The sequence below is a fragment of the Gossypium hirsutum genome, chromosome D09, assembly GCF_007990345.1.
Source record: "Gossypium hirsutum isolate 1008001.06 chromosome D09, Gossypium_hirsutum_v2.1, whole genome shotgun sequence".
NCBI lineage: Eukaryota > Viridiplantae > Streptophyta > Magnoliopsida > Malvales > Malvaceae > Gossypium > Gossypium hirsutum.
Window position 1 is genome coordinate 39,437,600 of NC_053445.1, and position 287,153 is coordinate 39,724,752.

The 287,153-nt window shown below is 33.4% G+C and overlaps 21 protein-coding genes, 3 long non-coding RNA genes, 4 other non-coding genes and 3 pseudogenes across 59 annotated transcripts; 17 read left to right on the forward strand and 14 right to left on the reverse strand.

Annotated features, from left to right (window-relative positions):
* Window positions 1-2,521: 2,521 nt before the first annotated feature.
* On the forward strand, window positions 2,522-7,435 carry LOC107891479 (CBL-interacting serine/threonine-protein kinase 3). 9 transcript variants are annotated; one of them, XM_041100604.1, is made up of 15 exons: window positions 2,522-2,650; window positions 3,515-3,717; window positions 3,813-3,875; window positions 4,135-4,206; window positions 4,655-4,762; window positions 4,841-4,921; window positions 5,084-5,137; window positions 5,231-5,356; window positions 5,437-5,526; window positions 5,696-5,818; window positions 5,906-6,025; window positions 6,175-6,288; window positions 6,372-6,428; window positions 6,509-6,583; window positions 7,062-7,435. In XM_041100604.1, exons 2-15 carry the CDS (start codon window positions 3,547-3,549, stop codon window positions 7,134-7,136), a joined length of 1,329 nt encoding a protein of 442 aa, XP_040956538.1. In that variant the 5' UTR covers window positions 2,522-2,650; window positions 3,515-3,546; the 3' UTR covers window positions 7,137-7,435. The 9 variants fall into 9 exon arrangements, with proteins under 9 accessions (XP_040956538.1, XP_040956535.1, XP_040956539.1 ...); XM_041100605.1 differs by lacking the exon at window positions 2,522-2,650 and adding an exon at window positions 2,771-2,919; XM_041100603.1 differs by lacking the exon at window positions 2,522-2,650 and adding an exon at window positions 2,823-3,170.
* Window positions 7,436-8,599: 1,164 nt separating this feature from the next.
* LOC107891477 (vacuolar protein sorting-associated protein 26A) lies at window positions 8,600-14,558 on the reverse strand. Of its 3 annotated transcripts, none has more exons than XM_016816296.2 (12): window positions 14,383-14,558; window positions 14,142-14,216; window positions 13,762-13,836; window positions 13,254-13,328; window positions 13,052-13,124; window positions 12,646-12,690; window positions 12,302-12,413; window positions 12,070-12,136; window positions 10,607-10,651; window positions 10,189-10,244; window positions 9,901-10,076; window positions 8,600-9,167 (listed from the first exon to the last, which is right to left on the reverse strand). In XM_016816296.2, the coding sequence occupies exons 2-12, from the start codon at window positions 14,142-14,144 to the stop codon at window positions 8,989-8,991; spliced, it is 906 nt and encodes a 301-aa protein (XP_016671785.2). In that variant the 5' UTR covers window positions 14,145-14,216; window positions 14,383-14,558; the 3' UTR covers window positions 8,600-8,988. The 3 variants fall into 3 exon arrangements, with proteins under 3 accessions (XP_016671785.2, XP_016671786.2, XP_016671784.2); XM_016816297.2 differs by having other exon boundaries at window positions 14,142-14,193; window positions 14,383-14,538; XM_016816295.2 differs by lacking the exon at window positions 14,383-14,558 and adding an exon at window positions 14,316-14,340.
* A 13,278-nt stretch (window positions 14,559-27,836) lies between these two features.
* On the forward strand, window positions 27,837-31,101 carry LOC107891476 (protein NRT1/ PTR FAMILY 5.7). Its single transcript, XM_016816294.2, has 3 exons — window positions 27,837-27,980; window positions 28,214-28,434; window positions 29,733-31,101. Exons 1-3 carry the CDS (start codon window positions 27,893-27,895, stop codon window positions 30,957-30,959), a joined length of 1,536 nt encoding a protein of 511 aa, XP_016671783.1. The 5' UTR covers window positions 27,837-27,892; the 3' UTR covers window positions 30,960-31,101.
* Window positions 31,102-47,595: 16,494 nt separating this feature from the next.
* Window positions 47,596-55,688, forward strand: LOC107891473 (transcription factor GAMYB). 3 transcript variants are annotated; one of them, XM_041100610.1, is made up of 6 exons: window positions 47,596-47,619; window positions 47,973-48,027; window positions 48,924-49,263; window positions 53,922-54,882; window positions 54,966-55,153; window positions 55,354-55,688. In XM_041100610.1, exons 3-5 carry the CDS (start codon window positions 48,937-48,939, stop codon window positions 55,130-55,132), a joined length of 1,455 nt encoding a protein of 484 aa, XP_040956544.1. In that variant the 5' UTR covers window positions 47,596-47,619; window positions 47,973-48,027; window positions 48,924-48,936; the 3' UTR covers window positions 55,133-55,153; window positions 55,354-55,688. The 3 variants fall into 3 exon arrangements, with proteins under 3 accessions (XP_040956544.1, XP_040956546.1, XP_040956545.1); XM_041100612.1 differs by having other exon boundaries at window positions 48,926-49,263; window positions 54,966-55,688; XM_041100611.1 differs by having other exon boundaries at window positions 47,603-48,027; window positions 48,926-49,263; window positions 54,966-55,688.
* Window positions 55,689-61,968: 6,280 nt separating this feature from the next.
* LOC107891474 (epoxide hydrolase A-like) lies at window positions 61,969-78,101 on the forward strand (annotated as a pseudogene).
* Window positions 61,971-68,453, forward strand: LOC107891475 (epoxide hydrolase A). The gene is made up of 4 exons (XM_041100613.1): window positions 61,971-62,668; window positions 62,780-62,959; window positions 67,782-67,843; window positions 67,943-68,453. The coding sequence occupies exons 1-4, from the start codon at window positions 62,201-62,203 to the stop codon at window positions 68,190-68,192; spliced, it is 960 nt and encodes a 319-aa protein (XP_040956547.1). The 5' UTR covers window positions 61,971-62,200; the 3' UTR covers window positions 68,193-68,453.
* Window positions 78,102-78,425: 324 nt separating the features above from the next.
* Window positions 78,426-79,132, forward strand: LOC121203379 (epoxide hydrolase A-like; annotated as a pseudogene).
* Window positions 79,133-80,964: 1,832 nt separating this feature from the next.
* On the forward strand, window positions 80,965-83,481 carry LOC107891472 (probable peptide/nitrate transporter At3g43790). 4 transcript variants are annotated; one of them, XM_016816292.2, is made up of 6 exons: window positions 80,965-81,283; window positions 81,829-81,936; window positions 82,124-82,168; window positions 82,387-82,475; window positions 83,046-83,089; window positions 83,205-83,481. In XM_016816292.2, the coding sequence occupies exons 2-6, from the start codon at window positions 81,871-81,873 to the stop codon at window positions 83,300-83,302; spliced, it is 342 nt and encodes a 113-aa protein (XP_016671781.2). In that variant the 5' UTR covers window positions 80,965-81,283; window positions 81,829-81,870; the 3' UTR covers window positions 83,303-83,481. The 4 variants fall into 4 exon arrangements, with proteins under 4 accessions (XP_016671781.2, XP_040956548.1, XP_040956549.1 ...); XM_016816291.2 differs by having other exon boundaries at window positions 80,968-81,288; XM_041100614.1 differs by lacking the exon at window positions 82,124-82,168 and having other exon boundaries at window positions 80,967-81,288.
* Window positions 83,482-93,564: 10,083 nt separating this feature from the next.
* On the forward strand, window positions 93,565-95,548 carry LOC107891471 (epoxide hydrolase A). Its single transcript, XM_016816290.2, has 3 exons — window positions 93,565-94,279; window positions 94,377-94,621; window positions 95,147-95,548. Exons 1-3 carry the CDS (start codon window positions 93,809-93,811, stop codon window positions 95,394-95,396), a joined length of 966 nt encoding a protein of 321 aa, XP_016671779.1. The 5' UTR covers window positions 93,565-93,808; the 3' UTR covers window positions 95,397-95,548.
* Window positions 95,549-96,097: 549 nt separating this feature from the next.
* On the reverse strand, window positions 96,098-105,953 carry LOC107891469 (stomatal closure-related actin-binding protein 1). Of its 3 annotated transcripts, XM_016816288.2 has the most exons (13): window positions 105,685-105,953; window positions 104,952-105,250; window positions 104,378-104,506; window positions 103,540-103,632; window positions 102,118-102,258; window positions 101,784-101,852; window positions 100,055-100,138; window positions 99,040-99,220; window positions 98,460-98,576; window positions 98,275-98,333; window positions 97,250-97,384; window positions 96,562-96,711; window positions 96,098-96,487 (listed from the first exon to the last, which is right to left on the reverse strand). In XM_016816288.2, exons 2-13 carry the CDS (start codon window positions 105,231-105,233, stop codon window positions 96,443-96,445), a joined length of 1,485 nt encoding a protein of 494 aa, XP_016671777.2. In that variant the 5' UTR covers window positions 105,234-105,250; window positions 105,685-105,953; the 3' UTR covers window positions 96,098-96,442. The 3 variants fall into 3 exon arrangements, 2 of the variants coding, with proteins under 2 accessions (XP_016671777.2, XP_016671778.2); XR_005918102.1 differs by lacking the exons at window positions 96,098-96,487; window positions 96,562-96,711 and adding an exon at window positions 97,664-97,879 and having other exon boundaries at window positions 98,252-98,333; XM_016816289.2 differs by lacking the exons at window positions 96,098-96,487; window positions 96,562-96,711; window positions 97,250-97,384 and adding an exon at window positions 97,999-98,070 and having other exon boundaries at window positions 98,252-98,333.
* A 2,728-nt stretch (window positions 105,954-108,681) lies between these two features.
* Window positions 108,682-110,723, reverse strand: LOC107891468 (60S ribosomal protein L7-2). Of its 9 annotated transcripts, none has more exons than XM_016816287.2 (7): window positions 110,566-110,723; window positions 110,116-110,346; window positions 109,926-110,023; window positions 109,789-109,846; window positions 109,345-109,424; window positions 109,159-109,252; window positions 108,682-109,070 (listed from the first exon to the last, which is right to left on the reverse strand). In XM_016816287.2, exons 2-7 carry the CDS (start codon window positions 110,290-110,292, stop codon window positions 108,855-108,857), a joined length of 723 nt encoding a protein of 240 aa, XP_016671776.2. In that variant the 5' UTR covers window positions 110,293-110,346; window positions 110,566-110,723; the 3' UTR covers window positions 108,682-108,854. The 9 variants fall into 9 exon arrangements, with proteins under 9 accessions (XP_016671776.2, XP_016671771.2, XP_040956551.1 ...); XM_016816282.2 differs by having other exon boundaries at window positions 108,682-109,074; window positions 109,154-109,252; XM_041100617.1 differs by having other exon boundaries at window positions 110,116-110,294; window positions 110,566-110,685.
* An 82-nt stretch (window positions 110,724-110,805) lies between these two features.
* Window positions 110,806-110,877, reverse strand: TRNAW-CCA (transfer RNA tryptophan (anticodon CCA)). The gene has a single exon. It is a non-coding gene; the product is annotated as a tRNA-Trp (tRNA).
* A 1,831-nt stretch (window positions 110,878-112,708) lies between these two features.
* On the reverse strand, window positions 112,709-113,881 carry LOC107891467 (60S ribosomal protein L7-3-like; annotated as a pseudogene).
* Window positions 113,882-114,619: 738 nt separating this feature from the next.
* Window positions 114,620-114,691, reverse strand: TRNAW-CCA (transfer RNA tryptophan (anticodon CCA)). The gene has a single exon. It is a non-coding gene; the product is annotated as a tRNA-Trp (tRNA).
* A 324-nt stretch (window positions 114,692-115,015) lies between these two features.
* TRNAW-CCA (transfer RNA tryptophan (anticodon CCA)) lies at window positions 115,016-115,087 on the reverse strand. The gene has a single exon. It is a non-coding gene; the product is annotated as a tRNA-Trp (tRNA).
* Window positions 115,088-115,182: 95 nt separating this feature from the next.
* On the reverse strand, window positions 115,183-115,254 carry TRNAW-CCA (transfer RNA tryptophan (anticodon CCA)). Its single transcript has one exon. It is a non-coding gene; the product is annotated as a tRNA-Trp (tRNA).
* Window positions 115,255-118,225: 2,971 nt separating this feature from the next.
* LOC107891466 (proteasome adapter and scaffold protein ECM29) lies at window positions 118,226-147,664 on the forward strand. Its single transcript, XM_016816278.2, is given in 36 exon segments — window positions 118,226-118,504; window positions 120,145-120,312; window positions 120,416-120,505; window positions 120,924-121,060; window positions 121,156-121,246; window positions 121,424-121,506; window positions 122,271-122,377; window positions 123,734-123,886; window positions 125,393-125,457; window positions 126,249-126,336; window positions 126,440-126,518; window positions 126,590-126,698; window positions 127,609-127,668; window positions 127,809-127,927; window positions 129,301-129,682; window positions 129,837-130,018; window positions 130,118-130,190; window positions 130,735-130,885; window positions 130,968-131,012; window positions 131,015-131,136; window positions 131,306-131,656; window positions 133,210-133,377; window positions 133,763-134,056; window positions 134,251-134,427; window positions 135,225-135,488; window positions 136,025-136,123; window positions 136,208-136,392; window positions 137,801-138,136; window positions 143,483-143,636; window positions 143,729-143,836; window positions 143,948-144,115; window positions 145,006-145,132; window positions 146,140-146,298; window positions 146,378-146,490; window positions 146,571-146,630; window positions 147,253-147,664. Coding segments are annotated over 36 exon segments (5,457 nt in total). The 5' UTR covers window positions 118,226-118,318; the 3' UTR covers window positions 147,457-147,664.
* A 1,717-nt stretch (window positions 147,665-149,381) lies between these two features.
* On the forward strand, window positions 149,382-151,703 carry LOC107891464 (uncharacterized). Its single transcript, XM_016816277.2, has 4 exons — window positions 149,382-149,689; window positions 150,572-150,642; window positions 150,743-150,829; window positions 151,075-151,703. The coding sequence occupies exons 1-4, from the start codon at window positions 149,593-149,595 to the stop codon at window positions 151,351-151,353; spliced, it is 534 nt and encodes a 177-aa protein (XP_016671766.1). The 5' UTR covers window positions 149,382-149,592; the 3' UTR covers window positions 151,354-151,703.
* Window positions 151,704-157,827: 6,124 nt separating this feature from the next.
* Window positions 157,828-161,311, forward strand: LOC107891463 (uncharacterized). Of its 2 annotated transcripts, none has more exons than XM_016816276.2 (6): window positions 157,828-158,061; window positions 158,726-158,779; window positions 158,901-158,970; window positions 159,160-159,200; window positions 160,852-160,911; window positions 161,021-161,311. In XM_016816276.2, exons 1-6 carry the CDS (start codon window positions 157,996-157,998, stop codon window positions 161,069-161,071), a joined length of 342 nt encoding a protein of 113 aa, XP_016671765.1. In that variant the 5' UTR covers window positions 157,828-157,995; the 3' UTR covers window positions 161,072-161,311. The 2 variants fall into 2 exon arrangements, with proteins under 2 accessions (XP_016671765.1, XP_016671763.1); XM_016816274.2 differs by having other exon boundaries at window positions 157,881-158,061; window positions 159,160-159,244.
* An 892-nt stretch (window positions 161,312-162,203) lies between these two features.
* LOC107891462 (10 kDa chaperonin, mitochondrial) lies at window positions 162,204-163,902 on the reverse strand. Its single transcript, XM_016816273.2, has 3 exons — window positions 163,572-163,902; window positions 163,346-163,485; window positions 162,204-162,483 (listed from the first exon to the last, which is right to left on the reverse strand). Exons 1-3 carry the CDS (start codon window positions 163,674-163,676, stop codon window positions 162,435-162,437), a joined length of 294 nt encoding a protein of 97 aa, XP_016671762.1. The 5' UTR covers window positions 163,677-163,902; the 3' UTR covers window positions 162,204-162,434.
* A 4,821-nt stretch (window positions 163,903-168,723) lies between these two features.
* On the forward strand, window positions 168,724-172,369 carry LOC107891461 (proteasome subunit alpha type-3). 2 transcript variants are annotated; one of them, XM_016816271.2, is made up of 9 exons: window positions 168,724-169,010; window positions 169,110-169,149; window positions 169,257-169,340; window positions 169,462-169,535; window positions 169,648-169,819; window positions 169,944-169,990; window positions 170,576-170,641; window positions 171,123-171,213; window positions 171,984-172,369. In XM_016816271.2, exons 1-9 carry the CDS (start codon window positions 168,907-168,909, stop codon window positions 172,053-172,055), a joined length of 750 nt encoding a protein of 249 aa, XP_016671760.1. In that variant the 5' UTR covers window positions 168,724-168,906; the 3' UTR covers window positions 172,056-172,369. The 2 variants fall into 2 exon arrangements, with proteins under 2 accessions (XP_016671760.1, XP_016671761.1); XM_016816272.2 differs by lacking the exon at window positions 170,576-170,641.
* Window positions 172,370-178,711: 6,342 nt separating this feature from the next.
* LOC107891460 (uncharacterized) lies at window positions 178,712-180,524 on the forward strand. Its single transcript, XR_005918104.1, has 2 exons — window positions 178,712-179,923; window positions 180,260-180,524. It is a non-coding gene; the product is annotated as an uncharacterized lncRNA (long non-coding RNA).
* Window positions 180,525-200,432: 19,908 nt separating this feature from the next.
* On the reverse strand, window positions 200,433-202,487 carry LOC107891459 (bifunctional peptidase and (3S)-lysyl hydroxylase JMJD7). Its single transcript, XM_016816269.2, has 4 exons — window positions 201,637-202,487; window positions 201,374-201,549; window positions 201,040-201,110; window positions 200,433-200,963 (listed from the first exon to the last, which is right to left on the reverse strand). Exons 1-4 carry the CDS (start codon window positions 202,288-202,290, stop codon window positions 200,707-200,709), a joined length of 1,158 nt encoding a protein of 385 aa, XP_016671758.1. The 5' UTR covers window positions 202,291-202,487; the 3' UTR covers window positions 200,433-200,706.
* Window positions 202,488-202,682: 195 nt separating this feature from the next.
* On the reverse strand, window positions 202,683-205,511 carry LOC107891458 (G2/mitotic-specific cyclin S13-7). The gene is made up of 8 exons (XM_016816268.2): window positions 205,147-205,511; window positions 204,539-204,639; window positions 204,242-204,445; window positions 204,019-204,144; window positions 203,694-203,942; window positions 203,439-203,600; window positions 203,180-203,361; window positions 202,683-203,084 (listed from the first exon to the last, which is right to left on the reverse strand). Exons 1-8 carry the CDS (start codon window positions 205,184-205,186, stop codon window positions 202,925-202,927), a joined length of 1,224 nt encoding a protein of 407 aa, XP_016671757.1. The 5' UTR covers window positions 205,187-205,511; the 3' UTR covers window positions 202,683-202,924.
* Window positions 205,512-220,256: 14,745 nt separating this feature from the next.
* LOC107891455 (translation initiation factor eIF-2B subunit gamma) lies at window positions 220,257-226,531 on the forward strand. 4 transcript variants are annotated; one of them, XR_001682226.2, is made up of 14 exons: window positions 220,327-220,683; window positions 220,796-220,891; window positions 221,021-221,098; window positions 222,556-222,636; window positions 222,719-222,938; window positions 223,018-223,076; window positions 223,530-223,579; window positions 223,671-223,758; window positions 223,848-224,108; window positions 224,212-224,286; window positions 224,436-224,540; window positions 224,709-224,825; window positions 224,937-225,132; window positions 225,865-226,531. XR_001682226.2 is itself a non-coding variant. In XM_016816264.2 (13 exons), exons 1-13 carry the CDS (start codon window positions 220,618-220,620, stop codon window positions 225,006-225,008), a joined length of 1,368 nt encoding a protein of 455 aa, XP_016671753.1. In that variant the 5' UTR covers window positions 220,257-220,617; the 3' UTR covers window positions 225,009-226,531. The 4 variants fall into 4 exon arrangements, 3 of the variants coding, with proteins under 3 accessions (XP_016671753.1, XP_016671754.1, XP_016671755.1); XM_016816264.2 differs by having other exon boundaries at window positions 220,257-220,683; window positions 224,937-226,531; XM_016816265.2 differs by having other exon boundaries at window positions 223,024-223,076; window positions 224,937-226,531.
* LOC107891457 (feruloyl CoA ortho-hydroxylase F6H1-3) lies at window positions 225,718-227,730 on the reverse strand. Its single transcript, XM_016816267.2, has 2 exons — window positions 226,829-227,730; window positions 225,718-226,466 (listed from the first exon to the last, which is right to left on the reverse strand). Exons 1-2 carry the CDS (start codon window positions 227,323-227,325, stop codon window positions 225,893-225,895), a joined length of 1,071 nt encoding a protein of 356 aa, XP_016671756.1. The 5' UTR covers window positions 227,326-227,730; the 3' UTR covers window positions 225,718-225,892.
* A 7,354-nt stretch (window positions 227,731-235,084) lies between these two features.
* Window positions 235,085-237,354, forward strand: LOC107891454 (cysteine proteinase inhibitor). Its single transcript, XM_016816263.2, has 3 exons — window positions 235,085-235,371; window positions 235,472-235,682; window positions 237,098-237,354. The coding sequence occupies exons 1-2, from the start codon at window positions 235,270-235,272 to the stop codon at window positions 235,679-235,681; spliced, it is 312 nt and encodes a 103-aa protein (XP_016671752.1). The 5' UTR covers window positions 235,085-235,269; the 3' UTR covers window position 235,682; window positions 237,098-237,354.
* Window positions 237,355-238,908: 1,554 nt separating this feature from the next.
* On the forward strand, window positions 238,909-243,787 carry LOC107891453 (tyrosine-specific transport protein). 2 transcript variants are annotated; one of them, XM_016816261.2, is made up of 14 exons: window positions 238,909-239,359; window positions 239,442-239,482; window positions 239,607-239,699; window positions 239,785-239,859; window positions 240,000-240,049; window positions 240,273-240,362; window positions 240,480-240,536; window positions 241,081-241,150; window positions 241,313-241,414; window positions 241,560-241,612; window positions 241,781-241,934; window positions 242,036-242,120; window positions 242,324-242,452; window positions 242,880-243,787. In XM_016816261.2, the coding sequence occupies exons 1-14, from the start codon at window positions 239,089-239,091 to the stop codon at window positions 243,029-243,031; spliced, it is 1,422 nt and encodes a 473-aa protein (XP_016671750.1). In that variant the 5' UTR covers window positions 238,909-239,088; the 3' UTR covers window positions 243,032-243,787. The 2 variants fall into 2 exon arrangements, with proteins under 2 accessions (XP_016671750.1, XP_016671749.1); XM_016816260.2 differs by having other exon boundaries at window positions 238,911-239,359; window positions 242,850-243,787.
* Window positions 243,788-244,734: 947 nt separating this feature from the next.
* Window positions 244,735-254,355, reverse strand: LOC107891452 (PH, RCC1 and FYVE domains-containing protein 1). Its single transcript, XM_016816259.2, has 10 exons — window positions 253,861-254,355; window positions 253,699-253,785; window positions 252,258-252,344; window positions 251,274-251,363; window positions 250,785-250,865; window positions 250,450-250,644; window positions 248,236-250,365; window positions 247,150-247,296; window positions 245,789-246,174; window positions 244,735-245,286 (listed from the first exon to the last, which is right to left on the reverse strand). Exons 2-10 carry the CDS (start codon window positions 253,765-253,767, stop codon window positions 245,154-245,156), a joined length of 3,318 nt encoding a protein of 1,105 aa, XP_016671748.2. The 5' UTR covers window positions 253,768-253,785; window positions 253,861-254,355; the 3' UTR covers window positions 244,735-245,153.
* A 19,606-nt stretch (window positions 254,356-273,961) lies between these two features.
* LOC107891451 (uncharacterized) lies at window positions 273,962-276,094 on the reverse strand. The gene is made up of 3 exons (XR_001682224.2): window positions 275,848-276,094; window positions 275,043-275,729; window positions 273,962-274,283 (listed from the first exon to the last, which is right to left on the reverse strand). It is a non-coding gene; the product is annotated as an uncharacterized lncRNA (long non-coding RNA).
* On the forward strand, window positions 275,331-281,476 carry LOC121220883 (uncharacterized). The gene is made up of 3 exons (XR_005918105.1): window positions 275,331-276,096; window positions 280,425-280,500; window positions 281,256-281,476. It is a non-coding gene; the product is annotated as an uncharacterized lncRNA (long non-coding RNA).
* The last annotated feature ends 5,677 nt before the right edge of the window (window positions 281,477-287,153 follow it).

A 287,153-nucleotide genomic window follows, 5' to 3' on the forward strand; every position in this document is an offset into this window, starting at 1 on the left:
TATTATTATTTTTAAAATTTTAACTTTACCCCTTCAACTAAGATATTTTTTGCTATTATATTGATTTTCTTAATTTTTTAAATTTATTATATACATTTTTTCTGTGGCAAAATCTAGTATAAAATTATATATTTCAATTTATAAGGATTATTTTTTAATATTTAAAATATAGTTTATATATTTAAATTAAATTTTACAAAAAATTCATATTAATTGTTTAAAATTTATATTTCATTCACTAAAATATTAATAATATTATTTGTTTATATTTTTATTGAAATGTCATAATATTAACGTAATTTAAAATGCATATTTTTTTTTTTTACTTTACAACATTATGTTTAAAAATGATATTTTATTTCTTAAAAATATTTTTTAACAGCAATGCTAAATACCTACATTTTAAACCAAAAATTTCAAAAATATTTTTCAAAAGGTTAAAAGTACCTAGGAGATCCCTGTATTATAAAGATTATATCAAATTAGTCCCTCTATTATTAAATGGATCAATTTAGTCTTTATACTATAAAAAGAATAAAAAAAAAGTCTAAATTGCAACAGAGTTAACATTCATTGTATTAAAAATATCTTGAAAATTATTTTTTTCAATTACAGTTCAATTCCAAATAAAATATTTCATTTACAAAACCATAAAAACTTTAAAATATTAACTCAACTAAAAAGTAAATGATATATTTTTTAAAACAATAAATGTTAACTCTATTTCAGTTTAGCCTTACTTGATTCTTTTTAATAATATATGGACTAAATTGATTCATTTATAATAGATAGACTAATTTGATAATATCACATGGATCTCTGAGCACTCTCACATTTTTCAAAGACATATTTTCTTGATACTTTTCAAAAGTAATGAACTGACCCTAAGACCTAAGTTTATTAAAGTCTGTAACAACTCTCTTCCTAAAGAAGTATTTCTAACAATAAATTAACAACTAGTCTACTTATTTATTATATACGAATCATAATGTTTAGACATAAAATAAAGAATAGGTGGTACAAATTTAAACTTGAAATTAGAAAAAAATGAATAAAAATTTTACAAAAAATAAAACTTATTCAAAATAAGTGAAAGTTTCCCTTCTTTTTATTAAAAGTAAAGCACGAAAGTAATTAAATTAATTTATTGCTAACACATATATTAAAAAAACAATATTTGTACCAAACCTACCATTATTTAACAACTGTGAATTGCCTCAACTATCACCAAAAGTCATTTACTTCAACAGTTATCATAATGTAAAAATATTATTTGAAATAATGAATGGAGCATTCACGTCCTTTTAATCACAATATCTAAAATTGAATGAAATAGAAACTTGTACGGATTAGAAAGTCACCCATACTTTTTTATTTTATTTTTTAGTAACCTTGTTTACCACATGTGGAACCAATCATATACTTCATGACGCTGATTTCTCAATAAATTTGTTTTTTAATGATAAATTTTATATATATATATATTAGGTATAAGAAATAAAAACCTTTCATTTTAAGCACCATTTAAAATCACAAACCGTAAATTAATGTGACATTTGAAAAAAATAGTATAATAATAAATTTAACTCTTAATTTTTACATATTATATTAATATACTCATACTTTTAAAAAATAATCCTCAAAATTTATAAATAATCTCAATTTCATCTTAATTTTAAATATATATATATAAACTCATAAATATTTAAAATATATATACTAATAAATTTAAATTTTATATTAATATTAATATTAATATTAAATAAATATAATTATATTATATTAAATAAAATAAAGATCCCCCACCCTCGTCCCTCTTCCATCCACCACCATACTTCAACATCCATCTTTCCATGCAAACTTCAAATGCCATCGTCCTCCCATTATACGTTTTAGCCAGATTCAACAGGGCATCGATCTTAGGTTGCTAAAAACAGACCCTGGTCATGTGTTGCAGTGTTGGATCAGGACCTTCAGATCCTGCTTCCTGGATAGTCTCATCTACCATTATTTTCCCCGTTCATTTTACAAATAAACAAGGAATGAAGTGATGTATTTGAGAGTGAGTTTTTGAGCAGGAAACTTTGGGTTGTGGGAATTGATGACTAGAATCCTACCCTTTTAGAGGAGGAAATGGGGGCCATTGTTAAAAAATATATAATCAAAGATCGGTGGTGGGGGTGGGGGGTTTATTTTCTTTAATATTAATATAATTATATTAATACAAAATTTAAAATTATTATTATATTTTTAAAAATATTTATGTATTTTTATTTTTTAAAAATTTTTTTAGAATCATGTCAAAGTCAATAAATAATATATATATATATTGCATGAATCACGTTATTTTTTGCTGTCATATTCTTCTAATTTATTTTAAAGAAAAAAAGCAAGCAAGTAGGCAGGGCAGTGACAGTAATAGTAATGCTATAAAAGTAATCAGAAGAGTGGTAATTTCTGCCAGTCTGTCTGAAGAAACAAATGTATTGAAAATGTAAACAGTGTGGATTCTTCTAAGGTTTGGGTAGGTTTTGAGGGTCCCCAAGAATTAATGGTTTTTAAATTTTGATTTCTCTTACAATTATTTATGTTTACAGTTAGTTGCCTTTCACCACCAACACCAAACAACGTTTTCATCAATGCTTCAAAGGTTACTTCTCTTTCTTTTATTTTACTAAGTTTAATGAAGAGATTCAGATCCATTTTACTACTTTAAGACAAAAGTTTGTCTGCTTATAGCAGCATATATGGTTGATGATGATGATTATCAAAGCTGATATTTGATATTTGACTCTTGAATGAACTCAAAAGCCATTTGTTCCCTTATTCTTTCGACTTACTTGCACACTTTTTTTTCTCCGTTCTCTAATTATTCTAGTGGTTGTGCATGTGAAGAAGAGAAGTTAGAAATTTTATAAGGTTACTTTATAATTTTATAATTTTTAGAGGGATGAAAATGAAATTTTATTATTTTTTAAGACGGGGACGCTGCTTGCCTCCCTTGTGTATACGAATATATATATACGTGTATATAGTGCCGTTATGGAATTAGGTTTGAATTTCGTACCTTTACGTACACAAAGTATTGGAATTTGACTGTTGGTTGATGTTTTCTTGACCCTTTTGGCCCCAGCTCTTATTGAAATCAAATCAAGCTCTTTAATTTCTGGGTAACTCTTGAATTTGTAGAATCAGAAAAACTGGATGAAAGCTTTTACTTGATTCATTTTCTGTTACGAGATTCATATAATTACAAAAATGTTATGGTTTTCAGCAATAGGAAAGGATCCTCGTGGGGGAATTATATTATAATTTATATGCACTGGTTCATTTGTTTATTCCAATGTACTTGCTGTTAGGTTTTCTATATAAAGTTGGTAGAAAATATAGTTTTTATTTTTCTTCTTAGGGAAATAAGGTATTATTTAGTTTTCAATTTACCCTTTTTTCTCCTGTTTCTGTATTCTGTTGTGTTGGTGTTTGATAGCATTTCAATGGCGATTTTGGATATTAGTGTGAGGAAGAGAATTTGAAAGCTTGGTAGGGATGAATCAACCCAAAATTAAAGGAAGAGTGGGTAAATACCAAGTGGGAAGGACCATTGGAGAGGGAACCTTTGCTAAAGTGAAGTTCGCAAGAAATTCTGAGACTGGGGAACCAGTGGCACTTAAGATCCTTGATAAAGACAAGGTTCTCAAGCACAAAATGGCTGAACAGGTTTCTTTTTCTAACTCCCTTCTTTTCTTTGTTGAAGGGGAATCATCCCACCAAATTCTATCTATATGTCAATTCTTTTCTGCTTGTTTTTGCAGATTAAGCGGGAAATAGCAACAATGAAGCTGATAAAGCACCCAAATGTCATCCGTTTACACGAGGTTAGAAATTAAGATTTTTTAATTTTATATTATTGAGGTCCAAAAATGAAAATTCTCCATTTAACTAAGAGCTAAAAATGGAATGATTTAATTTTTGGGAGGGCTAAAATGCAATTCTCCCGTTTTTTGTTTTGGTTGTAATATTTCAGCAAGGTCTTTTTTGTGCCACTTGTATTATTGTATTGTAGAACAGCATACAAGCAACAAGCTTCAACATGATTTCCCAATTTTTTGTTTATATATAAATATGCATGTATAGGTGATGGCAAGCAAGACAAAGATATTTATAGTTTTGGAGTTCGTCACCGGGGGAGAGCTCTTTGATAAAATTGTGAGTTGTTGAAGTTTTGTTTATTTGCATTATAGGTCACTTAATTTAGCTTTAATTTTCATGCAAGTCACAATTCTTTAATTTCATCCAATTACATCATTGGACTTCTATTATTAACAAATTAGGTTAACTCCATTCACTAATTCTAAAGAAAAAATGGACTCAAACATGGCTTCCGTAACTTAGCATGATATTTCAAATTCCATTATGTTCAAAAAATAATTAATATATGCATGTTCAGACAACTTTTGCATTAAAATTATTCAATGAAAGTAGCATAATTGACCTACTTTGTTAATAATAGAAGTTGGCTGATATAAGTCAATGAAATTAAATATTTTTTATTTACATGAAAATTGATGTGAAGGAAGTAGTAGAGATATTCCTTTTTCTTTTATTTAATGACAAACCAGGGATTATTTTCCACATAACCATTGCTTAAATGAAGGTAAATCATGGTCGGATGATAGAAAACGAGGCACGAAGATACTTTCAGCAACTCATCAATGCTGTTGATTACTGCCATAGCAGGGGTGTCTACCATAGGTACCTCAAGGTATTTTTTAAATTTGGAACCCTTCCATGTTGAATATGTTCATACATGTATATTCATATTCTCCTGATATTGTTGCAGCCTGAAAATCTGCTGTTGGATGCATATGGTAATCTCAAAGTTTCGGATTTCGGATTAAGTGCACTGTCCCGGCAAGTCAGGGTAATTATGATATCCATAATATGACAGAATTCTATGCTACCCATGCTCGGGTGTGAGTGTTTTGTGAGAATGTTTACTTGGACTATGTGATTCTGTAAATGCGTAATACTTATTCCATCTTTATTTGTGTTTGATCGAGAAATGTTGTGTTGAATATTACAGGATGATGGTCTCTTTCACACTGCCTGTGGAACACCGAATTATGTCGCTCCCGAGGTTTGGAACCTTGTTTTTATTCCTGCATTTGTTACCCCTTCCGAAACCTCTGGTTTTTTTAACCATTTCCTTCCTGTTTTTCTTCCTATATAGGTCCTTGATGATCAAGGCTATGATGGGGCAATGGCGGATCTCTGGTCGTGTGGCGTCATTCTCTTTGTATTGCTCGCCGGATACTTGCCTTTTGATGATTCTAATCTTATCAACCTATACAGAAAGGTATGCCATTTTGTATATGTTACAGTTATCCATTGTCATTTTTGCCTGTCTTTTCACTCTCATCTTTCTGAAATCTGCAGATTTCAGTAGCTGAATTCACTTGCCCTCCTTGGCTATCTTTGAGTGCAATGAAATTAATAACTCGAATCTTGGACCCGAACCCCATGACTGTAAGTTACAGCTAGTAAAAGTATAACAAAGTAACAGCACTGAATTAGATATACTATTTAATCTTTGAGTAGCATGTTGGGCCTGCATGATTACTTGGAAAATTTTCATCTTCTGTAATTATCGAGTTGCACGAGGTTGATGCATACATCGCTCTTTCGTGTGTTGCAGCGCATTACCATTCCGGAAATTTTGCAGGATGAATGGTTTAAGAAAGGTTATAAACCCCCGGTGTTCGAGGAGAAAGATGATACGAACTTAGATGATGTCGAAGCTGTTTTCAAGGACTCTGAAGTAAGTGGTACCAAACAAGTGCTATAATATACGGTTTTTATTAACTTCACTTGTTTTAATAAGTTGGCACTGTTGGTTCTGTAACAGGAGCACCATGTAATGGAAAAGAGAAAAGGAGAAGAAGAACAACCAACAACTATGAATGCTTTCGAGTTAATTTCCATGTCGAAAGGGTTAAACCTCGAGAATCTGTTTGATGCAGAACAGGTTTGTATTTATAAGTTTCAAAGAAAATAAACTGAATGATTATCAAAGAGTGTTCATCTTTCCTTTGCACGAGTTTATCAGCGTTAGAAGCTGTATGCACCAGTTGTCCAATGCCGGATCGTAACTATTAGTAGTTCAATTTTCTGTAGGGATTCAAGCGAGAAACCAGATTTACGTCTAAATGTCCGGCTAATGAGATTATCCATAAGATCGAAGCCGCTGCAAAGCCTCTCGGCTTCGATGTCCACAAGAAAAACTACAAGGTGATCGAATCTGAAACATGCTATGAAGGCAATTATCAAAATCTCTATACTGACTTCACTTATTTCTTATGATTTTATGTTAGATGAGACTCGAGAGTTCAAAAGCCGGGAGGAAAGGAAACCTTAACGTGGCGACGGAGGTAACTTACACCAACATTTTTGTTCAAATCCAGGCTTACATTTTTGCAGTTACGCAACTTGTTATTATTATGTCAATCAGATATTTCAAATGGCACCTTCTTTACATATGGTCGAGTTGCGGAAAGCAAAGGGGGACACATTGGAATTCCATAAGGTACCACTCGATTCCCTCGATATGCTTTCGTCGCATTTTATATGCAGTCGGATGAACTACCGATGAGAGTAACATAACGGCATATGCTCTAATCTGCTTCCTTTATGTTATCCGGACTTGAGGTTCAGTGTCTGTTTCGGATATTTATGTGTGTCCAACACATGAGAGACTTGAATTCTGTCAAGTTCTTTCATATATATGGAAAATCATATTCTCATACCCCATGTCCAAATACGTGTTGGAAAATCCACGGGTAGCAGAGGACAAGTTTTGGAAAACTGGATTTATGCATTGATTTAACTGTGGGTTCAGACAGTGTTTCCATTAATGTACAAGGAAACATGTCCGGTGGTGATCTTTAAGTTTCTTCAGTCAATTCAGTTACATTATTTCTGTTCTAAAGTTGCTTGTTCTTCATTACAGAGATTATATTTTGGTAGCCATTGAAACATTCAGTTGTTTTTTGGTTGCTCTGCAGTTCTACAAAAACCTTTCAACATGTCTTGAAGATGTTGTGTGGAAAACTGAGGAGGACATGAAAGAAGTGAAGTAAACAACTCGTTCAATCTTTCCCATGTTTCCCAACTGTAATATGATTTTGATATTTTGTTCCTACTGTTCTTTGATGTTCCTCAATGGCTCTCCCCTATCATCCTTCTTTTGAATTTAAAAGTAACCCCCCCGCCTTTTTTTTGGTTGCGGGGTGGGAATTGGGATTGTTTTTTTTTTTTTTTTGCTTTTTTAGGACAATTAAACATCCATAGATCTTCCTATTGTTTTCTTTGATTTTAGTGTTGGAACTTGGAAAACTTGGAGGATTCCCATGGATATGGAAAGCAGGGTTTTTGTTTATCCTCTACACTAAAATGTCAATTACAAATGGTTATTCAGCCATAACTGCTCAATATAAAGCATTCTAGTTAAATTTCCAAAGTATAATATCATATTAATCAAGTCTTTCTGTCTATGTAATTATTAATTAATTTAATGTTAAATGATAGCTCAAATTTAATTGCCATATTTTTTAAAACACATAAATCAAATTGTAAACACATGAAAATATTCTAGTTTGAATATAAAATTTTAAAAAAAATTTAATTTTCCTAAATTTTAATGAAACTAACTTTTTTTCGAGCTTTAAATTTAGAGGCCACTAAACTAATGAAAGAACTTGATTGATGCAACACTGATACTTTGAGAACTCACGAAAAAAATTAAGAGTTATTGCACCAAACACCCCCAAATTATGACTCTCATCCTAAATTGATCCCAAACTTCAAAACATTTTAATTACATCTTCAAATTATTGATGTTATATCACTCAAGTCACCACAAACGTTAATTAAAACTGTTAATTTAAAAAGACAAATTTAACTAAAAATAAAATATTGTCACATAATTTTTAAAAGTAAAAACTAAAAACAATGTAAAAGAAAATTTATTTGATACATTGCCAGTAAAATTTTTTAGACTCCACAAGTAAATTTGAGTTTGACAAGTATATTATAGAGTTTAGTAAAAAAATAATTACATAAATAATTACCCAAAGTAAAACTAAAAAAGAAGAAGAGAGTTTTGTATTTGATACATTTTTATAATATTTATTTTTTAAAATATTTTCATCTTAAATTATAGCATATAAAATTTAATGTGCCATTTAAAAATTAAATTAATGATAACTTTAACTTTGATAGTTTAGAAATATAATTAAAATAATTTGAAGGTTAAAAGATAAATTTAAAATGAGACTCATACTTATTTGATGCAATTAAATCAAAATTTATTTAAAATAAATGCATATATAAAGATAAATTTCTTAAACTATGCTTAAATCTACCAAACAAGGAAAGTATTATATTTGAAATAAAATAAAATAAAATCCCCTTTGTTCTATGTTACACCGATTTGGGTATCCGTACCCGATGGCAGAAAAAATATAGTTCGACTTAGAAGTAAAACCATGAAAAAAATTTAGAAAAAAAAATGATGGAATAAAGCCAATGGCAGAAAACCTGATGCCCAAAACAGGAGAACAACAATTTCTATTCACCATAAATAGAGATTAAAGAACTGACAAAATGAAAAATGAAAAAGGCTCCATGCAAGCCAACTTTCAGTACAACTGAACATGCCTACAGCCAACAATGGAACCTGGATTTTTTATTCTTTTCTGTTGTTTGGTTCATTGATCGGAAAATACACAACAGATAAACAAGACTGAGATACGAGTACCGTGCCATCACCTGAAACCAGTGCAGCTATTTGTACAAAACAGCCGAAGAACTTCACTGACAAGCTCGAAGAACACCAGAAAGAGTTCCATAAAATGTTCCCATAAACTACTCTGATCTTCTTGAGTTCTTTCCCACATTCATGTCTGAACATATCTAGATTTGAAAGAAGAATTATGATGCTTCAAGATTCCGGTACATAGTGATTTCTTGCTGTTTGAAGTACCGCCGATCCTCTTCGTCCACTAGCACAAGATTCAAATAGTATTTCACGCTGAATTTGTTATTGATGTTGCGATATGTTGGTGTCAGTTCATACGGACTTAAGAATAATCTGATTGGGATCGATTCTCCTGTAAAAGCACCAATAATAATAGCTCAAGTTAGATATGCCTCATGACCCTAGGTGACAGACGTGACTCCATAAAAAAGATCAGACCAAACCAAAATCCAGCATAATCTTATTACAGTTTAGATACGAGCTCATTGATTATAGATCTCGGAATAATTAAGACAGAATATTACTAGTAATATTTTGAGCAGAAACATGTAAATACAACAATCAACTTCTCAATTTCATATAGAACTTATAAGTGAAACCCTAGTCTAAAATGATAGTATTGCAACTTAAGTAGTGATCTTGACCAGCAACCATAGCATTTAGCATGCAAGACAGTACTGCTGTCCTATGTTACTTGGATTTGAATGCAAGTGTTGGATGACATGGGATATATTCAAATTTTACTAAGTTTTTTCATGTATTTGGAGGAGGATTCTTAGAGAGTCGTATTCTCATACCCATGTCTAAATATAAGTAGCACATTGATACTTCAAAAATGAAGTTGTAGCAACGTAGCCGCTGTCATGCTAGAATGAAGGTTTTAGAAAGTATATTGTTCCACCAATTCATCAATACAGAAACCTCAAGGCAAATACTAACACTAGCACGAATTCTATAAAAGCATGGCTGTACAAGTGTTCTGTGCTGAAGAATTTCCGAGATATCTACAGAGAATTCTAAATCTGTGATATTAAAAATATAAGTTAGAAAATATGGTGTGAGATACATAAAGTTTGCTACGGTACCTCTCACAGGAGCACCATCCATCAACTCGAATTTAGCAAGGGTTTCTGTCTCAACATATGTATTTGGCCCTGATCCAGTTGATTCTCGGCGCCTGATTTCAAGCTCCATGTTTTTTAGCTTAATTCTAACAAGAAGAAAATATATCTTGCCAATAATGACATCCTTCAAATGATACCTGAATAATTGAAATCCATATAAACACATTAGTATCCTTCCAAGCTGGTAAAATAATTGACATCAGATTTTATACAAATTCCTGCTTAGAAATGCACTTTTGAGTGACGTACTTGCTTTTACTGTATTCAAATTCAATGTGTAGACAATCCTCAATCCCAACTTCCATCTAGATGAACAATCAATGCAAATAAATAAAGTCAATAAGAAATTCCAAAATATCAGAATCGGTATGGAGTAGTACATCATATCCACCAGCAAATCACCAACGAACAATTGAAGAAACAGTTTTAAGGTCATTGCAATTACTATCATGGAAACTTTGGGAATATCAGGCATTAGTGTGGGAGAGTTTATAGCACCATGTAACTTGTAAAGGGACTAAATGATCATCTCTTTCAGAAGAACCATGATAAGAGTGACTCAAATTTAGGCATGGAACATCCTGATATGATAGAAGTATTTTAATTTAAACCTCATCAATTTACCTGAAAAAAATAAGCATAGGGAAATAAAGGGAAATTTCCTTACCTTAATACTGTTATTGATTGATGGAGGAGGAGTATAATTGCGGACCTGATGCAAAAATATAAAAGAAAAAAAAAGGAAAGAAAAATCAAAATTAATCTGCTATGCTATGTTCTTAATCCAGGTAATCTAACTAACTGAACAAACAAATAAATACAAGATAGGAAAAAATATAAAATCAATACAAAGTAAAAGGAACCCCTTACACCTTGACATGTTGGTGCATTAAGAGGATGAAATGGCCAAAGAAAACAACAATTGACATCTGAGTATCATTAGGTGCTATATATAAGGGGAGGGATCATCAAATACTAATATCTGTAGTGAACACCATATGGGTGAAACAATGTTAAATACCAAACAGCTAATCCTTTTCAAAAGGTCCTGAGGTCCAAGATTGAACACATGAAAATTAATAAATTAGTGAAGTAGCTTTATCATTAAAGTCCTAATTTTTCTAAATTCAAAATTCACATCCTAGATAGCGTTCAGATTAATCTATTTATATTCTATTAAACACATGCAAGGTAATTTGTTTTCTAAGTTCAAAATTCATATCCTTTTTAGCATTCTGATTATCTATTTACATTTGATCAATCACATGCAAGGCAAATGATGCTTAACAATTATAACATATTCTATGCAAGGATCTAATGTCGTGTTTCCTTTGACAATGATTATCAAAGAGAATTCTGTGCAAGTAACTTACAGTCATGGATAGGAATAAATTCTTTAGATAAATGATATTACTTCAGAGAAACCAGTCTTATTGGACTCAAAGGATATATAGTAAGAGGTCAAGACTCAAGATCTTAAGGACAACCATTTCACAATTTGATTCCTTATTCTCTCTCAAACCAAGGAAGATGCAAATTATACTTTTGTCAAATCTGTTCTTAGTTGATCAGTTAAGACGCATGAAGATGGCTTCCAACAAAAAAAGGTTACTTCCTAACAACCAATGTTTCACCTCATACCAATCCTTCAAGAGAGAGCAAATCTTGAAGAATGTTAAGATGGTTCCATACTGACCTAGAAGTCATGGGTGCAGAAAAAGCCTCTTTTCAAAAGAATAAGGTTGTATATCTATGAAACTCCCTAGACCTAGCAATGACTAAGTCAGAAATGTTGAGCCACCATTTAGATTGTCTAAAAAAGAAAAACTTCCTCATTCTCTCACTTTCAACTCATCCACACCTCATACATTCCTTTTACATAACAAAGTCTTCTTATCAGGAACAGTTAGGTATAAGACCCTTATGCCTCATCAGGGCAGTTGAATTAAAAAACTGAACAGTAATGTGACATCATTCTCACATAATCTGAGTCAAATCATAAATAAATATTCAGAAGTTAAAAGGTGATAGATAAATCATGATATCACAATAATGTAAAAGCAGTTCAAGTTGCTGTTTCAAGTAGAATAGCATAATATTTCCATACAGTGCTTATGGAGAACACATTACCACAAAATCTTGGTACTCCACAATGTTGCTGACATAGTTTCTACTGATTGTCACTTTCAGTATATACCTATACATGCAATAATGTTTAGTTAGATAAGTTTTGTGTTATATCCTATATTAAAGGATCCTTGGTCATGAGTAAACATCAACAAAGTTAAAGTAAACAAACATATTATGTCCTCACACTCTAGCATGACAGGGATACCACCAATAAATTAAATGGATAGCCTACCTAAGTCTAACATTCACTCCGTTATATGATTCATATGGCATCTCCACCGTAGAGAATTCAAATGGATATGTTTTTCTTTCATATAACTCACCAGGAACATCAAGTTCACGTACTGCAGAAAAAAGATTGAAAATTAGGGAAAACTTAGAAGCAATTTACCATAATAAATGAACCGATATTTATTGTCCCATACATTGCCACCACAAACCAGGAAGGAAAAGGGAGAGGGGGGAGAAGGGAAAAATCATGTTGAAAACGAATAGTATAACTTGTAAGGACCCATACAACTGTTAGTTAAACTAAGTGCTTCTTAAGCCTTTTCTTATATGGTCAAATACACTCACCAAGAGATGTGAAATCATAGAAGTTGCCTCTGTCAAAATACAATTCTGCAAAGAAGAGAAAAAAAATGTCATGATCCAGGTATAGGGGCAGCATTAACATGGAGATGTTGCTTTTGAACATTACACATTATTCAAAAAATTTGGAAATAAAAATCACTATAGAAAACTTAAAGTACAGAACAAACTCAATTATTAAAAAGAGAAAAACAACATAATAGTATGTAGGACTCAAGATCTACTCAGGCTAAATTATAAATACATATAATATTTGCTTCTTAAGATGTGTTGTATGTAAAAATTTATAGATTAAAAGCGGCAAATGATGGCAACTATATACATATGCTCAGGAAACAACTATATACAAATGCGGACCTAAAATGAAAGGCATGAAGCAAATGAAGCACACCTATCTGACCAAGGAGCTCAATTTTAACACCATTATGTTCAACCTTCTTCCCATGTATTGGCTCTATAACAACCTGAAGAATCAGTAATAAAAGTAGAATCATGGATACAGTTTTGACTGAAAATTAGAACAAAACTGGTTGGATATAACAAGCAGATAAGCTAAGTCATGAGTTCCAAAATGGCAACATGAAAAACACTACCTCTCCTACAATATTTTCTTGGCTCTGGAAGAGAGCAACCATAACTGTTTTCCCATTTTCCTTCTTTAGCGGAACCTACAAAGTAACATTGATCTATGAAGAGAATATTTGAATACAAAATACCAAAGAAAACATTCAGTAATAAATGTGCAATCTCATCTAGAACTCAAGTGCACAACCATTGAACAAAGTTGACCGCATTAGAAAAGAGAAAAACAGGAGGGAAGATAACTAAATGAGTTCAAAAGCAACAAAATTTACACACATATATGTAACCTTTTGCATGCCAAAAAACAGTGAAACAATTTTGTAATGAACAACTACTTAAATCTCAACTTTATTCTTTAACTGCCTGGAAACAGTATAAGGGAAAATCATGTGAAAACACCGACCAAATCATAACATTACTTGTAACATAACTGTGTATACAATTGTAAATTCATGCATTTTGCTTTGTATCTAAATGCATACTTTTCCTTTTACCTAAAATTTGAGAAGCAAGATATACCTGCTTGCGGCTTCTTCCATCAGTGAATGAAATGAAAATATTACACGGTGGCTTGAAAGCTCCAACTAGATAATTCTGCAAGAAAACAAGTACATAAATGTTAGAGTATATCAAGAAGCTGTAAATCAGTTAGTAGTAAGGTAGTTCAGATTGTTAGTAGTTTGCTAACATATTTAGTTAGTAGCAGTTAAGTCTCTATAGCTAAGTATAAATATGTGTATTTACAATAATCAAACTTATTCAATATACACTATAGTTCAAATGTAAAAATATTCATTTACCGGTCATAGTTTTCCACATTATTTCAGAAATAAAATTCTTTTGAGAAGGTAAAAGAAAAGAAGAAGAAGCAAATTCCTGAGAAATTAAAAGTTTATTACCATGATGTTTTAGTTGAGTCCTGGATCAAGACTTTTGCTTACCATGAAGAACCTGTACACAGTACCATGAAGAACCTGTACACAGTAACATAAATTATAGGAAATTTGAAATCAATTAATCAAAAAGAAGTAAGAAAAAAAATGGCCTAAAATCAAAATTTCACCATTTCTTACTTTCCCTGGAAAAGCCTTAGCACTGGAATCAGATCAAAGGAACAACGAGGAGAAGGGGAGAAAATACCTTAACTAGGTTTCAGAGATACGAGGACGGGGGTTGACTGATGAATTAAGAGCAGATCAGCAGTAACAAAAATTTTAAAATATGTATATATAATTAGCGTTTTCTTGGATTCTGCTGCCAGCCGGTCTTCTTTCGAGTCTTCGATGATTTTCACAGTTCAAAACTTTCCATTTTACTTATGACTTTAATAGATAAATTTCCTGGCCAAAAAAAATAGATCAATAAATAAAGGGTAAACTACAAGAACAGTCACTACACTATGCTTTCAGTTTTATTATCGTCACTCAACGAGTAATTTCTTTTAGTTAATCGCCAATTAGTATTAGTTGTTATATGAATCATGGAAAGCTAAGGTGGGTATTTTTTATTAGTTTAATAACAATATTTATATATTCTATAAATTTAAGTGTAAATTTAAAGAATTCAACAAAATTAGCCATTAATTTATACAAAATTTGTCATTTTAGTTCTAATTCTAAAAAATCTCAATAAATTTAGAACTCAACATTTACAAAAATTTGTGAATTTAGTTCTAATTCTAAAAGTTTCAAAAAAAAAGGTTCAACAATTAATCTAGTACAATTATTGGCTAAAGCTCAATCTACCCTCTTACAATGGATAATTGTAGCCCCAAAGTCGAACTCAAATTGGTACAAATCCCTCTCCCTAAATCCCTCACGTTACATACAATATCTCTCCATAAAAATCTCTATACACCCCAAATGGCTCAACGAGGAAGTCAATTAACAACTTTTTTATATGCTAGTACAAGAGTCTCTTCTTAACAAATCTTGTAAAGATAAAATCACTAATTTATTGCATAATAATCCTACAAATATCCTCCAATATTTATCCCAAATTATAGTGTTATTATCCAAGTAAATTCATCAACATAATCTACAAGATAAGGCTTAAACGATAGTTCACTCAATCATCTAAATTTGACCACCATTGTTTGGGATGAAATAGAAAACATTCTGAAACTCATTTGCTTATGAAAAAAACAATTATGGAGGTCCAAGTCAAAATGCTAACATATAGCTCCATTTAAGATGTCCTGAAGTCATGTCTAAACTATTGTTTAAAGGTCGGTTTAGTCAGTTGTCTAAACATAGGAGGGAGCAAACAGTTAAGGAGTTGTTTAAACAATGATCGAAGTATCAACATTGGATAACTATAGTCTCAACACAACCTACACAACCTATTAAAACGTTCCACATGTTGTAAAATCACATTCCTTTCATCATCACTTCACTAGTATCCATACTCATTCCGTGTGAAAATGCATTCACCATTGTCACATGTAAAAAGGAGATAAAAAAACATTTACCATTATACGAAAGTAAACAAACATACATAAATTGTCAAACATCATCACGCACTTATAAATGCCCAATGCAAACTAATATCCAAACATAAAAAATGAAATAAAAGAAACCTGGAGCAATTTGATAATGCATATCTTATGTCCCAAGAAGGCTAGCAAATTTAAAACTCTTCTCCATTTCCATCTTAAGCCACCAAACTCTAATATTAGGAGAAATGAATAAAAACACAATTTGTTTATCCTTATAGACCAATCACTTCAGCAAGAAAAAGTACAGTGGGCTAGCTTTTGGAACTTCCTCCAATAAGCTATTAAGCACTTCGATAGCTTGTAGAATGCCATATAGATCATTAATTGGAGTCAAGCTATATGTAGCTTGGCTCATATTGTTAGCAACAGTGCATAGTTTATTAATTTAGCTAGATAACTTTGCAGCCCCTCTTGGATTTGAGGTTTTCTTTTACTAGTCTTAACATGAGAAGATCCTACCTCCATGAAATTTTTTTTAATGTAGCTTTAGAACATGTTGTTCAAGCTCAAGTGGCCTGTTAGGAGTTTGGTTGTCTCTATCTATGTCAAGTCCTACTAGAGTTGACATGTGAACATCATTCATTGGATTTATTTCTTCGTTTTCTTCAAATGTTTTATTATTTTCATCCTTGAATTGTTAGGGAACATACCTAAAGAATGTGTCCATACTTTTTCATAGGCTGCAACTATCTCTATGAACATTTGGTCCAACATTCCTTCTAATTCAATATCAATGATTGCAATTCTAAATCTCTGATCTTCAAGGACAACTTACATATAAAATAATGGTTTAGTAAAAATTAAGGACCTTATAAGTAAGATAAATAATACTTAAACAAAAAAGTATTGTACCTTTAGCCTATTCTTCCACCAATCTTCCACCAATATTCAGAGGCATCAATGGTTCATTTTATGAGATTCCATCCTAAACTAGTATATTTCCCTTTAAGGTTTTTCCATGCCTTTCATCTTTTTTTTCAATAAGTCCATTCTATCTTTAATTGTTTTTGTGCACAAGCCTTGCATGTTTCATTTTCAAATTTGACAACAATTCTTAGCCTTCCTTCTTTTTTGAAATGAGTACTAGGTCTATTTTCATTACTTATCTCGTTAATACAATGATTACAAAATGTTATTGTCAACCTCCTATCCCATATTGCTCCTTTGGATATTCCACTTGCTTCAACAAGTATAACACTTTTCATCTATCACAATAAAATGACTTCAAATTTTAGTTCTTTTAAGCTTGTGATAAATATCAATAATAATAAATAAAGTTCGTAGAGACCCACTGTTGGTGAATGATGTATATACATATTCAAATTGCACTAGTAAAGAACTCCAAAGAAATAAAATAAGCCCCCTACAATCAATCCAAGTTAAAAAAACATTGTGAAATTATAAGGGAAAAAAGGCAAATAAAATAAATAAAATTGGATATATAAATAATGTTTTTTTCAAAAAATATACATTATTTTATTTACTTTATGTCATTTGGCATTTTACTTTATTTTCTTTCTAATCTTATTTTATTGAAGTGCACCTACTCAAAACACGTTGGGATGAAACTGAACCCGACGAAACACCGCAGAAGCACAATTGGTTTTTTTTTCTCCCGAAAAATCAATTTGGTAATTACGGCAAACCTAATAACAGAATATATCAACAACTGATGCAAATAAACCATAGTATCACAAGCAAAAATAATAAATGAAGACACGTAATTGTTATGTAGAAAACCCATTTAAAGCAAATGGAAAAAATCACGAGACTTTGAAAGTCCACCAAAAATTTCACTATAATCAAAGTCTTGCTACAAGATCACAACCAAGCCACAATAAAGAGTATACAACACAAATAAGGCTATCAACAAATAATCTCAAGCAAACTTTAAGAGAAAAGTTGAGAATATAACCAAAAATAGGCTAACTTTGAAAGTCGAAAGCCCAAAGCTCTGGTACCCAAAGTGAAAATCGAATCGTACACTTTAAAGATCTTCAAGTCTACTAGCTACCATAAAAAATCAGCTCTTTTGGACATTGAATGAACCTCCAATCGAGAAAATAAGAGAGCTAGTATGTGTAAAAAAAAATATTTTCTCTCCCATTTTTCTCATTTTTTCTTTAACTTGCAACACATACACTCTCTCTCTTTTTCCAACAACCCCCAAAACAATATATATGTAGGGCATATAGTGGGACTACCTACGACCCAATAAATCTTCCCCTCCTATTATGTGGGGGTGTTCACCATACCGACGATCGAGCAACAAGCTCCAAAGTTTCCTCTTAGTAAGGTCTTGGTCAACATATCCACACCATTATCATTAGTGTGAATTTTCTCAATCTCAAACAACTTAGACTTCTCATATCCAATGATACCTCACACCAATATGTTTAGATCGAGCATGAAAATTCAAATTCTTACCAAGATGAATAGCACTTTGGTTATCACAAAACACAATGATCAGAAGTAGTCTTCTTGTAGCCATGCCCCATCACAATAGACTCAAACTTCTTGTACCATTTCCTTAAAGCTTGCTTCAAACCATATGAACTCTTCCTCAATCTGCACACATAGTCCTCTTTCCCTTATGCAACAAAACCCTCTAGCTGTTCCATGTAAAACTCTTCCTCCAAATCACCATGAAAGAAAGTAGTTCTCATTTCCATATGTTCAACCTCTAAGTCATAATAAGTTGTCAAACTCAATATACTTTTGATAGGGGGACATCTTCAAAACTAGAGAAAATATTTCCTCAAAGTCAATCGCCTTTTCTGTCTGAAACCCTTGATGACCAATCTAGCTTTGTATCATGGAGTTGAATTCTTTTCTTGTTTCAACCTGTAAACTCAGCGATCTTTCAAAGCTTTCTAACCCTTTAGCAATTTCTACAACTCAAATGTATGGTTGTCAAGCAAGGATTGAAGTTCATCCTTCACAGCTTCAGCCCACTTATCTTTGCATTCACTCTCCATAGTCTTTTCATCATAATACTCTAGTTCTCCCTCGTCAATCAAAAGAACATACTTACCAGTAGAATACCTCATGAAAGATCGTCGAGGCAGAACTGTTGGTGGAGCTATAGGTGATTAGTGTTGGTCATTCTTAACCTCATCTATGAGAGCATCAAAATCAACTATACCCTGTTAGTCATCAATGTTATCTTATTACATATCATCTTGAATAGAATTCAACAAAGAAGCTAGAGGAACCAGATCTGTGTTGATTAAGTCACCAATACTTTGTGGACCCGTCTTTTTCGTCTTGTTAATGTCTTTAATGGTCTGACCTTTAACTAAAATCACATCTCTACTTCTCACAAGTTTCTTTTCAATCGAATCATACGGTTTGTACTCAAACTCATTATGACCGTAACCAATAAAGATACATTGCCGAGTCTTGGCATCCAACTTAGATATATCATATTTCAGAACATAAACAAATGCCTTGCAATTGAACATACACAGATGATCATATGACATGTCTTTACTAAACCAAAGCCTATTTGGTACATCACCCTGCAAAGGAACACCATGAGACAGATTAATCACATGTGCAATTGTATTCAAAGCTTTAGCTAAAGAGAATATAGGCAACTTTGCATCTGAAAGCAAATATCTGACTCTCTCAATCAATGTACAGTTCGTTATTTCAGCCAACCCATTCAACTGTGGAGTCTTCAGTAGTGTCTTCTGATGTCTGACTCCCTATAACCAAAAATAAACATCAAGCAATCCTCTATACTCATCACAATTATTAGTATGGATACACTTCAACTTCTTTCTAGTCTCTTTCTCAACTGAAACTTGAAATTGCTTGAACACATCTAATACATGGTCCTTTCTTTTCAAAGCATAGACCTAAAGCTTCCTCGAATAGTTATCAATAAAAGTCATGAAGTGCACCACCATGTGATTTAACCTTCAACTGACCACAAACATTAGAATGAACCAACTCTAGAAGATCTAAATTTCTTGAAGGAGGATGATGCTTAAATAAAACTCTTCTCTGCTAGACAATAAACACAATTGTTCAGTGTAGCATTATTCAAACATGAAATTTGATTCTTCTTTACCAAAGAATTAAGCCCATTCTCATTCATGTAACTAAGTCACCAATGCCACAACTCCATTAAGTCATTATCTTTTGTTACATTCACGGTTCACCATACCTCGGGAATCGAAGCCTGCATCAAATATAAGCTCGAACTCTTTTTCCCTCGAGCCAAAACCAAGAAGCCTTTGTTCAATTTCCATTGACCTTTATTAAAAGTGTTACAAAAACCATCATCATCAAGCTTTCCTACAGAAATCAAATTCAAACGAATATTCTAATATCTTTAAGTGTCAACTTGGTTCCATCATTAGTAACCAACAACTTGTACCAAGCTATCATTACCCATCTTCAATACCCCGCAATCACCATAGTATAAGATGTGAAGAACTCATTTCGTGACATAACATGAAACGAAGCACCAATATCTATCATCCAACTAGTATCATCACATTCTAGGTTGATCAAATTCTCATCACAAAGGACTAACAGATCATCTGTAGCAGTGGCAGTAATTCATTCGGATTTCTCATTATCCCTTCTCTCTTGTTTATCACCACTGCCTCTATTCTCTCTTTTTCACTTGTAGCAATACTTTTTGATATGGCATTTCTTGTCGCAATGATAACACTTAAGATTCTTGTATCTTGATCTCGACTTGCTTTGGCTTTTATCTCTACTCTTTTCACCTTTGTCTTTACTTCTCCCCCTATTTTTGGTAACTAGAACCTCGAATTGTGATGAAGAACATTGAGACCTTCTTCTCACCTCTTCATCCAACACACCACTCTTAGCAATTTTTAAGTCATAATACCCTTCGAAGCAATATTAATAAATAGAACTCGAAATATATCCCAAGAGTCTGCTAGAGTAGCAAGCAACTAAAGCCTCATAATCTCATCATCAAATTTGATTCCCATACCATGTAGTTGAATCAACAAACTTTGAAACTCATTCAATTGGTTAGTTATAGAAGCTCTTGTAACTCAACGTCATCATTCTTTTAAGCATGAACAACTTATTATTGTCATCAATCCTATACACTTTAAAGATCTTCAAGTCTACTAGCTACCGTCAAAAAATCAACTCCATCATATACCACATGAACCTCTGATCGAAAAAAATACTAAAGCTGGAATGTGTGAAAAAACCGCTCTCTCCAACTTTTCTTATTTTTTTTCTTTGACTTGCAGCACATACACACACTCTCTTTTTTCTTTCAGCAACCCACAAACTATATGTAGGGAACAGAGTCCCACATAATGGACAGCCACGGCCCAACAAAACAAAATTAATCCACATGCCAATGCGGTTTAGTTAGCACCAAAATATATTATGCTTTAATTTTTCATTAATTCCTTTTGATGTTTTCTTATCTTTACAAAAAAAAATCATTAATCTATTATTAAAGCAATATAATATATATACAGAGTTAAGTAAAAAACAAATGGGCCAACCGCATGGACTAGGGGCCACCAATACAAATATATCTTGGTTTTACCCGATTATAGCAATTAAAGCCGAGCCAAAATTCACCAAAAGAAAAAAAAGCTAAGCCACACTCATGCAGGTTCCTTAATAGGAGGAGTTCAGCTTAAGCCCAGTGCCATTATTGGTTTTACAGTAATAAGCCATCAACAAATGTTGTTGATGCCAAACTATTAACAAATACCCAAATTTATCAATAAACAAATTATAGAGTGCTAGTATTCATGCCTTACATGCTATAGCTAATTTAAGAAACAAAAGGGAAAAAAAATGAAGATCGAGCAGAGCATACCAAACTGCTCTGCAATTTTGACACTAACAGATCATTACATTTACGGTACCAAACCAAGAAATAGCAAAATAATATATTTTGAACATTAGATCTATTCATGGGCCGAATTGGGCCCTAACAAAATTTCAGGTTTATTTGATAGGTCCGGGACTGATCTAAAAAAAGGTTTAAAATTTTGACTAAACTCATTCCGGATAAAAATATTAAAACCCGAGCGCGACTCGGCACACCCGTATTAACTTTTTTATATTATTTTTTTATATTTTTTTTAAAAAAATATAATACATAAAAAATACTAAAAATATTAAAATAAATGTTTCTTAACAAATTGAAAATAATTTTAAAAAATCTTTATATGTGAATAGCACTAAGATAGATGCAATTTAACAAGCAAATGCTCTAAAATAGTAGCAAAATTAACAATAAAATATGAATTATACAATATTCAAACAATAGCAACAAAATAGTAACAATATAATAGCAAAATAACAGCAAAACAATAAAAAAGAGAGTAACAAAACAGGGAAAAATAGCAAGAAAACAACAGTTTTTTTATTTTTCAAATTCGGGCTAGGTCGAGTCCACGTAAAAAAATTTACCTGAGGCCTGACCTGTTTTTTAAACATACATTTTTTTTGCTCATGTCTATTTTTTGGGTCTATATTTTACCCAAATATTCTCATTTTTTGAGTGGACCTTTAGGCCGGGCATACCTTGAATGATAATAATAATAATAATTGAAGAAGAAACTTGAAGAATTACTCTTCAACTTTTTTTTATGTAATCACAAATGTCCTTATCTGAAAATAATTCTATTGGGTGCAAAGAGTCTAAAAATCTCAAAATGGCAGTAACTAAAAGCTTGAATATAAACTTCCATTACTTCACTATGTACTTAAAAGCCAAAGTCAAAAGCAACTGCAGCTCCTCACTATCTTTCCCGTTTGGTTGGATAAGCACTTCTTGAAAGTGCTTTTGGTTGCAAAAGCAATCTGTTGGGGATTACTTCTGCGGGGTAGAAGTGGTTTTAGCACCCCAACCGCAATATCGGATAATTTCTATTTTGACAGCCTGATAATTCGGATTATGTTTTTACTTTCTTTATGATATATTTTATATCTTATTTGAATATTTTCTGCTATACCTATGCTATACATAAAAGTAAATAATTTACTTTAGGATTAGGATTAGGATTAGGATTAGGATGATACTAAAAACCTTAATTTTTAGGCATCGATAAAATTTTACTACATCATCGAATTTTAAAGACATAAAATAATTATTATACACTCACTCATAGAGAATTTATTTGATGGATCATTCCCACCACATTATTAATGGTCTATTTCTAATTATTTAATAACATTTCAACAAATTTTTTCATGTGATTAACACATAATTTTAGTAATTTTTTTACCTTGAATCTCAAACCCAAAATCATGAATCTCAAATCCTGAACCCAAAACCTTAAACCCAAAATCCTAAACTTGATCACCGAACTCGTAACCCCAAACCCTTAAACTTTAAACCAAAACCTCAAACCCCAAACTCGTAACCCCGAACTCTAAACCTAAATCTTAAACCCCAAACCCGAACCCGAACCTTGAATCTTAAATTCTGAACCCAAACCTTGAACCACGAGGTTTGGGGTTCATGATTTAAGGTTCAGGGTCCATGGTAAAATAATTATCAAAATTATGTGTCAATGACATGAAAAAATTGCACAAAAAGTACTATTTTTTTAAAATTAGTTACAAAAAAATAAAAAAATATTAACTTATGGAAAAAAACAAAATAATTAAAATTATTTTAAGTAATTTAATTAAAGTTAAATTAAGTTGGAGAAGATATTATATATAGATACGTGTATAATAATATTTTGTTATCTTTAAAATTTAATTATGTAGCACTATTTTATTGGTGCCTAAAGACAGTACTATTATAGATAAAAGGTTCTTTCTTGACACGTGGTTCTTTATCTTTTGTTTACCTTTTGTCTTTTTTCTTTTTTACTTTATAAAATAATGATCAAATTTTAATTTTGACCTCTATATTATATATGTTGAAATTTGAATTTGAATTTTTATGCTTTAATTTTTGACATAATTTAATCTCTCAATTTTCATAATATCATTAGTTAGTCAAAACAAATACTTTTGTGAACTATTTAGATTAAAATGCTAATGTAATGTAATACCCCGAAAATTACTACAGTAAGAAAGTAAGATAATATACCTGATATAGTAAAATAAGGAAATAAAGTGACAAAAAGGGTAATTTTGAGTTATGTCAACATTGGAAAATATATTATGACATATTAATTCAAGAAAAGATTAAATTGCAAAAGTGAGAAAAATTTTGTTTCCCAAGAGTAAATACTCAAAATTTGAGGAGTTAAAGTGTAAATACAAAAAAGTTAAAGGACCAATAGTATAAATATTTTAATGATGGAATAATCTAGAAACTAAGGAAAATGGATGAATTAGGACCAAATTGAAAATGTGAAGAATTTTGAGGGACTAAATACAATTTTACCAAATTAAGCGATGACTCAAGGATGGAGTTTTAAAAGATTATAAAGGGAAAAATGGTCAATTAGAGAGAGAGAGAATTCTAGAAGGTAATGATAATGTTGGTGATATTTTTAATTCATTAATTAGATAAATGTTATTTAGTTAATATTTTATTAAGATTTTTAGTATTATTTTATTATTAAATGATTAATATAAAATGGAGGAAAGATGAAGAGAAATCATCATCTTTCCCATGCATTTCACGTTAGAAGGGAAGAGAAGAAAGAAAGTTTTTCTTTCTTTACAATTTGGTCCTTCCACCAAAAATTTACCATTTTCACCTAGAAATCAAAAGAATTTCCATAGCCATCAAGAGAGAAAGATAACAAGAAGACTATGGGGAGCTAGAATATCAAGTTAGATTCAAGTAATAGAAGCTGGAGGAGAGAGAAAATCAAGTTAAAGGTTGAAACCAATAGGACAAGGTAAGAACATAAAGATTTCAACATATTTTTAAGCGTGATATTATTAAAAAAGTATGGAAATGATGTTATAGTAGAGTTTTCTTATATGAGATCTTACGTTTTTGATATATTAGTGAAGAAAAATAAGAGAAAGTGATGGGAAATATTATAGAGAAAGGGAAGAAGGGTGTTATAAATTTAGTAATCAACATTTTGCACTAAAACAGTTTTGGACAGCAGCAGTAGGTTAAATTTGAAAATTTACCATAAATCGTAGAAATCGAATTAGAGTATGAATAAAATATAGAATTAAATCTTATTGAGTCTAGTTTCTCATGGAAGAAACGGTGAAAGTAATGGAATTCTAAATCATGAGATATAATAAATTTTGTGAGACAAGGTCAGAATGAATTCGGGTTCCCCTATTCTGAATTTGAAAAATCATTAAAAAATGTAAAAAAAATAATTATGGGTTTTAATTTATATTTTTAAAATCCTTAATGAGTCTATTTTCAAAAGAAACAAATGGAGATATCATCCGAATTCTGTACAAAGAGATAATTAATTTTTAGTGAAGAGGGGTTGGAACTATCAAACAGTGAAATAGGGGAAACTTTAAAGAATAAACTGTACTTATTGGTTAAACCAAAATTTCTGAAAATTTTATAGTAAGAATTCATGTGAGTCTAGTTTCAGAGAAAATTAATGGATCTCAATTCAGAGTTACGTAGCTCAAGATTTAAATAATTTTGTGACTATGACTCAAGTGGACAGCTTTGAATGAACAAATAAATAAATAGTGAAATTATAGATAATGTTACATATAAGCATGTTATATACATTAAGGATGCGGAATGGAGAGGAGGAGGAGGAAAGTATATGATTATTAAACTAGCATGAGTTTTCATTAAAAATGGCTAATTTGCATGTTTTAGGTTCAGGGACTAAATTGAATAAAAGTAATATTTTAAGGGTAAATTTGTAAAAATGTTAAAAAGTGACCAAATTGCATGAAATGAATTGTTTTATTATTTAAATTAATAAATTGAATGAAATATTAATTTAGATCAAGATTGGGTGGAAATTCGAGAAAAATAGGAAATTACCAAAATGTCCCTAAATTCTGGTATTTTTGCAATTTAGCCTTGTAAGTTCGTGTAACTTGAATTATATTCTTAAATGCTTGAAATGTATATTATTTATGTGAATATGATTTGAATATTCATTGTATGAAAACTGGTGAAACATTGATATATTTGATAAAAGAGGAAGAAATCCCGGTTGAATGAAAGGAAAATTCGATGGATCTCTGAAAAGGAATTGACGGTAAAAAGGATCTAGCCCAGACAAGTGATCCTATTCTGATATAGCCCTTCTGAAGAATATGTGGAAAATGGATTTAGCCTGGACGGGTGATCCGAATTAGGGTCTAAATTTAGCCTGGACTGGTAATTCAGATCTAAGCTTATTAGAGTAATTGTCATTGCAGGGGATTTAGCCTGAACTGGTAATCCCGACAATACTCTATGAGTTTATATTATAGGGGATTTAGCCTAGACTGGTAATCCCGCTATAAGGATGAGGTTCACGGGAGTGTGCTCACTGAAATGGAAATGTGCCCACATGAATATGAATTGACAGACCCGGATTTGTACACTAAAGTGTACCCCTGAAAATCCGTCGAAATTCCGAGAAATTCAACGGGATAAATATGGAAAAATAACAAGGAAATGGAAATCATGGTATCGATGAGCTCATCAATCTTGGTATATATATTATTGATACATGGAAATTATTGAACTAACTTGAATATTGAGTTTATGCATGTTAGGGGAATAATGCATTGAATGGCATGTATAAGTTAAATTGGCCAACGTTAGCTCATTAATGTTTTGATTTTGATTGATTTTAAATATGAATGCTTGATGAAATGAAATGTCTGTAAATTAATTTGTAAACTCCGGTAATGCTCTATAATCCTATTCTGGCAATAGATATGGGTTAGGGGTGTTACATGTAATTTTTTAAAAACATTATTCCAATAAAAAATATTTTATCATTATTAATTTGAACTAGTGCTTTTAAGAAAAAGTCCACATCAACATCTTAACTAAAATAATTAAAGATACTAATTATTTGAATTAGCTAACGTCGTTATAATAAAATAGAGACCGGAATTTACCTAAACCAGTATAGAATTAAATATCAAATTTAAGCATGATAAAGCAATCAAAACCATAAAAAGACAAAAGATAATCTATTCCTAATATAAATTGTATCAAATAAAAGTATAATAATTAAATCTCAAATTCAAACCTGAAAAAGGGATCAAAATTCATAATATGAATGAATGACAATTTATACTGAACACAATCATCCCTAATATATTGCATATTCAACTATTAGATTTATTATTTGATATTGATTCATAATGCATATAAATATGAGCCAAAAAAAATTCATTACCCAAAGGCATTCCTTTATTGTAGGTATCACAACCTTTTGGTTCTTTTTTAAAATTATATAATAATGGTCAAATTTTAGCTTAGTTCTTGTATTGTATTTAAATTTGAAATTTAATATATATTTTTTAATTTTTAACTATTTTGGTTAAAATATTTATGTGAATTTTTATAAATTGTTAACATCGTTAAAATTTTTTATCAAATCTAAGTCTATTACAATGTAATTTTTTATTATATGACTACCATATGTGTGTTTTTTTTTAATTTTAAAATGTCACCTTAAAGAACTTAATAAAATTTTAATGGTGTTAACAGCTGGATTTGAATTTTTAAATTTAGAAATGAATAAATAAAATTCCTAAAAGTAAAAATATATAGACTAAGGGCTCCTTTGGATGAACATATCTAGTGCGGTGCATTTAGCTTTCTTTTTGTCTCACGCTATAGTATTTAATCTCACCCGTCACTATTTTGACACTAATAGTAGATAAACACATTGCGGCCATCCAAAAGAATCCTAAATTTTAAATTTACAAAAAAATATATATAAACTTAAAACATATTTTAATATTTAAAATTTTACTTAATAATATAACTCGAAAATATAATTAATTTGCTCCAAAACGTGGTGAAAATCATACTAATATAAATTAAAAGAGGCATGTGAATATATATTTTCTTATTATTCTCCCATCATTACTCATGAATGATATAATTTCATCGTGTATCACGGGGACTACGTCAAACTGCGCAGTAAAAGAAGAGGATGCAAAAAGTAAAGGACAATTCCATCCTCTGGGTTGAAGCAAAGTTACAGAACCATACATAAATTAATCTCCATTCCCAACATCACATCATCGTCTTCACTGTGACAAATGGCAAACTTCAAGCACTGTATATCCAGCTCATGGAAATGGGCGTCCTCTTACATTCGGTTCTCCAAGGCCGCCATATTCATCAGCGGTAACTATATCCTTCTATATCCCATTTTTCATATATTAGCCCCTTGTTACTACTCTAATAACCAAAGTTTAAACCTTAAAAATGAATTTAAATTATTATTACAATATTAAAATCCATTGAGCAGAATAGCACAAATGCACCCATTGTTGCATCACTATAGAACATGGAATTAGAATTAGCACTTCATGATTGGCAATTTACTTTTTGAGTTAACCTGATATCAATAATGATAGGTTTGATATTCAGCAAATCATTTATAGAGAACGCTTTTAAAGCATTCTTGATATTCTACATCATCGACTCCCTGGAAAACTTATCTATTGGGGTAGCTATAGTCTATACAGTAGCTGGAGATGGCATACAACAATTTCTGGTCATTCTCATTCACCACCTTGCAATTGATCGTCATGGTGATTTCCGAGTCATTATCCTCACCATCCCATGTTTGATCTTCGTAAGTAATTACTATTTTTTATTAACTTAAACCTTCACGTTTATCTCTTAAGTGATGGGCTCAATGTGATCTCTGGTTTCCTCGGGTTTTTGGGTTTACCAAATATACTTAAGTATAATAAATTATTTAACCCTTCAATTTTATAAAAAAATTTATTTTAATTTTTCACTTTTTTAGTTTTTAATTTTGTAATACTTATCAAATCATTCAAAAATGAATAGAAAAGTGGTATAGACGTACATTGCCACATAAATGCCATATTAATAATTAATTATTTTTAAAATTTATAAAAATTATTTAAAAATGTATGAAAATATAAAAATATTTTTAGATTTTTAAATTTTTAAATTTTTTAAAAATTAATTAATTGCTAAATGCTAGATGGACCAAAGTTAACAGATGATAATTTTTTTCATTTATGTTGTGGTGATTTGACAAATAACACAAATTCAAAAGTTAAAAAAATTAAAAATTAAAATAATTTTTTTTTAAAATTAAAGAACCAAATAAATCACTACATCTATACCATATACTACGAGTACATTGTAACATCTACATTTAGGTGCTCTTTCATATTTAAATCAGTGAAAATAAAACGATTAAAACTTAAAAGAAATACTTTGAGAGTAACAATAGTATCAATATGGTTGTTCCCTAATATAAGCAACCTACTTTTTTATGCTTGACGATAATAGTTTGGTTCGAATTTGTTGTAAAAAAAATTTATAATTATTTTCTAGTTCTAGAATATGAATCAAAATTGAATTAAATATTAATAATAATTGACTTTATTGATGTAAAAAAAAAGTTAAGATGAATTTTTACAATAATACGTGAAAAGATGCAAATGAGATGTAAAAATTTTCAAAACATGACTTTAGAAAGGAGGGGGAAAATACGGCTCTCCACTTATCACCATATGAAGTGTCATCTTTTTTTTTTTTTATTAACGCCAAAACAATCAAACTGAATTGAATTTTATAGATCTGTCATTTTTTGAAATCTCTTTTTTAATTCAAAATCATGGTGTAACGTGTATCCCATGTTCTAGTCTTGGAATAAATGAAATAAATCAAAAAAATAAATTTTGTTTAAAAATGATATCTTATTGAAACTGCCCAGTTCATCCAATTTAATTTGATTGAGATATTAATTTTTAAATTTTAAAAAACACTTTTATAACTAATTTAACTATAAAATTTTCATCATAAAAATTAATTACCAAACTAAATAAGAATAGAATTCATTTTTTTATAACAATATATAAAAATAAAAAATAAATGGCATTATTTTTGTAGGGATTATTGATATTATGGCTTTCTAGTTTGCTTCGATCCCAACAAACGAGGAATCAAATGCTTTACATAGCTCTACCGGTAATATTGGTTGGCTTAGCCGGAAAGGAAGTTTCTCTAGAAGGATTTTTACGTCAGCATTTTGTAGAAGAAACTATTGTTGTTGATGAGACTAAGTCGGAAAGACAACAGGAGGAAGACTATAACGATATTGTAGACGGTCGTGCTAGTTTATGGTCCACTGGTGCCGGCTTTCTTGGACAGTTCATATGTTGGACGTTCACATCAAGCCTTCGTTGGCAGCAAAGGATCATGGTTTCATTCATCGAGGTGGCGGCGGCTTACGCACTTTTCATCTGCGGCAAACGATTTTTCCTACGCATACCTCCAACACGACGAACCGCTGTTTCTCGATTGAAGGAAGCGGGGGGGCTTGTGAAATTGATCCCTCTTTGGCTTTTATTCATCCCTTATTGTCTAGTGGAAGTTGCGGGTTTCTCCATTTTCATACTTCAAAGTGATAGATTGGATACCGAAATTAATCCCAGGATTTCTCTACATTCATTTAATCAAGTTCCCGTGAGCTCACTCTACGTGTTTGAACAATTCATAAGCTTTTTAGTATCCATGTCGACCAAGTATCTAATAAGGAAGCTTTGGAGCAGTGAAGAAGCCATGCAACGTGGTGCTAGATATTGGAGAATGGGTGTTGGGATGGCGGTTGGTTTTGGCTCCTTGTCAAGTGCTTGGTTAGTGGAGCGCCGGAGATCGGATCTAATCAAGAAAAACCCTAATAACGACGAAGTTATTCGCATGACAATACTATGGCTGGCTCCTCAGTTTGGCTTGCTAGGAATTGCCAATGGACTTGTTTCTAAGGGGCTAACAGATTTCTTTTATGACCGTGTGCCCGAATCCAAACGGTATTTTGTGGTCCTATTCAATCAAAGTTTGACGGTAATTGGGAGTTTCTTAAGTGGGCTTGCCGTTTTGCTTGGACCAGACTGGCTCGGCGACACCATTGACAAGCGTCAATTGGACAAGTACTTACTCATGTTGGCGATTTTGAATGTTGCTGTCCTGCCCCTTTACATCTTTCTTTCCTTAATGTTTGATTGGAACATACCAGATGAGGTTGACGGAAGAGATATTGAGATAGAGGAGGTCGATGGAAGCGATGTTGAGATATTAATAGAGGAGGTGGATGGAAGGGATGTTGAGATATTATAGTTATTTATCCTAAAAGTTATGGTTAGTCAATTTTTATAAGTTTTTATTTTAGGTATAAAATATAAAATATTTTTTAAATTGTGCTGTTAACAATCATTTTCATTTTAATTACCTAATTTTAATAAATTTTTATTTTGGTCAATCCTGTTAATTCAATATTGTTGTACACTCATTTTTTCTTATAAAAAGTTAAATTAATTTTTTTATAAAAATTTAGACAATTCCGTATAAAATCTCATTGAAAAAAATTAAAACTAAGTCTAAAATTGAAAAAAAACAAAGAATTAAAAAGATAAATTTTTTCTGTAAAAATCTAAGTTTTTCCTATAAAAACTTAGGTAATTCCCTATAAAATCCTAAGTTTTTTCCTTTTTATAGAAAAATTAAATTAAATTCTAAAAAATAAAATTGATTTTTTTTTAAAAAGATAAAAATGAATTACCAAAATAAAATTTTATTAGTGTACAAGTTGAATTAACGACGGATAAATTTTCATTTTAATTACCTAATTTTAATAAGTTTTCATTTTGGTCAATCTCATTAATTCAATGTTATTATACACTCATTTTAGTCACTCAACTTTAATAAGCTTTCATTCTTGTCACTCATTTACTTTTTAAAAATAATTTTATTTTTTTCCAAAAAAAAAATTATTTATTTTAGATGAAATTGAGTTATTCAACTATGGAGATGAAACCCAAGTTTTTTCCTATAGCTCAATTCTCTTTCTCCCTAAGGAAACCCAAGTTTTTTGCGAACAAACAAACCTAGGTTTTTCTCTTTTTATTGGAAAAAAAACTAAAAATTAATTATAAAAATGGAAAATAATAAAGGAAATTAAAAAGAGAAAATGAATTTTACTTGTAAAAATCCAGGTCATTTTCTGTAAACCCCAGATTGTTTCCTCTTATTGGAAAAAAATTAAAATTAATTCTAAAAAGGGAAAAATTAAAAAGATAAATGGGTTTCTCTTATAAAAACTTAGCAATTCCGTGTAAAATCTCTTTTTTTTTCTTAATTTCATTGGAAAAAACTAAAACTAATTCTAAAAATGAAAACAAAAAAGAATTTAAAAGATAAAATAGTTTTCCCTGTAAAAATCCAAGTTTTTCCTATAAAAACTTAGTTAATTCCCTATAAAGCCCTGAGTTTTTCCCTTTTACAGAAAAACTAAATTTAATTCTAAAACAATAAAATTGATTTTTAAAAAGATAAAAATGAATGACTAAAATAAAAATTTACTAAAGTTGAGTGACTAAAATGAGTGTACAACATTGAATTAACGGCGGATGATCAAAATGAGAACTTATTAAAGTTGAGTAACTAAAATGAAAATAGATGTTAGTGGCAATGCTCAATTTACAATTTTTATTTTCGATGCCCAAAATAAAAACTTATGAAAGTTAATGACCAATTATGTAGTTTACCCTTATTTATTAGATGATTATTAAATTTCCAATATATAATTATCAAACTAATTATAATCATTGAACTTGTTTCTTTATTAATAAAAGAACTTAGGTTCCATTTGTTTAATAGAAAATGACTTTCGGAAAATGATTTCTAAAAAATGATTTACTTTTCTGGAAAAGCTAATATTTTCTGGTGTTTGGATGAATCTGTATAAAATATTTTCTGTTGTTTGGTAGATTTCTTAAAAATATTTCATAAAAGTTGTTTCCAATTAAACAAACATACATTTTATTTTTTTTCATTGTTTAATTGAATTTATTTTTATCTATAATTTTATATTTTACATTGTTTTTGCACATATAAAAAATATTATGTTAAATTCAGGTTCATTTACAACGTCATTTTTTAATTACATGACTACCCAGTGAGTATTTTTTATTTAAAAATGTGACATCAACAAAATTGACAAAAAAAATTAAAGATGTTAAAAATTAGACTTGATTTTTAAAATTGAAAAGGAAAGGGACTAAATTCTTGAAAATAAAAGTACAAAGACTAAATTGCAAATTTGTTACGTGTACATAAGCTTAAGGCATATTTTAATATTTATACTACAAAATATTTATTATTAATATATTTATAATTGTAATAAATATTTATTATTAAAATATTAATACCGAATATTTTCAATAATACGAGAATAATATTATTTTTAAAATTTATTATCAAAATAAAATTGAAATATTAAATAATTTATTATATGACTAAATATAAATAATTAAATATGTATGTGTAATAATATTGAAAAATATAATATTTTAATAATTTTAAATATTTTAAAAATAAAATAAAATTTATTATCAATATAATAATATTAAGCTTGATTTAAGTTAATTTTTATATAAAAATAAAATTATCTACAGAGGAGCTCTTTTTCGGAAATTGACTTATGCTTTCAAAAGGAGAAGTCATTCTACAAGAAAAATTGCTTATTTTACATTAACTTGTAAGTTATTTTCCATTGACCAATTTGTGTTATGTGAAACAAACACAGGAAAATGCAAAAAAATATTTTCTGTAAAACCTTTAAATGTAAACAAACAGACCCTTAATTTAAAAAAAATATTTTTTAAAATCATTAAACTTTTTTATAATAAAAACAAATGACAATAGATTGTTTTATATCAAATATGGTTATAGTCCCTATACTATGTTTAATTTAGGATTTAATATCTACACTTTAATTTGATATAATTTGGTTCCAATACTTTTATAATATAATGTGAAGACAATTTTTTTTTTCTTAAAAATATCCATTCTAACTTATAATACCCAAATTTTTGTGTGTTAGAAATATATTTTTAAGAAAACTTCATTAGGATTTTAAACAAAACAATTAAGGATATTAATCATTTTGGACTAACTTATGTCATTGTAAAAATAGAGGAGTAAATTATGTCAAATTAAAATACAAAATGTGAGTATAATAGAGATCAAAACTATAACCATATTTTCATAACGACAAAACAACCCTTCATCACTTGTCAAGCATTCCTTGAGAAGTTAAAAAGAACGCATTGAGATTCTTACCTATGGAGGATTTACTTGCCTTAGTGCACATGAAGTTACAACTTGTGGTAACAGCAATACTAATTAAATTAATATTTAAGTCGACTCTATAACTATGAATTATAAGTTAGGATTAAGATAAATTTTAGATGAAAAAAATTAAATTTATGTTAAAAAAAAATTATTAAATTTTGAGAATAGTGAAAGTTTTTAAATTGAATTGTTAGCATTTTGAAAAAATCTAAAATGATTTTCATATAACCAAGGGGCTATGATTCTTGCATATGTTTACTTAACAATATTTATTTTTAAAGGCACGCGTATTTTTTACTTTTGTAACTATTAACGGTGCTTTAAATATAAAAATCGAATTTATTTAAAATTTTAATTCAAAATTGGATTAATGTAAATTTTGGTATTCAAACTTTGCTCAATTAGTCGATGCTGTGGACCACATCCGTACTTTTACTTGCTAAACATTATGCACTTCAATAACTAATAAGATTTTTACTCAAGGCACAAATGTCACATTGATAAGAAGGTCAATAAATATTTTAAAAAATATATAAATATTTTTGGTTTTAAAAAAATAAAATTTTGGAAATAAAAAAGGTATAAGAATTTTAAAAGTATCAGAAAAATAAAATATTTATATATCATTAAAAATTTTAAAAATCATAGAAAAATAAAATAAAAAAGAATTTACAAAAGAATAATGAAAAAAATAAATTAAAATTAAACTTAAAAAAGCTAAACTTTAGAAAATTACAAAAAAAAACCAAAAATAAATTTAAATTCAAAAAAAAATATACAAATTCTAAAGAGATTCTAAAAATATAAAATTCAAAAAACCTGAAATCATTCTTACATTGTCTCACAAAAAATTATATATCTCATAATATAAAATTATTTTGCTTACACTGTTTCTTCTATGCAAAACTAGACTCAATAGGCTTTTATTTCATACTTTAATTAACCTCTAATTTAATTTCTACAATTTTTGGTGAATTTTCAAAGTCAAACTTATATTGCTGTCCAAAATTGATTTAGTATAAAATGTTGATAACTAAGTTTGTAACTCCTTCATTTCCTTTCTCTACAATATTTCCCATCACTTCCTCTTATTTCCCTTCATTAACTTATTAAGAACATAAAAATTTATATAAGAAAACTCTACTTTAACATTATTTTTATGCTTTTTTCAATAAAATCAAACTTAAAAATATATTGAAATCTTGATATTCTTACATTGTCCTATTGATTTCAAATATTAACTTGATTTTCTCTCTCCTCCAACTTTTGTTTTCTTGAATCTAATGTGGTATTCTTGTTCTCCATAATCTCCTTATCACTTTCACTCAAGTTGGAAAGATGGGAGGATGATCCTTTTTTTTTTCTTCTTCTTCATCATCTTTCTCTCCTTCAATGCTAGCCATTTATAATAAAATATTAATATTTATCTAATTAAATAATTATAAAATATCATCAAATATTTCTGACATCATCATTGCCTTCTAGAATTCTTTCTATTGCTAATTTAGTATTTTGGCATTTATGATCTTTCAAAATTCCATCCTTAAATAAAATCTTAATTTGGTAAATTTGTAATTTAGTCCCTTATATTTTTTCCACTTATTCAATTTAGTCATCATTCATCCATTTTCCTTAATTTCTCAATCCTTCTACCATAAAGATATTTGCACTATTGGCCCTTCACTTCAACTTTTCTATATTTATATTTGTGCCACAGAACTTTCCACATATTTACAATTTAGTCCTTCATTAATTTAATACATCATGTCATGCTTCTTGGTTTAACTTTCTTTGATATCTTGCAACTTTCACTTTCTTTGATCTTATACCTTATTTTGCTAATATTTAATCTCATATTATTTACGACCAATGGGGTTTTGAGGATGTTACATACTTCTTAGACTTCTAACCCAATACTTTATAATTTGATCCAACAGGATATTTGTTTTTCTATTTTTCAAATTAAACTTTAATATATTTCAAATTAATATAATCTTTTTAAAACAATTCTAATTCTGTTAAAATAATGGCTACTCACAACACCAAAACAGGTCTTTAGCGGCATTTTTTTAGGCCTTTAGTGGCGCTTTTTAACGCCACTAAAGGTATTTACGGCGCTTCTAAAAGCGCCGTAAAAAAGGCCGCTAACGAAAACGTCGCAAACGTTTGCAGCGTTTACAAACAAAAACGCCGCTAAAGACCATGATCTTTAGCGGCACTTAGAAAAAAACGCCGCTAAAGAACATGGTCTTTAGCGGCATTTTTTCTAAGCGCCTCTAAAGAACATGGTCTTTAGCGGCGTTTTTATACAAAAACGCCACTATTTTTGGGATTTTTTATATTAAATTTTTTATTTTTTCAGCCCTCCTGTAGCAACAAATTAAAAGCAACCAGATCTAAACCAGCCAAAAGTAATAAATTTATATAATATTTTAAATTAAAAGAATAAAATAATATTAATATTAATAAATAAAAGTGAATTCATATTATTTTTGCAAAAATGTTAAATGTTAAAATGATAAAAATATTTATGCAATACACTATGACGGCAGAAGTTGCGACTGAAACATCTTCATCATTGTTTGAAGCTGCTGCTGGAGTTCGTCGTACTTTTTGCTCTGCTCTGCTTCTCTCGCTGCAGCCTCTGCTTCCCTCGCTGCCGCCTCTGCTTTAAGTTGTAGCTGGAGTTCTTCATATTTCCTTTGAACTTCAACTGTGGTCGCTTGCATCTGAGCCATCTGGTCCTTTAACCTCTGAACTTCAGCTTGAGCCTGACTCCCCGAAGCCATGTATTGCTGCGAGCTGGATCCAAAATATTGGGTTGGGCTAACAAAATATCCTTGAAATCGAACCCGACCATACCTTTCAGGACCCAAAACTTCAGTAATAATCCGTTTATCAATGTCTTCAAGATGAACAAAACTATCACTAGAAGCAATCGCTTCGTACTCCGCCTTTTTATCCTTTAGTTTTTCCTAATAAATAAATCACATAGTTAGGAACGCAATATATATTAAAAAACATATGCAACATAACAATAGTCGCATTACAAGCAATGAATTAAACCATTAGAAAATAAACACTATTTTATATGTAAAACAAGTCAAATCGTATTAAGTAAACGTATCATTATTTCACCAGCTTCAGGAGTCATGGGAGATCCATCATTCTTCCTATGTGTAATTTCAAAAAGTTGAAGGCATTAAACTTTTTGACCGGACGACAGTTCCTACAATATAGTAGTAAAAATATTATTTAATGGAAAGTTATACATATTTGACAATATTAAAAAATTAAAAATACCTCCGCCTCAGCTACACATGCAAAACTTCTCGACCCGGCTGTGTGAGTGAATTTTTGTTTCTGCCTGCTACTTTTTCCAACTTGTTCACGATCCTACGTTATGAAATTTTTAGTACGTAAATAGTAAATACTATAAACCAAAATAATTACAATAGTTTGGAAGTACGTCATACCTCGCCTTTCTTCGAATGCCAAAATCTAACCGCATCTTCCCATTGGTACCTCAACATACTCGGCGGGACATTTTGCAATTTCTCATCGAAGGTTGTTTTTGTCTTATAATAATTTTTCTTCAAAGTACTTTTATTGTCTCTCCATCTTTTTCCCAATGCCTTCTTTACATAAGCATCCGAGACCTCTAAAGCAAACCTCGCCTACAAAAAACACAAGTTAATAAAGTAAATATAAATGAAACTATTTCCCAAGCATTACAGATGACATTAACATTTTGTTACCTTAATATTATTGAGGGCTTGGTTTTTGTTGCTATCGGGTATTTGATGCCATGACTCGTAGTTGATAGGCAACATATTCGCATTTCGTGCTAAAATGCCCATGTATCCTGCTAAAAGTCGAGCTTCTGATCCAACAGGATGACCAAAACTGTTTCGTCCAACTTTGACACGCTCGACTGGATCTAACTCGTATAACTCTCTAAGTAGCGTACGTCCTCAACCTCTGATTTAATATTTCTTTATTCAACGGTTCACTATGACCAAATGATTTATTTCTATTTTGGAACTTCAAAAAACATAAATTCATTTCCAGGTCATTTTCATTCTTTTTTTTTTCATTTTCATTTTAGAGAAAACCACATTCATTTCTAAATAATTCCATTTATCCATTTTTCATTTTCATTTTGGAGAAAACTATAATCATTTCCGAATGTTTCACATTTCTCCATTTTCACCATTTCTATTTATTTTTGTTCATTTGATTCAGCATGAAATTCATTTCTTGTTTCAACGAGCTAGTAGAGGGACCAATTGAACATATGCGATTAGAGCTCAAATGATTTATAATAAAGTTCCAGGTTTTCATCTATTAATTATAAACTCATTTAGTCATTGTAAAGTATGACTCCTATTTCAATCAAATTTGAGAAATAATCTTTTAGTCAAACTTTGTTTATTTGTTTCTATCAAACTCTGATTAGTCTAGATTATTTTTTTATTATTTGACCTATGAATTTAGCCTATAAATAGGCTCTTTTACAACCTTAGAAAACACACCCATTAGAGATTAGAACTCATAACACATTCAGAGAATTTTGTGTTTACATTTTAAGGGTTCTTTATTTTCTGTTTTCGGGGTTTAGTTTTTATCTCCATCTTTTGTACTATTCGTTCTTTTGCCATTATAGTATAATTATCTTTGCCCGTGATTTTTATCCTCTTTGGAGGGGTTTTTACACGTCAAATTTGTGTGTTCAATTTCTCAATTTCTTCTATTTTTTTACTTATTCGTTACTTAATCGGGTCAATCCCCAACAAGTGGTATCAGAGTTAGTTCAATTTTCATAAATCAGCCCGTTCAAATATGGCAGCAACAAGGTTTAAAATTGAAAAGTTTAATGGTGAGACAAATTTCAATCTGTGGCAAGTTCGGATGATGGCAATTCTAGTTCAAACTGGCTTGAAAAAGGTTGTTACCGGGAAAAAGCCTGAGAATCTAAATCAAACAAAATGGGAAAAGCTTGATGAAAAGGCTTTGTCTTCAATCCAGTTGTGCCTTGCGAATACGGTATTGCGGGAGGTATTGATGGAGAAGACCTCATCTGTCTTGTGGAAAAGGTTAGAAACTCTTTATGCGACTGAGTCTCTGGCTAACTATTTAGTGTTGAAACAATGTTTATTTATGTTTCGCATTAACGAATGTGAGCTTCTTAGAGATTACACCAGGCAATTCATTACTCTTTTAAATGATTTAAATAACGTTGAGGTTCAAATTGAAGATGAAGATCAGACTATGCTATTATTGTGCTCTTTACCCCTTCATACAAGTCTTTCAAGGAGACCCTGATTTATGGTAGAGACAAACTCTCGTTTGAATATGTGAAGGGTTATTTGTTGAGTAGAGACAAACTCAACAATGAGTTTGGTTTGAATAGCAAGGCAGATAGGCAAGCTTCCGTTTTGGTAGCATCAAAGAAGCGAGACAAAATGTGTCGCTATTGTAAAAAGTTAGGTTACGTCAAAGCAGATTGTTATAAACTGCGAAATAAAAGAGCTGCTAAGAGTAACGGGGAAGATGTAGCTGGTGCTAATTCGACCAACGAAAGCAATGACGATTTCTTGTTAGTGTCAACGAGCAAAAGCTCTGAGCTTACATCCGAGTGGATCCTAGATTTGGCATGTTCTTTCCACATGTCTTCCAATAGAGAATGGTTATCCACATACAATTTAGTTGAATGTGGAGTTGTGTGCATGAGAAATGATTCATCCAGTAAGGTAATTGGTATTAGTACTGTTAAAATTAGAATGCACGATGGGACGATTAGGACACTCTCAGATGTTAGGTATATACCTGATTTACGAAAGAATCTCATCTCCTTGAATATTTTAGACTTAAAAGGATGCAGAATCAACATCGAGTCGAGCAGCATTAAGGTATCTCGTAGAGCTCTCATTTTGTTAAAAGGTAAAAGGACTAGTAGTCTTTATATTTTGGAAGGTTCTACAGTGAACAGTGAAATCGGACATCCCTCATCTGTTACGGAGTCGAAGTCAACTTGTAACAGCCCAATTCTAGGCCTAGTCAGAATAGTGGTTTCGGGACCACAAATTTGACAAGGGAAAATATGATTACTATTATATTTTCATGATCTACAATTTTACGGAAAATTTTCGTAAAAATTTCGTTCAAAAATTTCGACGTTTGGGCACTCAATTTAGTCAAAAGGACTAAATTGTAAAAAGTGAAAAAGTTGAGTTCTACATGTTAGAAGTGTCTAATTTTTTATGAAATTATAAATTGGGGGTCCTTATGTGGTAATTAGACCATTAGTAATTGATGGACAAAAATAGACATAAGAAATGGGAGAAATAGATTTTTTTTAAGTAAGGGCATTTTAGTCATTTAGTAATAAAAAGAAATAAAATGGGAAAAAGATGGAAAAATGGTGTCCATCTTCATTAAGTTGCTGCCAAAATTTGGAAGACACCATAGCTAGGGTTTCTTTGCTTTCTCAAGCTCATAGTAAGTGCATCCTAGCCCCGTTTTTAATGTTCTTTACATTTTTGAAATCTTCGTAGCTCGGTTTAGCTTATTTTACTGTTAATTCATGTTAGGTTTTATATTTGGAAAAATACCCATAGGTGAAAAGTGTTTATTTTGCTATTTTATGGAGGAATATGAAGCTAGAAATTATGTTAAACAACTTTTGCTAAGCGATTTTAAACGAAAACGGGTAAATTTGATATTGCCATAGAAGGGAAAAGTGTTCAGCATGTCATAAAACATAAGAATAAGTGATGAAGTTTAATTTCTGAGCTTGGGGACAAAAGTATAATTATGCAAAAGTTTGGGGGCAAAATTGTAATTTTTCAAAAAGTTGGGTGGTGGATTATTTTAATAAATGTGAAAATTAAACGAGTTAAATTTGCTATTATAGATCAAGAGAGACGGGAAGATTATCTCAAACGAGGAAAAGAAAAGATAGTGGAGTGAATTGTAAAATTACGATATTTTGCACCGAGGTAAGTAAACATGTGACTTAATGTATTATTTTGATATTATTTGATTTGTGTTGAGATTTATTTGAATATAAAATAAATGTTTGGCAAGATTCCAAAAATGTTGTTAAATTGGGAAAGGTGGTAAGGAGTTGCAAAACACGGTTTTTGGTTGAACACTCGGAATAGGCCGGAGCATATTGCATATAAAGGGGTTGCTGTGTGCTGATTCCCCTATTCATTGGTGGTTGCTAAGTGCTGATTCCACTGTATTTTAAATGTGAAAGGGGGTTGCTAAGTGCTGATTCCCCCGAGGGGTTGCTAAGTGCTGATTCCCCTACCTATTGGTGGTTGCTAAGTGCTGATTCCCCCTCGGGGTTGCTAAGTGCTGATTCCCCGACCCATTTGGTGGTTGCTAAGTGCTGATTCCACCGCATCTGAAATGTGAAAGGGGCTGCTAAGTGCTGATTCCCCCAAGGGGTTGCTGTGTGCTGATTCCCCGATTCATTGGTGGTTGCTAAGTGCTGAATCCACCAATAACGGTTAACATTCCGAGTGTTCATCGAGTAAATTAGGAAGGTGAATGTTCATATATGTGGTGGACAAGTTTATGGGAGGAATATCGGGTTGGTACTTAATCAACCCATGTATAAGATGGGAGGAAAATCAAAAATACAAAAAGAGACAATTTGAATGCAAAACTGTTTTGAATGACAGCAGTTGGGCAACTATGAAAAATCACCATAAATGTTGGAAAATGAATTAGAGGTTAAATAATATATGAAATTTAAGCTGAATGAGTCTATTTTCATATGAAAGAAATAGAGCAAGCAAAAGAGTTGTATTTTCGGAGATATTTGAATTTTACTGAGACAGGGCTGGATTGATTTCGAAATCCCCTGTTCCAACTTTGGAAAATCACCAAAAATTATAAAAAAATAATTATGGCTTAAAATCTATATTCCTGGATTCCTTTTTGAGTCTATTTTTAATATAAACAAACGAGAACATTGTTTGAAACTTTTACAGAGAGTTATGTGAATTTTTGTAAGGGGAGGTCAGGACTGTCGGGCAGTGAAACAGGGGAATATTTAAAGAATAAACTGTACTAATTGGCCCGGCCAAAAATTCTGAAATTTTATGATAGAAAGATATATGAGTCTAGTTTCAGGGAAAATTTACAGAATTCAATTTGGAGCCCTGTAGCTCTGGATAAAAATAAATTAGTGGTCATGATGCAGAAAACCAGCTTGCTGGAAATTACACAAACAATGAAATTTATTTGTGAATAAATTTATACTATGGTGTAGTCATGTGAGAAATTTATTTATTTGCCATATGTTTACTTACTAAGCTATGTGCTTACTCGTTTTTATTTTTCCCTTGATTATAGTGATTTCCATCAATTCGGAATTGGGACAGAGTCAGACAATCATCTACACTATCATCCACATTTGGGTATTTTGCTACTAGTATTCCAGAAATTATGGCATGTATAGACGACTTATGTAATGGGGCGTCAACATGTAAATATATATTATGGTTCGATTTAAAATGTAGTGTTTATTAATGGTTAAATTGTGTATGTTTATACAACTGAACTTGGTTGGAATATTAAATTGTGTTTGAAAACTTGCAGGAGGTTTAAGCAAAAATAAGCATAAATGCTGTCGAAATTTTTTAAAAAAATTTAGTAATACCTCATACTCTGTTCCGATCAGGAATGCGGGTAAGGGGTGTTACACAACTCGTTTGAAGCGGAGGCAACTTGGTCATATGAGGGAAAAATGTATGACTGTTTTGTTAAAGAGATGTTCTCTTTTGTATGCAGGATTTGAAAAGTTAGGGAACTGTGTTTGTGAAAATCAGACCTGGGTTAGTTTTGATTTGGCAGTATACAAATCAAAGGCTAGAAGTCTTCCAGTTTCTAAGCACAGATTCGACTCAATTAATCCCTACATAGTTCAAGATAGGCCCGTGGCGGGCTTTGGCAAAGATGGCGTTGTGGAAATATGAGTCAAGGTGGAGATTTGTTAAGTATGACTCCTATTTCAGTCAAATTAGAGAACCAATCTTCTAGTTAAACTCTGTTTATTTGTTTCTATCAAATTATGATTAGTCTAAATTATTTTATTATTATTTGACCTGAATTTAGCCTATAAATAGGCTCTTTTACAACCTTAGAAAACACAACCGTTAGAGATTAAAACTCATAACACATTTAGAGAATTTTGTGTTTACGTTTTGAGGGTTCTTTGTTTTCGGGTTTTTGGGGTTTAGTTTTTATCTCCATCTTTGTACTCTTTGTTATTTTGCATTATAGTATAATTATTTTTACCTGTGGTTTTTTATCCTTTTTGGAGGGGTTTTTCCACGTTAAATTTGTGTGTCCAATTTCTTAATTTCTTCCACTTTTTTTACTTGTTCGTTGCTTAATTGGGTCGATCCCTAACAGTCACAAAGTCATTCCACTATAATATCGTGATTGAGTTCTCCCTAACGATATACCATTACAAAAGCAATATGATCAGTGCTCGTTCAATGACCTTTTCATAAGTGTATTACCCTCATAAGATATCCTTAATCTCCTTGGATTTTTTAAGTATTTTAAGTTAGGGAATAAATTATATTAGGATCATCCTAAAAAGCATAGTTTTTAGGCACCAATAAAATAGTGTCAGTCATTAAATTTTAAATATAACAATGTATTATTATACACTAATCTATATCTAATATCTTCTCCAACTTAATTTAACTTTAATTGAATAATTAATTTTTTAAATTATAAACAAACATGTTTCTTCTTTTACAAATTTTAATCATTTTATTTTTTTTCATAAATTAATATTTTTTATTTTTGTGCAACCAATTAAGAAAAACATTAGTAACTTTTGTGCAATTTTTTCAATGACATTAGTAACTTTTGTGCAATTTTTTCCATGTCATTGACACATAATTTTGGTAATTATTTTACCTTGAACCTTGAACCTCGAACCTTGAACACGAACCCTAAACATTAAACTTTAAACCTCAAACCATAAGGTTCAAGGTTTGGATTTAGGATTTAAGGTTTAAGGTTCATGTTTGATTTAGGGTTATGGTTTATGAGTTTAGGGTTTGTGTTATAGGTTACAAGTTCCTAGTTCGGGTTTGGGGTGCTAAGTTTTTGGTTTAAGGATTAGGACTCTAGATTTAGTGTTTAAGGTTTTGGATTTGGGGTTCAAGGTAAAAAAAATTATCAAAATTACGTGTCAATGACATGGAAAAATTATTGAAATATCATTAAATATTTGGAAAGGGACCGTGAATAATGTGGTGGGAAGGGTCCATAAAATAATTTCTCTATGGGTGAGTGTATAATAATTTCTTGTCTTTAAAATTTGATGATCTAGCAAAATTTTATTGGTGCCTAAAAACCTTAGTTTTTAGGATCATCCTAATGTAAGTTATTCTCTTTTAAGTTATTTAGGAGTTTTGTGTTTCTTAGTCAATAAAAAAGTTTAGTTTAAAACTACTTTTTATTTAGATTAATTAGAGTTTCAATATACTTTAGGGTTTTATTTGGATGTAATTAGTTAGCCTATATAAAAACCATTTCATTGTTCATTAACGACAATTGTTTTCCATTAATAAATTTTTTAATTGTGGTGTTAGTTTCTTTTGTGCAAGATTGTCTTCTTGTAATTTTTAGAAGAGTTTTTCTTATCTATTTTCTTTAAGGAGTCGTGAGATTATTTCTTGGAGAGTTGATTAGGGTCACTAATTGGGTTTCTTCTCGATTTTTTTTTGGTGAATTACAATAATAAGGTAAAGCCCAAACAACAAACATAAGTATCGCGATTCAAACCCAGGCCACACCTAGGACGATGAACACCATTAACTATCAAGCCATCGCATGGGGTTCATACCATATATATAAATTTAAGAAAGAATGTATATATGATTTAATGCATTTAATAGATAAAGTTAAATTTATTCATTTCCATTTTATGGAATTATATGATGAGTATTAAATTTAAATTTATTAATTTGTAATAAATGCATTTAATGTAATTAAATATTTTGAAATTCACACCATAAATGATATGAGAAAAATATAAACAATACACGTGTATTCCAATTCGGAATGGTTCATAAAGATGTGGAAAAAAATTGCCTTAATTTTGTTTAATAAAAATATGAAATTTATTTTATAACGTTTCACAAATGTTTAAAAAAGTATAGGGTTACATTTTTTAAAATTCTATAGATGTTAAAGTTGTTTTGGTTTAATAAAGGATTAATAGTATTATAAGTCCTCAAAACTTTTTCAAAACAAATTAATTAATCCATTCTAAACTTTTTGCATCCAATTGAACCATTGAACTAATAAAACTTGTTAAATAGTCCCTTTGACTAACATTAACCGTTAGTATTTTAATGATAATGCTGACACGGTTGTTAACAAACGACATATCAGCAAAAAATAAAAATTTCAAGACTCAACCATATATATTTTAAAATTATTTTTAAAATAAATACACAATCAATTTGAACAAAAGGTTGTTCAAGTTCATTTGAATCTGGACACCCATTTACCTAATACATTTTAGAATTATAAAAAAACATAAAAAATCATTAAAATTATAAAAAAAATTAAAATTTAACAAAATTATTAGAAATTAATTAAAAATAATAAAAATACTTTATTACTTTTATATTTTAAATCAGGAAACAAACATCAACAACTTATATCATAAAATCAATATTAACAATTTTTTTGTTATATTTTTGCTTCTCATTTTTCAATTTGTGCAAGTTATATTAGTCAAATAATTTAATCAAAATGAGAAAAACAATTTTTATAAAATTTTATAAAATGTAACTTAATTGTTTATAAAATTTATGGTTTTTAATTAATTTCTAATAACTTTTATAAATTATATTTTCTAAATATCATGTGGTTTTAAATAAGTTAATTTTTATAAATTTTATAAAATTTTATGGTTTTTTAATTAATTTCTAATAATTTCTATATATTTTTATATTTCTAAAATGAATCTCGACAAACTGTTGTCCTAATTCAAATGAACATGGACAACAAGTTATCCAAAACCATTATGTACTTATTTAAAAATTAATTTAAATATTTTTTATTTTATATTTTTTTGATGTGTCACTTACATTAGTGTTTTCGTTAAATACTAATAGTCAACGTCAGTCAAAGGGTCTATTTGACCACTTTTATGTGTTTAATGGCTCAATTGAATGTAAAAAATTCAGAGGGGTTTAATTATTTTTTTTAAAAACTTCAAGGTTTATTTTACCAACAAACCTACATAAAAATATGATTTTTTGTTAATAAAACAATATAGATGTTAACAAAAAAATTTCTCCTGGATTACATTTCTTATAATTATTATGTATCTATATTAAAATTTTATTTTATTGATATATACTTGTAAAATTATTTATCTTTAAATATATATATATTTAAATTTTTTTATTAAATTCATTATGAACTCTTTTTATCTAACTCATTTTCATATTTTCTCGAAATTTACTAAACGTGATCACAAATTAATACCAGATATTGTATTGAAAATAATTACCAAAATTATGTGTCAATAATAGGGGTGAGCATTTAATCGAATCGAGTGAAAAATTTTGAGTTAATCAAGTTCATGAGTTCTATTTTATTATCCTAACTTGATTTGAAATTTTTTCGAATCGAGTAAAGTGAAATGAAATTCAAGTTGAGTCAAATTGAATCGAATGAAATTGTTCGAGTTAAATTAAAAAAATTAAACATGTCAAATAAAAATATTGTTACGGTATAACTAATTCCATGTTAGAGCACATAAAATTGAAATAATATATATTTGATAATTTTTTCAAAGCAAGATAATAATAAAAAAAATACTTGAGTATGATAAATTTGAATAATTAATTAGGTCTCAAACTTATTATTTTAGAAAATTTTTAAAATCTTAACTTTTTATACAATTTTTATAAATTTTTAAAATTTTTTAAAAATTTTATATATTTTTTAAAAATATAAAATTTAAAATTTTTATAAATATTTTGAATTTTAAAAATTAATTTGAAAATATTTTTTGTAATTTTTGTTAAGAGAGACAAATTTGCTTATTTTCAAAGTTGACAGGGACCAAAAAAATATTAACACCAATATGTTATTTGAATTATTCGAACTATGAAATTTAAATCGACTCGAACTCGAAACTCGACTCGAGTTGATTAAAATAATTTGAATAACTTGATTCGATTAACTCAAAATTTTTTAATTTTTCCAAATCGAATCAAGTTTTACTCACGCCTAGTCAATGACATGAAAAAAATTGTGTTAATTACAAAAAAAATTACTAAAAGATTATTAAATAATTAGAAATGAACTATCAATAATGTGTGGGAATGATTCATAAAATAATTTCTCCATGCATATAACTGTGGTTTATTTGAATTAAAAACTATAAATAAGAATAAATAAGAAAAATATTTTTTTTTGGTAATATGATAAAAAAAAATCTGGTTATTGGTTCGTGATTATTTTAATAAGTTTTCTCTTTTTTTTTTTCTATAAATTAAAAGGATAAATGTATTTTAAAAAATTTTAAAAGGTAATAAAAATTCAAAAAAGGAGGGACATGAGGTGTGGTGAGCTGACTCAGGTGAGTGAGCCTCTTCTCTCTCCTATTTTCCCTCTCTTTTTGCCATCTCTACTTCCCTTGCTACCTTAGGTTTCTCACTTTTTCATTTTCCTTTTTATTATTTTAATTTTTTTAAGAAAAGAGAAAAATTCAGAGCTTCTTCGCTCAATTTAAATCAGCTCTCTCTCAGCTATATTCTTACAATCTCTTTTAGAATATTTCAAAGAAAATGTGGCTTTCTGGAGTTGATTTATTCATGGTTTCCTTTTCCCAATTTTGATATTTATATTTTTGAGCAATTTATATATCTTTTCTTTTAATTTAAAAAAAAATTCTTTTGCTTTTGGTTCTGGAAATCCGTAATAATTAATTAGGTATTTAGGGTTTTGGATGAGCTCTGCAAACTCCCTTGATCTTCAGCTCATTCTGGTAAGAACAACTTTTATTTTGCATTTCGATAGTTATATTTTGATCAAGTTGATGGTTCAGTTTGTAGATTAATCTACTAAAAAATTTGAATGAAATGTAAATAAAATTTTGAGCTTATTTGTAGAAATGATTTTCCATAACCAATTCGTAGAAAATAAAAATAAAATAGAAAGGGCAGTGAAAAATGTGATTTTCGGAACATTTTGCCAGTTGTTATGATCAAATTTTTAAGAATTACTCAGAACCTTTCTATAGAATGCTCGGCGTATCGAAAATAAATAAATATATAAAATCATCCTATTTTATTACAATATATTGTTTATCAAATTTGATTGATAAAAATAGTATAGTTGAAATCATGCTACTCTAATGGAGTAGGTTTTTATCACCACTATGGTTCACATTAATAAGTGCAAAGACCAATTAGAAAGTAGGGTTGAGAAAAAGAATCGAGAAAACCAAAAATCAATTGAATTTTGGTGTTTGGTTTGGTTTTTATTAGATTCAGTTTGGATAATTATAAGCCTATTTGGTTTGGTATTCTGTTCATAAGTTAAAACCACAATCCTTCTAATTGAAATTTATTTTTCATTATATAAAACAAATATTTTATTTCTAAAATTCTGGAAAAAGTAATAGAAATTAAACAATATAATTTTAGAATTAAAAAATGAAGTAAATTGATCTCAACTAGTGGGACTTTCGTTGTGTCCTTCTATTAAATTAATATTATATATTATCCGTCATTTTTGTGTAAAACAAATCGAACCTTAATCATCTCTACTAGAAAAACAATAATATTATACTAAAATAGATGCATTTAAGTATCATCCTAGGTATTTTGTTTTTGGTGCTCAAGAAATCTTTGTTTTTTGGTTTTTGTAATATGAAAATAGAGGCAACGGAGTAATGCGGAAAGGTCAGTCTGATTTTTCATTAGTTGAAGAAGCTGGTAGGAGAGGCAACATGAGAGAAAGCTGTCATTTGAAGAAAGGGCCTTGGACTTCAGCAGAAGATGCGATTTTGGTGGACTATGTAAAGAAGCATGGTGAGGGAAATTGGAATGCTGTCCAGAAACACTCTGGACTTTCACGATGTGGGAAAAGCTGTCGCCTGCGTTGGGCAAACCACCTAAGGCCGGATTTGAAGAAGGGCATGTTTACTCCAGAGGAAGAGCGTCGTATAGTTGAGCTACATGCGAAGTTGGGAAACAAATGGGCACGAATGGCTGCTGAGGTTGGTATTGCTTTTGACTTATTCAATATAATAACATATCGCTTTTAACTTTCAAAGTTGGTTTGGTAGAATACAGCATTTGCACTAATCAACAAACATATGCAATCTCTAATGTTGATGTTTATTTCGAGAGATGATGATGATTCTTCCTTTCTCATGAAATGTTCTAATTGATGCTTGTGAATGGTCAATTTTTGTAATGTGCAAAGTCATTTTTCCTTCACGTTCCTTATTCTATCCTGATATGTGAAGACTCAAAACTTATGGCTTAGACAATGATTAGCATGCTTCCGTGGAGAGTTAAGTGCACGGGATTTATTGATGCATAGTGCACATGATAAACTTGCTTCTTCTATGTTTTGATAAATTCATTTTAGTTGAATGAACATCCTGTTTTTTGGCTTGGTCCAACCAAGGATTGTGGCTATGATGGTCATACATCTTCTTCCTTTGTTGCAAAAGAAATTTTATGAAGCCGGAAATAATTAGGTTGACTGGAATATCCGAACAACTGAAAAAATTAAAAGGAGTTACTAAGAATCCTATCCTAATCATATGAATAATTTTAAACACAAATAGACTCCAATGGCTAAGGTAAAATAGAAACTTTAAATAATTAAGTAAAATTAGATGCTCCTGCTTCATTCTCCCTTGGTTGAGAAAAAGTTGTTTTAGATGCAAAAACTTTGACCGCTTCCTCATGAACTTCAGGATCAAGTTTCCTCAACTCATCTTCTACAATCCAAATGCTTCTGCAAGTTGGTTTTCCCACCCACTTTATTAGGAATCACCTGTAGGCATCAAGAACTTCTTGGACAACCTTACTTTACCTTGTTGCCTCCAACTATTTAGTTGTTACGAACCCATTCAACTTGTTGATTTTGGATGTCGTCGTCTCCCTTTAAGGGTGTTAAGTGTACCTTTTAACCCCTTTATGAAAATAATATGTATTTTCTTCAATGAAATGCTGTATATCATGATCAAATAACCAAGGTCGAAAAAAGATAACATGCATCCATCAGCACAAGATAACACAAAGCCTTGTCACTTACATCACTACCTATAACAAATTTGATGAAACATTCAAATTTGATAGATATCTCAAGACATTTCTCAACCTGCTGAATTTTGTATGGACACGGGTGTCCTCCTTAGGTAACTTTAAAATGTTCATTGTTCTTTTAAGATATGATTTTTTGAACTCTCGGTATCAATAATTGCATCACATACTTCAAACTGCAAAGACTAGGAGTTCTAAAAATGCTTTGTCTCCTCCAATTTTGTGGGATGTTGTTATTAACCTTCTGGCCATCAATGATTCCCTTTGTATTGGGTAAATATCTATGTTATCATCATCTTTAATATGATTATAATAACTGGATCAGATAGTTCTTGGCCTTATTCATCATGTTCAATTAAGTTCATCGTCCTTTTTAGGACAAGCAAAATATGCATGCCCTTTGTCAACATAACTAAAACATTTGATTTGAGTGTCACTGTTTTGCCCTACCAAAGTTGGATTGTGTTCCACCCCGTAACTAGCTCTTCCATATATCACTTTTGTTGGTTTTTGTTGCACTTCCTTCATAGACCTTATTTGAGGGAGTTTCCTTACCATTATAACTGTTTTGGGAGACACCATTTGCCATGCTAGATAAAGGTTTCCTTGCACTATAGTGTAAAACTCGTTTCTTAGCTTGTAAGGCATATTGTCAGTCATCTTCTAAATTACATGAACTATATTTTGAAAGGGGTTATCAGCCTATCCCTCATCGAGTTCACCTTCAAAACCACATTTTGGCATGACCAAAGGATTGTAGGCTTCTTTTAGAATCTTCGTTTGGGTTTCTACATGTTCATATTGTTGCAAAGCTAGTATAGCTTGCGATAAATCTTCAATCATACGCCTCATCTTTGACAACTCTATTTCTTGGCTTTGATTTTCTCTTTCTTGACCTCTTATATGCCCATTCATGGCTTAAAAGTGATTTCTAATATAAGTCATAGGATCTAATTAAGCTCTGATACCAAAATTGATGTGGTAAATTATTTGGTTGAGTGAAAAACCTAAATAGCTAAAAAAATTAAAATGTGTCAATTCTTCTATCATAGCCTCATCTTTGACAACTCTATTTGTTGGCTTTGATTTTCTCTTCCTTGACCTCTTGTATGTCCAATCATGGCTTAAAAGTGATTTTCAATATAAGTCATAAGATCTAATTAGACTCTGATACCAAAATTGATGCTGTAAATTATTAAGTTGAGTGGAAAATCTAAATAGTTAAAAAATTAAAATGTGACAATTCTTCTATCATACGCCTCATCTCTGACAACTCTATTTTTTGGCTTTGATTTTCTCTTACTTTACCTCTTGTATGTCTAGTCCTGGCTTAAAAGTGATTTCCAATATAAGTCCTAAGATCTAATTATGCTCTGATACCAAAAATGATGTGGTAAATTATTAGGTTGAGTGGAAAATCTAAATAGCTAAAAAAATTAAAATGGGACAATTCTTCTATCATGCATCTCATCTCTGACAACTCTGTTTGTTGGTTTTGATTTTCTCTTCCTTTGACCTCTTGTATGTTCAGTCATGGCTTAAAAGCGATTTCCAATATAAGTTTTAGAATCTAATTAGGCTTTGATATCACAATTGATGTGGTAAATTATTTGGTTGAGTGGAAAATCTAAATAGCTAAAAAAATTAAAATGCAACAATTCTTCTATCATGGGCCTCATCTTTGACAACTCTATTTGTTGGCTTTGATTTTCTTTTCCTTGACCTCTTGTATGTCCAGTCATAGCTTAAAAGTGATTTCCAATAGATGTCCTAAGATCTGATTAGGGTTTGATACAAAAAATGATGTGGTAAATTATTAGGTTGAGTGGAAAGTCTAAATAGCTAAAAAAAACAAGAGATACATTAACATAATTAAAAGGATGGGGTTGGGGTTTTTCCAACAACCTATGGTTAATAATTTGATGAATCTTTAACATTGAAATTTGATAAGTATCTCAAATCCCTTCTTTAACCCTTTGAAATTTGTATGGACGTGGGTGTTTCTCATTAGGTAACTTTAACATGTTCATTGTTTTTTTTTAGAATTTTTTTTAAACTCCCATTATCAATAATTGCATCGCATACTTAAAAAACCCCAAGTACACCGGTTCTAAAAATGTTTTGTCTCCTCCGATCTTCATTCTCTCTTTTGTGGGATGTTCATTAACCTTGCAACCCTCAATGGTTCCCCTTCAGTATGATCACCATAGATGTATCAAACAGTTGGCCTTTTTCATTATGTTCAATTAGGTTCACCCTCCTTTTTAGGACAAGCAAAAGATGCATGTCCCTTATCAACACAACCAAAACATTTGATTTTATTTTATTGTCAATGTTTGCCTTACTAAAGTTGGATTGTGTTCCACCCCGCAACTCACTCTTATATCACCTTTGTTGGTTTTTGTTGCACTTCCTTCATAGACCCCGAAGAAGCAGTTTCCTTACCATTGTAACTATTTTGGGAGACGTCATTTGCCCAACTAGATAAAGGTCTCCTTGCACCATGGTGTAAAACCCTTTTCTCAGCGGGTAAGGCATATTGTCAAGAATATTCTAAATTACATTAACCATATTTTGAAAGGGGTTATCAACCTCTCCCTCATTGGATTCACCTTCAAGACCACCTTTTGACATGTCCTAAGGATTGTAGGCACCTTTCAGAATCTCCATTCGGGTTTCCACCTGTCCATGTCGTTGCAAAGCTTGTACAACTTGCGACAATTCTTCAATCATACGTCTCATCTCTGACAAGTCTATTTGCTAGCTTTGATTTTCTCTTGACCTCTTGTATGTCTAATCGTGGCTTAGAAGCGATTTTTAATATAAGTCCTAGGATCTAATTAGGCTTTGCTACCAAAATTGATGTGGTAAATTATTCGGTTGAGTGGAAAATCTAAATGGCTAAAAAATTAAAAGGAGATTATTGCTGTAACTGAAAGAATGGGGTTTTGGGTTTTTTCAATAACCTACTGCTAATAAAATTCTCTTATTGGAAAAAACTAATCCTATCTCTTATTGAAAAAGAATAACTAATCCTATTAACCATTTAGAATATTTATACTAAAACCTCTTACTAATAGTCCTATTAATCCTCTAGTAGTATTTTTATACTATGACTCTTATTAAGAATCCTATCTAATCACACACACATTAAATATTTAATAAAATACTTTTAAACATAAATAAACTCCAATAACTATAGTAGGACAGAAAATTTAAATAATTAAACGAAAAAGATGCTCATGTATAATTTTATTCCTTGTTATGGAAATTTAAAACTAGAATAACAATAGTTAATAATGTTAACGAGGACAATATATGGGCCGCAGACGAAAAGGTTGGTAGCTACGTATATCTGCATATATGTACCTAGCCAACATCCCATTTCATATTTTTTCCCTTATGTATATTGTACTGCTTATTCTAAGCTTGTAAGTTTTATTCAAGCATCTTTTTGGGGCATGATAAGCAAGCTCTTCTCATACGCATGTTCTTTCTTCCTAATAGTAAATTTTCTTTGAAACAAAATCCCTTCATGTGCTATTTTCTTATTATTTAATTCACTTTTATAATCATTCCATCCCTTTATTTTCTCCAGTTGCCTGGACGAACTGATAATGAGATAAAGAACTTCTGGAATACAAGAATTAAGAGACTGCAACGTGCTGGCTTGCCAATTTACCCTCCTGATGTGTGCTTGCAAGTAAATTTAAGTCAAGAAGAGAGTCATAGCGTGGCTTCAATGCCAAATCTGGACTCCTTTGGTTCCAATCTCGTGCAGTCAGATGCTTTTGGGATTCCACATGTGGAATTTGAGAATTTAGAGCTCAACCAACAATTTTTGTCTTATTCACCCGAACTTCTCAACATTCCTCCAAAAACTATTGGTTTGTCCCATGGTTATGGCCATGTGTTCCCAATGGCATGCCCTCCGAAGCATCTTCAGGAAAGTGTCAGCAACTATATGTCATTGCCCAACCAAATGACTGATTTTGCTTGCAAGGAAAATTTTGATGAGCCCTACAAGTCATCTTCTCCATATGATTCTGATTTCAGTACCAATGACCAATCATCATTTGGTATACCTCCTGGCAGTGATGCCCTTCTAAATAGTAATTTCTCTCCTTCTGAGCCCTTGTCTGGGCCTATGAACTTGGAGCTCCCTTCATACCAATATTCAGATAATCAACAAGATAGCTGGGTCAATTCTTCAGTCCCACTAGCTTTGGTTGAGTCTGTTGATACTCTGATCCAGTCCCCTCCAATGAAGCGGGCTAAGTCAGAATGTTTTGCACTACAAAACAGTGGTCTCCTTGAAGCTGTACTTTACGAGTCAAAGAAGCTTAATAGCTCAAAGGATGATTCTCGTCAGCAGTCTTCTAATTTGATGCTTGACGATGTTGCTGATTTTCACCTGAAGGATTGTGAATTAGAATTTGAAGCACACTGCGACCCGAATTCTCCTTCTGCTCTTTCTGCTGCATCCGTTCTTAGTGAGCACACTCCTGTTAGTGGAAGCTCATTGGATGATGAATCACAGTTTGTTGAGAGCATTCTGGGTGAGAAATGTTCTGCAATCGATGAATTCTGTGGCATAATTAATACTATTCTATATTAATACTATTCGTCGTGACTCATGCAGGAGGCAACGGCAAGAATGAAACTCCGAATCAGATGGCTATTTCTGGACTAGATGATTTTCTGGGACGTGGTCAGTTTGGTCATGACAATGGGTGCGTGAACGATAAACCCATTGTAACAGATGTTATAGCGGCTCTTCTCGGTGAAGATGCTTGCTGTGGCTACTAGCAAACTCGTCTTGTATTCGAGGTGCTTGCATTTTTTGTCAACCTTCTGAAAATCATTGAAATTGCTTGGAACTCGAATTGCCATTATGATATTTTCCCTTGCTGTCGGTGGAATTTTTAAAGATTTTTGTCAATTTGTGAACTATTGGAGGAGGTGTTGGATAAGTTTTTATGGAACTACAATTGTTTTGTCATTGAACTTTTGATTGACATTTGAAGCAGATGAAAGTGGTGGTGCCAAGTACGTTTGTGGCACTCTGAACAAATTGGCTGATGTTGGATGTAGCACTTGAAGTAACAGATTGTGCGAGTTTGATTTTCTATGGTGCTCAGTTCACGAGAGAGCATGATGCTCAAAGACCAAATTGATTGCAAACATTCATATCAGTAGTGTAAGTCTTACCATTTTAGTGACATTAATTGCACCTCAATTCGACAATGAGAGTTTTATCTTAGCTTTTGCGATTGGATGAAAAAGCATTTTTTAACTGCATTTTTTGTTGTAAAAGTATAGTGTTTTCCATTGTTTCTACAATAAAAAAAACATATTTATTTCAGATGTCTTTTTCCACCATAATGAAAAATGCATCTTAAATTTTAATTATTATTGATGTTGAAAAGTACTTTTCAACTTAAACTTTGATTTCAAAAAAAAAATGATAGATTAGTCGTTTTTCAAACCAAATCATTATTTTAAACTAAAATCAAAGTTTTAGCTTTTTGAAAAATTATTTTTTGAACTTATATTTTTCTTTCATCTCTCATTAAATCTTTTACTTTACAACATAATGTTTTAAATTATCATTTTATTTTTTCAAAAGTAATTTTTCATAACAATTGTAAATACTATCAAAATTTTTAAAAGTATATTTTAATTTTTTTACAATATTTTTTATGCATTACGAAATTAATTAAACATTTGGTTAAGACAAGTGCACTTATCAATTAATAGTATAACTACGGTGAACAAATATATCGTTTTCACGAGGACTAAAAATATTAGTATTTCTGTCTTTCTATTATTTAACCGAATAATTTGATTAATTAATTAAAATTAAAATTAACTAATTTAATTAATTAATGAACACAATAAAAAATAAAATACAAAAATAATCAATTAACAATCAATAAGCAAAACAATATCTAGGAAAGAATTCACCTAGATTTCATATGTCACTATTAATTTAAATTACGCAATTTATTTACTTAATATTTTGATCTGTAGAAATATCTAAATTATGCAAATATCTTTTTCGACCATAAGATCAACTGACTCTAGGTTGATTAATTGAATTTCTAATTAAAACTCCTATTATTGCATTAACTTGTACTATGAATTCCCCTATTAAATTTGACTCTAATCCGGTAGATTTACGTCGTCCTATTTTTAGAATTACATGAACTCTACTCAACTATATAATAAATTTTACAGGTTTTTACCCAAATAATGTAAAAATATTTACTGATATGGGATAGGCTGATTATTATTTAAAAAATTAGGCAAAAGGAACTGTGGATCACTGGTGCCGCTTGAGCAATTGTCGGCACCACCCTCAACTGCTAGTAATGATTAGTAAAGTGATTATTTTTAAAAAATATATTTTTTTATGGTGCCGCTTGAACAATTAGCGGCACCAGTATTATGTACCCAAAATATACACTAATATATTATACTGTCAGCTTAAAAAAATATTTTTAATAGTCGCCGATATATAAGGGCGGCATTAGAATAAATTAATAATTATTTAAAATTAGAAAAGAAAAAAAAGGTCCTAAATAAGAGCCTATATATTTTTTGAATTTGCAACTATGGGTAACATGGAGATTTTCCTTTTTTTTTGGAACATACTCTTAACCTCGACAAATAAAGCACTAATCACAAGTCAAACCTGGAGCCCCTCATTACACTGCCCGAGACAAATAAAAGAAAGAAAAAATTTCAAGCAATCGGAAATGAAAAGACATAGCAGAAACAAAACAATCATTGCTTCCCTTCAAACCTGATGAAAACCCAGCTATAAGACTCCCTTTGATCTATTCCTACGACTCTAGTACATGAACAACCCATTAGCATAAAAGAGAGAATTTTTTTTTGAATTTTAAAAAATTAATTATTAATTTATTTTAGTGTGGCTTGACACATTGACAATACCATTAAAAAATATTTTTTTTCAATATAATAGTATAAAATATTAGAGTATTTTTTGAGTACGTGATATTGGTGTTACCGATTGCTCAGGTGACATCATAAAAAAGTTATTTTTTTTAAAAAAAGTAATAATTTCACTTGTCATTGTTGACAATTAAGGGGTGGTGCTGCCGATTATTCAAGTAGCACCGTTGATCCATTGTTCCTTTTGCCTAGTTTTGTAAATAATTATTAGCATATCTCATATCAGTAAATATTTATTTTTTTATATTATTTGGGTAAAGAACTCCAAGATCTACTCTTAAATATAATCTATTCAACCACCGATTTAAGCACATCAAACATGGATCAATAATTTAGAAATATCAAATCAAGAATTAAGTACACATAATAAAGAACAAGAAACTGACTCGTGTATGGTTCACGAAGGGGACGCCTCAATTTGTGGACATAGGTACCTGCATTACTCAGGATATGTGTTAGTATACTTCGTGACGCCTCAATTTGTGGACATAGGTACCTGCATTACTCAGGATATGTGTTAGTATTGGGCATGTGAATAATATTCGAGGTACCTGAGTAGAGTATAGCTCAAACCACCAACATTGGCCCATGTTTGCAAATAAGTTTTATATAAGGCCAAGGTTAGTGGTTTGAGCTATGGTGCGCCCAAGTAGCTTCATTATTATTCACACGCCCAACACTTAACACCTAGTCTCTTAGGCACTAGATCCTAACACAAGGCAGAGAAGAACATTAGACCGAAGAAATGCTCAGTGCACAAAGCACTACAATAGAAGAATTGCAAGAACAAATAGCAATGTTAACTCAAAATTTCAACAAAGCATTCAAGAAACAATCTAGAAGGTGTTGGATTTGTGCTCTTAGTATATTCATTTTGTATACTTGTGTTTTTCAAATAAAAATTCATTGTTTACATTAATATTCTTTGTATAATGTCATCAATGGTTTTTGCACGCAAAGCAAAATAGAAGCAAATATTGGCTTATTGATTATCTAATATTTAACTGATACTAAGCGGTTTTATGTGGTCAGATTGTGATACGAAAAGATAGCTTATTTTAGTAGATAATCTAAAATGTCCTTAATCTAATCGAAAACGAGTAAAACCAATTGAAATAATAATATGTCGTCTACTAAATCCAACTGGGGAAATGTTTTGTCTTGAGCATTGGAGCAGATAACTCCTAGAAGTTAGAGACATAAATGTGACTGACTGGACTGACAGTACATTGAATATGACAGTAATAACCAATGTCAAAAAATGAGGTTTTTGAACTCAATTCCATAAACCGAGTCAGTGAATTATGAATAAGAGGATTTGCAAAGTTAGTGTGAAAATATATTAATGAACGGTCAAGTAATTAAATCGAGAAAATCATTAATTATAGTACAAAGATTAAATTGTAACAATGCAATCGCTATTAAATTTTAATTTAAAAAATACTTGAAGACTCAATTAGTAATTAACAAGGGACCCGATAGTTATTTAATCATTATTAATCATGATATAGTGCATGATTAAATCATTTCATCAATTTCCACTTATTAGTTTAAGGGGTAAACTACATCCATGATCACTTTTGTTTATCTCATGTTATATGTTATATTTTATTCACTTATGTTTGAAATGTTACATTTTAGTCACTTACGTTATTGTATTGTAACATTTTAGTCATTGAGTCGTTAATTTCCTTTAATGGTGTAACAGTAAGCTGACATGACACATTAAATCATCATCTCAAACAAAAATTTTAGGTTAAATTATACAATTGATCCCCATATTATGAAATTGTGCTATAGATTAAAAGTACAAGGTCACTAATGAAAGAATAGGAAATTAGATTTTGATTCGATTTTAAGTATCAGAAAATATAAGCATTTTGAATATAGGGACTAAAATGAATAAAATGTAAATTATATTTAATTATGAACAGAATGTTTAATTATGTTTATATTCAAGCCAAATACGGAAGATTGTGAAAATCGAGACTATCAAGCATTACCAAGTCTAGTTGGTTAGATGATAGGGAGTACAATAATACAGCTCTGGAGAAAAATTACATAAAACATGGATCGGTTGGATACGAAATACTAGTTAGCACTCTTCAATTAAAATGCATAAAACGTTTTTTTTTTTGACAGAGCATAAAACGTTTATTAAATTTAAATACAGGGATAAAAAAAATTTTAGTGCACATTTTCCTTACTTTATATTAGGTATAATATCAAATTTAGTTCTCATTATTTGTAAATTTTTTTTATCAATTTGATCCTAATTTTTTTTTATCTAAATTTGGCTCTAACTTTTTAAAAAAGCCAAATCGATTTTTAACGAAAATGTTGATTAAAATATTAATTTTGGACAATATTTACGTCGCAATTCATATATATTTCATGCCTAACAAATAATCTTAAAAAAATAGAAATATTAAAAAAAATTAAAAAATTCCAAAATTCCAAAAAAATAAAAATAAAAGGTTCATTAAAATTCAAAAAATTAAATAAAAAGTACATGTGAATTGTCATGCAATCTATCATGTTTAAAAATTTAACGTTTTAGTTAGTAATTCTATTAAAAAGCTAATGATTCGAATCTTTTTTAAAGATTAATAGTCAAATTCGATTGTTTTAAAAAAATGATTAAGGCCAAATTTAACTAAAAAAATAAATGTAAAATTGACAAAAAATCCGAACATTGAAAACTAAATTTGATATTATACATTTATATTATCCACTAAGGAAAAAAACTATCCACCAATTAGCTTTCTCTTTTATTATAAAAGATATGCCCACCTTCAATTTTAGCGGGGTGCATTTTGGTGTGGTTTTCGGTTTTTGATATTATTTTTAAGTTGAACAAAATTTTAATTGAGGTACTTATAATTTTATTTGCTTTGGTTTTTTTCACATAATTGTCTTCTTTATTCATTTTATTATATCGTATCACTTTTAATTTTTATTTTATTTTAAATTTATTATAAAAATATTAAAAATTAAATCAAATACTTTTTTATGAACTCAAAATATATTTATTTTCTTACATGGTCGATATACCCTTACTCTTGTTATAAATATATATTAATTGATAAAAACTAAAATGAATATAATAAAAATAAATAAATAAATTATCAATTTAGGTTTTAAATATTAACTAGTATTGGGCTTTAAGGGGTTGGCGCTTTACAAGTATTAAGTTTTAATGACTATTTGATTGCAGTGATAAACCAACTAAAAATCTGACTAAGGTAAGTGCACCTATCAATTAATAGTATAACTACGGCGAGCAAAAATATCATTTTCACGAGGACTAAAAGTACTAGTAATTACCGTTTTTCTATTATTTAACTGACAAATTAGAGTGATTGATTAAAAACTAAATTTAACTAATTATATTAACTAAAGAACACGACAGAGAACAAATCAGGAAAATAATCGAGTAAACAACTAAGAAGTGAAACAATACCTAGGAAAGAATTCACCTAGAGTTCATTTGTCATTATCAATCTAAATTACGTAATTTCTTCACTTAGTATCTTGATCCGTATAAATCCCTAAATTACGCTAATGTTTCTCTTCAAGACTAAGAGCATCTGACTCTAGATTGATTAATTGAAATTTCTTTATAATTAAAATCCCTATTGTCGCATTAACTCGATCTATAGATTTCCCAATTAAATTTGACTCTAATCCGTTAGATTTATCTCATCCTATTTCTAGAATTGTAAGCAACTCCACTCAATTACGCTAGATCTACTCTTAAACAGGCTCTATTCCTCCTTTAATTTAAGCACATCAAACATGGATCAATAGTCTAGAAATATTAAACTAAGAATTAACCACACATAATTGAGAATAAGATTTAAGTATTTATTGCATAAAAATATAAATCAAACGACAAAATCTATCCTAAGGTTCATCTCCCTAGGTATTTGGAAAATTAGTTCATGAAAGCAAATAAAAATATCCCAAATACAGTATAATCACAAGAAACAAAAAAACTCATAATAAACTTCAAAGAAATCAAAAGGAAATCTTCAATTTTGATGGAAATCTGTTTCAGAGTTGTCTTCAATTTCGTTTTCTTTTTGTTATACATAAATCTTAAAATGCTCGAAAAACTTAAAAAATTGCGCTTTCCCCCAAGTTAGGAGTACGATTCCCAATTTTCACACAGTTTGGTACACGCTCGTGTGGCTCACATGGCCGTGTGTCTAGCCCGTGTGAAATAGCCCAGCCCGCGTAGCTCTTGAAACTTGCTCCGATTTTTCGATTTTTACTCGTTTTTCACTCATTTTCCTCCCAAATACTCTCATAAGTATAGAAACATGAATTTAAAAGATGAGAAGCATAAATTTACCATTTTAAATCGAATAATAATAATAATAATGCATTAAAAATGAAACTAAAACATGTTATTTTTTACATTTATCACTATTTAGGTTTAATGTTTTAATTTAAGTTTGGGTATGTAAATAGTTATAAGCTTATGAACTTATGAGTTATAACATTAATTAATTTATTTAATTTAATTAAAATTTAAAACCAACTAAATAACCCAATTAAATTGAATAAATTGAAAAAAATCAATTTATTTTCACTTCAATTTTTTCGGCTGAATATTTTTTTCACGCCCTTATTTATAGTATCTACCTTTTCAAGGAGAAATTCTATCCTCCTTTTAGAAGAGAAGTTTAAAAAGCCAAACTAAATAGACGTGCCCCTAGATAATTGGTTGAAGAATCAAAGCGGATTCCCAAAGATAAGCCCACTGCCTACTATTCTGCTAGTTTGCTTGCATTTCTTCTTTGTCCACAGTTGAATCGAGGGTTCCAATTAGTTAGTCGCAGTGAGAAAGAACTACTTAAGTACCATCGTAATTAACAAAACAGGCCAAAGATGGAAGGGGTTGAGCACAGAATAGTTAAGGTGAATGGCATAAACATGCACGTTGCAGAGAAGGGGCAAGGCCCGGTCATTCTTTTCGTCCATGGCTTCCCCGAGCTATGGTACTCTTGGCGTCACCAGATTTCTGCTTTGTCTTCTAAGGGTTACCGAGCTGTGGCCCCTGACCTGAGGGGCTACGGTGGCACGGATGCTCCGGATTCAGTCACCTGTTACACCTGTTTCCATATAGTGGGGGATTTAGTTGAGCTTTTAAACACCATCGCCCCTGACCAACAGGTGTTCGTGGTTGGCCATGATTGGGGAGCTATCATTGCTTGGTATTTGTGCTTGTTCAGGCCAGACAAAGTGAAAGCTGTGTTCACCCTCAGTGTGCCCTTTACTCCACGTAATCCACAAATGAAGCCCACTGAAAGGTGGAGAGCTATCTATGGGAATGATTATTACATATGTAGATTCCAGGTAAATCACATTTTTTTAATGTCTTTTAAACCACAATTTGTAGTTCCCAGCAAGGCTTTCTATTCATTTCTTTCACAGTATCCTAAGAAATACAACTGAAACACATTACAGGAACCTGGAGAAATAGAAGCTGAGTTTGCAGAGATGGGTACAGAGACAGTAATGAAGGCATTGCTAACATACAGAGTTCCAGATCCATTAATGTTACCCAAAGGGAAACCATTCGGCCATTCAGCAAATACCCCAATTACATTGCCTTCTTGGTTATCAGAGGAAGAAGTTAATTACTATGTGATACGAGTCACAAAAGCCCAAATTCTTGAAGGCGAGGCCCAATAAGCAAATTCTCAGCCCAATCAAGAAATCCATCCATACTTAGTTGAAAATCAGGCCAAATTATCAAAGTGGCCCAAGTTGTAAAGTTTTATTTTTATTTTTATTTATTTATTTATTTATTTACTTAGTTTAAATTTTTATGTCAATATTCAGTCCAAGAGTCCCAGATAAAATGACCTTTGACCGAATTTCCATATTAAAATAATTAGGAGTTTTTTTTATTTTAGTTTTCTAATTAGATTAGGACTAGTTATAAGGCCTATTTAAAGGCATGGCTGTCCACCTTGTTAAACACTTATCATTATTATTAAAATTTCAGATTTGTTGAGAGCAGAATTTTCTTTGAGTTCTTCAAGGATTTTCTCTTGAGTTTTCTTTAGAAGTTGTTTTAACAATCTTTTTGATTGTGGGAGCCATCTTCAACCTTCTTCTTGCCATTGATATTCTTTGGAGGGGAGATTAGAGCCGTTTGAAGGGAGTTGTGAGATCTTTCGAGATTTCAAGGCTTCTTAGGACTTATCTTTTAATTTCTTACTGTCAATTCTTTCTTTATTTCTACTTGTGCTGAATTATTATCTAATCTATTTTCTGTTCTTATTGTGTTTTCAGCCTTTTTCTATCTTAAGGAATCAGCCCAAAAATCCCCAATTTCTAGGGTTTTTCCATACTCTTTTTGGGTGAAATTAGATTGTCGAAATTTGGGGAAAACTATCTTGGTGTTCAATTGGGCAGAATCACAATCTCCTTGAGGGTTTCAAGAACCCTAACACTTATTTCTATTCTCAATTTGATTCTTTGCTGATTTGGGGATTTTATTTCAGATCTGAAAATTAAAAAATCTAATCTTTTAATTTTCTGTTTCGTTTCAGATCTAATTGTTTAGGGTTTTCGTAGGAGTTTCTCGTGACTTGGCAACTCGATCTTGGTCCGCGCGCAACCCCGTATCATTTGGTATCAGATTTTGGGCGTTTTGGGTGTTCTTGGTTGATTTCTAAACTGATCTCTATTTTTTAAAGCACAAACAGCAGTTTTACCCAGAAAAATTGTTCAAAAAAAATTCATTTGAGTGGGTAAACGTTGTCCGATTGATCTGAAATTTTACATACATGTTTTTGGCACTGTGATTGAATATAAAAAAATTATTCCCGCAAAAAAATCAGTCAAAAAAGTCAAAATAATAAAAAAATACGAAATTCAATAAAAATTTAAAAAAAGATTCAGCGGGTTGAATTTGGTGCCCAAAATTTCCAGATCAAAAATTCAATATATAAGGACACTCCAGATTTAATTTCGTGATTTTTGGAGATCGGGAACACCTCGAACGAAGTTGTCAAGTTACTCCGCAGTTTTTCGGGTTTTCTGTTTTCAGCAATTTTTATTGATTCTTAGCTGTAGGTTTTCATTTGTTTACCTTTATTCTTCCTTTACGTTATCTAACACCTTCTTGTTTCTTGTGTTAGTAGGATTTAAACGTGTGCACAACTTCTTCCTCGGTGCAACACGAATCAATTGGTGTCTCGTCAGTTTTTGGCATCCTAGTGCAAATTAGGATTCTTTGGTAGTTTGGTTCACACTCTCTAATTGGTTGATATAAACTCTGATAAAGAACTCACAAGATTGAATTCGACCTCATTGAGAATTTGAATTTTCTTTTGAGTGATTAATGGTGAGGTTTGCTAACTTTTATTTTTGAGTGTTGAGTGTTTATTTTTTACAGGTTTTGAAGATGTCTAAAGGTGATAATAATGATGCACTTATGAAAGTCCAACAACAGTTAGACAGACATACTACTGCAATCACACAAATAAATGCTACACTTCAAGCATTGAATACTACTTTGAATGAGGTACGAGTGAATCAAAAACATCAATATCGAGATCCAATTAAGGAAGATAGGGATAACCAGCCCCATAGGTGCAACCCTCAACGTGTCCCTAGAATGGATGATGATTGTCATGATCATGGACAATCATCTTTGGCAAAACCAAAGAGCGAGCAGCAACGAGAACATCTCTTTCATACTCGCTGCCACGTACAAGGTAAGCTTTGTAGAGTTATTATTGATGGTGAAAGTTGCTCGAACATAGCCAGCACGACGATGGTGGAAAAGCTTTGCTTAACCACTACCAAGCATCCACAACCTTATCAACTACAAGGGCTTAGCAACGAAGGCCAATTTAGGGTCACTCAACAAGTGCGCATTGCCTTTTCTATCGGTAAGTATCAAGACGAAGTTGTGTGCGACGTAATGCCTATTCAAGCCTGCCATTTGTTGCTAGGAGAACCATGGCAACTGGATCGAAAAGTCACTCACGATGGTCGTACCAATAGGTATTCTTTCAAGCATCAAGGAAAGAAACTTACCTTAGTGCCGCTCACTCCGGAACAAGTCCATGAGGACCAAATCAAACTGAGAAATTCTGTTAAAACAAGTGAGGAAAAAGAAAAAGAGAATGAAAAAGAGCAAAAAGAGATTGAGAGTGAAAAGGAATGTGAAACAGAAAAGAAAATTGAAAAAGAAGTTGAAGAAAGAAGAGAAAATGAGTTAGAAAAAGAAACAAAAGAAAAAGACGAGGAAAGGCTAGTGAGGAATGTTTCCACTAACCAAGATATGAATTTTTCTTGTGTTGCTACTTTTCAGGTTCCCGAAAGATCGAAAGATAACTTTCAACTTCAATACCTCTCAAATGAAAGACGCTTTCATACGATCAACTTAAGCAAAGATGAAATCACACTACATGATCCCGAAGGTAAGCGAGGTAAGGAAATTTTAGAAACCGAGTCCAGTGCAGATTTGAAAATTATTGATAAAACTTTTGGTGACTTAGTTCTTAAAAGATCCCATCATTTTGATCCGATTAATTGTTACTCTTCGATTGTGGTTGATAAAGTCATTACGAAAAGAAGCGTGATTTGTTATTCTCTTGATTTACCTTGTGTAAAATCCTTGAATTTGTCCAAATCTGTTTTGGAGAATAAGGTAACGAAATTTGCCAAATTTGTTTTCAATTTATATTCTTGCCTTAAACAGTTTATGTGGTTGTACATGAAGTTTGAGTTCCATTTGACAAAGGTTAACTCAACAACGGAGATTCGACTACACTATGCCCCCGATGAACGAAGGTTTGTTTTAAATGAAAAAGGTAAAATCGACCCTTATTCTTTTGCTTATCGAGGTAAGATGCTTGAAACCTTTGAAACACTTTTGTACTCCTCGGATAGTGATAAAGATCGTGTTGATGAACACTTAGATCGAAACGTGCTTGACTGTCCTATTTTATTTATTGATGATCTATCTGTTTTGATGGTTGATAAAAAGATTCTTGTTTTTGATAATGCATGTGTGAGTGAATCTATAGACCGTCGATTAATGCATGGTATGATTATGCAACTCTGTGAACCATGTGAATCTTTTCAAATACCTACTTGTGACGATTATGTTTACCATTTGATTTATTACTCACAATTTATTCATGGTTTGTGGGAACAATGTGAGACGACTGAATGCCTTAAAACATGTCCATCTTTGTTTCAAATATTTGACGAGGCAGTGGTGAGTAAATTAGATTGTTTGCATGGTAATCTGAATCTGTCCATTCACATACGTTATACCTGTTCTGTTATGCTTATGATTGGACTACAAGCTTGTTTCCGTTGCTATTTACTATCTCATGGCTATTCTTTTCAGTGGACTCAATTGCCATTAGTCCCGTTCGATAGAGGAAAGTCGAGTTCATTTGATTTTTCAGATTCGAGGACGAATCTTTTTGAGGAAGGGGGGAATGATACGAGTCACAAAAGCCCAAATTCTTGAAGGCGAGGCCCAATAAGCAAATTCTCAGCCCAATCAAGAAATCCATCCATACTTAGTTGAAAATCAGGCCAAATTATCAAAGTGGCCCAAGTTGTAAAGTTTTATTTTTATTTTTATTTATTTATTTATTTATTTACTTAGTTTAAATTTTTATGTCAATATTCAGTCCAAGAGTCCCAGATAAAATGACCTTTGACCGAATTTCCATATTAAAATAATTAGGAGTTTTTTTATTTTAGTTTTCTAATTAGATTAGGACTAGTTATAAGGCCTATTTAAAGGCATGGCTGTCCACCTTGTTAAACACTTATCATTATTATTAAAATTTCAGATTTGTTGAGAGCAGAATTTTCTTTGAGTTCTTCAAGGATTTTCTCTTGAGTTTTCTTTAGAAGTTGTTTTAACAATCTTTTTGATTGTGGGAGCCATCTTCAACCTTCTTCTTGCCATTGATATTCTTTGGAGGGGAGATTAGAGCCGTTTGAAGGGAGTTGTGAGATCTTTCGAGATTTCAAGGCTTCTTAGGACTTATCTTTTAATTTCTTACTGTCAATTCTTTCTTTATTTCTACTTGTGCTGAATTATTATCTAATCTATTTTCTGTTCTTATTGTGTTTTCAGCCTTTTTCTATCTTAAGGAATCAGCCCAAAAATCCCCAATTTCTAGGGTTTTTCCATACTCTTTTTGGGTGAAATTAGATTGTCGAAATTTGGGGAAAACTATCTTGGTGTTCAATTGGGCAGAATCACAATCTCCTTGAGGGTTTCAAGAACCCTAACACTTATTTCTATTCTCAATTTGATTCTTTGCTGATTTGGGGATTTTATTTCAGATCTGAAAATTAAAAAATCTAATCTTTTAATTTTCTGTTTCGTTTCAGATCTAATTGTTTAGGGTTTTCGTAGGAGTTTCCCGTGACTTGGCAACTCGATCTTGGTCCGCGCGCAACCCCGTATCACTATGTCACTAAGTTTAACAAAAGCGGCTTCACTGGTGTGATCAACTATTACCGTAACTTTGATCGGTATTTAATTCTTTTTCCAACTTTAAACACCCCCGTAATAGGTGCTTTTTACCTTCTGTCTCATGATTTAACCTTACATGTGTGTGTGTGCGCGCGCAGAAATTGGGAACTGATGGCACCATGGGGTGGTTGTGAGGTAAAGGTAGCTGCCAAGTTCGTAGTGGGTGATGTGGACCTGGTTTACCATATGCCCGGCATGAAAGAATACATTCACAATGGTGGATTCAAGAAAGATGTGCCAATGTTAGAGGAAGTAGTGGTAATGGAAGGAGTTGGGCACTTCATCCACATGGAAAAACCCGACGAGATTAACAACCTCATTTATGACTTCTTCCATCAGTTTGATTAACATTTTGTTTTAAATCCTTGTCTGTCCCATCTATATTTGTGTAATAAAATTTGGGTAGCTTAAGGACCTTAATCATCTGTGCATGTATCCAGCTGATTTCGGGAACTGATATTTGATCTTTCCACGCCCCCAGCATCCTTGCCCGAATGTTTTTAGATATATAATTGAAATATTTGTGTTCAGCAAATATTTGTATACGAGATTTATAGCTTCTTTTCTTGAAACTTACAATAATAGTATTGAGTAGAAGGTTCTTGAGAAGGATGCACAAATTTATTATTATTATTATATATGATCAATTTGCTGCTATCGATCTATTACTATACTAAGATAGTTAATAAGATTTTTTTTTAAATGAAGATAATTTATAAGATAGTTAAATCATATAATTACAGAAGGCGAAGATAGATATAATTTTTTGGTAAGATTAAAGTATAATTTTTATTATTATATTAATTTATAATTTTATAAATGTTAAAGGAATTAAAAAAACATATTTACCCTTTTTTAAAGGGTAAGGCTATTCCACCCCTTATCTTCACCTCTAGTGTTACAATTATATAAAATATTTATAAATTTTATTTTAAAATAAATTTCGAAAAATATATTAAACTAATAAACTTCAGAGTATAACTTAAACTTATCTAGTAGCATCAAAATTAAAAAAGAAAAAGTTAAAAAGCCTTAAAAGCTCTTAAAAAATGCAATAAGGTCTAAAATCATGATTTCCCAAACTTCCCATGTTCACAACATAAAGTCAAAACTTATTAAAATATTAAAAGGAATTAGTTCACTTGCTAATTGTCTTTGTTGGGTTAAGTAAACACAATTTTTTTAAAGTATGTAATTGCAAAATTTATAGGTAATTTGTAAAAAAAAAACAATTCAAACAACATTCAATGTCAAAATTATAATAAAGACAAATTCATAATTTGTATATATATAAATAGATAAAAAATCATCTCCTTTAGGAGCTATGATCATCCTTATCGTCGATGATAAAATTTAAAACCACAATTAACTCCAGTGACAATGGGTTGAAACAAAAATAATAATTAACACTAGTGGCAATAGGACAAAAACCACTATTCTAAACCAGTGGCATGGCTGAAACCGATTTTCAAGTACAATATTATATGTCGACATGGCCAACATTTAACCCCATTGGTAGCATTGGAACATAGAATATCAGGAGTGCTATACCACCTCTACCTTGGGACATGTGGCAGCACAGAAGGCCACCTGAGAGACACCCCTCCGCTCACTACCAATCGGCTAGTCGCCAGAAGATTGATGGCCTGATTCCAACTAGCCTTTCATCTTCCCCGAAAGGATTCTTGTCAACCATCCCTATAAGGTTACTACCTGTAAGGAATTTATGTTTTTTGAAAGTTTGAAAATGGAAATAAATCATTTGATCTTAGTGAACTGTTGAATGTGGAAATATTAAATATACTTTCTCATAGATTCTTTTACGATAAAGTCGTTATGATTTTAACAGAATTAAAATTGGGTTTAGAAAATTATTTAATTGGAAATATATTGAAGTTTATTTTGGGAAATAAAAAAAATAAATATTTAGTTAGATTGAATTATTGTAACACCCTTAACCCGTTTCCGTCGTCGGATTAGGGTTACAGAGTATTACAGTACAATTCAGATGAATTAAATTCAAACAAAAAAGATTAGGTAAATTAAATAATAACATTCAATAATTCTATTAATCAAGGTAGAAACACATTTATGAGCCTTAAATCGAGCTTACGGGGTCCTAAAAATGGTTTGAGAACATTACGGGATAAATTTGAAACAAAACAAAAAGTTTTGGAAAAACTTAAAAATTTTGGAAATAGGGGTCACACGGCTGCGTGACATAACCCAGACCATGTGGACATCCTAAGTCTGGACACACGGCCGTGTCCCAGCCTGTGTGTCCGTCAGTGTGGTATTCGAAATAGAGTCACATGGTAGTGTCGTAAGTCATGTGCCAGACTGTGTTACATACTAACTTGAGGCACACGACCATGTCGTAGACCTTTGAAACTTTGCACCTAAAACAAGAATAGCACACGGCCGTATGGGGTGACCGTGTGTGGCACAAGGTCGTGTGATAGCCCATGTCCCAGGTCGTATGCCCTTATTTGAACCTTCAAAATCAAGTTTACCAAAATATTCATACTTGGACATCAAATAACTCATTTACCATCATTTAAAGCTATTCAAAACACACTTAAATAAGACCAAAACATGCCAAAATCATTCAACCTAAATGCCTAACCAATGTGCTCTCATTGACACCACAATTCAAATGTCCAAACAAGTTGCATTTCAAAGTTACATGATCATATATTAACACATACCAAATTTTTCATTCATCCACAATATCCAATTCCATTCCAAAATATGTTAGTCTTTCACTAATAGTATAAAACAAAATGACCAAATCACATACTTATGAACCTTTACAAGTTAAAATATCAAAACATATATAAGATACCAAAAGTTCATCCAAGACAAACATCATTCAAGTGTAACAAACACCACAAGTAACAAATAACCAAAATATTTACAAACCACCTATTACATGCCATATAACCAAAAGTAATCCTTCAAAAACTACCAAAAGATAATCGAATAGTGTGGTTTCTTCAAATTGACCCGATCACACGATTTCCACGAAATGATATCTACAAGAGAATAAGATAAATAACACGAGCAAGCTTTTATAGAGTTTAGTAAATTCGACGGTTAAAACGATAAAACTTACTGTAGTAAACACAATAATTATAATAACAAGAGTAAATAACAGTGGTTCCTATCAACCACAATCATTAATAGGTAGGGCTGTGCATTATTCGGTTAAAACCGAATTTTTTCGGTTAACCGACCGAGTTCGGTTAATCGGTCGGTTAACCGAAAAAATTTGGTCTGGGGTCGGTTAAGGTTTTTTGATTTGTTCGGTTAATGGTTAAATCGGTTCGAAACGGGTCGGTTAACCGAACAAATTCGGGTAAACCGAATTTACAGTTTAAGGGAGTTGGGCCGAATAGGACAGCCCAAATGTAAGTATTCAACAGCCATAGGCCCTAGCCCAAGAAGGGTAGAACTTGGCCTGCTGTGTGCTGTCCATTAGACCATTACCGTTTGGTCCATTTCTCAGCAGCAGAGTGAGCAAACACCCCTAACAACACCCCTATTCACAACACACCTCCAGCTCTCCTCCCTAATTTCACAAATTTCACTTTCACTTTCACACTCACACTGTCACAAACACAGTCCCAACAACACCCATAGCCCTAAATCTCAGTCTCAGTCTTAACTCTTAAAACCCAACAACCAACAAACACTTAATAGTAGAATCGGGAGTCGCCGAAGTCGCCGAGTACCAGGTTTGCTTTCTTCTAACTTCTCACCTCTTCACTTCATCTTAACCAATGCTATCCATGGTTGCTGACTTGCTGTCTTCTTTTGTACATATGAAATTTTAATATATATATTAGGTTTTACAAGCAGCTATGTAAAAAAAAAACCCTAAACAGTAAAAATGGTAAACGTACATGAAAATTGAAATCATGGGGAGTGAGGCAGTGAGCAATGAAATGAAATATATAGAATTGCTTTTTCAGTTTTTCTGTGGTGGATTGAATAATGAATAGAGTCATGACCATTTCTTCTTGGACCTTTTTTCATCATTCTAATATCAGGGCCATAGGAAATTTTTTACTAATATTATAATTTTCATCATTACCCATTTCCAACATTCAATTTAGCTTGTTCTTTTCATGGCGAATTGTGCTGTTTGTATTTCGATTGAACTAATAAAAGCTTTTCTATTGCTATTCGAGTTTTTAATGAAATTCTTTTAATAGTTGTTGACTAGATACAGTTAAATAGACATTATCTATTGTCTAATTCTGATCTTAATATTATTTCGTAATTAATAATTATTATTTTTTGTTATAAAAAATATCTAATTAAAAAACCACCAATTTGGAATTTAAATAATTCAAAGTCTTTGCGTCATTTCTATTTGATTTAGTGACAACATCTATGACTATGCTATTCATTTTTAGAAATTGAAAAACAGAAGGCCAAAAAGCATTAGAATTGTTTGATCTACAATATAGCATTTTTTTAATATTTTACCAATTAATATCTTAAATAATTTTAAACTTAATGGTATATATTTATATATGGAAGGATAATTATATATAAAGAATTTGATTAAATTAGTGTAAAAAATATTTTTTTGAGAATATTTCTATTTTTTTGTTTTATATAAAATATAAATGTATGGTAGAAATTAAACTCAAAATACCATAACATACCATTCACTCATCAATTTTCTCATTTCGATCAAAGACATGTTTAATTAAAATATAAATTGAATGTTGAAAATACCAAACTTGGTCTAATACCTAATTTCATTGGTAGCAGTAGGCAGTAACAATCAATGAACATCACCAACAAGCAAAATATGGAAATTTCAGCACCATGATCTTAACTTGGTACATGCGAACAACATATATGATATATCTAGAAACCATAACTTAAATTTAACAATTTTAGTGTTTTGATATCTTAACTAAACTTGAATATGTTTGATACTTTGAATATTCATCCAAACCCTAATTTTGTAATGGGTTAAACTAAACTTGTTATGCTGTTCCTGATCTTGCAGAATGTCAACCGAACCAACATCTATTGAGGGTAGTGTTACACCTCCTACTTCGATAGATTCTGAAAATTCGGGAGTTGGAGCTTCAATCCAAACAAAGGGGACTACCGGGAAAAGAAAGGCCCCTCCTCAAAGGTCAGAAGTTTGGTCTCACTTCACTAAATTTATTAATAGTGAGGGTGCAAGTAAGGCTAAATGTAATTATTGTGAAAAGGAATTTTGTTGTGATATGAAAAAAAATGGTACTGGGTCCTTGAAATATCATATTGGTTCATGTAAGAAAAATTATAGTAATGTTGTTGACACTAGTCAAGGACAACTAGTTTTACCTAGAAAGGGAGTTGAAGGGGGGGAAGGGAATCTTTCAACTTGGAGATTTGATCAAGAAGCATGTAGGAAAGGATTAGCACAAATGATTCTGATTGATGAATTACCTTTCAAGTTTGTTGAAAGTGAAGGTTTTAAGAAATTTATGTTTGTGGCATGTCCTAGATTTCATATTCCTTCACGAACTACTATGACTAGGGATGTTTATCAATTGTATCTAGATGAAAGGGTCAAGATAAAACAACTTTTGAGAAGTTCTTGTTCTAGAGTTTGCTTAACTACTGACACATGGACATCTTTGCAAAGAGTTAATTATTTGTGTATCACTGCTCACTTTATTGATAATGTTTGGAAGTTGAATAAAAAGATTTTAAACTTTTTTCTAATTTCTAGTCATAAGGGTGAGTCCATTGGGATGGTGATTGAGAAATGCTTGTTGAATTGGGGGATTGATAAGTTGTTTACTGTTACTGTTGATAATGCAAGTTCAAATGATGTTGCTATTGGTTATTTGAGAAAGAAATTTAACCCTCGAGGGGGTTTAGTTTAAAATGGTAAATATCTTCATATGAGATGCATGGCACACATTGTGAATTTGATTGTTGTTGAAGGCTTAAAGGAAATGAATAAATCTGTTGAACGTGTTAGGGGGGCTGTTAGATATGTGAGACAATCTCCAGCTAGATTACAAAGGTTTAAGGAGTGTGTTGTGGTGGAAAAAATAGAGTGCAAGAAGATGTTGTGTCTTGATGTTTGTACTAGGTGGAACTCGACCTACTTAATGTTAGGCACTGCTCAGAACTTTGAGAGAGCTTTTGAGAGATTTGAGGAGCAAGATACAAACTTTAGGGTTGAACTTGAAAGGGGAAAGGGTTGGCCTAGTGTGGATGATTGGGATAATGTTAGAAACTTGAGGGATTTCTTGGAACACTTTTATGAAGTCACTTTGCGTATATCCGGCACTTCATATGTCACGTCCAATAATTTTTTTGATGAGCTTTTCGAAATTGATATTCTTTTACGAGATGCTCAGTTAAATAGTAATATTGATTTCAATGTTATGGCCATCAAGATGAAAGAGAAGTATGATAAGTATTGGGGTGATATTGATAAGATGAATTTGCTTATGTTTGTTGCTTGTGTGTTAGATCCTAGACAAAAACTAAAGTATCTTGAATTTGCACTTAGTGAAATGTCTAGTTCTGAAAAAGCTTGTGAAATGATGCAAAAGTTGAAGGAATCTTTTTATGAATTGTTTGATGAGTATAAGCCTCCACTTCATAGTACTTGTAGTCAATCGAGTGTGTCAACACATGTTTCTATTGGTGAACCACAACAAAAAATGAAAAGGCGAATGCAAGCTTTGTATAAAAAGCGTGAGTTGGAAATTTGTGGTGAGGATAAAACATCTGAGTTGGATAAATATCTAGCTGAGGCTAATGAAGAATTTGTCGAAGATTTTGATATTTTATTGTGGTGGAAAGTGAACAGCCCTAGATTTCCCACTCTTTCAAAAATTGCCAGAGATGTGCTAGCTATACCGGTTTCTACGGTTGCTTCAGAGTCTGCATTTAGCACCGCGGGACGTGTGCTTGATCAATATAAGAGTTCTTTAACTCCTAAAATTGTACAAGCTCTTGTGTGTACTCAAGATTGGATTCGAAGATCATCATCACAAGAAGACATAAAAAAAATTGAAGAACAAATCCAAGAGCTTGACAAGATTGAAAATGGTATGTTTATTGTTTTATTTTAATAGTTTCAATTTTTTTTATCATATCACTCTTACTTATTTAATTGATTCAATGTTTAGACATTTCTTGGAATGCATTAGAGCCTACCCTAGATTCATGAGCTTTCGTGAGTTGAAGGGTATGCTTACTACTATCTTATTCTTGTTAATTTATAATCTATTCGTTTGTTTATATTATTTGATTTTTTTTAAATGTGTATATTTCTATTATATGCTAAATTTTTGCTCATGTTTTTTTTTTAGGTTTAATGCAAATGAAGATATTTTGTAGAGATGAAATGGATATAAATGGAGAATAGAAAAAAACTTACATGTCAATTATGTGTTAATTCAAGACTTATGTAATGTTTTTAATTATGTAGTGATTCAAAGACTTATGTAATAATTTTAATTATGTAGTTATTTAAAGATTTATGTAATGCTTTTAATTATGTAGTGATTTAAAGATTTATGTAATGCTTTTTTAATTATGTAGTGATTTAATTCGGGTAATTTGGGTAATTTTCGGGTAATTCGGGTAATTTAGGTAATTTTCGGGTAATTCGGGTAATTTGGGTAAATCGGGTAATTCGAGTAAATCGGGTAATTCGGGTATTTCGGGTAATTTTTAACCAAAAATGAACAAAACATATTTTTCAGTTAATTCGGTTAACCGACCTTATTAACCGAAAAAAATTTCGGTTCGGTTAATTATTTTTAAAAAAATTCGGTTCGGTTAACGGTTAAAAAAATTTGAGAGGTCGGTTAATTCGGTTTTCACAATTTCGGGCCGGTTAACCGACTGAACACCCCTATTAATAGGTGAGTATATATATGCAGTCATGTACAAGTTACATGTTAACATAATCATACGAGATAATTCAATATTAAGTCACAATGCTTTCAGGAAATTCATGAATAATCTTCAAACAGTTTAATAACAAATCGTTTAACACTAGAGATATTATTCGATGAATGATATACAGATATGAGTACTTAGTTATCCATCCGAAACACGCCAAAAGCTCAAACGAGCCAATCTAACCGAAAATATGGATCTATTCGATACTAAAAACTAGTTAGCACTCTAATTAAAATGCATAAAACGTTTATTAAATTTAAATACACATTCATTGAGGGATAAAAAAATTTAATACACATTTTCCTTAATTATATTAGGCATAATATCAAATTTAGTCTTCATTATTTTTATTTTTTATTAATTTGATCTTTATTTTTTTAATCTAAATTTGGCTCCAACATTTTAAAAAAGCCTATTCATTTTTAATGAAAATGATTATTAAAATATTAATTATTGACAATGTTTGTATGGCAGTTCACGTATATTTCGTACTGACATGAAACTATTTATCTCAACAAATAATCTAAAAACAATACAAATATTCAAAAAAAATTAAGAATTCCAAAATTCCAAAAAATAAAAATAAAAAGTTCATAAAAATATCTAAAAATTAGCATAGAGTACATGTGAATTGTCATGCAAGCTATCATATTTAAAAATTTAACTTTTAGTTAGCAATTCTATTGAAAAACTAATAATTTGAATCATTTTGAAAGATTAATGGTCAAATTCGATCTTTTTTAAAAGAGCAAGGCCAAATTTAACTAAAAAAATAAACGTAAAATTGACAAAATATCCAAATGTTGAGAGCTAAATTTGACATTATACCTTTATATTATCAGCTAAGGAAAGAACTATCCACCAATTAGCTTTCTCTTTTATTAGAAAAGATCTATCCACCTTCAATTTTACGGGGTGTGCATTTCGGTGCGGTTTTCGGGTTTTGATATTATTATTAAGTTAAACGAAATTTTAATTGAAGTAATTATAATTTTATTTCCTTTAATTTTTTCACATAATTATCTTTTTTATTCAATTTATTATGTCGTATCACTTTTAAATTTACTTTTATTTTAAATTCATTATAAAAATATTAAAAATTAAATCAAACACTTTTTAATAAACTCAAAAATTATTTATTTTCTTACATGGCCTTTCTCTTGTTATAAATATATATTAAACGATAAAAACTAAATGAATATCATAAAAATAAATAAATTATCAATTTAGATTTTAACTATTAATGGATATTGAGTTTAAGGGGTGGGGGATTCAAAAGTACCAAATTTTAATAACTATTCGGATTTAATATTTAAATTAATTTTAATATTGGGTATATAAAAAGTTAGGAGCTTATCGTCTATGACATTAATTGACATAAAAAACCTATCCTCCGCTTAACTTTCTTTTTAGAAGAGAAGATTAAAAAGCCTAACTAAATTTACGTGTCTCTAGATAATTGATTGAAGAATCAAAACAAATTCACAAAGATAAGCCCACCCTAAACCTACTATTCTGCTAGTTTACTTAAGTGCCATCGAAATTAACAAAACAGCCAGCAAAACAGGCCAAAGATGGAAGGGGTTGAGCACAGAATAGTTAAGGTGAATGGCATAAACATGCACGTTGCAGAGAAGGGGGCAAGGCCTGGTCATTCTTTTCGTCCATGCCTTCTCCGAGCTATGGTACCTTTGGCGTCACCAGATTGCTGCTTTGTCTTCCAAGGGTTACCGACCTGTGGCCCCTGACCTGAGGGGCTACGGTGACACGTATTCTCCGGATTCAGTCACCTGTTACACCTGTTTCCATATAGTGGGGGATTTAGTTGAGCTTTTAAACACCATCGCCCCTGACCAACAGGTGTTCGTGGTTGGCCATGATTGGGGAGCTATCATTGCTTGGTATTTGTGCTTGTTCAGGCCAGACAAAGTGAAAGCTGTGTTCAACCTCAGTATGCCCTTTACTCCACGTAATCCACAAATGAAGCCCACTGATGGGTGGAGAGCTATCTATGGGAATGATTATTACATATGCAGAATCCAGGTAAATCACATTTTTTCAGTGTCTTTTAAACCACAATTTGTAGTTCCCGGCAAGGCTTTCTATTCATTTTTTCCACAGTATCCTAAGAAATATGTTCAAAGATGGCAACAACAGCAGCTGCATGCAAGAAACCATGCAAAGTGCACGTTGCATGAAGAGAACCAGAAATCCAGCCGATGCATGCTTGTGTCCATGGTGTAATTCGACAGCAGCATGTTTTATTTTGTTGACTTTTGATAGTTAATGCTTTAATCATTTTATGCTTTGGTCAGCTAAGGTTAATTGTGTGCTTAGCTGATTTTGTAGCTCTTTTAGGTTATTATTAAGTTGATGTAAACCTTTAGTTACTTGCACAAGCAAGCTTTGTTTTCTTTCTATGTATTTTTGTTCTATTTATGTATGTAACTATGCACTTATTCGGGTAATGAAGAAATCATCTTGTTCATTCAACCTTCTCTTGTTTTTTGCTTCGGTTTTATCTTTCAAACATCTCAACATTCATTTTAGTTGATTTTAAACTTCATTGCTGAGTTAAAAATCCAACAAAATACAACTGAAACACATTACAGGAACCTGGAGAAATAGAAGCTGAGTTTGCAGAGATGGGTACAGAGACCTAATGAAGGCATTGCTAACATACAGAGTTCCAGATCCATTAATGTTACCCAAAGGGAAACCATTCGGCCATTCAGCAAATACCCCAATTACATTGCCTTCTTGGTTATCAGAGGAAGAAGTTAATTACTATGTCACTAAGTTTAACAAAAGCGGCTTCACTGGTGTGATCAACTATTACCGTAACTTTGATCGGTATTTAATTCTTTTTCCAACTTTAAACACCCCCGTAATAGGTGCTTTTTACCTTCTGTCTCATGATTTAACCTTACATGTGTGTGTGTGCGCGCGCAGAAATTGGGAATTGATGGCACCATGGGGTGGTTGTGAGGTAAAGGTTGCTGCCAAGTTCGTAGTGGGTGATGTGGACCGGTTTACTATATGCCCGGCTTGAAAGAACACATTCACAATGGTTGATATTCAAGAAAGATGTGCCAATGTTGGAAGAAGTAGTGGTAATGGAAGGAGTTGGGCACTTCATCCATATGGAAAAACCCGACGAGATTAACAACCTCATTTATGACTTCTTCCATCAGTTTGATTAATATTTTGTTTTAAATCCTTGTCTGTTCCATCTATATTTGTGTAATAAAATTTGGGTAGCTTAAGGACCTTAATCATCTGTGCATGAATCCAGCTGATTTCGGGAACTGATATTTGATCTTTCCAATCCCCCGACATCCTTCCCCGAATGTTTTTAGATATGTAATTGAATTATTTGTGTTTAGCAAATATTTGTATACGAGATTTATAGCTTCTTTTCTTGAGACTAACAATGATAGTATTAAGTACAAGTTTCTAGAGAAGGATGCACAAATTTATTTATTTATTTATTTTTTTGATATACTATCAATTTGTTGCTATTGATCTATCAAAATTAAGATAGTTAATAAGATTTTTTTAAAAAGATAATGTATAAGATAGTTAAATCACATAGTTAAAGAGGACGAAGACAGAAAATTATTTTTAAGGGAATTAGAGATAAATTATAAATTTTAGGTAGGATTAAAGTGTAATTTTATCATTATATTAATTTATAATTTCATAAATTTTAAATTGACTAAGAAATATATTTACCATTTTTTAAAGGGCAAGGCTATTACATGGAGGAGAAAAGATTGTATGAAACTGTAATTCCATATCATCCCTATTCCTTTTCAACAGGAGAATGACAATTCAAATTTTTCCTCCTGATTTTCGGCCTTTCCCTCCTAAAAAAAGTTAAATCCAACTAAAAATATGCTAAAACTCAAGAGTAAAAAGTTGACTTGTCATTCTCCTATTGGAAAGTGATAAGGATGATTTGGAATTATAGCTTCTTACAATCCCTTCTCTACATCAAAAATATATTAAACTAATAAAGTTCAGAAGATGACTTAAACTTATCTATTAAATCAACAAATTTAAAAGAAAATTTGAAAAGTCTTAAAAGCTAAAAAATGCAATAATGTCTAAAATAATCATTTCCCAAACTTCCCATTCCCATGTTCACAACATAAAGCCAAAACATGTTCACTTGCTAATGGTCTTGGTTAGCACATCAAGCCACCTAAGAGATATCCCTCCGCTCACTACCAACTGGCCAATTACCAGAAGATTGATGGTTCGGAAGGCCAGATTCCAACCAACCTTTCGTCTTCCTCGGAAGGATTCTTGTCAACCATCCCTATAAGGTTACTACCCGCTTTCTACAGAAGGTTTTCGCCTATCCCTTCCTAAGGAACACCTGCTCTTCTGTTCAGAATGTGACTTTTAGGTTTACAAACTCACAATTCAAAAGGAATGACAAAATGCGTCTCATTACAAACATATTTCCCATCCATCCCACAATGATGGTGTGATAGCAAGTTCACCGCATTAGCATCACCAAACACAAAACCTCCTTTATATACCTCCTCTAGCACGCACGTGAGATGAAGGAGGGATTGGCTCTTATTGCCCTCAGCATCCATATTTGTGTCCTCAAGATCCTCACTCACATACGTTCTCTGGCTCTCCGTCCTATCTGGGTGAACTAGCCTTCATCAGCACCAACGTACCCTCCTTCATGTTTCCTCCCTTATTGATACCTAACATCAACAAGGAACAAACTCAAAATCATGAAAATTGGATTACTGTAATGTCTTTCATATAAAAAAACATAATTCGACAACATATTTTTGCAAAACATATTTTATATATACACCGAAACATATTTCATAATCATATGATGAAATTTAAATATAGAAAAATAATAATATTTAGATAGTTCAACCATACATGTTTCAAATTTTAATACTACTAGCATTTTTAACTTGATTTTCATAAAATATGGTCAAAAATATCATATATCACATAAATAACATAAAAATATTTTAAAATTAAAATTTTTAAAAAATATGGAGTCACTTACTCACGCAAATCTCCTGATGTTCTAAACTAAAGTTAAAAATTAGAATTCAAACAATAAATTAAAAGTTTAAAATGTACAAATTTCTATATTAACCTGAGTCATGTAACTATAAATTTCCGCAAGTCATTTGCCTCCGACAGAATTTATGCATCCACATTCATCTTGGCATTCCTTTAGAGCTTGTTTGGTTGGGGGGAATCGGTATGCATTCCCCCTATTACCTGGGCCCACCACCAAACAAACGTTTCGTTGGGTGTAATCGTATTACACCCCTATTCCCTTCCGTGCCTATTACTGGATATTGGCTGTAATAGCCATTCTGAGTTTGAAGCGGCGATTAGGGATTCCCAACCAATTCCCAATTTTATTTTTCCTGTTCTGCCCTCATTCTCTCACGACGTTTCCCAATTTTTTCCCTTCCAGATTTCTACTTCTTCTCCTGGTACGGTACGCTTCTTTTCCTCTCACATTTCTTTTCTTTTCTCCATTTTCTTTTCTCCAGATTTCTACTTCTTCTTCCAAATTTTTTCCTTGTTTTTCTCTTCTTTTCTTTTCTGTAAAATTGATTTTGATTTTGTTTTGCTTTTGCTTTTGCTTGTGCTCAAATCTAGAATATTTGTTTTTCTTCTCCTAATTTTGATTCGTTTCTAGCGTTTTCCATTCGGCTTTTCTTTGTATTGCATGTTAGATGAAAATTTTTTCATTCATCATGTTCTATTATTTGTTTATTCTATTGCATGTTTGTCTGATTCTATTGGTTTCCTTTGTTGTGCTTTGCTGTGAGAGTGAGTGAGTGTTTGCTGGTCAATCTGCAGAATGTGATTTTAATATAGGGGGAAATACAGTGAACGTGCTCATCTTTGTCTTTCGAGTCTGAAACTAAAACAACACTCTCACGCTTTGAAGATTTTTATTTTTTTATGTGATGGATTTTTATTTTTATTTTAGTAAAATAGCTAGTTGATGCTACTTTTTTGTAATCTTCAGGTAATATCAATTCCATTGTTGTCATGTTTCCCCCATATAGCAATGCTTTCAGGGGTAGTCCTGCATTTGGTGATAAATTGTGCAGCCATATTAAGAAACACTCTATCTGTAAGTGAATCTAAATCCTAAATATGTACAAATACATGGAGAAGTTTCTGGTTATGAACTCCAGGTTCTGAATCCAATGAATACACTGAAATGAATCAGACACGTTTCTTTTAAACTGTTTTTCTTTCTTTGTTCTTTTCGGTTGAAACCGTCTGATTTATGGGGAAAATTCATTGGTATCGTGTAGGTTTCACTTGTTACTGGATTATTCATATTGCTGAACAATGCAGTGGTAATGTTTTCTGCCCATATTTTGGGAAATATTTCATTTTAAATCTATGTTGAACCCTTCATTTTTCTTTTCAGACATGGGGGTGGACATACAACCCTCCAAATACATAGAAACACTGAGAAAAACAATTGTATTAATTGACTTTGATTGTATATACATGAATTATCATTCCTCTCTCTGGCTTCAACATTGTTTGTTTATTCTTTTTCTTGTTTCAGCCTCAAAGTCAGAGAGGGGCTGCTAATGCCATTTCAATAACTGCAATGTCTATTTTCAAAGCACTTGGTCCAGCAAGAGGAGGAGCGTTGTAAGTATCTTTTTTCTTTCCATTTTCTGTATGTATTTTAGCTTTTTATATATGAATCACACTAGTCTATTTGAGCAGCAAAATCTGCACAGTTCAGCACTTTCAATTTTTACAAACTGACAATGCTTTTGTGCCACAATGTCGTCGACATATTCGAGATTTTGATGGAGAGGTCTTAGTTTACATTGTTGATAAAACGTTGAACTTAATTAATTCTTAAATTTCAAAGGTCTTGAAGGGCCAAATGTGAGGGCTTCTTATTATGGTTGATTATATTGTTAAAATGAAATCTATAGAACCTGAACTAGGTCAAGTTGATGCATGTGGTCACCCTTAAAAAGTAATGCAGTAGATTTAGTGTTCGATTCCTAGAATGTGTAACATCTTCCCTTAACCTCAAGCCGCAACCTTTTTTATACCCCTTGCTTAGAGAGACAAAACCAAAGATTAATTCAATCTTAAATTTAGCAAATGTTTGTTTTCTTCCTAGCCAATTTATATACCAGAACTACTATTTTCTTTTGACTCAATAAGGGTCTTATCAACCTTTTTTCGTTCATGAAAATGTAGATTTTCTTGGGCACAAGAGCGACAAGTTGCCTCTTTTCTTCCAGGTTTGTAGTTGAATCCTAATAATACAGCTTCAAAATAGGCTCGGATCGATTTACTATTTATACGTGTGGGTATTTAATACAAGACATTTCTTTGATTTTTGGATTTTGGAAACAGGTGATCAAATGGTTTTCTTTGCGCTAATCGTGGTTCAATTTATTGGGTTGCTATTGACTTTCAAGCCCTTTCTTGCTGAACCGTACCAGAGAGAATAGCATCAACGATTATTTTTTTAGTTCACTTCATCGGTGTTCTCATCATATGAATCATTGTTGATTAGTGAATTGACCCGAATAAAGTTGTAATATTTGGGATGGTACGTCATTACAATGTTCTAATTTTTTGATGTTGAAAAACAGTATAACATATGGATTATGACATAGAATTTCATGAATTTCATGTAACCTTTTGTTAATATATGAATATTATGTTTATGCAAAATATAATTCTCAAGTTATTTATTACTATTAATAATTTTTTTATTGTAGAATAATTAAATTATTTGTTTCACTAATGATATTTTAGCACATTAAATATGTATTGCAGTTTAAAAATAATAAATTAGATTATTTTAAATTATATTTTATAGTATTATATATTATGATTTTAGTAAATTCATATAAGAATAATTATATTGAATTTTATTAAATTATATATTTTTATTAAATTATATTTAATAATTATTATTTTAAATTATATTTTATAGTATTATATATTATGATTTTAGTAAATTCATATAAGAATATTTAATATTAAGAATTTTATTAAATTATACATTTTGATTAAATTATATTTAACAATAATTATTTTAAATTATATTTTATAGTATTATATATTATGATTTTAGTAAATTCATATAAGAATATTTAATATTAAGAATTTTATTAAATTAAATATTTTTATTAAATTATATTTAATAATAATTATGTTAAAATATGATTAAATTATTTATTATTTATATTAATAATCTTATTAAAATTTAATAACAATAACAATAATCATCTACCTAACAAAAATTCTGCTAAGGGTATTTTAGTCATTTTAGTTTTTTTCCTTATGCTATTACAATATCATTCCATTCAACCAAACACAAGAATACTATTACAATTCTATTCCATTTCATTCAACCAAACAATTGAATTACTATTACGCCTCTATTCCATTACACCTCTATTCCATTATAGCGAACCAAACATGCCCTTATATTTTAGAACAATGCAACAGACCTTATTCGTAAATATCGAAACATGAAACAATATGAACAAATAATATGAGTACAATATCAAATCATAAATGTAACACCCCTAACCCGTATTCATCGCCGAAATAGGGTTACGGAGCATTACTGAAGTTTACAAATCAAATAGACAAACATTTCATATCATATAGCATTCATGTCAAAAACCAATCGAAAACAAACATATTGTCCCTTATATGAGCCATCGAGGCCCAAAATACGCGTTAAAACCAAGTCGAGACTAGATCGGATACTCAAAATTTTTTTCAAAAAACATTGAAATTTTTCAAAGCTGCAGGGGCTGCACGGCGTGTGACTCACACGGTCAGGAGACACACCTGTGTCTCAGGCCGTGTGGACATTCGAAATAGGGACACGCAGTCGTGTCCTAGCTCGTGTCTGTGCCCGTGTAATTCTCTGACTTAGGTCACATGGCCAAGTCACACGCCCGTGTGCTGGGCTATAGGAGCATACTAACTTGCACTCTTAAGAAGATACGTGTGTCACACACAGCTGAGTCACACGCCCGTGTCTCTGCCCATGTGGATGAAAATAGGCCAATTTCCAAGCCATATTTCTCACCCAATTTGACATCAACCTAACTCAACATTTTTGCACATCAACAATCCATAACAAGGCATTCAAAATAAGCTAAAATCAAGTCTTAAATATAAAATATCACCACATACAACCAATATGCCCTTAGGCACCTCAAATGACAAATTAAAAACATGTCAACCAAGTATCTCAACTTACCTAAATGACCAAGTATATATATGCATATTCAAACCACATTTTACTTTATTTCATTCTACCATATCAATCACACATCAAACATGATAAGTCCACATATATACACATCAAAATATACCAAACACAAGCCATATAAATGGTTAATCTCAACAAAAATACTTATATGCCAACATTGGTCAAATTAACTTATACATGTCATTATAACAGAAATTAATTTACTGAAAGTACCAAAAGGATAGATGGATAGTGTGAAATAGCTCCGACTAGCTTCCAACCGAACGAGCTTCTGAATTACTATAAAACATGAAAAATAACACAAAGTAAACATTTAAGCTTAGTAAGTTCGTATAACACGGAATTTAACTTACCATATATCCATAAAATAGGTAAGTAAACATAGCATATCACAACCATTTTGGCCAAAAGCCTAAACACACGATCACCAACATATTAGCCATGTAAATCACATATAAGATCCAACACACATGGTGCCAAACTAGTGTGTTTTGGTTGGATCCGTGTATCCGTCCGAGTCCGAGTCATGTTAATAGGGGTAATTAAATGAGATGATATTATGATTGGAATTGAAAAGTATTGAAAGTGAAATGGAAATGAGATAAATTAACTGTGCACTTTATTGTGAAAAGTTATTTGAGATAGCAATTGATGAGAAATTGAAAATGTTAAGATTAATTTATTATGAATTGATCAAATTGAATGACTATTGTTATTATGAGATTAAACGTGCATATTACTTTATTTTACTTTTTAATATTCAGATTATAGAAATACCACTAAGTTCATACTTAGTGTACGGTTTATTTTCCGTGCGCAGGTTAGGTACTTAAGAGTTGACCGTAGGTTCAACATCCACAACGATCCCGAACTCAAAACTTGGTGATGTATACTTCTTTTTGTGTTGGCATGAACCTAGGGCGTCTAAATGTTAACTATTTTATGAAGTGATTGTAAATAAGATTATAAGTTAATGTTGGTTGATTATACATATGTAAATATATGTGTTTATATAGAGGCTATAACATGGCATGTTTAAGTTAATGTGTAAATGAAAAAGATATAGGCAAAAATGGATTGAAATAGACATATTTCCAATTTGGTTTTGAATGGTGTCCTATTGAAATGTTTTGATAATATATGTGAAGTACCTATGAGGGTACATTGGTTAGGAAACTAGGATGATTGTTTTGACATGTTTTAAAGGTATTAAATCGTGTTTTAAAGTGATTGAACGATTGGTTTTTGAGTTACTTGGTGTTTAAGGTTGCAGGGAAGAGTAAACTTGATATTTAAGGTTCATTTTGAGTCCACACGGCCAGACACACGGGCATGTGACTGGACCATGTGAGACACACGGCTAACACATGGGCGTGTGTCCCCTGTACCTAGGAAAATTTTTAAAATTTTGTGAAAAATTCCTGGAGTACCCGATTTAGTCTCGATTTGTTTCTAACACATATTTTGAGCCCCTAGGGCTCATAAAAGGGACAATATGATTAAATTATGATGTGTATGCTAGATGATTATATAATGTTCATATTTGATCTGAAAAGTCCGGTAATGCTCCGTAACCCCATTTCGGCGACATATAAAGGTTAGGGGGTGTTACATTTAGAATTATTCAACATGAACAGCATCTAAAAATTCAATATTTTCTAAAATTTCAATATAGGTTAAGTAGTATTTAATACTAGGATTCTAAAAACATAAAAATTACAAGAAAATGGACTAAATTAACTTACCAATTAAGCTTTGAACTCTTAAAAACCCTAATTTTTCTTCTTTTTCTTTCCTTTCTTTCCTTCTCTGTTTCGTTTCTTTGTTTTGTTTCTTTTTCTATTCTTTTTCTTTTATTTATTTAGTTATTACAATATAATATAATATAATATAATATATACTTAACTTTTAAGTAATATTATTATATTATTATAATATATATTTTAACTTCAAATTTTTAAATAAATATATACTTATGCTGCCTCAATTTATGTAATTGGCCTAATTGCTTATTTGGCCCTTTTAACTTTCTTTAATCTATAATTCAACTTCCAAACTATATGCAATTTAGTCATTTTACCTAATTACTCTTAATTCAAGCTAATTCACCTAACCAAGACCTAACTAACCACACAACTAACTTTGTAAATATTTTTAATAAATATTTACGAATCCATTTTACAAAAACGAAAACTTGAAAATACACTTTTCAATTACCCGTGACTATCGGGTCGTTACATGTGCCACACGGCCAAGCTACACGCCCATGTGTTAGGCTGTGTGAGGTTACCTAAATGCTTACTTTAGAAGTTACAGGGGACACACGACCATGTCTCTTGGTCGTGTGTCACACACGGCTGAGACACACCCCCGTGTGGACAAAAATAGGCTATGTTCCAAGCCATATTCTCACCCAAAATTTGCCGCAACCTACTCACATCAAATAGCATATGACCATATCATCAATAGGCATTCAAACAAACCAAAGTCAAGTATAAATCATGCAATATCATTACCCACAACCATAATGCTGATATGCATCATAATTTACCATTTAAAAAACATGCCAATATCACCTCCAAAAGCTACCTAAATGGTCAAGTACATATATGCATTATCTTGCCTAACCATTACATGCTTACCACTTATCAAATTCATCTATAATTTACTAAGCTATCAAAGCAAAATCAAGGCACTCCCATGGCAATCGTACATACTAGAAAATGAGGCTAGCTACACATATATATATACAAACCAACATATACCAAAACAAGCCAAATCAAATGGCTAATTACATAACAAAACATATAGGCTTTCATTAGCCAAATGACCTATACATGCCATATAACCAAAATACATAAAGTCCAAAAGTATAAAAATGAGAGTTTGATAGTGTGATGCAATCTCCGACAACTTCCAAACCGAACGAGCTCCCGAATCACTATAAAATACGGAAAATTAAACAGAGTAAGCAATTAAGCTTAGTAAGTTCGTATAACATAAAACTCAACTTACCATTTAATCACAATTTAAGTAATTAAATATAGCATAATGCAACTCAATTTGATCTACAAGCCTAACACATATTCATCCACAAGGTTAGACATGAAATCACAAATCTTATAGATTCAATTCTCACATGATTCACATACATACCTGTACTAGTTCATATCACTCATACACTCTCGTAATAACACTATGCCCGTTGATCCATTTGGAATAATATTGGATACTTAGGCATCTCGCACACTAAGTGCCAATACATGGTCGAAACCACCTCCATCTCATATCTCATATGGATGCTCACTCTCGAGCCATCATTGGGTCTGCTCACACAAGCTGACGGTCAAAACGTAGCTACACGGTGCTGCTCACATAAGCTGTCAAGTAACCGCAACACATGCCGAAAACTTAGCCACCGGTAGGACGTACGAGACCAGCACCCAAAACACGGTAACCCTTAATGACATGTCATTTGTATCATATCTATTCTTAAGGTTCAACCGGGATCCATACGATTGCTGATATCTCGTCGAGAATTTTCGTAGTATCATATCATCCAATTATATCAATTAAGCATGTAAACACATATATAATTTAAAGCTTATTAACATACAAACTTACCTTGAACTCGTACGGCAGAAATTTATCGTTCAGTCTAAAACTTTATATTTTCCTCGATCTAATTCCGTACGTTGCTTTTCTTGATCTATATAATCAAATTTAACTAATTTAATTCATATTTTACTCAATTCAATCCAAATTTCATGTTATGGTAAAACTATCATTTTGCCCTTAAACTTTTGACTTCTTTGCAATTTACTCCTAAACTCATAAAAATGCAAATTCATGCAATTTAGTCCACACCCATGCTGGCCGAATATCATCTAAGCTTAAAGAAGCCCATACATTTCATTAATTTACACATTTCACCACATAATTTTCACATTTTACAAATAAATCCTTATTTGACATTTTCAACAAAAATCACTTCATAAAACTTGTTTATCTAACAACAATTCATTTTCTACCATTAAAGTTCAAAACCATAACATATACATCAATGGAAAAATTCAAACAACTCAATAGTTTTGCAAATTAGTCTTATGCTACCTAGATTAAGCTACAACGATTCTAAAAACATAGAAATCGGAGTCAAAAATCATTTACATGCACAAGAAGACTTGACCGAATGCTATGAACCCAAAAATGGTGTTTTTATTCCCTTAAATTTTGGAAAAAATATGAATGAATAAGAAATTTGGACTTTATTTTACTTAATTTGCTTTTATTTAATAAATTACATATATAACCTTTATTATAAACTTTAAAATTCACCTAATTCATATCCAAGAATGTCCACTAACTTTATAAATGCTAAAATTACCACTTAAATCCACTCATGTTTCAATTTCATAGCAAATTGACACCTTATTCTAATAGAACACAAGTTTTACACTTTACTCGATTTAGTCCTTTTATCAAATTAATCATGCAAACGATAAAATTTCTCAACAAAATTTTTATACAACTCTATTAAGATGCTGTAGACATTAAAATAATAATAAAATAAATATTTTTACTTTAAATTTGTGGTCTCAAAATCACTATTCTGATTTCACTAAAAACGGGTTGTTACAGTACAAACTCGGTGAACCACTCATTCATCATCTGGAAGAAGGCTTTTTTAGCCACTCCTCCCTAGTCCTCAGATACGGGCCTCTACCACTCGAATCTACTCCTTGAATGTAGGCTTGAGCGTTACTCTCTATTTCATTGGAATCAACTCGGTTGGATGTCATTGCTATATGAAAACATGTTTTAAAACGATTAGGAGATATCACACTATCACAGGTTATATAATGGCATGTATAGCTAGACTCGTATATGCTACGTTAGTCTAAGAATTGACTAAACCGTAGCTCTTATACCAATAAATGTAACACCCCTAACCCGTATCCATCTCTGAAACAGGGTTACGAAACATTACCAGAATTTACAAATCAAATAAACAAACATTTTATATCATATAGCATTCATGTCAGAAACCAATTGAAAACAAACATATTTTCCCTTATACGAACCCTCGAGGCCCAAAATACGCGTTAGAAACAAGTCTTGGCTAGATCAGGTACTTAAAGAATTTTTCAGAAAACATAAAAAATTTTCAAAGCTGCAGGGGTCACACGGCCGTGTGGCCAGGCTGTGTGACTCACACGGTCAAGAGACACGCTTGTGTCTTAGGCTGTGTAGGCATTCGAAATAGGGACACAGGGTCGTGTCCCAGCCCGTGTCCGTGCATGTGTAACTCTCTGACTTAGGTCACACGGCCAAGTCACACGCCCTGTGCTAGGTCGTGTGAGCATACTGACTTGCACTCTTAAGAAGATACAGGGGACACACAGCCATGTCACCTAGCCGTGCGTCACACATGGCTGAGACACACGCCCGTGTCTCTATCCGTGTGGAGAAAAATAGGCCAATTTCCAAGCCACATTTCTCACCCAATTTGACATCAACCTAACTCAACTTTTTTGCATATCAACAAGCCGTAACAAGGCATTCAAAACAAGCCAAAATCAAATCTTAAATATAAAATATCACCACATACAACCAATATGCCCGTAGGCACATTGAATGACAAATTAAAAACATGTCAACCAAGTATCTCAATTTACCTAAATGACCAAATACATATATGCATATTCAAACCACATTTTACTTTATTTCATTCTACCATATCAATCACACATCAAACATGATAAGTCCACATATATACACATCAAAATATACCAAACACAAGCCATATAAATGGTTAATCTAAACAAAACACTTATATGCCAACATTGGCCAAATTAATCTATACATGCCATTATAACCGGAATTAATTTACTAAAAGTATCAAAAGGACCGATAGATAGTGTGAAATAGCTCCGACCAGCTTCCAACCCAAACGAGCTTCTGAATTACTATAAAACATTGAAAATAACACAAAGTAGGTATTTAAGCTTAGTAAGTTCGTATAACACGAAATTTAACTTACCATGTATCCATAAAATAAGTAAGTAAACATAACATATCACAATCAATTTGGCCAAAAGCCTAAACACATGATCACCAACATATTAGCCGTGAAAATCACATATAAAATCCAACACACATGGTTGAATTCACCAAATAATCATATTTCATGTATTTCATGTAAATACCAGTAATAGTTCATATCAAACTCATATAATCTCGTAATAGAACTATGCCTGTTGAACCATTTAAAATATCGTTGGATACACGGGTAGTACACTTGAGGTGTACTGAATTGTTATCCGTCAATTCATATTCATGTATACTCATACAAGCTATGAATCAGTATGCTCTTACAAGCTGTGAATCGGGAAGCTCATACAAGCTACAAATCGGGAAGCTCATACGAGCTATAAATAAGCTCATACGAGCTGTGGTGTGTCCGCAACACATGCAGGACCCTAACGAAATCGATAACCCTAATGACATATCATTTGTATCCTACGAATTTCTTAGGTTCAAATGGGACTCAGTAATCGTCAGATATGAAATCGGTATTTATACATAACAATTATACAAATCACATACATATGATTCAATTAAAACATATAAATACTCAATTTAATTACACGAACTTACCTCGACAAATGTATGTAAACACGGAGGCGACTAATCTGATATTTTCTCTTTACCTCGATCTAACTCTGTACGAGGTCTGAAAGGATCTATACAAATAAATTTAATTCATTTCAATATAATTCTCATTCAATTTAATCCAACGTGGAATTTTGGCAAAATTACTATTTTCCCTATACTTTTAATTCCTTTTTAATTTAGTCCCTAGGCTCGTAAAATGAAATTCATACAATTTAATCATTACTCAAGTCTAGCCGATTTTATACATATTAATAGAAGCTCATATATTTCACAAAATTTACAAATTTTACCATAAATTTATCTTCTTTTTCAATTTAATCTCTAATTGATAATTTCATCAAAATTCTCTTTACAAAAGTTGTTTATCTAACATTAACCATTCATTTTCTGTCATCAAACTTCAAAATTCAAGCATATTCATCAACGGTAAAACCCTAATACTTTAACAGTTTTGCAAATTAATACCTAGACTAGCTAGATTAAGCTACTACGATCTTAGAAACATAGAAATCATCAAAAAGGGGACAAAAATTCATACCTAATATTTGAGAAAAATAAGCTTGCCTAAATTTTCAAGCTTCCATGGCTAGGTTTCTTTTTTTGGTGGAAGATTATGAGAATGGATGATAATAGTTTATTTTATTTAATTTATCATAACTTTAATCACTAATTTCCAAAATTAACCTTAATAATTCATTCAATTTCCAATGATGACTATTCATGCTTATCCATTAACAACTTTAATGGCTAATTACTGTATAAAGACCTCAAATTTAAAATTCTATAGCTATTTAATACATTTAACTATTAGAAATCAACTTTTTCACTTTATGCAATTTAGTCCCTATTATCAAATTAAGTATGTAAACCATAAAGTAATAATAAAATAAATTTTTTGACTTCGGATTTGTGGTCTCAAAACCACTGTTCCGATTTCACTGAAAACAGGCTGTTACAGTAAATGTGAATAATTAATATATAAAATTTTATATAAATATACATGGTTATGATATGAGAAAAGTAGAGGTGTTGATGGACTGGGTCGGGTCCAATCAAAATTCTAGCCAACCAAAATTCTAGACCTAATTGCTAGGACCGGGTCTGATCCGGTCCAAAGAAGGGCCTAAATTTTACCCAAACCTAGCATGGATAAAAATGTTAAAACCCAGGCCCGACCCACCCATATTAATTTTTTATATAAATTTTTTATATAATTTTTAAAAATATATATAATACGCTTAAATAACACCAAGATAGGTGTAAGTTAACAAGCAAATGCATCTAAAATAGTAACAAATTTAAAAATAAAACAAAAGCTATACAATATCCAACCAACAACAACAAAATAGTGAAAAAAAATGGCAAAAAATAACAAGAAAAAAAACAGCAAGAATAGTAAAAAAAATAGTAGATTTTTTTTTTTGCATTTTCGGGCAGAATTGAGCTTAGGGCAAAAAAGCATTACCAAAATCCTCCCACTTTCCGGGCAGGCCTTCGGGTTAGGCCTGGCATTGGATGTCTAGAGCAAAGTCTAAAGAGAGAGAAGCAACAGAAGAAAAGTCGATGTCTATCTTCATCAGCCTGCTTACAAAGAAACATATGCCATTTGCAATAGGTAGATGGCAAGCTAAGCTTCTGGCCGTCCTTAAGATTCTCAGCCAATCATTTAAGATATGCTTGGAAATATTATGCTCTCACTATAGCGTAGTACGTCCAAAAAGGTTTGAAGAGAAGAAATAATTTTTGTTTACCTAATTTTAAGTAACAAACAAAGCTCATAATTGACGAAGACTAGTTGGATAGATGCAAACCAAAACTTGAAATATATAAGATATGAAATATAATGATACAAATAGAGAAAAAAATCAACAAAAACAAACAAAATCAGGGCCGGCAGGGAGGCGAAAACATTTATGTTTCATTCAAATGGCCGGTGTACCATTTTATTTTATTTCTTCATAAATCCAATTATGATGATTGTGTGAGCAGCGAAAAAGCTCCACAAAAGAAACTGAAATTAAGGTTGTGGATGTGAAAGATGGAAGGAGTTGAGCATAGAGTTATTAAGGTGAATGGCATAAACATGCACGTAGCAGAGAAAGGGGAAGGCCCACTCATTCTTTTCATCCATGGCTTCCCCGAGCTATGGTACTCTTGGCGTCACCAGATTGCTTCTTTGTCTTCCAAAGGTTACCGAGCTGTGGCACCCGACCTGAGAGGCTACGGTGACACGGATGCGCCAGATTTGGTCACCAGTTATACCTGCTTCCATATAGTGGGGGATTTGGTTCAGCTTTTAAATATTATTTCCCCTAACGAACACAAAGTGTTGGTAGTAGGGCATGACTGGGGAGCTGCCATAGCTTGGTATTTGTGTTTGTTTAGGCCAGACAAAGTGAAAGCTGTGTTCAACCTCAGTGTGTCCTTTATTCCACATAATCCACATATGAACCCTATTGATGGGTGGAGAGCTATCTATGGGAATGATTATTACATGTGTAGATTCCAGGTATATCGCTCGTTTAATGTATTTTCAAGTATAATTTGTAGGTTGTATTAAGATTGAGAAACAAATTAACCAGTTTCATACTATAATAAAATTATAGCAACCTGGAGAAATAGAAGCTGAGTTTGCGGAGATGGGTACAGAGACAGTAGTGAAGGCATTTCTGACATACAGAGTTCCTGGTCCAATAATGTTACCCAAAGGGAAACCATTTGGACATTCAGCGGATACCCCAATTGCTTTGCCTTCTTGGTTATCAGAGGAAGAGGTTCATTACTATGTCTCTAAATTTGACAACAAAAGCGGCTTCACTGGTGGAATCAACTATTACCGAAACCTTCACAGGTATCTAACTATATATATACACTGATGGATTTATAAAGCGTAAAAAAATTAAAATAGTTTTACACACTTTAGTAGATATTTTTATCATTAGTATTTTAGTGACTAACTGCTGAATTTATTAATATAATTATACTTATTATGCATGTAAGTTTTTGAACTGATCTAATATTTCTATCATATCAATTTAAAATACTCCATATTTTTTGGTGGACCGAAAGATAATGGGTTAAATTACTTTTTGAAGTCTGAATTTGACAATTATTCTCATATTGAAGTTTGAATTTTTGTTGGTTCAAGTTAAGCCTTAAAGTGGGATTTGAACCCTTTTTTTTTATCCTATTTAGATCCTGAACTTGGCAATGTTCCTATATTGAAGTTTAAACTTTTTTTTATCCAAATTAATCCATGATATATGTGAGAACAAGTGCTTAATTTAAGTTCTAATATGAGAATAGTTGTTATGTTCAGTAATTTAATTCAAAGAAAATTAAGCCGAAATATATGTGTGTTTGGATATAATGACAGAAATTGGGAACTGATGGCACCATGGACTGGTTGTGATGTAAAAGTAGCGGCTAAGTTCGTAGTGGGTGATTTGGACCTGGTATACCATATGCCTGGCATGAAAGAATACATTCACAATGGTGGATTCAAGAAAGACGTGCCAATGTTGGAGGAAGTAGTGGTAATGGAAGGAGTTGGGCACTTCATCCACATGGAAAAACCCGACGAGATTAACAACCTCATTTATGACTTCTTCCGTCAGTTTGATTAACATTTTGTTTTAAATAATCCTCCCCTGCTCCTGGGTAATAAAAATATGGTGTTTCAACTCCGGGTGGGTTCAGCTGTATTTCAGCCCTTCACCATCCATGTTGCCTTGCGTGTCTTCTGGTTTATTATGCTGCTCCAGCACTTTTTACTTCAGTTACCAGTATTATTTGAATATAAAACTAAAAATTTTTAAACAATTAAATAAACCTGTGACAAACACGGAGCCTTAGCCTGCGTTTTGGTCCTGGCGGCCTTATGCTTGACTCTACATAGTTATAAGGTAACTTGAAGTTGAGGCTTGAATTTTCGTTAGCCTAGTTCCTATACTTTCTTACCTTTGGAATTCAATACTTCTAATTTTATTTCCAAGAATTTAACCTCTACTTCTCAAAATTCAAAATTCAAAATTCAATTAATTATTAGCACCGTTAAAACTTTCCGTATAACATTTTGAAATAATAAAATACTCACTTAACAACTGTATGTAACAAGAAAGAAAAGACATAATAAACTTAAATTTAATATAAGAATTTTTTAACTGCATTAATAATTGGCTTACATCTTAACATACAAAATATAAGAAGTAAATAGACTAAGTTCCTTGAAATAAAAATAAAAGAACTAAATTCTAAATGCGGACTTGGACTTGAAGTACATCTTACCCAAATATTAATAGAACAAACTTTATGGTTTGGATTAGAATTACCAAAAACCCATGACCACTCCTTTTGCATAAACTGTTCCATAAATAGATATGGCTCCACAATGAAATCTTCCAAGAGTAGGTATGGATGTGTTACATTAGTACAATAATAATTTAAAAAAGAAAAAATCAATAACAAAAACAAACACCAAGCAATGCTTCAGTGTTGGGACAGGACAATGGCAAAGACACAAGAACAAAAGAATGGTGAAAACCGAATACAGAATAAAACAATGATGTCATGACCTACCATTACATACAAAGTTAATGATACATAAAGAAAAAACAAACTCACTCAACATGATTACAGTGAATTAGCAAAACAGAACCCTAAGCAAGTCTATTTAGGTTCCTAAAGAAGCTCTGTCGTCAGGGCCGGCAAGCATGATCTGGCATTTTCAAAAATATAAATATGAAAAAATAAATCATTTAATCAGAATTTGGAAAATCACTTAAAACTTACATTGCAGTCAAAAGCAAATCTCCTGGCAAGCATGATGGCTGCATTCCTGTCTCTCTCTGATTCAAATGCTAATACGACTGAAAACTCTTTCTTTGCTTGCCAAAACAAAGCCTGTGCAGCTGCATTTCCGCCCCCTCTAACTCCACATAGCTAAACCACATATAAGCAAAACGTGTTATGAAACAAAACATTGTTCGCACATGGGATATTTATGTATATGAATATCAGAAATATCATGTTTCCCATCAGTTTGTTAATTATTCGTACCAAATGTGGTTTTTAGCTAAGTTACTCAAGACTCTTCATTTTCTGTCCGACATTCTTGTCCGGAACATTCGAGCATACTTATGAGATATGTTCTTCCAAATATATGGAAAACTTAGAAGAATTGAGCATAACCATGTCAGACATATATGGAAAACTTATAAGAATTGAGCATAACCATGTCAGACACATATCCATATTTGACACTCACTCCCGAGTCTGGCAACATAGGTTTTTTTGTACTCCTTTCATTGCCTGACAACAATTTATTCTAAAAAAATAATACTCAAAAGCAAGGAACAATTTGAAGGTTATATGCAGAACTGTCCCCAAACTACAAAACTTCTCTTCGTTTTCCCCTTTACTGTTAGAGAAAACATCAAAACATCTTTTCACTGCTGATAAAATTATCAAGCCTTAGTACCTGCATTAAGCCGGAATAATATTCTTTAGCAATTGTCGCCTTTCCTTTACATAGCTTCATCCTCATCTTTCCCACATGTAGCACATGAATAGATTCTGATGGTTGATCTACACCATTCATTTGGGTAACAACTACCTATAAAATATAAAAATATAATGATATATTAGAAGCCGATATAAAGGAATAAGTGGTTAATATCTATATAAAAGATATAATAAACATATTCGTTATCCATTCATTCCAGGAACAGCTACCTATAAAATGAACAAATATTAGAAGCAAAAACAATGGAATAAATGGCTAAATTTTCAGCTAATACAAGTAAATATTTTCATGTATGCAACTGCACCCCAAACCAGTGAAAAACTGATGAGAAGAAAATAAGTCAATTAATTATGTGAAAAGCTTTAAAACCTTTTCAGCATGTCATTTTCCCAAAACAGATGCAGAGAGATGCTGATATAACAGGAGCTAGGAGAATTGTAGAGACTAAACGGTCATTGAGTAGTAGGGTCAACAACAAGCAAGTTTGGGTTTATTGGTAACCAAGCAACCAACACTTGCATCTGAGAATGATGTTGGACGGGAAGTTCTTCTTGCGGCAGGAGCTCTAAATTCAACACTACTTCTCTACAAGTTTAAGGCTTTAAGGCTTTAAAATTCTCACAAGGATAACAGACGTTTAGATCTTCAATGCTCTAATGAGCTGCAGCAACAGGAGAGATTATTCACAGAACATGTGGTATACGAAGAACAAATAAACAGACAAGAGGTCATTTTCCTAAGGAACCACTGCTAGAAAGATAAAAATTGCATTGTATCTTAAAACTCAAGTTTAAGGTGGAAACTCATTCTGCTCTGGAAAATAAATAAAAAGTTCACTAAAAATAGGACTAGCTAAATAATTTTATAAATCAATAGAAAGATGCAACAATCAAATCTTATTTGAAGTACCTAAAACAAATAAAGGCTAAGACAATTCATATAGCGAAGTAAGGATACTGTTTTGAAGCAGGACAACATACATTGAATTCAACATCATGTTTCCACACAAGTGCCTCCACATAGTTTCCCAAACCAGCAGCTGCTCTCACAAACAAAGAACACAAGTTACAAATCTCAAGAAATAATGAGATAAAAACTTCAAAAATGTATAAATAAATAAAAGTAGGTATAAGGATTTAAAATCACACACACACACGCAGTAAACCTGGATCAATAGCACCAGTAGTTGTTAACATGATTAGCTGACCATCATAAATAATCTCAACCTGCAGGATTCGACCAACATCAAAAGGCTCTGGAGCATAAACTGATTTACGGGCACCTGGGCAAAGCAAGGTAGACAAATATATCAGATCCAAAAAGGAAAAACACCGTTCTATTGACCATAAGAGTCAGGATTAGCATCTTGATCTCAATAATGCTTATTTTATTAATGTTTTCTGTGTAGCTTACTAAAACTATTTTGTTATGGTAACTAGGGGAAAGCATAAGTTAACCGACCAATTTGATTTAGGAGGTTTTGGCGGTTAAATCAGTTGTAGGGTCAATTTATTTGGCTATGTCGGTCAATCATTGATTATCAAATTTCATAACCGGATCGACTAACTTAAAATTTAATGTTTTTAATTATATTTATAAATTATAATATACAAGTTACGTTGGTTAAGTCACTTAAATATATTTATATTTCATTATTTAAAATATATATTCTATAATATTTTAAAAAAGTCAATCAACAGACTTAACTGACCGAACCAACCGATATAATCAATGGCCATCTTTACCTGATATAAGCTCCTTTTTGCCACCTTCAGATGAGATACGATACCACTGAATTGCACATTTGGAAAGTTCTGGAGCAATATCAGAACAAGGTTTAATCCGCAAATATGAACCTAAAACTTCAGCACCATCCAGTTCATACAAGTGAGATAAATTTTCCTTGACTCTCTTGCTTCTTGCTAGCTGCAAAAATTAGTTAAGGAAAGCAGAAGGTTAAAGAAGTTAATGATTAAAGAAAGAATGGAACACAGTTATATGTACCAGTCAGTTCCATATAAATGCCTAATAAAAATTAGAAAATAAATGTAACAGGAGTTAATAACATCCTTCAGAAAGAATACCAGTATAGCACTGCAAAGTGGGAAAAAGAAATGATAAGTACCACCCTTTTTCTACTTAATTGGTATTATGGTTTAACGATCTCGTTAACTTAGAAGCTGATTATTTGGGGGAAAGCCTACTATGGATGATGTCCATTTAGATGGCACAAAACTTTACGATCATGTGTATGGAAATTTGAAACAGATTCTTTCAAAAAGAAATTTATGTGGTCTTTCTTTGCTGTTAAGCTAATTGAGGGTCTTATTTAAGCAGTAGAGAGCATACTATTCACTGATTCAGTCTTATTTTACGTTTTTTAGGAATAGAGGTATAGACATCTAAGTTTGTCCATGCATTTGAAATATACATCAGAACCCAAACATATGAGGGCCTCATTATGCCGAAACCAGAGAATTACAGGTCAATGTATTATCCCAAAGATCATTGACCTCCCTAACTTTTCAGTTTCAGAAGTTCCTTCAACAAAGCAAATACCAACACAGTAAAGGAATAGAAAGTGAGAAGGAAATGAAAATTTTGTGGCTCAACATGGTACCATAGAAAATATATATACCTTTCTTTGGAAGAACCAAGAATAATCTAAAAACCTATGACCATTCATTCAACTATCACAAATAGAATGGCTGAAAGAAACTGATCAACAAGATCCACATGATAAAAGGTAAAAAGACTAACCTCTTTCTGAAGCAGTAGAGAATGCTTAGACTTCTCCGCAAGTTGAACCCTTAATGCACGAAGCTCATGTTCCATATCCATTACCTGAAAATTGTTATTGGTTTAACTCATCCAGTATTTCAACTAAAAATGATTTGAAACAAGTACATCTAGCAGAAATGGTGTCAATTTGATTTGTCATGCTGCAAGTCAGACATACTTCAGAGGAGCATTTTCCATACACCAATACAATAGACTTGATAGGATTTGCTTTTTGTGCAAACCTCCTTAATATTAAACATGCCTATCCATAGCTTGATTCATTTTGCAGCCAAAGCCAAGCTATCATTCAATTAGAGAGCTCTATGGGAGAAACAAAACAAAAAACTTAAAGAATGCAACATTTCAACACAAATTCTCATGAGCATATACCCAAAGGTTACTCCAAGAATCTGCTCTGCTCTGTCCTCATAAGTCAGACTTCAAAACATATGTCAAATTATAATTGAATTGTTTAACATAATGCATCCCGCTCCATGATTTCTTCACCTATGTCTAGAGGAATGCCAAAGGAAAAATAACCAAGTGGATGCCATAATGATTATTTTCATGTTTAGAAGAACAATTTTCATCACTAGCAGGTCCAATCCTTTTCTATTCAGGGATGAAGAAGAGAGAGCAATGGCAATAATAAGACTTGCCATTCGGTAATCGCATCTATAAGAACTATACTTGCTTCATTTTTTTTAAGAATTATGTTCATCATTGTTGAAACTTAAATATAATGGTTGGACCATTTCCTATATGCTTAAGCTTTTAGGACTATCATCACCTTATTTAACATGGTATTAGACCCAAGGCGTGATCTATTCTTCCTGCATAACCCCATGTGGGGTCAACCACCCTTTGTGAGGTTGTCCACGTATAGGCCCTCGTTGAGAAACACATAAAGGGGAGTGTTATTTGGTATTATATCACATCTAATAAATCTCGGGTTTCTTGTAACCTTATATCCAAGTTGAGCCCCTCACCTATTGGCAATTGGTTTTAGGTTGGATGCTTAACAATCACACAAAAAACTTTCCTTTTTCTTTTATTTCTTCAATTCAAGAGCAGGAGAGGACCATGGTCATATTAATACTTGCCTTTGGAAATCATATTTTTAAATGACAACAGAAGCAGCAACAAAACTACTCAAGTAATAGGGCACTTTACCTTATTCTAAGGGCCTAGATTTAATTTATACTTAAAAGATAAAAGATATTAGAATAAAACATGCACATGGTGACAAAAGACTTATTACATTTGTTGCTTTTTTTCACCCCTAATATAGTATACTTCTATCTTTATAGATGGATTTTTTACCTTAACAAAATCCGGAAGAAGACTTAACAGACTTAAGTCATTAATATGATTGGGGCAGTGAAGCAGGTAAACAAGAAACTCATTAACCCCCACAAGCTATCCTGACCTCAAGAGAGATGATAAAAGTACGATAATAATGTTCTCCATCTTTAAAATACATCAGAGCATATATTTTCTAACATCCTTGCACGTTATATAAGATTATGAGTTTGTAAGACTAAAAGATTGTGAATTACTACAGCAGACACATATAACTTGCATCATGCACAAAAGTAAACCAATTGTCATGGTTTAAAAAACTGAGGCAGCAGCATGCTATAAACCCAAAGTGACTTGAAATAGGTTAGAAGTTTTCAGAAAATAATAATAAGTATCTAAGATAAACCTTGCTTGGTTGGTGCAGCATTTTGATCCGTCTAGCCTCTTGAACCTCCTTCATTAGTTCTTCCAGGTCCTGAAATCCATGGAAAATATTTGTTCACAAACAAAAGACAAAAACATAGAAAAGAATTGCCACATTTAAAAACACATGGCAGAAACTGATATGATGAAGGAAATAGGCTCACAAGAGAATACTATAATATGAAATTTATATTAAGTGATAGCAAAACATATTTTCACAGTTGATGCAACGGGGAAAGAGAGGAGTGTAAGTATAAAGCTAGATTCCTTTAGCAAATAGACTTTAATTTCAATAAACTGAATATTAAAACAAAAACCTGTTTGCCTGAAGCTCGAGACATTTGTTCTTTCTCCTGAAGGGCCTCTTCCACTCTCTGAACTGCTGCTCTAGCATTCTCAATTTCAGCACGAGCAAAAGCTCTTTCCTCATCGGCAAGTTTTTTAGCATCTTCCGAAGCCTATTTCAAGACACAAGTATGCAAAGCAAAGTAGTAACAGAAGAATTAGTATGTTATATGCATCGAAGTATAAAAAGGGAATTAAGCAAATAACTCAAGGACCCAGGCAATGCATGCTTAGATAATCTCAGATGTTATCAGAGCAGCATTCTTCAAAAACAATATAGGTAGTTCAGGTTCAAGGTTCTTTTCTTTCTTTAATTCTCAAAACACTTCTCTTAGAAAGCAAAGAAGTTAGGTGCATTAATTCTAATGCAAAACTACATTTGAATAACTTAAACTGAAAAACAAAAATGAAACAATCTGAATACAGATAAAAACAAATAAATAGATATATTTTTGAGAAAATCGGGTGTACTGAGAACAGTTCTCTTGAAATTGTTACATTGAAAAAACTTATGGTTTTGAGAACAAAAGATAGTTTCCAGAGACAAGAACTAAAAACAGTCGTTCTCCAGAAAACCTTGATAGAAGTATAAACATTTCAGAATTAGAAAGGAAGGTCTTTTCATTCCTTTCCTGGATGAGGGTTAATAATTAGGAAAGGGTGGCAAAGAAAAATAAATCTTGCCAGTCTAATCAGAAAGCAACAAACTAAGTATTCTACCACCATTGTATCAGTAAATGTTTATGACAACAATCAGAACAAGGTGAAACCAAATAGACAAATTTAAAAGGAGAGAAAATATTAAAGTTAAGGTGAGGATCATAAAGAATAGCTACAATAATAAGTTAAGGTGCACATTTAAAAAAAAAAACAATAGCAAGCAAAGCATTTTCTAAACTATTATTGTTATTCAAAATTTCAATATGATAGCCTCACACTCCATTTCCAAGATATAAATTCGTGAACTTGAGAGAACCATAATTTAATTGACATCATTCCAGCCAAAAAGATCAGTACTTCAACAAAGAAAAAGGTATTCTTCCACTAAACTATAATAACTAACCAAGAGGTGCCATACTTATTCACTATTCAGCTAAATTTCTCAACAACGGTACTTTAACATGAAATACCGAAAGCTCAAGAGAAAGACTGTCATAAATCACTGTCTTTGTTAGACAATACATTTATATTTTCTAAATGTTGATCAAAATTCAGTATCTCTCGTACCAAAAACACACTTATGAAGTACAACATGAATATGTAACAAATAATGCATTTGATTGTTAAGCATTTTCAGACATATTGATGCTACAATTATACATTCTAAACTAATTTAATATGAAATAAAGAAAAAAGATGGAAAAGCATCCAGCATTTATCATAAGTTATATTACCTGCTTCAGGAAAGTTGCTAGTTTCTTCACTTCTGTCTTTTCTTGAATCAACTCTCCTTCTCTTTGAGTAAGTTGAACTGCCAGAGCTTCGACCTGGAGAAGCAACCATATTTCAAAGGTTATTATAGCCTTACTGGAAAGTTTTCAGGCGATATACATTAACTAAGACACCAAATAGATTGTTTTAGTATTAGATGAATCACACAAAGGGGATAGTGATAATCAGGGATGAAAAGAGAACATCTAAAGCGTTGAAGGATTTTTTTAATTTACTTTTTATTTATATCCATTTATCCCACCCAAGATGTTGCAAAAAAACAAGCTTTCTCAAAGGTGATATATTTAAACAAGGCGACCAGCTTTCTCCTAGAAAAGAAGTTGGCTTCATATCTAACTATACTATAGATGATGACCGCAAAACTTAAAACATTTTCCATGCTATTTCTAAACCGAAACCCTTCTTTAATAGAAGACATCAATGGGTACGGCATATCATGTTTAACTGCTAATTAAACTCCAGACCTAGTACTTTCCTAATAATTACAAAGTGGCAAAACGTTTGGAAAATGTTGAGATGAATGATATTAGCATCATTGAACCTAGAAATTTCAACTGAAGCAACAAATCAGCAATCACACCCTTAAAGTTACAGCATTTTTTTCCCTAATATTTCACCATGAACATTATTTCTTACGCACCAAGACTAATAGCGAATACTAAAAAGTAGTAATGCATTTTAAATATTAGCATTTAACTTTCAAAATTATAATAAATAGGACTGGCATATCACTGATAGATCATAATTCAATAATAAAACGGCAAAACATAAAACATTAACCATGGCAATAGCTTCCTCTACATCATCCTTGTTTCTTCCAGCCACGTGTCCTTTTAAAGATTCGAGCGCATCTCTAAGCTTCTTCAAAAGGACATGTTTCTCCAGTGATGCTGCCTCTCTGAGTCTAGCCTGAATCCAATAAATGCTATAGTTTGTTCACATGACAATCCGTAGGGATTAAAAATTAATAATAGTCCCAATGCTTCTCAATTGTTAACAGAAACAGCAGACAGAAAGAGAAGAATGACTCGCATGAACAGACTTCGCAGAGAGCAACCTAGTTCTTCAAGCCAGTGATAATCCAAGAAGCATAAACAAATAATAACCTATAAACCAAAATTTATCAACCAACTGATCGCTTAATGCCACTCAAGCAGAACATTGAGCTAACCTTTAAGCATTAGATTTAAACACAAACCAACTTACAAGTAGTCTCGAACAACCTATCTTCAATTCTTTGGATTCTTCATAAGGCACAAATAAGTCAATTTAAAGGTAGAAAATTTATACAAATGTCTTTAGCAATCTATCTAAGAAAACTGCAATAACTAAATTAACTTTGAAAGGATTTGACCTCTTCAGACAACTTAGCAGCAGCAGCTAACCCCTTCTCAAATTTATTAGCAAGGTCACGAACAGAGAGGCGATTCTGCTGCTCCAACAACAATGCAGTCTCACGTGCAACAATCTCCTTCATTGACAAAACTTTAGGATCTCCTTTGACATTCACAATATGATTATTTGCCCCAATTTTGTAATTGGGAAAACGACTCGAAGCAAATATTACATCAGCTGATACAGCTGGAAGTGCTTCCTTCTCCACAGTATCGCTAAAATTCCGACTTACCCTCGTCATTGTTCTGAATCTACACTCTGTTAGATCACCAAAGAAAGAACAAGTGTAATAAGATAGTTAAGAATGGAAAATTCATTATGAAAAATAAAGACTTGTTAACAGCTTAAACTAAAATGCGGGTCATTGCTAACCATCTATCTAATTAAGTGCCAACCATCTAACTAAACAAACCGATATCACTCGGATGATCTATAGTTTGGTAACTAAGCATAAATAATATACATTGATATTTCCATTAAGCTTCCTAACATAATATATATAAAAAGTATAGAACAAAAAAAAAACAGGAATTATCTAAACTCTAACCAGAACAAAGCACTACATTAAACAAGCTCGAAGCAGGGGAAGAAGAACCAAAATAAAAAGAAAATGTCTAGTTACTGAAACCCTAAATTTAAGAAAAAAAAAGTTCGACGACAAAGGAAAAAAGAAAAAGAAAATTGGAACTTACAGATCATGGAAAAAGTGAAAAGAAAAACAGAGGAAATAGATTGCTGGATCAGCTTGCATGAAATGGAAGAAAAAATTTAGTATTGCCTACAGAAATTAATATAAATAGTAAAGCAGGAAAAGAAAAATAAAGAGAATATGCAGGGAGATTGGGAGAGTGAAGCTCTTTTATTTTTTATTTTTATAATATTATGCTGGTTGATGTTCTGTTTTTTTTTTCAAAAGGTAAAAGGCAAAAACAAGAAGAACATAGGAGCGAAAGGACAAACCCGCCCTTCCTCTTTTACTGTAATTTATTTATTTATCTTCAGAATTTTCGGGTACTCTTTTTTATAATTAAGAGAGGAGACTGTAATAATAATATTATTATTGAGTTATAATATTCTTTTCATTGAATTAAGAAATTTCGTTTTTTAATTACTAGTGATATATACGAAAATATAATTATAAATAAATTATTAACCAAAACAATTGAGATAAATTGTACATTAGAATTAAATCAAAATTAATCTAAATGTAAACTCACACATAAATAATAAAATAATTATATTTTGATGATTATGTACAAAATTCCCATTCGTTTTTTTTTTAATTTGCGAAAATATTTATTAATGGGTATGGACACTAGGGAGGATAAGTGTATTCAAAGCGTTTGCTCAAAATTTAAAACTCCTTTTAAATGGACCCCCGCCCGTGGAGTATAATAATAGAGGGAATGACAATGACCCATCGATTATTGTATTTCTTTTTATTTAATATTGGTCTCTTTTTTTTTAAATAAAAGAAGATGCACAAGTAAAAAATGGAAATATTTTAAAATATATAAAAGATTAATAAGTGGAAAATTTGTGAGAGATGACAGCTTTGCATGCCCAATAAACCACTTTTGATTGCATTCCAAGGTTTCATGCCAGACTTCATCTACCATAATACCAACCCCCACCGGAAATATCATCCGGCCAAAATTTTGAGAGTACAAAGTGAGCTCTTATATATATATATATATGTCAAAGTTCTCCTCCAACATTGAAGTTGCTTGTGGAATCAATATAGACTCAAATAACTGTAATAGGCCAACTTCGATTTGATAAAAAATTTCATTCAACTCATAAGGTTTAAAAAGTGCTTAATGCTAGAAAATACGTGTGTATATATTTGACATATACTTAAAAGAGTGTATAAGGGGATGGCAGCAGTGAATCTTAATATCGACAGAGGAACAACCGAGATCTTCGATTCCGTTAAAGATTGCGAAAGTTACAAAAAAAAAGTAAAGAATAAGGAGGATGGTGTGGATGATACTGTTTACTTAGTTATGGATGAAGCACCGGCAAGCTATCTTTTAAGGATAATTTGCTTTTAAATAGTGCTATAGTTGAGAGTGATAATGCTTGGCCTGGAGCAGTGGGTTTTGAATTGGGGGAGGAGGATGTGGTGGTTGAGAATAAGGGCTCAATTCCGGAGATTCATTTTTCTGATAGGGTTCATAATCTTATTGATGGTAGGATGGGAAATGTTGAGATTGTGCGACTACTTGGAAGATCAATTGGGTTTAAAGCTTTAATGAGGTGAATTCAATCACTCTGGCAGCTAGCGGGTAGATTACAGCTTATTGGTTTGGATAATGAATATTTCCTAGTAAAGTTTTTCAATAAAAAGATTGCAAGAAAGTGCTCATGGAAGGACCATGGACGTTGTATGATAGTTATTTGACAGTCTGACCTTGGAGTAGGCACTTGTCCACTAAGGAACTATATCCTTCTCACGTTGTTGCCAGCGCTCCCTAACCGATATTATACTAAGAGTATCTTTCGGGCAATTGCGAATTATTGGCAAGGTGATCAAAATCGACTATAATACGACTGAGGGGAAGAGGGGTCATTTTGCTCACCTTGCTGTAATAGTTTACCTGAGTAAGCCACTGTTGCCTTCACTTGGTATCAGACGATTTTTCTCAACGGATTAAGTATGAAGGGTTACTGCTCATTTGCTACGTATGTGGTCATTATGGTCATATAAATGAGTCTTATGTACATAAGGATGCTAATAAGGGCAATAGGTCTACGGATAAACTGACTGAAAATATTTCAACGGGGGATAACAATAATCACGATGATGAAGAGTTGCACGGCCCATTAATGGTCGCTGCAGGGCGTTAATAGCAGCTGCTGGGGAAGGCTGCAAGCACACCTGTAACATCGGATGAAACAATTATAGATAAGGCAAGAGCCAATTCATCGCGATTTAATATTTTGGATGATGAGACTGATTGTGAGGGATTGGCTCCTGTGTCGATTTGGTATCAGCCCTCGTTTCAGCCATCATTTTCACAGTAGCATTCATGCTATTTAGGTAAATAATTTTACTCCCATGCTATTTAGGTAAATAGATCCTGCCCTAATCATTACCTCCGTCGTGTGCAACTCAAAACACTGTTGGAACAATTATCGTATATAATTTTGACTACTGTCAATCCTATCATGTAATATCGCTTTCGCAAAGGAACATGCTCTGAAAAGGTGGTTTATTGTCTCTTCATCATGACAGAACAAACAGACATGCATCATTAACCCAAATTTGTTTCCTTTAGTTCATTCCTGACTGGCACTAGATTATTGCATTCTTTCCGCAACAACATTATCAATTTTACATGGAAGTTTCAATTTCCATAATACTTTCCACTTGAACAAGAGACCAAATGCATTTTAATCCTTATGGTATCCAAAGATTTTGTCAATCAACTTCAAAATTACAAGTACTACAAATAGTATTTTACTTCAATTCCACACTATTTTGAATTCGTAACTCTCAACAAAAACCCGGGAATATGGGATTTCGGGTTTATATAAGTTGGTCTCCATCTTCTATTTCATCATTAAAAAGTCAATAAATTTCAGACAAAAAGACTGGTCATTTACCCTCACAATGCCCAAACTTTTATGAATCTGCAAACATTTTAAGCATTTAAGGTGACAAGAATCAAATAAACACTATCTAATGCATTAGAAATAAAATCTTTAAATACCACAAAACTTTTAGGAACTACAGTCGCATAGTAGATAATTGCAAATTTCATACTTTTTATGAGAACTTCTCTCAACCTCCAAAATAGATCAAGGATCCTTGCACATAAACTAAAATCTCAGACCGCTAAATCAACAAATATCATGTCTAGTTCATTCTCCTAATTAGCTCGTTGATGTAATTTTCGCGGTTGCCAGCATCTCCTCCTTCAACATAGTGGTTTCTCTTCTTCTTCAGACCTCCCAATGGTGCCTTTAGCTTAAATGGCCAAAGAAAGTTGTTGGCCTCCTTAAAATGAGGCCCCACAGTCATGATCTCATGGATGAGATCTTCCACACAGATGACGCCAAACTTGCCCAAAGCCTGCAACAAGTACAAAAACAATTGTTCTTACAAAATGTCTGACATCAACATGAACCATCATAAATGAAAAGTTACAAAGCTGCTCAACAATGCCGTTGTCAGTCAAAGCAATTCTCTGCTTGTTCAACTTCCCAAAACCTCTTTTGTAAATCAACTCCCTCACACTCTTGAGATTCGGGTATCTAGATGCATACATTACTAAGAAATAAGCATTGGCAAGTACACAAAACTAGTAAAAGAGAATGCAAGGAAGCAGGAGAGTTTAAAAAAATACCCATAAGTCACATAAGGTTCAACAAGGTGAAGCATGTTCATTGTTGCCTTGTTCACTTTAAGAAAAACACCATTGAAAATCTACATTCCATTGAAGCAAGCATAATAATTTAGATTCAGATTTCATTTATTTATTACACAAAAATATTAAATAGTTTCCACTAAATTAACGACAGTCTCCCTGCAGTGTTAGAAAGGCTCACTTTTACCATGATACCCAAAGTTTCAACAAACCCACACTTGCCTTCAATTTGGGCAAAACTTCTCAAACAAAAGCACATTAATACCAACATATAAAACGATTAAGGTTATTTCAACAAGATATCATAACACAGATTAGCTATCAAAGGGAAGTTAACTTCATGCACAGCACACATTCAGGGAAAATAGGAGAATTGATTCTCATTACACAGAATTTTAGTTTTGGAAAGATAAGGCAAGTTACCTGTCTCAGACGCAAGAGCTGCAAGATCTTTCTAGTCCTGGGGTGCATGGCATTAATACTGAAAACATACATTCACAAAATGTTACCGTTTAGAATTTACATTCATAAATCAATGAAATGTCAAAATATTCACATACCCTCGAATTCGAATGATGAACAAAAGCTTAGCTTCCGGATCAACATAAAACCCTCCTTTTAACCTGGCCTCGCGCTTCAACTGAATCAACTCCTTTTCCTGAGGATTACAGACAACACAACACAATTAAGATGCTTTCAGGATTACAGACCACATAAATCCAAAAAGAAAAAAGAAAACAGCAAATTTACCTGAGCTCCATACTCCTTTGCATACTGCTTGGCTCTAGAGTAAATCAGCTTGCGGTTCTCAACTTTCTTCTTCTTTGCAACTTCAAGCTCCTGCTTTTTAGCAAGTTCCCATTCTTCATTCCTCTTATTCTTCTTCAATAGTGACTCGGGAACCACAGCCTTAGCTTCCTCACCCATCTCTAATCAAAATTATATCCAACCAAAACCAAGCAGGAAACAAATTCCAGGTATCTAACAGTCGTAGAATAAAACCCAATCCATTCTTTTGTGTTAATGTAGAGTTAATAAAACTTTTTACAGACTAAACCTTGCACAATCCAAGTAAGAAGGAAGACCCATGTTTTTTAAAATAAGCAATTTGGTAAAACAAAATCAATGCCTGTACGAATGTATAGTTAATAAAATTAATGCAAAACAGAAAATAAAATCAACGAAATACAAATTTCTAACCTTACTTGGATGCGGCTGCTGGAGAGTTATCAACGGCTTGTACAAAAATAAAGAGTAAAAGGGGAACAAGAAGAGACTTTGAAAATATTAAATAGGGTTTTGTTAGGTTTTTGATGATTCAACGGACGGCTGGGATCCTGTTTCCCCCTTTAAGGAACAACTCAGATCGGGCTTAGCCCAGATGGGCCCATATCCGAAGAGGCAGAAAAGGAAAACGTGATCCGAAGGTTTTCGGGGATTTGAACCCGACGTGAATCGAACACGCAACCTTCTGATCTGGAGTCAGACGCGCTACCATTGCACCACGGATCCAGGTGGTGGTACATGTATCATTAAGACATATTAGTTGTAAAATTTATAAATCACTCTCTCCTACCTTTCCTTTGTAAGTGTAATTTAAAGGAAAAAAGTACACCTTCTATAATAATATTGGATCGGTTGAATAATAAATAAATTTAGTTACTCTTGTAAGTTAGGCTTCGTTTGTTTTACTAAAAATGGCTTCCGGAAAATGGTTTCCGAAAAATGACTTACTTTTCTGAAAAAGCTAATATTTTTTTGTGTTTGGATGAATCTGTGTAAAATATTTTCTTTTGTTTGTCAGGTTCTTTAAAAATATTTCATAAAAGTCGTTTGTTTTACAAACATATATTTGAGATTTTTTTATTTTTCATTATTTAATTGAGTTTATTTTATATCTATAGTTTTATATTTTACATTGTTTTTACATATATTAAATATATTTTGTTAAATTTAGGTTCATTGCAACGATTATTTTTTAATTACATGACTACCAACTGAGTATTTTTTTTATTTAAAAATGTGACTTTAACAAAATTGACCAAAAAAAATAACAATGTTAGCAGTTGGACTTGATTTTCAAATCTGAAAAATAGAGGGACTAAATTCTTGAAAATAAAAGTACAGAAACTAAATTGCAAATTTGTGAAGAGTATATAGACTTATGACATATTTTAACATTTATACTACAAAACATTTATTATTAATATATTTATAATTGTAATAAATATTTAGTATTAAAATATTAATATTGATATTTTCAATAATATGTGAATAATATTATTTAAAATTATTATTTTTAAAATTTACTATTAAAATAAAATTTAAATATTAAATAATTTATTATATGACTAAATATAAATAATTAAATATGTATGTTTAATAATATTAAAAAATATAATATTTTATATTAATATTTTAAATATTTATAAAAATAAAATTAATATTTATTATCAATATAATAATATTAAACTTGATTTAAATTATTTTTTTATATAAAAGTAAAATTATCTATTGAGGAGCTCTTTTATATAAAATAAAAATACTTATTTTCCGTTGACCTGTAATTCATTTTCCGTTGACTAAGCTGTTTTCTGTGAAACAAACACAGGAAAATGCAGAAAACATTTTCTGTAAAATCTTTTACATGTAAACAAACGAACTCTTAGGGCTTAACTTCATAGACCAAGTAGATAGCAAAAAATATTGTCTGCACAGAGCTTCGGTAATTCTCCAATCTCAGCAAATAGAACAAACTAGGAGAGGGTTGTTTAAAGTTCAACGTCGATGCAAAGTAGGAGCCAACAAAATAGTAAATATTGTGGGGTTTGCACTGCAGCAGTGTTGCGTGATTCAAGTGATAATTTTAAATTTTGTGGTTGCTAAATGCTGTACGAGACTTGCGTCTCATAATATGGAAGCCTTTTGGCTATGCTATCATTTGTGGTCTGAAATTATTAGTAGAGCTGTAGCTGGCTAACATCGAAGTTGAATCTGATTCGTTACTCCTCATCCGCTTCCTAACAGGCAGTGAACAGCTCATGTCCATGTCCAGCCTGGGAAATATATGGTGAATGAGATTTCAAACAAGTTTTATTTCACTTTATTTTCTCATGTTCTTAGGTCTGGCAACATGCGGATTAGGAATTCCAGTTTCAAAAAGAAACGTTATTATTCAAATGCCGAGACTTGAACTCTGCTATTGTATCGGACTTAGCTCCACAAACACGTGCTCTGGTAACTCTCCCTGGTGGTCTATGACAGAAGTAGCAAGTGCAGTTTAAAAGACGTAAAATGCAACTCGTGCCTATTGCTAATAAAATTTCTTGGCAAACTAGGGGTGTTAATTGTGCCGAGCCAAGCATAAATACTGAAAAACTTGAGCTCAATCAAATATCTACTTTTAAACAGTTTATCAATTTTTGTATTCGAGCTAAGCTCATTATTCATATTGAAGCTCAAGCTCAACTCAAGCACATTGTAGAGTAATGATAATGCCATGCAGATTTGATGCTTTTACTAACACTGTTTGTAATTTCTAAATGAAATTAAAGATCCCTCCAAATAAAACCCAAAATACCTCCTAATAAGACCAAGTTTATTAATTCATTCTCCTAACCACTTCATTGATGTAATTCTCACGGTTGCCGGCATCTCCTCCTTCGACATAATGGCTTCTCTTCTTCAAACCACCCAATGGTGCCTTGAATTGAGGTCCTACAGTCATGATCTCATGGATAAGGTCTTCCACACAGATGATGCCGAATTTACCCAAAGCCTGTCACCAGTAAAAGCGACAGGCATGCTTCTTAAATGCTTGTCACCAACATGAAACTCTGTAAATGCAAAATGATACAGACCTGTTCAATGATTGCATCGTCGGTCAAAGCAACTCTCTGCTTGTTCAACTTCCCATAACTTCTTTTGTAAATCAGCTCCCGAACAATCTTGGGTTTAGGGTATCTAGATGCATACATTAAGAAGAAATAAGCCATGGCAACTATATAGAACTGGTGAAAGAAAAAACGAGGAAGCCAGAAAGGTAAAAGATACCAATAAGTCACATAAGGTTCAACAAGGTGAAGCATGTTCATTTTTGCCTTATTCACTTTAAGGAAAACGCCATTGAATATCTGCATTGAATAAGATGCAAACGCATCAACTTAGCTTTAGATTTTGTTTATTTATAAGAACTATAAAAATGTTTTGGATACAACAGCTACCATTCACCCCAGTTTTACCAGGTCGAAGCAGCATCATACAAAAACATGCACATTTAACAATAAGATCGTAGTCACTGAGAAGCTAAAACATTAACTTTTAATTTTGAGCATACTACTGAAATCAAACAATCTGATGTTTCAACAACTTCACAGTATAAATAAACAATTTAAACAATAATTTTAATTGGACAGAAAGTCTTAAGGACTAGCACAGTCAAACGCAAGGTGAAATGGGAAATGGATTCTCGTAAGTCATAACCTATAATTCACTTAGGTGAGTTTGGATGGGCGGTGCGTTTACCTGCAGCTAGTGTAAAACAGCGGTGGCGGTGAGATTAGACACTATAACAATACTGTAGCGTGAGACAAAAATTAAACTAAATGCATCGCACCGCACCCAATCGCCCATTCAAACGCAAGAGCTGCAAGATCTTTCTTGTCCTTCGGTGGTTGGCATTGATACTGAAAAACAATCATTCACACCATATTACCATTTAGAATTTATATTCACATGCCACTGTAATGTCACAATAATCAAGCATACCCACGGATTCGAATGATAAACAAAAGCTTAGATTCAGGATTCACATAGAACCCTCCTTTCAACTTTGCCTCCCGCTTCAACTGAATCAGCTCTTTTTCCTAACATCACCGGTCACAGACAACATAAGTGATAAGCTTTCAAGATTTGTCAAAAACTAAGTGACATACATCCAGAAGACCAGCAAATATACCTGAGCCTCATACTCTTTTGCATACTGCATAGCTCTTGAGTAAATGAGCTTGCGGTTCTCGACTTTCTTCCTCTTTGCAGCTTCGAGTTCCTGCTTTTTAGCAAGCTCCCTTCTTCATTCCTCTTATTCTTCTTCAACAGTGAATCAGGAATCACAGTCTTAACTTCCTCACCCACCTCTAATCAACGGACGGCAGGCAAGGATTCCCTTATTCTTGCAGGAACGACTTGGGTCGAGTTTAACCCAGATCGGCCGTATCCGAAGAGGAAAAAATTAGATCCGACTGTTACAGGATTTTGAACCCGACGTGAATCGAACACGCAACCTTCTGATCTGGAGTCAGACGCGCTACCATTGCGCCACGGATCCATTAGCTTTCACCTTCAAATATACCTGACCCTCACACTCTTTTGCATACTGCATAACTCTTGAGTAAATGAGCTTGCGGTTCTCGACATTCTTCCTCTTTGCAGCTTCGAATTCCTGCTTTTTAGCAAGCTCCCATTTTTCATTCCTCTCATTCTTCTTCAACTTTGAATCAGGAATCACAGTCTTAACTTCCTCACCCACCTCTAATCAACGGACGGCAGGCAGGGATTCCCTTATTCTTTCAGGAACGACTCGGGTCGAGTTTAGCCGAGATCGGCCATATACGAAGAGGCAAAAAAAAAAGAACCGACTGTATCAGGATTTTGAACCCGACGTGAATCGAACACGCAACCTTCTGATCTGGAGTCAGACGCGCTACCATTGCGCCACGGATCCGTTAGATTTCACCTGTAAATATACCTGAGCCTCATACTCTTTTGCACACAATATCTGAAGAGGAAAAAAAAATGGATCCGATCGTTTCAGGACTTTGAACCCGACGTGAATCGAACACGCAACCTTCTGATCTGGAGTCAGACGCGCTACCATTGCGCCACGGATCCGATCGGTGTCATCCCCAATCGTTAATTTTAATAACTCTTTTCTTGTAAATAAAATTGTTTTGATGATAGAAAACTAGGTAAATTTAACATAAATTATAGATAGACTATTATTGATAACATAATAACAATTAGATTTAATTATTGTTTGATGCAATGGTAAGACACATTGCACTCCCAATGGAAAGACTTAGGTTCTAACTTTGGAGACGACATTGTTGGGAGAGGCAGCCACGAACCCTAAACATGGACCATAAAACGGACATGAAGTAACCCAAAAAAAAAGGCCAATACAATATAAATTAAAATAATTCTGAACAAAACTTACACTTGGCATAATTTAAGTCATAATTAAATTTAGATTGAGTCAGATATAATTTACATTTTACATATAATATATGTAATATTTTGTACGTTTTCTTGTCAATATCTCAATATAATGTGATTCCTGAGAATATTATTAAGAATGTAACATTATAACATTTGATATGCATAATAAAATATTAGTTAAAATTTATAAGAAAATTACATTGATAAATTTGGTTTATTGTACATTTTATCGGAAATATAATGGTAAAATTCAAAACTACTCCTATAAAACAAATTACACACAAAAATAATTTATTTGAAGGATATGTAACAAAATTTAGTTTAATATTAACATGTAAATTAATCTATTTATTTTAAATAAATTAATCTCCATGTTAATGTATGATTGAATTTAAAATATTTAGTATGTATTTGAGATAGAATGTAATTTAAAATTTAATTTCATATTTTTAAAATTAAATTTAACGTTAAATAATTTTTAAGATTTTATAGTAAAAACTTATACTAATATTTAATCTCTAATTGAGTTAGTGTTATAAATTAATCAGACACCAACTTTATTGAAGAAATTATTAAATTACCTTATATATTTAAAAGAAGTTACATTCTTATAAAAGTACTTTTATTCTTTTTACATTTTAAATAAAACTAATAAATAATTGTATATAATGGTATTTGAAGTGAATACATGTCATCAATATGCATAAAACATTAATTTTGTCATTCCAATCAATACTCACTTAGATTTTTTTTTTTTTTACATTTTGATATTATTATACAATAGTTTCTACCAACGTTGTTAGTATGATATTATTATTATTATTTAAGTGCGTGACTAAATTTATGTTACAAGTTAATTTAACACTAATTCAATCAATTAAATTATTAAAATATTTTTAAACCTTACATACGTGTTGCTATTATTATTATTAATTTCAAACTTTACGGAGTCATTGTTTATTATATGTTCCTAATGTACATTTGTATTCTAAATATGTGATTTTTACATATATGATAAAATTTTTAATATTATATAAAAATACGTAAAAAACCAACCACCAAAAAACTACTTTCCTACCATTAGTTACATGAATCATATTCTCATGACTGAAGGAAATAATCCCCAATAAAAGATTATATTCACAAGAAAATTAATTATTATCAAAGAAATGGACCACTCTTCCAAAAACAAAATGCACTCAAAACGTGGAAATTCTTTGGTTGAAACATATAAGTTAAATACAAATAGTTCATTTTAATGATCAGTGATTAAATTATTGTAAATATGAGGGTATATATTTTTTTGGTGAATTATAGTATTAGGGTTTAGTTTGAATAATTAATGTGATTAGTGCGACTCAAACTCTAGTCACACATGAGGCGATAAACACTCTTACCCATTAAACCACCACATTTAAATATTATTCAAGAATTACTGTGAATCAAAATTTCATTTTAACAAGAAAATTATTGGGATGTTGACTTCCCCAGTCTCAATAAAACAATGTAAAATTAAATCGATTTATTGGTTAAGGCGGATGCCCTAAATATTTGAGACCTTGAGTAAGTTTGAGTCTCTCACAAATAATAAACTAAATTAGCTTGTGAATTTTTTTATTGATATTCAAAATAACAATTACTCAAATTAGAGGCGGAATTAAATTCTACTATTAATTTTTGTACTTCGGGGCTATTAGAGTGGGATCTACTTTTGGGAGAATATGAGTCGAAGCAATAACAATAATATTTATAGAACATATTTCACAATCCTTGGAGAGATAGTTCACTAATAGACTGAATGATAAGTAATTTACCTCATTTACATTCGGATCATGAATATTTGAAATCCATATCATGCAATGAGACATTGCTTTTGTTAGTTCGAATTGAAGGGTGATTTAAAATCGGTATATTTTCGATATCATATCCATAGTTAATGCATTCATCATAATTAGAAGTCCCAACTCCGTATCAAGGTCACGATCAATATCGTTACTAGCATCAATATCGATCTCATCAATAAGAAAACCTCTAAGCTTGCTATCCAAGAACTTGTTCAGAAATACTGTAATAATTTAATCAATTTGAGTTCATTTATCTTTCAAATTGTTAAATTTTAGTTTATCTACTTTTCAAATTTTCAAATTTTAAATTTAATATAAATAATAGCAATTAAATCTGTTTGGTTAATTTCAATTACTAGTATTGATATATGTATAATTCTAGATTTAGTGTATATTCTCTAATTGGATCACTATAAGTCTTTATACTTTTCAAATTTTTAAATTTCAATCTCGATAGAATGGATAGTTGTTAACCAATTAACAAGATTTTTAAGAAGTAATATGTGAAAATAATAAGTTGACACGAAATTATCTATATGTCAATATATTTTTTGTACTAAATATTGAAAACAAGAAAACATAATAAATTTAATGATTATTGTTTGATGATAACTAAAATTTTTAAATTTGAAAAATAAAAGGAATAAAAAATAAATTAAAGTACAGAAATTAAATACACTTGTAATATAATATGTTAATATATTTGTCGCACTAAAATACTTTTGTGAAGTATATCAAAATTTAACCGTCATTTAACAAAGAAAATATCATTTAAACCATTAGAAGAAAAAGGTCCATGCTATTTAAAAGGAGGAGGCAAAAGCGGGCTCGGTGATATTTCTCTTCCGAGTCCTTTTGGGTTTTGTAACTATCTTGTTGTGAAAGAAAAAGAAATGGCGGAATCATCATCGGTGCCAGCGGCAGCAGCAAAATCGGATGCGGAGACCGAAGAATTGCTGGATCGAATGTTGACTAGGTTAGCTCTTTGCGATGACTCCAAACTCCAAGCCTTGCTTTCCAAGCTTCTCCCTCTCACCATTTCCTCTCTTTCCTCGTCATCTCAACTTGTCCGCAACAAGGTTCGATTATCCTCCCTTTCTTAATCTTTTCTGTTTCTTATCTTTAAATTTTCGTTTTTGTTTTTCGCTGTCGACGGTTCTTATTAAGTTTTTGTTTTGTGTAATTTGATGCTTGAAGTATATGAAAATTTAAGTTATTTGTTGTGAAATTGATCAGTATTAAGCATGGGAGAGATTAATAAATATCGGTGGCGGGTCCAGCTGATAATTAGATACATGTCTTCGCCGGATAATGTTTTTTTCTTCTTTTTTGCAATAACATTCTTTTGATTCATTTAGGCCTGCCATTTTTTTTTTGCGTATGCGTATTTTTGCCAGGTCTAGATTCAATTCCTAGATAATGTTGTTCAAGATACTTGTTTCACCAGATGCAATGCGGATGAGTGGGTACTTAATCTGAATCCAGTTTGAAGTACTCTAAGTCTTCTAATTTGTTGCATTAATTTATTTATAAGGCGCTGTGGGAAGCAATTGCTTGATCGATTAATGTTTCTGTTAGCACACTCGCTTGGCTTCTTCTCTGCCATCAAAAAGTGGTTCTGAGAAATTTATTATGTAGATATGATCACTGCTGGTTATTTTGTGAGTCTAATGTCGTAATAAAATGATTAACCGGCCAAATATCTTGGTTGACACATTGCCCAAGACTTCTTCAAGGCTTGTGGAATCAAAGTAGATAATGGTGTAGGGCACTGCTAAATTTAGGAGATTTAGGATTCAAAGAGGTCGGAATGATCCCTTAAGAAATAGTATTGGAATTGAATTGTCTGAGTTCCTCTTTTTCATGAAGAACAAATCAATAACTTTAGTTCATTTGATTTCATAGACATTTGCTAACAATTCTTGCAGATATATATTTGAAAGGCTTGCTTGTTTATTTTTGTTTTTATCTCTCTTTGTACTTTTGATACTAAGCTAGATACATGTGGTCCTCTTCTATTCTATAAATTCCACCCTACAAATCCTATGGTTTGAATTAGAGACAGTCAAAAACTCCAAATGCTAGGATGTTACTTTGGAGACTGAAAGTGTTATGCAATTTTGTACTGTTCCATTTGTCTCATTTTGCTTCTAGACAGACCCATTGGCTCTATTTTTCTCCTTTTCTTTATTATTATTATTATTATTTACTTTCTTCAACAGTAAAGCTTCATGCTTCCCATCATGTACCAATCAATCTACATGTGCCAAATTAAGGCTTGTGTACTAGAACCAACCTTATCATGCTTCCTAAACATATTTGAAGGGTGCTTTATCAAGTGTTATGATCTCTTCTTCCCCTCCCTTTTTCCCCCCCTGATTTAGTATCAATTGATTGTATATATTTCACTGGAAAGAGTTATGTGCTTCGGTTATTCCCATCTCTAAAGTACTTGTATCTAAAATGTGTTGAACATACATTCAGACATAAGTATGCGGTTATGATCTTCCAAATATATGAAAAGAGCTGAAAAAAATGAATATACCCATGTTTGACATATACCTATAACTGACAGCCATCTACTGTTTGATGTGCATTCTTTATTACTGTTTGCCTTTTGTACCTTGCCTAATATTTCAAGTTTCATATTCCGCTGCCTAACTTGTCAAATTCATTGTGTAAAAGGTGCATCACTCTGACTTTTGCTCTGTCATTTTAGGTTCTTGAGATATTGAGTCATGTCAACAAGAGAGTGAAACACCAGCCTGAGATTGGTCTACCATTGACTGAATTATGGTCAATGTATACAGAAGCTGATGCTACTCCAATGGTTAAGAATTTTTGCATTGTTTATATTGAAATGGCATTTGAACGTGCTCCTTTGAAGGTGTGTCCATGTTGTTTCCAGTCCAAAATCTCATTTTTGGGAATTAATAGTATATTTTCGGTTTGTTGTAGCAATTCATTATCAATCTTTGCTTTTGAAACAGGAAAAAGAAAATTTGTCTCCTATGCTTGTGGTAAATATTTCAAAACTTCCTCAGCAACACCAAGAGATTCTCATGAGAATTGCTACTAAGGTATATGTGCAAATCGTTTGGTGATTCGTCTTCTTCTTGCATCTTTTGTTAACATTTGAGTGGCTGAGCAGACAAATTAGAAGTTGGAACCGATCTTTTACTCTAATATACAAGTAAAGCCTAATGTTCAATCATGGCTAATCAAGAAGATGGCTAATGTTAGCAATTTCAAATGAAGGAAATGTAAAATGGAATTAGTTAACTTCATTGATGCAGTCTAGGTCCAAAAAGTTAATCATATCCACATAATTCTCTCTTTCTGGCCAATCATCCGTTACCTCAAAATCTCAGTAGTAGTGGAATGTATGCTCGCAAAAGCTCACACAACATTATACCCATATAGATTAACACTGTATTTTGTAAGAAAATAAAATATTTTGAGACAATGCTGATACATTTTGCATTTTGATGGTTTCAGGTAATTGGTGAATGTCATGCAAGCCGTGTTGAGAATGAGATCGCTGCGAAGTATAAATTAATGAATGATTCTCATGACAGGGATTTATTTCTTGAATTTTGCCTTCACACAGTTTTGTACCAACCACCAGCTCAAGGGTTTGGAACTCTGTTTAACAATGGGATACTACAATCATCTGTTTGTCATTTTCATTTCTAAGGTTTCTAAACTTTTTTTATATTTTTTTCTGTAGAGGAGGGAGCTCACCGGGGCTCTCCATTGCTCAAGCTAACCGTATTTCAGGGAAGGTTCCATTGAAAGGTGATATGCTTTTAACAAGAAAGGTGAGTTGAAAATTTCTTGTTTCTTGACACTGATATCTGGCCTCTATTATAAGTTAGTTGTGAATACACATGTATTCGTTGGTTCACTGATTACATTTTTCCTATAGGTCACGTGACCTAAAGTGACCTGAGAATATGATATAATTCGTATAAGTTTGTTTGGTTCTCTAAAAACAGTTGGGGATCTTGAATCTTGTTGAAGCTATGGAGCTGTCTCCTGAACTTGTTTATCCTCTATATTTGGCTGCTAGTGCAGATAGGTATACAATTCAAGTTGCCTGTTTAAATTAAACGTATAATGTCATGAATAGCCTTTTGTATCACTTTTTTTCATTGTGGTATCTGTATTTTAAAACAATGTTGAAGGTACTATCATTCTGTGTGAATCTAGTATCTGAGGTTAATAATGTTAATGACATGTTTGATATGGCTGTTTTCCAGTCAAAAGATGACATCTGGCATTCAGATGACGTGTAATTTGGGTCCGTATCATAATCTATATTTTACTTTTAAAACTTATTTTCCTTGTAAGAACTGATTCCCCCCCCCCCCCCGATATTTTTCTTAAAAACAAAAATACAAACTCGAAAATTAGAAATATCAGAAAAATTAAAATCTAGACCCTTCTTAAATAAAATTTTTGAAGAACATAAAAAGTTGAACTTTAATATGGATTTGTTTTAAAAAATTTAAAATGGAATGGAAAAAGTTTAAAAAGGAAAGAGAAGAGAATTGGGAGAGAAAGGGGGAAAGATGGAAGGGAGGGAAAGGGCCAAAGGAAGCAGAGAAAAAAAAAGGGGGGGGAGTGTTGTTAGGCAGTGCTTGTCGGCCAGTCTGAGGCAGTTCGACCCTGACTGACTACACTGCTATAATACTAGTGCCATATTGGACATTTTAAAAGTAAAGCATAAAGGTACCACTTTGAACGAAAGTGCATGGTATATGCACTATTCCTGACATTATCCAAATTTAAATTTACTTCTTTCCCTTACTACAATGATTTATTTTTGGTTGGTTTGTTAAGTCAAGAGCCTGTTGTCAAGAGAGGAGAGGAGCTCATAAAAAGAAAGGCTTCTGGTGCTAATTTAGATGATCTGAGGTTGATTAGCAGATTGTTTCTACTTTTTACTGGTATGAAGTGATTCTTTTTCTCTCTGATCAAATAAAATCTTTGCTAAATTTGTTGGCTTAAATATTTTGTGTCATCATACTGGCTGTCTTTGTTTCATATGTATTCCATTTTCTGGGTTTTGAGCTCTATTGTGAGAAAATAAAAGAATGGCTGCCTTTTTTCTGATGGCTCAGTTATGTCGTGATAAAGCTTTTGCTTTAACTCGGTTTATAGAGGTTGAAATCTGTTTGATTGTTTTCCATATTAAAGCAGTAACCTTATTGCTGATGACTCAGTTATGTCATGATTGTTTGGCTGTTTTGACGCAGTTTTTAATGTGCTAGGAAAATCAATGGTTGAGATCTCAGAACTCATAATGACAGAAATATCCAAAAATTATTGGAACCCGGTTTAAACATTAGCACCTTGTTAAGAGTTTGAACTTTTCTGTGTCAGATTATTTCAACTTCAGCCAAAACTCTTTCATCATAGTAAATCTCGTCTATATTCCCAAAATTAGGAATTATCTGATGAGAAACCTCTTTAATTCTTAACAAATGTCTTCCTAACTTTACAAGGCAACTTTTACAGCAGTATGCACTGCTTCCATAGATTTTGCAGAACCCAGCTTCTACGCAGTAGCCTTTTTGCTGTATTCCTCACTTAATATTGCATTGAAACGTGATACTCGTTCAATCTCGTAGTGCCATAGTTTGTTGTAATCATGAATGACAACTCCATTACTGGAAGAACATTTGGAAGTTTCTTTTAAGTGATTGTTTCGAATAGTTGGTCCACTTTTTAAATATTCAAATGTGTTCTTTCAAAAAAAGCTGTGGTCGACTTTTTCATGATATATGTGTAAGAATGCTACTTCACTTGTATTATGTGCTTCAATAAATAAAGGTTCAAATTATCTGCTGAGAGATGTTGATGTGCTGAAATACATTGTTTGAAATATTGATTTTTTTTTTATAAAGATTTGATGGGAGATGGCAATCTGTTAGAACGTGTCAATCTGAATATAATCTGTTATTAGCATGTCTTCTATGAATCTGAAGTTTGTCAGCCCGAACTTTGAGTCTGCCAGCATAAAGATTGAAGAGCAAATTATTATTTGATTTGCTAAGATTTGAAGTAATTTTTTAGTATTTATTGAGTTTTTGGTTACAATCATCATCTTCTGAAAGAACTTATTTAATAAATTTTTGAGCATTTATGCTTTCATTGCTGAATCTAAGGGAAATTTTGGGTAGTAATTATTGCTTCTTAGGTTACAGTCATTATCTTTCTTTCTTTTATTTATTTATTTATTTATTATTTTTTTTATGCTTGTGGGATATTTTGGTAACACAACTTATTTACTATTTTTCAAGGCACTACAGGTGCAGAAAATACTGCCATGGATTCAAGAGTCAATCCTGGAAATGCTACCTTGAAAGTGAAACTGATGGCCGTATTTTGTCGGTCCATCACAGCAGCAAATAGTTTCCCATCAACCTTGCAGTGCATTTTTGACTGCATATATGGTACATGGCATATTGTTTTTATCCTGTGACGCGAATAGCAAAAAGTTAAAATGAATTATAACATGCTTTGACTGAAAAATAATATTCCAGCTTTTTGAATGGAACAAGTAGGAAGTTACTTTGCATACTAGATGAAAGTTTGGGTTAATAAGAGCAAGCTCTATTCTGAGAAGATTAAACCCAAAGCCTTATCTATCCTAACCATGAGGCTGTCCATCATAGAACAGGAAAAGAACTAAAATAGCAAGCTAAAAAAGGGCTGCTAAAGGATATAGTTCTTAGGCTGTAAACTTAGTAGTAATAATAGTGAAATCTTGCTTCCTCAGGCGACCTCTTCATAGTCTAAACCTGTTAGCAATTCTCTTCAGTCTATCAAATAATAAGTTATAAAATTGCAAACTAGTACTGATAGTTTGCTGCCATAAATGTCCATTTTAACTTTTCAGGAAATTTAATCTTGTCAGTGGATCAATGATTGTGCCATTTGTATTGTTACTTGGATCAGACTTCCTCTTAACATGATATAGGCTGGTGCTGGACAAGTTTTTATCATCACCTTATTAATGCAATAAAATACATAAGAGTATTCTTTCACCTTGATGGTCCTAATACTGAAATGAATTCCATATAACCAAGAAAACCTGATAAGTTCTATATATTGGAGAATTGGGACCTTAAGCACATTGTTTATTGCATGTCTAAATGTTTTTCCTGATTCACTTGTGCCTAAATGAACCAGATTAGCATTTGTTTCCTTCAGTTTTGAGGTTTGCAAGCAATAAAGTACCACCAATATTTGATTAGAATTGAAATCTAGCTCAAGATAGTCTGCAATCATATCAAAGTAGGTTTATACTTTTAGCCACTAAATTACTTTATGGCAGGAAGTTATGGGAAGTTTCTGGATTTTGCATGCCACTTGAATTTGAATTTTAAACAACAAAGCCTACATTTGAATAGCAGCATCTTAGAGATTTCTGCTAATACTGTGGGGATACTATGATAAAGGCTATAGAGACAAATAAGAAATGGACAGAAATCCTTAAAGTATAAGGTCTTGTTTGAGAACCATTGTAACACTTCAAAGGTCCAGACTAACATAAAATTTAACTGAACATCCTAAAAAAGTTTTAAAAAAAATTTGTCACATGTCTGTTTATGTAGTTCACAATAGTAGTCATCCTAGTTCACTTGAACTTCAAATGAGGTCCATTGACATGATAAAATTAACCTAATTGCATGAGTTATGTTTTTTTTTTCTCTAAATGGTAGATGCTGAAAATTATTGTAACCAAATTTGGAGATCGTATGTGGAGCACACTTTCATAGACAAAAGTAATGGGTTTTCTGTGGTAAAATTATATTTGCTAGTTGTCTTTTGCTTCTCATTGCAAATGAGTACTCTCGATACTTATTATTCACCTACTGCATGTTGAGCTGGTGGATTTATATTCCATATGCTGATTTTTTTTTTCTTTTGCATTTTGAAAAATTTTAATCTTATAGGAAGTACTACTACTTCAAGGCTGAAGCAATTGGGAATGGAATTTACTGTCTGGGTCTTCAAACATGTGAGCACCTTTTTATTTGATTTCTTTTTAATTTTCAATTATTAAGAACTTTTTAATTTGTGCACTTTGTGAGGTAATGAACGGGTATGATCATGGAAAAGAAATTCAAAATCTGTGAAAGGGAGTTTCATGTTGGGCTTGTCTTTTAAGGCTTAGTTTTAGGCTTCAAGTTGATATGGTTAACATTAACAGGAAAAATTCATAATGCAAGTAAGAGTCTAAGAGAAAACTTGCTGAAATCCTGAATAGCAATCAAAATAACTGGATTCTGGTTTTCTTTTCACTACAGGTCACTTTTTAAAGTAGCAACTTAGCTCCTGAGAAACTTTGTTTGATTCATTTAGTATTATATTGGCAAAGGTTCTAGGCATAGATACTGGGTGGGTGAGGGGGTGTGGGAGGAATCTTGTAGTTCCTGTATGCAAAATGCATATGTATTACCAAGAGGAATTCAGAACATGTTAAAAGAACAAGTTTCTAGATACAATAGGTTTTGTCTGGTTTATCTCTAGCTAGTCCACCCTGAGTTGGGTTGAACAATTTTCTTTTATCTGGTGACAGGGCTGTCCCTACTTGTTTTGTGGCAAAGGCCTGCTGTGATTGCTAGGAAAATCTGCTAGAGAGAAAATAAAAAGTTGCTTAGTAGCTTCTTAAATATTGTCAGTCTATTTCTATATATATTTGTCTCAATTATCATTCTCACTCTATGTTTGGTTTTTTCTTTTCCCTAAGAAAAACTTTATTTTCATTTATATTGTTTCCTTTTGTCATTTTCTTTTCCGTTTATGTAGTCAAAACTTGATCAACTGAAACTTATGGGCCCTCTCATTCTGAATGGGATTGTGAAGTTGCTTGATGGTTACTCAAATTCAGAATCAGGTTATCTGTTTGAATAGTTTCCTGAACTTCGTTTTGACATAACTATTTCGATTATGAGCTATAGAATACTCTAAATTTACTTTAATATATTTCATTCACCCAGATTCAGTTGCAAGAAGCACCAGAACCTTCTCTTTTCAAGCAATAGGCCTGCTTGCTCAGCGTCTGCCACAACTGTTCAGGTCTTCTCTGTCTAGTCTCATAACTGGTGGTTCCATTCTCATGCGCTGAGTGCTTTTTGCTCTCATTTCAGGGACAAAATTGAAATGGCTACTCGTCTATTTCATGCATTGAAAGTAGAGTCCCAATCTCTTCATTTTATCATCCAAGAAGCAACAAATTCGCTTGCTGCTGCCTACATGGTATACAAACTTCAGTCATATTCTCTAGTTATTTGTTGAAAGCCATTTGGTTTAATTGCATAGTTATAGAGAGCTATAAAGCTAATCACACTGGAGGATGGAATATCCGTTGGTTAATTGCAAAAATACCCCTGGGAATATGTGTAATGTTTCCCTACAATTTCCAAAAGCATACATGCCTTTGTATTTTTGCTATATTGTATAACACTTCTTATTTTCTCTGACTCCATAGTGAATTATTTCCTTTTATGTTTGGACGTGTCAGGAGAAAGTCCATATATGAGGGAGAAGTTCTACTCTTTCTATAAATAGAGTGGATATATTATTATTTTGCTATAGTTATTGTTGTTTTGCCATGTTCAGTTCCATGCTCAACTATAATTAAGCAGCAAACTATTCTAATTTTAAATTGGCTTCTTTTATTCAAAAATGATAAATAAAATGATAAATAAATCTGCTTTTTCCCCCACGGAGAGGTTTAATTTTTTTGCTTAAGAACTACACTGTGTATGGAATCCTATTTGACTTTCATTTCTGTTGTCTTCTTCTTAGAGAAAGATATATTGTATCAAAGTTTAAATAGTCCCCTGAATACTTTTTAGAAGTGGTCTCTTATGTGTGTATAACCACTATAATCTCTTCATTGATCTGTCTTTGATGACCAAGAGACTCGTTTTTATGCAGTATGTATTTGTGGACCTCCTTTTATAAGATGTTATGATCTATGATGCTAAATTGATAGTTTGCTTGACACTATGCAATTTCCCATAAATAATTTCTTGTACAAAATAATGCTTTTGGACTGTTGAGTCAATATGCAAGGCTTTCAAGCTTTAATATTTGTAGATGTCCAATCCTTCCAACCCTTGATATTGAGCTGGGGACTTTGTACTGTTTTTATGAGCATCAGGGAGCTTCAGCTGCTGTCCTAACAGAATTGGAGTCACTGTTGCTGAATAATTGTCAAGTGGTACTAGTCTTCTACAACTCTAATTCCTGTTTGTTGACTTATCTCTATTCAACTTGAAAATTCGAATTTTTTGGTCCATGATGCTGGTTTGGCTTTAATTTGGCCAACTGAGGGCATCTAAACTTTATTTTGACTAACAGGAAGAAAGTGAAGTCCGATTTTGTGCTTTAAGGTGGGCAACATCTGTGTTTGATTCACAACATTGTCCCAGTCGATTTATCTGTATGCTTGGAGCAGCTGACTCTAGGTTGGATATAAGGTAGCTGACATTGTCTTTATGCTTATAGTGGAATAAAGAACTCCTTTTGGCTTTTGCATCTGTATTCTGTGTGCAATGGAATACGTGGACTCTTTGTACTTGTTCATTGTTGCTTATTTTTATAGAATTTAGCTTCCTTGGGTATTTCCACCATCTATTTATCATTCAGTGGCCAATCTATGCTATTTCACCATCACATACTTCAATTACTTTGTAATTCTAATAGTGCCTTCTAGCAGTGGTCCTGCCCATTCTATTGTCCATGATGAATGTGCAATTACCATTGTTGTTGCTTATGGTGTTTTAACTGTTTTGTGTGGTTTGATTGGAATGAGATACTGTGCAAGCAGACTATGAGATTATAATGGGGAAAGCTAGGGACTAGCAGGAAGAGGTTACCATATCTAGGTACCTGAGATGATGTCTTAGGGGACAGAACTAAAATTTTATAATGTGCATTAAGTGGGGAGGTAATGATTTAAATATCAAGAAATCTAAAATTAGTGATACAGATGACGAATGAATGGGAAGAAACGAATAAGAGTAAGAAAGGAAAGAAAACAAGATTTTAGGTTTCCCGGTGGAATTATAATAAGTAATCAGTTAAGTTCTTGGGATTTTGGTACTAATGATGCGAAAGGATATCTATTTGCAGTGTTAAGATGCGTCATTCTACTAAATAAGAGAGAATATGATTGAAAATATGAGAAAAATGTTTTCTTGTTTGTGAAAGCAGAAAAAAATAACTTGATAGGTGCATGATGTTGTTGTATGATAGCATCTGTACTAACTCGGGTGTTGAACCGATTGGTTATGAAGAAATGGGAGATTTATGGACTAATGCAGGTATTGTTGCTACAGGCTGCACTCTTCAATAAATTGAAAACTTTTGGTTTTTATAATAATCAGAATCTTACATGCACTTCATCTTATACGTTTGTTAAAGAAAAAAAGGGAAAAATCTGCATTGACTTGTATGCAACTTGATGGTTTAGTGAATTTTGGCAATACTTAAAATGTTTTGGAAACTGGAATGGCCACTTATATCATGTGATTTTGTAGCCAATGAATATTTAAATAATATTGCAATTAAAAGTGTTCTCAATGCATTATTTTGATAAAATTGCTCCTAAGCCTTAATGGAAAGGACATATAGGTACTTCAATTGCTCCTAATCTATACAAAAGGGAGATGTGACTTTTAGACATTATTGAGGTGCTGTAGTATTATGCTCAAATCTTAATCTTTCTCATTGTTTTGAGCTTGTCTTCTTTACTCTCGATTTACATTTTCATTCTTAAAGTGATTGAACTGACGTTGGTACTTATAAACCCCCCTCCCATTCTTCCCCCCCCCCCTTTTTCTTTAAACAGGGAAATTGCACTTGAAGGGTTATTTCTTGGTAAGGATGCAGGGCAAATAATCAGTCAAAATTTGGATCATAGATATCCCAAGCTTGGAGAGATGCTTGACTATATTCTTAAGCAGCAGTCAAAGTTGTTAGATTCATATGAAATGAGGGAACAAAAGCTTCTTTTTCCGTCAAAAATGTATGTGGCAATGATTAAATTTTTGTTGAAGTGCTTTGAGTCTGAGTTGGTGCAAAACAGCTCCTTAGGAAGATCATCTGAATTTCTGTCTTCAGTGGAAAGAATGTGCTTGCTACTAGAGCATGCTATGGCATTTGAAGGCTCTGTCGAGTTACATTCTACTACTTCCAAGGCATTGGTAACAATCGGATCTTATCTTCCAGAGGTTAGTGCTGCATGTTTTCTGTACTTTGGTGTACTGCTGTTACTGCTGCATCTTTCCAGTCTTGGTTGCTGGTCTTGTTTTGTTTCTATCTTGCTGCTAGATTTTATATTCTTTGCTGACATTCTCTTTTATCATTAATATTATTGTTTTTAAGATGGTATCATCACACTTTGCTTCAAGAATATCATGGTTAAAGCACTTATTAAGTCATGTGGACATGGATACCCGTGAATCTGTGGCACGTTTGCTTGGAATTGCTTCCTCTTCTCTTCCGGTTACTTCATCATCTGACCTTATACGTGAATTGGTCTCCTTGTTCAGTGGAACAAACAAAAGGTTTGTGGGTATACTGTGTATGATAAGTCAGATATCTGGAATAATTACTTGTGTTTTGATGTTTTCTTTTATTTTACAACTGAATTAAATATTCTTCAGGTTTGAAGTGCAACATGGAGCACTATGTGCTACAGGATTTGTTACTGCTGATTGTGTTTCCAGATCACCTTCTGTAAGTTTTATAATATAAAAATTGACTTTGACTTTTGGATTTTTTTAAAAATTAGGCAGCATACTCATAATGTTCATGCAAGTTCTTCACCAATTCATTGGTGCTATGAGCTACACTATAGTGTGAAATGCTGACCCGGAAAATTATATGCATGGTCTCTGAGGTGGCTGTTGCATGCATTCCTTGTAATTCTGGTTTTAGCGTGGTTATTTTGAGGTTTGGAGCCAAATCGCTATTTGAAGTTTTTAGGCTTGAATCTCTCGTAATTTCATTTATCCTGTTTCCTTAATCAAAGTTTGTCTAAAGGTTAATAACCTGGCAAATAATGCAGTTTGTTAAATCAGTATAACTATGTAGAGGCAAAAGGAGCATAATCTTATCTCTACGGGGAACCAAATATTTGTTTTCTTTTTCCAAATATTTCTTTTTAATGCTGCTGCTTTCAAAATTTTTGCTTTTCTTCCAAAATTGTGTGTTCAATTTATTACATTTAGTTCGGTCACTTTTTGAGATTCATGCATATTTGACATTCATCATTAAACAGATCCAAGAGGAACTATTGCAAAATACACTTAAATGCCTTGTTGACGTTGTTAATTCTGAGAGTGCAACATTGGCCTCAATTTCTATGCAAGCACTGGGTCACATTGGGCTCTCTGGATCATTACCTTCACTTGTCTGTGATTCTAGTTCAGGTGAAGTTAACCTATACTGATTTTATACTGCTATGTTTGTTCAAAATGCTCTATGACCTTGCTAATAAAATTGAAACTGCAGTTAGCATTCTGGAGCTTTTGAATGAAAAGTTGAGCAAGCTACTCTCTGGGACGACAATAAGGCAGTGCAGAAAATTGTTATCTCCATCGGGCATATGTGTGTGAAAGAAACTTCTGCTTCTAACATGAAAATTGCGCTTGATTTGATTTTTAGTCTTTGCCGATCAAAGGTTGGTATAGAATGCTAGTAGATTTGTTACAATATACAAGTAGTTTCTTTTAGCAGATTGCTTGTATCGTTAAAACAAATCTTTGGGAGAGTTATATCTGGTTTTAGTTGTGCATGTAATTAGGAAACGCACTCAGTTTAGTGATTTTTTATAATTATTATTTGTACAGGTTGAGGATATTTTATTTGCTGCTGGAGAAGCTCTATCATTTATCTGGGGTGGTGTTCCTGTAACTGCTGATGTGATTCTCAAGACCAACTATACTTCACTTTCCATGACTTCAAATTTTCTTATGGGTGATATGAAGTTTTCTTTGTCCAAATATAGTTCTGATGAGAAAAATGTGGTCAGTGAAGATTGCCATATGGTGGTTAGAGATACTATCAGTAAAAAATTATTTGATGCTCTTTTGTATAGTAGTAGAAAAGAAGAGCGTTGTGCTGGAACTGTCTGGCTTCTATCACTGACAATGTATTGTGGTGATCATCCTACCATCCAACAAATGCTTCCAGAAATTCAGGTTAGCCACAACTTCAGAAATCACCATCTTCTTTATTTAATATTATTTACTAGAAAGGGAAAATAGAAGAAACACTTTTTGGTTTCTAATAGCAACCTGATTGACACTTCAGGAACGATGTGTTTTGATTTTAGAGATTGCATTGTTATTATTTTGTTATAACTTAATACAATTTTCCTCTTTCTGGTTACCCTAGATTCATGATGTGTGAGGAACTATTTAATTCTAGCCATGAGGAAACTCTTCATGGTAGCCACAAAGTCACATTGACAACTCTGAAAACTACAAATCATGCTTTCTTTTCTGTGCATGAACCCTCTTAATTTTTTTCCTATCTTTCCCAGAGAGCTGGATTCAGTGGGAGCTATGTACCTGGAATACTACTTTGATTAATAGTTTTATAATTTTTCCTTTTCTTTTTCTATTATAAGCAAAGTTTTGTTTCAAGTACAAAGAATGCAGAGCAACTCAAGCAGGTTAGAAAAATTCTAGAGATTTGCACTAGCTGAAACCGTCTACCTCTTGAATATAGCAATATGAAGGAAATGAGACATGAGACTTTTGAAAACAACAGTGTTGTGCTTTATATGTCAACCTCTATCTATTCATAGGTTTGAGTACTTCTCTCCATGAACACCACATCAAACATAATAATACTTCAATCTTCATATGTTTTCTTTCCACCACTTATTTCAAACATAGGACAAAATGGCTACTGTATCTGGCATTACTTGACCAATCCAAAAGAAAGATTCAGCTACCTACCTGCCGAGCAAAAACAAAAAGGACGGTCTTCTACGTCAGCTTTATTCTTACACATACAATCCCAAGTGATGAATAAATTGATCTATATTTGTTAAGGATGAATATGTGAAGGAAAACCTGCTAGCTAAAGTCTAGCATAGAAATTGAGTCAAAGGCATAGTCTTGCTGTGGTTTTCAAGCTAACCAAATCCACTGCCTATCTTTTTTTGCTGTCTACTTCTTAAAATGATCATTGTTATCTCCTGGTAAAAGACATATGATCAGAGGTGAATATATCATCATTAGAAAGTAGGATTGTTCCTTCCTTGGGTTGACTTTTTCATGTGCCAATTTATTAGTGTTAAAATTTCGTTCATTGAGAGACCATAGTCAGGAAAGAATCTGTCTATCATATCGGATATTTCTTGCAGGCTTGTATTTTGTGGAGGTTCCTCTTTATTAATTGAATTGCCCCCCTTCCTGACTAGTTATTCTAGTCTAGTGTCTTCATGTTAAGCATCTGCCTAGTTTCAATTAATAATGGGTTGGATGCTTAACACGGTATCAGGGTTCAGGTTTTGTCGTGTTTCTTTTCTTGCCTAATCCTGTATAAGGTTGTCCATGTGTAAGCCCTTGTTGAGCCACATGTGATGTGAGGGGGAGTACTAACTGGTGTCAGTCATAGGTTTCCTGTGTTCTTATATTCAAGTTAGGTCCCTCCACCTATTGCTAGCTGGTTTTAGGTTGGATGCTTAACATTTCATAATTAGTTTTGGGTGTTGCTTTGAAAAGTTTTCAATTGAATGCAGGAGGCGTTTTCATTCCTACTAGGTGAGCAGAATGAGCTTACGCAGGAGCTTGCATCCCAAGGCATGAGCATTGTTTATGACCTTGGTGACACATCAATGAAGAAAAACCTGGTTGACGCACTTGTCACCACTTTGACTGGTTCAGGAAAGAGGAAAAGAGCGATCAAGGTAAAGTTACGATGTCATATTTTGGCTTAGAAAGAAGGCTATACTGATGCATGATTTTAGTGTCAGCACTATCGTCATATAAATGCTACGGTTTTGTAGTTTAGGGGACGAGTTATCGAATTTGTAATCAAACTATTTAACATTGGCGCCAGAGATCATAAGCTACTAATTGCATCTTATTGTGCTAATCTGTCCACTCAGCCTAAAGCTTAGAAACCATAGATAAGATTAAAAATCAGTGTTTAGCAAACATCATTACCTAAATTAGATAGAAACCGATTAGAAAAGCTTTTGTTAAATCCTTAATTTTATTCTTTATTCTTCTTTCCCTGGATTTTTATATTTGATTTATGCTCCTTGTTTATGGGTGTAAATTCCTTTTCAGTTGGTAGAAGACTCGGAAGTATTTCAAGAAGGGACTATTGGTGAAAGTCTTAGTGGGGGAAAACTGAGCACTTACAAGGAGCTCTGCAATCTCGCAAATGAGATGGGACAACCAGATTTAATTTATAAATTTATGGATTTGGCTAATTATCAAGCCTCACTAAATTCCAAGAGAGGTGCTGCTTTTGGATTTTCTAAGATAGCCAAGCAAGCAGGTGATGCTCTTCAACCACACTTAAGATTATTGATTCCAAGGCTCGTTCGCTACCAATATGATCCTGATAGAAATGTGCAGGTAAGAGTCCTTGATACAGTTCTTCATTGCTTCAGCTTGCCTTTATTCTTAACTGAAGTTGTTTAGCTAACACCAATGCTCTATAAATGTTTTCCTTCAAATTTGGTGAATTCTTGGAATTACCTGCTTTTACTGACTGCCAAATTTTCTTACATTCTTTGTTCAGTACTACTGAGTAATTGTGACATTTGCAGGATGCTATGGCACATATATGGAAATCACTAGTGGCTGACCCCAAGAGGACCATTGATGAAAACCTGGACTATATCTTCGATGATCTTCTAGTACAATGTGGATCTAGGCTTTGGCGTTCTCGTGAGGCAGCTTGTCTTGCCCTTGCAGATATTATCCAAGGTCGAAAATTTGATCAGGTGATGAGCTTGCTGTTAGTTTATATTGCCTTCACAAGTGATTTGTATCTTAACCATTAGAATCCTTTGACCAAATTCTCACACTAGTTTAAAAATTGAAGTGTTCCAAAATTGTTTGACCTTGGCATATAAATTAAAGCATAAGATTTTATTAGCATCTCGTTCCTTTTCTGGTCTTGTACTTGTTTTGCGTAAGTTTGTTATCATATCTAAATCAAATACTTAATCATAAATATTATTGCAAACATTTCTGTGGACTGTGTAAATTTTTGGTATAAAGTCTTTTGTGTTATCATCAACTGAATTGATTACTTAGAGGGAGAGAGGGAAATGAAGGATGTTTAGAACTTAATAAATTATTTACAATCTACTGTCTAAACTCTGTAGGTGCTCATAAGTTGTTAAAGATTTTTTGTCTAAATGAATCCTAGTTAACGAATGACATGTCATAATCATCGATTTAGTAACCTGGAATTCCCCGTAATATTTTCTTAGCATGGGTTATATTTTTACTGCTTGGTTCTCAAAAAATCCAAGCTGTGTGGTATTTCCTAATTTTGCATATATTGTTTATTAGCATGGTACAATTGCTTTCAATACCTCTGAAGCTTCATATTCCTACCACATTAACCCCAATGATACCATTCAAAGTGAAAGATATATTTCTTATGCATTTTCAGCATGATGCAACTTTGATGCAATAATGAGATTTCCCAGTCTATTTTTATGGTATTCTGTTATGTTTTGATGGCTAACAATTTCTGTTCTGTAAAATCCATCGACATATTTGTGAGTAGGTTGGGAAGCATTTGAAGAAAATCTGGCTTGTTGCGTTTCGTGCCATGGATGACATCAAGGAGACAGTGCGGACTGCTGGTGACAAACTATGTCGTGCTATAACTTCACTAACAATAAGGCTCTGTGATGTATCTCTTACTGAAGCACCAGATGCAAGCCAATCGATGGATATTGTTCTTCCCTTTCTGCTTGCAGAAGGCATATTGAGTAAAGTTGACAGTATACGGAAGGCATCAATTGGAGTTGTTATGAAGCTTGCCAAGGTTTGCAATATTTTGAGATTATTTTGCCTTGATGAGTACAGCACAGATCAAGTCATAATTTTGTCATTTTGTCTCCCAGTTTTTAGTTTTGCTGTGAACTGGCTTTACTAATTCTGTGAGTGCTTAATCTGCCTTAGTTTAAAAAAAACCAAATTATTTTGACACACCAAAATTTGTCCCTCAGGAAAGTAGATGAGGATTGATGGTTGTTTTTACTGTTGCCCCATCAATAAAGAACGACTTGCAAAAGTTAATCATGCTCCTCAAAGGCTCAAACAGTGTTTTCAGCACTATGACATACAATTTTCATAACTTAATAAAACAGAACATATCTTTAGTATAAGTGATGTCCTCCTTTATAACTTTCATCATTGGTCATCCTCCTCTTCCATTGACATTTGTATCCACTCTTAAATTAATGTGGGGGATTGCCACCTCTTTGCACCATGTTCATTACTTGACCTTATTTAAGTTTAATGTCTTTGTTTTATTCTTTTACTTAATTTATCATTTAGTGAATTGGGTTTTATTTACAGGGTGCAGGCATTGCACTTCGCCCACATTTATCTGATTTAGTTTGTTGCATGCTGGAAAGCTTATCAAGCCTAGAAGACCAAGGACTCAATTATGTTGAGGTTTGAAGGAAGTTCATTATTTCAAACTATTCCTTGCACTATGTTCTTTTAATATTTATTTGTATTCCCCTTTCATTCTTCTAGTTGCATGCTGCAAATGTTGGAATTCAAACAGAGAAGCTAGAAAATCTGCGACTTTCAATTGCAAAAGGATCTCCAATGTGGGAGACACTTGACTTGTGCATAAATGTTGTAGATGGCAAATCATTGGAGCTGTTGGTTCCACGTCTTGCTAACTTGGTTCGATCTGGAGTTGGCCTCAATACTAGGTTGGTACAAATTGCAATTCTAAATTTAATGTTAATCACATGAACTGAAATCTCAATACACTTTCAGAGAACTTTTTCTTGCCCTTTTCTGCATATTTTAGTCAAAAAAGTCCTCTCTGGTTGATAGTTAATGTGCATATTTTAGTGTTACAAAACCACTTGTCTCTCTTTTAAAGAACTATTTAAAGGTTAAATGTGTATTAAAACAATGAGGTTTGGTGTTCTGGTAGAAACCTCGTTAATTTATAAAGTTTCGTCAACATGTCCTGCTATTGGGACCACAATAAGAAGTCTAAGAAGAGTGACCTGGTTGCTGTTCTTTGTAACCTATTGGCTACTCTAAAGAACCAAATCAGTGCAATTGCAATTATTGGCAAGGCTTCTACTTCGTACCAGCAATGTCCAAACTTTTATTACGGAATTCCTGTATTTTTATTTGAAAATGTGGGGCTGTTTGCACTTTTATAGAAAATTTAAGGTTGCATTCTAAGTTTAATGTTTCATCCCTTATTGTTTTAACAATATAGTTTTAGTATCATCGCATGAGTATCATATGAGGTATAACATGGACCGAACTGCCTTTGTTTCATAAAATTATCATATTTTTTTGCTCATTTACAAGTATGTCTTTCGTTGTGAGAACATTCTTTCATTCACCTGAGCGTGCAACTTGTAGCTTCCAAATATTAATATGTATTTTGCTTTTTTTTCTATTGACGTTTTTATTTATCATGCTTTTTTCCTGTATCAGGTAGCTTATTATTATTATTATTATCCTTAAAATTTGAGATGACGCTGAATTGGATTTCCATTTTGAAACATTGGTTCCCAAACTAGCCAGTCTCATGATTCACTGGCATAACTACCAGAGTTACCATTTCTATTTTACCCTTGCCAAGTAATCAATATAATCATTTGCTTAGAGATTTAAATAAAAGGTGATGTGATGAATAGTGCAATCCGCGTGCTACATCTGTTAAGACTTTTAAGATAGTTATTCTCGTGGTCTCATTTTCCTTGTCAGTCCCTATGTATTATATCTGTCAGGAAGTGTCAGTCCATCTAAAACAGTTATTTTTACTTTGATTAGCTTTATCCATTAGATGATTTCATTTAAACAAAGTCGTCAAAAAACAAAAAAAGGTATCTCTTTTATTTACAACTTGCCTGAAAGAAAGAATGCTCCTTACAGTTCTATGTAATATAATGCTTATGAGCTGAAATAATTTTAGTTGGTGATATAAATACATAATAATGAGAAATGCGTCTCTAAACTAAAAGATTTATGTTTTCTGGATAGCACAAGTGATTGCTGAAAGCTCTTTCTTGCTAAAAACAAGTGCAAATGATATTAATGATGGTGTCTACAATTCTGATTCTTTATTCTCTTAATCTCTATCTTTCATAGGGTTGGTGTTGCCACCTTTATCAACTTATTAGTTCAGAAAGTTGTTGTGGGTATCAGACCCTATAGCAACATGCTATTGAGGTCATTGTTTCCTGTTGTAAAGGAGGAGAAAAGTACCGCAGCAAAACGTGCATTTGCAGGTGCTTTGGCAATTGTTTTGAAGCATTCAACTCCTTCTCAGGCCCAGAAATTGATAGAAGACACTGCTGCTTTGCACACTGGTGACAGAAATGCTCAAATATCATGTGTATATTTGTTGAAAAGCTATTCATCCATTGCTTCAGATGTTTTAAGTGGATATAATACAGTGATCATCCCGGTGATTTTTACTTCAAGGTGCGGGTACATTTTCATCTAAGCTGTTTTTCATCAGTTGTGTCCCTTATTCATCCAATAGAATGGTTATTTAGTTCAGGACCTTATACACAATAAATGGCTTTTGTAAATGGCAATTGGGTGCTACATATTACTCACTGCCAATCACAAATCAAACCTAAAACAACAGCCCCACCCCCTAAAAAAACAGCTGAAATTTAGCACTTTAGGCAATAGCTGAAAGTAAAATTGTGGTTGTAGTGAAGAAACTTAGAGAAAAAAATACTCAATTTACTTTTCTACTAATTAGTTTACAGTTATAAAGAGAGGAATAACACAATCAAGGAAACAATCCCTAACTTCCTAAGAATCAGTGACTGAGATTAGTTTCTATTTACAAGGGAACTCCTAGTAATAAGGTAAGTTTTCTGTCCTTAATCATAAGGATTCCAACACTCCCCCTCAAGCTGGAGTGTAGATGTTTATCAAACCCAACTTGCCAATAAGTTCTTCAAAAATGTTTCTGTTCAAACTTTTAGTTAACACGTCTGCAACTTGTTGTCTAGTAGGTATGTAGGTGATGCACACTTCTCCTGAGTGTATTTTTTCTTTTATAAAGTGGCGATCTATTTCCACATGTTTGGTCCGATCGTGATGCACAGGATTATGTGCTATGCTGACAGCTGCCTAGTTGTCACAGTACATCTTCATAGGTCTGGTGTAAGACACTTTTAGTTCCCCCATAAGTCTTTGTATCCAAACTCCTTCGCATATACCATGAGATAGTGATCGATACTCTACATCTGCACTGCTACGTGCTACCACAGACTGTTTTTTGCTTCTTCACGTCACGAGGTTACCCCAAACATAACTACAATAGCCACTTGTAGAGCGTCTATCATTAACAGAACTTGCCCAGTCTGAATCAGTGTAGACTTCCACATTTTGGTTGGCAGTTTTCTTGAAATACAGGCCTTTACCAGGAGTTCCTTTTAGATACCTTAATATTCTATATGCAGCTTCCAGGTGCTTCTCCCTCGGGGCATGCATGTACTGACTGATAACACTCACACTAAAGGCTATGTCTAGACGGGTGTAAGATAGGTAGATGAGTCTTCCTACTAGTTGTTGATATCTCCCCCTGTCGATTTCTTCTCCATCCTCTTCAGTTCCCAATTTAAGGTTAAATCAAACCAACATCTGACAGTAGATCAAGAACATATTTCCTTTGGGAGATGGAAATATCTATTTGGGACCTTGCTACCTCCATACCAAGAAAGTATTTAAGATTCCCCAAGTCTTTAAGTTCAAACTCTGTACCAAGGAATTTTTTCAACCTCACAATTTCGCTTGAGTCATCTCCTGTTAATATTATATCGTCCACATAAACGATGAGGATGCATCATTTTCCCTTTTCCGAGTGCTTGTAGAACATGGTATGGTCTGCCTGTCCTTGAATGTAATTTCTGCTAGTCATAGCTTTTGCAGATCGGCTGAACCACGCCCGTGGATATTGTTTCAACCCATACAAGGACTTCTTCAACTTGCACACTTGGCCCTTGCTTTCTTCAAACCCGGGTGGGAAATCCATGTACACCTCATTGAATTCCCTGTTGAGAAAAGCATTTTTTACATCCAATTGAGTCAAATGCCAATCAAGGTTGGCAGCAAGAGATAGGAGGACTCGAATGGTGTTTAGCTTGGCAACCGGTGCAAACGTCTCATTGTAGTCAAGACCATAAGTTTGGGTGAATTCCTTAGCCACAAGTCGAGCCTTGTATCGGTCAATACGGCCATTAGGTTTAAATTTCATAGTGAAGATCCATTTGCATCCTACTGTTTTTTGTCCCTTAGGTAGATCCGAGACTTCCCATGTTTCATTGTTTTTGAGGGCTTTCATTTCTTCCACACAGCTTGTCTCCACTCAGTTGATTCAAGAGCCTTTTCTATATTTTTTTGGAGTTTTTACAGAATCAACATTAGTCACAAAAACTTTGTAAGACTTAGATAAATTTCCATAGGACACGAACCGAGAAATAGGGTGTTGAGTGTAGCTCCTTGTGCCCTTTCGAACTGCAATTGGAAGATGGATGGTGACGGAGGTGAGACTTCTGTTTTAGAACAGTCCTCGGTTGGGGATGCAATTGGCACTGCTGTATCAGTTTCAGGAGAACAATTTCGTTGGGAGTAAACCTGTATTTCGGGAACTTGTTTTTGCTGTTTTCCTTGATCAGGGGGCTGTTGCACTTCGGTGGAGGTATTGTTATTGGGAAGAATCGTACTAACTTCTTGCTGCACAGGGGAAACAGTATCTAAATTTGGGATAGCACCTTGGTTGTTTGGCTTGTTTGTGATAGTAGTGGTAGGATCATGAGGTATAATGAGGAGAGTATTAAGGGTCTCATCTTCATTGAAAGTCTCCCCCTGAAGATGAGATGCTACAAAGTATGGTTCATTTTCAAAGATGGTAACATCCTGAGAGACAAACATTCGGCGCAAGGTTGGTGAGTAACACTTATAGCCTTTTTGTGTGGGGGAATATCCAATGAAGATGCAGATGTGGGCTCGAGGATCAAGTTTGGATTGATTTGGTTGATGGTTATGGACAAAAGCTTTGTAGCCGAATATTTTGGCTGGAAGATTAGGAACACGAAATAGAGGAAAGACCTTTAGAAGGGTATTTAGAGGTGTTTGGAAATTGAGGACCTTTGATGGCATTCGGTTTATGAGATAACAGGCAATGAGGACAGCTTCTCCCTACAAGTATTTTGGAACATTCATGGTGAACATTATGGCTCGAGCCACATCAAGGAGATGTAGATTTTTTCTCTCGGAGATCCCGTTTTGTTGAGGAGTGTCAGGACAAGAGCTTTGGTGTATGATGCCTCGGTCAGAAAGGTATGGGCTTAGGACAGAGTTAAAGTATTCTCTCCCATTGTCAGTGTGGAGAGTATGTATGGTAGATTTGAATTGGGTTCAAACTATTGAATGAAATTTTGGAATACTTTGGGTGTTTCAGATTTTTCTTTGAGGAGATAGACCCAACAGACCCTAGTATGATTATTAATGAATGTTATAAACCACCTAGCTCCCATAATATTTTTTACTCGACTGGCTCCCCATAGGTCACTGTGGATTAATGAAAATGATTGGGACTGAATATTATATGGTTTTAATGGGTATGGCACACGGGTATGTTTGGATAATTGGCAAATTTCACACTTCAAGGAATTAATACTTTTATTTCGAAATAACAGCGAAATATGTTTCTTCAAATACAAAAAATTTGGATGCCCTAACCTACGGTGCCATAACATAATAGTGTCCTCTTTTGAAGTGGATAGAGCCAATCCCCATTGTGTACTGTCTTTATTCCAAACATATAGTCTATCATCAACTTTAGCAGTGCCAATCATCCTCCCCGATTTCTGTTCCTGTATCACATAACCAATTGCAGAAAATTCAGCAAGAACTTTTTCATCCTTAGTAAGTTTACTGATTGAAAGCAAATTACAAGACAAGTTTGGGACATGTAGGACCTTATTGAGAGAAAAATTCTCTGTTATTTGTACTTCTCCTACTCCAGCCACAGGTGAGTAAGAACCGTCAGCTATGCGGATTCGGGACTTGTTATGACAAGGAGTGGCTAGAGATCCATGAGTAGTGGAAGTACCAAGTATCTTATGGAGAGTCTCAAGTTGGGTTTTGGTTAGGCGAACATCGAGAGCATCATCCGCAGCAGTGGAGGATAACAGGGCAGTCTTATTATCCTTTTGTTTTTTTTTAGGATAGCCATGGAGTTTGAAGCACTTTTCCTTTGTATGACCAACACGGTTGTAGTGGTTACACCATGGTCTGGTTGATCCAGAATCATTTCTAGCATGTAGTTTTTGTGGCTGTGGACCTCTGGAGATGAGGGCAGAGGTCTCTGTAGGACGGTTGCCAAGCGGTGTCATAGGTTTAGGTTCCTTTGAATCTCCTATTATGACAAGACGGCGCTTTTCTTCTCTTCTAACTTCTGCAAATGCTTCACCGATGGTTGGGAGAGGTGATCTGCCCAGAATTCGGCCACGGACCTCATCTAACTAACGGTTCAGTCCTGCTAGAAACTCATAAAGACGTTCATTGTTGAGGTGGGTCATAAACTTGTTGTGTTCTAAGCCTTCACACCAATTTGCCCCATAGTACATATCCAGTTCCTGCCACAAAATTTTTAGATTGTTGTAGTAGTGAGTTACTTCGAGTATCCCTTGTCGGATATCCTTTAACTTAAGCTTGATCTCAAATACTTGGGAGGCGTTTCCAAGATCCGAGTAGTTTTCTTTGACTGCATCCCACATGTCTTTTGCAGTTTTGAAAAAGAGATAGGTGCGGCTTATATGGCCTTCCATCGAATTAATTAGCCAAGCCATTACAATTGAGTTGTTGAGTTCCCAAGTGCCATAAGTAGGGCCAGCTGTGGTTGGTCGTGGAATTTCTCCATTGATGTACCCTAATTTGCCACGACCACGAATCACCATAAGGACAGATTGAGACCATTGCAAGAAGTTCTTCCCATCTAGCCGATGATTGGTGATTATAAGGGAGGAATTAAGTTCACCTTGAGTGATTCCCTGATTGACATTCTGAGTTATTTGTGAAGTCTCAGTTTCAGACAGAGTTTCATTGACAATCACCCATGGGAGGACTAAACCGAAGGGATTTTTAGGAAGGCAGATTAGAGACGAATGAGTATGATCGAATGAATCCTAGAGCTCTGATGCCATGAAGAAACTTAGAGAAAAAATACTCAATTTACTTTTCTACTAATTAGTTTACAGTTATAAAAAGAGTAATAACCCAATCAAGGAAACACTCCCTAACTTCCTAAGAATCAGTGACTGAGATTAGTTCCTATTTACAAGGGAACTCCTAGTAATAAGGTAAGTTTTCTGTCCTTAATCATAGGGATTCCAACATGTGGGTAAGAACAAGATAACCTTAAAGAGTAACTAAATAACAGCCTCTTGGTTTAGAAACATAAAAACTTGATAATTATATCCCTCACTATCCACAAATTTATTGCAATATGGAATTTCAGATTTTCCAATTACTAGATATTGAAACTTTGCATCTAATAATCTTTATTATGCAACCCTGCCTATAGATTTGCAGTAATATGCAATTGTTTCGTATAATTCTTTGAATTGGTTTTCTTTTCCTTGTTTCCCTCATTCAAATTTAAGGTATATTTAGTAGCCAGTATAGGTACACAAGAGTTAATGTATATGGACAATGTTTATGCGCTGTCATTCTCAAGCATTATGAGAACAGCTCTTCTAAATGGAAACTGCTGATTCTTAAATTCCTTTGTTAATTCTTCTGCAGATTTGAGGATGACAAACATGTTTCTGGCCTTTTTGAGGAGCTCTGGGAAGAAAGCACAAGTGGCGACCGAATAACACTACAGTTGTATATGGGGGAAATCGTCTCCCTTATTTGTGACAGCATTGCATCATCTTCATGGGCAAGTAAACGGAAAGTAAGTTCTCCTTTTCTTTCTAGTCCTATTTTGTCTAACTTTGCTTCTTTTAGTGCCGATCAAAGATGCTTTTTTGTATTTTGCACCTGCAGTCAGCTAAGGCAATCTGCAAGCTTAGTGAGGTTCTGGGTGATTCCTTGTCCTCTTATCATGTTCTTCTAACATCTCTTATGAAGGAAATTCCTGGTCGTTTATGGGAGGTTGGAATACTATAACTCTATTATTATGTGAAATGTGTTAGGATCTCTTGTAGAACGTGCTGTTGTAATTTTAGTTTACATCTCAACAATTTTCAATTTTCAATATAACAGGGGAAGGAAACATTATTAGATGCAATCAGTGCTCTTTCTGTGTCCAACCATAAAGCAATTTCCATGGAAGATCCTGCTCTTCCTGGTACCATTTTGAGTCTGGTGTCTTCAGCGTGTACAAAGAAAGTCAAGAAATACCGTGAAGCTGCTTTTTCTTGTCTTGAACAGGTAAACATCTGTTAATGAATATTTATGATTTCATTATTTCATTTTCAACCTATTCAAAACTTTGTTTGAATGCTTTTTCTTTTATTATTTATTTTTAAAATGTTTTGTTTAATGCTAGCTGTAGTACAACCTCTCATTCTATCCTTGCACCTTTTTTTTAAAATGCACCTAAATTTTTTAGGGGATCACTGTCAAAACTTGAGGGCTTAACTTATGACCTTTTTTTTCTCCACTTTTATATTACCTGCTCATCTGAAGGATGGATTATGTTCTTTGTTGGAATGGTTTAGCCCATTACTGTGTTAGTTTTGTGTTATATGAATGAATTATTAGGTAAAACCAATATTTCCATGTTTTGCCCAAGACTTTGTTCTTCACTTTCTTTGAATAGTAGTTGAAAAACAAAAGTAAAAAGAAAATAGTGTCTCTTCCTGGCATTTTTTTGGTGACAAGTCACTTTTGTAATAAATAAATAACCCTTAAGCAAGTTGTGTAGGGAAAAAGGATAAATGTAAATGATCCAGACTGGTTTGGGAGCAATGTGGAGTTGTAATGTGCTGCTAATGTAAGTTTTATATGAACATCTAGTAATTCTGAAATTATAATGTTTTGCCGGTGGAAAGATCCGTAGGAATATTATTTCACAGAGGAAAAACTCTGTTGTTGAGAGTGGTTTTTTCCATGATTATTAATTCTCAGGAGATCTTCTAATTGATCTTTTTCATTGGTGAGAAATACCTATACATAACTCCAAGCATTTCTTCTGATCTATGGTGATTGTTTCCTTTCTAATATTTACTTGATCTCTGACGTTGCTTGCATCTCATTCAGTTTGTTTCTGGTTATTCCAATGATGATATCTAAAATTAGTTCTTTGAACATATGCTTAGGTTATAAAATCCTTTGGCAATCCGGAGTTCTTTTGTCTTGTTTTTCCTATGCTATTTGATATGTGTAACTTGACTTCTCCCAATAAAACCGGACGAGCTCCTTTGGCAAGTGACACCACTAAAGCAGGTTTCTTCAAATTCTTAGTTTTACTTTGTTTGCTAGATTATATATGTATGCAAGTTCTAAAGATTTGTGGAACCACGTGAGTTGAGCTTGCAGCTCTTTTACTTCTTATTCATTATAATTTTATGCAATTTTTGCTGCAAGAAATGTTACTCTACTCTTACTGATGAAAACCAGTTGATTTACCCTTCAATTGTTGGTTAGACATTTGATATCGTCAAATACCTGTTTGTTCTTTCTTTTTCAATTTTCTTGCTTGAGCAGGATTCATTTTTTCTTTCTATCCTGAATGTTCCTCAAGAGGGTGTCCTATTAAAAATTTTGGCCCAAGAAAAACAAAGAATAGAAGTAGTTGTGCATTGCATGTAGAAAATACCATCAAATCATGTACAGATTTTGCTAAGCAGTTTTTTTTCTTTTAACTTATAGAGAGTTCTGGGTTTTCTCATCTTGATATCAATTTTTGGAGCAAATGGTGGAACCTTTACCTTTCAGATATTTCTGCTTGAGATTGAGTCTAAAGGGACTTCATTGTGTGGGTTCCCTTTGAAGTTCACATCAGGCATAGCACTTTTGCTCAAGTGTTAATTAGCATTACTTAAAAGTAGAATGCTTCTGGTGATGAACTGACCCCTAAGAAGTGATGAAAAAACTGAGCTGTATTGGCCGGTTGGACTGGTCCAATAAGGAACTGGCAGGCTTTTGGTCAAGTATGGTTTATGAAACCTGTAATATGTTAACTGATAATGATTTCTGTTGAATGAATCTGGTTATATATATATATATTAATTTGTTATTCAAAATTTTGTTTATAATGGATGAGATTTGAATTTTAGACTTTTAATGTAACACCAATCCATTAAGTAAAATGCATTTTTTTTAAAATTTTTTCAGGTTTATAACTATATTGTTAAGTTGAAAGTTGCTTACATTCATGTTTCTCCCGCTTAAATGAGTTGGACCAATTTTTAGAAGCAAAACTAAGTAAAGGCTTTCTTACTTATTTGCAGAATCTGATGATGCTGAAGATGTTTCTATTCCAGTTGACAAACTGATGAACTGCATTACATCTTGCATCCGGGTGGCATCAGTAACTGACCTTGTTGAAAACGAAAAGAAGTTGATGGATGTATTCTCTATTTCCCTTTCACCTGGTTTCCAGTGGACCGGTATCTTCTTCTCTCAAAATTTGTTGTGTGTTAGTTTCACAGAATCTTTACTTCTACTGATTTGAGCTATTATGAGCAGTCAAAATGTCGGCCTTTTCCTCCGTAAAAGAACTTTGCTCAAGGCTCCAATCCAATTTGAATGACTTTCAAGGCACCTCTTTACATGCTCACACGACTGCTTTTATTCATGAGGTACTGATAACCAATAGTCAATTTCATTTTTTTTATCTAATTTAAGTAGTTGTCCTCTAACTTTTGACTCTTTTTTTCAGTTGTTCTCTTCTGTGTCACCTAAACTAGTGGAGTGTATAAGCACAATAAAAATTTCTCAGGTATATAGTCTTTGTTTTTCTCGTTTTGCATCCTTATGATTACTATTCTTCTAAAAAGTTCATCCAAGGAGCAGCCTCGTAGGTTTCTCATCTTTTGTCAACTTTATGCAACTTACGTAGGTCCTGGCTAATATCATTGACGACATTTTTATGATGTTGAATAAGTTCTCCGTCAAAAGGATTCTGTTTTGTTGATATAATACTCGATTATTTAATTGTTGAAAATTTTAAATTTGCTTCTTTTACGAAAACGGAGTAAAAGGAAAGTTCCTCTCGAATCCATATTTTCTAATATGGATTCATATTATTTTTCACTTTAATTTGATTGTTTTCTTTTGAGAATGCTCTTGGAATCATTTCCTTCACAAAATTACCTGGATTGATTTGCATACTCTCTTAGGAGCTCCTCCTTTTATATGAATTATTATACTTCATGTTATGCAAATTTATCTTTTTTTCTTTATATATCCATGTTTGACCCAAGCATGGGGTATGATCTTTCAAATATATATATTTAAAAAATATAGTATACGGGTATATGACACTCACCTCGAGACTGAGTAGCAGAGATTATATAATACAATATTGTTTCTCATTGATACCATGTATTGTGGAATACTAGGTTCACATTGCTGCCTCGGAGTGCCTCCTAGAAATCGCCCAGTTGGGCAGATATATTTCAGCAACAAATTGGAGAGATATTGGACTGGAGGGTGAAGTTGTGCAGCTAATTGAGAAGGAAAAGAACGAGCAGGCAAGATCTACTTTGAAAAAATGCATCGACAACCTCCAAAATTTCGAGCGAGCAAATGCTGAATCAAACTGAATATGGGAATGGAAGTGGAACTGTCCAAGAATGTCATCAATAGGATGTTACGGGGTCATGCCCAGAAGTGACTGTAATTCTATAATGTAGACCAACAAAAGAAACTAAAGAAACAAAAATTCCAACGGAAAATTTACTCTCTTCATACTGGAAACTAGAAAAATACAAAAAATTAAAAATAAATTAATATAATATCATTTTAACATAATTTTTTATGTTAATTTTTATAATTTGTTAAATGATTAATATATTTCATTATTAAATAGTAAGAGAAATTCTCTGTTCAAGGTCTGATTGGGGTGAGTTGGATCTATTGAGTCAAGTGGGTATCGGGGTCTATAACATTTATATTTTTTTCATTTTGAAACATTAGAATGTCAAAGTATTCTTCACGAGTCATGAGCTCTAGCATAGAGGGTAATTTATTATATTAGGATTCTTTTAATATTTCAAATATAGACGTATAGCCCTTTTATTTCTAGGTGAATGTGTAATTTGATTTCCTAATTACATCGCAACCGTTGGTTATGTTATTGCTGTGGGGAGTTTGAATTTTTTGGGAGAAGTTTTGTCTATTTAAGTTGATATTGTTCTTTAGTCAGTTGTGATTTTGACTCTTAATTTTGTTGAGAACTCAAGTTTGAGGTGAGGTTCATGTAGTAAGAATGTCTCATTAAATCGGGCCATGTGTAATATATAAGCCACTTTATAAGGGGATGTGCACGTTTTACAGTTGGTAATATTTGAATTTCTAACCTATAAGATATAAGCCATTATGAGGGAGGGATAGTATCACTTCTTGTTGAGGGGAGGTAGAGTTCTTCACATGGTTGATATTGTTATTGGGTCTTGTTTGTGGTTTCTTTTAGTCTCCTTCGGATGAAGATTTTAAAATATCTTCCTACGATATGTAGGTAAGTAATGTAAACAGACAGTTGTTAAGAACATAAATATATAAAAGTTAATATCTAAAATTAATATTGTTAAAAATAGGTTGCTTTATTGATTAATAACAAAAGTGAGTTACACTAAATGTCCATTAACATTGCAAAACATTGATTGCAAGACTTCAAAATTTTCGAAATGAAACTATTAATATTATTTTAAATTGGTTTTTTTTTAGATGTGGTAAGTCACATGCGTCACCACTTGCAACACATGTTAATTCTTTTTCTTTTATAGTTTATTGGTTTTCTTATTACTCTTTCCTTTTTCTTTTTCTTTTTCCTTTTCTTTTTGTAAACAAATACAGAAAGTAATAATAGTTTATGCAATTTAAGTATTTTCAAAATTTATAATTAAAATTTTAAAATATATTCATTTAGATTAATTTTATAAATTTATTTTCATTTTTTATAAATAAAATATTTTTTAAAAATAATTCTTATCAAATATAAAATTTTAAAATAATTATAATTATATAAAAAGTTAAAGGGAAAACTAGAAATTAATTTTTTTATAAAATAATACAATTAAATAATGTTATAATCAAGTATAAATTCAAATTTATTCTATTTATAATAAAAATTATTATTTATTTCTATTTCTATTTATTTATGGAAAAATAAAGGAATAGTGTAAAAATAAGAAAAAGGAAAGTATAAAAAATATGAGTATGGGACTGTGATTAAAGTTTTTGTCAAACGGCCGTGTAACCTTTCATTCTTACTTTAATTTAGAAAAGAATCAATCATATTTAATTTATTAAAATTGTTAAATATCAAGCTTTTAAAAAATTGAGAAAATTAGAGGGAATGATAAGAAACCAAATCTTTACAACGTCCATTAATTTAATTTAATTTAATTTATTTTACTTTAAATTGTGTGGTATAAGATTCGAGGTTTGGAATTACATGGTGTAGTTAACCCTAAAGTCTACACAGTATAAATAGGTTTCAAATTAGTTGGGCCAATTAGCATAAAAGCCTATTAGACCCAGCCCCAGTTATTCGCCCTACTGAACATGAATTACAGATACATACGGTAAGCGAGCGACCGAGAGAGCGGAAGCAAAAGTCGACTCTGGAACCCCAACTCACTGTTCCCCCTTTCAAATCCAGGATTTCCATTCCCACATCAAAACTTTCAAATTTAAGTTATTCCTTTTATATCTGTATAAATCTGGCAGTGGCCAAGATGACGAAGAAGAAGCAAGAGCCGGGGAATCAGATGGACGCCACCAATGACCACCGCTTCAACATTAAGAACATTATGAAAGATATCCAGTTTCTTGGTATTTGCTCCCCTCTTTCTTTCCTTTTTTAAATTTTGTTTTTATTTTTTGTAATTTATGTTTTTGTCATCCAAGCAACCTCAATTGGCTTAGAAAGTAGTTAAATGGTCATATAAACATTGCCGGTTAAGATTTAGGGTGTTGCCTTTGTTTACGGTTGGGTGATATTAGTATTAAATTTGGTTGTTTTGGTGAGTGTTGTTGTAATTTCTCTAATTTGTTTGAACTGGGTAGATTTTGTTTTTGATTCATCTGCCTTGAATTACAAGCTTTTGTCGAAATCTTTCAAATGTGTTGGTTCCAGCAAGAACAATGAAAATTCCATTCTTGCTGCTTATAGTTTGCTGCAACGAAGGTGAAATATAGATTTTTAGGACTTAAAGCTTACTTGGGCTTGATAATAATGCTGTAAATAATTTTTACGCTTCTATGTATCTGGCTTTTGTTCGAGAGTTTTAGGGTGTGGACTGATGCCTCAAAATTTGATGAAAAGCTTTGAGTTCTTGGAGATTTTTTGAAATAGTTCGAATGTCTAGATTTTGGAATGCTTACTGGGAATTATATTGATCTCAAAACATATATGTCTGGACTTACTTTGAGAATAGATCAAACATGCTTAGCTCTATGCTATGTCATCTGGAATTGGAGTAAGTGTGAGATACAGTTTTCATATGTTTAAAAGATTATACTTTCATACAACATATCCAAATATATGTCAAGACACTGATGTTTTAGAGAAAATGGGGAGTCCGGGTAACATAGGCTCCAATATGTGATATGATTGAAGCTTTGTTTCAAAATTTTCACCCCTTCCAATTATGGATTGTAATTCTCTATGTAGTTATATAGTGGTTTTGATGACTTCTGTTTTTTACATTTTAGGATCCTCCCACATGACATGGAAGGAGAGGAAAGAGATGGAGAATAGGAAGGTGGTTTCTTTGGGTGGAAAGGTAAGGACTTTCGTCTTCAGAAATAAAAAACTGTGAAAACTGCAGAGTGATTGCTATTTTAAATTATTTTTAACATTAGCTTTTGCTTTCCTGAAAGCAGCCCCCTAAGAGGCAGAGATTACCTCTGAGTGTTGCTAAGGCGGTCATGAAGAATCAAAAGAAAAGAGAAGAGAAAATGCTTCAAGAGGTGGTTTACTTTCATTGCCTTTTGGCCATAATCTATGTAATCCGGGCTCGGAATGTAATCAATTTTTTAAAATTTTTCTCTTATATTTGGAAGGTCATTCTCATACCTATGTATGCATGTTTAGTATACAGGTCTGAGCATGATTACCTAAGAAAACATAAGAGTCCTGGTAGTATAGATCATGATGCTTTAAACTGATACAAAACCTTTTGTGGATCATTACTCTTTTCGTTTTTGAACTTCAGAATATGATTCTTGGTCGATTTAGAGGAAAGCTTGGTGGTGGTAGTGGCACTAAAGGATCCACAGACAAGCGGAGGCCTGAGGACAGGGTTTTGAAGTCAAGTGAAGGTCATTTTAAAAATGGTGTACTCGATGTGAAGCACTTGTTTCACAAGTCTCCCGCTAAAGACAATGACTTTGATGGTCACCCTGTTAATAAAGGGAAAAAGAAAAAGGGAAGTGGTAAAAAGAACGGAGGGAAGAAGAAAGGTGGTGGTTGTGGTGGCAAGAAGCGCCATTGAATGAAACGTGTAAACTAGTAAAGGTACAAGCTGTTCGTCAATGCCAGTTTTGGATCTTAAAAGCTGATAAAAATAGCCCTTATATCATATAGTTGGTGTATGATCTTCATCTGTTATTGTGTACTAGCTCATTTCAGTGTCAAAGCCGACAAGTATGCAGAGAGAAGATTGAGAACTGTAGGAAGATGCAGTATTTTATTGATTTTGATGGGGGAGATCGATAGTTTTTGTGATTTTGTTTGCATAATTTGTTCATTCTCTCCCATATTTATTTTCATCATATTGTTTGTAGAAGCATTTACAGGCAAAGAATTCTCTACTTTTGCAAATGGATTTTTCAGCCTTCAAAACTTCGCAATGGTAGGCTCTCGTGGTTTCAAGTATTTTAATGAAATGATTATAAAGAATTATTATCATTCAAATGAACAATACATGTTTTTTTTAAAGCTAAATAATATCATATTTTGAAATTTGATGAAGGTAAAAAAAATTAATTTTGAAATAATTTTTGAATTATTGATGCCTACAGATTAAAATGAAAAGAAGGTCATGTTGCTGAAAAAATATGAAAATTATTAAAGTACTGAACTTTCAATGGTCGAATTCATGTCTTCTAGTAGTTGCAGTAGTAACAATATCAGTTGATATCCTATTTTAGTTACTAGTGTTATTTATTAAAATTCAAAATTTTGATTATGGCTAAACATATTAAATGTAGAAGATACATCGCATAATAATAATTGAAAGGAGCTATGAATGCTAAGAGATTTTTAGTAAATCATTTAAAGATAGTAACAAATCATAAACAAATTATCAGTTTTCAGTTTCCTCCTTTTTCTATCTGCTTCAATGTATTTTGAACATATATTAGACTTTTTGTGTTTTTTTTTGGTAGAAAGGAAAATACGCGAAGCCTAGATACAAGAAAAAAAAAACTAATTATTACTTGATTCCACAAGAATATTCGAACGGATATCTTCTTCTAGTAAAGCCTTGATCTCGGACGACGGTTCTTTAAACATCACTAAATAATCAATATCATTACTAATTATCTTGATTAGGCGATCCGTCACTTTATTATTTGTGTATTAATACGATAATTAGAAATAATTAATATTTTATTAGCAATATTACATCAATCTTTTAATTGTATTTGTTACTATCAATATGTTAAAAATATACTTATAACAACCTCTTTCCTAAATTAATATGTTTATTTAATAAAATAAATAATATGCATAATCATTAAGCGTTTCATAGATTATTTGTAAGTATATTTATTAAAGATATAAATTTTCATCCAACATATTTTTTATAGAGTTGATAAAAATAATTTATATATTAAAGGAGTAAATAATTAAAATATAATGAGTTTAAATCACTACTTTAACCCTCTTAACTCTCTTGGATAAAAAAGGAGGTCAAAATATATTATATATAGATATAGATTAAATAAAAAATAACTAATCATAATAAAATTTAAATTTTATAAATAAATTAGTTAACTTTGTCTACAAAATAAAATACTTAAATTGCACTTATTAAGTTCTATACCTAAATTATTTTTATTGCCTTTTTATTCTACCTAAAATGCCTTTTATTATTATTTTTTATACTATGAAGCATATGGATACAAGTTATGCCTTGAAATAAAAGACAATTCCGAATTTGATTTGTCTATGAACAAGGAAGCTATAAGTAATGCAACTATGAATCTCATGGAGAGTTCGATCCTGACTCAGGATGAACGCTAGCCACATGATCGTACAGGAAGTGGTGTTTCCAGTAGCAGACGAATGAGTAGCCATAAGAACTTGCCCTTGAGAGGGGAACAATAGTTGGAAACGACCGCTAATACCCCGTAGGCTAAGGAGCAAAAGGAGGAATCCACTCAATGAGGGGCTTGTGTCTAATTAACTAGTTGGTGAGGCAATAGCTTACCAAGGCAATGATCAATAGCTAGTCCAATAGGATGATCAGCCACACTGGGACTAAGACACGAACCAGACTCCTATAAGAGGTAGCAGTGGGGAATTTTTCGCAATGGGCGAAAGCCTGATGGAGTAATGCCGCATGGAAGTAGAAGGCCCACGGGTCGTGAACTTCTTTTCCCGAAGAAGAAGCAATGACAATATCTGGGGAATAAGCATTGGTTAACTCTGTGCCAGTAGTCGCAGTAATATAGAGGATGCAAATGTTATCTGGAATGATTGGGTGTAAAGCTTCTATAGGTGGCTGTTTAAGTCCGCTGTCAAATCTCTGGGCTCAACCTTTGATAGGCGATGGTGTAACACTCCTAACTCGTATCAGTCATTGGAACAGAGTTACAAAGCATTACCGAAATAAACAGATCAAATACAGATATTTCATAATATTTAACATTCATGTCAGATATTATTTATAAACTCTCTTATATGAACCCTCGATGCCTAAAACATACATTAGAAACAAGATGGGACTAAACTGGGTACACAGAAAATTTTTCGCAAAATCTCAAAATTTTTGTAAGGTGCAGGGGACACGCACTCGTGTGGTCAGGCCATGTGGGTATTCGAAATGGGGCACACGACCGTGTCCCAACCCATGTAACTCTTTGACTTGAGTCACACGGCCAAGTCACACGCCCTTATGCTAGCTGTGTGTAAGTGCAGGGGTCAAAATGTCAAGCCACACGCCCGTGTGTCAGGCCGTGTGATAAATCTTGAGCATTCAGTTTTGAATTTTAAAGATGCAAAGGACACACGACCAATTCACATGCCCGTGGGCTAGGCCATGTGTCACACACAGCTCAAACACACGCTCGTGTCTCTGCCAGTGTGGACGAAATAACTCTATTTCCAAGTTATATTTATCACCCAAATTTGCCTTCCACCTACATCAACATTTTAACTCATTCACAAATCAATTCAAGACAATTAATTCAAGCCAGAGTTATGTTTTAAACATATCATATTACCATATATTATCTCAAATCAATCATCAATATACCTATATGTTTTTCATCTATCAATCATACCAAACACTCACATTGAACACGATATTGCCTCTTATATATACATCAAAATATGTCCAACATAAGTCATTCCAATGGCTTATTACAACAAAATGTTATTAAGCCAATTTACCTTATACATGCCATTATAACCAAAAATTAGTTTTCTATATGTACCGAAATGGGCCGATGGATAGTGTGATGTGTCTCCGACCAGCTTCCAACCTTAACGAGCTTCCGAGCTACTATAAAACAAAGAAAATAAAACAGAGTAAGCATTTAATGCTTAGTAAGTTCGTATAACAAGAAATAAACTTACCATTCATTTACATTTAAGGTAAGCATACAAAATGCATCTAAGCAATTTGGCTAATAGCCTAAACACACAACTTCATCAACATGTTAGTCATATATTTCATGTGAATACCAAGAATCAGGGATGAGCTCATCAATATCAAATTTCCATGTATTTCGTGTATATACATGTAACATTTCACCTTGAATTCATTAATTTTCTCATATCAAGATTTTGCCTATTGAATCATTTAAAATATCGATAGATACCCGGGTAGTACACATGAAGTGTACAAATCTGAAATACGTTAATTCATATTCGGGGGTGCTCATTAAAGCAAATAATCAGGAAGCTCTCTCTCGAGCCATATAACAGGAAGCTCATGTGAGCCATGTAACGAGAAGCTTATCCAGGCTGTATAACAGGAAGCTAATAAGAGCCATAATCAAGAAGCTCATGCGAGCCAATAACAGGTAGCTCCAAAGAGCAATTAACGAAAAGCTCCAGATAGCTATATATCGGAAAGTTCAAGCAAGCCATATCAGGAAGCTCACGAAGAGCCATATAATGAGACGTTCATAAGAGCTGCAGTGTGCCCACAACACATGCAGGATCACGACCGATCGGGATGCTCCAAAGAGCTATTATCGAGAAGCTCATAAGAACCATATAAAAGGAAGCTCGAGAGGGCTATCAACGGGACGCTCTTTTAAGCTATGGTGTGTCCGCAACATATGCATAACCACAACCAATACGGGAACCCTATATCCATCAAATTTCATTTATTCAAACAAGACTTAATACTTATCGATTATCGTCGGATATGTAATTAATTTCATGCATGACAATTACACAATTCACATACACAACATTCAATTCAAACATATACATATACAATTTAGTTACACGAACTTACCTTGACAATGTTTGTGAACTTGTATGCTACTAATCCGTTACTTTTTCTTTACCTTGATCTAGCTCCACATTTGATCTATTCGGATCTATACGAGTAAATTTAGCTCAATTTAATACAATTCATATTCAATTCAATTCATATCCTAGGAAAAATTACCATTTTGCCCCTATACTTTTAATTAATGACTATTTCGTCCCTCGGCTCGGAAAATAAACTTCATGCAATTTAATCATTATTCCAAACCTAACCAATTTTTACATGTAACATTTACAACCCAAGTAATTCATAAAATTCTGAATTTTCCCATAAATTTCACATCTTTACAATTTAGTCCTTAAATCACAATTTCATAAAAAATCATTTTACAAAAGTTGTTTATTTATCAAAAACCTTTCATTTTCTACCATAAATTTCATAATTCATACATATTCATCCATTGAAAAACCCTAGTTCTTTGATAACTTTACAAATTAATCCTTGAGATAGCTAGATTAAGCTATTATGATCTAGAAAACATAAAAATTATTAAAAATGGGACAAGAATGCTTACCCAATTAAGCCAAATAAGCTTGCTTGAGTTCTCTTATCTTAGCTAGGGGTTCCATAAAAAAATTTGGGAAAGATGATGAAAAAAATGATATTTTATTATTTAATTAACTTATCATCTTTTATTATTTCAACTTTCTAATTTAGTCCTTTTTTATCAAATTTTCCATGGGTGAATCATCATACTTATCCACTAACTCCTCTTAATAGTCTATTTTTCATATAAGGACCTCCAATTTTGAATTCCATAGCTATTTGATCATTTTAGCTACTAGAATTCAACTTTTGTATTTTATGCAATTTGGTCCTTTTATCAATTAATCATGTAATCAGTAAAATTTTCTTAACAAAATTTTTATACGATATTCCTATCATAATGCAGACCATAAAACAATATTAAAGTAAATTTTCTTTTGGACTTGAATTTGTGGTCCCGAAACCACTGTTCTGATTTCATTGAAAACGAGCTATTACATATGGAAACTACCAAGCTAGAGTACAATAGGGACAAAGGGAATTTACGGTGAAGCGATGAAATGTGTAGGGATCGATAATAACACCAATGACGAAAGCATTTTGCTGGGCCGACATTAACACTGAAAGACAAAAGTTAGGGAGTGAATGAGATTAGATACCCCAATAGTCTTAGCTGTAAATGATGGATACTAAGCGCTATGCGTATTGACTCGTGAAATGCTGTAGCTAACGCGTTAAGTATCCTAACTGGGGAGTACGTTCGCAAGAATGAAACTCAAAGGAATTGACAGGGGCCTGCACAAGCGGTGGAGCATGTAGTTTAATTCGATTCAAATCGAAGAACCTTACCAGGGCTTGACATGCCACGAATCCTCTTGAAAGAGAGGGGTGCCTTAAGGAATACAGACACAGGTGGTGCATTGTTGTCGCCAGCTAGTGCCGTAAAGTGTTGGGTTAAGTCCCACAATCCTCGTGTTTAGTTTCCACCGTAAGTTTGGAACCCTGAGAAAACTGTCAGTGATAAATCGGAGGAAGGTGAGGATGACGTCAAGCTAGCATGCCCCTTATGCCTTAGGTGACACACGTGCTACAATGACGGGACAAAGGGTCGCAATCCTGCAAGGATGAGCTAACTCCAAAAACCCGTTCGCAATTTGGATTGCAGGCTACAACTCACCTGCATGAAGCTGGAACCGCTAGTAATCGTCTGTCAGCCATACGACAGTGAATTAGTTCCTGGGGCTTGTACACACCACCTGTCACACTATGGGAACTAGTCATGCCCAAAGTCGTTACCTTAACCATAAGGAGAAGGATGCCGAAGGTAAGGCTAATGACTGGAGTGAAATCGTAACAAAGTACCCTTATTATATTATATAAAAAATAATTAATAATAAGAATTTAAAATTTATAAATAAATTAATTAACTTTGTTTACAAAATAACTAAAATTTTCTTATTAATTTTTAATGCTTAAATTATCTCTATTGGTTTTTTTATTCTGCCTAAAATAACCCTATTAATTTTTTATACTCTTAAAGCACCTTTATTTATATTAAATAAAAATAATTAATAGTAAGTAATTAAAATTTATAAAAAAAATTAACTTTATTTACAAAATACTTAAATTATCTTTATTAATTTCTAATGCTTAAATTATTTCTATTTATTTTTTTATTCTACCTAAAATACCCCTATTAACTCTTGAACACTACTGATTTTATATAATATATAAATTTCAATTACTCTTATATTTGTTTTTTTAAGTTTTTTTAAATAATATAAAATGTCTTTTTTCCTAGTCATTGTTGATCCCGGGGCAGTTTGGTCATAATAAGATGATTAGAATCATGCTTGTAAACCTTCAGTCAAAAGGAGATACAAATTTTTGAGGATTATTCTCAAACAGCTGGGAGACATGGATGAACAAGAATTTCGGCGCCTTCTTGATCTCTTCCCTGTTGTTCGATCTGGTGATTACCATGTAAATTTCAAAACCCCTCTTTATTTTTTCTACACCATTTTCTAATTCTAATAATTCTTTTGTTGTTCATTTATCTCTGGCTCTCTCATCGATATTTTCCCTCAATTTCACCTTTTTTTTTCTTCTTTTTCCGCCCTGAATTGATAGGTTTAAGGTTTGTGAATTGCGTTAGTTCCACAATGTAAAACGTTCTGAGAGATCCTCGTTTTGTTTCAGTGCTATAATAATCTTATGTCTTACCATATTTAAATCGGTTTTTTTGTGATTGTGACGACCTTTTCTTGGATTTGATTGATGATCTGTGTGTTTCATGCATCTGTATTTGGAAAGAGAGTGTTGTAAGGGTTTTTACGGGACTTAAGCATAAACCAATTCTATTAGTGCTAATGTTTTTGCTCGATGTTGTCAAAATGATGCCTTTTTAAGCTGTTTAAGGATTTAATTGTCTCACTATTGAATAGAAACATCTGAGATTCTTACTTGGCTTTAGTTGCATTCACAAATTGCTTGACGGGTGGCAGTTTTCTAGTTTAATTATGTAATTTCCGATTTTTATAACTGAAAGCTGTTGATGCATGCAATAATGTTTACGGTTATGACAGCAGTCATTCTGATACTAAATTTTTAGATTCATTTTGCTTGAAATTATCTTTAAATGTTTCAGGCCGAGTCTGCTTCATCTAGACAAGCAGCTTCTTGTTCAGCATCAAATGAGGCGGTATTTACTAAAACTGATTCATCCCCTTACTCCTCTTTCTATAATTGATCAATGTTTGTAGTATTCCGTTGAAATGTCTCCGTTATATGCTAGCTTGTCATGTTTTTCATTTGCTAAACAGATTAAGGACTGGCAAGATGCATGGCATGATGAAAGAAAAGAAACAGAGAATCAAGGAACTGATCTGCACGGTAAGTTATTACACACAGTCCATAGAATAAAATATCTCCATAAAACTGTATGGATAAGAATTTTGATCTGTTGTCAATTGATCCATTTATATGTTAAACTTTGGGGAAATAATGGACGGCTTACATTTTCTTTTTTTGAAATATAGTCTTGCAACTTTTTTGTTTACATGCATGTATTCTTTTTGACAGATAAGTTCTGGCAGAAGCTAAAGTTGACAGCTGAGAAGAAGGTATGCCTAAAATTAAAGAAATATTGTGGATTTGATGAGGCAAGGTATCGTTGGAATCAAAACGTTTCTTTTCTTCCACTGAAAACAAACCTCATACTTTTTCTGATTAATGAAATTAAAGAAAGAAGTAAAAGTAGTACCAACGTGGTTTTTGTGTTCAGATACAAAATTTTAAGCAGAATGTGTTACTTACCGACATGTAACTAAAATTTGTAGATGTTTCCTGCCATCTGATTTTCTCAGTACTTAATGATCCTCCCTCCCATGGTCCTTAATTCCCATGCATAGCTCCCTGAAATCTTCCTAAAGTCTTTAATTTCCATGATTTTTCCTTTTCTTTTCTTTTCTTTTTTTTTTTGTTGCTTGAAACGTCAACAAAGTTTGTTAAATTGTAATAAGCCATCGTAGTGAGATTGCTTCTACAACACCAATAATTTGATTCTTGAGGGGCCTTTACATTCTTTCAACCATTATTCTGACACCATCTCTTTTCTCTTTCAGCCTTTTTTCTATTATGCCATAGTTGAAGATCTTTTCTATTAGTTATACAATTGACAATTCTCAAACCTCTTGTGATGATAATTACTGAATACTTTGAATTAAAAGTTTTGGTTGGTTATGAGCTCTAATAATAACTGAGGGTGCAAAGCACCTAATATTGTCTTCAATGGTGCTGCATCAAGAGATCCGGCTATCCACCAGTGTCATGGGAAACATTATAACCTTTTTTTAATAGTTCTGGGGCTATCATTTGTGATGATATAGACTATAGAGTGAATACATGGTAATTGCTAAAATTTTGATTATTTATGTGCTTTAACGATAAACATGGTGAAAAGCATATGTGGTCCTAGATGACTCACACCAAGAGTTCCATCTTGTCAGCTATTCTCATGGGGCAACTGTGGCTTGTGCCTTTGAATTTTTTCTTTTTAAATTACTAGAAGTATTCTGCTTCAAAGAAGATAAATTTTAAAGTATTTTATTTAGTTTTTATTAATTAATTTAATTGAATTTGATGCTTTATATTGTTTATTAGAGTGAGCATTTCTTATGACATAGAACCTTTATTGTCCTACTCTACATAATGCATAGCAGTAATGAAGCCTTTTAAGCTTTATGTGCTCTCTTTTGGGAATGATTAACAGAAAACTGCAGTTTTACTTACCATTGATGCATAATAACCATACAATGCTAATTAAGAAAGAGAGGGCTCCTCTCTTGTACAGGCTCTTAAAGGTTAGGTCACTACCTGCCTTTGCTGAAGAGGTTTACTTTTTACTACCCAGAGGTCATATAGATTGGAACCCAGAGTGATAAGAATAGAAATTAGCAGGAAAAAAAGTTTGAATCGAATCTTGTCTCTGCAGTAGCCAGCAGTTATGCATGTTGCAGTTACATGCCAAATCATCCATAAAAGAGCTTTTGCTACTGAAATGGTTCTTGCCTGTAACCCCAAATGTTATCATCTTTTTCTTGGTTTTGAGGTTCTTATGGGATATTTTTGTTGAGTTGATTGTAAATTACTGTTGTCATAGTACGTTTTTGGTTTACTGTTGATACAGTTCCAATGCTTAATAATAGTTAATGACAATCTGGTGCTGGAAGCATTTTAAACATGTTAATAATGGCTACTTGTTGACTGACATAGGTTGGTGCAGCAGAGGCAGACAAACTTTGCAAGGCTTTTCAACACGTTCACAGGAAACTTGTATGTCTATTTTAGTTAATCCCACATAACCATTGAATATTTTTTATGATTAATTTCCAATTTCTGATATTTGATTGGACAAAACTTCAAAATCTTTAATCATTTGCAGGTGTACGAGGGGCTGAGTTTTGAAGCTGCTCAGAAGTTCCTACACTCATGAAACTGCTGAAGAGATAGTCCCTTCATGGCTAATACCTGTTTTATATTGTTAGGTTCTTTTCTTCGTCTGTTTTTTTTCCCCTTCTTGGTTATGAAGAAGTTGCAGAACCTGTTTTGGGAAAATTTATGATCAAAAAATCATTCTTGTTGTGCATTGTTAAATGAGTTTCTTCGTATTTGACAGTCATTCTCAATGTAACCTACATTCAAAAGATTAAGACATCCTAGACTTTCAATTTTATACTCAGCTTGTCTCATAAGCGTCTCTACTCATGGGAAAATGAGGAAGAGCTTATTTTTGGCTTTTGCCCATTTCTGTTTTAGTTCTCTATCGTTCACTCATCAGACATTTCTGATGTTACTCTTTACCATATTGAAACTATTCATCCTTTGTTTTTTGAATAGCATAGTTGTTTTTTTCTTCTGTAATTATAAAGACCGAAAAAATAATAAAGCTGTATACTTAGATCAATAGGTTCCTGTAATAATGCATGGAAATTTCTCAGCTCATTGAAGATTTTTAAGTCCTTGTTGTCTCCTGTAGTTGCGGAAATTGGAGCAACTAGCTGGCAATGGGGCAAGGTGGGGAGGATTTTATAAAGGGATATAGGATGCAAGCAAATAAAATGTAGTTGATGTAGCAAACATATATATTAGTATTTATGAGTTCCCTGTTACTGTTGCGGTTGAAAGTATATGTCTCGACTTCACCTTTAACTATGGAATGAAACATTTTTTAAGGTAATTTCGTAATTATCTCAGGTCAAGGTGATGCAGTTTTAGAATAAACCGTAACTCTGACCTCAGATTTGATTTCTAAAAGAAACCTGACCTTAAAGTCAGATATTCTTGCCATCCCTAACATCAGCTCAAGACCGGATTTAACATTTTACATATTATTCACATTGGGAATTTCCTTTTAAGAAGATCCTTTATATATAGAGAGAGGAGACGAATTTAGGGATTGATTAGGATTAATAGATGGCAACCATTGGCATTTAACCTACTCAATTATTAAATACCAAATTTGGTAATCCTTCTTGCTGTATTAATTTCCATGCATGTTATCATATGGTTTTGTGCATCGTTGAACTCAATTTTGTCCGTATGAAAATGCTTAGGAATAAGCAGGATAAAACCAAAATGGAAGAGATTATTGATTGAAGATTTTAGCAACATTTTTTCCCCATAGCTAGTAAAATTCTTGAAAACATTCCTCATCCAAAATGCCTTCAAACGAATAAAAAGTCTTAAAACATGTAAAATTACTGATAGAGTCACAAGTCCAAGGTAAATATTTGTTTCCTTCAAGAACAGAGACATATTTGAATGAGAATCATTCTCCAGTCCCACAGCCGCAAAATTCAGTCATGAAGGGTTCCCAAGATGTCATCATCTCTGTATAGGTGATACCTGAACAATGGGTTAAGAAGAAAACATGTTAAAACTGAAAAGAAGTAACTGCCAATGAATGGGTAGATTAATCTTAGAAAATGAAGAACAGATAACATAGTTAACAAGATGTTATCATGTTTGCAGAACCCTAAATCCACCAACTCCATGCAGCACTTGAGTTCAAAACAAGGTCAAACGATGATACAAGCATAGATAATTGCTTCTATTATATGCCATCAGCAAGCAAAGAATGTGGTTTGCTCTCATTGACCTCCAGCATCTAGATTTCGGAATTGAATCCACCAACAACTTGTGATGTTTCAAAGGATTCAAGAATCAAAAGTTCGACTGCAGACTATAAACCACAAAAAAACTGATAACTAATTGTCAAAAAAACCAAGGTAGTAAAGTATGGAAAAAAACCAAGGTCATACATTATAATCTGATGCCACGGTCCATGATTGCCGATTAACACCTTGTTTTCATTAACCCCAGGTTCACCATTGGCGGAGATGTATCTTGACTATCCTAGAGGCTTTATAACCTTGAACACACTTCTAAAGACTTCACCAGAAACTAGTACTTAATCAAAGATTTTTTCTTCTACTGTATCCCCCCCCAATTCCAATATTGCAAATATATATACACACGCCCACAATAATGATGAGGTGAACCTTTTAGAGGAATTACTGCATTGCACCCAAAGCACCTCAACTTGCTGAACAGCAAATGAGTGTTAAACATTTTTAAGCGTTAAATAACTCCTCAAAAAAAGAAAAGCACCAACCAATCACAAGCTTAGTGTAGTAAAAAAAACACAACCATACAAAACATTAAGATATAATAGCATGAAAAAGGAGATGTAAAACAAAGGACTAACTCTTTTTCACCAAGCTTGACTTCAGTGCCACCATATTCAGGCAAAAGAACTGTATCTCCTTCCTTCAGATTAACTGGGATATGCTTCCCATCTCTGTCTCGAGCTCCTGGTCCAACTGCTACCACTTTTCCAGAGTTCAACTATAACAAATGGGGGAAACACAAAATTAGAAGAAAAAAAAATAACATCAACACAAAGTGAGTAAATTGATGGATAAAATAAAAACCTTGGGGGTCTTCTCAGGAAGCAAGATCCCAGAGTTGGTTTTAGAAGGAGGGATTATTTTCTCAACCAAAATGCGATTAAATGAAGGAATCAATCGCTTTGCCATGTTTGTTGTTAGAGAAGGGCAGAAACAGAGGTTCTTTGTGCGACGGGATTGGCTGTTACAGGAGATGATTGGAAGAATGGGGAGATCTTAGGGTTTAAGATGGATTCAGGGTTTCTGTTGAATTACGAAAATACCCCCTCACCTTAACGTTTGGAAGACTCTAGACTCTAGACTTTAAACGACAACAACAAAATTAGAAGACTCTAGACTTCTAGGGTTTAAGATGCATTCGTGCCCGTTATTTTTTTGTCTATTTATTTAGAGAAGCTAATAACCTTCATTTTGGAATTAAGTATTCTATATTTTTAAAGTTCATTTGTATATAAAATATACGACCAATTGACCATGGAATGACACCTCATAAACAAATATTAAAATAAATACAAATGGCCTTACATAAATTTATACACAAATTATTTATTAAATATAAAATCTTATTTTCCAAAGGGTATCCAACAATTTTTTTAAAAAATATTTAGCATCGATGTCAGTACTAGTTTTTTTTAATTATAATTACAGGATAAAACTCGAATAACAAACACGATTAACACAACTCAAATCTAGGCCACACGTAGGACAATAAATAATTTTAACCATCAAGTCATCACATAGGATTAAATACTAATTTTAATTTTGATATACTAAAAACGTGTTTGTGAATTTTATTCTTCCTCAACAATGTGCACCATAATAATTCTGTAAAAAAATTATCAATATTTTTCTTTATATTCGAGACATTGCTTCAAAATTTCCAATTTTTTATATTTTCTATTTGATGAAATTTTTTTATAATCCATAAATTAAATATTCATTTTTACCTTTTATCCAAGTTTAAAAGTGAATCTCAAAATATAATTAGACTAAAACATCAAATACTATTCAATCAATATAATTATTTTAATTTTTAACCTGAAAATTATAAATTATTATAATTTGACGGTTCATTTATTAATTATATCAATTTTAATTAAAAAAATTAAAAAGTACAGCCCTGCATAGTGGGGCAATATTACTAGTAAAATATAAAGTGTTTCACAGTTTAATATATCATGGTTTAGGCTTTTCACTTTTTTCATCAACAATTTTTTCACAATCTTTTTACATTTATTTTTTTATGTTGGGTTTTGTCCGATTTAAGGTACATATGATGAGTTTGGGCTCATAATTATATTGTTGTTTGTAATAAATATAACAAACCTGTTTGATCTGTTAATCAATTTCGATTTTTGATTTAATAGTTGTTTTGAGAAGTTTGCTCAAAATTATGTCTTTGTTTTGAATCCATTGTTAAAATAAAAAAAAATATTAGATATAAAATTTAATAAATTATGATATGTCATATCAAATTATCAAGAATAAAATTAGATGCAGAAGTATACCTGAATCCATTAATATCGTAAAATCTTTGAGTCATATGGTGTTGATCTTTCAAATTAACACACGAGTAATTCAAAGAATGTGACTCTTTTCTAAAGATAAGATGTCAGAAAAGTTACGTATGTATAATTTAGGGGTCATAATTCTAATATATAACTTTTGCACATTAGTCTTAATTTTTAATCAGTCCATCATCAATTACAAATTAGTTACGAGAGTATCTACACATATTTAAATCATATTTTATTTATTAACTGAAACTCAATAAACTTTAACCGAATTAGATCACTTTTAATTTGGACTAATATTTTATGATAGTAAATAATAATTATGCTTATTATATATGTGATGTCCATATTTTTCCTATAATCTCCCACTTGGACCACATATATACCGATTATCTTATAATTACATGTCGTTATATAACCTTATGAGTTCAAAACTTTACTATCATATCCAAAAGGTATTCCAAACAATCTCGTCCATTAATTATGTTAACATAGAATCAAGGCGACTTTCGTTACATATATCGTAATTAAAACCATCCCTGATCAAGTATATTAACACAACCATTTGACATAGACCAAGTATGAATGTGTAGCATGAAAATTACTATTGGATATGTTGCCCTAAGTGTGGTATTTTCATCAATATACACTTGTAATTTTTCAAACAGATTGGTTAATAAAACAAATTCATTTATTACTATCAATATACTTTGTATTATTATCCTCAACTAGTTTTTGCACGCAAAGCAAAATGGAAGCAAATGTTGCTCATTGGTTGTTTAATGTTTAACTAATACTAAGCGGTATTACGTGGTCGGACCGTAGTACAGAAAGATAGCTTGTATTAGTACACGAACCTAAGCATATCCTTAGTCTAATCAGAAATGAGCAAACCGATTGAAAGACTAATATTTTGACTATCAAGTCCAATTGGGGGGATGTCTTATCTTGGACATCAGAGCGGATGACTACCAAATGATAGAGATATGAATATGACTGACTAGACTGACAATATATCAGACATGACCCAAGCAGAATAGATCCTTAATCGGTTTTATGGATTTAATCACTTGTGACGTTCATAGTGTGACATACCTGAATCCTGAGGGGATGGTGGACTGTATATGCGCGACTTGTACACTTTGATGTAAGTAAAAGTCTGAGTTCAAATAGATAAGAAACCGAAAGCTAACGCATTGGTTGTATGACTTATGTTGTATGTAGAGTCATTCACAATAGTGGAATTCATAACCCAAAACATAGGTAAATGATATCCTCTCACTGGCATTATATGGTTGATGAAAAGTAAACGTGGTCATAGGTCGTCCGTCTTTTGTGATGGATGACTTTATCACTATTTAATAGTGATTGACTTTTCTTGAAGGAATATGTAATGATTAGCATGAGATAAAATATAATCATATTGGGAGAGCAGATATTATCTCAAAGAGATCAATGATATCCTATGAGGGTAACACACTTATAACAATGTCATTAGACGAACACTGAGTAGTTGTTTTCGTAATGGTATGTCGTTGGGGAGAGCTCAGTTACGATACTATAGTGGAATGACTTCGTGACTAAATGAGTTTATAATTAATAGGCGAAAAGCCAAAACATAAGTATAAATCATTTGAACCTCAACTATATATGTCCAATCGGTTCCACCGCTAGCTCATTTAAACCACAAATGAATTGAGTGTTTGAATAGAATAAAAAAAGGGAAACATTCAGGAATGGTTATGGTTTTCTCCGAAATGGAGAAATGGAATCATTTGGAAATGAATGTAGGTTTCCAGTTTCCATAAATGGAAATAGAAATGAAAATGAAAATGGAAACTTACAATCCTATATAGGATTACTTAAAAAATGATAAAATAGTAAGTTTATGTTTTTTGACTGTTTTGAAGCCCGAAAATGAAAATAAATCATTCGGTCATAGTGAACATGTTTAGTTGTGACATATTGAACGAATTTTCTCGAAATTTTATTAGGGATAAAATCGTCAAAATTTTATTGGGGGTAAAATCGTCAAAATTTTATTGGGGGTAAAATCATCAAAATTCTACCGGGAGTAAAATTATTAAAATTTTACTAGGGTAAAATTGGGGTGAGAACTTATTTAATATGTAGATATTAAATTGTATTTTGAGAAATAGAAAAACTGAATTAAGTTGGGTCATATTATAGAGTACTAGGTCAAAAAGACCCAGGATGTAACACCCTTAACCTGACTCGATTCACCAGATTCAGATCATGATTGTTATCACACAAAACACTTAGTCAAATTCACAAAAATGTATCAGATAACTTCTTATTTAAAACATACTCTTTGACCCAAACTTTATTTATTAATTGAAGCCCAATAAATTTTAACCAAATTAGATCACTTTTAATTTGGACTAATATATTTATGATAGTAAATAATAACATGTAATTATGCTTATTATATATGTGATACCCATATTTTTCCAACACCGATACATCTCATACTCGAGGTTTGTGGTTGCCCCTACAACAATATGTTCTCTAAAGTTTGAATCTGCATTCTCTTATTGGAGTGCAATATTGACTTACTACTACGTTCAACACTGTAGGCAACAACATTGCTTTTATCTAAATAAAAGCTTTTAGTTTTTCTATTTTTTAATGAATGAACTGCACTCAATGTCACTAAACTATTAGTAAATTTATGTTTCGGTCACTCAACTTTAAAAAGTTACAAAATGGTCACTGAGTTATTTGAAAGCTTTCATTTAAGTCACTATACTATTATAATTGCTATTGTATGACATTCTTTGTTTGCATTGTCTACACTAATTGAAAGTTCTCATTTCCTTTCTCTTCTATAGTTCAATTTTTTATTTCATGAAACAACTTTGAATTTCACAAATCTATGAACCAAAGTCCAAAAAACTTTATTCTTTGATCTCCTGTTAGATCGACTTGGATCAAAAGTATGTTTTTTAACTCATTGATGAGTACTGACCACCAAGTCTGTTTTTTAACTCATTGATGAGTACTGACCAACTATACCAATCATCGAATCATCGCTTGGAGCTCACTAGCCAAACTAGAAAAAATACATAATGCCAAAAATAGCCCTTAACGTGTCTATTTAGTCAATTTGGCCATTTATCCTTTTTTTAGAACACTTTAACCCCTAACATTTAATTTTCTGTTAAATTAGTCTATTTTTAACAGACATGCTGACGTGGCCGTTAGTTGACTAACAATCAACATTAATCGCCGCCGTGATGGTCCAAATGTGACTAAAATAGTGCCACGTCAACATTTAATTACATTTGGATCACCACGTTAGCGGTTAAAGTTGATCGTTAGTCAACTAACAACCACATCAGCATGCCCATTAAAAATAGACCAAATTGACAAAAAATTAAATGTTAGGGGTTAAAGTGCTCCAAAGAAAAAATAAATGGCCAAAGTGACCAAAGAATCAAATGTTAGGGGTTATTTTTGGTATTATGCCAAAAAAAACTTAATAACCTAATAACTTAAATAAAAACTTTCAAATAAGTCATTAACCATTATGTAACTTTTTATACTTAAGTGACCAAATTGTAAATTTAGTTTAGTGACATTAGGTATAGTTTCTCTTTTCTTAATTTGGCCAGGGGATGGGGAGGTGAAGGTTAGCCCGACCCAATACTTAGGGCTTTTGTGTGGCGATGGGGAGAGGTTCAGTGGATGGATTAGGCCCATTCCCATCGGTATGATGTCTTGAGAAGAAAGAAAAGCTCCAATATTTATATAAAAAAACAAAAGCAGCAAAAAGAGCAAAGTATTCAAGTGTGGGGGAAAAAAGCAGAGAAGAAGAAACAAAGATGAGCAGCATCGGAACTGGTTACGATCTCTCAGTCACCACTTTCTCTCCCGACGGACGCGTTTTCCAGATCGAGTACGCCGCCAAAGCCGTCGATAACAGCGGGTCTGCCCTTCTTATTCTTGTATCTTATAGATCTCTTTTAGGGTGTCAAAATTCTAATTTTGTTTTCAAAAACATATTTTTCTCCTTTTTTTTTTGCAGAACTGTGATTGGAATTAAATGCAAAGATGGGATCGTTATGGTTAATTTTCTCTTTTCCTTTTTTCCTCAATTGCTTATTTTGATGATCAAAGAAACTAGCAGCACCAAATATTTGGGTGTAGACTGAAATGGCTGTTACTATCTTAGGGAGTGGAGAAGCTGATAGCATCAAAGATGATGTTACCTGGTTCTAATCGTAGAATCCACTCGGTTCATCGTCATTCCGGCATGGTATTCACTATTCTTTCAGCTTTAGCTTTAAATCAGTGGCATCTTTACCCACATTTTTCAATGTTATCGTTTGGGGCTCTTACCACCTTTTTTCTCGTTGATGTTCAATTCTGTAATTCAGGCAGTGGCTGGATTAGCAGCTGACGGGAGACAAATTGTGGCCCGTGCTAAATCTGAAGCTACTAATTACCAAAGGTTTTTGTCCCTCTTCATTACTTTATTAAGTCTCAGTTCCATAAGTTCAGCTTTAAATTTACCTGTTATGTGTCCATCTAATTATAAGTTTCATTTGTTGGTGTTTGTGAAGTGTCTATGGTGAACCCATTCCTGTCAAAGAACTTGCTGAACGCGTTGCAAGTTATGTGCATTTATGCACCCTTTACTGGTGGCTCAGGCCCTTCGGCTGTGGGATAATTCTCGGAGGTTATGACAGAGATGGTCCCCAATTATATATGGTTGAACCATCTGGCATCTCCTATGTAGGCCCCAATTAGAGTTTCTTTTGTTTCTTTCCGTGTCATTACTATGTTATCTGTGTACTATTTTTTCACTAGTCAATAATGTTGTTCTTGTTTACTGTTTTGCTTGTTAAAATTTATGTAGAGATATTTTGGTGCTGCAATTGGGAAGGGAAAGCAAGCTGCCAAAACGTAAGTTATAGTTATAAGTTTATTTCTTTTATGCTGTAAAATTTGGAGGAAAATTGATAAAAATCATCTGTTCATGCTAGCTAATTAAATGAACTAATTGGAGCATTGAATGTTGTGAAACATTTGTTTTTGCCAACTATTTTAAGCTAGTGGAGTTCTTTCATGATTTTTTTGCCCAAACCTTTCTTTGCCAGATGTTTTACGTCCAGCTGAAAAGCCTTTGGTGGGCTTTATTCATTTTCTCTCTGAAGTCTAATCTGCAAAATATTTCTGGCATCCTTTAATCACACATGGTTTCCCTAATTGATCCATGCTAGTGGCCTTAATTCCAAACTTGCATTAGAAAATAGAGAGAGAAAAAGGAAAGATGAAATGTTGAAGTGGATGTATGAAAAAAGAAACATATCCTTTGTATATTGTTTCATTACTTGCCAAGTTGTCATTGGTCCATGAGTACTCAAAATCTAGTCAACACAACTTTGAGTCTAAACTATTTTGTTGGCTACATAAATCATTTCTCTCAGTAATATTAATACTAATACTAAACAACTAATAAGGTTACAAATGCATGGTCTACGTGGACAGGGAAATTGAAAAGTTGAAGCTGTCAGAAATGACCTGCAGGGAAGGGGTTATTGAAGTAGCCAAAATGTTAGTTTGTCTATCTTAATTCCTTGCAGTTTCTGTTTTAATGAACTTATTAGGAATCTGTTGTGTTATTGGTGGTTCATTGAAGTTATGTATATTTTTTCAGTTTCCTTTCTTACCTTTCAAGACGATTGCTTATATCTTCTTTTCTGAATGTTAATGATTCTTCTTTCTTTTCCTGCATTAAGTGGCAATCTAGAGAACATGTTGATGTTCCTTTTCCATTATTATTTATTTATTTATTTTCTGTAATGTTGGTCTAGTACTATGACAAGCCTGGTGCTTGTGCACGATATCGAACATATTTATAAAAATGTAGGTCGAATTCTCTGCTTGGAAATAACCATCTACCATGACTAAGATGGTGTCAAGCAAAGTGCTGGAATTGTATTTGTTTACATTTACAATGCATATGCACAATAACATTTTCCTTTCTCTGAGAATGCATGTATAAGATTTCATAGTTTGAGTTATCATTGAGCAGCATCTACAAAGTACATGATGAAGCGAAGGACAAGGCCTTTGAACTGGAGATGAGTTGGGTCTGTGATGAGTCAAAGCAACAACATCAAAAGGTAATTCCTGATACCCATTTTGGACATACATTACTTTCTGCCTTTTTGCTAGCTTCATTGACTAACAGCAATTACATGCAGTCGGCTATACGAATTGAATTATGTTTGTGTTTTATTCAGTTTCTTATCTTTCAATGAGCGTCTTGTATTTCATGGAAGTTGGGGACATGTAATCCTTATGTAAAAGCCACCTTCGTTTCACTCATGGATGATTCTCATAAGAGATTCCCTGCATCTCATAAGATTCTTGTTCTTGAAATTCTGCACTTTCCCAACTCAGAAAATTTGGGTTACTTATTCCTTGGAGCAAATACTTTCATACATAGCCATCTTACATTGACATTTATAAATTTGTCTGATATGCCAAAAGCAACGATATTTTTTTTTTGTTTTTTACTTAATCTATTGCATGAGGCTTTCAGTTCTAATCATATTTTGCCACTTTCCACTTTTTGTTCTCTCTTCATAGCCTGACAAACTATAAAGTTACTATGTTGAAGGAAATAAACAGTGTTGGTGCCATGATCTTATCCACTTCTATACTTATGCATAGTTTGATTTGTCATGCTTGTTTCATGCGCTGGAATCTGAAATTTATCAACTATAAATGGTCATTAGAACCATATTTAAAACGACATGGATAAATGTACATGTTCTTTATTTTCTGCAGAATTTAGTTGTCGTTTGGAAGTTTTATTGCAAAGTCCTTGATCGGTTTTCTTTTTCTATGCTTTCCATCTGACTACTTTTGGCACTTCACAAAATTTCAGGTTCCTGATGACCTTTTAGAGGAAGCCAAGGTTGCAGCTAGGACTGCATTGGAAGAAATGGATGCTGACTAATGATTACCGGAGACAGAATCATCTTGTTATCTTATGTATTTCGATCTTCACCAAGTTCCCAATGTTATGGACCGTCAAAAAAGGAGTGAGTGCCTGATTAAACAGGGTCTTTCTAAGATCATATGAGCAGCAGGCTTTTGGATGAGATCATGGATTCAAAAAACCTTGGAACTGTACTGTAGATTTTTTAGGCATCACGTAGACTTTGCCAGTGGCAACTACTGTGAAGGTTGTCGAGAAACATCTTTCTAGGTTTGGTGTGTATACCGCTAAACAATATATTGATTTTACAGTGGCTATATTTTCGAAGTCAATTTGAATGGTGTGGTACTAGGACTTAGGAATGAGCATTCGATTGATTCAGTTTTGAAAATTGAACAAATTTGACGAACTTGAACCAACTGAAATATGAACTTTGAAATGGAATAATTGAACAATCTCGAATCAATTGAGACCAAAATCTGATCAATGGCCAGGTGAGAAATTGGACTAATCGAATTGAAATTGATTGTTTGGTCCTAGGTATATTGATAGTTAATTATTGGTAACTTTACAATTATTCTTTCACTACCATTAATGAGTAATCGCAAAATTATGTGGTGGCTGTGAATTCATGATTATGATGTTTATGATATGCATGACAAAGTTCTAACAGCAACGCGACTAAAGTGATTTGAATTCAAGTCACACTTGAAGTGGTGAATACCTAACACAAGGGATTAAAAAAAAAGAGAGGACAAGAGATTAAAGAAAAGAGAGGACACAAGGGATTAAAAAAAAAGAGAGGACAAGGGATTAAAGAAAAGAGAGGGGCTGTAATAATAATAAAGATGAGCAAATAGTAAGAACAAAGATGAGAGGATGGTAGGACCCAAGATGGGATAATTTTTTTCTTTCAAATTGGATGCCTCTAGTTTATACATGTTTATTTAAAGGATTTTAATTGTTATGGGTTACAAATACATAAATAAGAAAATTAAGACACCCCATAAATTCTATGAGAATTTTAAGAGTTGGAAGGTCTTCCACATAATTGTTTAGGGTTATAGAGTTCAGAGGACATTCACTTATGAAATAATTACAACACTCTCTCTTGAATGTCTATCAACGAAAATGTGTCTCGTTAGAGCCTTACTAAAAAAAACTTTAAGAAGATTAAAACTTGATAAAGGAAAAAGAGTACATAATTTCTCATTATAATTTGTCTCGTTTAACACTTTTAACAGAAAAGCCCCATATTGGAAACATTACATTACCTTTTGAGTCGATGCATTCCAATCTTGTATACTACTTTTTCAAATGTTACAGTTTGCAATGCATTTTGATGTATCTGTCATTCAATTGAGCTATACATGTTGCATTATCTTTGTATAAGATTGTTGGCATCTTTTCTTATAGAGTTAAATCACATATTTTATGGTTACGTTGGGTCAACAACCTTATCCAAACACACTTTCGGCTTGCTCCATATGTTGTAATTACTTCTTCATGATTTCAAAAGACAACGACTAATGTTTGTTTTGTTAAAGGTCATGATACGGCTGTACCCCCATACATAAACAAATGATTTGTTTCAGATAAACCTTTATGTGGATTCGATCCAACATTAACATAGCCAACTAATAGAGATCTTGAATCACTTAGAATAAAATAACTCATACTAGTGGTTCCTTTAAGATGTCTAAATGCTTTAATTCTATTACAATGTGTTGAATAAAAGCTAAATCTTGCTAACAAGCTCATGAAAAATGATATATCAGGTCCCTTGTTGTTTGCAAAATACATTAATGCTCTTATGGCACTAAGATATGGTACTTCAGGGTCAAGAAGCTTTTCACCATCCTTACAAGGAAGAAATAGGTCTTTATTTACATCTAGTAATTTTACAACCACCAGAGTACTCAATAGATGTGTTTTATTCATGTAAAATTTTTTTAAGATCTTTTTTGTATAAATTGATTGATGGACATGAATTCCATCATTAAAATGCTTGATTTGCAGGCTAAGACAACTTTGTTTTCTCATTTTAAATTCTTTTTTTAAATAATTAACTGTATTTTGAAGCTTTTCAAGAATTCAAATAATTTTTAAATAGTTAATGTAAACAACAACCATCACAAATTCTAATTTTCTTAACTTTTTAAATACTTTTATTCATAATTATAATAAGAGAAATTTCAATTTAAAATTCAAACAACTCATAAAAATGAAATAATGAAATATACCGCTATGACTTGAAATTCAATATGTTTGGTTCACTTGTATTAAAAATTTAATGTTGTTAGTGTATGGGGAAAAAAAATAAACTTATGAGAAATTAATTGGAGGCTTCAAGGCATGTAACTGTGCCACTATCTTTAAAGTTCTATTCGCCTCCACCTATACTTTAGTGTGCAAAAGAGTTATTGCAAAATGAACCTTGAGGATACAATGAAGCCTAATAACTATTTACATTTAGCATTGACGGAAACAATCCACTCAGCATTGAGCGAAGTATATGTAACATCCCGATTTTGGGCCTAGTCGGAATAGTGGTTTTAGGACCACAAATCCGATGAGGAAAATTTTATTTTTCTTATATTTTTATGGTCTACGTTTTCACGGAATGATTTTGTGAAAATTTTGTTCGAAAATTTTGACGTTTGGGCACTCAATTTAGTCAAAAGGACTAAATTGTAAAAAGTGCAAAAGTTGAGTTCCACATGTTAGAGGTATCCAATTGTTATGAAAATTTAAATTGGAGGTCCTTATATGGTAATTAGACCATTGGTTAAGTTGGTAGACAAAAATGGACATGAGATAAGTGAAATGAGAAATTTTTAAGTTGAGGGTAATTTGGTAATCTAGTAATAAAAAGAATTAAAAAGGGAAAAAGATGGAAAAATGTGCTCATCTTCTCCATGGTGAACGAAATCAGCAAGGGGGAAGCCATATTTAGGGTTTTCAAGCTTCCAAGCTCCATAGTAAGTGATTCCAAGCCCCGTTTTTAATGTTCTTTACGTTTTTGGAGTCCAAGTAACTTGATAGCTTATTCTAGCAATAATTTAACCTAGGATTTATATTTGGAAAAATAACCATAGGTGAAATGTGTTTATTTTGATGTTTTATGATAGAATATGAAACTATAAATTATGTTAAACAACTTTTGCTAGCCGATTTTAAGCGAAAACGAGTAAAATGACATAATTGGTAAAAATATCTAATGTTCATAAGTACATGTTAGAGTGAGAATTTGATGATGGCATAGAAGGGAAAAATGTTCAGCGTGTCATAAAACATAAGAATAAGGGATGAAGTTTAATTTCTGAGCCTTGGGGAAAAATGTAATTATGTAAAAGTTTAAGGGTAAAATCCTAATTTTTACAAAGTTAGAGTCGAGGGCTGTTTTGATAAATGTGAGTATTAAATAATTTAAATTTGCTATTTTAGATCAAGAAGAATGAAACTCGAGGTTAGACAAAGGAAAGAGTAAAGTTGAAGACTAAGTTAGTGAATTGGGCTATATTTGGTACCGAAGTAAGTTTACGGTAAATAAATGTAATATTTCAATAATTATTATTAATGCTGCTATTTTCCAGCAACTATGAATTTATTCCATTAATTTATTTGATGTTGATTCAAGTATAAAATGATAAAGAATTAATATTAAAAAGTCCCGTTGATACATAAGGAAAGTACTGGATACAAATGTCATGACATTTGGGTAAAGAGATCCCATGTAAGACCATGTCTGGGATATGGCATTGGCATCCTTGAGATCATGAGAGGTCCCCTGTAAGACCATGTCTGGGACATGGCATTGGCACCGAGATGAGAGGTCCCATGTAAGACCATGTCTGGGACATGGCGTTGGCACCGAGATGAGAGGTCCCCCGTAAGACCATGTCTGAGACATGGCATGGGCACCGACATGAGAACATCCCATGTAAGACCATGTCTGGGACATGGCTTTGGCATGTTATTATCAAAAGAGTCTCGAGTATCCTTATTATTCCAATGTAGCTCAACGGGCTAATAAACAAATCATGTTCAGGAAAGTTCAGTTAAAAGCATAAATGCGAGCTTAGGTAAGTTATAAGAGTTAAGAGCTTATTATATTATCAATTGATACTCAACATTTCAGCAAGGGAAGAGTAAGTTATGATCACGAGTTAACTAAGTAAACAAGCAAGAGAATGAGAATGAGAATGAGATTAATCAAAGAGTAAATTAGAGACCTTGACATTCGAATATAATCATTTGTGTTAAATGTTGTTATTTATTTGCTAGTAAACTTACTAAGCTTAATGCTTACTTCTTTTATTTTTCTTTCTCTTATAGTATTGCAAAGCTGCTTCAGGGATCCTAAAGAAGTCGGAGATCGTCTATACTATCAAGAACAACTACTCGATATTTTATGATGAAACACGTTTGAGTTATGGCATGTATAGGGATTTAGTTATTTTGCATGTTTGTAATTATGATTTTGCTAAAGAAAGATGTGTAAGTATTTGATGATGAATGCTTATTAAAATGGTTAAATATGAAGGTGTTTGTTGTTATAAAAGCCTAGGTGACAAGTTATGCATGGAAATTGTGAAAGGGTAAAATTTTGCAAAGAAACAAAATTCAGGCAGCACAGTGCCGTGACTTTGAAAAATCACCTAGGATGGTATAAAATTAATTAGAGAATTTATGATGTATAGAATGAAATCTTTTTGAGCCTATTTTCATGGAAAAATAACGGTTGAGCAAAAGGAGTTTTATATTTTGAGATATGTGAATTTTAGTGAGACAATGTCAGAACTGTTTTTGGAGTCCCCTGTTCCGAGTTTAGAAAATCATTAAAAATTGTAAAAAAATATTTATGAGTTTTAATTCATATGTATAGATTCCTTATTGAGTCTATTTTCTGTAGGAACAAGTGAGAACACCATATGAAAATCATACAATGAGAAAACTTATTTTTAGTAACAAGAGATAAGAACAGTCGAATGGTGAAACAGGGGAGACTTTAACTAATAAACTGTACTAATTGGCTGAACCAAAAGTTCTAAAAATTTTATGGGAAATAGATATATGAGTCTAGTTTTAGGGAAAATTTACGGAGTTAAATTTCGAGTTCCGTATCTTGAGTTATAATTAATTTAGTAACTGCTGCGCGATTGGACAGATTGCTGTAAAGAGTGAAATTAATTTTCAAAACAAGTTTTTATGCTTCGAATTAGTAAGATAAGCTAAGTAATGCCTCGTGCTTGACTCCAGCAACGGTCTCGGGTAAAGGGTGTTACAGTATAGCAATAGTATCAATTTCTATAAAAATAATTACAGTAATTCTTTATAGAGCAATATTTGAATATAAAATATGATGAGAAAATAGAAAGAAACTTTGTTTTTATAGTTTTTGGTTGTTGCCATACAAATGAAAGTTCACTCCTATTTACATGAGTTCTCATGTCTCTTTCCAAATACATAACTATTCAATATGCTTATTTGGATAGTCACAACCATTACCAATAAATTTAACTATTCAATAATAGTTATAACTCTTTGTTAATTAACCAAATAAACTTTCTATATTTAAATGATATAACTCTCGGTTATTTTTAACCTTTCATTTTCAACTATTGGAACACTATATAAATTGAAAATGTTTCAACAATCACCCTATTTTCAAAATATTCTAGATATTGATAATTTTCAAATATATATATAAATAATCTAAAAATATATATAAATTCAAAAGGTTATTAATATATAAATAAAAATATTATAAAAATTAAAAAAATACTTAAATTTGTTAAAGTTTAATATATTATTTTGAAAATATATAATGTCATTAAATTTTAAAAGATAATTAAAAATATATAATTTCAATTTTGCCTTGATTAATGTTTTCATAAGAATCATATTAGTTTGTATAAAATATCTACTTCTATCATTATAGGTATTTGTTTTATTTTTTTAAATTTCCACTCTTTTATTCAATTTAGGTATAAATAAATTGATCAATCATCTCAAGTTTGATCTCACTCAAATTCAAATAAGATGTTTTGGGTTAAGGATTCATTACATTTTTTTACAACGTTAATATAACATACCGAAAACCTCCTGTAACCTCTCCAACTTGGCCTAGACGTTAGACTTGAATTCAGAAGATTACATTAGTCATCGAAATGACTCAGTAAGCTATCAAAGTTTTGAAAACAATCATTTTAGAACATTTGTTTATCTTTAGAAGAAGACTTAGTTAATTACCGAATTATTTATTACTCAAAATTTTAATTGTAACACCCTAAGTTTCTTAATTTTTTTATTGTTAAATTGTGTCAAATACTTTGATCTGGTTCAGTATCTAATTTTGTGTTTTAGATTCTGTGTTCGACTTCTTTCCATTAAATTTTTTTATTATTTTTCTCCCAATATCTAGCTTGTGACGCTTAGATTATCTCTAGTTTTCATAAGTTTATTAACAAGTGTGGGCAACAGCCCCATGCTTAAGCATTCTCCTTTTCCTTCTGCAACTCAAATTCAAATCTCGTTTGTGCTTAAGTGAAATGATTGTTTATTATTATTATTTCTTCCCTGCTGTGCCACCACTCAAACTCTAGGCAACCTGATTGAGATAAAAACGGAATCAGATTAGGTAGGATTTAATTAGTTTATTTTTTAAAATTTTGAGGACTTATCTCCTAAAAATCCTCCTAGTGTCGCCCCCCTCTCCCCCATTTCCCCACTTTTCTTTGTTTTCCACTTTTGTTGCTGTTACCTCCTCTTTTGTTGAATTCTCTCTATTTTTCCCTCCTTTCTTTATCTTCTTTCTTTTTACTCATTTGTTTCCATAATTTCACGTTAACACCCTCTTGATTTCATCTTTTGCAATCCCTACCTACTGTGTTGCCGCCGTCCAGACTTTGATCCTTCCTAGTGCCGTAGCTAACCCTCTGGTCTCGTTACTGGTTGTGTGTGATTTGGAGTTTCAGTATAATATCATAATTTTGCGAAGTGTAATCCATTTGTTTTAAAAAAAGCTTGTTTCCGGTTTTATTTGAGGGGTTTGTTGGTTGTTGTTGGCTGAATAGTGATGGTCTAATCGTTTTTGGTTCTATTTAGGTGAGGATCGTGAGGCGCATACCCCTCCTGCGAATTAAGTGCCTTGGAAACCTCTACTCCCTAGGGTAAGTAGTTGAAAGCCTAGTCAAGGGGCTGGCAGGTGTTAATTTTTGCTTAGGCCGAATGCTCTAAGGGAGCAAGGGCTGAATGCCTTAGGCTGATTTTCTATTATGGATGCCAATTGGTTAAGTTTTGATGTCATGGGCAGAGCGCGGATTGTTGTTGTAGTGCCGACACCTCAAAAACAATTAGGTGTATGTTTTAACCCTACTTGATTTGTGAGAGTAGAGGTTAATCAAATGTTGCGGTGTTTTAATTAAACTCGTTCGGTTGTGACTGAGTTTTTTTTTTCTGGTGGTGGCTGAAAGTAAGTATTCCCTTGTTAAATTTGGTGTTAGTCGATTGGCTATGGGTGTGTTTCGGTTATGGCTGAATCCGAGTAAGTAAGTTGGGTGTCGTGATTGATGGTGAGTATGCTTGATTTGAGTTAGCTGATTGCATGTATGTTTCAACGTGTTGTTGAAAGTGATACTTGCTTGTTTTATTTGCAAGGGCCGAACTTGCCAATAACTTGTTTCTGATTTGTTAAACTATATGTACTATTAGCATGTTACCGATCTGTTTAATATGCATATGGACATGTATGATTTGAGTATGCTTAGTATGTCAGGATATTTGCATGTGCATTGGGATTTGGGATGTGTTTCACTTGGAGGAAGTTTTGGCAGACTATGATCTACGATTCTGGCTGTTTTCCCGCAACTCTGATTTGGCAGGTAACCTGTGATATCTGTTTCTGGTAGTATTTTCGCGATATATATCTGGCAGCTTATCTGCATATTTTGATGGCTTACGACTACAAATTTTGGTGTTCTAGTTGGATGGGTTCATAGCAACCCTGTTTGGTGTGTTGGATAGACGAAGTTAGTGTGTAGCGGTTGAGGATAGGATTACTCTGAATAGTATTATGCATTATTAAGTATGTCATGTCGTTTGTTTTAACCTTATTCTTAATGCGTTTTTAAGTGATTCTCTAATATTAATTGTGAATTTTATACTCTTAATATTTTAAATTCATATTTTAATGCTTAAAACTCGGGAGCAAGCTGCAGGAACTACACGGGCTAAATCATTCCACACGAGCATGTGACCTACACAGGCGCATGGTAGGCAGTATCGATTTCACGGAATTGTGCACCAAATTGCAGAAAATCACAATTTGTAGATTCTTTGAGAATTTTATGACGTATATATGATAAAATAATAAGATAATAGTAACCGTCATAGAATATTTAAGAAAACAACTTGAAAAACACCATTGAAGCCGACTTTAAAACAACGTCAACATTGAAGATTCTCATTTGATTTCTTAGGAAATTATCATGAGTTTTTTTATTTTTTCAGTTATACTTTATCTTTGATTTTTTTTTCAAACATGAACTAATTTTCTAAATATCTAGAAAATAACCTTATAATGGATTCTGTCGTTTAATTTTTATTTTACGCAAGCGAAGATTGGGGATAAAACCCCGACATGGGGGTAATATCTTCAATTGTTGAGGTCCAAGTCAATTGCCTAGAAAACAACACTTCGAAGACAAGACTTCTCCTAAAGGAGTTGATTCTCCTCAATAATTGTTGTTGACACCATTTTTTTGATGAAAAACGGGGTCGACTTGGGTTTTGAAAAATGAAACGGGAGTCGCCACCAATCCTTTTTTATGAGGTGTGATTGGATCACCTTGAAAAGTGGTTGTTTTTAATAAACGGTTTAGTTTTATTAAAACAACGATTTTGGTCCACAAAATTCAGAAAAATGGGTTCGGGAGTCAGTTACGCACGAGGAAGGATTAGCACCCTCGATACGCCCAAAATTGGTACCTAATTGATTACTTAATGTCTTAATGTCGAAAACTTTGAAGAACTTTAAAAATGCGATCCTTATATAAAAATGAAAATTTTTGGGAAAAGTAGCATATTTCACGTTAATCGAGAAAGAGAATCATATCCAGTAAGTTAGGATACAATGTCTCAAATTCCTAACACGCAAATGAAAAATGCTTATTTAAAAGATATTTTAGCCACTCGGATTTAAAAATGAGATCACGACCCGTAAGTTAGGACGCAATTTTTTAATCTCGAGATCATTTAAAATTTGAGTTTAAAAAGATTCGTCATTTAGATTTATCGTGAAAAATCGAAACCCAGTAAGTTAAGATACGATCCTCTCAAATCTAAAGACGAAATATTATTTATTCAAACAAATTATGTTATGTCGAGTAAAATAAAACACTAAAATCGTAGTAAAATGTGAAAGCAATTTGCATTGTTGTTATTCATGGCAAAATCATAATGAATACAAAAGTATAAAATGATATGAGCAATAGCAACAATAATAAATAAACATTAGTCCTACAATCATATAAAATAACAATGTATATAAACAAATAAATCAAAACTTTCATTCAAAATAATAATAAAATGAAATAAATAGTGAACACAAATAAAACGTAAAGGAATATATATATGTATAGAAATGTAAATTAAAATATGTGTGTATACGTAAGTTACAAAATATATGAAATATATATAAAGTATATTTTAAAATATAAAGAAAAAATAAATATGTATGAAGTGTATGTAAGTATATAAATATGTATATATAATAAAGGTGTATGAAAATATATTTTATATACATGTATTTATAAAAAATGCATATAGATATATATATAGATGGTTTTAAGCTATGAAGTATGAAAAATATGTACATGTATGAATTATAAAATATATAAAATATGTACATATATATATGTAAAAATATGTATATATATATTTATAAAGGTTAGAAATATGTACGTGTATTATAAATATATATGCATGTATAAATAAATTATAAAATAGGTATGTTTATACGTATATATATATATTACAAAAAAAATGTGTATAAGTATATGTAAAAATATATAATAATATATGTATATATCTATAAAAGCAATTATAATAATAATAATAATGCAATAACAATAATAATATAAAATTTGTAAAGAAAATAAACAAAATCACTAAAGGATTAGATTAAACATTAAACAAGATTCGGGGGGTTCAAAGCGCAAATAAACGAAAGGGGAGGGATTGCTCTGAACACGCATGTAACATGGAGGGACCATCAAAGAAAATTACCCTTCCTTTAAAACGGCGTAGTTCGAGTAAGGACGAAGTTGAAAATAGGAAAAAAATTTGGGTAAATTTAAAAGATCAAAAGAACCTAATTTAAAAAGCATTAAAAAAGCGGAAGGGCTAAAGGTGCAATTAGCCCTTCCGTCAAAAACACGCGGATCCCTAGATCAGACGGGTCGGGTCGCGGGTCGGATCTCGGTTTAGACGCAAAACGGCGTCGTTTGAGGCCGAATGAAATAGGCCAAAACGACGCCGTTTCATTTAGGTATTTAAACCAATTTTTGTTAAAAAAATCATTCAGCCCCATTCCCTTTTTTTTAAAAAACTAAAAACTTCTCAGTTCTCTCTCCCTCTTCCCCTTTCTTGATCTCGGGCCCGGCCGAGGGCCACCTTGTCGGCCGTCGGATCGCCGGCGCCAGTGACGCCGTACACGGTGGCCGGCGAGTGGAGAAAGGCGTGCCCTTAGAGATGCCTATCTCCTAAACCCGAATCCGGCCTCAAAATGACCAAAAACGAATGGGAAAAGGCTGTTAGGCTTCTCTACAGTCGGTTTCCTCACCGGAGAAGGAGTTTCCGACGAGGAGGAAACAGCGACCCGCGGTGAGTCTCTTTCTTCTTTATTTTATTTTTTATTTCGTTTAAAAAATCAAAATAAAATAAAATAAATACAACGAGAAAAAAGAAAAAAGTAAAGATTGCAATCGAAAACCCAGGAAATCACCTTGAAGTTTGATATTTTTTATTATTCTGTTGAAATTTGTTTTCTTGGTTACAAATCGAAAAAAAGAGAAAGAAAAAAACCCCCTCAACGGTGTTTTTTCAATCGGCCTTATATAGCCAAAATACAAAATAAAAAATCTCCTTTTGCTATCCGTATTTGCTGTTGCTTGTTGGTGTTTGTTGCAGGTACTGGCGGAGTAGTTGGAGCAAGTGAGTCGGTGGCAAGTGGGCGTGGTGACGGCTGTGAACAGAGGGCAGGTGAGGAGGCCAGGAGCAGGTGCGGCACAACAGGGGGCTAGGGTTTCTGCTAGGTGTTTATGTTTTGGGCTGATTGGGTTAGGCTAGTTGGGCCTGGGTAGTTTTTAGGTTAAAATTTGTTATTGGGCCCTGGGTCAAAAATTGGGCTTGTACAGCTGCCCCTCTTTGCTCGTTGTCGTGTAACGATAACAGAGCAAAGACTAAGAAAGACCAATTTTTGTCCAGTCTTTGCCGAGTATTGACTTCTCTTGACGCTTCTTTTCAAGTAACTTTATTCTAGTCCACTGTGTCTTGTTGCGTCGACCCACTCCACTGTAACTTCCAAAAGACAAAACTTGTAGCTTCAATCCACTCTATTGTAGCTTCAGGGGGTAAGGTCCATCATTTTGACCCGCTCCACTGCAACTTCGGGGAGATCGGACTCATATCCTCAACTTGCCCCACTACAACCTCAGGGGGATAAGATTCGTGACTTCAACCTGCTTTACTGCAACTTCAGAGAGACAAGGTTTGTGACTTCGCTTCCATCTATTCTACTACAACTTTAGGGGAATAAGATTAGACATGATAAGAATCACTATCTTCTATCCGCTCCGCTACAACTTTAGGGAGACACGCCTTATTGTTTTCAGTCTGTTCCACTGCATTTTCAGGGAAATAAGACTTGATGCGATCTACTCTGCTGTAACCTCAGAGAGATAAGGTCCTTTATTTTAATCCGCTCCACTGTAACTTCAGGGAGATAGGATAGTGTCTTCGATCTGCTCCGCTGTAATCTCAGGGAGATAAGATCCTTTGGCTTCAATCTGCTCCACTGTAACCTCAGGGAGATAAGATCCGAAATTCTTTGGTCTATTCCACTGTAATCTCAGGGAGATAAGACCTGATGTGATCTTCTCTACTGTAACTTCAGAGAGATAAGATCCTTTAATCCGCTCCATTGTAATCTCAAGGAGATAGGATTACTATCTTTGATCTGCTCCGCTGTAATCTCAGGGAGATAAGATCTGAAATTCTTTGGTCTGTTCCACTGTATTCTCAGGGAGATAAGACCTGTATAATAAACCTAATTATGCCTAATGATTAGGATGACATGATTAAAATGAAACAAATGCTCCTAACTAGACATATGTGAATGGTGTTTGCATGAATGCAGAATTTTATTTTTCCGAGAATGATCTCGCTTAGGTTATCACTACTCGAAGTTTATCAAGGTTTTGTGACTGATGTGCTACAACGCCTTCTCGCTTGACTGATTTTTCTGAAGAAACATTTAGCCAGACTGTCCCCATTGTAAATCTCAAAGTTATATCCACTGGGACGCCAAAATTTGTACCATCATTCTCTCACAGTAATCTAAGGGTAGAAATATGTGGCTTTTCCTCTGTCCTCTTTTATCACAATTCGGGGATATAGGATCTGAACCGTTCTGGTTTCCTACACCATTCTCAAGGTGTCGTACCAAAATCTTATGCGCAAGTGAAGGCTCTCTTCTCCGAGGTAACCTCTTCCTGTTGCTTGATGATCATTGCTTGCTTGTTCATTTAAGCTTTGTAATTAACGCGACAGCTTGTCATTTTGTTCAATCAATGTTTAGACGACAAAATCTGAAAGGATAGTCTTTAACTTAGACTCTTCCTTCTTAGATTTCCAACCTTTAAAATTGGCGTGTTCTAAACATTAGTCATGTTTCAGGTTCCTATATTATTTAGAACTTTTCAGAGTAATATGCAAAACTTCTTTCCTGAAAGTTTTATTAGTTCGTTAATCAATATTCCTATGCAACATGTTTGCAAAAAGATCATAACAATGGATAAGAATAAAGCTAGTTCTGATCATAACTCGAATAAAACATCAAAGATGGCGAAAGAAAGGTAACAAAGAAGTGGATTGAGAATGTGCGTTTTCACAAAAGGAAAGGAAGAAAGAAAGAAAATAAAAAAATGTATTTTCAAGAATACACATAAGAACTAGGTGCCCCAGTTATCGCCGCTTGAGTTTCTCTGTACAAACCTTCCGAAGACCCTTCTAAGTTTGACATGTGTTCAGGAGATCTGCAATACTCTGTCAATGTTCCAAGACGTTGCATATCCTTTCTTATTGGTAAAGCAAGATCATCATATGCCCCTGATCAAAATTTGATCCGCTTAAGTCCTGATGTTCCAATCCTGCCCAATACTTGAGTCGCCCTTTTTGGGTTTTCGACTCAAGCCCTCTTTGGTCTCAAAGTGCCCTTTACGGGTTTCCACCTTAGCCTCTCCAAAGTCCCTTTTTTTTTTTTTAGGATGCAAAGCGCCCTTTACGGGTTTTCACTTTGGTTCCCCTTTCTTTCAAGTGAAGTATTTCTTGACGGAGTCTGCGTTTACAGGATTTGGTAAACTTTTGCCATCCATCTCGCATAGGATCAAAGCTCCACCGGAAAAGGCCTTCTTTACAACGTAAGGGCCTTCCCAATTTGGCATCCATTTTCCTCTAAAATCTTTTTGCATAGGAAGAATCTTTTTTAGTACCAAGTCCCCTTCACGAAATTCTCGGGGGCGAACCTTTTTATTATAGGCTCGCATCATTCGTTTCTGGTACATTTGCCCATGGTGAATAGCTCTTAGCCTCTTTTCTTCTATTAGGTTCAACTGATCGTACCGAGATTGGATCCAATCGGCTTCATCCAACTGTAGCTCAGATAACACCCATAGAGAAGGGATTTCAACTTCAATGGGTAATACTGCCTCCATTCCATAAACCAGAGAAAAAGGCGTTGCCCCAGTAGAAGTTCTAACAGATGTTCGATAGGCAAGGAGAGCAAATGATAATTTCTCATGCCAATCCTTGTAGGTTTCAGTCATTTTCCCCACAATCCTTTTAATGTTTTTATTGGCCGCCTCCACTGCACCATTCATTTTGGGACGATACGGCGATGAGTTATGATGCTTAATTTTAAATTTGCTACAAACTTCAGCTATTGTGCTATTATTCAAGTTCATCGCATTGTCGGATATGATCCTCTCAGGCATTCCATATCGACAAATGATCTCCTTCTTCAAGAATTTGCTGACTACTGCTTTCGTGACATTTGCATATGAAGCAGCCTCCACCTACTTGGTAAAGTAATCAATTACTACGAAGATGAAGCGATGCCCATTAGAAGCCTTTGGTGATATTGGCCCAATAACATCCATACCCCACATGGAAAACGGCCAAGGAGAGGTCATGACGTGAAGAGGTGAAGGAGGCGCGTGTATTTTGTCTCCGTAAATTTGGCATTTGTGGCACTTCCTGGCATGATCAATACAATCTCCTTCCATGGTGGGCCAATAGTACCCAAATCTCATGATCTGTCTGGCCATCGTGAAACCACTGGCGTGCGTCCCACAAATACCCTCATGAACTTCTTCCAAAATTTTCTTGGCTTCCACAGCATCCACACATCTTAACAGTACTTGATCCTTCCTTCTTTTATATAACACTTCTCCATCTAAGACATATTCAATGGCTATCTTTCTCAGAGTTCTTTTGTCATTCTCTGTCGCTTGATCAGGGTATTCCCGATTCTTCACATATTGTAGGATACTCTGATACCAAAGACAATCATCTTTTCTCTCCTCCTCAATATTGCAGCAATTGGCCGGGGTCTCAGAGATACTCATCTGAACAGGCCTCATTGCCTCAAGTCTATTCACCTGAATCATCGAAGCTAGAGTAGCTAATGCATCAGCCATTTGGTTTTCCTCCCGTGGGAGGTAATAGAAGGTAATGTCGTCAAACTCCTCAGCCAATTCAAGAACTAGTTTTCTATAACCGATTAGCTTAGGATCTCTAGTCTCCCACTCCCCTTTGAGTTGGTATATCACCAACGCTGAATCCCCGTATACTCTTAGTACTTTGATGTTCCGTTCAATGGCTGCACGAATGCCCATAATACATGTTTCATATTCTGCCATGTTATTTGTACAATCGAAGTCCAACTTGCTAGCAACAGGATAATGATCTCCACTTGGGGATACCAAAACTGCCCCAACTCCATTACCCGTAGAATTTGAAGCTCCATCAAAATTTAACTTCCATACGTGATCCATTTGAGGATTTTCTTCAGTATTCGCCACATACATCAAGTCCTCGTTTGGAAAATCAAAATTCAAAGATTCATAGTTCTCCAAGGCTCTACTAGCTAGGAAATCGGCTATTGCACTTCCCTTTATGGCCTTCTGACTGACATATACTATATCAAATTCTGAGAGCAAGATCTGCCATCTAGCCATTCTCCCGTTCAAAGCAGTTGATTCCATCATATATTTTAAAGGATCTAACTTTGAAATCAGCCAAGTCGTGTGATACAACATATACTGCCTCAGTCGTCGGGTTGCCCAGATTAGAGCACAACACAACTTCTCAATTGATGAGTACCTCATTTCGCAATCGGTAAATTTCTTACTGAGATAGTATATTACCTTTTCTTTCTTTCCCGTCTCATCATGTTGGCCCAATACGCATCCCATGGAATTCTCCAACACTGTTAGATACAATATCAATGGCCTATCTGGACTTGGAGGTGATAAGACTGGAGTATTAGCCAAGTACTGCTTTATCCTATTGAAAGCCCTCTGACACTCTTCATCCCATTCACCCGGATTATGTTTCTTTAAGAGCCGGAATACTGGATCACATTTCTCTGTCAGTTGTGAGATGAACCGAGCAATGTAATTCAGCCTCCCTAGGAAACCTCGAACCTCCTTCTGAGTGCGCGGGGGAGGTAAATCTCGTATTGCCTTTACTTTATCTGGGTCAACCTCGATCCCCTTTTTGCTAACTATGAAGCCTAATAACTTCCCTGATATGGCTCCAAACGTGCATTTGGCCGGGTTAAGCTTGAGCTGAAATTTCTTTAATCTCAAAAATAACCTTTTCAAGACCTGAACATGCTCTTCTTCCATTCTAGACTTCGCGATCATATCGTCAACATAGACTTCGATCTCTTTGTGCATCATGTCGTGAAACAAAGTCACCATAGCTCTTTGATATGTTGCTCCCGCATTCTTCAATCCGAAGGGCATTACCTTGTAACAGAATGTTCCCCATAAGGTAATGAATGTGGTTTTCCTCATGTCTCTAGGATGCATCTTTATTTGATTGTACCCAGAGAAACCGTCCATGAAAGAAAACAATGAATAGCCCGCCGTGTTATCTACCAAAGTATCAATGTGAGGCAGTGGAAAGTTGTCCTTTGGACTAGCCTTGTTCAAATCCCTATAATCCACACACATTCGTACCTTTCTATCTTTTTTGGGAACAGGGACGATGTTGGCTACCCAATCCGAATACTTGACCTCTTGTAAGAATCCAGCGTCGAATTGTCTTTTGACTTCTTCTCTTATTTTCAACACAATGTCAGGTCTCATTCTCCTGAGCTTCTGTTGAACGGGTTTGCAATCCTCCTTTATGGGCAGACGATGCACCACAATGTTAGTACTTAGCCCAGGCATATCTTGGTACGACCACGCGAAAACATCCTTGAACTCTCGGAGCAAATTAATGAGGTCTTGCCTTGTCTTTGCGGTGATTTCAGTTCCAATTTTCACCTCCTTTCCATCCTCTAGGCTCACTATTTCTAACGATTCCCTATGAGGTAGGATATGCTTATCCTCTTGTTCCATCATTCTTAACAAGTCCGGAGATGCATCATAATCTTCGTCATTTTCAAAGTCGTGGGATCCTTCTGAACACATTTCTTGCTCAAAAATAGGCTCCGTGTTTGAGGCAGCGTCACTCATGTCATTGATATCTGAAGACCTATGAAGGCATATCAAAGAATATACCAAGAATATAAATTTATGAATATGTTTGTGCAAAAGAATTACAAATGAAAGAATTATTTGTAAGACAATCAACCAAATGAAAAATATAAAAAGAAAAAAAATGACTGATCAAGATGAACGTTGACACGTATTTCATTAAAATAATGATATTTAGGCCCAATGCCTATTTCACAAAAAATTTCATATTGTTTCTAGGCCAACAAACAACAGGAATGTTTTGAGCATTACTCTGAATAAGCCCTAAAGACTACAGGGATTTCTTCAGCAGTCCAATTGTTTAGCTCGCTTCCAGGCTCATAAGGGCAGATCTCCAACAAAGCCCTCCTTTCCGTTGCTTCTATGGCGTTGGTATAAACATTTTCCAACATTCCTCCCATGCCGCTACCGGACACTCCACATTCAGAATGAATAAATCCTCCCGACACAAAAGATGTAGATATGTGGGGAAAGGTTAAAGGCTCACACTTAGCTTCATGTCCATTCAAACGCGCCCTTCTTCTCTCTTGTCTCTTCTCTACTTCTTTCTTCTTCTGCTTCATGTCTGGCTTGTACCCTAAACCAAATCTATCAAACTTTTCCTTCGTCATTGGTGCCTCAATCCTTCCCTGAAGATATTTTCCCAATCCTTTCCCGGGTAAGGCTCCTCTTCTTACCATCAATCGCAATCCCATCTCAGTGGTCCTGGATATTTTCGGTACTGGAATTCTATTTCCCTCCGCAATAAACATCGCGTTCACAAATTCTAACGACCGAAAAGAACATTCTAGTGCCTCATCGTTGATGTCCACATAAGGTGCATCGCTAGTCATCATTGCGATAATATCCTCCTCTGCATCTATTGTTACCAACCGATCCTCCGATACCAACTTCACCTTCTGATGTAATGATGAAGGTACTGCCCCTGCTGAGTGTATCCACGGTCTCCCCAATAGACAGTTGTAGGAGGGTTTAATATCCATTACCAAGAAATCCACCTCATAAGTGACTGGGCCAATCCTTAATGGTACCTCAATTCTCCCCATAACCTCCTTTTTTGTTCCATCAAAAGCCCTTACTATGTTTTGGCATGCTTTCATGTGCGAACTGTCTATTGGTAATCGACTAAGAGTGGACAAAGGCAATACATTTAGTGCAGATCCATTATCAACCAAGGCCCCCGGGAGTGTGTACCCTTTGCATCGGACAGTAACATGCAGGGCTTTAGTAGAACCTCTTCCTCCGGATGGTATTTCATCATCACTGAAGAAGATAAAATTGTCAGCACCAATATTGTTGATCAGCCGATCCAGCTTGTTTACCGAAATATCGTCAGCCACATATGTTTCGTTTAGCACCTTTAATAGTGCATTCCGATGTACTTCCGAGTTTAAGAGTAAAGCTAATACAGAAATGCGGGCTGGCTGTTTGTGTAGTTGCTCCACAACACTGTATTCACTGTGTTTCAAAAACTTCAAAAACTCCTTTGCCTTCTCTTCTTTTATTGGTTCATTTACCAATGGTTCAACTTCTACTGCTTTCCCTTTCCTCTGTTCTTTCTTCCAATTCTCTTCCCTGGACGACTCTGCTTGAGCGTCATATCTTTTTCCATTGCGCGTGTAAGAACCTATTTCCTGATTTCTTTCTGCTTCTTTTCCCAAAATGGTCACATTACACTCGTAATTCCACGGCACCATTTTGTTATCCCTATAAGAGAAATTTGATGGTTTCTGGATTACAATTTTCGGTGTTACCTGAGCCCTAACCTCATTACCCTTAGAGCGTGAGATAATGACCACAGGATGATTTGGAGCCTTTGTTCCCAACTCTGTCGCGCATATGCTCCTCATTTCTTTCGCATCTTCGTAAAACCTCATCTCCTTGTTATCCATCATGCTTTGAACCAAAGCCTTAAATCCTTCACATTCTTGGATTTCGTGCCCTGTTTTATGGTGAAATTCACAATAATTTCCCATCTCATGCCCTTCCTCAGAATCTGAAATAACCAAACCTCTTTTCGCCATTTCTTTCCAGACTCGTTTCAATGGAGTTTTTACTTCAGCAATGTCAGTTTTGGCTTCTTCTCCCGTACCTTCGCTAACCATATTCACCCCTTTATCTGCGTGATTAGGTAACGGATTCTTTGCGTTAGGTGAGTCGTCCAGTTTGACGACACCTAAATTGATAAGTCCTTCTACTACCTTCTTGAAGGCAGTACAATTTTCTATCGAGTGCCCAGAAATTCCCGCATGATAATCACATTGCGCGTTCATATCATACCATTTTGGATACGGCGGTTGTAGAGGACTCAAGTATCGAGGAGCAACAACATGTGCATCGAATAAAGTCTGATACAACTCCTTGTATGACATCGGGATTGGCGTGAATTGGGGCTTTTCAGTAGTTTGCCTAGCTCCCGACTCTTGTCTTGATGATCCCTGTTGATTAGCAACCACTTTGTTTGGTTGATTCACGGTAATTGACCTACCATAAGCATTCACATTATTCACTTCATTTTCTCTTTTCCTCAGGGGTGCCCTCCTATTATTTTCTCCTCCATCTATTTTTCCACTTTTAATGGCATGCTCAATCATTTCACCATTCATGATTATATCCGAGAAATTTTTGAAGCGCTTCCCAACATGTGAGTGATGAACGGGGCTTTCAAAGTATTGATAAAAAGCGTCGTCATCTCTTTTTCCAAAAGCGGTGGTTGCACCTGAACCGCCACCTCTCGCCACCTCTGCGCATATTGTCTGAAGCTTTCGTTCGATTTCTTCTCTAAATTTTGCAGAGTTATCCTGTCAGGCATCATTTCTGAGACATGATTGTATTGTTTTAGGAAAGCCTGTGCTAAATCCCTCCAAGTAGCAATTTTAGCTCGGCTCAGCTGATTGTACCACTTTGACGCCGCTCCCGTAAGACTTTCCTGAAAGCAATGTATTAATAATTGATCATTATTAATATGCCCCGTCATTCTTCTACAAAACATAGTAATATGGGATCCTGGGCAACTAGTCCCGTTGTATTTCTCAAATTCTGGCATCTTAAATTTGTAAGGGAGCACCAAGTCCGGAACCAAGCTCAGATCCTTTGCATCTATTCCATAGCTTTCGATGCTTTCTATTGCCCTAAACTTCTCTTCTATCCATTTCCATTTCTCCTCAAATTGTTTTGGCAATTCCTCCTTCGCCTTGTCCTTTTCAACCATCTCGTCAAGATCTGGGACAGCAATATTATTCGGGCTATCACCGGGATTAAAGCCCGTTCCGGATTGAAAATTCATTGGGATTGAAGCATCGCCCTGGAACTGCTGGGGCCTAACCGACACAGAGGGTTTCCGCGGATGCAGCTCAGTCTGTACTTGCGCATGCGGAGGCGTGAAACCTGGAGGATAAAGTGGTTCACCATTGTTTTCTTCTTCACTAACAATCACAGGACCTTTACCCTTATCTACTCCCTTCAATAATTGCGTCATCTTAGCCACCAGATCATTTTGGGACTCCTCCATCTTTTGCACCATGTCACGCTGAATCTTTTCTATTTGCTCTTTCATTTGCGCCTGCAACTGGTCTTGCATTTCTCTTTGAAGTCGCTCTAGCTTCTCCAACCTTTGGTCCATAATTTTTGTCTTAGCTCGGGTGCCGTAACTTTGTTGGTTTTCCAGGTTAACTGAAATAATTTTATTCGATTAGGTTTTTAATGGTCATTAATGCATGTGATGTGATGCAATGCATGAAAAGAATGCAAAGAAAAAGAGGCACTGATTCTAATTCAACTTCATTAGAAAACTTTACTAGATAAAGAGTTTCTTTACATAAAATAGACTACATATATGGCTTTGCCCTTACACTCAAAGCCTTAACCTTTCTAAGAAGCCAAGCTAACTCTCGGCCCCTGTCTGACTCTAACTCATACTTCAAACTTAATAGATCAGCCTGAACCGCTAGAGTTTGCAGATGATCAGCTACCTCGCGCACTTGAGTCACCGCCTCTCCCATAATATAATCTCTTTTTCTAATCTGCTCTTGAGACTGACGGAATTGTCTTTGCCACTGCTCATTATTTTCTTCCAGAAACTCTATCTGGATTTCACTATTTTGCAATGCATTCTCTAGCCCTCCTATTTGTCTTTTTAATTCTTCAATTTTGTCTAAGCTCGCCCTTAATTCAACCGTAGCATCACGATTACAGTACTGGTGAAGCGATCTTTCTAGTTCAGTTATCCGGACCTTCAACTCCGTCTTCTCGTCTTGGCAAACTAGTAAACTCTTTCCCAAGGCGACTTCTCGAGCCCGAGTATCCTGGAATTTCTTTTCCCATTGATTAGCTTTCGTCTTTTCCTCCTGAATTTCTTGTCGCCATTGTTCTGGTGTTTTACCCAAGCCAGCAGCTCTTACCGACCTACGCAACTTCTTGTAATCTGTCTTCAGGCTGTCCAAATCTTCTTCTGCTTTGTTCTTTCCTTTTCTCAATTTGTTGGCCTCTAATCTTTGAATGTCCACGTCCAGTCCTAACTGCATTTTTTCTTCCTCTAGTTGTTCTATCTTCTTCCCCAATTCTGAACTCCTTTTTTCGAATTCTTGTTTGATGATTTCTATCTCAGAAGGTAAAACTTGTAAGTGTTCCTCTAAAGATCGAGCAGTTTCTGAATTTGACGCCGGGATGTTGTCGTTGATCCTTTGATCACGCCACTGACCATACTCGGGGGTAATTGTCGGACCCACGGCTAAGATCTTCATTCGACGAGTCTGGTTCCAGGCACTAGATATTTCTCGAACCTTCTTCTTGTAATTGTCCTCCCTATAGGAAAAATCACTATAAGCCAACCCCTGGGTTGCTGGTATGAATTGTCGTGATCTATACTGTCTTGATACGAGTAGAGGAGCATATCCGATAGCTCCCCATATCCCGAGCAGCGGAACCCAGTCAAAATCTCCACATCGGTACAATATCTCATCAGGAATTAACCAAGGAGCCCTCCATTCAATACCTTCATCCTGGAGATTCTGGAGTATCTCTATCCATTTTTCTTCTGAAATATCATCCCGTCTTGGCGTGGCCACCAATTCTCCTAGAGGGGAGTAGCTATCAGAGAATACCCGATAAGAGACCTTTTCGACTTTCCAGAAGTGGCTATGGAACCAGGCCAATAAAAGCTGCGCGCATCCAATAAACCTTCCCTCCCCTGCTTTTCGACACGCATTCAAGGATCTAAAAGTTTCAGCGAGTATTGCCGGAACAGGTGTAACCCCTTTACTAAGCCGATCAAACAAATCAGATACAGCCTCGTCTATGTGTCCTAAAGCTTTGGGGAAAACCACTAGTCCATAGATACCTAAAGCGAAGACATCGACCCTTTCTTTAAATCAGGATGTACAAGCACCAAATCTCGCAAACTTTTCCAAGGAACACATTTACTGTCGCCCTTCTGTTGGATCCGGGCAACGACCCACTGCTCGCTCATCCCAGTGATGTGCATTAATTTCTTTAACAACGGAGGGACACAAGCAGCTCTGGAATAAGCCTTGTCGACTTGAATCTTTGGGCACCGAAGCAAGGTCGTATACTCCTCCACAGTAGGCGTCAAATCTACCTTCCCAAAAGTGAAACAACTGTAGGCAGGATTCCAAAACTGAGCAAGGGCTCGGAATAAATACTTGTCCACTTTGACACTAAGCAGATAAGGTAGGTCACCGTAGTTACAATAGAACAGCTGCTTGGCCTCGACATCCCATTGATCCCAGACTTCTTTCATTTCTCGAAGGTCATTCTGGATTACACTGATACGGGTAAAATCCCACAATTCTGACACGTACCCCTCGGTAAGACTATCGCCTTTCTCCCGTTGTGTCGTTTCAGCCCATATTCGCACAGCCGCATTATCCTCTACTTTATCAACAAACTCCTTTTCCATGATAAGCTTTCTACCAAGAAACTGAATGTAAATCGACACCTCTTTTAGAATGAAGATGCCATGCAATCACAAACAAAGTAAATTAGCATTAAACACAGAATAAGATTTAAAATAAGCGACAAATAAATACAACATTCATTTAGGTAAGCACTAAAATTTGGAGTAGCTCTACCTAAGTCGGTTCCTAAGGTTCACTACATGTGGTATGGCTCTAGAGATAAGGTACCTGAACCAGTAGATTCCTCAATCTTTACCCATTATAGGCTCATACAGACCGAGTTCGGTTCAGGGGAATACATTTCCCTATGGCCATGCGGAGATGAAAATCTCACGAAGACATAGGTACGGATGTATCCCGAAAGCGATTCACTATCCCATGCGGAGGTGAAAACCTCACGAAGGCGTAGTTTCTCACTCCCACTTAAAAGGGTGTGACCAACGGTCATGCAATGCAATGTGCAGAAAGATACAAAAACTTAAACTAACACAGCAATTATAAACCACAACGATGAAAATTGTAATAAAAAGCAATGAAATGCGATGAAAGGATCGTATATTTAAACCAAGTTTTTTGATTTTCGACAAAAAGACAAAAAAATAATCAACTCGTGGCTCGACTCACTTATACGTCCCCAGTGGAGTCGCCAAGCTGTTGACACCATTTTTTTGATGAAAAACGGGGTCGACTTGGGTTTTGAAAAATGAAACGGGAGTCGCCACCAATCCTTTTTTATGAGGTGTGATTGGATCACCTTGAAAAGTGGTTGTTTTTAATAAACGGTTTAGTTTTATTAAAACAACGATTTTGGTCCACAAAATTCAGAAAAATGGGTTCGGGAGTCGGTTACGCACGAGGAAGGATTAGCACCCTCGATACGCCCAAAATTGGTACCTAATTGATTACTTAATGTCTTAATGTCGAAAACTTTGAAGAACTTTAAAAATGCGATCCTTATATAAAAATGAAAATTTTTGGGAAAAGTAGCATATTTCACGTTAATCGAGAAAGAGAATCATATCCAGTAAGTTAGGATACAATGTCTCAAATTCCCAACACGCAAATGAAAAATGCTTATTAAAAAGATATTTTAGCCATCTCGGATTTAAAAATGAGATCACGACCCGTAAGTTAGGACGCAATTTTTTAATCCCGAGATCATTTAAAATTTGAGTTTAAAAAGATTCGTCATTTAGATTTATCGTGAAAAATCGAAACCCAGTAAGTTAAGATACGATCCTCTCAAATCTAAAGACGAAATATTATTTATTCAAACAAATTATGTTATGTCGAGTAAAATAAAACACTAAAATCGTAGTAAAATGTGAAAGCAATTTGCATTGTTGTTATTCATGGCAAAATCATAATGAATACAAAAGTATAAAATGATATGAGCAATAGCAACAATAATAAATAAACATTAGTCCTACAATCATATAAAATAACAATGTATATAAACAAATAAATCAAAACTTTCATTCAAAATAATAATAAAATGAAATAAATAGTGAACACAAATAAAACGTAAAGGAATATATATATGTATAGAAATGTAAATTAAAATATGTGTGTATACGTAAGTTACAAAATATATGAAATATATATAAAGTATATTTTAAAATATAAAGAAAAAATAAATATGTATGAAGTGTATGTAAGTATATAAATATGTATATATAATAAAGGTGTATGAAAATATATTTTATATACATGTATTTATAAAAAATGCATATAGATATATATATAGATGGTTTTAAGCTATGAAGTATGAAAAATATGTACATGTATGAATTATAAAATATATAAAATATGTACATATATATATGTAAAAATATGTATATATATATTTATAAAGGTTAGAAATATGTACGTGTATTATAAATATATATGCATGTATAAATAAATTATAAAATAGGTATGTTTATACGTATATATATATTACAAAAAAAATGTGTATAAGTATATGTAAAAATATATAATAATATATGTATATATCTATAAAAGCAATTATAATAATAATAATAATGCAATAACAATAATAATATAAAATTTGTAAAGAAAATAAACAAAATCACTAAAGGATTAGATTAAACATTAAACAAGATTCGGGGGGTTCAAAGCGCAAATAAACGAAAGGGGAGGGATTGCTCTGAACACGCATGTAACATGGAGGGACCATCAAAGAAAATTACCCTTCCTTTAAAACGGCGTAGTTCGAGTAAGGACGAAGTTAAAAATAGGAAAAAATTTTGGGTAAATTTAAAAGATCAAAAGAACCTAATTTAAAAAGCATTAAAAAAGCGGAAGGGCTAAAGGTGCAATTAGCCCTTCCGTCAAAAACACGCGGATCCCTAGATCAGACGGGTCGGGTCGCGGGTCGGATCTCGGTTTAGACGCAAAACGGCGTCGTTTGAGGCCGAATGAAACAGGCCAAAACGACGCCGTTTCATTTAGGTATTTAAACCAATTTTTGTTAAAAAAATCATTCAGCCCCATTCCCCTTTTTTTTAAAAAACTAAAAACTTCTCAGTTCTCTCTCCCTCTTCCCCTTTCTTGATCTCGGGTCCGGCCGAGGGCCACCTTGTCGGCCGTCGGATCGCCGGCGCCAGTGACGCCGTACACGGTGGCCGGCGAGTGGAGAAAGGCGTGCCCTTAGAGATGCCTATCTCCTAAACCCGAATCCGGCCTCAAAATGACCAAAAACGAATGGGAAAAGGCTGTTAGGCTTCTCTACAGTCGGTTTCCTCACCGGAGAAGGAGTTTCCGACGAGGAGGAAACAGCGACCCGCGGTGAGTCTCTTTCTTCTTTATTTTATTTTTTATTTCGTTTAAAAATCAAAATAAAATAAAATAAATACAACGAGAAAAAAGAAAAAGTAAAGATTGCAATCGAAAACCCAGGAAATCACCTTGAAGTTTGATATTTTTTATTATTCTGTTGAAATTTGTTTTCTTGGTTACAAATCGAAAAAAAGAGAAAGAAAAAAACCCCCTCAACAGTGTTTTTTCAATCGGCCTTATATAGCCAAAATACAAAATAAAAAATCTCCTTTTGCTATCCGTATTTGCTGTTGCTTGTTGGTGTTTGTTGCAGGTACTGGCGGAGCAGTTGGAGCAGGTGAGTCGGTGGCAAGTGGGCGTGGTGACGGCTGTGAACAGAGGGCAGGTGAGGAGGCCAGGAGCAGGTGCGGCACAACAGGGGGCTAGGGTTTCTGCTAGGTGTTTATGTTTTGGGCTGATTGGGTTAGGCTAGTTGGGCCTGGGTAGTTTTTAGGTTAAAATTTGTTATTGGGCCCTGGGTCAAAAATTGGGCTTGTACAATTGTAATGCCACTCTTCAGTTAAAATTTTTTTTCTTTTTATTTATTTTGTGAGTTTCTAAAATTTTTATAGTTTAAATTTGTAGATGTTTATGTTTCTCATTTTTTTCTTCTCTAGGGTAGGAAATGTTTGAGTTTTGGAGTTGTTTTTTTGTCATTCTTAAAAAATATATCTAGTTTTAGATGTTTGAATATCTTACCTTAACCTATATTTTTAAATTTAAAATAATATTACTTTTATTATAAATTAAATGATTCATATTTATATTAAATTACTTTTTTAAAAAAAAAATCAAATTAAATCAATTTTTTTTAAAAATTACATTTTAGTGTCCATTTTTTTTGGAGGTTAGAATCTCCTTATTGGTGTGTACATATATAATGCTTTTTCAAATGTTTTAAGAATTTGTAATAAGATAAGGGTAGTTTGGAACTTAAGAAAAAATCTAAGCATTTTAGACATTTCACAAATAGTAACTTCCTACTACAAAACATTGAATTGTTCTTACATTAAATTCTGCAGTTTCAAAAATAAATAATTTTATTACTGTTTTCATCAACTAATTTCATATCAAAGATGAAACAGGAATACGAAAGTTGAATGCTTATTTTACTTGCATCATCACATTATTTTCATTTCTTAATTTCTATATTGATTTCATCGGTTACTTTATCAGTTTCGTTTCTTAAATCAATTTGAAACTATTAATAAAGTGAGGCTACTGTTAATGGTATTGTCTGATCACAGACTGGTGAATTTATTAATAATAAAATGAAACTCGACTCCATAGAGATAAAGGTATATTACTATATTTGAGTTTATGTTTTCATTCTTATTACTGATGAGAAGCTGCTCAATAGAGATATGTTATTATATTTTGTTTGATTCGATGTCGATTATGTCTGTTAGGTCACTTCAGAGCATATTCAGATATTATGCTTAATTCGATGTCAATTTATCAAGGTGGAAATCCGTTTAAAATGGTCAACTTGGAGTTTATTAATGAAATTGGTATTTTCTTTTATCATATGAATGATAGATAATTAGCACATTGTGTATCTCATACTTGCCCCTCCAACTCTACACAATACAAGTAGCATCTAAATTGCATATGGAATCTTAAGTTAAGACTTCTTTTCGGGAATTCATTCTTAATGTTTCTGGTTGTTACATTTTAATATCATGATTTTATTTTTACTAATTAGAATTTATATCTTGTATATATTATATAAACTTATTAGATATTTTTTATTTCGTTTAGGAGATATATATATATATATAAATTTTTTGTTTATAATTTTTTTAACATTAATCTCATTATAAGTTTTTTTATAATATTTACTCTTTTTGATATAATCTATAAAACTATTCATAATCCCTCTCCAATCTTTAGATAGAAAGATAATGTGTTTTAGCACACTCAAAATTATATATAACTTGTAAGTACTTTTTAACTTAAAAATACTTCATAATTAAGTTTAGTTAAACGAAAATGATCGAATTATCTGAACATTTTCTTTGACATATATGAAAAACAAGTTACAATCACATGTATTGACGGGCGATTTTTTTTCACCCCAACTTCAACTTGGATTCGATATCTTCGTTAAAATATATTATAGATCCCCTTTATTTTATAAATTCAAATTTTAATCTTTGTATTTTTTTATTTTTAAGAATTTAGTTTATTTATTTTTTATATTTTAAATTTTAAATTTAAATATTAATATTGTTACATTTTTTGATTAAATTTATTGGTGTGAGATTTTGAAATTAAAAAATATATATATTTATAATTAAAAATGAGATTAAATTTAACAAAATAAATTTGAGATTATCTCTGACTAAGCGTCCCTTCTTCTCCTACGTAGCCAGGATTGCTGCCTCATTCTAGAATTAGTCCAACTGGTTCATATCATCATCTCTGATATTCAACAAATATGAAATTTAAATCCCAAGAATTGCTGCCTCATTCCTTACTATTAGATCACGGCCTGTTGTAAGAAAAAGAAAAGGAAAAGTTTTTTTAAAAAAAGATTTCAAACTAAACCCAAGATAAGATGAGATTTTGTATTACCAAGCTGATTCCCAACACCAGGCAAAGAGGAATAAAAAGAAGAAAACATAACCATGATCAGTAACATTCAATGATATGTCACAAACAAAATCCAAAGCAACTTCCAAGTATATCAACCTGAACCATATGTCTATTGATCACTTCACAACACCACACCAAAAATGTTCAAAGGGTCATTACTGTTGCTTTCATTTCCAGGTAGAAGACAACAGTTCTCTCTAGACCATGAAAATTTCGGTGACGTTGACATCCGGCAGCAGCCCTCGCAGTCATTGACATTTTCTTGAGTTCCCTGCCTCAAAAGAATCACACAAACATAGAACTATCAAGAACGAAAGTTCGTTCATGTACTTGTACATTATCACGGTCTTTATGGATCTCCACATTGTTTGTTGCAGATTCATCACCAGAAAATCTACTGTTTAAATGGTTGGAGGAAGCATGAGGTCCTGAATCATCCTCACAATCACCCTCCGGTATCGTCTGATCATCGATTGATCGGCAAGGAAGCGACTGCAAGAAGTTGAAGTATGCATACTTGATATCGAACTGCATATCGTACCCTGCAAACGAAACTTGCACAGTTTTAGCTTCTGAAAGATCATGCCAAGGCAACAAAGAAAAACATTTCATCCTTACAGTAATTAACAGCGATAGTGCATCCTCCGTCTCCAGGACTCTGTCTAACATGATGAAACCACATACTCGGCCTGCGCCATCCAGAAAAAACATCAGAATTATGATCCAGATAAAGCCACTGACCTTAATATTTAAACCACGATACTCAATAACCATACACATAAAATTTAGAATGTAATAGTACTATAGACAGCAGAAATGTATAGCATATATACAATGAAACCCAGATTCGGGAAATTGGAAACAAAGTTTAATGCACAAAAATGCATATGGATAAAGAGATGGGAATCGTTATTACAATGATCAGTGTTAAAAGAGGAAAAGGGAGGCTTACAAGTAAAGAACTTCTCCAGCTTTGACAGTAACCTCAAATGGCTTAGGCCCGTTAAAATACAATGGGAATTTCAAGCTCTCCTGCTTCAAACTCGCCCTTGCAGGACAAGGATCCACACTAGACCATGGCACATATCTCTCCGGTTCTTCGAATTCTAAACGAAACTCCCCATTCTCCTGTAAATCCAATACAACACTCGAAATGAAGCAGGATTTGCACATGCTGATAGTAATTTCAAGCACCCAGTTTCTTCAAGTAAAAACCTGGGAATAGGAGTATCGAGCTGCTGGGTACTCCTTAATATACATGCGGTGAACGTCGGTTGGGGGGAGGAGCAAAAAGTGCTTCTCGCCGGAAACGACGGCGTAGAGATTCTCGTAATGGTCTTTGTGGAAAGAAGTCTGGGAGAGATGATTTCCGATCCAGAGATTGACGGCTTCAGGTAGGCAGCCTAAGGCTTCGGAAGCCCATGGAATATGGGCATCGCAATCGGACTCGAGCTCACTGTACTCAGTCCTGAAGCAGTCGTTTTGCTGCTGTAAATATGCCACCAAATGGTTGGGGGGTCGACGAATGAGGTCAAGGGCTTGAGGGAAAAGGGTGGGTTGGACGTGGGCTGAGACGAAACAGAGGGAAGACTGCGAAGGGTGAGGGACAAGGGCATCGGCCTGGCCGTCGGGGGTGAGGTGGAGGGAGACGAGAGAGGAGGAGAGGGCGGTGGAGAGGTAAGAAGGGGTGGACCAAAGAGAAAGGGCTGGCCAGTGAGGGATGGCATTGGAGATTATGCAGGGCTTGTTTTGGGAAACGAAGTCCCTGAGGAACTGCAGAGGTGTGGGCGGCGACTGAAGGCGGTCCACGGTGGTTCCTAGGGTGAGCTCCCTCACTTCCTCCCAGAGGGATTCCACTTTGCCCTCCATTTTTTTACTTTGTTGGATTTGGGCTGTTTTGCTTGGAAATTTAGTCGCTGTTAATCCAAGTTAGGGTTGGTATGGCCGCTAATAATGTCATATACCTGATTCACTAATCTAGGGTTTAGGGTTTAAGGTGTTGATTTCTGGAAAATGTGAAATTTTGTTATGAGAAATTGTGCCAATAATTTTTGTTATTATTTTTTGCTGCAATAATGTCATATACCTGATTCACTAATCTAGGGTTTAGGGTTTAAGGGTTGATTTCTGGAAAATGTGAAATTTTGTTATGAGAAATTGTGCCAATAATTTTTGTTATTATTTTTTGCTGCAATTTTTCCTTACAAATCCGTTTTCCTGGTAAATTCAAAGGAAACGTTTCCTCAGATACAAAACTCCAATTTTTCAAACAACACTTTCCATTGAAAATTCATGTCAATTGGTACAAAACACCAATGTATATGAGAAAAATGAGACAGTGACCAAAATACCACACTGCCAAATATATCAAATGCCTAGTAATAGTCAAATCCTACTTCAAAGATCATAATAGAAACATGATCAACCCCTTTATATATGCAAGCGAATAATCAAGGAACCCTAACAAAAGCATTAGTTATATAATTTGTCTAGAATCATCAGCTTAACACTCTCCATCATGAATTGCTATCGGCAAAAGGCATTTTGCAGGTGCAAGAAGGGCCACGGCATTGCGATCTGGACTTGAGAATTTCCTATACAATGCTTTGAGCTTACTTCCTGCAGCTGTTGAGTGGAATTTAACCAAGAGTTTTGCACACTCACTGCACACATCAGAAAAGAACATATCAGTTTTTTTGTTATTTAATCAGAAGATGCCACACATTGATCAAAATGGGAAAAGGATGGGAGAGATTACATTAGCTGCTCTACCGAGTATCCCGTGTGGTGCTTCAGAGTTTCACTCCACAGAGGGCTCTCCCCAAGGGTGCATCTTGCAGCATACACAGCTGCAGCAGCTAACATGGACGGACAGTATGAAACTGCTGACGGATATTGCATAAGGCCAAGCTCAGCAAGGTAAAACACCAAATCCTCCATCTGCATCCATTATGACCCCCAAAATGAACCAACTGAACCGAATTCTTAAAGGAATAAGCTGTTCGATAAATTTCTACCTTATCATCAGATGGAACAGATGCTTTGATAAACCGGACGAGGAAGACATACGGTGTAGGAACCGTTAGGTACCATTCTAACTTATCCAAGATTGTTTTCTCCATAACCAAGACATGCTCTCTGGCATAAGCATTGTCTGATATGAAAACAAAGTCATTGACCTGAAACAATAAAAAAACAATGTAACAGAAACATCAATATCAACATTAAGCAAAACCTCCCAATTATACAAACGCACACACAAAAAACAGTACCTCTGGTGCCCAAATCTCTTCATATTTGCATGCTATGAGCATTGCACTAATGCCTACCAATTGCAGTTCCTTTCTTCTTACAACCTTCATCGAAAGAAATCGATCAACAATATTCATGGTAAGATAGAGTGTTTCTGGCATGAGCTCGAATTTGCGATGGACTTCGATCAACCAGTCAACAAGGATTGATCTCATCTTGGCTTTGATATCCGGCTGCAAATCCATATAATCGCGTACTCGACCCTCATCCTGCATCAAAAGACATGTCATGCATATTTCACGTACAGAAGAAAAGATCAACACTAGAAATGTGAAAGATTATTACTTCTGTGAGCTTGTAGAACTTGTAGATATCATCAACATATTCAGTAACAGCCAACTCATTACCAGCATCAGCTCCATCAATGTTCTCAATTGAATCATTTAGCTTATTGACAAGTCCACAAGCAGCCTGAAATCAAATCAAAACCAAATCAACCCACAAACAGTAAACACCACAAGGATAACAGAAAAAAAAATGAAGAGTTGGAGCAACATAGATATATTACCTTGCTTCGAGCAGAGAGGATTGAAGTGAGGGTTTTGACATCCTTCCTTGAAGATCCTTGTCTTTTGGTAACATGTTTACTTTTCTCAGATTTTTCATCAGAGCTTATCACAATCACGTTCTCTGGTTTTGGTTTGTCAACCTGCTTCCTTTGGGCTCCTTTCACAGCTTGTGCAACCACAACAGCTCCTTCGGTGATTGGTTTCTACAAGCAAAAAACACCAAGAGCAATTAGTGATTGCCTAATATTTGCTACTATAATGCAAATGAAACATTTTTCTGTGTTTACTGGAACTACCTTTCCTTGTGCTGCTGCTCGTTCATTGACAAAATTGCCAATGTCTTGAAGAACTCTTCGGTTCCTTCCATCTGCTATTGCATTTTTCTGCTTCACTTCTCCTGAAAACAAAGGAAGTATAAAAATGTGTTAGATTTCAGGAAAAAAAGAAACATACATACATGTACTGAGAGTGGGAGAAACTCTTGACTTCGGAAAAGATAAGAGTCAAGTCACCAGCATTACACCCAAAAGGCAATTATGTAAAACTTATCAAATCAAAGGTCAATGAATAATTTTCCCAACAAATCATATTGCTGACTCTATGTTTGTACAAGTTTTCTTTATCTGAAACAAACATATCATCAAACACCTTTTTTTATTAATTATTCTAGATGCATCTTTCCCTTCAACTTTTCCATATACTAGATTTTTACCAGTCAAAATCCTGAAGCTGATTCAACAAAAAGATACCCAGAAACAAAAAAGAAATGTCATCGAAATCAAACCAACAGACCTCCTTAAAGAATCCCAAGATCAATCCAGAAATTTCAAAAATTCAACAGAAAAGCACACAAAGAGTAAAACCCAGAAAGAATCAAGATCGGCGCGAGTTATAAAAAACAAACCATTGTTTTCATGCTGAGGAACAATAGCTCTAGACGCCATCTCCGGTTCTTCTTCTTCTATTTCTTGTTCTACAACCTGGCCTAAAGCTCCACCAATTGTGGCCAACAAAGATGAAAGGAACACCCGGAGACGGCTTCCACGCGCCTCCTCTTCTTCTGGGTTTCTTCTAGTCGCCACCCTATAACTCTTTTCGTCACTTCCAAACAAGAAAGTAAATTCCTTGTTTCTGGTGCTTTGCCTTTGTTGTTTTCAGTTTTCGAATGGATTTTTTTTTCTTTTGATAATCGAAATGAGTTGTTAATTAACTCTTCTATTTTTTTTTTACCCCACTAGTGGAGTTCCTTTTTTAAGCAGTGTTTAGGAAGGGACGCTGTCTCTCCAACGGTATTATTTTTGAAAATCCAATTTTGACCGTTTGATTGAGTGAGTATCTAACGGCTACCAAGCGCCTTATTTTGGAAACTTTCTAGCCGTTATAGGTGAGAAATTGAGTCGGGCTGATATGGGCTTCGAGCCGTTTGTTGGTCATGAACAAAACGAAATCTTTTAAGATTAAACTTTCCCTGGGCCGGTCATTGACAAGTTCTTTTCGTAATTTGCATATTTCCGGCCCAGCATAAATTATTATTTAATAATTACAATATTTGTTTAAAATTAATATATGTTTTTAATATTAAATGAAAAGTAGTTCAGATCTAATCCATAGTTAAGTCTAAAATGATGTGATCCATTCATCCGATTACTTGATAGACGTATCAGATTAAAATGTAATCATTTCTCTATCTAATAGGATTACACACAAAATACATATAAAAATTATAGTCTCCATCGCTTAGGATTTTGGAGAAATCAATTTATCAAGTATAATTCTTCGCCAAGTCTAATGGTCAACTCTAATTCCATATCAGGTATGTCTTAAACTTGTGAAAATCATATTATTCTTAATATCATAAAATCATTCTGTGTATAACATTAAGATTTTGATTTATATAATCTTAAAATCTAAAGATTTTATATGTGGTATCAGAGCTTAAATTAAAGAATATATAATTTTCTAAGTGATTTTATAATTGTTTCTGATAAAATATTTATAGTAATCAATACTTTTATTTTAAAGGATTGGGTTAAATCATGAGATTTAAGGCTATTAAAAGTTTTCTCTTTTACTGTTAAAATATTTGATTAAATGCCAAAGTTACATATTTTATGTAATTAAATTGGTTAATTTATGAGAGTGCACCACTAATTTTTCCATGTTTTTGTTGAATTTTGTGCAGGGGTGCAATTTGGGGCTAAATAGAAGAAAAAGAAAACAATTGGGCTAGATTGAAGAAAGAAGCAAATAAGGAGGGCCAAAGCAGAATTTTTTCAAGAATAATTAGCTGAAATTGTTGACTTAGTGGGAGATTATTTTGGGATGTTTTTTATATCATGGAATATTTTTTCTTGATTTTCTATATTAGTTGGCTCTTAATTTAGCAAGGCCACTAGTATAAATAGAGGCTACATTGTTCATTTTAATCATCAATCAATTCATAAATCAACTTTCATCTTTGAATTCAATCTTTTCTCCATTTTTTCTTACGTAGCATCTATTGTTCATAGTTTCTTTTTCTTCAATTTATTAATTCCTAGTTAGCCACTTCTTTAAATCGTTTGCAATTCTTTTTTTTTTTCAAATTCCCTTTCATTTCCAATAGTCAACCACCCCACTTTAATATATTTTTCTAGCCCCCATACTCAATTACGTCACCCATCTTTTCACCCATTTTACCTTATTTAATTTATCCAATACCAACATGTCCCAAACCTTAGCCAACTAAATCCATTTTCAGCTTTAGGTCGGAATTAGCCTCGTCAAAACCAGTGAGTTACGAACCCGAGCAAATTAACTCCTAGTACTTATTATTTCTCCGGATTAAGAGTATGATTTTGTCAGCTCACAAAGTCAGACCATCATTAAGTCAAAAAAGATGTCGTTTGATTTAGTGTGGTTAGACGCACAGTTGGAATTCCGAAAGGAACATTTCTAATCGGTTTTATGTGAACACATTGGCGTGCCAAGTGGAGATTGTTGTTTGGTTCCGTCAAGGGAAGTAGTAACCGGATTTAAATGTCCCACGCGGTTGAGGGCATTGGTTCGAGCTAGGCTCTTCTAGAACGCTAAGCTGTCGGAGTTCTAAATCACGAACATTTCGTGGTTGTTCGATCGGTAAGGGTTAGTTATTGGACGTTCCATAACTAATTTACACAAGGAAGAGTTGGTGTCCGAGGCGTCCTTGGTAGCTATAACTAGCTTATTGGAAAAGATGAGTTCATCTAATTTCGAGGATCGATTCAAATACGAGGAAAATTCGTGCCTAAAGCTTAGCTTATTCTAATTAATTTTTCTTCATATTTATTTAACTGTTTTTATTATTCTGTTTTCAACTTTTTCTTTTCACGCATTTTATTTATTTATTTCAGGTTTTCAAATTTTATCCCCTCGAACTTCTTGGGCACGACAACTGCCCCGACATAAATCTGGTCAAAAGAGGAACAATTTGCAATAAATCCAGTCTCTGAGGGATCGACCCTACTCTCTATACTGCTTAAATCACAAATTAGGGGTAGGTTTATATTGGTGGATTCGACACCCATAAGTTTTGGCGCCGTTGCCGGGGACTGGCAATACTTACAATTGTTTAAATCGTCTTCAATGCCAGATCTTCATCCGGAGATCTCGAATACGACCCAGAGATCGAAAAACCAGCACGAGCACGACGAAAAGAGACAGAATCTCTTAAACGTGCGAGTAAAGCAGAAGTTGAGCTAGGACAAGGTCTCTTAAAAACCGATATTGAAAAGTTGAGACAAGCAATTCGTATAGAGGCAATTCGACATGGGAAACAAGTCGAAATGATTGATCCTGAGACCGAACCACTTCCTGAAACAAAAGAAGCAGAAGACAACCTCGGTGAACCAAAAAGGATGGCAAACCGAACCATTCGTCAACTAGCCGCTGCTTCCAACGAGCAAACACCATTATGCATCAACTATCCAGCCGGAGAAACCCCGTTCGAGTTGAAGTCAGGCCTTATTCACCTTTTGCCCACTTTCTGAGGCTTGAAGAACGAAAATCCACATACCCACTTGAGAGAATTCCACATGGTCTGCTTAAGCATGAAACCACAGGGAGTAACCGAATATGAAATCAAACTTCGGGCCTTTCCATTTTCTTTAGTTAAAACAGCAAGAGAATGATTATTTTACTTACCCTCCGGTTTTATTACAACATGGGATGACTTATCTCGTGTTTTTCTTGACAGATTTTTCCCAGCATCGCGAGCAGTTGAACTTAGGAGAGACATAGTGGGAATTCGCTAAATTGAGAGTGAATCACTCTCGACTATTGGGAGCGATACAAAAAACTATGTGCAAGTTGTCCTCAACACGGTTTGACCGAACAATCACTTCTTCAGTATTTCTACGAGGGTTTGCTCCCTATAGAAATGAAAATAATTGACGCTGCTAGTGGAGGGGCACTTGTCAATATGACTTCTCAAAGGGCAAGAGAACTGATATCCACCATGGCGGTAAATTCTCAACAGTATCGGCCAAATTTAGAACCCACAAAACGGGTTAATGGGGTAAACGTTTCATCCTTAGAAGATAAATTGGATAAGCTTACTAATATTGTTCAATCTATGCTTACAGAAAAGAAGAATCTGACCCAACTGTGTGGAATTTGTACTACATCTGAACATCCGACGGATTTGTGCCCAATCCTTAACGAAAATTCAACGGTACATGTCGATGCTGTCGGAGGTTTTCCGAGACCTCCACAAAGACGCTATGATCTTTTCTCCAACACCTATAATCCTGGGTGAAAGGATTATCCCAACTTGAATTACAGATCTAATCCGCGATATAATCTATCATACCAACTGAGACCTCTGCAACCACCGCAACTGCCACCCAAGCCGAGCACATCTCTAGAAGCTATTATGGAGAGACTTGCTGTCGATACTGCAACATACTAACAGAGGACAGACACATCAATACAGGAGTTAACTAATCAAGTTAGTAAACTCTCGATGGCAGTTAATCGTTTGGAATCTCAAGGTAAATTATCTTCCCAAACAGTGCCGAATCATCAGCAGAATGCAAGTGCAATAACTCTTCGTAGCGAAAAAATTTTAGAGATTTCTGATCCAAAAGTCATACCAGAATCTGAAATTCAGAAACCAGTCATGACGCCACCTCCTTTTCCAAGGAGACTCGCAAAGGATAAGAAAGAGAAGGAGGAAAAAGAAATCCTATAACATTCAGGAAGGTGGAGGTAAATATCCCTTTGCTCAACGCTATCAAATAAATCCCTCGTTATGCGAAATTTCTCAAGGAATTGTGCACTAGCAAGAGGAGGTTAATGGGTAACGAAAGAGTAAATGTAGGAGAAAATGTCTCCATAGTACTGCAAAAGAAAGTTCCGCCCAAATGTAAGGACCAAGGTATATTTGCTATTTCATGTGAGATAGGTAATGTAGGCATTAAGAAAGCTATGTGTGATTTAGGGGCTTCCATTAATGTCAAGCCTTATCCTATTTATAAATTGATTAATGCGAGTCCTTTGAAAAAGACAGGAGTAATTATCCAGTTGGCGGACAAGTCAGTCGTATATCCCGAAGGGTTGCTTGAAGACGTCCTTGTTAAAGTTAACGAATTAGTTTTCCCTACAGATTTCTACATTATTAATATGGAAGACGATAACTCAACTAATTCGTCTGACATTTTGCTTGGAAGGCCGTTCTTAAGTATCGCAAGCGCAAAAATTAACGTTCAGAGCATAAAACTGACAATGGAGTTTGACGGCGAAATCGTGAAATTCAATGTTTACGAAGCTATGGGTCATCCTAACTCACTATCAAATATCTCTAGCATTGATATTACAGATTGTTTAACTCAATCTTATTCCGAATATCATGACTTTTATGAGTTGGAAACTATCCTTTACAGAAGCATGGACATGGATGTTTTAAGTCGTCTTGAGGAATTATCAATTATAGGAGATCCGTTGCGAGAAATTTTCAAACACTTGGAGACGCAACCATCGTTGACGAATCGAGGTAACCAACTTAAACTATTACCTTCCCAAATTAAAATATTGCCTTCGATTTTGCAGCCACCAACCTTGGAGCTTAAAACATTACCGGACCACCTCAAGTATGTCTTTTTGGGAGAAAAAGACACCTTACAGGTGATAGTGTCAAACAGACTAACCAAAGACGAGGAGGAAAGTCTAGTTCGAGTTTTGAAGGATTATAAGAAAGCTATTGGTTGGACAATAACCGACATAAAAGGGCTAAGTCCATCCACTTGTATGCACAGAATTTTCATCGAAGATAACACGAAACCAAAGAGATATGCCCAGATGCGCCTTAATCCACCCATGATGGAGGTAGTAAAGAAGAAAATCTAGAAACTTTTGGATGCTGGAATGATATACCCGATCTCTGACAGTGATTGGGTTAGCCCAGTTCATGTCGTGCCCAAGAAAATTGGCGTGACAGTGGCGAACAATTTGTCAGGAGAGCTAGTTCCTACCCGAGTCCAGAATGGATGGAAGGTTTGCATCGATTACAGAAAGTTGAATGCAGCTACCCGGAAGGACCATTTTCCACTTCCTTTCATCAATCAAATACTTGAGCAATTAGCTGGTAAGACCCATTATTGTTGTCTCGATAGATATTTAGAATTTTTCCAAATTTCGGTGGCACTTGAAGATCAAGACAAAACAACTTTCATGTGCCCCTTTGGAACATTTGCGTATAGACGAATGCCTTTTGGACTCTGTAATGCTCCGACCACTTTTCAGAGATGTATGGTGAGCATATTTTCCGATTATGTCGATAAAATCATTAAATTCTTCATGGATGACTTCACGGAGTACGGTAAATCCTTTAATGAATGTCTCGATAATCTTGCTAAGATATTACAAAGATGCCTAGAATTTAATCTTATTTTAAATTATGAAAAATGCCACTTCATGGTTGACAAAGGATTAATTTTGGGTCATATAGCCTCCTCAGAAGGTATTGAGGTCGATAAAGCAAAAACGGATATTATTGACTCATTACCTTACCCCACATCTGTGAGGGGAGTACTTTCGTTTCTTTGCCATGCTGGATTTTACAGATGATTCATTAAAGACTTCTCGAAGATAGCGCAACCACTTTGCAGTCTATTACAAAAGGATAAAGAATTTGAATTTGACCAAACTTGTAAAGACGCATTTGACTTGCTGAAGTAGAAATTGGTCTCTGCTCCCATAGTGCAACCACCAAATTGGAACTTCCCGTTCGAAGTCATGTGTGATGCAAATGATCGAAGTGTGGGAGCTGTTCTTTGCCAAAGAATAGGGAAAGAGCCTCATGTTATCTACTATGCTTCGAAAACTCTGGATGCTGCCCAAAGCAATTACACAACCACTGAGAAAGAATTATTAGCTGTTGTGTTTACTTTAGATAAGTTTAGATCTTACCTGTTGGGAACTAAAGTGATTATCTTTTCTGATCATGCAGCTTTGAAATATTTGATAGGGAAGAATGAGGCAAAACCTCGACTGATCAGGTGGATTCTGCTCCTACAAGAGTTTGATTTTAAAATCCGGAATAAAAAGGGATGAGAAAACTTGGTAGCTAACCATTTGAGCCTATTGCTGATTCTAGTGGATGACACACCATTGAAAGACAACTTCCCAGATGAAAACCTATTTTTAGCAAATGCGATTCATCCTTGGTACGCAGACATAGTAAATTACCTCGTGACAGGTACTACACCTTCAGAATTACCAATGTTTAAAAAAGATAAGATAAAAAAGGATGCTCGATATTACATTTAGGACGATCCTTACCTTTGGAAGCATTGCTCCGATCAGGTAATTCGACGGTGTGTAGCAGAAACAGAGGTACAGTCTATCTTAACTCTTTGTCATTCTTATGCATGTGGAGGACACTTTGGACCTAAACGCACCGCACATAAAGTCCTCGAGTGTGGACTATTTTGGCCAAGTATATTTCATAACGCCTTCTTATTTTGCAAAACCTGTGAAAGATGCCAAAAAGTCTGTAATCTTAGTCGTCGAAATGAGATGCCCGTTACTCCCATCCATATTTGTGAAATTTTCAATATGTGGGGCATCGATTTTATGGGTCCTTTTATTTCTTCTTCCGGTAAATTCTATATACTCTTAGCTGTTGATTACGTTTCTAAGTGGATAGAGGCAAAGGCTACTCGCAATGATAATGCTAAGACTGTGGTTGACTTTCTTAAAAGTTTTATCATTTCTAGGTATGGTACTCCACGAGCATTAATCAGTGACAGAGGAACTCATTTTTGCAACAAGCTCGTAAGTACATTTATGGAGAAATGTGAAGTGACTCAACGAATTGCCACTGCCTACCATTCACAAACAAACGGGCAAGTCGAAGTGTCAAACCGTAAAATCAAGTCCATCTTGGAGAAGACTGTTAAACCTAACAGAAAGGATTGGAGCTTGAGACTAAATGACGCACTTTGGGCTTATAGGACAACTTACAAGGGACCAATAGGCATGTCACCTTATCGACTCGTTTTTGGTAAACTGTGCCATCTCCCAATTGAATTAAAGCATAAGGCATTTTGGGCAGTTAAACAATGTAATATGGAGATGGAGACTGCAGGAAGAGCTCGAAAGCTGGACATTCAGGAACTCGAGGAAATTAGGAATGATGCATATGAAAATGCTCAAGTTTATAAAGAAAAGACGAAGGCGTTCAACGATAAGATGATCACTAGGAAGCAGTTTTCAATAGGACAGAAAGTTCTTCTATACGACTCCACCTTAAAAATTTTCGCTAGTAAGCTTCGATCCAAATGGATAGGTCCATTTACTATTACTAATTTATTCTCGAATGGTGCAGTGGAAATTCAAAGCGAAGAAACCCAGAAGTGCTTTAAGGTGAATGGTCAACGACTAAAACCCTTCTACGAGAATTTTCAAATGCACACAGTTGAGGAGATTGTTCTCGAGGAGCCCAGAATTTGAATAACAGGTCGTCGAGCTTAACGACGTTAAACAAAGCGTTGTTGGGAGGCAACCCAAATTTTTTTTTCCTTTATGCAAATAAAAATTTTGGTAAAATTGAAAATGAAAATGTATGTCAATGATTAGTTCTGTCTAAGGAAAGACTTGGTACTTAAGAATGTCCATTGTGACTCACCTCTCTTTTTTGGGAACTTACTTGGTGCATTTATCACGACTGTTTTATCAAATCTCGTAATCTTGGTTTTTAATAATTTATTTCTTGAGTTTATAGCTTAGCTAATAAATTTGAAAAAAAAAACATTTTAATTTTCCTATTATTATTTATTTTTACTATTTTATTTTATTTTCATTTTTATTTTTGCAGGAAACATTCCAAGACAAAATTAAATTCCACATGTCAACCCACAAAATTCTTTTTATTTCAGCCAAGACCCACTCTACCTACGAGACCACCCTCCACGACTTTGAAATACGTGGGGAGTTTCTTTTTCCCTCTTTCTCCTACTTAACTTTACTTTTATTCTTTAAATTACATTGGGACAATGTAAAATAAGTAGGGGGAGGGAAACATAAATTGGAATTTGCCTATCTGTCATCGCTATTTTTGCATGTTTTCGGTAAAAGGTAAATTTTTCTTTTGATAAGATAGGATGGTACACTTATAGTTTGACCTATTTAGCTATTTAGTTCTTTACACATAAACTTTTCAATAACCTGGACTTAGTGGGTAAGAAATTTTTAGGAATTATGAGTTTGCTTGACTGCTTACCTTATACTTTTCATCTTTCAAAAAAAAAAATAATACTCCTCTGATAAGAATGTTAAGAGTGAAAAATTGGAGCTGTACACCAGACCGAGTAACCGGAATGTGGTGCTTGGGTTGTCATTACATCTCGCGTAAAAAGGTTTGTGTGACTGTCTAATTTCTTTGCACTCACTCCGCTAACAAGCTATCACGAGTAGGGCGAAATAACCCGCTTAGAGACGTCCGAATTTAGTAACTGGAACATGGTGCTTGGGTTGTCATTATGTCTCACGTAAAAAAATTCGAAAATGTCTTAAGTACACAAAAAATTATTATATTAAATAAAATAAAAAATAAATTAGGGGTAGGCCTATCAAGCTCTAATAATTCTGAAATATATTTACTTACTTCTTAGGCTAGGTTATTTGAGATGTTAATGTTCTCGGATTAAATTGTTGAATTGTGCAAACTATGGGGGTCAAGTCCTATTTTGGAGAAAATTTTTCCTTTTGCAGATTCATACAAAATACTCGAGGGCTAGCATAAGCTAAGTAGGGGGATTTGATTAAATGCCAAAGTTACATATTTTATGTAATTAAATTGGTTAATTTATGAGAGTGCGCCACTAATTTTTCCATGTTTTTGTTGAATTTTGTACAGGGGTGCAATTTGGGGCTAAATAGAAGAAAAAATAAATAATTGGGCTAGATTGAAGAAAGAAGCAAAGAAGGAGGGCCAAAGCAGAATTTTTCCAAAAATAATTAGCTGAAATTGTTGACTTGGTGGGAGATTATTTTGAGATATTTTTTATATCATGGAATATTTTTCCTTGATTTTCTATACTAGTTGGCTCTTAATTTAGCAATGCCACTAGTATAAATAGAGGCTACATTGTTCATTTTAATCATCAATAAATTCATAAATCAACTTTCATATTTGAATTCAATCTTTTCTCCATTTTTTCTCACGTAGCATCTGTTGTTCATAGTTTTTTTTTCTTCAATTTATTAATTCCTAGTTAGCCACCTCCTTAAATCGTTTGCAATTCTTTTTTTTTTCAAATTCCCTTTTCATTTCCAATAGTCAACCACCCCACTTTAATATATTTTTCCAGCCCCCATACTCAATCACGTCACCCATCCTTTCCCTCATTTTACCTTATTTAATTTATCCAATACCAACATGTCCCAAACCTTAACCAACTAAATCCATTTTCAGCTTTAGGTCGGAATTAGCCTCGTCAAAACCCGTGAGTTACGAACCCGAGCAAATTAACTCCTAAATTCCAGTACTTATTATTTCTCCGGATTAAGAGTATGATTTTGTCAACTCACAAAGTCAGACCATCATTAAGTCAAAAAAGATGTCGTTTGATTTAGTGTGGTTAGACGCACAATTAGAATTCCGAAAGGAACGTTTCTAATCGGTTTTCTGTGAACACATTGGCATGCCAAGTGGAAATTGATGTTTGGTTCCGTCAAGGGAAGTAGTAACCGGATTTAAATGTCCCACGCGGTTGAAGGCATTGGTTCGAGCTAGGCTCTTCTAGAACGCAAAGCTGCCAGAGTTCTAAATTACGAACGTTTCGTGGTTGTTCGATCGGTAAGGGTTAGTTATTGGACGTTCCATAACTAATTTACACAAGGAAGAGTTGGTGTCCGAGGCGTCCTTGGTAGCTATAACTAGCTTATTGGAAAAGATGAGTTCATTTAATTTCGAGAATCGGTTCAAAGACGAGGAAAATTCGTGCCTAAAACTGAGCTTATTCTAATTAATTTTTCTTCATATTTATTTAACTATTTTTATTATTCTATTTTCAACTTTTTCTTTTCACGCATTTTATTTATTTATTTCAGGTCTTCAAATTTTATCCCCCCGAACTTTTTAGGCACGACAACTGCCCCAACATAAATCAGGTCAAAAGAGGAACAATTTGCAGTAAACCCAGTCTCTGAGGGATTGACCCTACTCCCTATACTGCTTAAATCGCAAATTAGGCGCAGGTTTATATTGGTGGATTCGACACCCATCAATATTTTAATTGCGATTTATGTTATAAATGTCAATTAAATTATGCATGTGTAAATTGTCAATATTCATGTAATTAATTAAATGTTGATGATAATAAAAGTGTATAGTTGACTTCACACTCATTAAAACTTCGAAATTTACCTTAAGGTGAATGATTTATTTTATGAATAGTGAAAATTATGGTGACAAATTACCATTATACTTTACTTTGATTGCTATTTGTCATTATACTTATGAACTAGAGATAAATTTACCACTATACTTTAATTTTATATTGAATTTTATAAATTTACTTTTATTTGATTAAATTTTGGCACTAAAGTTGAATTTTTTTATATTAAACTTTGGTTTTTAATTTTAATTTAAAATAATATGAAGACAATTTTTAATAAAAATAGTTTTTTTATATTTTACTTTAATATTTAGCTATAATAATTTAATTAGTATAATACTAGAATTAAATAAACATAGTTATTTTATTGAAAAATAAACTTTTTTTACAAGCTTTTTATTTCATTAAATAGAAAATTTAATTTAGTTTACTAATTTTTAATATTCATAAGTTAAATTATTATTAATTATTAAAATAAAACATTTGAAAGATTTTTTCCTATTAAATTACGTTATTAAATCATCAAAATTAATATTGAGTGGTAATTTTTAATTAAAAAATCAAAATTGGTGACAAAAATTAATAAAATTCAAAGTTTAGTGATAAAATTTAATCACATAACCTGTTGCTATTATTAATTTAAGCGGTGAAGAAAAGATGTTATACTATAAACAAAGGGAATGAATTAAGCATTGTATTGTTGAGAATGACTATTGTTAACAACATTAAGACCATACTTCCACAAATTGAAAATAAGAAAGAATATCTTATGTTTGTGGAAGAACATTTTTGTTTTGCGGATAAGCCTCTCATTGGTACTTTAATGGCAGAACTCACGACCATGAAATATGATGGGTCTAGGGGAATGCAAGAGCATATCATTGAGATGAATACTATTATGTCAAGACTAAGGACTCTTGGGATGACGGTGGATGAGCTTTTAGTGCATTTTGTATTGAACTCACTACCTTTGAATAATGGGTCGTTTCAAATTAACTATAATACTATTAGCAATAAGTGGGATATTAATGAATTGGCTAGTATGCTCATTCAGGAGAAAGCAAGATTAAAAAGTCAAGGAGTTGAAAAAAGACTTAAGGCAAAAACAAACAAATTTAAGAAAAAGAAAAACTCGCTTGTTAATGTCTCTAATGGCGAGAAAAAGGAACGAATGACAAATAAGTGTCACTTCTGTAAGAAAGCAAAACACTATCAGAAAGATCGCCAAACATGCAAAGCTTGGTTCGAAAAAAAGGTAAATATTATGTTTCTGAATGTTTCAAATCAAATTTAATTGAAGTTCTTCATAATATTTGGTGGTTTGATTCCGATGCTACTACTCATGTGTCCAACATGATGGAGGAATTCCTTTCGATTCAAACCACAAACCTAAATTGAAGTTTTCTTATATATCAGAACTGTATGAATTCCCCAGTTGAAGGCATAGGGACTTATCATTTGGTCTTAGATACCGATTATCACCTAAACCTATTTTAAACTCTTTATGTTCCTTCAATTTCTAGGAACCTTATATCTATTTCAAAACTTGAAGTTTTGGGGTTTAATGTAAAGTTTGGACATAATTGTTTCAGGATAATATTATTTTAGGTTTTGAAAACCTTATTAATGAATTATATAAATTGAAACTTGATAATATTTTTACAAATTCCTTACTTGTTGATAATGTAATGTATTCGAACCCCCGACACCGTGGTTCGTAGCCACGTTCTCTAATCCTCTGAGCTACAGGCCCCACCTCGTCTCCACTGGATTTGTTCCCAGGAGTACCCTAAAAAAAAGGAACATTTCCTCTCCTCAGCCATTTCGGGTTAAGAAGATGTGAAAGTGTCTTTCTCTCTATAAGAACGGTGCGTTCTGAGGTGTGAAGTGGGAGAGGGGATTTTGTAATTGGGGTTTTGAATAAGTTGACCTTTTCATTTTTCATTCTTCCCTTTTTTTTTTTAATTCTAGTTATTGCCGTGGGATGGGGCGAAAAAGATTAGATCGAGATACAATCAAATATCTGTGACTACTCTCTCGCCCCCCATTTTTTAGTTTTTTTTTTTCGAATTAGATAAAATAAATAAGAAAGGTAGAACGAAAAAAGTAGATTCAACCTCACCGAAACTCGGGTTCAAGCTCTAATTAAATTACTAGTAGAGCGAAAAGAGAAATGTGGTTAAAACAATAGTATCCTACACGATACTTAAAGAAAATACCGTATGGTAGTTTTAAGTGTAGTATGCCAAATGAAAATTATGCTTACCCACATAAACGTTTGGATAATGTATCCAAAGAAAGATTAGAAAGATTAATAAAGAATGAGAATCTACTAAATTTAGATTTTATTGATATTGGTGTTAGTGTAGATTGTATTATTGGAAAGCAAACCAAACATACTAAGAAAGACGCCACAATAAATATTCAGCTTCTTGAAATAATACATATTAATATATGTGGACTTTTGATGTTCCATCTTTTAATGAGGAAAAGTAATTTATCACCTTTATTGATGATTTTTCACAGTATTGTTATATCTATTTGCTTGATGAAAAATCTCAATCAATACATGCCTTTGAGATATACATTAATGGCGTTAAAATGCAATTAGATAGAAAAATGCAAATAGTAAGATTTGATAGAGGTTGTGAATTTTAAGAGAAATTTATTGAATCAAGAAGATGTTCAAATCCAATTGCAAAATTCCGTGAAAGTCGTGGCACATGTGCACATAATACTACACCAGACATACCTCAACAAAATAGTATTGTGGAAAAGCATAATCAAACTTTATTGAATATGATTCAAAGTATGTTGAGTAACTCCTCATTACCTATATTGTTGTGGATGTATGCATTGAAAGCCATTGTATATCTGTTAAATAGGTTCCTAGAAAAATAGTTCCAAAAACTCCTTTTGAGCAGTAGATCAGAAAGAAACCTGGCCTAGCCTAAGGAATTTTTGGTGGGATCATTTTATTGTTTATTCACTTTTGAGTAATTAGTTAACTTTTAGTATGTAATTATTTGATAGTTAGGTAAATTAAGTTTAAATCATTTCTTGTTCTATGAGTTTAGTTGTGAATTTCTTTTTTAGGCAAAGCTCTGTAAAGTTATGTGATGCATCAAACTGGTTAAATTTTTTTCTTGTGTTCATCCTAATGTTTTTTTGTTTTATTCACATTGTTATATCAATACTTATACCAAAGTTTGTGCCCACATTACATATCATGACACTTACTACAACATAACAAGACATACCTTTAAATTATTTAAATATTTCACAAATATTAATTACTTAAAATTATTTAAAATACATTTTTCATGTACAGTACTATTAAATTATTTAAACATTAGTAGCTAATCTCGCATGCAATATTTAATTAATTTTTAAATATTTTATTTTCAAATATTATAATAGAAAATTTTCAAATAATAATTAAGCATTTTGAATATATTCAACATGCAATATAATTTTACTTTATATAATTAATGCAAAGTTACATCATTCAAAATAATAACTAATTAACATAATTAACTTTAATATTATTTTTTATATAAAACTCTAATATTAATTAAGTGATAATTAAGATGGTTACTCTATTTTATAACAATAAAATTAACACAACTTTTGTTTATATCAAAATATTTTTAACTGATAAGTATATTATAATTGTAATTACCAAAATTTCTATTTTATTTAAACTTTTTAAAAAATATTCTCTCAATTCAAAATTTTTTCTAAGTTTGTTCTTTTATAAATTTAAAATTAATTTACTTTTTAGTTTCCAATTCCATGTCTAAGATTAACATTTTAATTTTTCAGTCTAATTTTCTAGAGCAATATTACACACTTAAAATTACAAATCACACTTTTTCAAATAACCTTTAGGAAAACACTTCTCAAAAAGTTAAAATATGCAATTAATCCCTATATTTTTTTAAAATTTAAGATTTAATCTTTATATTTTAAAAGCTAAAAAATAATTCTTCTGAATTTTTAATTTAAAAATTCTAATCTAATTATTATTATTGTTAATTTTCATCAAAATTTGTGAACTTAACATATTTATTTGTCAATCATATGTAATGTTATATGAGGAAAATCTAATCAACAAATTAAGTATAGGGATTAAATTTTAAATTTTATCAGAGACAAACATCATTTTTTGACCTTTCAGAAACTTTTTTTTAAAGCATTCCGAGGTACAAATACAATACCAAACATGCCCTGGAGTAGAATCCCATAGTTCAGCCTTAAGTGGCAGCGTACTATTCCAGCCGAAAGCTTACAACCGCTGGGCACCATAAGCAAGGTGCATACAAAAGGGCCCCAAGCCACAAGCGCCTGAAAAACCTGGAGATCCTTTTTACTGCTGAATAATCAAAATCCAATATACAAAGATTCTATTTAGTTGCATCTTTATTCATTCCTAGATTCACCAAAACCCCACTGCAAAACCCTTCGTTTATTTGTATTTTTATTTTTTTTATTTCCTAAGTTCTCTCCGGTTGGAAATGGATTTCCAAGTGGTGGTTTTAGCTGGTGGCAATTCGAAGAGTCTAACTCCCCTTGTTTCCAAGGTCTCCCCTCCCACTCTTTTGGTTAAAAACAATGATTATAATAAAACCCATTTCTTAATTTCATTATTCCTTACTTTTTCTTATTTTTGGTTCTTGAAATGCTTGCTTGCAGGACGTGCCTAAACCGCTGCTTCCGGTAGCCAACCACCCTGTTCTTTACTACGTTCTGCACCAATTGGAAGAGAGCAACCTCAAAGATCTCATTGTTGTAAGAAAATAGAGTTCCTTTTTTTCCTTATTTCTTATAAAGGCTTGGGATGTTTTAAATGGATATTATTATTTGTTTATAGTTTTTAGGGTTTTTTATTTTGTTCTGAATGTTTGGGGTGGCAAATAGGTGGTTGAAGGAGAAGATGCTGGGCTTCTTGTTGGTGCTTGGATTTCTGGGACATTCGTTGATCGTCTACATGTTGAGGTACTGTACTCTTTTTTTTTTTTTTTTTTACAAATTAGCTTTGATATTTTTATGTTGAAAGTATGACATTATATATATGATACATATATATATTTCATGAGAAGATATCAAGTTACAATTGTACAGAAATAATTAGTTTTACACCATTTTATAGTTTCATGTACTATTAGATTTAGCTTAGGAAGTTACATGGAGCAACCAATCAAGTTTTGTAGCTTTGTGACAGAAATATCAAATGCAATGAAATAGTGTGAGATAAATCCCTTTTGTGAGATCTTGTGCATTGACTTGTAATGGACCATGACAGAATGCCTATGAGTGTAATATCAAGAAGATAGTTACCCCTTTTGTATGGAGGTGTGGTTGGCTGCATTCTACCATGGGCACATGCGGTGGAGTCTAGTTATTGCTTTATTGCTTCACTGACATGAAAATTTGCAGTCCTTGTCTTAGCTAGGCTGGGTATTGCGTTAAATGATTGAGGGCTTTGCAAGATTGTAAATCTGTTATCAAGAAGAAAAGAATCAGACTTTGTCAATACATTAGTCAATATGATTATAGGATAATCAGATTAAGCTCTTCTTATCATATTAAACAATTTTTTATGGTTACTATTATGGTAATGTTTGAACTGTTAGAATATAGAACTAATCGATGCAGGAATGGAAGCAGTAATTTTCCTGTTGTGGCATTTTAGTTTGAACAGTTGAGGTTGCTTAAGATGGTAATTTCATCCATTAGGGCTTTGCTCATTTTATAGAATCTTATGCGCTTCATGTCTTTCCTCTTTACACTGTAGTCTTATGTTATCTAGTTCTTGAAAGAACAAGGTAAAATTCATTATTTTGGCATCTTAAGAACCACATTATACAGCTTCGAAGTGAACTGTCCTGTTATGATTTGTTGTCATCAAGAGATATCTTTGGTCAATAAGTAGACTTGAAAGTGCTTTAATATTTTCCCTTTTATACTTTCTCTTTCTCCATGCTGTTAAACCTATTTCTGTTCTCAGTTTTTGCAATCAGTACTGTTCAGTGTCAGAATTTGTTATTATCATTATTCTGAAGCTTCCTAATCAGGTTATGCATGTTCTATTTTGTAGAATCTGTTGACACCCTGTCCTGAATTGTCTATCCAAGAACATAACTGATGATGTTAACAAATAGATGTACTTTACGAAACTCCACTTGTTTGCACATGCAGAATCCCTTAATCACATATGTTCAGTCTATTAGTGTAAGATTTTCCTTTTTTTTTTCTTCAGTTCCAAAAACATATATCTAAGATGACCATGCATGCATGCATGCTTCACTTCATTTCTGTTTTCATAAATATGTTTTTTAAGGTTGTAAGGTTGCATGCCATTCTTGTGACTATGAATCATATTTGTTTGTGGTGAGATACTCTCCTTTTCCTAGTTTAATAACTAACTGGTTTCCTTTTATCTGATGTTGCAGATTGCTGCAGTCCCTGAGGATATTGGAACGGCTGGGGCACTTAGGGCAATCTCACACTACCTCACTGCAAAAGACATTTTGGTTAGAGTTTTTTTCATTAATTGTGTTTGAGTTCCCAAACAAACTAGCTTCTTTCCTTACAGCCCTCTTCATGTTCCTGCAGGTTGTGAGTGGTGATCTTGTTTCTGATGTTTCTCCTGGTGCAGTTGCTGCCACCCACAGGCGACATGATGCTGTAGTGACTGCAACACTTTGCTGTGTTCCCATTAGTGGGTCTTCAGAATCAGGGTCCTCTGGTGGGAAAGACAAAACCAAAAAACCAGGACGATACAACATCATTGGACTGGACCCTCGCAAACAGTTTTTATTACACATAGCAACAGGTTAGACTTCTAACGTTCTGATTTATTTAGCATTTTCATTGGGCTGGAGTCTTACATAGAATCTTTTAATGCATTCTAGGAGCAGAAATTGAGAAAGATACACGACTTCAGAAGCACCTTCTCCATGCAGTAGGCCAGGTATTGCTTTCAATCAGTCCATTTACTTCTTCTTCTTCTTTTACAACATTAATGCCCTATTTGGTGGGGTTGACTGATGAGAGAGTTGCATGCTCCCACATACTAGTTTAGAGGCTTCTAATATTCTTTATGGCCAATAATTCAAAAGCTGCTCTTGATTCTATTGCTTCAGAGAAGCATTTGTGTTATTACAATAAATTGGCCTTTTTATTGGCAACATGGCTTATTATTTTATTTTATTCTTGTAATATTAATCTTTTCCATGCACTTATGCTTGGATTCTCCCTCTCCCTCCATCCATATGTTTGCATATGTGTTTATTTTCCTTTGTCAAATGGAAAAGTAGATTGCTAAAGAAAAATTTTCCTTTTGCATTTTAATTATCCGGAAAAAGGCTCATATTTGTTAGACATTCTGTTGTTATTCTTGTTTTCCATTTTTGTATTTTAATAGATGGAAATTCGATCTGATCTGATGGATGCACACATGTATGCATTCAAGAGGTTGGTTCCCTGTCACCTCCCACTTGCTTTGAAATCAGCTTTCAAATTTGGGGTGCTCCATTTTCGTCTAATTTGTTTTATTTCCGCTCAGGTCTGTCCTGCAAGAAGTTTTAGACCGAAAGGATACTTTTCAAAGCTTGAAACAGGATGTAGTTCCTTATCTTGTCCGGAGCCAGTTGGTTAGTAGCACTACGTTTCAGGATGTTCAAAGGCCACTCTTGTATAACTGGGTATCTAATTTTGTTCCTGATTCTTTTAAAACTGTCAGAAATCTGAGGCTGTATTAAGTGGAATTCGACAAGCAGAGGAAGATGGTAACGAGAAGGTTAGTTTCCCAAACAATCAAGTAATGGTCTCTCAAATCCTTGCTAATGCATCTACCCCAAGCTTTCATGAACTCTATTCTATGGATGCTGATGGTTCTGCCCAAACTCGGAAAACCCATAAATGTTGTGCTTATATTGCAAGCAGCAGCAGTTATTGTGTTCGCTTAAATTCCATTCAAGCATTCATGGATATCAATCGAGATGTGAGATCTATTTTTCATTTTGCTTTTTTTATTTGGCACTTTGTGTTTTCTAATCCACATTGTATTTTTCGTAAATAACTTATATCTATCTCGAACATTTCAGGTCACTGGTGAGGCAGATCATCTGCTAAGTGATAATGTTATAGGCCCTTCACCTAAGCTTGGAACCAAAACTACTGTAAGCCTACATCACTAGCACAAACTTTAGAATCATTAAAACCAATTTGGATAACTGCTGGTTTTTATTGTGAATACTAAAGAATAAACATGCAGGTTTTAACATGCTTTATACCCATAAAGTAAGGCCTTATCTTCCTATGATTTTAGGTCGGACCACACTGTATGCTGGGGGAAGGTTCAGAAATGGGTGATAAATGCCAAGTAAAACGATCTGTAATTGGCCGTCACTGCCGGATAGGCTCCCATGTAAAGGTATGATGATTTATTTAGTCATAATAAGCAAGTAAGATAAAGCGAAATGTAAATCTGTCAGTAAAGCTTGTCCCATATGATTTTTTCATTTATGAACTTGTAAATAAAAGTTTCAAGCTTAGATTTTTGTTCACTGTGCAATACAAATCGCTTTCCATGCATATGCAGGTTGTCAATTCAGTTGTAATGAATCATGTTACCATTGGCGATGGCTGTATAATTCAAGGTTCCGTGATTTGCAGCAATGTCCAACTTCTAGAGCGTGTTGTATTGAAGGATTGCCAAGTAATTCTCCAACACTGTTGACTTTTCATAATGTGAAGAATCAACTAATTTCATTAATTTTATTACATTTTAGTATTTATTACAGTAGTTATTCCATTATGCTTCTTTTAGGTTGGGGCAGGCTTTGTAGTTACCGCTGGAAGTGAGTATAAAGGAGAATCTTTGGCTAGAAAAGAGAAATGAGTGAAGGCAATTGTATCCCAGAAGAAAAACGCGAGGCTTGGCCCATCTCATTTTAATGTTGTTTTTCGGACATGCTTCTATGGAACCGCTGGCACTGGTAAAATGTGATCCTTGGCAAGTGAAGGTAAGACAAATGTTAACAAGGCTATTTTCCTGCTTATCATTTTATTTTCATTTCGAATGTTTGATGGAGTTACCTTGCTGTGTATTTTTTGGAAGACTAAAAAGGATATATAGAAAGCCCAATTTTGGCTTATGTTTTGGTGGTCCAAATTTTACAGTATTAAAATGGAATGCCTTTGATGATATGTTCCTATTTGTGCTTTGTTTTTGTCCTATTAAAGTTTCTGGTGCATAGTTTTCTTGTTAACCATGAATGTAGTAACATAATATTTGTCCCTTGGATTTGGATTAAGTATTGGACACGGATAGGTGTCTGATACTGGGATATATATATTTTAAGATTTTCATATATTTTGGAGGGCAAGGATTTACTTGCAAAAGAGTTTTGCAAGTCTTGAATGATTATAGAGGTTCAATCAAAGCCAAATTGAGTTTAAGTTAAAAGGAGTCCTAGTTATATGAAGCTTGAACTCATCGGGATTAATTTTTAAAGTTAAAGCTCGGTTTGAGATACTAATCGAGTTATTTGAGCTTTGCTAAATTAGAGGCTCAAGTAAGCCTGTTACCTAGTAAAAGATAAGCTTAGTTTTCATGCCAGACTTCAAACTTGGTTATTACGATTATATAAGCAATCAAGCTCAGCATATTAGGAGATTATACAAGATCATAGACAACCAGATCAAATTGATGTTCTTATAGCATGTTTATTTTTTCCGTAATCATTTTACTTTAGCAAGGACATTGCAACAGAGGGGGATCAATCATATCCTGGCAAAGTCCATCGATTTCTTTCCGTCATGTTTCTTGCTGAAAAAATATTTGAAGTAATCTGAGAAGACAACTTCCTTATACAATGGTTGCTCCCCACTTTCTAGCACTTCCGGCAGAGGACCGAAAACAGCATCTGGTCCTGGATTCACAAAAATAGGCACTGAAACTCTGTCCTTGCTTCTATTGGCAACCACCCGGTGTTCAATGCTTTTGTATCTGTCGTTGCTCATTATTTGTAGAATGTCTCCAATGTTGATTACGAGAGCCCCATTGATTGGCAGAACATGAATCCAGCTATCATTTTCAGTTGCTCGAACATAAAGGCCGCCATTATCGTCTTGGAGGAGAACAGTGAGTGTTGATATATCAGAGTGAGGCCGTACTCCTGCTGTGAAGTCTGGGTTCGGGCAATGCGGATAGTACATTAAGTTAACTATCGGCGAACCCATTAATGTATATTCTCTAGCTTTATCTATTTGTTTCACCTTCAGGCCCTCCAGGAGGACCTCCAGCAGCTTCCTTATCACAGACTTTGCACTCTCCATGTATTCCACCACTTCATCCCTGTAAACAGTCATGAGGCAATTGTAAATATGGGTGCTATTTTGCAGTTCGAGGTTTTTTTTCAATCGATATTTTCTGTAATCGACTGTCGTGTCACCCATTACATCCGCAAAACGTCTGCAAATGCATGAATCAAGCTTACCTATCTTCCGACTTGATAAGAATATATCCAATCCTCTCAAGCACCCATTTTTTAATTGGTCAAAAACTGCTAAAAAGTAACTTCTTCGAAACCTAACCCTCGATGAAGATTGTTATACCAAAAGAGCAGATCCATAACCATTACAAAAGCTTGAATTAAACATGTGTAGATGCTCAATAGGCGACAATTAAAGCAGAAGTGTAGAAGAAAATAAAATCACCTGCAAACAGGGGGCCATAGGGGGAATGATTCCAGATCCCGAGGACTACAACGAAAGCTGAGGTAATCTTTCCACTCAAGAACAGCCTCTGCCTGCGGAACAAAGCTTGTTTTCAAAGTCACTGTGTCAGTGGGCGAATTCCCGGCCCAGTACTTGTTTCTCTCTTCGTATGGTAACCCAAAGAACCTATAAGCGGCTTCCTTGACGGCGTCGAGAACATGCAAGGGCACTCCATGGTTAATTATCTGAAAGAAACCCCACTTGCCGGCAGCATCGCAGATCGATTCCTTAACCTTGGGATCATCCCAATTGGAAACGTCGATTACTGGGATGGAGTCGTAAGGTAAGATGTTGTTTGGTAGCAATCTCTCCTCGATTGGTAGAATGTAAAGGTCGGGAACGGTTTCAATGCCTGTATCCACTAATCCCTTTATTCCATTACCTTTGTTTACCACAAAATCGAGTATCTTCTCGGAGTTTGGGTTTCTTGGTGCCATTGCAAGAGATAGAAGAGGGGAGACTGTAAAATGGTTGTATAGAAGAGGGGAGACTGTAAAATGGTTGTCTGAATTATGTTGCCTTCCGTAGTTATATAGCAGTAATCCTGCAAACCGGAGTCCCCGACCACAATAAAATATCCATGCAAGTGTCGGCTGGAGGGTTTTTTTTTAGATCGTTTTCTATATTATTTTCGGATGCCGCAACTCACTAAAATTCTCTCAATTTCTACTAATGAGTCAGTAAAAAAAAATATATTTTTAAATGGTGTAGCTAAGCGTATCAAGTAGTATCCAAAAAATGCTCCTTGAATATATAGATCAAATACGATACGGATAAAGAAAAAAATATTCTTTTGAGGTGCGACACCGGTTTGAATTAAAAAAAAAATTGCTGCTTTATAAAATTTAAATGAATTGGCCTAAAGTTGATTCGACATTTTTTTTGCCCGAGTGAAAAAGCTATCTCAGCTTTGAAAATATAACACAAGCATAAATTAAAAAATAATAAAATAGTCAAACTCAATATAGCAGATACAACTATCCCGAGAGAAAAAACAAATAAATAAAAAGTGCATTGACTAATTTGATTCCCATGCTGGAAATAGAAAAATGAAAGGGAAAGCAAAGTTGCCTTCCAATAAGTACTAACAAATAGTAAGAAGAGAAACAATGAAACTTCAAACTAAAAAAAGAAGTAAATGTTGGCATGTTGCACATGCATCCTCACATTGTGAAGTTTGTACTCGGTGCCGGGGACCTAAGGGAGGTGCGAAGCTGAATAGGACTGTGGCCTGAAGGAGGTTGAAGCAACAGCCAGCAACCAGCAAGCAGAGGCACGGAGCAAGAGAGGCAGCAAATATGAAGGAAGCAGAAAGGCGACACCCTCAACGTCAGCTTTTTTTTTAATTTAAATCGGTGTGCTGCTTCACATTTTGACGGTACCACCTTAAAAAATATTTTTTTCTTATTGATGCCATTTTTTGTTTGTATTTGAAGGTATTTTTCAAGTGTTGCCTAATGTCACGAGCCGCAGTTCAAAGTCCGTGACCATCGCACTAAATGCATCCAATGGAGGTCTATTGTTTAAAAGGGGATCATTTGGCCCACGAGAACTGACCCAATTCAAAGAACTATTGGAGAAGCCTATCAGATTGAAGCCTGGTTGGCCAATTTGGTAACTAATCTTAGAAGATTGAGAGAATCATATCTTGTAAAGATTAGATTAGTGACATATCTTGTAAATTCCTAAAATAAAGGGATATGGTTAATCTCATCCGTCGATGTAAATGTATATTGACCGTCGATTTAGGGTGAGCTCAACTATAAATAGAGAGTCTCCCCCTCATTTGTACTGACTCCATTCATTGTTTCATTATTCTTTGTGAATAAGAGAATTGAGAGCATTTACTCAAACACTTTGCGTGCTCTCTTTCTGTTGTTCTTTGTTGTTATTCTTTTGCCATAAATCGCTTCCGCTATTCAATTTGGTGCCTTAGAGGAGTTCTTAGGGAAGCCTTACTTGAGTAAAAGCTGACTTAGGCGAGTTTGGTCGAACGGATCGCCTAAGGCTTCACGGATTGAGAGACGAAAGGTCTAGCCCCGTGACAAGTGGTATCCGATCTGTTGGTTCGAACCAAGTGATATCTGAGTTATTGGTTCGAAGGCATCGCTGGGATGTCGAAAGAAGAGTTTGAACAAAGGTGGGCGAGAAAGTCTTTGAGGGCGATGTTGTTGGCAGTAGAGGAACGTGTGGGTAAACTCGACGAATCCATGGAGGACGTAAAGGAGGCACTTGATAGGGTTGAGAGTCGCATAGACAACTGGAAGGAACAGTCCAGAGGCTATGTAAAGATGTCTCTTGATTCCACCATGGATAAGGTAAACGAGTTGTTTAATTCACACATGGATAAGTTTTTGGAGAAGAACGATGCTCTCGAGGCCATGATGATGGCTTTGAAGGAGAAAACAATGGTCACGACGAGGGCTTTGAGCACAATAATAGAGGAGCTTGAGGGAGAGCTGGTCTTGTGCTGAGCAGTCGTGGGGAAAGGAGTGTTAAGTGCAGCACTCAATAACGAGGATGTCCCGAAGCCGAAAGGGTTTGTGGGGGCAAGGTCTGCATGCGATGTGGACAATTTTTTGTGGAGGATAGAAAACTACTTACATGCCAAAGGCATCGTGGATGATGCGGTTAAGGTAAACATTGCTTCAATGTTTCTTACTGATATTGCACTTTTATGGTGGCGAGGCAGGACCACAGATAAAATGCAAGGTGAGATTGGGACGTGAAACTTATGCAAGGTGAGATTGGGACGTGGCAAGAGTTTTAATGCGAATTGAAGGGACAAATTTACCTAGAATTTGCCGAGAAAGAAGCTCGGGCAAAGTTGCAAGGGATAACGCAACGGGACACAGTGGGGGAGTATGTTCGAGAGTTCAAGGAACTCATGCTCCAAGTTTCAGAGGTGACCGAGAAAGAAGCATTACTTGCTTTTCAGAATGGATTGAAGCCGTAGGTCAGACATGAGGTGGAACAAAGAAGTGTCCAAAAGCTACCGAAAGCCATGACGGTAGTTAAGTCCGTGGTCAAGCTTGGTCTAGGGAAAGACAAGCTTAGGTCTTCCAAGTTCAAGGAAAGGGGCGTACGTGAAATGGATCACAAGGAAGATATTGTTAATGAAAATGGCAACAGCGACAGTAGTGGTAATGGGAAACCACGAGTTGGGAAGTAAAAACCCAAGAGGAAAAGGGACAAGCTGAAATGCTTTCTCTGTGACGGTCCACACATTTTGAGGAAATGTCCGAAGAAATTCGTGCTTAAGGAAAAACCTGTGAGTAAAGCCTTGGTACTTGATTCGAGCGCAAGGGGTGTCGAAGTCAAGGAGGCCGAAAATAAGAAGAAGCCACTGGAATGCTTCTTATGTCATGGTCCATATAAGTTATGGAAGTGTCCGAGGAAGTCTGCCATCGAAGGGAAGATGGAGTAGACAAGGAGCCCAAAAAGCTTGGTTCGAGCAAGAGAAAAGTCGAAGCCAAGAGGGAAAAGAGGAGCAAAAAGAAGCGAGTAAAGTGCTTCTTGTGTTGTGGTCCGCATGAGTTGCGGAACTGTCTAAAGCAAGCCGGAGTCAAAGGAAAGGCAACATCTGAGCTTGGTGAGTTATCGGAGGGGCTTCCACCCAAGGAAGAGGTGAGTTTGTCATCGAACTTAGAGGGAAAAGTTGCGATAAAAATAGTGAAGCTGGGACCAATGAAGCTCGAATTGAGTGAAGCGTCGGAGTTTGCCGAGTCATCGACAAGGCTTCCACTATGGGAGAGGTGGGTGGTGCATCGGACTTCAAGGAAAAAGAAGTGATGCATGTGAGACAGTTGACCAGAGTAAATGCAACGAGTAAGACGGCTCGAGTTAAAAAGCGACGTAAGCCGAGGCAAAAGTCCCGAAGAAAGGGAAAAGCTAAGGCGTCGAGATGAGATCGAGGCAAATCAAGTCAGTTCCATTCGAAAGTCACAACGAGGGCGTTGCGAGAATGGGTGGGGGAGAATGTCACGGGCCGCAGTTCAAAGCTTGTGACTATCGTACCAAATGCATCCAATTGAGGTCTATTATTTAGATGAGAATAATTTGGCCCACGAGAACTGACCCGATTCAAAGAACTGTTGGAGAAGCCTGTCAGATTGAAGCCTGGTTGGCCCGATAATGAAAATATGACAACTTAGGCTAATTTGGTAACTAATCTTAGAAGATTGAGAGAATCATATCTTGTAAAGATTAGATTAGATTTGATATGACATATCTTGTAAATCCCCAAAAAAAAGGGATATGGTTAATTTCGTCCGTTGATGTAAATGTATCTTGACCGTCGATTTTGGGGGAGCTCAACTATAAATAGAGAGCCTCCCCCTCATTTGTACTGACTTCATTCATTGTTTCATTATTCTTTATGAATAAGAGAATTGAGAGCATTTACTCAAATACTTTGCGTGCACTCTTTCTGTTGTTCTTTGTTCTTCTTCTTTTGGCATAAGTCGCTTCCGTTCTTCAATTTGGTGGCTTAGAGGAGTTCTTAAGGAACCCTCACTTGAGTAAAGGCTGACTTAAGTGAGTTTGGACGAACGGATCGCCTAAGGCCACACGGATCGCGAGACGAAAGGTCTAGCCCCGTGGCACTAATACGTTGATGGTACCACTTGAAAATTATTATTATTTATTTCAACCGACTTATTGGCCGAAGGTGGGGACGTGAGTGAAGCTAGAATTTTTTTTAGGGAAAATTAAATTATAATTTGTACGATAGTAAAAATACAATTTACTATTTTAATAGTTTATATATTTATAATTTTTAAAGGATTAAATCAAATATTTATCATTTTTAGGAGGGCAAAGTACAATTTTACCTTTACTAATTGAAAATTTTAAAAATTTTAAAAGATCTAAATGAAAAATTTTCCATTTTAGGTGGGGACCGGGGCCCTTACCAACTCCCTAACTATGCCTTTGGGTGGAGGGAATTTTAGGATGGTGTCGCCTGACACTTTGGCTGCACCCAAAAACACCACACAAAACGACTCAATTTTGTAAATAATCTACGTGTTATATAATTTTCGTAATTAAATTTTTTGATATTATTTTAATAAAATACCAAATAGTTGGATCTAAACTATTATTTAACAACGAATTAATATACTATTATTATTAGTTAGTTAATATATTCTTTATTATGACATTTGTGTTTTTTTTATTTGACAAAAGTTATATATTTTGGTGCCCAAACGTAATATTGTTAACTATTCAATGTTTAATTTAAGTTTTATGTTAATTTGATAAAAGTTGATTGATAATATTATTAGGTTTGAATTTTTTATGATTTTGTTAATAGAATAAATTTAATATTAATTGTGAATTTTTTTAATTTTGCGTTTAATTTGTCTAATACAATTCGATGATGTCATTTAATTCGTATTTTAGGGTTGATTTGATCAAAGTTAATTTCTATTATTATTAGCTAGTTAATGAATTTTTATGAAGTTAATTTTAAAACCCGAATTAAACATTAAAAAAGTTAACACTGTTACCTTTGGATACAAGAATATATAACTTTTGTTAAATACAAGTACTGGATTAGACTAAAAAATAACACATATATCATATTAGAAAAAAAAAGGGTCAAACTAGGTACCAAATTATTTATTAAGCCTTTAAGCTTTCATTACATTTTACTCAAATCTTATATAAACAAGAATGTATCATGTGGGATGATTTTATTAAGGGTAAAGTACAAGAATGGTCACTAAAGTATTCAAAATTAAACTTTTTTGGTCACTGACCCATTTGTAATTTGACAGAAGTGTTGACGTGAGAATTTTTATTATTAGTCTAATAACAAATTTAGTTTTCTAAAGTTTACAAATTCTATCAAATTGATCTTAAAAATTTATATAAAATATAAAAATATTAAATTTCTTAAAAAACTAAAATAATATTTCACTAAAATTATAAAATATTTGCATGAGCGAATGTTACACTAAATATTTTTTGGAACATATTGTTTTTATTTAATTTCTTAATTATTTTCTTTGAAGTTTTAATTTCTCAATTATTAATATTAATTTTTTACTTTTATAACCTACCCATCACCTCCAAAAAGCTTCATCAATGAACAATAAAAAAGGAAAAAAATTAAGCCTCAAATCCATAAATGAAAATTGAAACTGAAGAATTTTTTTTAAAAATTTTATTTAAACTACTTAAATCAACCAAACAAAAAATTTTAAATACAAAACATTCTTCTTCGACAAATTAATGAACGGAAACCAAAAATTAGTTTCAGTTTTATTCTAAACTAAAAGCAATTAAAAAATGAATAAAAAACAAAAACTCAATCCCAAAATTAATGAAGACAATCAGTTTCAGTTTTTGTTCATCAATCTCAAAAACTTACAGTCCTAATCAAAAACACTGAAAATAGAAAACAAACACTTAAAAATTTCAAACCACTTAATTTAACCGAAGTAAAAAGAAACTCATAATCAATAATTCTAATAAAACTCATTTAATCTTTTGCTAATCAAGCCTTTTATAATAACTCGTCGAGTGTCGGTGGAAGAAGAGATAAAAGGACCTGATGACATGTTGGTTCAAAGCCTTGTCGATTGGTATTTTTGGATTTGAAAAATTCGTCTCAACCTTAGTTGGAAGAACTTTTGGTGTCGACATTGGTATTTCAAGATTTTAAATTTGAAACTTCGTTGACGACGTGATGGTAAGAAGCCATCAATATTGACGCTAATAATGGCGACTCCTAAAGATAGAACAAATGAGAGCTTTGTTTATTTCAGAAAAAGATTATAGTGGAAACTTAGAAAGAGTTTTTTTTTTACCTATTAGAAATGAGAGCTTTGTAATATTTTTATTTTTATTTTATCATTTTTATATTTTATATATTCTTTTTGAAATTTTAATAATTTATATAAATATATTTGAAATTTAAATACTTTTAAATTTTTAAATAATATTCTATAAGTTTCTATATGTTTTTTAATTTTTTTAATTAATTGATGACATGATATTCATGTGGACTACTATGTTAGTAAAGTTAACCGACTTTAACTTTTTTTATCAATTTTGGGTGCTTTGACAAAGATGCAATTTAAGGTTAGAAGAAACATAAAATTTGTCATTTTGTAAATATTGATGGCTAAATTTATTGAATTGTTTAGAATTTAAACTAAAATAAAAAATTTTGTAAACAATGAGGGCTATTTGTTGAACATTATATATGTATGATCAAATTGATAGAATGCGTAAATATTAGAAGGTAAAATTTATTATTAGACTAATAAAAAATTCACATTAGTGCTTCAAGTTTAGCGATTAAAATAGAAGATTTTAAAAATTTAATAATAAATTAATTTATTTAATAGTAAAGACCTTATAATAAAGGAACACTTATGTAAATTCAGCTGTTGGTGGTGTTTATGGCGGAATATTAGACAGCTTATAATCTTAAGGATTCAAATTCCTTCACGAGTCACGAAGCTTAAGGCTGAAGCTAAGTAGACAGACCATTGGGATTGCTAACTGAATTTATTCATTTTTTGACTTTTAAATAGCTTACGCGTTAAGGAATTATTACTTGAATTCCAAATGTAATTTTCCACCCACGGAATCTCAGAAATAAATAAATAATGTTTGGAATGGGTAGTTTTCATTTTCTTCTTTTTAATTTTATTAAATTATATCTCTATGTTTCCTCTGATAATATCTACTCTACCTATTTATGTTGACATTTTGGGCCCTAATGTTTTGTACGGTAAAAGAAAAAATCACCAATACATGGATACATTTTGAAGATGTTATCCCAATGAGAGGTTAAAAATTAGATATTGTAGTCACTGGAACCTTCAACATATTCTAAAGGAAGAGAATAAAATTGCTGACAAGATCGTCAAGGCTAGGCGAGACAAAGAATCAGGATTGCGGTTAATTAATAAGATTTATGTGATGAATTTTCTGAATGAAAATTAAAAACGATAAATTATCAGTCTGTAAAGGGGGAAAAATTGTATATGCTACGTTAAAACTCGAGTTTTAATTAAATTACTTTGCCATAATTTTGATCCTTAGTAAGTTTTAACTGATAATACTGATAAAGAAAAAGGATTAAAATTAAAATTTTAAATTTTAACAGGGATCAAAACTAAAATTAAACCAACAATTTTAAAAGCGTGGAAAATATGGCTCTACCGATACTGGATAGTTGTTACGCGTCGATCTCCACCAATTACTAGACGCAAAGGATACACTAGAACAAGAACATCTCTTTTTTCATTTCGCTGACTTTTTTTCTTCTATAAAAATACGACACTTGGATATCGGAATTACTGAATTACATATAATAAAAATCATATCCTCAGAAAAAAGAAAAAAACGCAAAGAAAAGAGAAATGGCTACTTTGGGTGGAATTAGCCAGGTCGATGGAAGCGCCAATAGTTTGGAGATTGAAAACCTCGCTCGTTTTGCTGTTGATGAACACAACAAGAAAGGGGTAATTATTATTATTATTAATTTGAATTTACATGTCAATTCTATAAAATTTATTGTCGATTAATGGGTTTTTTTTTGGGTGGGGGGGTTAAAAAATGTAGAATACGATGCTGCAGTTTAAGAAGGTGACGAATGTAAAACAACAAGTGGTTTCTGGGACTATGTATTACATAACATTGGAGGCGATGGATGGTGACAAGACGAAAGTTTATGAAGCCAAGGTGTGGGACAAGCCATGGATGAATTTCAAGGAGTTACAGGATTTCAAGGTTATTGGCGATGCTCCCGCCGGTTGTACTTCCACCGCTTAAGGTTAAAGCTCAATCCCATTCCTAATTTTGTTTACTTTTCTTACTGTAGGTGATTAAATGAAAATATGGGTTGATCTTTTATGGACCTTAAAAAGTAGTGTTCATTCATGGAATCTCATTTGTTCTTGGATATGGGGTTCATTTAAGCCTTCGGATAATGAACTTTGTCATAATTCATAGTTGGGGATTGAAACTCATTTCACAAATTATGAAGAGTTGGCAAGCAAATTGATTATTTGGGTTGTCTTTGGTTCAACAAAATTGAATTTTGAACTGTGGATTGATGCTTAAAGTTGCCAGGTTTTTTTTGTTGGGATTGATTTGGTTTAATAGTTCTCCATTTTTTTCTTCCTTTCAATGTGCGGCTGCATGTGCATGTTGTTGCTTCATCGATATGCTTGCTTGTATGGCAATTGTTTTTCCCAGAGTATAAACTAAGGAGATTGAGCTTTTAGGATCTTTTTTTTTTAAATGTTTGATCTTGTTTACCATCTTTATTCTATGTTTATCTGATAGGGATGACTTTTTGTGGACAATTGTAATGGATAAGGTAGGATGAGATATGGGGGAGAGGGGACAAGTCGAGGCCTAGGGAGTTCGGATAGTGCATGAAGTATGCAATGAGCAAAAGGATGAACTTGAGGGTTTAGTGAGGATTATAACAGTTTGGAAAATAAATCCGAGCCAAAAGATTGGAAAATAAGTGAACTCGAGCACAATGATGACTAACAAATAGAATTTACATGTTTGGATGAATAAAAGAAATTGCCAACCTTGGTTAATTGTAAGCTGTAATAGTATAAAACCTGAAGAGATGATGTTAAGGAATTAGTAAAATTGAGGCATGATAATGGCATACGTCATTAGGTTCTAGGTTGCTCTATTTTGTAGGCTTGGGAATATGAAAAATTGAATAATCTTTCCATAGTTCTTTGCCTAATACATGACTTTGCTAGTGGTACTTAGAAACTAAACCAAGGAAACGAATAGTTTGGTTATAAATTTGATTAAATTCTACTACATCGGGTGCTGTCCCGATAACGCTGGATGATTTGATTTTCAAAATCATTCTAGTATTATAATTTTGCCTCATCTATATGTAGCATTAGAGCTTAATAACCTCTATCCCTCTTACAGAAAGAGTAACTCTTCATCTGAATCTCAAAAACCTTATTACCACAAATTTTAACCGAAGGCCCTCTCTTTTGGGGAAATTCGTGTTAGCTTTCACTATCAATAATCTTGTTGCTTTTTCTGTTTTATACAAAGTTACATTACTTCTTGTTCTGTTTCTCTGTTTTCGATTCGTACTTGGGAATTCCATTATGCTCTTTTCCTATTGTATAGGCCTGGTGGTGGTATAGTTTTATTAGTAGTGATATTATCTTCTTCTTTCTTTTTTTTTTTTTTATTCAGGTGACTGGAGATTGTAGAGGAAAGGATATCGGGATATCGAAGGCGGGTTTTAAATAAATGTAACTGTCTTATGTTAATTTGGATTTAGACTACTAAGTTCAGAGGTATTGAACTTAAGCTTATCTAGAATAATGAATGAATAACGTCTATTGATGCAAAGTACATAATTTACCTGTGTCCCTTGTACCCTATTTCTTCTGTAATTTTAGTGTGATACCATTGTCTGAAGTAAATCTACATTTTGGGGATTTTATCTCCATGACTGTCTTTCTATATGCATAAAGTTAAATTTCTGGCTTCCATGGTCTATGCATCATTTGCACCAAGCTTTTATCATCTGTTGGGATTGATTCAGGCAGAACTCTACCTCTTCAAATATCATAATCATGTTTAAAGTGTGTTATATACATGTTGTATCACCCACCTGTTCCAAGGCCGCCTTCCATGCTTCCAGGCCTATCTTGCCTGGATCAACTCCCAGCTGGTGCTTGGAGATGGAGGGCCAGTTGATGCTGATTCCTTCTGTTTCCAAGGGCAAACTGGTGTTGATGGCATTGGGCTGCCAAAGGCCATTCTTTCATATTAACTACCTCCCTGTCTCCAACTGCTTTTGGCTTTGTAGGAAAAAAAATATAATCTAAATTCATATATAATGCAATTTTTGTTTCCAAATAACAATTGCTATATTTTTATTCATTCCGGTGAGAAACGTAGGGAGAGAGTTTTAGAAAAGAGAGAATAGTGGGGAGATGGGGAGAGGAGGTGAACGAAATATAGTTTAAGTATTAAAATGCATTTTAAAAATTTTAAATACTAAAGTAGAAAAATGATAAAATTTAAAGGTCAAATCGTTCATTTTGCCTATTCTTTTATATCGGAATTATGTTTTAAGGTGTTATATTTGGTTAAATAAGTCATATATACTAAAAATAATTTGTTTATTGATTAAATAGACCATTTTAGAAAAAAAAAAGTTTATACACATGTAATATTTATTTTTCAATCTATATCACGAATATAATAAATTTTAGTATTATATAATTTTGTATGTGTATTTAAAATATTTTACATATAAACATAATGATATTTGAAATAATTAATTGAAAAATTTTACATAAAAAATATTTAAAATATCATACCCACAATATAGATGAATTTTTTTTAACATATATTATTTTTTCTTATCCCATTAATTTGAAATATATTACCCTCTCTCTCTTCCCATTTTCTCCCTCCCTTCCTCTTCCCCTTTCTTCACTCAAACAAATATTACTTTTTCTTATCCTATTAATTTGAAAAAAAAATTAAATATTTAACTCAAATAAAGAGCATAGTTTAAAGGCAGGTTAATTAAATTTTTTGGACATAATGTCAAATTTAATTTTTAATATTTACATATTTTGTTAATATGATTTTTTTAATTAAATTTGACTATTAAACTTTCAAAAAGAATTTGACCATCAATCTTTTAGAAAAGAGTCAAAATGATGTTTTTTTTTAACAAAAATATTAAATTTTTAAAATTTTAAATATGACAACCTGCATGACAATCTACATGACAATCTATAGTACTTCATGCTATTTTTTAAAATTTTTTAAAATTTACTTTTATTTTATTTTTTATAATTTTTAAATTATTTGTTAACTTAATGTATAAGATAAATTGACAAATGATGTTAAGATGATCTTTAAATGGATTGAGAAAAAACTTAATGTATAAGAAAAATATGATATTAAGTTAACATGATCTTTAAATGGATTGAGAAAAAATGTAAGCGCAATTATTTTTTTTTTATTTTTAAATGATATTACTTACACTATGGCATGGGAAATGGAATAGGATGGCCCACTTTATCCAGAGCGAACAAGCGTCGTCCTTTGCTTTCATCAGTTGAACTATGTCTCTGCTTATATTGTTGGAGTGATAAAGACACTGCCCAGTAACTAAGCTCAATCAGCTGACTCTAAGCTCTGAAAGGGAAACACAAACGATGTCTATCTCTATGACTATTCGACTGCAAACGCCCACTTCCCTTATCTCTCTCGCAAGGCCTCGACTACTCTTGCACACCCACAACTTGTTGTGCCCAAAGTCACTGCTCAGAAACAGACTTCACCACCACTCTCATCACCAGCTTCCTACTCCTTTCAAAACCTTCAAGTGCTCCTCCCAGAGACAGTCTTCTGATAATCAGCCTCAAGAATACGAATTTGAAAGGCTTTTTTCAAACCTCAATCAAGCCACTCTCAAGAGAGAACCTGGTATATACATATATTGTCCTTTTAATTACCCTTTAAAATTTTAATGATATGTTTGACTTTTGGATTCTATGATCCCCTCTAGGAAGTTTATCCAGTGCAACATTCCTGGTGGCGGGTACCACGGTATGCCCTTCATTGTATCAGCTCTCCTGCCATTGTTTGAGTTTTTACGTATACATACATATATGTGTACGTAAATATAAATATAAATATTGATTTGTTTGCCTGATGTTGGTTCAATCTATAGGTGGGTGCAGGGATCCTGGCCATTCCAGCAGTGACACAAGATTCTGGGTTTTTGGCCTCCACAGTTGCTTGTATCCTTTGTTGGGTTTTCATGGTGATATACAACATTCTTTCTTTGCGTTTTTTCGTTTCTGTTCTTCATCTCTATACTTTTTTATTAAGGCAATCATTCATTCCAGGTTGCCACTGGGCTGCTCATTGCTGAAGTAAATGTCAACACAATGTGTGAACTGGGTTCTGGTGGTGTTTCACTGGTATGTATGTAAACTATATGCCACTCTATCATTCCTTGAAACCAAGTCTGCTTAGATCACATTTTGGTTGGATCTTTTGTAAGCTTACCATTAGTTTAATTTAATTCAATTAATTCCTATTTTCATATGGCATATTTCAGGTATCTATGGCCAGGAGAACTCTTGGACCGGTTGGAGTTCAAATTGCTTGGTAGGCTGAGAAGTCATAAATTTGATATTAGCAAGTACTTTTTACAATATCAAATGCATGCTTTATGTCTATAAATGAATACTGGAAAAGTCAACTTAATTAAATTTTGTGTTGATTTCTCTTATCTGGTTTGAAATTGTTTGTCAAACACCTTATAAAATTTTTGCAGCATTTTAAGTTGTCTGAAGTCATTCTTGTTTTGTTTTGTCTGCTTGTCTTGCAGTTGGTCATACATATTTATACATTATGCCCTTCTTGTTGCCTATCTGGCTCGTTCTTCAGATATTTTGACAAACTATCTTGGCCTTCCCTTGTACGAGTTCTAAGCTTCTAACCAACTTATCATGATACCACGCTTCTACTATGATTAATGTATCAAACAGTTGTTTCTATGTGGTTTTAGGTTTTGATGACAGCCTTCGATTTGCAGATGGGAGAGTGCAACATTGTTCTCTTTGGTCTTTGGTGGCATTTGCTACTTTGGAAGGTTGGTGTTGTTTCATATTTTCTGACATGAGTATGGGCGTATGATCCTCCAAGAACCCTTCAAAAACATGAAAAGTTCTTAAAAAATTGAACATATACCTGTAACTGACACTCACATCTGTATCCAAGTAACATAAGTTGAAATTGTCATTACTCATTGATGTGCTTACCAACGTGCTAAACTATTTGATAGCAAGGCTTTTTAAGTTTGCTTACAAAACTTTCTTGAAAGTTATGTTATTCAAATAAACTAGTTCAGATGCAAATAAAATAATAGTTATTGTAATTATTTCAATAAAAAATTATTTGCATCACCGAATTTAAGCTCAAGTACCCAAATGCTTATCTTTTTATCATATACATATACATGAAGCCCAAAGCTTAAGTTATAAAGAATTGTTAGCAATATGGGATTACTGACACTATCGTCCCTACATTTCTTTTCTGTCAAATTTATTCCTTGTAAGTTTCAACATGTACTTCCATATTTCTTTGTTTTAGAATGAACAGATTAAGATTAACTTGGACTTGTGTTTCAACTGTAGCCAGCGCTTTATTGGTGCTGTTAATGGAGTTCTTGTATTCGGAATCATCGCTTCTTTCATTGCTCTTGTGGTAATTCCCTAAATTTTTTATCAACAATATGGCTTAACTTTCATTATTTATAGCTTAATTAGGTCCTCTCTCACTGAGTTTGCTCTTAAATATATCTGATGGATTTGTGTCAAGTCTTTGCACATTTCACTAAGAAAATGATGTTTTTTGTTTTTGGCTTAGGCTGTTGCAAGTGGGGGCCTAGAGTGGGATGCTCTTCTTAAAGCTAACTTTGAAGCTGTTCCTATGAGTATACCGATAATTGCACTATCATTTGTTTACCAGGTAAAATCATTAACATATACTCATATAGTTGTAGAAATCAATACCTAACTTGCATGGTACGGACACGAACCATACCTTACAAGTTCAGCACGGATCTCCATCCTTGTAAAATCCAATGTATAACTAATTTGTTTACGTGATTCAGAATGTTGTGCCGGTTCTATGCACAAATCTTGAAGGAAACATGTCGAAAGTAAGGTGACAGATCTTATCATTAAGGTTCTTTTTATTCCTTTCCATTCCCCCTCCATTCTGATTTTGTTGCCAAATGGGGGCACAACATTTGTGTTATTTCTTCTCAATATTTTGTTTGTCAACTGATCTCTCTGTTTGTGTCCTTATGATAAAATCTTTTGTTTAATGCAGGACTGCTATTGTTGTAGGCACAGCAATACCACTTGGTTTATTTCTTGTGTGGGATGCTGTTATTTTAGGATCTATTTCAAGTCTTGGCATGGGCTCCGATCAGATGGTAGATCCATTGCAACAGTTGCGAGCTAGTAATAGTGGAGTTGTTGGAGTAAGCTCTTTGTACTTTAATGGATTTCAGCCAAAAAAATTTCAGGTTCAAAGGGGTTTGTAATTGACACCATTTTTGGGGGTGTTGAAACGAATTTGCAGCCAATAATTGAGGTGTTCTCACTTCTTGCAATTGCAACATCATATATTGGATTTGTTTTGGGACTTTCTGATTTCCTGGCTGATTGTAAGTTTTCCTTGGATATTGTCAATGATTTCACATGCATCAATATCTTACTGCTTGTCCCACATTGGCTTCAATTCGAAGCTTAAGTTACTTGAATATGTATACTACACGGACATATTAAGCTTAATTCCAATGCACCATATGTCATTGTTATAATGCATAAACTACCCATTTTTGCTAATTTTATTTTCCAATGATTTCAGTGCTGAAACTTCCGGCCGGTGAGAATAGGCCTCAGCCCTATCTCCTTACACTGATTCCACCAATAGGACTTGCTTTGCTAGACCCAGAGATATTTTTTAAAGCCTTGGATTTTGCTGGAACATATGGAGGTAACTCTCTAGTTTAAAGCACTTCTGCACCTTTTTTCCTAGCTTTGGACATTAACTAATTTAAGCTATTTTGTTCTACCTCATTATTTTGCGGAACCCTCAAAATCTATAAAAAATATACTTGAGATATGCTCATATCTAACTTTTTGCCGAATCCATGTGACATAGAGTTTTAAGATAAATATGCTTTTCCACTTGTATATTGAGAACTTAAGGTTTACTTCAACTGGATTCATATAATCACACTTAGAAGCAACAATTAATAAGTTTAAGATTCGAATCGAAAAGGGATTTTCATACCTTGCATCGGAAACAAGAATAAACTGTTCTAGTTTTCATTAAAAGACTAAATTCCTTTGCCTTGTAAAGTGACAAAATGTTGCATGTGTTTGGCCAGTCTTGGTATTATTTGGTATACTTCCTGCAGCTATGTCTTGGTCAGATCGGTACTCCACTCCATCAACATCAGTTAAACTGCCGGAGCTCGTTCCCGGAGGAAGGCTTACCCTTACTCTGGTAATGCTATGTTCGGGAGGAGTCATTGTTACTGAAATACTCGAGAGCTTAGGCCACCCATGATTATCCTAAAGTAAATGTAGTATCATATATTTGAGGAGCATTTCCAAAAGAGTTGCACCAATTCAAACTTTGATTTTGCTGTATATATACAAACATGCGCATATATCCATGGGAAGATGAGCAAAGACATGTATATTCCGAGTTCTATATATCTACCTTGGCCATCTGAAATTAATCAGTAACCTTTGCAGTAAGATGAATGAGAGGTTGCACGAGCCAAGCCACCAATCAGTCCAAAAGTAAATCAGCTCACCATTGCTCCGCCCACTCTCCATTGGTTTGCAGCCGTCAATATCTACTTCAACAATGAATGAGAATAAATGCTTGTGAAGGAATAGCAAGGAAAGGCCTGATTTGAAATTTATCTCAATTAGCAGGCTTTTTCTTCCCCCCGAAAGAAGATATTAGTATTCAATATCAAAGAATTGTATCCATACAGACATAAAACAACCTAAACGCTTTAGCCAGAACCTATGACCAGTAACCCTGTCTAGGTTATAACAGCATTAGAGTGGAGCGGGCAGCAGCAAGCTATTCAATACTTGCACTTGTGGGCGCACTTTCTCTGTTGGAACTTCATAGCATCAGCCAACTATTGTTTGTGGTTATAAGAAGCATACACAATATTCTATTTCTAGTATTTCCGAAATGCATGTTCATCTCGATATCCTTTATGCGATCATGTTGAACTGGATTATTGGCTATTCATATGGTTGCTTTTATTATCACAAAATAATTCTATAGGATGTTCTTCAAGCACTCTCTTCAGGCACACTATTTCACACTCCATTAGCCATCGTCTCAATATCTGCACATTTTCGTTTTACTAAATTTTCCCATAGAAATATACAATTTCCGAAATAAACCCTACCCAATATACACCAATGAAAATCTCCACCGTTTTACTGCTTCATTTGGTTACTGGTGTAATAAGAAGAGGAAAAAGTTTTATTTATGACGAATGCATTATAGGAGTTAAATATGAAATAAAGTTTTAATGCAAATTTAAACTTAAAATTAGAAAATTAAGTAATAATAATTCCTGTTAAAGATCAGACATTCAAAATAAACTTTTTTTCTTTTTCAAAATAAATAATAGGAATGACTAAATATTAACGATTGAATTAATTTATTGCTAATTAATATACTAAAAATGTAAAAATAATAATACCCCTGGAAAAGACAAATTGCAAAGGCAATGTCAAGCCTTCCTATGAGACGCTGGTACATCCCTTTTTCCACTGGCACTCATTGGTGTTTTCTTCAAGCTTATGGTTAGCATCCACATCCACTCATTCCGGTTTCCTTTAGTCAGTCTAACATACACTTCCTTAGCATTGTTTATAACTTGAAAAAAGCTTTTCACTTATAAAGTACTTTTCAAACACTACCTTAGTAGCTTACTCCAAACCTCCATGAATCGAATCTCCAAATTACCATCAATGATTGAAGTGAGAGTTTGGTAACAATGGTAAAGATGAAGTTCAATATTATGTCTGCCTACTGATATGGATTATCATCAATAATTTTGTTTTTATCTAAAAACCAGTACATAGCAGTACCAACTACTCAGCTGCAAGTTCCGATACCTTTCACAAATAAAATTCAACAAGAAGACAGTAAAGTTATTACGGAAATTAAACTACTACACAATACAACAAATTTGTACACTTCAGCCCACAAAAGTACTATGGTTTACTATCTTTTTAACAAGCCAGGACTCATATTATTATTATATAAATCAAAAGAAAATTGGTATAGCTTTTTCTTTCCTGCAGATTTCATTTGCTTATGAATTTACATTACATGGCAGCTGCTTTCAAACAGAGCCAACAAACTACTAAGAATTTACATTTGCCACCCTCAATCCCTCCCACACACCACAAATGGTACGTTATAAGCAAAAAAAAAATTGAAGTAAAATCAACTGAAATATATATCATAAAGGAGGGAAAAATAAAAGAAAACCCAATCCGAACTCTCTACTTATGCCATTTCTGCTTCCCTCAACTCTTGATGAACAATGGAAAGCCGAACATAATATGATCCACTGAGATCATCCCAATAATCGGGACTGCAACCTTGCCAAAGACTTACATGTACATATGGTTATTTCACTGTGTTAATGAGCCAAGTCCTCACTCCCAACACCAACACTAGATTTGTCTATCATGCGCACATTGTATTGCTCATATACCCTTGCTCTGTTCTCTGCCCACCATTGTTCCGCTTGTTTCTCACTAAACCGCTTCTTACTGCATTTAAAGTTTCATAAACCATTTATTTCTCTTCAACCTTGGATGGTCACACAAATCAAGGGTAGTCTAAACAGACATGGTTATTTCAAGGCCATTAAATGTGTCAGGGTGTGGGTAAGGAAATAGGAGTGTTAGCGTTGTAGTTTAAATTAAATCATATCAACAAGCTTTTCAATCAATTTAGTCCCATTCACTTAGTTCAGAGGCCAAAAACACGGGTTACAAGCTTAGCACTTAGGGATGCATTTAGGAGTACAATTCAAAGATTATATTCACATACCCGTTCGTCAAAGCCAAGCATGAATATCAGTTGATTTTCACATGCTTAGATAATGCCAAACATACAGGCTAGTTTATGAACACTTAATGTCATCCTACTTGAATTTGCTTACTACAAGCAAAAATGTCCTCCCCATCAAACCACTCCCAATTCCCCATTATTTCAGATAGATTTTCTACAAAATCTAGAACTGCCAAAGAGAGTAATAAAAACACATACCTGAAACGAACTCGCTTGAGATCCTTGGCACCTCCTGGTAGCGAGGTAAGTGTTATATACACACCAGGTTCATCTTGCTCAACCCATTCATTCTCATTTCTAGATTCACTCTCTTTTGTTCTACCTCCACTTTTTGTTGCTGGTTCAATATGGCTTTGTTTGTTATGGCCAGAACTACGAGTACTAGCAATGCTAGATCCATTAGAAAGCAACTGGCTGTTCAATACATTTGAATCTTGTTCTTGGCACACTAGTTGACCATTCAATCTGTCAATTGAAACACTAGAGACATCACCGGAAGCAGGGTTGGAGCCAAACGAAGTAAATGAAGGTGATTTGATGCTCCGTGCAGCCCCCATAGGCAATCTTTCAGCCATATCCTTTAACTGTTGACATAAATTATCATCCACATCAGTCAAAAGACACTAATAAAATATTGAAAGTCCAACTAATCACTGAACTAACTCTAGTGATACACTGAGAAAGTATATAAACAATAGAGCAGAATAAAGAATATGTAATGCACCGGTAACACCATGCATCATGGCTAATACATTTAATACAAAAGCATTTAATATGCAATTGAAAAAATGATCTATATTTGTGGCAGTTTAGATTTAATATCAGTGGAAAAAATGATCTATATTAGTGGCAGTTTAGAAGAAGGATTCAGATTTCAGAAGCCAATCATTCAAAATTAATTTTGTCTTGATTTACAACAGCAGAACAGGCCAGCCATCTGTTAAACCAGAAAACAAGGAAAAATAATCCACTAAAAGTGTAGTATAATCGAACTTGGGCATGCTTGTGATCTCGTGACATGCTCAGAAAATGATGTGAATTGTTCAATTGAACTCTATACACAGCCAATGAGGGATTCAAGGCTCCCTATCAAGACATGACATCCTATCCAGTCCAACAGGTGCCCACTATCCTCGTGGCACATTGCTAGTATCCCCCAAAGCCAGCTTGGTACCAAATGTCACTGTCCAGACCAACTTACAAGGTATTTTACCCATTTTAGCCTATTTGGCACTGCCGTTAGTCCTACAAAATGTGCCTTACTGGCTGAAGATAGTGTACCAGTAGAACACAGCAATCAGAAATTTGAGGCTTCCTTTTTGGACCATGACACTAAGTTTGTTGCATTATGGTAAGCAGAGAGATTCAGATATAAATAAGAGGAAACCACGGTATAAAAACTGGGGAAAATGACTTGATAAAGCTAAGAAAAGAACAGAGGACAAAAAATATATTTCAAAGCAATAGTCACTCCTAACACATTGCAATTCAGAGATAACAGATGAAGTTTTATGAATATAAATATCCATGAATAACAAACAAACATAAATCCATCTTACTTGGGCAGTAAGTGACTTGATTACTTCCTTTGCTGCTTTGCATTTTGCAGTCTCCTCATCTGCAATTGCTATAGCCTCCTTCAGCTGTTTCGTTGTTTTCTCCAGCTCAACTTCTTGAAGTTGTGCTTTACGTGTAAGATTCTCCACCTGAGATAAAAGAATGGTAAGACATAAAAGCATAAGCACTGAATAACCTGTGAAGCAAGTTAAACAATCTTGCAGAATAAAGAAAACAAGAGTAGATCTTCTATACTGTAAAATGTCCTGCTAAAGTTAGAAAATATCATCTACTTTCCCAGCCCATTTTTAGCTCTTAGATTTTTCTCCTTCCTCGTTTGTTGACATATTATCTGTGAGAGAAATCTTAGAGCTTGCAGAATTTATTGTAAAATAGGAAGTCATATCTTGAACATTATTCTGAAAATAAGACTTTATTACAGTGCATAGCAGAGGCACCTGTTTTGATGCATTCACATAGTTGCTTTGAACAGAAATATATAATCCATGCTCATCTGTTATCTAGGTCCAACAAACATCAATTTTACCATCTAAAACACTAAGCGAGATGGGTTCTCATGATCTAACTACTCTCACAGTTCAATCACACAGTATGATGTTTTCGAATTCTTTATCAAGCTTACTTAACCTTAGCTAAAGACACATTAAACTGTAAAATGTAAACCCTGTAGGGCACTGCAATTCATTTAGGTATCATTTGGCACCATATTTTGCAACTTTGCTTTTTGCTCAAAAAAATCAAAAAGAAAACGTGTCTGAATATAAAAGGTTTTATTTCTTGAAAAGTTAAAAATTAAAAATGTTTAACTTTTGGGCAAAAAAATTACTATATTAATTCTTACCTTTATTAAGAATGATTACGTTAGGATTTCTGCTGCTTGCAAATCACTTGTTCATTTTTAATCAATATGATTTTTTTTCCTTTTTAATCTTTTAGCAATTTGTAGGCAAAATTTAAATAGGAAAATACAAGGAGCACGACAGCAATCAAAGGGAACATTAGTTAAGAAATAAAACACAAAAAATAAATCTCCACAAGAGCAATGAGAATTGCAAAAGGCATAATACCTGAGATCTTAATCTAAAAACCTCTTGACTAAGGTTATCATTGGTCCTCTTAGCATCATCAACAACTATTTTTGGAGAGGTGAGGCCTCCAAGAGTTGGAGTTGGTGTAGTTGAACGAGGAGGGCTAGGACGTCTTGATATTGGTGATGTTGCACGAGAAACAATTCTTGATCCAGGAACAGAAGCTGAGAAAAATTTCTTGGATGATCCAAATACTGGATTAAAAGATTTAGAAATATTAAGTGCTCCCCACTGGGAGCCTCCATTTGGAACTGGCGAAACTCGACTACTATTAAATTCTAGCTTCTTGTTCCTCTTTGATCGGCTTTCTCCTTGCTTTAATGATTCCATTGACGAAAATCTAGCAAGTTGTGCACGAGTTTTGAATTCCACCTTATCATCTTTATCGACAAATTCACTAGTCCCATGATTTATGCTTCCTCTTCTACTTACAGAAGATTGCGATGACGCCTCAGTTTCAATGGCTTTCCTCAGCTTATTAAAACAATTGTCACATACTCGATAGGGTTTGTTGGGATTAGGAGCCATTGAAGCCTTGAGACATTTCTTACAGCTACATGCATGACAAAAGGCCAGTCCACAATTATAACAATTGTGACGTTTTCGTTTGAAGTTAAACGGAAGGCGACAACCAGAACACATGGACTGATCAATGCCGGAAACCCATTTATGGAGACAGATTGCTGCAGTGAAGTTGGTGCCACAAGCGATACTTTTGACTTGCTTGTCTTTCAGAGCTTCTAACAAAGTTGGGGTGTTTCTATCATCAGCATCCCCATGACCTAATCGACCATTTGCTCCCTTCCCCCAAGTATAGACTTCAGTTCTGGAAGTCAAAGCTGCAACATGATAAGCACCACAAGAAATTTCCTCAACAAAACTCTTGGAAAGCTTTCCTTCAACACGGGTAGGAACCTTTCCATCAGCCTGGGGATTTCCCAGCTGGCCATAAACAGAACTTCCCATAGTGTAGACATGCCCTGATGTTGTAAGGACAACTGTCAGACTGTGTCCACAAGCAACTTGACAAAAGTTTGGTTCAACAAGAGCAGCAACACAAGTAGGAACAAGTTTTGTTTCTTTATCACCATGCCCAAGACGACCTTTATCCCCATCTCCCCACGTAAATAGCTTCCCCGAGGAACAGTTGCTAGAACTCGAATTTCCTGCCATGACTTCAACAACTGCAGCAGTATGCCACACTCCACAAGCTGCTCTCACAGTGCGGAGCCCCTTTAGGGATTCCACTTCCCTTGGTATTGAGACACTATTACGATCTCCATGACCCAAAACGCCAAATGTGCCATCACCGAAAGTAAACAATTGACCAGCAGAGGTTACTACAGCTGTATGCCAGGGGCCACAAGAGATTGACGAGACATGTATGCCCTCCAAGGGTCCATTCACTCGTTTTGGCACCCAATGACTTACTTCATTTCCATGACCAAGAAGACCAAAATTATACATGCCGTCACCCCATGTGTACAAATCACCCGAAAGTGTTACAGCACAAGTATGGTACTCACCACACGCTACAAGCTCAATATTGGTATTACTAAGGGCATCAATAAGCTTTGGATGCAAAACATCAGTGTCTACACCATGCCCAAGCTGACCTCCAGATTCCTCTCCCCAGGAGAAAACTTCCCCCTGCTTGGTTACCAAGGCAGCATGTCGACCACCACAGGCAATGTTCTGGACATCGAGTACAACTGCAGATTCTAAAGCCTTAGGCAAAAAGGAATCCATTTTAATACCACAACTGTCAACTTTATGAAGTCCACCACCCAAAACACCATCCCCAGTGCCTTCACCCCAAATGAAAACATCACCTAAAGCATCACCATCATCATGACCAGACCCTTGGCTTGATGAACTAACTGCACTTGAGAGACTAACCCTAAAAGCGTCCATAGCCATTGTCTTCATGTGACCGTGTACACTATCTGATCCAGCAGAAGACAAAGAATGAACCGAACCACTAGCAGAATCAGGAGGAAAGAAACCCTTGGGAGGAACAGTATATAATACATCTGAAAATGCCTTATCCAGACCATTCTTTGGAGGACTTCCATACGGACTATGAGGGCCAAGGTGATCCCTACCATCCTGAATTTAAGTAGAAAACACATCTTAAATTTGCAAGCTTGCAGTGTTATAAAGCAGATTCTGCGGAAGAGGTTGAAACTATACCTTCTGCAAGCTATCATTACTACTAAATGGAGAATGCAAAGGTGAACTTCTTCGAGTGTATGTTCTTGGACTATTTGCTTCAGAAGGAATGCCATCACTTCTTGATTCTGTCCTCCATTTTCTTTGGTGGCTACGGGAGATTAATGCTTTTAAACCACTAAACCAGACTTCAGCTTCATCTTTATCCTTGCAAATCTAGTATATGATTTTATTCCGAAAAAAAACTAATACTAATAAGAACACCTTCTAGTTGCTTGTATATGGCACAGGAGAGGAGGCATACAACAATAATCAGTCAAACAAGAAACCATGCTTACAAAGAGGCATATTCTTACCAAATCCAGCGATCTCTCATTATATATAAGTGAAAAAGACTGGTACTCTTTCTCAGGCCGAGGATATCTTTGAAAGATAGGCTGGGAGATCACATAGACCAGTTATTATCAGTACCAACAGACATAAATGGTGAAAACAGGACTACCACAAAAGAATATACAAACGCCACTAAAAAAAATAATACGCACAGAAGAGACCTACAAAAACTCATTACCCACTACTTCATGCAATTGTGGTATATTCTATAGCAGTTTGGATAAACTTTTCACAATTGGTTTTCAAGTTTCTTTAAGGAAAGAACTGTTAACATATAACAGATGAATAATGAATACTGCCATGGAAGAGATAAGGATAATGATTAACAATATCAGCCAAAACAGACTGCCCTTTTACATTTTAATCAGGCATGTACCAACTCTCTAAATATTGACAGAATTAGGCCAAAAGTAGCCACAGATAATACACCATTTCTACGGAAAACCACTTACAGTGCGCTGCCCAGATATAATTCTAGAGACATGACTTAGTTTAAGATGTTTCTCCTCTTTCCCCGAGAACCATATTAAAACAGACTCATCCTGAAAGTGGAATAACAATCAAGAATTAGGCTTCTAGCACAAGAAAAAGGGATAAAATGGAAAAGCATTTGCAATCTAAGCTTTCGTCTCAAGCTTTTTCAATGCAACATATGCTATTTCAGGCAGTTATACACCAAGATTTTCAACAAAGGGTATATTGACAAAATACATGATCCCATAGATTTCCATTTACAAATGATGACATGTGTAAGCTTCAACTTTCTTTTATCATCTTAAACTGAAGGGTCATGAAGGAACCACTATTATTATGTAATAAATCAAGTGATGACGAGTTCTACTGATGGCAATCAGACTGTAGTCTCACCAAATCCATTTGAGCGTGAATTGTGATAGCATAGAGGTGACAGCACATGGTTATAAATAAATATGATGTGTTATCATCCAGAATAGATTGATTGTTGTTCAAGTATAGATAGTTTGTATCCCAAGTTGGCAATCAGAAATAAGTCTTCTTACCAGCAGTTTTAACCTGAATTTTATACTAGTATTTGAGCAAGAGTTACAAAAGACAAACGAATAGCACCAAATAGTTGTAAACAAAGTAAAGATTATCATGCAGAATAAGACTCATTTCTATTCAAATAAAATTAGCTTTAACTATCCAAATTGACACCATGAATAGCCATATTATCAGCGCCTTTGAACCCATTTTTCCTCTATATAACATTAGTCATTCCATATTTCATTAACTAAAATGGCTAAAAATACTTTTCCATGTGCTTGTTCTTGGCTCAAAAGTCGTGTAAAACGTTATTCAAATCTTCAATCGAAGCTGATTGAATACAAGGAAAATTATGCCCCAGAATAGCTACACATTCTAAAGAATCATGTTAAAAAGTTCAAGCATGCGACTAAAAACTGAGCCAAACTTACATTTGAAAGGCGGAAGGGGCAAAATTTTGGTTTCCCTCTTCTTCCGTACTTCAGCAGGTATGCCCCTTTCTTCAGAGCAGTAATGGCCTGTTGCAAAGAGCATCCAATAAGCTAACTTGGGCAGCTTTAGCACACTTGACACTATTATAGCTCCAAGATGAGCTTACATGTAGCAGAATGACAAATTAAGGAAAAACATCCACTGCATCGTAATATCATTTAGAAATATATATATTCATTACAATAGACGGGGAAAAAGAATTATGGAAAAATTTCTTCGAAATTCAGAAAGAGAAAAGGGCTGAAATCGTAATATACAACAATAAATAAATATTTGGGCACACTAAGAAGCTGAATTCTGAGAAAGTGAAAGGTAATTCCCTTTGAGCAAAGCCAAATTCAGATTAATTCCCACCTTGACTGTAGTACAAGCAGACTAACACTCAGCATCTAAGCCATACATTTTTCCAACTTATTTTGAACAAGAGATACATACATCAGATTTTTCCCTGGATCGATCTCCAAGGATCCAAAGACAAATGAAAGATCCTCAAGAGGGAAAATTTGTGTCTATAGATGTGACATAGAAAATATGCAAGTCCCATTTATTTATCTGTTGCTAGATATCAGTTTACTTGGTACTTAAATTTCAACTACCCAAGAATTTGAAGTAATCTGCAGAAGTATTAAACTACTCATAGCAGACAAAATTATTTCCGGTCTGTTACACTCTTCCTCCATCTAAAGTAGCATATCTTGGATATGAGATTGTAGTTATCACTGGCTTGTCAAAAACAAGACAATGTAATGAGTTGTTAGTATACCTTAGATGCAACGGCATAACAGTATTCATTATATGAAAAATCATTGATGGTGAACAGAGAACACTAATCAGCCGAGAATTATCATCACTCAAGTTGATTTGAGTCTATCAAGTAAGGTAGCAGCATAATAAAAAGCCTAAAAGTTTCATCACTCCTAGAACATAGGGTGCTTGTATGCCATTCCTTGGTCACAATACAGGTTTCAGTCACATGGTGATTCAAATAGAAAATTCTAAGATCGTTCAAACAATGCAATAACAAGATCAGCTGGCTTCCTCTCTTTACTCTCACTATGAAAAGCTTTCAAAGAGCAACTTACAGTTAAAATAAGCTGAATATCGCTAATGGGACTTCACCCTAGAAAGCTACAAGAAGAATGCCGCCATTTTTTCTACTTGATCCTACAACTGTGCATAATTTACTCATACACATCACTGGACAATCATTAAACAGCTGAATTACTCCTAAAGACCTCCCCATATATAAAGCATCGAATTAGCAATTTCAAACAAGAATCAGAAGGAAACAGGAAACCAAAAAGAAAAAATTCAATCCAACAAACAGAAACCAAATTCAATAATTGAACTACAAAGAAAATCGGCAATAAAAAAAATAACCTGCTCGACATCTCTTTCGACGGGGCCCGTTCTGCTAAGATCGGAAGCCATCCTATCCGTTCTTGACATAAGCGAAATTACACTTCACTGAACCAAAAAAAAGGAGCACCTAAAGCCCCTCAAAAAGTTAAGGATCCAAAAAAGAAATTAAAACTAACAAACCTAAGAAATGTTCAAAGTAAACTCATCCATTTTCAAAACCAAACCCTTCCATCCAAATAACTCGTGTTGCTCCTCTCCACAGCTGAACCCTAACTTTAACCTCTCGAAATCCACCCAATCTCCGAAAAGTTGGGACTCTATCATCACGAGAATCTCACTGACTCCAATCTTCACTCTATTACATCTCTTTCAAAATTTCAATAATAGTACTTTAAAGCAAATACGGAGACAACAAACTTTGAAGTAGTGAAAGTAGTAAAAAAAAGAACAGGTGAGAGAAAAAAAGAATCAATTGAGAATGGGGGAAGGGAAGGTAGAGAAGTGTTTGCAAGGAGAGAAAATCTGGGAGGAAAGTGGAAAGGGAATATAAAAATGGGAAAGAGGTAGGAAAATTGTAAAGTATGATCGGATTAGGAGTTGCAGAAGAGAGAGAAAGAGAGGAGACGGAATAAAGAAATGAGAGAGAAACAAAAAATAAAGTGAAAGAAAATAACAGAGGGGATAATGGTAATTGCTAAATATAAATTCCCACAAATATTTTAAATCTTAATTTGTTACTTTGATTAAATAATATTTGCTTTCTTCCTTTTGTTTTCTCATTTTCTATTATTTATCGGGTTCTTTTTTTCTGTTTGGAGGCCGAGAAAATTGTGGAAAGAAAATACAGTGAAATGATGTTACTGAAACAGTAAATAGTGAAATCTTCAGTCAAATCTTAGTCAAATGAGTTTTTTTTCTTTTTCATTTGTTATCAATAGTCAATACGAAGAGGAAAAAAACTGATTTTACTCATTTTTCTTTTCTTTACTATACAAGACAAATATTTTCACATCATTTTGGAAAACAATTCAAAATAACTTGAAAACTAGTAAAATTATTTCTTTTAAGGGTTAATTCCTTATTCCTAGTTTATTTTTAATATTTAATTCCGTATCTATGTTTTTTTTCTTAATTTAATATCTGAGCTTTATTTTAATGTTTAATTTGATATTTAGATCAAATGAGATCATATGATTTCATAAAAGTTTGACACATGTGCTTCAATAAAAAGTATAGGCACAAAATAAAAAACTTAGGCTGAGTTTGGATGGGCGATGCGTTTACCTGCGGTTAGTGTAAAAACAGCGGTAGCGGTGAGATTAGATACTGTAGTGATACTGTAGCGTGAGACAAAAAGTAAACTAAACGTACCGCACCGCACCCAATCACCCATCCAAACCCACCCTTAGTTATTAAATTGAACGTTAAAGTCAAACTCAAGTATCAATTTGGGATTAAAATCTCATATATCACATTAAACATTAAAACCAAACTTAAATAACAAATGGTGTACTAATCCTTTCTTTAATGGATAGTGAGTAGGGGTGAACGTTCGGTCGAATCGAGTGAAAAAATTTCGAGTTAATTGAGTTGACAAATCTTATTTTATCATTCTAACTTGATTTGAAAATTTTCGAATCAAGTTAAGTTAAATGAAATTTAAGTCGAACCGAATCGAGCGAAATTGTTCGAGTTAAATTAAACATGTCAAATTAAAATATTGTTACAGCACATAAATTTAAAACCATATATATTTGAAAACTTTTTCAAAGCAAAATAATAAAAAAATATTTTAATATGATAAACTTGAATCATTAATTAAGTTACTTTAATTTTTTAACTTTCTTTATATATTTTTTAGAATTTTTTTTGAAATTTTTATAAATATTTTGAAATTTAAAAATTATTTTGAATTATTTTATAATTTTTGTTGTGGGAGAAATCAATTTGCTCATTTTCAAACTTGATATGGACCAAAAAGGTATTTACACCCATCTGTTATTCGAATTATTCGAATCATTTGAATTGTAAAATTCAACTTGATTCAAACTCAAAACTTAAATTATTTATTCCAGTTTACTCAAATAACGCGATTCAACTAACTCAAAATTTGAATTTTTTTTCAATTTTTTTCGTATTGAATCGAATTTTGTTGACCCTCATAATGACATTGAATTAGAAGTGTTACAATTTTATTTACTAATTAATAATTTTAATATCATTAAAATATTAATCATATAAAAAAAATATGGAATGGTGTAAAGTTTTACACCCTTGTAAATAATGAATTAAAAAAAGCAAACATGTAATATCACATACACCAACACATGTCATTTATAATCTATAATATATATTTATCTGAAAGACCAAATTTAAGAAAAAAATTTAACTAACCAATACACCCATTGTTGTTTTATTAGATTATTGATTTTGCTTTTTTTAATATCTTTTTTATCATTTATAAATATTTATCATATTTGTTAATAAAAAAATCTAATTTTAATAAAATATTTAATTAAGAATTTTGAATTTTAAAATGACATAGAAAAACTTGTAAACTAATTAATATACCATTTTTTTATTATATTACTAATTTTACAATTTTAAATATGTATTTTGGTATTTATAAATATTCATCATGTTCATAAATAACATTATAGTTTTATTAAACTATTTAATTAAATAAATTTATTTGATAAAATAATTTATTAGTTTTATAAATAATAATTCTCATGCTCAAAGCAGCTATGAAAGCTTATTCTTCAAACCAGTAATCTAGATGCTAATAAGGGCAGGTGAGTATGGAGACGGGATATCCAAGATTAATAGATCATAACAGCAGGTATGCTATACCAAAAACACAGACTTTGCTTCTCCTCTTGGCCATTTAAACAGGCACTGCCTTTTAGCTATTAATACCATTAATCCAGACTACTTCTCCAAACTCATCTGAGCTTAGTATCCCTGGTCTAAGCTTAATTTCTGATGTACAGGATCCATAGTATGGCAAGCAAAGAGCATACTCTTAAACTCACGAGAGATTTTCTTTCAAAGATATACCATTTTCAGACAATAAGAGATCAGAGAGATTTAGCAAGACATGATATTAAAAACACACTAAATATTTTTTTTCTCAAACTGGTTATATCTTTCAACTGAACTTCCCCGTCCTTATATAGAGAAGGAAAGCTAGGTGAGCAAATAATAAGGAATCTGCCTTTTCTTTTTAGTACAATGACTCATCTCACCTTTTCTAAAAGCAAAGTACAATAATTTACATAAGGACAAAGCAGATAAAAGGGAATATGCTTTTAGTACAGTGACTCACTCTTTTAATTAGTATCAGTGTCATAGTCTATACTTATGTCGGAGGTGATATTCAATTCTTCTACTTTTCTCTTCTTTTCCTCTCTTGCTTTGTAGCACTTTAGTTCCAACTGTTCAATCATGTTTTCTAAGTCATTGGGTGATGTCATTTCATGGACATTTTTCCAGCTTGATGTGTCTTCATGTATATCTTTCCATGCTGGCGTGTCTTGAACTACTTGGCTACAATACATTGGATACTCTTGTGACCACTCCTTTGGGCCAGGTATGTTGGAATGATATTCTCTCAAAGCTTCTTTTAACTGTTCTTGATAAGGTGTTGGTGGATTTCTTTGTACACCCCATGGTGCTTGTGAGTTTCCTGAGGGCCAAATTTCTGAAGGGATAATTCTGTTTATCTGGCACAAGTATTTTTGTAAATCCTTAAGATCATAAGGATTTTCATATACTTCTGAGAAATACATCTTGTGGATCTATGTACTAGGAAAGGCTTCTAGTTTTGTAGCTGGTCCATTTTGCATGAAATATTGGTGCTTGTAGAAGATAATCACGATCCATTGGAATCTTGTATTCTTGAGGAATTCGAACATGATCATGTCAGCCCATTGTTCTAAAGGATAGAACCGTTTAAAAAATTTTGCCAAATTCTTCATTTCAAGACTAATCTCATCATGTATTGCCATCGCCAGAAAATGTTAGAGATTTGGAATAAAGAACTCAATTCCTATGTGAAATAGATGAGTTAAATACCAGAACATCCATTTTAATTCTTCAGGAAATTCGCCAAACTGGAACTTCAATGGATTAATGAATGGATAATCAGGGTGAAGTCCTAAAGGTTTTAGGAATAATCCTCCAAAATCTCGAAAAACACTTAGTTGGTATGAAAGCATCATGTTCATGGCTTCTTTGTGAAATCGTTTTTCTAAGATTAAACTTAGAACTTCTAGAGGATGATCAAGATGAGAATTTGGTTGACAAGGGATGGAGACTGGTGAGGGTTGGTATTGAAGGTTTTTCTTTTTTTCCTTTTCCTTTGGAGGATGAAGGCTGAAACATAAAAACTTCAATGGGTTTAGGAATCATTTCGATTGGTTTGGAAATGGTGATTTCAGGAGGTCTGCTAAGGATGTCAGCAAGAACATTGGCTTTTCCTTTTATGTGCATGACATTAAAGGAAAACTTGGAAAACTATTCAGCCTATCTGAGAAGTTGAGGATGAGGTACTTCTTTCTGTTTTAATTTCAACATTTTGGGAAAGGAGGACATATCCATTTCAACAAGGAAATGATATTCAAGTAAATGGAATTCAAATTTGGATATACCTCTCTTGACAGCAACGATTTCTTTAAAAGTGGAGTGATAATGGATTTCAGCATCAGTAAACCGTCCACTCTTATATCTACATAGTCGTCTTTTGCCATTTTCTTCTTTTTCAAACAAAATAGCTCCCCAATACTTGTCACTAGTATCTGTTTGCAAAATTCTTTTTCCTTCTGAAGGAATTTGCAAATGTGGTAGATGAGCTAGTTTCTCTTTGAGAGTTTTGACTGCTAAGGTCTGCATTCTTTTCCAATGAGGAAGATTCTTTTTTAACATCTTTCTCAAGGGATTTATAAATTTTGAGATCTTTGGAACAAAGTCTCTGAGATAATTTACAATCCCTAAGAATTACTGGACTTGTTTCTAAGAGAAGTTTCTGGCTGAAAATTTCTTCAATTCTTCTACAATGCTTGGATGAGGCTGATATCTCCCTTCCTTGATAATCATACCAAGGAATTCTATTTCTTCTTTGTTGACTTGCATTTTTCTTTCCAAAAGCATGATCCCATATTGAAGAATGATCTATTTGAACTTTTCAAGAAGGATAACATGATTTTCTTGGTCTGGACTGTACAAGAGAATATCATCAATGTAGATCAAAGCATGGTCCATTAAAGGCTGAAAGATTTGGATCATGGCTTTTTGAAACAGTTATGGGGCAGTTTTTAGCCCCAAAGGCATAACTGTCCACTAGAAGTGCTTATTTAGGATACAAAATCTCGTCTTGGGCCTATCTTCCGGACTTATTCCCAATTGCCCAAATTCCGCTTTTAGATGAATGGAGAAGACTCGGGCTTTTCCAAGGCTTGAGAATAATGAATTTTTATTGGGCAAAGGAAATTTGTCATCTTGCAGAAATGATTAAGAGGCCGATAATTAATTACTAGTCTTAACTTCCCTCTAGCTTGCTCTGATCTTTTATTGACATAGAACGCTTCACAAGCCCATTGTGAATTTGAGGCTTCAATCAATCCTTCATTTTGTAACTGTTGGCATTCCTTTTCAGCTAGCTTCAAATGTTTTGGGTTCATTCCCATATGACTAGCTTTGGTTGGATTGATGTCTTCGCTCTTCTTGAAAGGAAGTTTGATGAAGAATTCAGAGTTTTTCCATAAAGGATTTTTGTATTTTTGAAGGAACTTTGAATGAGATTCTACGCATGACTTCTCTTTTAGTTCTTCCATGATTTGCTGGATCTTGTCTGAGTATATTGAAAATACTCTTGGAATAGGCACAAAAGGTTTGAACATCTGTTTGTACCTTAATCCATCTGGTAAGATCCTTAATTGTTTGGCTTTAGTGTAAAGATCAAAACCAACAATTAGATCTTTTCCAGGAAGCTTTGATCCCAAAACTATGGTAGTAATGGAACATGTTGGAAATAATTAAACCTTGATAGGTTTGCTCTTCAAATGTGTTGTGAAGACTTTATTTGCTGCTGAGCTAAAATGTCTGACATGAGGCTTCCACCATTCTGATGGTAAAACATCTGGATTCCTGATAGATTTTTCTGCGCCAGTGTCAATGAACGCAATTATAGTAATAGGCTTACTGTATTTGTCTAAATAGATCGAAACAGGAATATGGGGCACCAACACTTCTGAAGTTGAAAGAATTTGAGAGTTTGATAGAAGAGAATGGTAAAGTGTTTGAGGTTGTGCCATGAATATCTCACTTGATGAAGATTCTGAATCACTATATTCTATGCTTTGGATCACACATACTGATTGGTCATTGGGCTCATCATCAATGGAAAATAGAGATTCAATATTATCTTCTTCAGTGATCCTGATTCCTAACTTTTGTTGTATCTGCTAGATCATCTTGGCGCATTTCTTGTTGTTTGGGCATGATTTTGCAAAATGACCCTTTTGATTGCAGATGTAGCATCGAGTGTCTTTCGTTCCTTTGGAAAACTTTTTCTTCTTCTTGAGATATCTCCATTTGTATTTTTTCTTAGGAGTCTTTAGAGAAAATCTCTTCACCTTTCTGAAGTGCTTCTTTTTCTTGGTAGGACAATAACATAATTTGTCACTTCCACACTTAATCTTGAGGTGCGAGTCATTACAGCTTTGTCTAATCTTCTATCACCATGGAGATAGTCTTTGAAAACTTTTCTTCTCTTGCAAAGATCTTCTAGTGCATTGTAAGTTTCTCGCTGGATTTCTCCCATTGTCAGATTGAGAATATTTTTGTTTTGCCTGTAAAAGTTCTGGTTTATAGCTACCTAGAGAGGATCTGGTATAGACGCAATAACTGCTTGCTTCAAATTGGGATCCAATCCAAGGGCACAGAAAAGTTTTGTCATCGCATAAAAATGCTTAGACAAATCTTTTTTCTTGTAGGAGCAACATCTTCTCTTAAAAAACTCTCTTCTTTTTAGAGTTAACAGATCATCAGGGTTTTCAATAAAGTGGTTATGGATAATCCTAATTGCTTGAGATAAATCTGGTAACACTAAGAAGTGCATCTGATCTGTCTGATTTATGGAATTCCACCAATCTTTTAACATTCCTGTGAATCGTGAAACAAATTCAAGCAGGATGTTATAGTGACTGTCTTCTATCAGTTTTCTAGTTTCAAGCCATGCATGGAATTCTTGGAGTCTTTCTGGCCATTTGTTTGTAGGAATGTCATCAAAAGTGAAGACCATCTTCCTTGTCGAGACATGGGACACAGATCTTACATTTGAAGATTCTTCAACTTCAGTAGTTTCGTCTTCTGACATTTCATCAATTTTGACATCTGGTTGTGTCGTGGCCATTATTTCTGGAGTTTCTGAGTCTGTTTCTGCTTCAGAGGGGCTTCCTGATGTCTTTGAATATTCTGAAATAGATTCTGAAGATTCTGATTCTTCAACTGGGGATTCTGGAGATATTCTAGTTTCACTTAGAACAAATATCTTTAGAAGTATTTCTCTACTATAATCCCTTAAAAAGTTTGTCAAGGGATTTTTAGTAGGTTGTTTCTCTTTTTGGATCATCAGTGACTTTGATACCTGTCTAGGCGGAGATAGAGGAGGACTCTCATGTTCATCTTTTTGTTTTTCTACTGGTCTCTTCCCCAGAGCCTTTTCTTTTTGTTTCTTTTCTTCAGCCATTTTTTCTTTTTTCTTCCTCCTTTTGAGCCTTGATTTGTAAAAACAAATCATAAGTGTTTGGTTTCTTTTTTTCTTCTGGTGGAAGAAAATCTATCTTCATATTACCGGACGATCTTGGCTTATCTAGCTGCCTTATTGAAGGAAATAATTTAATACCATTTTTTGGTGGTTAGGGAGATTGTATTTTTCTTTCTTCCAGGGCTTTGATATGTTCATTGAGTCTCTGAATTTCTTTTTCTCTTTGGGCCATATGAGAAAAGAAATCTTGTCCTAGATCAGCTGGTTCAGTTACAACCTCTTTAAGCCTTTATTGGAAAAGCTTAATGAGATTCTTGATCATCTCGAAATTTGCATCAGTTGTCTTTTCTATTTTTGAGACTTTGGTGTCCCTCTGACTGACTTTCTGGTCAATTTTTCTTAATGCAGAATTTTGGGCCAATGCGTTTTCAGTCTGCCAGTTCAAGGTGGCTTCTGCTGCTGCTATTTTCACTTGTCGGCCTTTTGCATCTGCTTACAATTTAGAAGGAATCTTCGGAGCATGAAGATATTCGTCTCTTGAAAATTCTTCCAATGGTGGGAATTCTTGTTCAAAAAAGGAAATTGCCTCATACATCTGAACTTCTGGAATTTTCTGTACAGGGACAATAACTTTTTCTTCCTCTTGAGCACATGACTGCAACTGGTTGTGCTTCTGGACCCATATGTTAATTCTCTTATAACATGGTTATTTTAAAGGCTTAGCAAACCATTTTTAATCTGGTTCTTTCTTTGGTGGCGACGGTAGAGGTACAAAAGGTTGATCCTGGATCTTAGGGGGCTGCAGTTTTGGTTTCCCTGCAGAATAATCTACAAGGTAAATGTATTTACCATTATCTTCCCCTAGATGACCAATATTTGGATCTCCGTTCATCCATCGCTCATAAAATTCTTTCGGAGTTAATTTTTTGCGGTTTTTCTTCCTACGATTCTTCTAGATTTCTTCATCTAAATCCTCAAAAGTTGCGTTTTGACATCCATCATAGGAACAATTTATATCCCAATGACAATATCCTGAGGGATTCTTGAAAAAATACAAAGGCTTCCCATTAGGCTGGAAGCTTTGTACAAGTGGTGCTTCTGGGCCAGGTTCTGAATGATCAGAAGGGATTGGCTATAGCATCAGCTATGTAGAAAAAATCGGAAGAGTTGGGAGTTGTTTCAAGTGGTTGTGATCAAACTTGATCTCACTGGTTCCATCAGCTCAGGTGATAATCTGACTTGTTGTGGATCGGATCGGCTGGTCATGCTGGTGGATCTGTTCATAATTAGTTACCCATTTTTTTGGCAAAAGCTTTAGCAGCTCCTGCTTGGGTATCTGCTTTGGGACATGAATGGATAAAAGGCATGGTAGGGAAAAGCTCTTCCCCTTCAATTGTTCCATTGGCTTGAAATGAATGACTATAATTACTTTTGCTTTAGGGGAGGAATAGTAGGATCCATAGTTTTTTTTTTAAAGATAAAACAAAATTCCTTACGTGTTAACAACATCAGCCATAATGGCTTGGTGAAAAAATGGGGATACTCATCAATCCAAGATAAATCAGTAGGAACATTGAGATTGAATTTAGCAAGATCATGGGTTGCTTTGTTCCCATCTCTACGTGGGTAGCTAATTTGCACCATAGAATATCTTTGGAGTAAAGCTTTAGCAGTAAGGAGAATAGGACTGATGTCAGAATAATCCTCATCATTGCTTGCGAGGCCTTTCATCCCAACAAGTGCATCACCTTCAAGAATAATTCAAAAGCATCCCGTATCTAAGGTAGTTTCAATGGCTTTTACAGCTGCAACAGCTTCTGCAATAGTTGGATTAGCAACATTAGACAACTTAATGGCTGCAGCACCCACAACGAATCCATCAAGTCTCACAAAACAATTCTTTCCCCACCTTTGCAACAGTGACTAAGGAAACTAGCATCAAAATTAACCTTAATGAAGTTATCATTAAGTCCTTTCCATTTACAAAGTGGTGTTTCATACGACCTTACAGATCCTTTTAAATTTGCATCAAGAAACTCACTGCATATTTTTAGCACTCAACAATTCTGACAGCAGAATCTTTAGCATTTTTGAAATAAAAAACGCATTTCTAGAAATCTATAGTGACCACAAGAGAAATAAGAATTGATCGAAATCCCTTTTTCAAGTTCCCTCGGTGCCAATTCAATCCAATCAACTTCACTTGAGACCTCTCCATTACGTACCCTTTCCGGCATATCTCTTTTCATCATGACACTCTTAGCAATAGGGCATTCTCAAAGGGTGTAGGGTATCCTTTGACTCATAACCACATCTCAAACAAGTGACGTTCATGCCTTGGAACCGCATATTCCATACACAACTGGAAGGCAGAATGTTATTGCAACTCCGCCAAGTAAAAACTTTGATCTTGTTGCTAACATTGGCTTTCCAATCTGATTTCCATATAAATTTGTGTAGCCCTAATTTATTTTCCTCTTGGATTAGAGATCGATAACTACTTCCAACCGAATAGATTCCATTATTGTTCCTATTCCAAACCAACTTATCTTCAATGCCAAGCTTCATCAAAGGGATTTTAAGAATGCCATCCGCTTCATCATTTGAAAATTCCTCCCTGATAACATTCTCCTTCCATTGCATTCAGTTTACATCAATGAGAGTTCACACTTTAGCATCATGAGGTATGTTGTGGTAAGGTGATTGGACCAAGCAGCTTTGTTGCATAAGACCTAAGCATCTTCTTTAATATAGGTTGAAATTTCATTCTCAATTCTCTATCTTGTACCTCTCAAAAACACCTTTTTGTTGCTCCAAACACTTGTCCAGATAAAAGATAGATTATTTCTAATCGTCTCATCCAATAAGGCACAATTCATAAAATATTTAGCCTTCATGACCTTGTATCAAAGCGAATTGTTGTTATGGATAAGGGGCCAGCCTTGTTTAGCTAGAGTTATAAGATTAAAAAGTGGAACTCTTGAAATCCCATACCCCTTCATTCTTCGATTGACATACTTCACTCCACTTAAGCCAAGCAATACCTTTCCCAACTTCTCTGTTATGTCACCAAAATCTACAAATTGCCTTTTTAATCTCGTCACAAAGAGTTTTCAGTAGGAGGAAACACTGCATGGCATACAACAGTATTGTTTGAAGGACAACTTTTATAAACACCTCTCTTCCCCCAAATGAGAATTTTTTTTTTCACTATTCTTTTATCCTTGATCAGGCTTTATCAACCAAAGCAATAAAAGCCATTTTCTTCCCTTGTTTCATCTTTAATATCCTCTCTTGTGTTCAGGCTAAATAAAAGTGTAGATATTTAATAATCAATCTTTTGTCCCTATTAGCTTTCATACAATTTGAGCATATTATGGAGTCTCTCCCCACTTTCCTTATTAGTTTTGGGGAACATCATACTATCATCAGTAAAGAAGAAGTGGCTAATAGTCGATCCATTATGGTAAGCTCCAACACCTAACTTGTTTCTCATGATCATTTCTTTTTTCAACAATGCGAAAAGTCATTTGGCACACAAAACAAAAAGAAAAGGTGATCATGGGTTTCCTTCACGGATTCCCCTCAACGGTGTGAATTCTTCTATAACTTCCTCATTGATATAATCAATAAGAAACTCTCTTAACACATCTTAAAGCAAGTTCAATCCACTTTTCGACAAATCTCATTCTCCTGATCACCACTTCAATGAAGCTTCAATTCACCCTATCATATGCTTTGCTCATATCCAATTTTAAAATGAATCCCCCTTTCTACCCTTTTTTTCCTTTTAATTGAATGCAAAAGTTCATAAGTGTAACACCTCTAACTGGACACAGTCGCTAGGTCCAAGTTACGAAATGCTACATTCGTTACCGTAACAACAACAAAGAATTAGATAATGTTTAATCATTCACACATGCAATTAATTATCAATCATATTCAATTTATGTTAAACAATCATTTTCAAGTTTTATATAAGCTTATGAAAACTCTTTTATTAGCTCAAGCATGAAATAGGACCAAATTGTAAAGTTTAAAAATTCAGGACCGACGTCGTGACTTCATTCAATTCAACGTTGTGACATCACTTACTGTCAGCTGATGCTGTGACGAGGGATATTGGTTATCGAGACGTGGCCCCTGTTTTGGCAAAATACACATTTTTCTACCTATTCCATAACTTCTAACCAAAACCTTTCAACATGTTCACCCAATTACCACTCTCACTTGATTCAAACATATCAAAACATGTCAAGCAAGTTAAAACATTCAAACTCAACCTCTTATCAAGACATACAATACATATTCATCAATTAGACTTGAACAATTCAAATGTCATTAAAACATAACAACCAGTCCATTCAAGTTTACACCAATTTACCTATCCATTTCCTTTATACCTTATGAACCTAAATGACCTTATTATGAAACAAAATAAAATAGTACAATAAACATACATCCAAGCTTCACATTCAACTTTGCCAACTCCAAACATGATCTCAATCTAATCAAAACCAAATCATGACTTCTCACACATTCAAATACCAATTTCACCTATGCCAAATCCACCAAAGCATGACATTCCGCTTCAAGCCATACAAGTTTGTGCATATTACATATCAATGGCTTATAGGCCTTAAGCATGTACATAAACAATCAAGAATAAGTCACATATTACAAGTATACTTCAAGGTACCAATTTCCAAATACATATTCATATCATTCATTCATTAACCAAGCTACCGTTTCTACCTCAATCTATGTCATTCCACATGCCAAACATATAATTATAAATAATCTCTTACTCTAGCATAAAATATAACTATAACCAAGTATGTACCAAATCACAAAGGCAATACATTACACAAAACGGTTATGTCATACTTGCCATATAGAAAATATTTTCATATGCTAAGGTACACACCAAGACACTTATATATATGCCACGACCCTAGACTTAAAATGATTGCAAAACTACTGATTTGGAGATAGTGTGAACTTTGGGATGATCCAGGTTGACGAGTTTCAAAAGATGACGATCTACAATGAAAGTAAAACAAACAACGTAAACATATAGGATGCTTAGTAAGTTCATATGTATATTATAAGACTTGCCTCTTTTTTTTTACCTAAACATTATAATCTACCTTATATTGGCATAGCTTTGGCTAGACATGGCAAAATCAAACCACCAACAAGGTGAGCATTAACTTACAATCAAGATCATTTAATCTTACAATCATTTAACTTGTCAATTCATGTCACTTTATATAACTTGTTTCATAAACACATTCAATCAAGGAATAATATAGTTACTTACATATCAAAGGCATTATTTCAATCAATTTCTTATGATCAATTCATTCGATGGATTTCAATTTAGATATTAAGATTATTTCATTCCATTTCAATTTCTCAATTTCATATAAATCATTTTGCCTGATGAACCTTAAAACGAACTCAGATACACAGATAACTACACCACACCAACTACTCTTCTGAGCTTAGTACATTTATATACTTGGTTACCCGTCTGGGCTAAACCATTATCATGACACTTCAGGTTCCTCGTCCGAACTAAACCTGAGTCACATAAATACTGAAAATCCGCAACAAATGTTGGATCTAGTTAACATTTGTAATAAATCTCATGAAAGCACGCACAACACCCTATTGGCATGCCAATCGTATCCTAACCCTTCACTAAGTTCACACGAGCATCTTTTACACATATAACGTCACATTTCAATTCAGTCCAATTTAAACCTTCATACCAAGTCACAATTAATCAATCTACAATCAAGCATACATATATAAAATCAAATACATAACATCCTAAAATAATAAATACCATATGAACTTACCTGTTCAAAACACCAAACAAGTTGATTTTTCAAGGACTAAACAACAATTTTAGCTTTTCCTTGATTAACTCCGTTTTAATCTGATTCTTGATCTAAACAAATTATTTTATACAATCCATTAATATCAAACATTTTCATATTATGCTATGACATGAATGAACCTATAAAACATCATTTTTTGTTACCCCTAAAATTCTACATTTTATTCAATTCAGTCCTGAAATAGCCATAACTTCTAATTTTTAACCTCGGTTTAAAATCCCACTTCATATGCATTCATAAGGGACCTTTTACGTTCTATTTTTACTAAAATTTAATAACAATTTTTCATTTTATTAACTTTAATCTCTATATACAAAACTAGTAATTAAACTTTACAATCTAGTCCTTTTCATAATCTAAGCTTAAAATCTATCAATTTTAAGCCTAATTCTTTAAGAAATCACCAATGGAAACTTTTAAAAATCTTTAAAATTTTTACAAATTGGTACATGGGCTAGCTAAATCAAGCTCTCATGACCTCAAATTCATAAAAATTTCAAGAAAATGACTTGAATGTACCTACTAATTGATGACCGAATGCAAAAAGCTTCGAAGGATTTTTCCTTCTTTCAAATTTGATAAGGAAGAAGATGAGTGAAAAAAAATGACATCTTTTTATATTATTTTTCCTTCCTCAACCAGATTTGATTCTTTTATTTATTTTTCTTTCGACGTGACAATTTTTATTATCAGATTTTTTGACTAAAAAGCATCAATCTACGTTTAATAATTTTGAATCAATTAAAAGGGAAAGCCTATTTGTTTCTGGTTCTAAGAGCAGTAGTTCTTGTGGTCGACTCTCTTCTTTCAAACCACTTCTCATTATTAAGAAAGGGTAACGATTAATTAACTTGATTAATTAAACAAATCATGCTTTGATTAACATAAACATTCATTAAACAAACACAGTGGATCCTTTCATCACCATCAACTAATTCATATTATAAAATGGTTTAATTATCATTTTGGACCTTTGGAAAATTCAATTCAAGTCCCTAAGTCTTTGGCCAATTAAAAACCTATAATGATTGGACATTTACAATTTAGTCCACGCACCTAAATTAACTATTTAATTGACAAAATTGATGGACCAAACATCGATATACTTTTATAATAGCCTCATAAATATTCATATTTAATATTTACGAACTCGATTTATGGAAATAGGATTTTAAAACTGTATTTTTTGGTACCACTGAAAATCGGGATATAACAGCCTATTTTTAGTGAAATCAAAACAGTGGTTTCGGGACCACAAATTTGAAGTCAAAAGAAAATTTATTTTAATATTATTTTATGGTCTACAGTATGATAGAAATATCGTATGAAAATTTCGTTAAGAAATTTTACCGTTTACATGCCTAGCTTAATAAAAAGGACCAAATTGCATAAAGTGCAAAAGTTAAATTCTAGTAGTTAAAGGTATCAAATAGCTATGGAATTTAAAATTGGAGGTCCTTATGTGGAAAATAAACCATTTAGAAGAGTTAGTAGATAAGGATGATTATTCATCATTGGAATTTAGTAAATTATTAAGGTTAATTTTGGAAAGTAAATGTTAAAATGATGATAAATAAATAAAATAAAACAAATTTTCATCATTTTCATCATCTTTCCTAAAATAAAACATGGAAACCCTAGCCATGGAAGCTTGAAGATAGACAAGCTTATTTTGCGTAATTAGGTGAGTATTCTTGTCTCGTTTTTAATGATTTTTATATTTTCGAGATCGTAATAGCTTAATCTAGCTATCTCCGGGATTAATTTGTAAAACTGTTAAAGTATTAGGGTTTTGCTATGGATGAGTATAGTTGAATTTTGAAGTTTTATGATAGAAAATGAAAGGTTGTTGTTAGATAAACAACTTTTGTAAAGAGAATTTTGATGAAATTATGATCTAGGGACTAAATTGAAAAGATGAAAAACTTATGGAAAAGTTTTGAATTTTGTGAAAAATATGGGCTGCTATTGATATGTATAAAAATCGGTTAGACTTGAAATAATGATTAAATTGTATGAATTTCATTTTTCGAGCCTAGAGACTAAATCATAATTAATTAAAAGTATAGAGACAAATAGTAATTTTACCAAAGATGTGTATTGGATTGATTTGAATATGAATTGTATTAAATTGAGTTAAATTCATTCGTATAGATCCGGATAGACCTAGTACGAAATTGGATCGAGGAAAAGAAAAAGAATCAGATTAGTAGCTTACAAGTCTATGTATACTTGTCGAGGTAAGTTCGTGTAACTAAATTGTATATTTGCATTATTTGAATTAAATATTGTTGTCTGTGTGATTTGTATAAATTGCCATGTATATTATTGATCATATATTCGACAAGTACAGAGTCCCGTTTGAACCTTAGAAATTCGATGGATGCAAATGACTTGTCATTAGGGTTCCTGGATTGGTTGTGGTTCTACATGTGTTGCGGACACACCACAGCTCTTATGGGCATCTCGATATTTGGTTCTCACGAGCTTCCCAATTAATGGCTCTCTTGAACTTCCCAATTTATGGCTCATATGAACTTCCCGATATACAGCTCGAGTGAGCTTCCCGTTATACAACTCACACGAGCTTTCCGTTATATGGCTTAAAAGATCTTCTCGTTTACGTGCTCGTATGAGCATTCCTGAATAGGAATTGACAGATTACAGTTTTGTACACTTTGTGTGTACTTCCCGTGTATCCAATGATATTTTAAATGGTTCAACGGGCACAATTCTGTTACGAGATTATATGAGAATGACATGAATTGTTATTGGAAATGATATTACATGATATATATATTGAAACTTGAAATAGAATGATACATGTATATGGAATTTGCTTGGTGATTATGTTCACCCATATTTATGGAATATTATATGAGATTCACATGGCTAACATGTTGAGGATATGTGTATAGGCTTTTGGCCAAATTGGTTTGGATATATTATGAATGCTTACCTTAAATGTGAATAAATGGTAAGTTAAATTCCATGTTATACAAACTTACTAAGCTTAAATGCTTACTCTGTTTTATTTTCCATGTTTTATAGTAATCCGGAAGCTCGATTTGGTTGGAAGTTGGTTAGAGCTACTTCACACTATCCATCGACCTTTTCAGTACATCTAGTAAACTAATTTTGGTTATAATGGCATGTATAAGTTAATTTGGCCAATGTTGGCATATAAACATTGTGCTGAGTTTAGTCATTTGTATGGCTTGTATTTGGTATATATGTGTGGCCTTGTCATGTTTGACGTGTGTTGATATGGTTGAATGATGGTGAAATTATAGGTATGTTGATGATTGGTTTCAAATTGAATGTTTGGTATAAATTTGCAAATATGAGTATTTGATCAATTTGGTAAGTATGGATTCTTGGATATATGTGGCATTATGTCATGTATAAAATTTGGTTTTGGCTTGGTTGAATGCCTTGATATAGATTGTTGATGTCAAAAAATGTTTGGTTAGGTTGTTGGCAAATTGGGTGAGAAATGTGGCTTGGAAATGACCTATTTTTGTCCACACGGGCGTGTGTCTCAGCCGTGTGTGACACATGGCCAGGTGCCCTGGTCGTGTGTCCCTTGTATCTTTTAATTTGCAAAACAGAATGCTCACACGGCATAGCACACGGACGTGTGGCTTGGCTGTGTGACCCAAGTCAGAGAGATCATAAGTTTGGACATGGGTTAGGACACAACCGTGTGTCCCTATTTCGAATGCTCACACTGCCTGAGACATGGGCGTGTCTCTTGATCGTGTGAAACACATGGCCTGGCCACACGGGCATGTGTCCCCTGCACCTTTGAAAATTTTTAATATTTTTCGAAAAATTCTTTGAGTACCCGATTTAGTTCTGACTTATTTCTAATGTGTATTTTGGATCTTGATGGCTCATATAAGGGACATTATGCTTGATTTCGATTGGTTTCTGATATGAATGCTATATGATATGAAATATCTTTGTATTTGTTCTGTAAATTCTGGTAATACTCTGTAACCCTGTTCTGGCGACGGATACGGGTTAGGGGTGTTACACGGGATGTTACAATAAGCCAACATAATGTTATCCGTGATTTGCCTACCTGAGACAAAGGCACTTTGGTTTTCACGTATATAAAGCGAGAGTATTGGCTCACCTTATCGAGCTAGTGGTTTGTTTATTCTAATTAGGACTATTGTTCTTGATAGATTGGTAGGCAATAAAGTAAGGCATAATATCAATTTTAGCTCTTAACGTTTACATCTTTTGTTATTTTGGCCCTTATTCTTTTTTTAAGCTAAATATGACATTTAACATTTTAAAAAAAGTCAAATTTGACCATTAACCTTTTGAAAAAGAGTCAAAATGATTTTTTTAAAACCTAAATACTAACTAAAATGTTATATTTTTAAACACAACAACATGCATGATGATCCATGTGTATTCCATGCAAAATTTTTAAAAATTTTATGAACTTTTTATATTTTATATTTTAATTTTTAAATTATTTTTTTTTATTTTTTTATTTTCAAATTATTTGTTGACTTGACGTATAAGACAAATGGCGTTATACTAGCATGATGTGCACATGGATTGCCATGCGAGTTGCCACGCCAGCAATATTAAAAAATAATATTTTACTAATATTTTCATTAAAAATAATTTGACTCTTTTTTGAAAAGTAAAGACAAATTTTAATTAAAAAATATAAACATTAAAAATTAAATTTATTATTATACCGAATTACAAATGTTTAATGTCATTTATTAAGGATTGGGTACTTATTGTGGAAGTTGGTGAGATTTAGATTGATAGACAATAAAGTAATCACAAATGTTTCATGTGATTTATGTAAGGACTGGGAACTTGTTGCGGGAGTTAGTGAGATAGTTACTACTTGCCTAGTTGTAATTTTTAGCTATATTTTTGCTAATGAATTTTTACTTATTCAAATATATATATATATATGTGATTTTATTACAAAACATTTGGTAAATAAATTTATAAATTAAAATGTTAAAATGTTAAAATTTGTGTTGGATTATTTTATATTTAAGGTGTTATTTCTTTTTACTAATTTGATTTTGTAAAAGACGTAAAAATAAAAGTTTGGAGAAATTTTTTAACTGATCAATATGTATTTTTCTTTATTATATTATTGACTTTGTAATTTTAGATATATATTTTTATTACTTTTAAACATTTATCACATTATAAATAAAAAATTAAAATTTTATTAAAATATATAATTAACTAAATATGTTTGATAAAAAACTTATTACACTTATAAATAAGAATTATATTCTATTAAAGACCTTTGTTAAATCAATTATATACTAATGCGTAAAAAATGTTAAAATTTATTATTTTTAACCAAATTCATTTTGTATTATATTTTATTAATTGATTTAAGACCTTTTCTTTTCTAATTTTGTGCGTGTGAATGTGTCAATATATAATTTAAAATATGTGGAAAGTTTAAAGCTTGATAAAATAAAAGTCCCTCAAAGAAATTAAAAATAAATATAAAAAATTAATTTTAATATTATATCTTAAAAAATTTGTTTTGAATTAAGGTAATGATAAAAATATATTAAATGTGATATTTTTATTTTCATTTAATTGAATTTTTTAATTTAATTTAATTAAAATATAAAGAATAATATTTTTTCAAATTTTAGTTTAAAACAAGAATGAAATAATACATTTGGATGTGTCATGTGGTGTGTTGTTATAGGTTGGATGTGCCACATGGCACCTTATAATAAGTTAGAGGCTACAATCAATCTTTTTTTTAACGTTGTTAAGGCTTTAGACCAAATTTGAAAAGAAAAATACTTTTAAGTATTGAAGTGAGAAAATTAATATAGTTCAAAGGCTAAATTGAATATTAATTAAAAAAATTATTAATAATAGTACAATGATTTGATAGAACACAATTTTTAATTTTAATTATTAAACTTAAATTTTCAATAATTTCATATGTTTAAATCTGAATTTAATTTAACTTTTAAACGTACCTAATTTTTAAACCCAAACTTAATTTTTAGTCTAATATTTGTCGAGGATAATTTAACCCTTAAAAATTCTACTAGACACATGCCCTAATAGCCTAAAGACAATTTGTATAGTACCGTCACATTAGGGAGACATTTGTGAAAAAAGAAAAAAGAAATGGACTAAATTGCAACTATTTAGCTTCTTTATAACTAAGGACATTGATGTATTCTAGAAGAATGAAAGAATAAAAATGCTCCATATATGAAAATATTTTTAGTACAGAATTAAACTTGAGAAATGAGAATTAAAATAATATAAAAGAATTTTGGTACAGAATAAAATATAAATATTTAAATTTTTATGATCTAAATTATTAATCTATAATATTTGGACTATAAATTCTTAAGATGCAGCAAAAGCACAAAAACAATCAAATTCTCTAATACACTAATGATGAATTTTCATAAATTTGAATTATTGATATATATCCTTTTCATATAAATTAAAAATTATTTTTTGTATAAAAATAATGAAGATTACGATAAATTGAAAATTATGTCAATTTTTTTCGAATCTATTCGTTAGCTTCTTTAAGATATTGATTGATCCATGCACCAACTTAACCATCTCAAAATCTTTCATCACTACTTTAATATCATTAAGAGTGCCTTTCCGCCTTTTGTCTTTGCTTGTTCATACATATACAAAAGAATCAAATAGAGAAGAAAGAGTAACAATTAAAGGTTAAAATTTTAAAAATTCTGTATTATACTCTGATGGAGTCTAAAGAGCGAGAGGAAACAGAAAACGGGTAGAGCGATAGTTGACTACCAAAAGGTGGAGTAGCCAATAATCAAGAAGGTGACACAGATGTTGTCATGGAAGTTGTATTGGTCCCAGACAGGCCTAGGTCCTGGAAAGACCACCTCATTGGTACAGGCCTGCGAATCGACGATAAAACAGAAACATCAACTAAAGAAGAGGACGACGATGACTTACATTTACTTGATGAAGATATTGTGAGATCGTCGGTAAACGGCATACTGGCAATTGACTTCTCTAATCGGGTTAATCAATTACTCATAAAAGACATGAAACATACGGTGGTAATAAAACTCTTAGGAAGGAACATTGGATACGCAACTCTACTAAATAAGATTCATTCTCTATGGCGACCGAATCAACCGTTCTGATTAATGGATATTGAAAATGGTTACTACCTGGCTAAGTTCCAAAACCCTGGAGATTTTGAGAGAGTATTAAGTCAGGGGCCCTAGATAGTCTATGGACAGTACCTAACTGTTCAACCTTGGAGCATTGAATTCAGCCCTTTGCAACCCTACTCGAATATGGTCATGGCTTGGATACGGTTACCAAGACTGCCTGGACATATGTACAAAAGGAAAATACTATGGGAAATAGGAGGAATGATAGGAAGGGTTGCAAAATTGGACTTTAATTTTGATAATGGAGTTCGGGGAAAATTTGTAAGAATGGAGATTTACTTCAATCTTGGAAAGGCCCTTATATCTCAAGTTCTAATCAACGGAGTATTGTAGAGAATCGAATACGAATATCTTCCCACGGTATGCTTTTCCTGCAGCCATTATGGACACAGGATATTTGCCCAAAATCGACAACTGAACAACAAGTGCTAAAAGAAAGCATCACTAAAAAAGAAAGAATTCAGGGAACCATACCTGAACTAGGGAAAAGCAATTTCACAACTAGCTCCGACACCTATGGTCCATGGATGCTCGTTGAAAAATGAGATCGACGATGGTCAAAAGAGAGGAAGACCATTAACGGAGCAGCCAGAGAGAAGACGCAAGAAAATATACGGTTTTAACTTCTAGAAACCCTAAATGATAAAATGGGTCCGCATGAGAGTAGGCCCACTAAGGAAACCAACCTGACCCAAAAGGAGTTAGAGTTTGTGGTGGAACAAATAGCTGCAAAAAAAGGAACCTCCCCCACAAGCCAATTTCAACAAAGACCTGGTAAGGAGATTATAACTCCCCCAGGCTTAAGCAAACAGAATCAGACCAGAAAGAAATTGCACAACGCACTCTCTAAAGGAGACCAGAATGGGCTTAACCTAGAGAAACAAGGCCAATTAGGCCCGATGCAACTTGAACTTAGAACAAGTAAGGAAAAAGAAACAAATGACCACGTTTGGGAAGAAACACAAACAGTGTTTACCTCGTCATAACGGCAATCAAAAGGAGAACCGGTGACGGACGCGACGGAGGTCAAAGCACATAGTGTGATGCAAGGGAGACAAATCGTAGGGGAAACCCATGGCACACAACCAACAGCAAAATTGGAGCCACACCCTAGCCATCGTTTCAATGCCAAAAGTCTGCTGGAGGTTTCGATAACCCCATCTAATGGAGTATTAGATTCAACCAAACATTCAGTAATGTTTCAAGAATCTGGTACCCTCGGGGAAAAACAAGAGGAGCATTTAACACATAAAAATGCTATGGGGTGACGAAAGAATACCTTTACCGTGCGCACCAGTGGGGGAAAATTGAATGGAAACACGAAGGGCCAAAAACTCAAAAGAACTATTCGAGATAAAGGAAGCCCCTTCAAAGTCACATCTCTCAAAGTCCCATTGGTAGAATCGATTACTAACATGGTATAACTATTGCAAGAACAAGTTAAGCAAGGTTTTTTCAACAAAGCAAATGAGGAAGGAGCCGGGTGTGAAGACAGCAAGGACGCCACACGGTAGCAAAACTAGATTGGGTATGATCTTTCGAATCTTTCATAATGAATTCTAATTTTAATTTATCACTTTTCGTTTGGAATTGTTAAGGATGCATAAGTGCTAAATTGTCACGCATCTTTAGAGAGTATAATATAGATTTTAGACCAGACATTGTAAGCCTTCTAGAACCAAATGTGAGTGGTAGCAACGCGGATGAAATAATTGCTAAATTAGGATTTCACCGCTCTCGTCGAATTAAAGCGAGAGGTTTTTCTAGTGGAATTTGGATTGGTTGGAGAGATACAATCCAATTTGAAATAATCCAAAACCATCCCCAATTTATTCTTGTAAAAATATATAATCGGGGACTAATACAACCCATCCTAATTGTTATTGCCTACGGAAGCCCCAACCCCACTAACAGGAAGAGTTTATAGGAAGCTTTAAAAGCAACTATACCGTCTGATCGTACCCCTTGGATGGCATTAGGAGATTTTAACGTGATTCTCTCCGAAGAAAACAAAAAAAATGGTAGCACCATAGGAAAAATGTGCCCGCACTTCGGAGAATTCATGGAATCCAAAAGCCTACAAGACTTGGAATTCCAAGGACCCTCGTTTACTTGGCAACGAGAAGAAGTCTTCGAAAGATTAGATCGAGCGATAGGTAATAAAGCTTAGTGTCAATCATTTCCTCATTGCTTAGCAACACATCTCACTCCAATTAAATTCGACCATAGGCCGTTGCTTGTAAACATTGCCCCAGACTTTAAACTCTCTAAAGGACGGCCTTTCAGGTTTCTCGCTGGATGGACACAACGCCAAGACTTCCCAAACATAGTTAAAAATTCATGAAACTATAGTGGAGACATGTACAACTCCTTAAATCAGCTCACTGTAGGTCTTAAAGTTTGGAACAAAAATGTATACGGGCACATTGGATTTCGCAAATAGAAACTAATGAAATATTTAAGCTCGATACAAATGAAACTTGAAAGATCATATTCGTATTCCCTAGCCCAGAAAGAAATGAACATTAGAGAATAACTAGAAAATGTTCTTAGTCATGAGGAACTATTGTGGAAGCAAATATCCAGATGCGGCTGGCTCAAACTAGAGGATAGGAATACAAAATTCTTCCACAGTTGTGCAATGCACAGAAGGAATATTAATCGTATTACTGCACTCCGCAACATAAACGGAGACTGGTTGTATGACCCAGAAGACATACAAGAAGAAGCTGTTAATTACTTTCAAAAATTATATGGTGAAAAGCCAAGTAGATTAGAAAAAGCTACCCCAAGTCGCTTCCCTCCATTAGAAAATAGTGACATTGATTTTTTTACAAAAAGAAGTCACGAATGAAGAAATCAAAACAACACTATTTGATATGGCTCCCCTAAAAGCACCTGGAAGTGATGGATATCGCGTATTTTTCTTTCAAAACCAATGGGATAACACAGGAGGAGCAGTATGTGCTTGGGCCAAAGATGTATTCAATGGGCGACCCATCGACCAAGAACTTAACAACACATTAATTATCCTAATCCCAAAGATTGCTCAGCCCGAAGAAATATCTCAATTTAGACCAATAAGCCTTGTAACGTCCTTTACAAACTAGTCATGAAAGTAATAGCCAATAGATTCAATAGCCTTCTCTAAAATCATCTTACAAGAACCAGTGGGATTCATCACCGGAAGGAACATCACCGATAACATCATCATAGCACAAAAGGTCATCCACTCGATGCGTGGAAAAAATAAGAAATAGATGGCGATTAAAATTGACTTGGAAAAATATTATAACAGAGTCAGTTAGGATTTCATTAGAAAATCTATCCAAGCTGCTAGAATTCTAGATTATCTACGAAAAGTTATTATGTCATCCATCACAACGGCTACTATGCAAGTCTTATGGAATGAGGTACCCACTGAAAAATTTAAATCTGCAAGAGGAGTAAGACAATGTTGCCCTTTAATTATCATCTTATTTATTCGTTTTATGCATGGAATGGCTAGGGCATAGCTTTCAAGCCTCCATTTCTTCGAGAGATTGGGTCCCTGTAAAATTATCCAAAACTGAACCCAACTTTTCATATTTATTCTTCGTGGATGATTTGGTAATTTTCTCAAAAGCAGATATCAAACATGGCATGCTGCTAAAGAACATTCTTGACCAGTTCTGCAGTTTTTCAGGACACTGTGTCAACATAAGAAAAACTAACATATTTTTTTCAAAAGGAGTAGCAGAAGACTTAAGCGATAGACTTAGTAGGATCTTGGGGTACCAGAAAGTATAAGAATTAGGCAAATATTTAGGTATCCTTTTACTCCACAAAAGAATCTCTAAATCTACAGTACAATTTGTGATAAAAAAGGTCCGATCAAAATTATGCAATTGGGACGCAAAGCAACTATCCATGGCAGGATGCTTTACCCTTATACAATCGGTTCTCTTAACTATTCCTAATTTTTTCATGCAATCAATGGAAATTCTAAAAAGGGTGTGCGATGAAATTGAACACCTAGCAAGACAGTTCATTTGGGGATCCAACACGGGAGGTAGGAAGTTAGCACTTGTTGATTGTGGGACAATATGCCAACCCCGTACATGTGGTGGTCTAGGCCTAAGACGTTTACAAGACCAAAACAAATCCTTCTTGTTAAAATTAGGAATTAATCTCATCTCCAACCAAAATGCCTTATGGACCCGTGTGTTACATTCAAAATATGGAATGAAAAAGTTAATTCCAGAGAGTATAGGAAAAAGAAATAGTTCTGCACTATGGAAAGCAATTGAGAAGGTTAGGCCTATATTAAAAGACAACCTATGATGGTTGATTAAAGCTGGAGCAGAAGTCTGCTGTTGGAAAGACAATTGGATTCCTACAGTTGGGCCACTGATCAAACATGTTCAAAATCCGAATAGACCAACAGATGATTGTTTGCTCAAGGACATGATAATAGCGGAAGGGGTCTGAAACCTAGAAGCATGCAGAGAAAACTTAGCAGACGAAATAGTACAAAAAATTATAGACATACCTCCCCCACATCATTTAGCAGGGCCCAATATTAGATGGACTCCTGCCTCTACTGGAAAATTCTCGATAAAAAATGCATACCAAATGATAACAAAAAATTCATGGAATACTCGAGACACTAGGTGGAAGAAAATTTGGAAATATCTAAGTCCCCAACGTATTCGGTTCTTCCTATGGTTAGTTTGCAAACAACGACTGCTCATGTAATGATCCAAAAATTCATGGGCATCGAAAAAGTACATTATCGGGCCTCCGTCTTAGTAAATTGAGTTTGAAAATAATTATTAGAAATATTTATTAGACTAGTTGTATGTTTAATTAGGTTTTAAATGGATGAATTTAGCTTAATTAAGAGTAATTAGTAAAAAGGATTAAATTACAATAGAAGTGAAAGTTTAATTATATATTAAAATAAAATATGAGGGACTAAATAGGTAAATAAGCCAATGGCTTAAGTTTAGACGACAATAGATGGAAAAATCTTAGATTTTTTCTTGATTTATATTATAAAAATATTATTAAATTAAAATATTATAAATTATATTAATTAAAATTAAGATAATATATTATAAGGAACAAATAAGATAAAGACAATTGTGTGGTGATAAAATAATACATGTGTAAAATATATAAAAACACTCTTGTAATAAAAATAAAACATTTTCTTATAATTTAAGTAAAAGATATTTGTGAATAAAATATTATTATATGATTATAATAATATATTATTATTAACTAATGCATAAAATTAAACAAATGAAATAAAAGAATAGAAAAAGAGAAACAGAATAGCTAAAAAGAAACAGAGAACAGACGAAAAAGAAAGAAAGGAAAGGGGAAATAAAAATAAAAGGGAAAACTAGGGATTTGAAGCTTGAAGTTTAATAGGTAAGCTAAATCAAGTCTTTTCTCATAAATTTGGTGTTTTTGGAATCCTAGAGTGAAATACTCTTGTATTTAAGTTGAAAATTTGAAAGTTAATAGATTTTTGAGTAGGGTTTATGTTGAATAAATGATGGAATTGAGGGTTTATTTGATTGAGTTTCTAGTTAGAGTTGATAAAAGGATTAAATTGTGAACTAAACTAGAAGTTTTGAATTTTAGGGATTAAATTGAAATAAATTCGAAATTATAAAAATATGATAAAAATTAGATAGTTAAATGTGAGTTTGGTAGGAAATTAAGTAGTAAAAAGGTATGGATTGAGAAAGAAAAATATATAGGTTAGTTAGGATTAAATTAGAATTAAAGTAAAAGTTAGATAAAAATTTCAGCAATTAAATTGTTTTGTGCTAATGATTGTGAAATTATTTTAATTGTCCATAGCTAATATCGAGCCTGAAGCATCGGCCCAAAAAGGAAAAGAAAAGATTGTTGAGGATTAAATCCGAAGAGAATTCCGGTTTGTATTACTATAATTCAAATTATTTATTATTTGATGTTGAATTTAAATTATGTGTATGGTAAGCATATAATAAGGTAAGTAACTTTATTGAATTGAATTTGAAAAAAATTAAATTGACTAAGGAAAATATGTGTTGGTATTGAACTGTGTTTTACTTAGTGAAGGGAAAAAGTATAATTGATATTGAAAATGAATTCTTGAAATAAAAGTGAAAATTAGATTGTGAAATTTATATATCCTATTAACTAATCGGGCTGAGTCGGATATAATTGGCATGCCATAGGATTTAGAAGAGTACGGGATTTATCGGCTTTGCCGATCAGACACTTTATGTGTCGTATCAAGCACCTCGTGTGTCGTTACAGGCACTTAAGTGTCGTATACTGATCAGGTACTATGTACAGTTTTAGGCACAATGTGCCGTACTGGTGTGTTTGGGTTGGAATCTGTGTATCCGCCAAAGTCCAGATTGTTAATAGGGTGAATAATTGAAATGAGAAAATCAAATGAATTTGATCGATAGCCGTATTGAATATGAGAAATTTTAAAATTATGATAGGTGATTGAGATTGAAGAATAGCTTAATATTGTATTGTTGTTGTCAAATAATGAAAATTTATGAATAAATTGATATTTAAGAAATTGGAGAGTTACATGCTTGGTAATTATAATTCTTTATTTCTATTATAATTTGAATTATAGTAATACCACTGAGTATATAATACTCAGCGTACGGTTGTTTCCATGCGCAGGTTGAAAAGGGGTTAGAGTCTCGGTTCAGCATCCAGGACAATCTCGACTCCTGCATAGAGATTTTGGTGATGTTTTCTTCCTTAAATGAAAGTGGCATGTACATAAGAATTATGATGGTTATTTTGGTATGTTATATAGTTTTGTTGTAAAGTAAGATATTATGTGTTTTGATGATTATATTAGTAAAATGGTAGAAGTCCTTTATGGCATTGGTATCAAATTGAAATGGCTTGATTAGTTTTATGTGTTAATTAGAAATGATAATAGGATTTTTATTAATTAAGTTGTTATGTCAATATGTCAAGTAAGATTTAAGTAAATAAATGCCTTGGTTGAAATACTGGAATTGGGTTGCTTATGTTTTGAAATTTTGCAGGGGCTTTTATGAAAAAATAAGTAGAAATGCTGCCGAAATTTTTATAAAAAAAATGAAAATGAATGGAGTCAATTAGTGAAATTTATATGTATTTATGAATTATTTTAATATGTTGGTTATTTATTTGTAAATTGTTTGATATGTCGGTAATGCCTCGTAACCCTGTTTCGACGACGGTTTGGGGTTAGGGGGTGTTACAGCTCACCAATTTAGAAAGAGCACGAAGAGGGCTCAGCCACAACACCTCTTGCCCGGTCTGTCAACATAACACAAAAGATGTTCTACACATTCTTAGAAACTGCCCGACAACTAAAGAAGTTTGGTTAAACATTGTCCCTCTAAGCTGACAAACCCAATTCTTTTCAAGTAATATTTTTGAATGGGTGAAGGAAAGTTTAAGACATCACGAGTGGCTGACATGGGCTAAAGCTTACTGGCCCACCCTTTTTAGGCTACTAGCATAGCGTATATAGAAGAATAGGAACCTATTTGTCTTTCAAGGTTTAACATGGAGTTTAGCATAGACCATCAAGATTTCTATTTGTTAAGCAAGACAGTATACCAACTCTCATGCATGGGATTCATCTCAAGATTTAAATAAATAATTCGAGCAGAACTTAGAAACAGTTGTTGAGTAAAGACGTAGATTTAGGCTTTGTTTTTCTTTTAATTTAGCTTGTTTTTTCACCAAAAAAAATAGATAAGAGAGATTATTGCCTAGAGTTGGTATTGCACATAAAGTCTTCTACAAACTAGAATCATATTGTTGTTCCTATCCTCAACCATCGTTGCACATCCAAAGCTTTCATTTCTCCTCCTCTTTTGATTAATAGGGACAAATTCCTTTGAAACTCATTTCCTTTATCCTCCCTAAGCTTTGTCAACTTGTGATTATCAGCTCTTATGTCACTCGAGACCATGCAAGTTCCTTCTCTCCCAAAAGACATAAATTTCTAATAAATCACGGTGTCTTGCCCAATTTAGGTTTAAGATCCTCGAATGTTGCTTCATTTCTTTCCTTCCAAATTCCGTATAAATGAAGATAAAAGAACTCTCTTGCTTCCTTGGCACCAAGATCCTCCATCATTAGTCATTTAGAAATCCATTTCAAAACAATATTGAGACTAAAAGCTTGTATTCTCAAAGAAAGTGGTCCACCAAATCAGATTGTCCTAGCAAACTCATAATTAACAATAATATGCTTCATAGATTCTGAGTGCATGTAGCTTAGAGGGCATTCAACTGTAACATAAACATTTCTCCTGATTAGCTCATCCCTTATTGGAATGCTTCCATGGCATATCATCCAAAGGAACACAATAATCTTGTAAGGGAGATTGAGTTTCCATGGATTAGACCACTTGATTTGATGTGGTCTCCCTTGACTCCCTCAAAGTTGTTGTAATTCCAAAGATAATTTAATAAAAAATTTCTCATTAAATTCAAATTTCCGAATAAATTTGTCTTTCCCTCCCAAAATATAAAAAGTCCTACTCATGATCTCTTGCCTAGGTTATCACCCAATGCGGTCTGATTTTTTTGTAAGCCTATAATATGCCATTATTAAGCATTAAGTCTCGACCATTATTATGCATTTTGCATGATCCTTAAGTAAAATATTGCATTTTAGTTTAGATTGCTTATTTTGAATCTCATTTGCATTTATTCATCTTTTTTTTCCCTTTATTTTATGTATTTTTCAATAATTAAATTTTAATCAAGTGTTTTTGAGGTTGAAATAGGTGCACGAAAGCTTGAAGCTAGAGTTTTGAAATCATCGAAAGATTAGACAAAGAACCGAGGCAAAGCATATTCGAAAATGAAGAGTTTGGAGCCCCGACACAGCAATTTGGTGTCCCACACACGAGCAGCAGCGCCCCAACCTTAGCTGACACCCCAACATGAGAAGCGAAGCACCTACGTTAGCACCCCCGTGCCGAATCACTTCATTTTAACTTGAAGTTTCGCTTCATCATCAAGTGAATCAAATGAACTAATTCTAGGATCACTTGTACGTTTATTGAAAGTATAAAAAAAGTTATCATATCTTTATGAGGTATTTGCACAATTAATAAGTGTTGCGTGTAGTGATAAAGTATATTGCATTCTCAAAAATAAAATAGAGTAATCACGAATCTCGAACATAAATAATAAAACAAATATGAAAAGAAAAAAAAGTATTTGCATAATTACGTTCTTGACTTAATTTAGTAAAACAGATAGTTTGGGTTTTGGTTTACCGAAGAAAACCCCGCTTTTGGTCTCCATTTCTTTCAAGAAAAAGGCAAATTATAATAGTAGCAGTTGTATATAATAAATAAAGATAAAATTACTGAAATCGCCAAATGAAACCTCATCAATCATCACCCAAATTAGAAGTAGAGATCAAAACCTCGTCAATCATAATCATGGGTCAGGTAGACAGGCTGGGCCAGCCTACAACAGCTGGACCTCCATGTTAGAGATAAAGAAATACTAAGCCAAGCATATACGAAAAGAATTTGACAGGGTTAAGTTGAGTGGGCACATTTTCCATGAAACTTGCTTATCCATCCGATCACGTAAGTTGAAGATTCGAATTTAAATGAAGCTTGAGTCGAGAATTTTTATTTATTAAACAGTGGTTGACCAAGAATAGATTGATCATAAAAGTAAAACACTACTTCCTTGATCATCACAGCAATATCTGCACATGACGTTAGATCATATTAACCAAATGACAGCCGAAAATTAGACCCAACAAGTCGTGTATTTGTGTCTCAATTCCGTACACCTTGATAGCAGCCAAGAATCCAGTAACAGCCAGTTAATATACCGAAGTGCAGACTGAAATGGAAAGCTCAACGAGCATAGATAGCAGACCCTCTCGTGGTCTTGAGAGAGACTGCACCATCAGCTTTAAATACTAACACTGCTTTTCGGACTTAAGTTCAAACAAAACTAAAGTAAAATTTAGGAGTTTGATGAGCGTGACACCACAAAATTATGCTATCAATTGTTTTTAAGACTAACGAGTTTGATGGGTGTGGCTATATAAAAATATATATATTGATAAGAAACATGTCATTATATGTCTATATAAGAAATTTTGATCTTTGGAAGTAATGACTACCGTATTAAGTCCACAAAGAATATGTTAATTGAAAGGTTTGAAATTAAAGTTTTGGGTGTTGCAAATATTGTATTAAGAATAAAAATTTTTAAGATGTCTGGTGGATTTTATCTCAATCTCACACAAATCTTCTTAAATATGAGAATAGCATTATCAAAACAATGATGAGCTTGAGTTTGAATCAAGAGAGAGAGGAATACACCAATTACATGTTTGAGATACAAATTAGGTATTTGGTACTAAAGATTTAAAATCCATAAATGGATATGTTAGACTTGAAGGAGTTCACTGTCGTAGAAATCCTTTATGGATATGTTAATCAACAATTGGAAGGGTTCAGAGTAGTGATATCATTAAACAATTTCTTTTTAATAGAGTTATTTTCATTGACCATGTAAAGCCAAGAGAAAATATTGCAGATCTGCTAACTAGAAGTTTAACAAGAGAGCTTATATATCTAGTTCATTGAAGGGAATAGGCTTATAGCCTTTAAGAGACCAAAATTGATGATGATAACCCTACCTAGTTAACTTGAGAACCCAAGATCTAGCTTCAAAGGGGAAATTAGGTTATATTGCATTTTAGTAGCCCCTGTAAATTATTATCTCTTATATATTATTCCTATGATGAAAATTAAAAGTTTTAATCGCAGAGAAATAAGAATGAGTTGTGCTCTTAATGATTTTCATACCTTGATGTCCAAGTGAGGTATAAATAGAATACTCTTAATGAGAGACATATGGTCGCTTCTTTAGAAATTTCTAATCATTTGTATTCTCTAAAGTACTCATTGAACTAGGAGTTGTTCATTAATAAACACAAATGTGAGAACTAATGAAATCTTAAAGGAGGTTTTGATTTACACTACAGGTTTGTTAGTATTGACTCATGAGAATCCCACATTGAATGGGATTAATTAATTGTGGCCTCACCTTTACCGTATAAGAAGGTTTTAAGCTTTCACTTTGTTTTATTCCAAAATTGTTCTCCCTTCTTATAGGTATACTTTGATATACTTTAGGAAATCCTTTAATTAAGGATTTTATTAGTATGTAAACCTTTGATATTAGTAAAGTTATCATTTGGTGTTGGTGTTGGAAGACGTAGGTAATTTGCTAAACCTTGTAAATTTGAAAGTAGTTATTTGTTGGGTTAATTTGCTACTCTTGGGTAGTCTCAATTTGGATTTGTTGTTCCCAAATTAGTATTGGTGTTCAATTTTGAAGTTACATTTGTGTGGGATATTACTCGATGTCTCCAATAATCGGTTTCAAAGCCTTAGTGAAGAAGTGTGAGATATAAGTATAGTTGTGTGAAAGTGATGTCTAGGAAAAGTTTTGAATGAGAAAGATTTGGCATTTAAAAATGTTTTTATAACCCACCTCTCTTTCATGGGAACTTACTTGGTACACTCACTATACTATTATCAAGTACTTATTATTGAATATTGTTAGTTGGTGTTAAAATGACATTGATGTTGACTTTTAAGCTCATAATCTATATTAATAAGGACAGTAATGTCAAATGCAAAGTTTTCAATGGAGTTGTTTGAGGAAACTGGTCATTTCGACATGTGGTAAGGTAAGGTATTAGACACTTTATTTCAACAAGGTTTAAACATCGCTATTGGATAAGATAAACCTGAAGAAATCGAGAATAATGAATAGAATCCTATCAATCGCTTGACATGTGATATGATTTGATCTTATCTTTTTAGAAGCCAGAAGTATAGCTTCAAGAATAAAACTTCTACATATACGTTGTGGAAAGATATAAAATTATGAGCTTAATCAAATAGTCAAGTATAAATAGATATGAAACCATAATAATTACATATATACCATGGTTGTTTAAACTGGATTAGACTAGTCGATCAGATTGGTTGAACGAAAAACGATTAGGGTATCAATTCGGAGAGAGACATCAGACTGGTTGACTAGTGAATTGGTATAGATTGGTTGAACTAGCGATTGGATTAATTTCTTTAATATTTTTATGAATTGTTAATGATTTATTTAATTAAATTGTATGAACCGATCAAACCGATGACATGATTGATTTCGCCACCAATCTAGTTCTAAAAACAATTATATATACAAACATGTAAGTGTTAATTTATACCATTTGGTCTATAAATAAAAGGAGACATAAAAAGAGACTATTAAATGATTAAAACTTAGATGATTAAGAGTAAATTACATTTAAGGTCACTAAACTATTAATAAGTTTACATTTTAGTCATTTAACTTTAAAAAGTTACAAAATATTCACTAAACTATTTGGAAGTTTTCATCATTAGATTGTTAAGTTTTTTTTATAAGTCCGGCTAACGAGCTCCAAACGATAATTGGTATGATGGATTAGTACTCATCGATGAGTAAAACATACCTTAGATCTAAGTCGAATTGA

Bases quoted from the DNA above. Each gene is read 5' to 3' on its own strand.
- LOC107891455 (XM_016816264.2), top strand. From the start codon at position 220,618: ATGGATTTCCAAGTGGTGGTTTTAGCTGGTGGCAATTCGAAGAGTCTA. The intron at 224,541-224,708 runs GTATGATGATTT...ATGCATATGCAG, and splicing joins GGATAGGCTCCCATGTAAAG to GTTGTCAATTCAGTTGTAAT. The intron at 224,826-224,936 runs GTAATTCTCCAA...TGCTTCTTTTAG, and splicing joins TTGTATTGAAGGATTGCCAA to GTTGGGGCAGGCTTTGTAGT.
- LOC107891454 (XM_016816263.2), top strand. From the start codon at position 235,270: ATGGCTACTTTGGGTGGAATTAGCCAGGTCGATGGAAGCGCCAATAGT. The intron at 235,372-235,471 runs GTAATTATTATT...TAAAAAATGTAG, and splicing joins ATGAACACAACAAGAAAGGG to AATACGATGCTGCAGTTTAA.
- LOC107891464 (XM_016816277.2), top strand. From the start codon at position 149,593: ATGACGAAGAAGAAGCAAGAGCCGGGGAATCAGATGGACGCCACCAAT. The intron at 149,690-150,571 runs GTATTTGCTCCC...TTTACATTTTAG, and splicing joins GAAAGATATCCAGTTTCTTG to GATCCTCCCACATGACATGG. The intron at 150,643-150,742 runs GTAAGGACTTTC...TCCTGAAAGCAG, and splicing joins TGGTTTCTTTGGGTGGAAAG to CCCCCTAAGAGGCAGAGATT.
- LOC107891463 (XM_016816274.2), top strand. From the start codon at position 157,996: ATGGATGAACAAGAATTTCGGCGCCTTCTTGATCTCTTCCCTGTTGTT. The intron at 158,062-158,725 runs GTAAATTTCAAA...TAAATGTTTCAG, and splicing joins TTCGATCTGGTGATTACCAT to GCCGAGTCTGCTTCATCTAG. The intron at 159,245-160,851 runs GTATCGTTGGAA...TGACTGACATAG, and splicing joins TGTGGATTTGATGAGGCAAG to GTTGGTGCAGCAGAGGCAGA.
- LOC107891468 (XM_016816282.2), bottom strand. From the start codon at position 110,292: ATGGGTGAGGAAGCTAAGGCTGTGGTTCCCGAGTCACTATTGAAGAAG. The intron at 109,847-109,925 runs GTATGTGAATAT...GTATGTTTTCAG, and splicing joins TTCATCATTCGAATTCGAGG to TATTAATGCCATGCACCCCA. The intron at 109,425-109,788 runs GTAACTTGCCTT...AATGGAATGTAG, and splicing joins AGCTCTTGCGTCTGAGACAG to ATTTTCAATGGTGTTTTTCT.
- LOC107891453 (XM_016816260.2), top strand. From the start codon at position 239,089: ATGTCTATCTCTATGACTATTCGACTGCAAACGCCCACTTCCCTTATC. The intron at 239,360-239,441 runs GTATATACATAT...GATCCCCTCTAG, and splicing joins CACTCTCAAGAGAGAACCTG to GAAGTTTATCCAGTGCAACA. The intron at 241,935-242,035 runs GTAAGCTCTTTG...ACGAATTTGCAG, and splicing joins GTAATAGTGGAGTTGTTGGA to CCAATAATTGAGGTGTTCTC.
- LOC107891452 (XM_016816259.2), bottom strand. From the start codon at position 253,767: ATGTCAAGAACGGATAGGATGGCTTCCGATCTTAGCAGAACGGGCCCC. The intron at 252,345-253,698 runs GTTATTTTTTTT...TCTTTGCAACAG, and splicing joins TCGAAAGAGATGTCGAGCAG to GCCATTACTGCTCTGAAGAA. The intron at 246,175-247,149 runs GTAAGATGGATT...TTATGTCAACAG, and splicing joins TCAAGTCACTTACTGCCCAA to TTAAAGGATATGGCTGAAAG.
- LOC107891471 (XM_016816290.2), top strand. From the start codon at position 93,809: ATGGAAGGAGTTGAGCATAGAGTTATTAAGGTGAATGGCATAAACATG. The intron at 94,280-94,376 runs GTATATCGCTCG...ATAAAATTATAG, and splicing joins ATTACATGTGTAGATTCCAG to CAACCTGGAGAAATAGAAGC. The intron at 94,622-95,146 runs GTATCTAACTAT...ATATAATGACAG, and splicing joins TATTACCGAAACCTTCACAG to AAATTGGGAACTGATGGCAC.
- LOC107891472 (XM_016816292.2), top strand. From the start codon at position 81,871: ATGCTTTCAGGGGTAGTCCTGCATTTGGTGATAAATTGTGCAGCCATA. The intron at 81,937-82,123 runs GTAAGTGAATCT...GGTATCGTGTAG, and splicing joins TATTAAGAAACACTCTATCT to GTTTCACTTGTTACTGGATT. The intron at 82,169-82,386 runs GTAATGTTTTCT...TTCTTGTTTCAG, and splicing joins TATTGCTGAACAATGCAGTG to CCTCAAAGTCAGAGAGGGGC.
- LOC107891479 (XM_041100604.1), top strand. From the start codon at position 3,547: ATGAATCAACCCAAAATTAAAGGAAGAGTGGGTAAATACCAAGTGGGA. The intron at 3,718-3,812 runs GTTTCTTTTTCT...TTGTTTTTGCAG, and splicing joins AGCACAAAATGGCTGAACAG to ATTAAGCGGGAAATAGCAAC. The intron at 6,289-6,371 runs GTGATCGAATCT...ATTTTATGTTAG, and splicing joins TCCACAAGAAAAACTACAAG to ATGAGACTCGAGAGTTCAAA.
- LOC107891462 (XM_016816273.2), bottom strand. From the start codon at position 163,676: ATGGCAAAGCGATTGATTCCTTCATTTAATCGCATTTTGGTTGAGAAA. The intron at 163,486-163,571 runs GTTTTTATTTTA...CATTTGTTATAG, and splicing joins TTCCTGAGAAGACCCCCAAG to TTGAACTCTGGAAAAGTGGT. The intron at 162,484-163,345 runs GTTAGTCCTTTG...CCCATTGTTCAG, and splicing joins GTCAAGCTTGGTGAAAAAGA to GTATCACCTATACAGAGATG.
- LOC107891475 (XM_041100613.1), top strand. From the start codon at position 62,201: ATGGAAGGGGTTGAGCACAGAATAGTTAAGGTGAATGGCATAAACATG. The intron at 62,669-62,779 runs GTAAATCACATT...AACACATTACAG, and splicing joins ATTACATATGTAGATTCCAG to GAACCTGGAGAAATAGAAGC. The intron at 67,844-67,942 runs GTATTTAATTCT...GTGCGCGCGCAG, and splicing joins TATTACCGTAACTTTGATCG to AAATTGGGAACTGATGGCAC.
- LOC107891469 (XM_016816288.2), bottom strand. From the start codon at position 105,233: ATGACGAGGGTAAGTCGGAATTTTAGCGATACTGTGGAGAAGGAAGCA. The intron at 98,334-98,459 runs GTTTACTGCGTG...TTGTGAGAGCAG, and splicing joins TACTGGTGCTATTGATCCAG to CTGCTGGTTTGGGAAACTAT. The intron at 96,488-96,561 runs GTAAGTTTTAAG...TGAAAATGCCAG, and splicing joins GATTTGCTTTTGACTGCAAT to ATCATGCTTGCCGGCCCTGA.
- LOC107891473 (XM_041100610.1), top strand. From the start codon at position 48,937: ATGCGGAAAGGTCAGTCTGATTTTTCATTAGTTGAAGAAGCTGGTAGG. The intron at 49,264-53,921 runs GTTGGTATTGCT...TATTTTCTCCAG, and splicing joins GGGCACGAATGGCTGCTGAG to TTGCCTGGACGAACTGATAA. The intron at 54,883-54,965 runs GTGAGAAATGTT...TGACTCATGCAG, and splicing joins GTTTGTTGAGAGCATTCTGG to GAGGCAACGGCAAGAATGAA.
- LOC107891459 (XM_016816269.2), bottom strand. From the start codon at position 202,290: ATGGAGGGCAAAGTGGAATCCCTCTGGGAGGAAGTGAGGGAGCTCACC. The intron at 201,550-201,636 runs GTTTTTACTTGA...TTGGATTTACAG, and splicing joins CTCGATACTCCTATTCCCAG to GAGAATGGGGAGTTTCGTTT. The intron at 200,964-201,039 runs GTAAGGATGAAA...TTTCGTTTGCAG, and splicing joins CACTATCGCTGTTAATTACT to GGTACGATATGCAGTTCGAT.
- LOC107891458 (XM_016816268.2), bottom strand. From the start codon at position 205,186: ATGGCGTCTAGAGCTATTGTTCCTCAGCATGAAAACAATG. The intron at 204,145-204,241 runs GTAATATATCTA...ATTTGATTTCAG, and splicing joins TCCTCTCTGCTCGAAGCAAG to GCTGCTTGTGGACTTGTCAA. The intron at 203,085-203,179 runs GTAATCTCTCCC...TGATGTGTGCAG, and splicing joins TACTCGGTAGAGCAGCTAAT to TGAGTGTGCAAAACTCTTGG.
- LOC107891461 (XM_016816271.2), top strand. From the start codon at position 168,907: ATGAGCAGCATCGGAACTGGTTACGATCTCTCAGTCACCACTTTCTCT. The intron at 169,011-169,109 runs GTCTGCCCTTCT...TTTTTTTTGCAG, and splicing joins AAAGCCGTCGATAACAGCGG to AACTGTGATTGGAATTAAAT. The intron at 169,341-169,461 runs GTATTCACTATT...TCTGTAATTCAG, and splicing joins TTCATCGTCATTCCGGCATG to GCAGTGGCTGGATTAGCAGC.
- LOC107891477 (XM_016816296.2), bottom strand. The intron at 13,329-13,761 runs GTATATCTTGCT...GTTACTTTGTAG, and splicing joins ATGGAAGAAGCCGCAAGCAG to GTTCCGCTAAAGAAGGAAAA. The intron at 10,077-10,188 runs GTACGTCACTCA...TCAATTATTCAG, and splicing joins TTTGAATACAGTAAAAGCAA to GTATCATTTGAAGGATGTCA.
- LOC107891457 (XM_016816267.2), bottom strand. From the start codon at position 227,325: ATGGCACCAAGAAACCCAAACTCCGAGAAGATACTCGATTTTGTGGTA. The intron at 226,467-226,828 runs GTGATTTTATTT...GACTGTTTACAG, and splicing joins CTATGGCCCCCTGTTTGCAG to GGATGAAGTGGTGGAATACA.
- LOC107891476 (XM_016816294.2), top strand. From the start codon at position 27,893: ATGGCAAACTTCAAGCACTGTATATCCAGCTCATGGAAATGGGCGTCC. The intron at 27,981-28,213 runs GTAACTATATCC...CAATAATGATAG, and splicing joins GGCCGCCATATTCATCAGCG to GTTTGATATTCAGCAAATCA. The intron at 28,435-29,732 runs GTAAGTAATTAC...TTATTTTTGTAG, and splicing joins CCATCCCATGTTTGATCTTC to GGATTATTGATATTATGGCT.